Genomic DNA, 288,358 nt, shown 5'->3' on the forward strand with positions numbered 1-288,358 from the left:
CCTATCATCAGTCTGTGGAGTATAGCCATATCTCCTATTGGACCTATGGAATCCAGTAGCCATATCTCCTTGAATGCTCTCAGGCACTCATTCAGGATCTTCTCACTGTTATGGGGCTGTTCCTCACTGGATTCAAGGTCTTTCAGATGCATCAGGAGAAGGTGTATGAACGACCAGCTCTCAGCAAGGCATGTTGAGAAGCAATCTGCCATCAGCTGGTTAAGGACAGCCAGTCTTTGGATGGCAAGTTCACTTCATGAGGCCTCAGATAAGTTAGCTTGAAGCATGGAGTTTCTTTATGTGGGAGGACAAGGGTACACACAAGAGTCACACCACCTTGGGTAGCTGATTCCCAATGTTATATTCCCTGGAGAAATCCCTTCTAGGGCTCATCACACTTAGTCTTGACAGTACTGTGTTATGGCAAGTCCCAATGTGTTTAGACCTTGGGCACTCACCTTTTGAAGAGCAAGTCTATCACCTATCTGGTGGTAGAGCCTTTGGTTGTCTCCTAAGTTGGCAGGAACAAAAAAGAAATACCTGCTCTGCAGGGAAGGTACCTGGTGATGCACAAGCCTCTGGAAAACGTCAGTCTCAAGGTTCCTCATTCTGGAGGGCTCATCTAGCGAAGGGGTGGACTCATTTTCACCCTGATGTGGGCTTAAGGAAGGATGGTTCAAATATGGAAACTAAAAAATTTTAAAAGTGACTCCTTGGCATATAAGGAAGCGAAATCCACACAGAAAGAATTATCCTCATTATTCACACTCACACAGGGCCTGACAGTGGGGCGGGGAGTTCAGTCAGGTCAGTGGTCTGGCTTGTGTGTATCTGTTCTTAGCTGTCCTTTATTGCCTTTCTGTTCCTCTGAGAAAATGGCTTGATGTTCCTGGTGTGGTTAGAAGAGTGATTCATTGTCTCTAGAGTCAGACAAACATTCACTCCTAGTTTGTTGAGGGTTGAACCAGGGTAAGTTGGGAGACAGCAATAGAAAAGCCTGTTTCTAGAGTCTTTGCTCAAGTAAGCGGGCCCTAATTTACTCTAGAATTTGGCTGAATCGCCACCTGGCAACTGGGGTTCTACGATCTGTTGGGTCATCATTAAGAAAGGTCCCCTCACATCTGAAGTCCACTTACCTGTGCATCTTCCTCAGACAATGCCTACCCCAAAGGAGTCACTGGCTTCTGACTCCTTTCCTTCATCTTCAACATGAGTACATCCAGACTGAGTTATGCTAACATGTGCTGTCCCATCCCATAATCCTCTGTCAGAACTTGATGCAAGCATGGCATCAGCTTTAAGAAGCTCACCCATCTCCTCCTTCTTATCATTTCTGTGATTCTGAAGAAGTCATTAAGCCTCTCACAGCATCACTGACATGTCCAACTCTTCCCTGGGATCATTCTTCCATTTGTGTCCTAGGATGTGGTGAGGTGTACATCCTAATAAACAGCAATATTTTCTGATATTTCTTAACGCAAAAATGAAGAGAAGGAATGATCACAGTAAGTGACTGAAGGCACACATTCATTCGTCCACAGTCTAGTAAGTACATGTAAGCACATGCAGAAACCCCAAGCACTGACAGAGATCCAAATGCAGATACATAACTACACACTCACTTACAGATGCAGAAGCAGAAACAAGTGCACAGGCCAACAGAATGATGTTAGGGTAAAGATTAAGTTCAGGGTTAAATGAATAGGGTTAGTGTTAGCCTTAAGAACAGAGTCAGGGCTAGGATCAGGCTTATGATCAGTGCCAATGTCACAGTGATGGTTTATGGTCACAATCAGGTTTTAGGTTTAGGGTTAGAGTTCGGGTAATAGTATTACGTATACGGGTAGAAGTAAGGGTTTGGGTAGGAGTCAGGGTGCTGATTGGCATGAGCTGCAGTTTTAGTATCGCATCCCAGGCCACCAGAAGACCCATGTATAATCAATGACTGTTCTGGTCCAAGATAAGTTAATTGTCACTATAGTGCAGCTTGAACAGACCAAGCTTGCCTTCCTCCAGAGGAGCATCCTTGTCTCAGGCAGTGTTTGTCCACATTGGAGTGTCATGGCTTTACTTTGAAATCAAGTATTTATCTCTGAGAACCAGGAAGGCTTTAAGTGTTTTTGATGTCAATGAACCTTCAGCCATCATAATCGAGGGAACACTCTGCTGAGATTTTGATACCAGGAGCAGTGGTGCATTGTGTAAGGGCAGAGAGTGAATGGGAAACTTAAATTTATTATTCACTTCATGAGCACCTAAATCTGCTTTTAAAAATATTCTGTTGTAATTTAATTTCACCAGTTAAGCCTAATGGTTCCTGTTGTAACCCTGACTACTCAGGAGATTGAGATCAGGTGGAATGCTGTTTGAGGCCACACTGGGCAAAAAAGTTAGAGATTCTCCACTTCAACTAATAAAAAACTGGGCATGGTGGTGGGTGCTCATCATCCCAACTGCACAGAAAGTACATTTGAAAAATATCTAAAGCTAAAAGACTGGGGGTTTGTCTTAAATGGTAGTGGAGCTGCCTATCAAGTGCAGGCCCTTAGTTCAAACCCAAGTAGCACCAAAAAATTAATTTCACCTGATACTTTTGGTATGCCTATTGGGAAAGAAAATGTGACTTGTTCTGCATTTCTTTGAACAGGGCTATATGAGACTTGCATCTTTCATTGGCATGGCTCTGCAACATGACATGTGTGATATAAAAGTTTGTAGTTCATGGATAGGTTCTGAAAGATGCCAGGGCCTCTCAGTGGCAGCTCATAGAAGGGGTAGAGGCCTGGGAGAGGGAACTTCAGGCTTTTCTTACTTGGACCCGCATACCTCTACTCTTCTCTGTATTTATTGTGCCTCTGTCTGTTACTAATTTCGTGCTGTGGAGGAGTGAGAAGAGAGGTGACTGTCCCATTTTGTTCTTTAGACTGGGACTTGGAGATGGGGTTGGATTTTAAATTCCAGATTAGGGGTCCAGATCTCCGGCCCTCAGGGGAAATTGATGGAGCTCTTTGACACTATTTCTCAGACATGGGAGTAGGAAACAATGACATGTTTCTCTGACATATTTTATATCTATTTAGAGTGCTTTTGAGTCTACAGCAAAACTGAGTAGAGCCGGGCACCGGTGGATAACACCTGTAATCATATCTACTCAGAAGGCAGACATCAGGATTGTGGTTCAAAGCCAGCCTAGGCAAATACTTGTGAGACCCTATTTCAAAAATGCAAAACTAAAAATAGGACTGGTGGAGTGGCTCGAGTGGTAGAGCACCTACCTAACATGAGTCCATGCATTCAAACCCCATTAGCACCAAAAAAAAAAAAAAACTACAGAGAAAATTCACAGTTCCCTTCTCCACTGACCCCGTCCAGTTGGATTCTCGCACTATCAAGATTCCCTAGCACGGTAGTCCATTTGGAGTAATTGATGAACTTGCAGGGACACAACATCTCCCAATTTCATAGGCTGCCTTTCTAAATCTTCAGCATGTGGGCCTTTGGGGGTCACATGTTGAACTCAGGGCTTCAGGCTTGCAAAGTAAGTGCTCTACTGCTTGATCCATGCTTCCAGTTCATTATTGCTCTGGCTCTTTTGGGGATAGTGTCTCACAAATTATTTGCCCAGGCTGGTCTCAAATTGAGATCTCAAAATGGAACTCCAGACTAGAAATTTGAATCATTCTGCCAGCCTTTGGTATATATAGAATTGGAGAAACTGTGATATGGAAATGTACATTATGGGAGTTGTTTGTAATGCAGTCAAGAAAGAGGGTTATTTCCTCCATTCCATGCTGTGGTTGAAGAGGTCCAGCAAGTGAGAGGAGCTGAACGCCAAGGAAAGGGGTTGGTTAGGGCTTGGGGAATGAGCTCATGTTTAGCTGATAATGTCATAATGGAGATGCAGGAGCTGCCTCTCTGCATTTCCCAGTCACGTGACTGATGCTAAAAAGGAAGATGGCACAGATTTATATGCCAATTGTTATTTGTTGACCTACTAAGGAGTTGCTCTTGCCAGATGGAACACCTGGCTATAACTCTCCCTTATGGGGAGTGAAAAATTGTCTCTTTTGTCACACAGGAGAAGTCAGTGCTACACAGAATCCTCTCACTGTTTTTAAGCCTTTTAAAAGTGAGTTTCTCTGGCAACAATGTCTACTAGTTTATCACCAAGCCTAAGGACACCTAGCTTACCTTGTAGTGGTGACTTTTGTTTCCCTTCCCACCTGGAGAGGCAGGGATGGTGCTTCTGATGGTTTCCTACTATACTCAGTTTCTTTCTGTTTCTATCAGATTTTTAGTTGTCCTGTCTCTCCTTCATTGTTCCCATGCTCTTCCTCTATGTTTCCCTTCAGCAAACAGTCTCTCCTTTGATACCCTAACTGTTCTCATTCATGGAGTGAAACTGAGAAAGATTCTGCTCTGCCATCTTTCTCCACTTCTTGGGATTTGTTCTTAATTTAATTGGGCAAATATCCTCAAAATCTCAATTATAAATTATATGAGATGCTTCTTTGATTCAATATATTAATCAGTTCATACCAGTCCAGTTTCTAAGGATAAAAATTAGATTTGGCCAGAGAAATTAGTGGGGAGAACAGAAGTTCATATGATGATCATAATGAACCTATTTCTATAGTGTCTGAACTTGAACTGATTTGTAGGATCACCATTCACATAACTAGAAAGAACACCTAGAATGAGTAAACGACTCATAGGTAGTTGTTTTGAATTAAATAGTTGAATTTGGAATGCACCTTTCAGAGAGCCATGCTCATATTTCTATGTCTGGGATAGAAAATCTCAAGGTACAGCTTTGTCCACCTCACCTGAAAGGTAACACTGAAGTGCACAGTATCACGTTTTTCATGGGCACTTTTGCCTTCTTTCACAGTGGACTTTTTAAAACATGGATTGTAAGTAGACTTACATTTTTAGTGCTTCTAGTTTGCTCTTAAGGTCCACGTCTGGAGAGGTCTGTAAAAAGAGTCCCTCCTCTGAGGGGATTTAACAGAATTTTGCTTCCTGGACTTTCCAGTTTGTCTGTCATGGTAAACATGTTATCTTGACATATGCCCTATTGCATAAGTTTTTGAGTAATGACACATGACCCAGATAAACTTTTCATAGGAAGCTTATTTATTACAGTGGTTACATGAATGGATCTAGTTGGAGATATGTCCAATTTGAGTAGTGTCCAGTTTTTTTCTTTCTAATAATAGCTACTCTCTAGGACAGCTAGGTTCAAATATATTAGCAAAATGAGACGCATGAAGCAAATCAAAAAAGCACATGAAGTAACAGAAACAGTTTAATACTTACAGATTCATGAGAGAAGAATGCAGATTGATTCTGGCAATCCACGGGAAGTGGTTAGCCATCATGTCCAACCTTAAGGAAGGACAACAGGAAATTTGGAAATCAGAAACTGTCTGAAGTACCATGAGATGGAGCCTTATGGGAATTCAGAGTGTTACATAAGCAGGTTTCAAAAGAGTAGTCTAACTGGAGGACTTACCCATATGAGCAAATATTCTATGGAGGCTCTTTCTGGTGGAAAGGTATTATTTGTGGCATATTTGCACAGTCCACCCAGGGAAATGGGTTATATAGGTAGAGCCATGTGTTAACTCTGTAGTATTGAGTAACAACTACAAGGTGATGATATAAGACAGTTTTCTGAATCTAAGGGACTGAATGATTTAGAGGAGGAAGAGAAAAGGAAATTCTGAGAAATGCTCAAATATGAAAAAGGTAAACTTATACTCAAAACCAATACTGAATCAACACAAAATTTTTGAAATTCCCTACAAGATTCAAAATAACTTTATTCCACCAATGTTTCTAATATATCTAAGGATGAAGCAAATGACAAATGCAGGTCAACTTACATGAAATAGTATTTAATATACTTCCTTAATAATAAACCAGAATGCAGATGGTAAGCCCCCCCACACACTGTGGAATGGGTAGTTACTGAGAAACAGTGTATTCCATTGATCACATAATGTTCATTTTCTCTCCTGTGAAACATACATACATTGAAAAATTGGTAGTGTAGGAACAGTATTGGCCATAAGGCAATGATAACCTTTTCTTATGGGCGCATGAATGACTTAGTCTGAAAACTTTCAGTTTGTCACCTTCTGGTCACATCTTCAACACTAAATCTTTCAGAAGGGCATTCAGTTATTTGGCAAGTACTGTAGTATGTGACACTGAAGAAATGTGATGTGATCACAGTGGCTGAGTACCAGAGAGGAGGGTAACATGAGACATATGGACAATACAAGGTGAAAAGCGATGCATGGGAATTTTATAATTATTCATTTTGGGAGCAGAAGAGGAGACTTATTCTTGTCAAGAATAAGAGAAAAATTTGGAGGCTACTTAAAAAGCTAGACATTGATCTACCATTTGATCCAGCAATACCACTCTTGGGGATATACCCAAAAGACTGTGACACAGGTTACTCCAGAGGCACCTGCACACCCATGTTTATTGCAGCACTATTCACAATAGCCAAGTTATGGAAACAGCCAAGATGCCCCACCACTGACAAATGGATTAAGAAAATGTGGTATCTATACACAATGGAATTTTATACAGCCATGAAGAAGAATGAAATGTTATCATTCGCTGGTAAATGGATGGAATTGGAGAACATCATTCTGAGTGAGGTTAGCCTGTCCCAAAAGACCAGAAATCATATGTTCTCTCTCATATGTGGACATTAGATCAAGGGCAAACACAACAACGGGATTGGACTTTGAGCACATGATAAAAGCGGGGAGGGGTGAGGATAGGTAAGACACCTAAAAAATTAGACAGCATTTGTTGCCCTTAACGCAGAGAAACTAAAGCAGATACCTTAAAAGCAACTGAGGCCAATAGGAAAAGGGGACCAGGAACTAAAGAAAAGGTTAGATCAAAAAGAATTAAGCTAGAAGGTAACACCCACGCACAGGAAATCAATGTGAGTCAATGCCCTGTATAGCTATCCTTATCTCAACCAGCAAAAACCCTTCTTCCTTCCTATTATGGCTTATACCCTCTCTACAACAAAATTAGAGATAAGGGCAAAATAGTTTCTGCTGGGTATTGAGGGGGGGAGCGGGAGGGGGTGGAGTGGGTGGTAAGGGAGGGGGTGGGGGCAGGGGGGAGAAATAAACCAAGCCTTGTATGCACATATGAATAATAAAAGAAAAATGAAAAAAAAAAGATGACTTTTAATTATTGCTCTTTAACTGTGTTTCAACTATCTTGGTCAAACATGGCTGGGATTGATCATGATCCTAGGTTGCCTTGTAGGGCTGGTGGACTGACTCCTCCTAGCAGTCATTAGGTTCTGAGTTCAAGCCTCAGTACAGCCAAAAAAAAAAAAAAAACCCAGGTTGCCTTTTCTAAAAGCCTGCAGCTTCCTTTTATGTTTCCACTAACCTTTATATAAAAACAGTAGAATGTTTTGGACAACCATAATTTTTTTTCTAATATTACAGTAAAGATAAGCTACAGGTTCTTTTTTTGTTTTTGTTTTTGTTTTTACTTTTTAAAGGTAAGCCAGGGTCTTTAATACTAGAGTAAGAAGTTACATATAAATCGTAGGGTAGAACATAGAAAGAAACACAGCTTGACTTCTATTCAAAGATCCTCCTGTATTATCACTGGGCCTTTAAACACCACAGGCACTTTCATACAATGTCAATTACAGAGCCCAAATCCTTGCATCTGGCCACTAATTTGAGACCTAATGACCTGTCCTATGACTGGCTCAAATATACAAAGCCTTAAAGAAGAGAAAGTCAGTTTATACTACAAAAATAAAGGCTATTTGCGAGAACACTTACAGTTGACATTGTTACCCCATGGGCAGAGGTGAAATATTTACCAGTGGGTTACACAAATTTCTATCAAAGCAACAAAAAGAAAATCCACTAAGACAGACTTAGGAACAGATTCCTAGAAGTGCCAGTGCAACTGGGTATCTGGATCTCTCAGAGTTGACCAGGCTTTTAGCTCTTCACTGCTGAAAGCAAACTGACCAACAAAGCCCATCTCACTTCATGCCCCTCTGCTCTGATCCTTTATTACTAGATGAAATCAACATCAATTGTATTTCTTTTATTTCCAGGTTTGGGGAAATAAAAGAATTTTATTGGGGATTATCACTGCACAGATAGTCAAATTTTGTCAGTCCATGGATTTATTAATGTAAATGAGAATCTCTGCTGGAGGTAAATATCTTCTAGGTGACATGTAGTAGAGCCAGAGTGCTTGGTTAGCACCTGTGTCTCTCTCAGATAGGCTGCATCCTAGCACTTGTGCTACTCTGCCAGCCTATTTTGGTCATGGACTTTTTTGACGTAGGGTCTTGTGAACTGTTTGTCTGGGGCTGGCTTTGAACTGTGATCCTCCTGATCTGTGCCTCTGGAGTAGTAGAATTACAGGTGTGAGGCAACAGTACCTGGCTTTAGCAATTATCATCAGGCAATCCTGTAGAAGAATCTTTCCTTCATACCTTCATGGTTATTTATTTCTATAAATTTGACTCAAGTGTGACCATTTTGATTTTGCTGAATCTTGAATTCTCACATTGACTGCTGATACGTTTAGTTACATTTGAAGGGACTACTATTTTGGTTTTTTTCTTTTCTTTTCAGTGTTTCTGTATGACTGTTTTGATCCCCCATAATGGCACATTTGTCTCTGATTATCCTTCCGTGCTGGATGGTAAATACTTTGTAGGTGGTCCCTATATCAGCCCCAAACTGAATTTTTTTTCCTTGCTCCTGATGAATTTTGCCATGTCTCCTCACCAGTTACTTTAGGGCATTATGTGAAGCCTTCAGTCTTTTCCATCTACCAGGTATACCATCTTCCAAGGATGGCAAGGAGACTGAGTGTTCCTCAGCTGATTCTCTGGATCTGAGTGTTCCTCCTTTTGTACCCTGGTTATAGCACAACTTTTTAGATCTTCATAGACTCTGTCATAAAGAAGACAGGATAATCCAGGCAATTTTGCCTGAGGCCTGTGTCTCTAACTACTAGGAAGTGGAGATCAAGAGGATGGTGCTTCAAGGTCAGCCCAGATAAAATGTTAGCAAGAACACCCATCTCAACAGAAAAAGCTGAGTATGGTGATATATGCCTAGCATCCCAACTATAGAGTCCTATTTGAGTCATGCCTCCAGCTGAGCACTTTACTTATCAAATTGTCAGTAGTGTTGCTTAAGTGGCACAGTACCTGCTTAGCAAACTTGAGGATGAGTTCAAATCCCATGACTGCCAAAACAAACAACAAAAAAGAAATTTACATTGACAAATTAACCTTATACAATACAACTTTGCTAATGTTTTTCTTTCTTTCTTTCTTTATATGATCTCCATATTTGATTTTAAGTGTACTTTTGATTTTATATGAAAAAAATGAAAATAATTGTGTTAATTCTTCTTTCACAGAAGTCACTCAATGGCCAATTTGTTTATATTCTTCCCTTTTAATAATGTAAAATTTGTATTGTTTTCAATATACTTGTCATAGTTATGTATTAGTGTTTAGAAGGTGTGATGATTAGGTTATTTCATTTTTATTTCATTGAGATTCATTTTAAACATCGTGTGTGTGTGTGTGTGTGTGTGTGTGTGTGTTACTGGGTTTTGAACTGTGGGCCAAAAGCTTGGTAGGAAGCCATTCTACCAATTGAGGCACTTTTCCATCCCTAGAATTAGCCCTTCACCTGTGTAGAATTTGAAGTTTTATATCCTGGAGAGGAAACATATTAGGTTAAAACATTTAAATCATGTTTAATAATGAGCTGCTGAATTTGTCCAGGAGCTATAGCAATAGTGGTTGATTAAAAGGCAAGGGTGCAAGTTCTATCCAGTTTGAAGGCAGACAGGCATGGACATCATGCTTACACACCACTTCTTTTTAAACTCTTGGCTTTAATTACTTTTAGACAGTCTAGCAAAAGTGACTCCATTTGGAATTTGAGAATAGATTCTTCTTGTCTGCAGTGTTTTCTTTTTTTATTTTAACTCTTTGTGTCTGAATGGCCTCTTGTCCCTGGGATGAGATATCTTGGTAAGTTTTTCTTTGTTGCTGAGATGAGATGTCACAATTAGTGTGATTTGATCCTATGTTGGAGGGGAGTGACAGGCAGGTCAGGTGGGAATTGGTGCCAATAAGACCCTTTTGCCAAATTTAAGCAACAAAAAGGCTCAGGTAACCTGGCTTACCCGGAGTCCATTACGTTGTTCTTCTTGTAATTAGGAACATGTTAATACATGCCTGCAAGGGCAAGCATTAACAACTTTATTAGAGGGCATCAGCTTCTTATAAGTATCTTCCTAAGCTTCGTAAATTTAGAAGGCTTATATACATGGGAAGGAGAAATATATTTAATATAAATGGGAGCTACCAACCATTAGCATCACAGCTACACACATGTCATATATAACTATTAATTTAGATTTTTTTCTTTGAAGTTTAAAAATTGTATTACTTATTTTTTTTCCACATTTCCCATGTTACAGAACAATAATTACATAGCTTCCTTGTAATAGGCATGGAGAATTGGATTGGTTCTACATCCATGTATTGGATTCATGATTTTAAGCAAATCCTTGCCTAGCAATATAGCAAGCATAATCACATGCATTTATTTTTATGGCACTAGAGATTGAACTCAGGGTTTGGTGCATGCTAGATAAACAATAAGCCTTGAGCTACCTCCCCAGCCCCATGAACATAAATTTAATGTACTTAAGATAGACTCATACCATTTGCACCTTTTTCTGAGCCATCTGGTTTTTGTCCTACCCAGGGATGAAACTTTTGCCCACTATTCAATAGATTAATACAAAAAAATGACACCTACACTCTGTTAATTTAGAGTATTCATAGTCCGTTCAGCCATAGGATAATTATAATACTTCCTAGGTAGCAAAAATATGGTGCAGAACTAGTGTCTACCATCCCAGAATCATTATGGTGGCTATGGCTGATGTGGACTTGTTCCATTGTAGGAGATATGAGTGTTATGTTGGCAGCATTTTCCTGTAACTCCAAGGTTTTTCCAAAGGGTCATGTTACATACAACATATAAACACAAAACAAATACCAAATGAAGAACAAAGAAACAGGATAAATGGGGTACACCCCATTTAAGAGGTGCTCTCAAAGAAGAGGATAATGTGGAGATAAGACCAATGGAAGAGGTTTTAATCAGCCTGGGTGTTATCTAGCATCGCAAAAAGGGAAAAAAAGAACATCTGAGGGGAGCAAACTGTTTATCCTTGGAGCAGAGGACAAAAAAATTCAAAGTCAAGATACTGGGGAAGTGATTTAATTACTTAGGAAACATATCAGAGAATAAGGAGAGAATCCTTTACATATGTATTGTGTTTTCATCCTGGAGGTGTCTATAGAAACAGATTATGAGCCACTTTCTGACTAGTGACAGATGACCTGGTGTGTAAGTTGTGTAAGGTGGATGGCAGGAACCACCCCATATGGAAGGAAAAATGGCCAGGGGTCTCTAAGGTGAACCTAGTGGAACAGAAGAGAGCTAGGGATTCAGGAGAGGCCAGACACATCCAACATCATTCCTACATGTCCAGTTCCTAAGAGAGGAACCTGATGGCCTAAATATAGGTGACCTCAGACCATTTAGAAGAATTATGGTAGCAAAGATCATGTAAGAGTACCATCTTGAGTCAAGACTTCTTAAACTGGCAATCTAAGTAGGCCATGCCATATTACAAAGAATGTAATATAGGGATGATTCTATAGGAATTAAGACATATTACCACCCACACATGCTGGAAGAAAGGAAGAATGCCACTTGCCATGATCCAGGCAGGGAGTCCCAACCACACTGGATTTTCTGAAACCTTGCACCTAGGTCAAAGCCTTGAGATTGGTAGAAACCTTAACCCTAGGTTGATGGAGTAGCATACTCTGGGCCCATGAGCTAAATAAACCTTTGGGGTCACTTTCACAGCGTCCTTCTAGTGATGAGGAAATTAGTGTAGTGCCCTGTTTCTAACTTCTCCCTCTCTTAGGTGCCTCTTCTTTTACCCCCAGCATCTGTTTTTCCCCATGGTATGTCTCAAGGAACACTTGTGCTTTGTCTGTAAGACCTCTTATGAGATGAAGAATTTTCTCTAATTGAGTCAGAGGTAGCATGTCAGTTCTTGAAAAGATTGGACAGTATTCCATATGTAAAGGAAAAGCCTTTAAAATGGAAAGAGATAATATTTGGAATGAGCTTTTATCCAAGGTGGTAGTCTAAAAGAGAGAAGCCCATTACCATACAAAACATTGGAGCACTAGGAGCAGAGTCCATAAAGGGGAAATAAAGCATTTTAACATTGGAAAAGACAGACCAGAGATGGTAGTGAGTGCTCAGTAGGAAAAAGAAGCAGCTGCCACTTAGAAATCTGGTAGGAATGGCAAAGGCAGCTCATGGAAGAAAGGTCAAACTTCCTGAAGGTAACATTGGGTAAGAAAGAGAAAAATGTCAAAACTAAAAGCACTTGTAGAATGGAGCGAACTGGCATATCCTCAACCCTGACAGAGTCAAGGAGGATAATTCTTACCTCTCAGAGAAATAGATATAAGTGATCCACATCAAGATGTATTAGATCCATGATCCCAGTCATGGTACCAAAAATGTCCCCTGAAAGTCAACACAGTTATTTGCCTCAATCCTTGCTCCCACGGAGAGAAGAATAAAGGCAAAGCACCAAAATGTAATGAAAGAGAAAAGGAAGTTTATTAGAAAGGGGTACACCTTCAAGAAACTGAAAGTCTCTTGAGTAAGAAAGAAAAGGACCTCATTTACCCATTTTTATTGAGACTTTATTCTTTTTGTTACTGACTTGTAAGAGTACTTTTGGGGTGGGTGCCTGCCTGAAAAACTCAAAAATCTTTGAGTTCAAACCCCAGTATGGACAAATAAATAAAATATTGTTTCTATGTATTCTGAATAATTGAACCTTATGAGCCATATGTTTTTAAAATTTCCTTAATTTTGTGTTTTATTTTCATTTTGGACTGTGTAGTTTATATTTGTTTCTGTGTTCATGGTGCTGGGGTTGAACCCAAGGACATACACATGCTAGGTAAGCATCTGCCATGGAACTAAATCTTCAGTCCTTGTTTTTTGAGGTAGGATCTAGCAATGTATCTCAGACTGGTCTTGACTTTGCTGTGTGGTCCACACTGTTCTCAACCTCAGATCCTACGGGCTCTACCTTCTAAATTCTATAATTATAGAGATGCATCGCTATGCCCACCCAGGACAGCGCACTTTAAATCACAAATTGTCTTAATTCTAATGAGATTCAATTTATATTTTTGTCTTGTATCATTTATGGTTAGATAGTTATAGAATCCACTGCTTACCCTGAGAACATGAATTTTAATCCTATATTCTTTTCTGTCATTTTTGTAATTATTATTCTTACATTTAGTTAAATTGTGTATTTTGATTCCATAATTGATATGTGTATGCATATCCATTTTTCATAGCAATATTTGGTGAAACAACATTTTTTCACATGGAATTAATTGGATAGCTTCAAAAAATCACCCACCATAAATTTAGGGGTTAATTTTTTAGACACTCAATTTTATTCCCTGGTTTGTACCTGTGACCTCTTCAATGATACTTGGTTTATTATGATTGTGTACTAAATTTTGAAGTCATGAAGTATGAGTTGAGAACTCCAATTTCTGTTGTTTTTACAAGATTTTGTTTGTTTGTTCCTTGCAGTTAGGATCTTTGTAGACCAAGCTGGCCTCAAACTCAATATGTGGCTGTGTCCTATCTGCATCATACTGACCTCAGACTACCTGGGACCATTGACTATAGATGATCTCCTTGGGACATGGGATGCTCTATTCAATCAGCTACTCATACTGACCAGAACCCTAAATCCTATTAAAACTCTTCTCCTACCACTATACTTAAACTTACTACTCTATGTCTGCAATTTTGGACTGACCCTAAATCCCAACTGTTTTGATGGCACTTACTGTAGCCCAAAATCTGACCCTTACCCAGAACCTAAACCTAAATCTGGGACAACACCCTAAATCTGAACCTGTTGTTAACACTAACACTATCTTCTTAACCCTGATTTCATTCTCTTCTCTTCTGCATTTGTATAGGTATTTGTGCCTCTGTGAGAGAACCTATCCTTATGTATTTGGATTTGTGTCTCTGTGTGTACCTGTGGTTCTCTGCACGTGTTTACATGTACACATATGTGTGGGAAGGAATGTGTATTTTCAATCACTTCCTATAGTATTCCCATCTTTTCAGTTTTTGCATTAACTATATGAGATACTGGTCCTTGTTTACAGGTAATATAGTTGTTTATGGGAATGTACACCTCAAAACATCCTAGAGCATAGATGTGATAAAAGTCCTGGAGGTGGGATGGATTGCTGATATGGCTCTGTGAGCCAAAATGCCTTGTCCAGTATCCCAGAAATGGGAAGAAGGAGGTGCTGCATTTGCTGGGTCACCTTTTTGAAGGTAAGGCTCTGGCTACCGCCAGGCCTTCCAAGCCACAGTGTGGTAGGACAGGCTCTGTTGATTTAAGTGTGTCCAAATATATATATGATGGTGTGGGATGGTATATATGATGGTAACAAGAGGGATATTTTGGGAAGTCATTTCTGAGAAAGAAGCTCAGGTAAGGGTCTTTGGCAGATGACTCTACTTGACGATGAGCCAAACAGTACATGGAATCCTGGTATCCAAGTAGCAAGATTCCAGAGCCAATAACAGATCACTTGGCCAGAGACATTGTAGACAGCAGGATATTCTCTTGCTGTATCTCAGTTTCCTCTGGCTGAGGTCACATAAATCCCCGAGTGGATGGCTTAATCATTTCTGGAGATGGTGAACCAGACCTCATGACACAACCAGGGCCTCAGCCACTTTCCAAGAGAAAGTAAATGAAGAGAGAGGGCATTCAAGTACAGGTACACGCAGTCAAGGACACTGCTCTGATTAAACCACAACAACAGCCCCAGAAAACCTCTCGCATGTGTCTTTCAATCTGAGTATTGAGGACAATAGTTTATGTGCAGTTTTCAATTCATACTATGCCACTAACTTTTCACTTTGCTAAAAATTCCTTGTTTGGACCATCCGTTTGTGATGTAGAACATGAGTCTACCCCTGTCCTGAATGGGCCTTGCAGCAGGAGGAAACTTGAGCCTGATATGCTGCAGAGGCTTGTGAAAAATCTAGTGCCTTCCCTGCAGAGTAGGGACCCCTCCTTTGTTCCTTACTTCCTGTGCACCTACTGAAGGTTCTCCACCACTGGCAACTGCTGCATCTGCTTTTCAAAAGGTGAGTACCCCAGATATAGTCCAATGGGGCTTGCCCCCTGTATTCCATTCTTCAGAATGTTAGGAAACACCCTGGCTCAGCTTGCTTTAATGAGTTGCTGTTCAAGACCAAGTGTGATGAGCCCTGGAAGGGCTTTCCCCAGGCTTCTAGGCCTGTTTGGCTGTTGTGTGTGATTTTCACCTCCTCCATGAAGAAAATCTCTTCCTCAATCATCCTTACATATCTAAGAAGACTCATGTATAGCACTTTTGCATTTGTAAAGAAAGTTCCAGATCCCATTTGGGATTTCCTGAATTTTTTTATATCAGAGAAAAGACCTGTGCAAGTGGTTTGAGTAGTCCTGTGCCAACTGAGATATCTGGGAAGAAGCTGGGTAGTTTCTGTAAAAACACAAACGTGAATCATACAAGATATGTAGGCATATTAGAAATAAGGTAGCATGTAAATTAGGGGATAGTGTCAACAAACCTGCCTCCCCTCCCAGATTAACATTCTCATCTGGGTTTCAACCAGTGCACTAACTTCTGGAAGATGGGTGACACAAAATGTTAGAGGTGACACCCTTGTTTCTTCCTGGAAGTATGATTACTTCCAAGTTGTTTGTGTGGAGAATGAGCAGGTAAAGAAGTAAGTGGACTTTGGGTGAAGCAGGTGGACTCCCATATGGTGAGTGGGGAAATTACGAGAGCTGAGGTTGGATTTGGGAAGTCTATGGATCCCACACCTCTTTTCATTTCCCCATGGATATAAAACTGGGGTTCAACAAGCTGGCAGAGGAGAGAGATCTTGGTGGGATCCTGGGAATTTGGAGAGCTGCCAGGAGCCTTGGGGTTCAGGGTTGGCCAGTTCTCACTGTTTTATACCACCACCCTTCTCCATCATAGCCACGCTTTCCCAGCATTTTCCTCCATCAAATAGTTGAGAGGAAATGAGGTGAATGCCCTGTCAAATGGACCTCACACCTCTGTGCAAAATGTCTAGTTGCACATGACCTGGTAGCCTCTGTATGGGTGTCCTCCCAGCAAGAGGCCAAGTGAGTACTGGGAACAGAGGTCAGGGTGTGATGATTGTGCCCACCAATCTGCCCCCAACCTCATCTACTTCCTCCTCCGGATGTGGCTGTACAAGTATCCTAAGTATATTTGCAAATCCAAGGACCCAGCATCTTGAATAAGTTGATGGCCTATCTGCTAGTCAACATGCCTTTCTCAGAGCTGACAGTTTGTGTCCACCTTCTGTTGCCTCAGTCTGGAGGACTTGGAATCCACTGATACACAGCCCTACCACAGTGAGGAGGCCTTGAGTAAGTGACTGTGAACAGGGGAGGAGGTGTGGGTACTGAGCCCCAGTGGGAGCAGACTCAAGAGACTGCTGTTTTTGCCAGTAGACATCAGTGGACCCCAGTCTGGGAAGATGTCCTGTTGTTGGGGATGTGCTGGGAATTGTCTGGCAACAGCAGAAGAGCCTAAAGATCTGGCTACCATGGGTTGCTAGCTGGCTCTCCCAGCATAGGTAAAATTAACTTACCTGTATCTTTGGAGAAGTTATTTCTTGTGCATAGAACAATCCAGATCATAATCCAAGTTTGTGAGATCATCTTCTGATTGTCAAGACCAGAGAACCACTTCTGGCACCTCCCTTGGAATGATCTCCTGATGTCTACCCAGAGCCATCCCCCTCTTCTCCTGGAAAGTATGTTTTAATTTTTCTGGTTATTTTAATTTCACTGTTTAGTATGTTTTTTACTTATTACTTCTAATATCAGCGTTCATTTATCTTAAGTTGGACGTTTCCAGAGTATTAAATCCAATGACAATGTATAAACATGAGCCCTCTGCACACACACACTTGAAGACACAGGCAAAACACATGGCTCCTGTGGAGAGGACAATCATAGTCCTTCGTGCAGGGCATGATAGGGAAGCTCCTGCTTTAGGAGGAGACAGGGAAACACCAAGAGAGCCATAAGAAATCCACATAATACCTGCAATACCGCTGATGATTAAGGACATGGACTCTGTTGTCAGAGAGAGGTGATTCCTAGAAATGTCTTTCCAGTTGAGTCTCGGTATTCTCATCTGTGAAATGGGTATCACTGCCTTCCCAGCTTAGAATGAAGACAATTTGCATGTAATGTCATGGGGTACAACTTGCCAACCTTAACTATAAAACTATGTGCACGACCTTTCTTCTTTATGCAAAGACACCAAGTGGAATTTGAGGTCTGTAGATGTCTAGGAGGGTTTTTCCTCAAAGATGTTCAAAGCCAGAATCTTTGTTTTCTTAAAAGATTTGATAAGCTTTTCCATGAGTTTTATGGGTAGGCTGTGAATGATGAATCTGAACCAGCAGTTTATTTGTGGTATTGATCCTGGTTCCTGTCATTCAGGACACATGAAATACTGTGTATCAGTGAGGGTTAATAATTGGAAGCCCAGGGCTGAAGAACACAGTTGAAGGACAAGCACCACTAGAGGTGAGTCATGGTGTGTCTAGGATGCAGAGCACGGAGAACAGAGCGGGTAGGGGCCACATCAAGAAGCAGCTGGTAGGCTGGGGGTGTGATGACATCAGTATTCAGGCTAGGGTGGGTAGTTCGTGCTTCTAATACTTGGAGGTTGAGATAGGATTATCATGGTTCAAGGCCAGGGTAGGCAAAAACACAAGACCCTACCTGAAAAGTGCCAATAAAAATGCCTGAGTGAGTGGGTGAACCAATAGCAGACCTGGATACCTAAGATGATACCCAGAGTTCAAGCAACCATAAAAAAAACTTGGAAAAGAAAATAGAAAAAGACAGTTGGCTATCATTGACTGTCACCTATAATCCTGTCTACTGAGGAGATTAGTATTGTACATACTCAGGAGATATTGATCATAAGGATTGCCATTCAAAGCCAGCCCAGGCTAATAATTTATAAGGCCCTATCTTGAAAATACCCAACGCAATAAAGAGGGGTAGAGGGGCTCCAGTGATAATCATCTACACAGCAAGTGTGAGGCCCTCAGTTCAAACCAAAGTAACACTAAAAAAAGAATAAACTTCAACAACCACAAAACTAATCCAAAGAAAATTATTAAACATTGTTGAAATAAAATATGAAAACCCCAATTAAATGACAGTAGATGTCATGATCATAATTTTAAGTTGACTATGTTATACAATGTATTATACACTCATCCTATTCCTATGGGGATGGTCAGAGGCTGATGTGATTATTCATGTGAGATTTCAAAGTATCCTCAAGAGACAATACCAAAAATGCAAATTAAATTTGTTGTTTGCACTTCCCCATTTCAAATCACCACAAGCCTGGTGCTGGTATCTCATGCCTGTAATTCTAGCCACTTGGGAGGGTAAGATAAGGCCAAGTTTGAAAAATTGTTCACAAGAATCTACCTCCAAATTAAGGAGAGCTAAGAGAACTGAAGTTGTGTCCCAATCAGTGCAATGCCTGCTTGCAAGCTGAAAGCCCTGAGTTCAAATCCTAATCCTGCCAAAAAAATCATGTCACAAAACAAATGTAATCAAGAAAGAGAGACAAGTAGAATAACCATAAAGAGAAAGAATTGTGGAAGTGAAAGGAGAATGCAAAATTAAAACCTGTGTGTTTAGTGAATTGATTGTTGATAAACACCATAAACCTTACCATCAAATGTCATCCTTATGAAGTTGTGTTAATCCACTGGCTACTCACAGGTGGTGGACTAAAACTATACCCCCAATGCACATTACAAATAAATCAACTTTAAGGGAAACTGAGGCAAAATGGGAGTGCAGATAAATTTGATTTCCTGAGAATTCAAAACTTTTGTAGTTTTTTTTATAGAAGACTCAAAGTTCAAAGACAATACTGCTGGACTAGGGAAAAACAAACCAACTCTTTTCTCCTGTTCTCTGTACACTCAAAACAGAACACCTCTGACCAAGATGTGTGAGCCTTTCTCTACAACAACCCATTTCAGACACCAGCTCTGGGTCCTGCTGTTCAATTCAGTTCTAGCACCATTTTCCTATAGACAGTATCAGATCCAAAAGATCAGGGCTCTGGTGTACAGAGTGAACACAGCCAGAAGTAATAAGTTCTCAGGTTATCCACCACTGGCTAATTTGGCTTCAAAGCAGAGTTTCCAACTCCCATAGGAAAATAGTGTAAAACTCCTGATTCTCTGCAGAGTTCATTTTTTGTGGCCCTTTTTTGTGATAGGTTTTCGAGGTAGTGTCTCTGGAAGTATTTGGCAGGGTCTAGCTTTAAAACGTGATCCTGACCTCTGTCTCCTCAGTAGGTATAATTATAGGCATGAGCCACCAGTGCCCAGCTGCATAACTCATTTTAATGGACACTAATGAACAGTCAGATGAGGATGATATGGGGAAAGGTATGTGGGAAACAGATGGTGTTTCCATGTACTCTTCAGGTACCACCTGCCCTACACCTTCCTGTGCTCAAAAATGTTGAATGTCTACGATTCCTATTATTTTGTGTTCTCAGGAAGCTTCATTATAGAAGAATGATTGCTCAAATCATTAGTCACTGGTGTGGAGAGCTCTCAAATTTCCAATCATCTGATCACATATTGGGTTCCCCTGCAAACAGCATTAGGTTCACTCAGGAGCCTGAATCATCAGTCTCCTCAGCATATTACAGAGTTGTCACATAGATAGACTCAAGACTAAAAACGTAAGTATCAGAAAACCAGAACAGATTCCAAATATGTAGTTTCTTTTTTTGCTTTATTCATTTATTCATATGTGCATACATTGTTTGTGCCATACCTCCCCCCTTCCCCCCGCCCTCTCCCTTCCCCCCATCCTCTCCCTTCCCCCCCATCCTCCTCGCTTCCAGCAGAACCTGTTTTGCCCTTTTCTCCAATTTTGTTGAAGAGAAGACCTAAGCAATAATAAGAAAGACATAGCATCTTTGCTAGTTGAGATAAAGATACCTATACAGAGAGATTCCTAGCATTTCTTCCACGCACAAGTGTATTACAACCCGAATTGATTCATCTCTACCTGACCTCTTCCCTACTTCCCGGTCATCTTCCCATATTGACCTCTATCACTTTAAGGTTACTGTATTAGCTCCTCTGCAGTAGGGACGTCAAACACTTTCAAGTTTTGGATTTCCTACCTATCCCCCATTCCTCCCGTATGTACTTTCCTCTTAGCATGTGACCCAAATCCAACTACTGCCTTTGCCCGAGATCTAAAGTCCACATATGATTTTTGGTCTTCTGAGCCTGGCTAACCTCCCTCAGGAAGATGTTCTCCAGTTCCATCCATTTACTTGAGAATGATAAGATTTCATTCTTTTTCATGGCTTAATAGAATTCCATTGTGTATAAATACCACATTTTCTTAATCCAGTCATCAGTAGTGGGACATCTTGGCTGTTTGAATAAGTTGGCTATTGTGAATAGTGCTGCAATAAATCTGGGTGTGCAGGTGCTTCTGAAGTAACCTGAGTTGCATTCCTTTGGATGTATCCCCAGGAATGGGATTGGCGGATCATATGGCAGATCTATGTTTTCTTTTTTAAGAAGCCTCCATATTTTTCTCCAGAGTGTTGTACTAGCTTGCATTCCCACCAGCAGTGTATGAGAGTTCCTTTTTCCCCCACATCCTCACCAACACCTGTTGGTGGTGTTTTTGATGATAGCTATTCTAACAGGGTAAGGTGGAAACTTTAGTGTGGTTTTGATTGCATTTCCTTTATAGCCAGAGATGGTGTGCACTATTTCTTTTGTGTTTTGGACATTTGAATTTCTTTTGAAAAAGTTCTGTTTAGTTCAGTTTCCCATTTCTTTATTCATTTATTGATTTTGGGAGAGTTTAGTTTTTTGAGCTCCGTGTATATTCTGGTTATCAGTCCTTTGTCTGATGTATAACTGGCAAATATTTTCTCCCACTCTGTGGGTGTTCTCTTCAGTTTAGAGACCATTTCTTTTGTTGTGCAGAAGCTTGTTAATTTTATATAGTCCCATTTATCCATCTTTTCTCTTAGTTTCTGAGCTGCTGGGGTTCTATTGAGGAAGTCCTTGTTTATACCTATTGCTTCCAGAGTATTCCCTACTTGTTCCTTTAATAACTTCAGAGTTTCAGGTCTGATATTTAGGTCCTTGATCCATTTTGAGTTGATACTAGTACAGGGTGATAGCCATATTCTTAATGTAGTCATTTCCTGTCGTTTATAAGACCCTCTTAAGTGATGCTTATGTTTAATTTGAGTAATTTTGTGGATAATAAAGGGTCAATAGTAGAAGAATGATAATGTTCAGTTCAAACATTATGTAATTTAGAGATGTCAACATTTGTTCACACTGCAATGGCAACTTTCCATCTATCCTCTCCATTGTCTACAGTTGTTTCTGAAAATCACCATTTTATTCTCCCTTTGGAAGATGAACTTTAAAAATTCCTCTTATGGGAGGCGATGCAGTATTTCTATTTCTTTGCCTGATGTGTTCTCACCATTGCCATAATGTATTCCAGGTTTATCCATGTTAATGGCAGGATTTACTGTTTTTCTGTGTTTTTTTTTTTTTTTTTTTTTACAACTGAATGGTACATGATAATTTGTTTATAGTTGGTGGGGGGAAGTGGAGTGATTCTAGTGCTCCGTTCGGCAGCACATATACTAAAAAGAAATGAGCAACTCTAAACTAGTTTTCCTGTCAATTATAGGCTGTTTGGGAAATCAGTATTACAGCAGTAAGCTGGCCTAACCCCGTCCCACAGGGCAAGAAGTCTCGAAGACAAGTCTCCACGACTGAGTTGCTAGCCGGAAGTGCGTCATCAGTCAGCGCCGCCGGGACTACCGGAAGGTGAGCTGCCACTGAGGATGGCGGCAGGAGCAGCTCCTAGACTGCGGATGGCGGCAGGAGCAGCCTAGCCTGCGGAGAGGCTACTCAATGAATGTCAGTATCGGTTTCGGTTTTGATGGTCTAAGAGAGTTATGTTTAGTTTTTCTGTTCTTCGGTTTTTATGTGTAGCAGTAAATTTTTTTCAAATATTTGAATTCTTAATAACGTACCGAAGATAATGCAGATTTTAAAATATACAACACTTTGATAAGTTTTTCTGCTTCCTTTGAGTATGGCTTTATAAATGTAACCTAAAGAGTGCTTTTGATATGTACAGAATTTGCTTTTAGTATTCTCATTTTTGTACAAAATTTCAGTAATAAAAGAGGACAGAAACAAAGGTTATTTACAGCATATTTGCCACACTGCCACACTATTAATTTCATATCATCATATGGATCTTCCCTTAGCTGATAGCTTAGTAAAATTGCGTTGTATAAGAAAGTGCATGGAAAGTCCTTGGAGAAAATTACGGAGTCTGACTACAGTTTTGTTAAGCATTGAATTTTGCAGAAGAATTAAAGTTTCTAGGGTGTGGCTTTTCGTTTTGTTCTGCGAACGAAACCTAGAGCTTGATGCATGCTAGTAAGGTACCACAGCAGTGTGGTAAAAAACCCAATACGAAGCCTGAAATCAAATTACAATAAAATGTTACCTCTCCTCCACCTGACTCTCCCCTTCTCTGAGGAACAGGAAGTTCATTTTTCATGATTTCTGGATTCATTTACTTCTGCTTTTGTGAAACATTTTGTTTATGTTTTCTTTGTGATTCTCTACTTCCATGTTTAATAGCGAAAATTACAAGTCAAACTTCCAGAAAGCTGCTCCTTAACCAGAATTGGCTTTGCATATTTTGCTGCCCCTGTTACAGAGTGTTTAAGGGAGTTTTATCTTATGTAAGTTACAATGTTATATTTCTCTACTTCTATTTCAAAACCACTGTGTTTTTCTGTCCCATCTTCTGATACACAAGATTTTAAAATGGTTTTCTTAATCATAAAAATATTTCCATATTCCTTTTTCAGTTATACTCTGATTTAAGTAAATTGATTAAAACGAATAATTTGAAATAAATTTAAATTTAAATTAAAAATTACATAAATGTGGCTGTAAAGGCATATTTTAATTATTTCTGCATTTGGTGATATTTCCCTTTTTTCCAATGATTGTGTTTGACTTTGCTATGTCCCACTCTCAAAGGCAATTGTTCTATTGAGTGGGCTTTAGCATCACCTGGGGGCATTTTAATACAATGAGCAGGAACTTTTACCTTGGCTTGAAATTCACAATGTCTGCTTGTGGGCCTGTAATTTGCAGTTGTAACTACTGCTTGTTTTGATATGAAGATGTCACTAAGAGAAGGTCACACTAATTCCAGTGTTATTGGAGTTAGATAACCTAGTAAGGAGAAGAATCACTGACTTGTATAGAATATTAGGACAGAGAAGAGCTGAATCCCAGTTTGAATATGCAAATGTGTGATGTAATGATACTCAAGTACCTTCAGCACTGGGGAATAGATGGGAGATGAGATACAGAGATGAAACCCTAAATTCAACCCCAGACCTACAGAAACAGAATCCATAGTAATCCATAACTTCCTCATATTTTTGGAATCACTGGGCTAGGTTTCTGCCAAATGTCTAGTGCCAGAGATAAAGCTTAACTAGGAGAACCTGTGGATGTCTCTGCCCTAATCATTTGTGTCTGTGTCCCAAGTCAGCTGCCTTTGACGTTTTTTTTTCTGAAGGTTTAGTCAGTTATTCTGCCCTTCAGTGTAGTTAAGGATCCTGTATTCCCCTTCCAACTCCAAAAATTGTACTGATATTTGATTGGACATTCCATGCTGTTCCTGGCAGAGATACTCAGAAAATCTGGTCGTTGTCTAGATCTAAAGACAGCTACAAAATTGTATTCACTCAGTGCTTTTCCTTACTAAAGGACCATTTCTGATAAGATTCCATGCAAGTGAAAATGAAGTTCAGGCTTATGAAGACTTCAGAGACAATCATGTTTTAAGAAGGTTGACTTTAAACACGGGAGCAGCATCTGTCATTGCTCCTTCACAAAAATTGTGAGGAGGCAGGTGCATGTGTTTATTGTGAGAAAACCATGGTATGCTTGAGGAATATGCTACAGGCAGTATTCTGAAGATAGTCCTAGAATCTTATCAGTACACATTCAGAAAATATCTTCCTCTATTAACTTAGGTTGAGCACCCTTTGTTTTCCTGGTAAGAGAATGGGAACAGCAATGATACAGAAGTTATGCATGGAGATAAGTTGAAATGCAGGCAACAAGCAGCACAAGTTTGTCCTTGTCAGGCAGTGGTTTAGAGGCCCAGCCACATGGTATCCAGTCTCACACTGATACCATTAATCCTAGCTACATGGGAGTGTGAAAAGGGTACTAACACAGTTTCAGACCAGGGCAAGTAAATAATTTGGGAGACCCCCATCTCTAAAATAGCAAGACCAAAATGGACTGGAGGGGCTCAAGCGGTAGAGCACTTGCTTTGCAATCATGAAGCATTGAGTTCAAACGTCAGTCCCATCAAAATAAGTCCAAATTGTAAAATATTGTATTCCCTGGCTCTTGCATAACTGTTGGTATTCCTTCTCAATCTTGCCCTCCTCTATGTACATAGACTAACGCTTGGTTGGCAAAGTGGGTTAAGTGGTAAGAATGCCTAATAGCCTGCCCATGCTGGCTTGGAACCATGATCCTTTTGGTCTGTGTCTCCTGAGTAGCTAGGATTACAGGGGTGAACCACCATCATATGGCTAAATTATGCTTTTATTAGAAATAGTAGAATAGACAAACCTAATGTTTAAATAACTGTAACAGGGGCAGGGATTACGTAGGTACTGTTGCATAGACATTCCATTAATAATTTCAGTTTCCAGTGTTTGTTATATTTAATAAAACTTAGATGATTCGGTGATGGAAGCGTGGCTCAAGCGGTAGAGTAACTGGCTCCCAAGCTCAAAGCCCTGAGTTGAAACACCAGTAGAAAAAAATAATACAAACAAAAACGTAGAGAAGTCCTGCAACATCCACGTGGTGATTGTTTTGGTGATCATCAGTCTCGATACTGTGTGAAAATAGTTTTATGTCTCAGATGGAATCTGGTTATGTTTCCCAACATCATCTCAAATTCTTTGCCAAAGAGATCCTCTTGCCTGAATACATTGATGGGATGACAGGAACCTGTCCCACTTCCTGACACAATGTATATGTATTAGTAATTACTGTTATAATAGGAAAAATAGACTGGGTGCTTGTCCCTCATGCCTGGAATATCCTGATTCAAGGCCAGCTCAGGTAAATAATTTTTGACACCCTATCTTGAGAATAATCAACACAAAAAGGGCATGGTGTGCAGGCTCGAGTGGTAGAGCAGCTGTGTAGCAGTGTGAGGCCCTGAGTGCAATCACTGGTGCCACCAAAAAAGAGGAAAAGAGCCTAGCATGAATGGGACTTAACTCTTAATATGTATAGAGGTAACAGTTTGCAAAGTTGTGATGAAGAGTAGGAATGGTTTGTAAATGGAGGCTCCTTGGTGTTAGGAAAGTGAAAGTTTCAAGAAGTCCTAGGAAGTGGGGCTATTTAAACTGGAACTCAGTTGGCTTCCAACTGGATCTTATTAACATAGTCTACGCTGTGGAGCTATAATACCAGCTTCTATGAGGAGGAGATCTGGAGGAGTACAGTTCAAGGACATTCTGGGTAACATGCTAGATTCCCATCTCAATAAACAAGATGGGCTCTAGTGTTGCACACCTATAATCCCAGAGATGGTAGTCCCATTTCAGGAAGAAAACAAACCAATCTGACAAGTAATAAAAGCAAAAATCACTGAGGCATGTTTCAAGTGGTAGTGTACTTGCATCACAGGGTCAAGGTTCTTAGATGAAACACCAATACCAGCACTAAAAATGAAAAAAAAAAGAACAAAACTAAACTAAAAACCAACAGACACTGACAGACAGGGGCTTGTGTGCATGCTTGGGGGTTGTGCAGCCTGGACCTTACTGCAGGTATTTCAGTTCATAGAGGACACTTTGCCCCCTGTCCTGTGGCAAGGATGGCTGCAAGCACCCAGGCTTGCAGCTGTGAAAAGCTTGTGTATTCATCCATGAGAGAGAAGGGAGGTGCCTGTGCCTCAGTTCCTGAGTGGATGGAACCAGCAAGATGAGCAGAGAGGTTTCTTCACTGAGTCTGGCTAACGTTCATCTTTATTCATCATATATTACAAGTGTGTAGGACTTGCAGTATTGATATAAGAAATTGGGAGTCATAAATCCCTTGGTTCCAGAGAACCAGATAGGATACATTTAGAGGCTTCAGATTCAGTATTCTGACCCCACATTTTCCTGGAAACATTGTACCACATCTGTCACACCATGTGTCCTGTCCTGTCACTACAAGGAAGTTTCATGATGGATGTTCTTCATGTCTGAGGCAGGTATTGCATGTTGTCAATCATAGTTTGTGAAGAGGAGGAGGAAGAAGAATGACTGTGGGAGTTTGAGGGAAGATGTGCAACTTTACACAGTTTGGTGGATGGCACTCACGGTGACTGACCTGAGGGTAGATACTTTCTGTGCCTGCATGACACTGGAATGTGATGCTATGATTGTGGTGGTGATAGTTGATGTGAAGCTCTGAAAATACTTTTGGGGTGACAGTGGTTGGGGACCATTGGGTAGATCTGACAGAGAAGGGTGTGTTTTGTTTTTACTCTGGGGTTTCAGAGGTGAGTGGGTATGTTGCAGGCTGGTGTCTAGAGTTCTTGTCTTCATGGGCCAAAGACTTGGCTCATGAGTCAGTGGATTGACTTGTGAGACAACAAGGTCAGCACACAAAGTAGTATTTAGTAGAGAAAGAGCTGCAGCTAGAGCAGTGCAGAAGAGCCCAGAAACCAGTGGCTCCCTACTGAAGTGAAGGCTGGGGCTCTTTATGGATGCTTTAACTCTGGGTTAGGATAAGGGTCAGATGGGTTTTTTCCATTGGCCATGCATTTGCGCCTGCTCGAGGGCTCTCTTTGATGAGCTGGTCTGTTTGCCCCATATGGTGGGAAACAACCTTGAGAGCATTTTGTTTTTCAGCCCCGTGACAGATTTATGAGACCATGTAACTCCTTCTCAGGGTGCAGGGATCATAGCGCTTTCCATGGGGGATGGGATAGTGACTCACTCATCTGTCCTTTAGGTTCCCAGATACAACAGGTAAAGCCATGTTGGGGTTGAGGTTAGGTTGGCAGTGGTGTCATCGTAGACATTGGGACAAGAGGTATCTATAGGATTGTGTTGTGGAGGGTAAAGTGGGGAGGGGTGGGCTAGGTGGGTATTGGGTTCATTGGGGTGTCTGAAGCACGTGGAGGGGTCAGTGGAGTGACTGCTGTGCTATGGTGTGGGAGGGGAGAGAAGCAGGGATGGGGAGGCCTGAGGTGCAGATTTTATTGCAAGGTAGCAATAAACTTTTAGTCTTTTATGCATTGGTCCACTGTGCATATAATGATCATGCTTGTTTTCTTTTCCATTTTGACAATGTGTACCACGCTTGGAAGAAAGGGATGGTAGCAGAAATGTTTTGTTTGGTTTCCTTGCCTATTTGAATACTGTATGATCCCTAACCCTGCATTTTCATGTGTGTTGAGTAGGACAGTGAAGTGTGAAACTTGCTTTTAAGCACCTGAGTGTTTTGACAAATGAGACCTCAGGGCTGAGTGTTTTTTCCATGTGCTTCCTGGTTTTCAGAATCAAGATGGGAAGGTTCACAGGGCATCAGTGGTTCATGTCTATAACAGTAGATACATGGAGGTTGAGATCAGTAGGATTATGGTTCAAAGTCAGCCTGGGAAAATAGTTCCTGAGAGCCCCATCTGTAGAGATAACTAGGGCAATGTTGAGTACAGGTTTTGGTTCAAGTGGTAGAGTGCCTGCTTTACAAGCAAAAAACCTTCGAATTCATATCCATATTCCACCAAAAAACAAAACAATTGACATGTGTTTTGGGATTGCATGGGTTGGTGATCATATCAGAATTTGTAAGGTCCCCCAAAAGTGGCTGTTTGGTGTACAGGCATGAGTCTACAATGGTGTGATATTGTGGGACCAGTGGTCACATTCTTACAATGTAGAGAAGGAATGAGGGCATGCCTAGGTTTGTGTTCAGATCTCTCCTGCTTCAGTTTCAGCCCCACCCTGCCCAGTCTTGAAGTGCAGTGGGATGGGCACTGAGAAGTCAGGTGCAGCAGGGAAGTCAGCATCCCTGGCTGAGATAGGACAGGCAGTTTTGTTTGGGGTTGTACAACCTTAGCTTGGGTAAGATGGCAGTGACCCCTACATCTGGCTGCCATAGCATCTACTACTTGCACTAGTTTAGCACTATGTCCCTGTGGAAAAGGTGTGAAGAAGGTAGGTTTGCATTAACTCCACCTAGTGCTGATAGCAGCCCCCTTACAGTGGTTCTGCAGAGGGTCTAAGGCAGGTGGGAAGGGAATCAGCTAGAGGGCAGGTTTGTTGCTTTGAACAATTTTTGTATATTACAGTTACTTTGTTTCATTATCCATCTTTGTACCTTCTATTTATAAAAGATTATTCACCAGCACTTTTTTAGATTGGTTGGTTAGGCTGTTTTTTTGGTGTTACTGAAGTTTAAATTCCAAGCTTCCTGTTTGAATAGGCTGGTATTCTACAACTAAATCCAAAACCTCCATCCCTATTTTTCAACTTTGTGATGCCATGTTTACTTGCGTGTTCTTGCACTTTTTGGTCATATATTCAATACCTGTGCTTGTGATGAGCAAGGTAGTAAATTCCACCTTTCTGACAGGGTTTACCTGGAATGTTGTTCAATTGTAAACCTGAAACCTGCACAAAATGCATTCTCCTTAATACTCAGGCTCAAATCACAAGTGTAGGGGTTTGGAGCTTGTAGGTTAGAGGTAAAGTATGAGCAGTTTCCTGGCCTGTGCATACCTGACCTTGTCAGCCCTATTTATCCTTTGGGTTCCACTTGGAAAATGGCCTGAGGCACCTGGGTCTGTAGTGAGTGTTGACCCAGGATCTCCAGACCCATACAGGGCACCCATTCTGCACTTGGCTGAGGACTGAGCAGGGGAAGTTGGAAGACAACAGAAGAACATCTTGCCCTCTCAAGGATCCCTTGGCAAATGAACTGGTTCTGGTCAGCTCTGGAATTTGGCTACCTCACTACCAGTGTTCCATTTTCTGTTTGTCTCATAATCATGGAAGTTAAAGTCACTTCTTGGGGGGCCTGTCATTTGGGCCTCTACCATAGACAAAACACCCCCTGGCTGCACCTTCCTTTTCTCTTCAACAGGAACACATCTAGACGGTTACATCAATACATCCATGTAGTGGCAAGGCTGAGTGTAGCCAGTGTCTTAGCCTCAAGTTTAGGGTCAGGGTCTGGTTTTAGAGTTGTGGGTATATATAGGAACAGCTAAGAGTTAGGGTGCTAATCAATAGGAGCTGCAGTTTTAGTATAGTATCCGAGACCCAAAGGAGACCATGTATAGTTGATGGGTGTTGTGAACCCAGATCAATTGAGGGTCAGTATGGGGCAGCCAGGACAAAGCAAGTTATCTTCCCCCACAAAGCTGTCCTCTCTGGCAATGTGTGTCCACATAGAAGTGTAGTGTCTGCTTTGAAGTGAAGAACGTTGAAGTTCTTCTCCTCAAAAACAAGCCAGGTAAAAATAGCCCTGATTTCTTCCCCCTGTCTGAAAACCAGAAAGAAGCAAGGCACTAGCACCTTTGGGTGGAATTGCTCATTACTGTGGGTGATATACTGGAGAGACTCTCAGATGTGGGAAGTGGTGGTGGGTGCCTCGTCACTCCTGGTCTCCAGAAACCTCTCAGGTACCCAAAGCCCCACACAGGGTGCCTGGCAAAGGCTGGTTCCACTTGGCCATAGAGGGTGTTGACGAAACAAAATTGCATGGCTTGTCACCACTGGATTGCTTATGGAGATTCCAAGTTAGCACATGATGGTACACACATAATAGTTTCAGAACTGTTGATCCCCGTATTCACGGGAAACAAGGTTACAAAAGATAATGCATAGGGCTGGTGGAGTCAATCAAGTGGTAGAGGGCCTGCCTAGCAAGCATGAAGCCCTGAGTTCAAATCCCAATTCTGCAAAACAAAACAAAAAATGTACTGTTTATTTCTGACTATTTTGTGCTTTAGAATTAGAATTTCCTCTTACTTCCTTCGTAACTTTGGTCAGTCCCTTTCCCTTTTCCTTTCCTAGGGCCTTGTGTATGTTAGGCAAGCAGTCTACTACTGTGGTACATCCCAACCCACATGGTGTCATATTTTTAATAATATATTCTTGGAGATGTTTTCACTGTATACACATAAGATTCACTGGTTTTTCTCTGAGTGTGCTATCAAGAAAAACTGCCTCATAGAATGCATTAAGTGTGATATCTTCTGCCATGTTGAGTTGTTTCGTTTTTATTGACTATTTTTTGACTTGGAGTCTCGCTGTGCTACCTAGGCTGGTCTTGACTCATGAGCTCAAGTGATCCTCCTATCTCAGCCATCTCAGTAGCTCAGACTGCAGGCTTGTTTTACCACACACAACTTTTTTACCCCTGTCCGTTTCTCAGAATTTCATAAATATATCACAATCACATAGTAAGTTAAAATTCTAAGAAGTTAAGTAGTATATGCGTACTTTCCATAAATCTACAATTATTTAAAAAAATATTTAGTTTTAGTTTAGTATAGAAAAGTACACTATAAAGAGAAGGAGTAGCTTCAGAAGATGATTGGACATATTAGGTGAGAATAGATACAAACTCTCCCGCTCTATTAGATGTATTGTACCCAAGTTTGTGTACCTGATGTAGATGCTATCAAGCTGCTCGGATCACATCCTCTTCTATATTACACAGTCATCAGTTTAAGTGTCAAAACCCCATCTTCAAAGAGAGATGATGTGATTGATATACTTTAGGAAGTCCCACTTTCAGTCATAACCTACGCTTCTGCATAATCCATTAAATATTTTTTGGAAGAAATTGCTTCTGGATATAAGGAGGTAAGATTGTGAAATGTCAGTAGCAGGGAACATTAATCATATTCACCCACACCCCAGTAGAGTGTTTTCTTGGTTCAGAGTTTTGCTCCAAGTTATCAGAAGACAACTGGACCTTCAGGTCATTGAGAAAACTCTGCCATAGTTAACAAATTATATTTCATATTGCTAATGCAGCTCTTTGGTTTAGAAATTAATAATTTCCCCATTTCTGTGTATTTAATTTTTCTCCAGTCATTCTGGTTGACTTTCCTATATTCCTATTATATATAATATATATAAATATATATCATATATTTTCTATGTGAGGCCAAAGACAGTGTTGCATGACTCTAATCCCAGCTCCTTGGGAGGCAAAGGTCAGGAAAGTCATAATTCTAGGCTATTATGGGCAAAATCACGAGACAATATAAAAAATATAATTAAATGCAGAAAAGTCCCAGGAAAGTGGCTCACGTGGTAGACTTCCTGCCTAACAAGGATTACGCCCTGAGTTCCTATTCCATATGACAAAAATTTTTTCTTCTCCTTGATATTCAGCTTTATATGTAGTAGTGGAATTTATAAGTGAAAATTCTTTGACCATGCCTGTTCACCAGAATTTCTTCCACAGGTGCTGATGCGCCTGCCACAACATGCTCAAAGTAGTTTTCCTCTGTAAATAGAAATGTCACATGTCTCTAGCATCTTACTCTTTACTGTCAACTTGTTTGCAACTTATTGTACCAACTCTTCTGATACAGATGTATATATAACTTTTTCTTTAATCATAAATATCTTTCCAATTGGCGATGCAACTGTGTGTTCTAGAAATTAATAATTTCACATTTTGGGCTATTTAATTTTCTCCAGTGGTTCTGGTTGACTTCCCTATATTCCTTTGTCAAAGGAAATTGTTCTCATTGTGCATTAGCATCTCCTGGGTCTTGTTAAAACACTGAGCACAAACTCCTCCCTCATATTATAATTGCAAAGTTATATTTGCTGGCCTATGATTTCCATTTCTAACAAGTACCTATGTTGACCTGATCACTACATTGAGAGTAATAAATGTCCACCAGGTGAGCTTCAGTTCCCTAAGCTGGCTGAGAGAAAATCATTAAAGTGTATGAAGTTGAGGAGAGAGAAGAACATGTGGATATTCTTACATTCTCAGACTCCCTGGAGAGATACAGGGGAGCAGGGCAGCAATCCGATGAGTTGATAGAGTCATAAAGTCAACCCCAGACTGGGTGGACTTATTTCTAGGTTTTCTGTTGTATTCCATTGTTTGTTCATATCTTCGTATCTTTATGGTTGCACTGTGCTGTTTTTGTCGCTGTTAATTGTGTAACATATTTGAAGACAGGTATTGTGATGACTCCAGTGTCTTTTGCTCAGTATTATTGTCGCTATTTGTGTATTCTTGTGTTTCCATATGAATTTAAGAATTTGTTTTTTATATCTTTGTGAAGAATGTGAGTAGACTTTTCATGGGATTGCATTAAATCTGTAGATTGAGTTAGGTAATGTAGCCATTTTTACAATATTGATTCTGCTGATTCGTGAACATGGACAGTATTTCCTTCTTATGATGTCTTCTTTGATTTCTTACCTCAGTGATTATAATTTTCTTTATAAAGGTCTTTCATCTCCTGAATTACATTTATTTTTAGGTATTTAATATTTTAGAGACTCTTGTGAAGAGGTTCTTTTCTTTATTACTTTTTTTGCCTATTTAGTATTCAGCTCCTGATTTTTGTGCATTGATTTAAACATGCTAATTTCCTAAAAGGGTCATTCTGGTTTACATTTATATTTGCTGTGAATAATTGGACTTCTTCTCTAATTCAATGACTTTTTGATTTCTTCTATTGCTCTACTAGCAATCACAACACTATGTTGAATAAGAGTACAGAGACTAGGTACCATTGTCTTGTTTCTCACTTTAGAGGAAATAGGTTTTATTATTTCCTTTTTTACTATGATGTTGATAGTTTTTTTTCTTTTTTTGGCAGCACTGGGATATGAACTAAGAGCCTCACACTTTTTATGCAGGTGCCCTTAGTGCTTGAGCCCTTCTGCCATCTTATTTTTTGTGATGGGTTTTTCAAGATAGGGTTTTGCAAACTATATGTCTCAGAGGTGGATTGGTACCAGGATCCTCCTGATCTCTGCGTCCTGATTAGCTAAGATTATAGGTGTGAGGCACTGGTGCCCACCTAGGTTTTTCATGTATAGCCCTTTTTATGTTTTTGTACTTTCCTTATAGTCATAATTTTTCTTAACTTTTATTGTGAGCAGATGTTGAATTTGCTGAGATCTGTGCTGCTGGGAGGCTCCTGAATAGGCATCAGGGCTCACTGTTCATTTTGGTTTCAATGGTCACAGAGAGTGATGTTTAATATTTTTGTTCTTTTGTTTTTATGTTTAGCACTAATTTTTTTCAAAGATGTTTATGTGTGAAATCTTAACAACGGACATACATAATGGAGATTTTAAAATATACAACTCTGTTAAAGATGTTCTTACTTGTTCTGTTAACCATTTTTAAAATGTCTCTGTAATTCTCACCTTTCATATGTAACTGTGGAGATTAGAAGTGAAACGTCTCTAAGTTGCTCCTTCACCAGAATGTGTTCTGCAGATTTTACTGCTGCTGTAGCAAGGCTTAAGGTACTTAATCTTATATATGTAGAAAAGGTGCACACCCCTAGCTTATTCCTTTTTCCTCAGCTTTCAAACACGCACTGTTTCAGTCTACCTCCTCTTCTGATATAGATGATTTTTAACTTTTTCCTTAATCATAAAAAAATTTCCATATTCCTCTTGTGGTTATAATTTTATTTAAAATTTAATGACATTAAATTAAACTGTCATTAAATTTTGGGTATTATCTTCAGTGGTTTTGTTTGACTCTTCTATATCCCTCTGTCAGCAGCAATTCTTCCCTTGAGTGTGCATGAGCATCACCTGATGACTTCTTAGTTCATTAAGTTCAAACCTCTACCTAGGTTTAAAGTTCACAATGTCTACATGTGCCTGTGATTTGCATTTCTAATGGTCCAGACCAGTGAAATAGAAGAGGGTGCCTAGGAGTAAATTTACTAGGAGCTCCACTTACTGTTATTAGTTAATGTGTTTTTTTGTAATCCATTGGAATAGCTATCATTTCATGTATTATTCTTTCCCAGAACAGCAAGTACTATGCAGTAATTTGAACTATACTCACACAATGAGGGCCCTGTTTAAAGTAACATAAGAAGGTAACTAAGGTAGAAAGGAGAAAAATAGAGGACATAAACCAATTCAGGTTATAACGCACATACACATGGAAATGTCACAAGGAAACTCCCTATGTAGCAATCTTAAACAAAAATGTCACTTTTTCTTTTACAAAATCAGAGAACAGGAGGGTGAAACGGGTCCAGTGGAGGGGGGGGCATCGGTCCCAAGAGCATCCCATGCACTGGAAACCCACTGCAGAGATGGCTTCCTGGGCGTTTTTGTTAAAAAACAAACAAACCATTGTCTTCTGAGTTGAGTGTGCTGTATAGCCGTGATGTCATAGCTGGCAAATATTCTCTCCCACTCTGTGGGTGGTCTCTTCAGTTTACAGACCATTTCTTTAGTTGTACAGTAGCTTTTTAATTTCATGTAGTCCCATTTGTCCATCCGTTCTATTGAGATAATCAAGTGAGTTTTTTGGCCCTTCTTTCTATTTATATGCTGCATTACATTTATTGATGTGGCTATGTTGAACCATCTCTGCATTCCTGGAATGAAACTGACTTGATCATGGTGTATGACTTTTTGATATGAAGATGACACTAATTCCAGTGTTAATTGGAATTAGATAACCTGGTGTGGAGGGAAAATCAGTGACGTGAACTGTGTATTAAGAGAAAGCAGAGCTGAATCCCAGTTTGAACATGCAAATCCATGTTTTAATATCTAAATCCCCTCAGCACTGGGAAACAGGTAGGAAATCTGATATACAGATGGAACCATAAACTCAACCCCAGACCTACTGAAACATAATCCATGGTAAGCCTTAAGTTCCTTATATTTTGGGCATCACTGGATTGGCTTACTTCCCAAATCTGAAGTGTTAGAGGCAAACTAAAGTAGGACAGCATTTGGATGGGTAATGGTTTGTAGCTGGGTCCTAAGTCAGGTGCAGTTTAAGTTTTTGTTTTGTTTTCTGAAGGGGTATTTAGTTATGGTCCCTTTCAGTGATGTTAAGGATCATATCTTCCCCTGCTTTCTCAGATCATTGTACTGATGTGTAACGGACTTTCGATGATTTTCCTGTCAGAGATACTCTCAAATTCTGGAAGTTGCATAGATTTAAAGGCAGTTGAAAAATTGTAGTTGCTCAAGGCTCTTTTGGGTGGTTTTCCTTAACACAGGAGCACATCTGACAAAGAGTTCAGGAAAATGAAAATGATATTCATCTTTATGAAGATTTCGGAGACATGAGCCAAAGGCTCCTTCACAGAATTTGTGAGGATGTAGGTGCATATATTTATCGTGAGAAAGCCACGGCAGATTTGAGCAATTCCTTCCAGGTAATGTTCCTCAGTTATCTCCAGAATCTCATCATTCAGGCACTATCTTCTTCTATTGTCTTAAGGAGAGCCAACTGTTTTTCCCAGTAAGAGAATGGGAGCAATTAGGGTATAGTAACCTGAGCATGGGGGATAGGTTGTAATGCAGGCGACAAGCAGCATCACTACCTCCTTGTCCTGCAGTGGTTTAGAGGTTCAGCCAGCTGGGGCCCTTTGTCTCATGCCTGTAATCCTGGTTACTTGGGAGGCAGATATTAGGAGGAGCACTGTTTGAAACCAACCTGGGTAAAAAATTTGAAAGACCCCCATCTCCAAAATAACCAGTTCAAAATGGAATGGAGCTAGAGCTCAAGCGGTAGTGTGCCTGCTTTACAAGCATGCAGCCCTGAGTTCAAACTCTAGACCCACCAAAACTAAAATAAAATAGGTCTAGCTGGAGAGTAGAGCTGATTGTGATGGAAAACTTGCTTGCACCTTGGTGTTGACAAATGAATTTATATTTACCCTATGATGTCATAATGTACATGCAGGATCTGCTTCATTCTTTTTATCTTTCAGTTATTTGGCTGTTGTTGAAAAGTAGAAAGACACACCCATGCCGTCTAATTCTGCATGGTACGCCTTGGTTAATTATTTCTACTAGCTCTTTTCACAAATGAATAAATGAAATGATAGATAAATAAAGAAATAAATAAATAGGGTGCAGCGTGGATCTACTGGTAGAGTGCTTCCCTGGCAAGCTCAAGGCCCTGAGTCAAACCCCAGTTCTGCCAAAGTACAGATGTTCTCTTTTAGGGTAGCCTAATATGTGGGGGCATTGAATTTAATACAGTGAGCATAAAGCTCTGAGTTCAAATACCAGTAAGAAAAAAAATCCAAAAATTTACATGACTCATAGAATGCATGTTTCTTTTTTTATGTATACATTTGAGTAACTATTATGTTCACCTAGTTAAAAAATGAAAACATATAAAAAGATGTACAGTGAAATGTCTCCCTTCTACCCCTTATGTTCACAAATACACACACCTGGTTCAGTATAGTTTATGTCCCAGCATAAGGATGAGTCTTGATTTTACAACTGGGCCTTGGGATGAGGAATTGCACAAGCATGATTCCTGTTCCTCCATCACCTGGAAAACCAATTCCTTCAGAAGCACATGCGGTGTCATTGTCTGTGTGACTCCTGGAGAAATTTGAAGTATAATTTCTAGATATGTGCATGTGTTGTGAGGTCTGTCTTTGTGTAAATTCACAAATGAATTTACTGAAGGTATTTTTTATCTTTTGAGGAAATCTTAAGTGTATAGAACTCTCATATGTAACCTGGGACACTCACATTAATAGTTTGGCAGATTATTCAGTTTACCAATTTTTCATCTTTCCATTTCCCCTCCTGCTCTTTAGAAATATTTGCACGTGATAGATGGTCATATTGTTATTCCTTCAATAATAGTCCAGCTGTTCTTTCTAAATTCTATTGTTACATGTTTATTCCTAACTTGCCGCAAACAGTGTGGCATTTTCCCTGCATCCTCTCCAACATTTTTTGCTGTTTGTTCTTAATAATAACCATTCTGAATGGAGTGAAATGAAACTTTAATGTTGTTTTTATTTGCATTTCCTCATGTGAAGGGATATTGAGCATTTATTCATGTATTTATTGGCCATTTTATAATCCTTCCCTAGAAAAATTTCTGTTCAGTTCATTGACTTACGTCTTCATTGAATCATTGATTCTTTGAAAGTTCAGTTTATTGATCCCCTTGTAAATTCTGTTTACTAATCCCTTGTCAGTTGTGTAGCTGGCAAAGATGTTCTCCCATGCTGTGGGCTGTCTCTTCAGTCTGGTGACCATTTCCTTTGCTGTGCAAAAGGTTTTTGTTGTCATGTTTTCCCATTTGTTGTTCCATTCTCTTCATTGCTGTGCTATTGGAGGTTTATTCTGGCCGTGATTGTCTATGGCTCTGTGTTCTATAGTTTTTTTTCCTATTCTTATAGTAGTTTCAGAGTTTTAGGCCTTACATTTAGATTTTTGATCTACCTTAAATGTATATATTACTGGTGTCATTATTTTATGGATAACTTGGTCTACATGAAGTACTGCATCTGGGAGTTTAGAAGATGCCTTGTTTTTAACTTCTGTAGTCTGCTGTTAATGTTTATAATCCATTATGTTTTAAAACTGGCCATACTGGACAATTAAATTCATTAGAGCTGTCAGTTATTATTATGTTTTCCTTTAAGTAGTTTCATTATCTTTTCTATAACTCTTTTATGTGTACTTTTAAAAACATTTTATTACATAGGGTTTCTTTGTGATAGTTTCATATATCCTTATGGAGTACCTTGGTTTGCTTCATCCCTATCATCTTCTTTACTCATACCCTGCCCCCGATTTAAAATGATTTTGACAGGTTTCAATTTTTTATCTTTATATATGTATATAAAGTACATCAATCATGTTGTTCCTCCTTAACTAACTGTCTCTGTTCACAGTTCCCCACCTGCTGCTACCATTGCCCTAAAAGGACCTGTTTTACAGTCCTGTTCTTCATTGCTTAAGGGTTTTTTTTAATTTTTCAAAGGGTTTTTGCCATGGTATTTCATCTTTGAGTATTCTGTGCTTTTTAGTTAGTCCAACCTCCTCTGTTACTTTTCCTTATCCTTTAACCCTACCCATATTATTCATCAGCTTTCAGTGCATTTCATTGTGGCTTCCTTATAAACACGTGATTCATTTCTATATTATTTACTCTATATCATTATCTTTTCCTCTCCTTCCTCCCCCTAGTCTCCTCAAACAGTCCCACTATTGGAAATATGTTCTGTATGTATATATGATTGTACTTGCATTTATGTATATGTTTATCTTTTAGATCTATTTCCCATAAATGAAAGATGTGCCCTTTAATTTGTGACTCTGCCTATTACTTCACTTAACATGATGATCTCCAGGTAGGTCAGTTTACCTACAGATAAAACTATTTCATTCTTTATTTCTCTGTAATACTCCACTCCCTTGTGTATGTATACCACATTGCCTTAATCCATTCATCAGCTGTAGACATTTGGATTGGGTCCATAGCTTGGCTATTGTGAGTAATGCTCCAGTAAATATGGGTGTGCTAGTGTCTTTATTTTATACTGACTTAACCTTCCTTAGAATGTATGCCTGGGAGTTGTATCAGTGGACCATACCTTAGTCCTGTTTTCTTAAGGAACCTCCATACTGCTTTCCATAGTGGTTATACTGATTCTCATTCCCAAACCAGTGTGTGAGGGTTCATTCTTCCCTGCATTGTTTCCAACATTTTTTATTGGTTGTGTTCTTACTGATAGCCATTCTGAATGGAGTGAAGGAAATCTTAATGTGGTGTTCACTTCCTTCTGTGAAAGGATTTGAGCATTTATTCCTGTATTGATTTGCTGTTTGCAATTCTTCCCATGAAAAATTTGTGTTTAGTTCACTTGCCCATTCATGGAATCATTGATTCTTAGAAAGTTAATTTTTTGACCCCATTTTAAATTTTGGTTATTAATTCCTTCTCAATTGTCTAGCTGGCAAAAATGTTCTCCCATGCTGTGGAATGTCGCTTCAGTCTGGTGACCATTCCCTTTGCTGTGTAAAAGATTTTTATTTTCACGTGTTCCCATTTCTCAATCCTTTCTCTTCATCACTGTGCTATTGGAGTTCTATCCAGATGCTATTGCCTATGCCTATATGTTAGAGTGTTTTACCAGGGCCTCACGCTTGCTGGGCACACTCTCTTCTACTTTAGCTATGCCCCGTCCCTTAGATTTTGTTGTCTGTGCTTGATATTTTGGTCATGCCTACTTTGCAATTATGACTAATTGTGCTGTAAAAACATTTAAGTATATTTCTTTGTATTTCTATAGTTTCATATCACTCAAGAGTATATAACTTGGCTAGGACCATTGCTGAAGTCGACCATGTGTAGCAAGCAGGAGGCCCTGAGTTCAGACACTGGTATGGCAGTATCTAAGTGTTTAATTGGTACATCTTTGACTTAAATATTTGATGCAGGAATGTTAATTAAAATAATTAGAGAAACAACATATCTACAAATTTATATATACCTAACAAACTACCTAGAATGCTGTGTGTACTGTACATACTGCATGAATATGAAGTACAGAACATTACATGTGAGGCTCATGAAAAATAATATATGTACATGTTATAGTAACATTATTTGTTATAGGAAAAAGTATAAACTTTAAATTATCAAAATGTGTAAATGATAAATAGTATATGAATGGAATGAAATTCCACAATTCCAATTTTTTCATAAACATAATATTTAGAAGAATACTACATTCAAAATTTCTTCTCCTATAATTCCTTCCTTTAGAATTAAGAAATAGATAATGTAAAATATCAAAGAGTTGTTACTATGAAAGGAAAGATTGATTCTTAGAAAGATTCATGGAAGTATTCAGAATTGGTGGGGTCACTGTTGGAAATTTGAGGTTAATTTAGTTTTTAGCTTCCATTTTATAGTTATGTGTATTCTATTGTGACAAGGTTTGATTGTACAGTACTGGTTGACATTAAACTCCGGATAGTCCTTCCTCAATCTTTTTAGTGGTGGAGTTTGATGAGTGTGCCACCACACCTGGGGAAAAGCATACCATGTGAGAAAATTATCATCAGAAACTACTTTAATATTATTAGTGGAAAATGTGTGGGTAGAAGAAGAAGAGACCAGTCCTCCTGTCCCATCCACGTCCTGTTGTGACCATTGTTGCTGGAGTAGACTCATTGACTCAGCAGTGTAAAACCTGACAAAGGAGAATCATTAATACATACCTACATTGGCTAGTGATGAGAAATCAGTACTGACCTTTAGCTATGGTGATGTTCTAGCTATTTGAGGCCAGGTTCCCTTAAGCTAATTCTTTTATTGGACTATTGGAACAATAAGGATAAAATTCATATTATCGTCTTTGTCAACTTAAATAAAGCAGCATATGAAGGTTTATAATGGAGTTAGTAATGGTTGCAACAGGAAAAGTTAAATTTGCACTGTCCTTTGCACTTTACTGTTCCCTCCAAATATTGATATAGGTATGGTTTATTAGCTTATAAATGATTTCCTGGAGAAAAGACATTCCAGTGTGTTACATTAATCACAGAAGGAGCAACTATATACTTTTCAAATAATCCTTTGTTTTTCAAAAGCAGGACTGTTGTCCCCTATCACAAACCCCTGGATGGACACCTCCATGCTGTATGCTGTTCCTGACATATCTTTCTCCATAAAGTTTTGAAAAGTGCCTAGTCTGTGTGCTAGAGATAATTTTTATATTAATTTTTTTATTATTCATATGTGCATACAAGGCTTGGGTCATTTCTCCCCCTGCCCCCACCCCCTCCCTTACCACCCACTCCGCCCTCTCCCTCCCACCTCCCTCAATACCCACCAGAAACTATTTTGCCCTTATTTCTAATTTTGTTGTAGAGAGAGTATAAGCAATAATAGGAAGGAACAAGGGTTTTTGCTGGTTGAGATAAGGATAGCTATACAGGGCATTGACTCACATTGATTTCCTGTGCTTGGGTGTTACCTTCTAGGTTAATTCTTTTTGATCTAACCTTTTCTCTAGTTCCTGGTCCCCTTTTCCTATTTGCCTCAGTTGCTTTTAAGGTATTTGCTTTAGTTTCTCTGCGTCGAGGGCAACAAATGCTAGCTAGTTTTTTAGGTGTCTTACCTATCCTCACGCATCCCTTGTGTGCTCTTGCTTTTATCATGTGGTCAAAGTCCAATCCCATTGTTATGTTTGCCCTTGATCTAATGTCCACATATGAGGGAGAACATACAATTTTTGTTCTTTTGGGCCAGGCTAACCTCACTCAGAATGATGTTCTCCAATTCCATCCATTTACCAGCGAATGATAACATTTCATTCTTCTTCATGGCTGCATAAAATTCCATTGTGTATAGATACCACATTTTCTTAATCCATTCGTCAGTGGTGGGGCATCTTCCCTCTTTCCATAACTTGGCTATTGTGAATAGTGCCGCAATAAACATGGGTGTGCAGGTGCCTCTGGAGTAACCTGTGTCACAGTCTTTGGGTATATACCCAGGAGTGGTATTGCTGGATCAAATGGTAGATCAATGTCTAGCTTTTTAAGTAGCCTCCAAATTTTTTTCCGGAGTGGGTGTACTAGTTTACATTCCCACCAACAGTGTAAAAGGGTTCCTTTTTCCCCGCATCCTCGCCAACACCTGTTGGTGGTGGTGTTGCTGATGATGGCTATTCTAACAGGGGTGAGGTGGAATCTTAGTGTGGTTTTAATTTGCATTTCCTTTATTGCTAGAATGGTGAGCATTTTTTCATGTGTTTTTTTGGCCATTTGAATTTCTTCTTTGAGAAAGTTCTGTTTAGTTCACTTGCCCATTTCTTTATTGGTTCATTAGTTTTGGGAGAATTTAGTTTTTTAAGTTCCCTATATATTCTGGTTATCAGTCCTTTTTCTGATGTATAGCTGTCAAATATTTTCTCCCACTCTGTAGGTGTTCTTTTCAGTTTAGAGACCATTTCTTTTGATGAACGGAAGCTTTTTAGCTTTATGAGGTCACATTTATCTATGCTATTTCTTAGTTGCTGTGCTGCTGGGGTTTCGTTGAGAAAGTTCTTGCCTATACCTACTAACTCCAGAGTATTTCCTACTCTTACCTGTATCACCTTTAGAGTTTGGGGTCTGATATTAAGATCCTTGATCCATTTTGATTTAATCTTGGTATAGGGTGATATACATGGATCTAGTTTCAGTTTTTTGCAGACTGCTAACCAGTTTTCCCAGTAGTTTTTGTTGAAGAGGCTGCTATTTCTCCATCATATATTTTTAGCTCCTTAGTCAAAGACAAGTTGCTTATAGTTGTGTGGCTTCATATCTGGATCCTCTATTCTGTTCCACTGGTCTTCCTGTCTGTTTTTGTGCCAGTACCATGCTGTTTTTATTGCTACTGCTTTGTAATATAGTTTGAAGTCAGGTATTGTGATACCTCTGGCATTGTTCTTTTGACTGAGTATTGCCTTGGGTATTTGTGGCCTCTTGTGTTTCCACATAAATTTCACGGTAGATTTTTTGATCTCTTTAATGAATGTCATTGGAATTTTGATGGGAATTGCATTAACCATGTAGATTACTTTTGGGAGTATCGACATTTTTACTATGTTGGTTCTACCAATCCATGAACATGGGAGATCTCTCCACTTTCTATAGTCTTCCTCAATCTCTTTCTTCATAAGTGTATAGTTTTCCTTTGTGGAGGTCTTTCACATCTTTTGTAAGGTTTACACCTAAGTATTTGATTTTTTGAGGTTATTGTAAATGGAATTGTTTTCATACATTCTTTTTCAGTTTGCTCATTGTTAGTGTATAGAAATGCTAATGATTTTTCTATGTTGATTTTATATCCTGCTACCTTGCTGTAGCTATTGATGATGTCTAGATGCTTTTGAGTAGAGTTTTTTGGGTCTTTAAGGTATTGGATGATGTTGTCTGCAAATAGGGATATTTTGACTGTTTCTTTACCTATTTGTATTCATTGTATTCCTTCATCTTGCCTAATTGCTCTGGCTAGGAATTCCAGTACTATGTTGAATAGGAGTGTAGATAGTGGGCATTCTTGTCTGGTTCCTGATTTTAGAGGGAATGGTTTCAGTTTTTCTCCATTAAGTATAATGGAGAAAACTGTAGGTTTGTCATATAGCTTTGATAATGTTGAGGTACTTTCCTTCTATTCCTAGTTTTCTTAGAGCTTTTATCATGAAATGGTGTTGGATCTTATCAAAGGCTTTTTCTGCATCTATTGAGATGATCAGGTGGTTTTTGTCTTTGCTTCGGTTAATGTGGTTTATTACGTTTATTGATTTTCGTATGTTGAACCACCCCTGCATCCCTGGGATTAAGCCTACTTGGTCGTGGTGAATAATCTTTTTGATGTGTTGTTGAATTCGGTTTGCCATTATTTTGATGAGGATTTTTGCGTCAATGTTCATTAAGGAGATTGGACTATAGTTCTCCTTTTTGGAGGTGTCTTTGCCTGATTTTGGGATAATACTGGCTTCATAAAATGTGTTTGGCAGTTTTCCTTCCCTTTCTATTTCATGGAACAGTTTAAGGAGGGTTGGTATCAGTTCTTCTTGAAAGGTCTGATAGAATTCAGCAGAGAATCCATCAGGTCCTGGACTTTTCTTTTTTGGGAGACTCTTGATTGCTGCTTCAATTTCATTTTGTGTTATAGATCTGTTCAGGTGATTAATTTCTTCTTGGTTCAGTTTTGGATGATCATAGGTATCTAGAAATCTGTCCATTTCTTCAAGATTTTCAAATGTATGTGAATATAGGTTCTCAAAGTAGTCTCTGATGATTTCCTGGACTTCCATGGTGTTTCTTGTTATCTCCCCCTTTGCATTCCTGATTCTACTATTTTGGGTTTTTTCTCTCCTCATTTTAGACAGGTTTGCCAGGGGTCTATTGATCTTGTTTAGTTTTTCAAAGAACCAACTTTTTGTTTCATTAATTCTTTGTGTGGTTTTTTTGGTTTCTGTTTCGTTGATTTCAGCTCTCATTTTTATTATTTCTCTCCTTCTATTTGTTTTGGGATTTGTTTGTTCTTGTTTTCCTAGGAGTTTGAGATGTATCATTAGGTCATTGATTTGGGTTCTTTCAGTCTTTTTAATATATGCACTCATGGCTATAAACTTTCCTCTTAGGATTGCCTTAGCTGTGTCCCATAGGTTCCGGTAGGTTGTGTTTTCATTTTCATTGACTTTCAGGAACTTCTTAATTTCGTCTTTTATTTATTGATGATCCATTCTTCATTAAGTAATGAGTTATTTAGTTTCCAGCTGTTTGCATGTTTTTTGTCTTTACTTTTGTTGTTGAGTTCTACTTTTACTGCATTGTGATCAGATAGTATGCACGGTATAATTTCTATTTTCTTTTATTTGCTGAGACTTGCTTTGTGCCCTAGGATATGATCTATTTTGGAGAAGGTTCCATGGGTAGCTGAGAAGACTGTATATTGTGTAGAAGTTGTATGAAATGTTCTGTAGACATCAACTAGGTCCATTTGATCTATTGTATATTTTAGAACTTGGATTTCTTTATTGATCTTTTGTTTGGATGACCTATCTATTGATGATAACAGGGTGTTAAAGTCTGGGTGCGTTTACATTGGGTGCATACGGGTTGATGATTTTTATTTCCTTTTGGTCTATTTCCCCTTTTATTAGGATGGAATGTCCTTCTTTATCTCGTTTGATCAATGTAGGTTTGAAGTCTACTTTGTCAGAGATAAGTATTGCTACTGCTACCTGTTTTCGGGGCCCATTGGCTTGGTAAATCTTCTTCCACCCTTTCATCCTAAGCCTATGCTTATTTCTGTCGGTGAGATGGGTCTCCTGTAAGCAACAAATTGTTGGATCTTCCTTTTTAATCCATTTCGTCAAGCGGTGCCTTTTGATGGGTGAATTAAGTCCATTAACATTAAGCGTTAGTGCAGATAGGTATGTGGTGATTTCTGTCATTTAGTTGTCTTAGTTGTTTGAAGGTTTGATTGTGTGTACCTAAGTTGAGGTTACTCTCTATTTTCTTGCTTTTTCTTTTCCTGTGGTTTGGTGCTGCCTGTCTTTTCATGGTTAAGTTGGGTTTCACTTTCTGTGTGCAGAACCCATTGAAGAATCTTTTGTTGTGGTGGCTTTGTGATCACATATTGTTTTAGTTTCTGCTTATCATGGAAGACTTTTATTGCTCCATCTATTTTGAATGATAGTTTTGCTGGGTAGAGTATCCTGGGTTGAAGTTATTTTCATTCAGTGGCTGGAAGCTCTCACCCCAGGCTCTTCTTGCTTTTAATGTTTCTGTTGAGAAGTCTGCTGTGATTTTGATGGGTTTACCTTTGTATGTTACTTGTTTTTTCTCTCTTACAGCCTTCAATATTCTTTCCTTAGTTTTTGAACTTGTTTTAATGATGATATGTCGTGGGGTAGTTCTATTTTGATCTGGTCTGTTTGGTGTCCTGGGGGCCTCGTGCATCTGTATGGGAATATCTTTCTCTAGATTTAGGACATCTTCCATTATTATTTTGTTGAATATATTACTCATTCCCTTCGCTTGCACCTCTTCTCCTTCTTCGATGCCTATGATTCTCAAGTTTGGTCTTTTGATGGAGTTGGTGAGTTCTTGCATTTTCTTTTCACAGCTCTTGAGTTGTTTAATTAATAGTTATTCGGTTTTTCCTTTAATTACCGTTTCATCTTCAAGTTCTGAGATTCTTTTTGTTCTATTCTGCTGGATTGGCCTTCCGTTTTGTTTTGCAGTTTTGTTTCGTTCTTTTTCTGAGGTTTTTCATATCCTGGTTGTTTTCCTCTTAAATGAAGTCAATCTGTTTATTCATCATGTTCTCTGTTTCACTTTGGTGTTTATACAGTGCTTCCTTTATTTCTTCTTTTGCTTTTTCAAATTCTCTCTTTTTGTTGTCTTGGAATTTCTTGAGTGTCTCCTGTACATTTTTGTTGACCATATCCAGTATCATCTCTATAAAATTCTCATTGAGTACCTGTAGTATGTCTTCTTTTAAATTAGTCTTGTGGGCTTCATTGGGTCCTTTGGCATAGTTTGTCTTCATTTTGTTGGAGTCTGAATCTGAGTATCTGTTTTCTTCATTCTCCTCTGGTTCCTGTACTAATTTTTTGCTGTGGGGAAACTGGTTTCCCTGTTTTTTCTGTCTTCCTGTCATTGTCTTTGGTGTTGTTACTGTCCCTGCTGTCCCTGTACTGTGTGCAACTAAGTATTTTCTAGCTTGTAATAATAACAATGGTAATATTTCGAATGGAAGGGTGAGTTGAGATGGAAAGGAAGAAGTTAAAGAAAAGGGAAAAGCAAATACACAGACGAGATGGAGAAAACAGAACAAGGTATCAGACAAGAAGGTTTCAAAGGTATAAACAGGGAGCGTTAGTGTAGTAATCGACAGTAAGCTGAACAGACATTAGAGAGAGAGAGGATTGAAAATCAAAAATAAAAAAAATAAAGATAAGAATAAAAATAAAAAATAAGTAAATGAAAGAAATATCTATATATATAAAAATGAATTAAAATAAAATGGAAAATAGAAAATTAAAAAAAAACCCAAAAAACCTCCAAGTTCAAATGCAATGAAGTTTCAATATTAATAATTTGGGTGTCCTCCTCAGTCTCCAATCCTGGAGATGGTGCCTCAGATGTTGTTCTGTATTTGTCTCATCAAAGGGGACACATAAAGTGGAACAAAACTACACACACACACACACACAGAAAAAAAAACCCCACCAAGTGTCCCAAGTTCAAATGCAGTACAGGGTCAGTAAGTTTTTCAGCATGCAGGTGTAATTCGGTTGTTCTGTCATCAAAGGTAGGGAGAAGAAGAAAAAAAAAGAGTCTGGAGACAGTACTGAGAATGGTATCTGCTGCTTGGCTTGCCTGCCTGCTGCTGTCAGTTTGCTGTTGCTGGAGGCATTATTTATGCAGATCTCTGGGGTGAGTTTAGCACTCACCTGGCCCTACAGCCTTTGTTTACTCAGAGTTCTCCTGTGCCGGAGCCTCTGCTACAGGCTTACCCCTTTCCAAGCACTGGGAAAGGTGACACTGCCCCCGCGTTGTCAGGCCTGTGTGTTTATTTACAGTTCATGTGGGAGGTGGGTCTTCCCCCCTCTCCTCTGAAGTTTTCCTCCCACTGCCACTTTCAGAAGCTTTTATGCTCCTGCTTACTGGGAGGTGTTGCTGCTCCTGCCGGCCGCCATGTTTATTTACAGTTCACGTGGGAAGTGGGTCTTCCCTCCTCTCCTGTAGAGTTTTCCTCCCTCCACCACTCTCACAAGCTTTCCCGCTCCTGGTTGCTGGGCGCATGCTCCCGTTCCCGCCAGAGCCTCTCCGGCCTGCCTGGCTTGTTTATTTACAGTCTCGGGAAGGATTCCTTTCCCCCAATCTTCGGTGCTCAGTGCGCACCACCCTCTTTCCCGCGTGTCTTTATTGTTCTTATTGGTTATTAGTCAGTTTTCCTTTTTTCCTGGGGTAGAGGTCAGTCTGTCCAGGGGGGCTATGCTGCTCTGGCCCAGGCTTGTCTGTGGGAGTACCACATACCGTGAAGCTCACCTGGTCCGAGTCTTCCCAAGCCATCTGGGCCCAGGCGACTGGCGGCCAGGGGGCCCTCCTGGTTTCTCCGTTTAACGTGAAGTGGAGATTCTCTGCGCCAGGTGGAGGTGTGGAGGGGTCAAAGTTATGCCTTTTCTCAATGATTATGCCTGCAAAGTGTGTCTCCAGTTTCTCGCCAAGATTTCACTATAGGAGGCTTGCTTTCTGCTTCCTCCCTCTAGCCGCCATTTTGGAGTCCTTATACTGTGAGAACTTTTGTAAATGTCCTATATTAATTTTATTAAACCATTTTTCAGAAAGGGAAGTTAGAGGGGCAGGACATAGTAATCCATGTGACAATCCCAGATCAGTAGACATCTCTATAAATGTTGGATTCTGAACCAAGTACAGATGCTTATCTTATGGTTAGGATGTTAACATGTGTGGGCATTCCAGAATAATTCCAATTTTCATTATTCATTCTATTTCTGAAACCGTAAATGTCTTGTTTAATATGTTGGTGGTCATAAGTTGGGGAAAACCATAAGACTGCACAATCTTAGTCTCAGATCTCTCAGCTCTACCTGGCATCAAACCCTCAAAGACACAGGTAGATCCTTGACTCTCACCAGCCGTTGCCTCGGTTCTTTTCTACAGTGGCTGTTCATCATTGTGTCTCATTTTGCTGGTTGGGGGCACCTGACTATAGTTCTCAGGTATGTAGAGTGAAAAAATGTCTTGGGAGTATCACACAAAATTCCCTCACTGTGTTTAAGCCTTGCAGAAGTTATGGGTTTTTTCCAAAAGTAAGTCTCCTTATTACCCAGCCTAAGGTCACTCTCCTTATCTAGTATTGTTGACTTTTGCTTCACTTTCCTCCTGGGAAGGCAGGAATGGAGCTGCAGAGGGTTTCTTACTGTACTCAGTGCCTTTTTGTTTCTTCTTGGTTTTTAGTTGTCTTGTCCCTCCTTCATGGTCCCCATGGTCTTTCTCTCCTTTCCTTTTCAGCATAGAGTCTCTCTTTGGTACCGTAACTTTTCTCATTCATGGAATTAAAGTGAAAAAGCTTCTAGTCTGCCATCTTGCTCCACTTCTGAGGACTTACTCTTAATTTACTTGGGCAAATTCACTCAAAATATTACTTATAAATTATATGAGATGCTTTTTTGATTCCATATTTTAGACAGCTCATACCATGTCAGTTTCTAACTACATGAAATTAGATTTAGGAAGTATGAGTTGTTGCCTGGCCTGTGTGTAACTGCCCTTGTCAGCCCTACTCACCATTTGGGTTCCACTTTGAAAATGCACTTTGAGGCATCTGGGTCTGTGGTGAAGGCTGATCCAGTGTCTTCAGATGCATACAAGGCACCCACTCTGGTCTTTTCTGTGGACAGTGCCAAGGGAAGTGGAGCAACAACAAAATAACATCCTGCTCTCTACAGGGTCCCTAGCAAAGAGAGCAGGCTCTAGCCAGTTCTGCTATTTGGCTTCCTGGCTTCCTGGGTTCCATGTTCTGTTTGGCTCATAATCTAGGAAATGGGGTCACTTCTGGAGGGCCCCTTATCTGAGCCTCTTCCTCAGTCAAAGGATTCTGTGGCAGCTGACATACTCCCTTCCACATCTCCAGGAATATAACTGGAGCCAGTTACTTACATCAACATAGTTGTCCACTGGCAAGGCTGGGTGTACCCAGTGCCTTACATTGAAGTTGATGATCAGGGCCAGGTTTTTGGGTTTTGGTTAGAGCATCATATAGGTGTAGGGTTAGGGTTCAGCTCGGATTTAGTGTGCCAAACAGTATGAGCTGCAGTTTTAGTATAGTACCCCAGGGCCCAAGGGGAACATGTATAGTTGATGACTATCTTGATATGAGATAAATTGAGGGTGAGAATGGGGCATCAAGGGCAGAGCAACTTGTCTTCCATCATAAGGTTTTCCTCACTGGCAGTGTTTTTACACAGAAGTTTATCATGTCTGCTTTGAAATCAAATTCTCCTTAAGAGCCATTCATTCAATTAAAAGTCATGTTTCTTTCCACCTTACTTCAAATCAGAAAGAATGGAAATACTAGCACCTTTGGGTAGAATCCCTCATTACTGTAGGTGCTTTACTGGAGAGACTCCCAGATCTGGAAAGTGGTGGTGGGTACTTGTCAGTCCTGGCCTCTGGAAACCTCAATACCCACAGCACCGCAGAGAGCACCTGGCAGAGGCTGGTTCCCTGAGGGCTCTAGGTTGTTGATGAACCATATTGTTTGTGTGCCCTGTCATATATGGCTGTGTTACAGAGATTCCACGTTAGCATATGAAGATTAGTGTGTAGTCGCTTAAGAATTTCTAATCCCCACATTCATGGATACAAATTACAAAATGGTGATTGAAAGAATTTCTTTGGAACACAGACTCAGTTCCCAGAGTGAAACACCATGCAGGGTGGTGAACATTATCACGAAGACAACCTGAGACTGGTGGATCACATTTGAAGCTAGCTCAGGAAATTGGTTCAGGAGACCCCCATCTGCAAAATAACCACAGCAAAATGTATTGGAGGTATGACTGCAGTGGTGTAGCTTCTGGTTTGCAAAAATGAAGCCCAGAGTTCAAACCCCAGTACCACCAAAAAAAAAAAAAAGAAAGAAAACCAAATGTCTTCATTAAGGGCGTGATGGTACCCAGTAGTACCAAAGGCTTTTCTTTGGTAAGCCTTAGTTTTAATCCCCAAGATGTTACAAAAAAGTGTTGTTTTTTTGTATAATTATTTGTATACATATATAATATTTACACTAAATAATTAGAAGCTTGGTAACAGCAGCCAGCATTTATTAACACCGTGTGATGTACTAAACCTGAGAAGTTAAGAGCCAGTTTTTGATGGGCATGAATTTACATTGAACTATGAATACAATTAATGCAAGAAAAGTATCCTTTAAATTTGTTGTTTTATGCTCCTCCCAAGTATCAGTTCCTTCGGGTTCATATACTTTTTCTTAACTTTAAAGGTTAATTTTAGTATTAAGTTGTATTAAATTTTAGGATCATTGGTGATACTAAACAAACACAAAGAGACATCATCAATAATTACAGATATATAATGTGTATCAAATGTTCTTTTAGAAAGTGGTTTGGGTAGAAGTTATATTAATTTAATTTAATTTTATTCATTTTTTTTCATGGTATTGGGGGTTTAACCCTGGGCTTTGTTCATGGAAGGCAAGGGCTCTACCCCAGAGTTTCAACCCTATACCTGGTTGAATCTTATTTTATGTTGCCGTCATTAGTTAAAATTCCTTTAGCTTGACTGTCATGAGGGAATGAATTTACAAAAATAGTAATTCTGGAGTACTTTATTCTGTCCAGCATATGCTGTTTTGAAAATCAATAGTACTGCAGAAGATTTCCTTCAGTGTTTGCACTCACCAAACTATTTCCCACTGGCCAAAATGTAAATGGGGACAGATTTTAGGATTTATTTTGATGGAATTTTGTACAATTATTGGTTGACATTGTGCTCAAATTTGAATACTGATGGTAAAGGAAAGATTCTCTGTCAATCTACAAATGCATCATAATCTGTTCAGTCCAATTGGACTCATCTTGTTGCAGAAATATGATTGTGACCTGAATTTTTTTCCCAGTGTTTACATTTCCTCTTTCATCCAATTAATCCTAAAAAAATAGCCAAACTCCTCCCCAATTTATGAATTATTCATTTTCTCATTAGTAATATAGAAATTAACTAAGTTTGTGTGTGTGTATGTGTGCATGTGTTGGTATATTAGCCGTCGAATCTTGGGATTAAAACTAGGCATGTGTCATGCTACACACATACTCCACTGCTGAGGTATTTCCCAGTCAAGAATTTAACATTAAAGAAAAACTCTTGGGCTGGCAGAATGGCTCAAGTGGCAGGGCACCTGCCGAAAAAGCATGAATCCCTAAGTTCAAATCCAATAATACACACACACACACACACACACACACACACACGCATGCATGCATGCACACAATATAAATATAACTGCACTTATAAAACTATGGGAGCATAAGAAATGTAAGAAGAAATACAGGGTAATTTCAGAATCTGAAAATTCCTCTGACACAGTCTCAAATCTTCAACTAGGTCTTTAGTTGTACATAATATACTCCTACATCATACACACATACATTAAATTCATACATTTATATAGAAATGCACACAAACACACGTGCACAAATACCTACTCACATATACACAAAAACTCTTTCTCACGTGGGCCAACACCAGTTAAAATCATTCTCCAGGCAGAGAGGCTGGTAAGGAATGGCAACATCATTCAGAGTAGCTGGTGCTTCCTTAACTTGAGGTCTTGCTCTTGCTCTTGCCCAGCAGGGGCCTAAACTACTAGTGTTGGCACTCTGGATGGATCCTGAGCTGACTCCAGGCATCTTGTGTGTTTCAATTTAGATGTTTGCAGATATTGATGTTTAATGTATTTTGTTATTTCTCTGGTATATTTAGCAATTAACTTTCTGCAAAGAAATCCATGTGTAAAATGTTAATAGCATATCAGATGTAAAACAGATTTTAAAATGTACATCTCTTTTTATTAGATTTTCTCTTTTTCTTGCATTCTTTGTATCTGGCTTAAAAATGTAACCAATAGAATGCTTTTGATTTTTTTGTGTGTGTGAGCGAGTGTGTTTGTGAATGTTTCTTAAATTTTACTATCTCTCATTATTATAAAAAATCTGTAATAAAAGATGCCAGAAACAAAGGCTGTTCACGATCCTATGTGGTACACTGCTAAACAATTCATGTCAAATGGTCACATGGATCTTCATAAAGTGCCAGTATAAGCTCCTTGTTCGAGTTTCCAGTGTATGTGTATTTTTAAATTTATTCAAACATATTTCTTAAAACTGACAAAGCTAAATATCTGGGTGCGTGAAGGGTCCTCTCCACAACAGGTGTCCTGGGTGGGAAAGGTATCAGGCTAGATACAAAATGTAGTGTAGGCAAGTGGATATATGTAGGCAATGGCCTTCACAGGGGCCAGGGGATAGAATATTATTAACCAGTAAGGTGACGTTCTGGCTGAGAATGGAATTGCAGTAAGTGGATAGCATCTGGAAAGTAGCAAACAAGAGAAAACTAATCAAATATCTAGAGTGTTGTAATTGTTGTAAATCAAGTTCACAGGCAAAGTAGTAAAACTGGATTTCATAAGAAAGTGTGTGGAACATCCTTCAGGAAAGAAATGGAGTCTTACCAAAGTTTTGTTATGGAAAGAATTCTGTTGGATTGAGGAATTTTAGTTAGTTTCTGTGATGGTGTTCCTCGGTGTGGTTATGGGGACAGAGCTCAGAGCTTGGTGCTTGTTAAGCAGGTATTGCAGCACTGTGCTTTACTCTAAAACCAAAAATAGAGTTATACTAAAATGTTACCTGTCATCCTTCTATCTCTCTCTCTTCTTTCTAAGTAATAGAAAGCTCATTTCCCAAGACTTCAAGATTTATGAACTAGAAAATCCGGTTTTATGTTTTGTCTGTGATTCTTAACTTCTCCAACTCTGTGATTTAATTTCCACTTATAGTAGTGGAAATTAAAATTCACAGTACCTCTAAGCTGCTCCTTTATTAGCAAATCTACAGATTTGCTTCACTTATCACAAAATGCTTAAGGTTCTTTCTCTTATGTTAGTGGAGGTGTTACACATCTCTAGCCTCTTCCTTTTTTTCCTCACCTTTCATACGCTATAATCATCTTCCTTAGATATAGAGATTTTTTAACATTGTTAATCATAAAAGCATTTGCATTTGCTCTTTTAGTTATAATTTTATTTAACATAATACCCGAGTTTAATTATTTCTGCTTTTTGAGTATGTACTTATGTCTTGTGGTTGTATTTGACTTTCCTATCTCTCTCTGTCAAAGACAATCGTTCTCCTCTAGAGTGTGCATTAGCATCACCTGGGGGCTTCTTAATACACTGAGCACAAACTTCTACCACAGCTTAAAATTCACAGTGTCTACTTGGGAGCCTGGAAGTTGTACTTCTATGTAAGGTCTGTGTTGACATACTCCCTCAGTAATCTCAGAAGTGTACAGAATGTGAGTAGACTGCAGAACTGAATCTCAGTTTCAATATGCAAATTAGTGTATTAATTTCCAAGTGCTCTGCAGTGGTAGGGGGCAGGTGGGATATCAGATACAGAGATGGAGCCATAACTGAACCCCAGATCTATTGAACAAGAATCCTTTGTAACCCATAAGTTCCATATATGTTGAGAGTCATTGGACAGATTCCCTCCCCAATCTCAAGGCTAAAAATAAAGGTCAACTAGGAGAGCTTTTGGATGGAGGATCATTTCTGGCCATGTGCTAAGTCAGCTGCAGTTTAAGTTTTCTTTGAAGGATTAGTCAATTATGGTCCTCTTCCATGGAGCCAAGGAGTCTGTCTTCCCCCCTCTCTCAAACTGATCTGTCAAGGATATTCCAAGCTTTTCCTGGATGAGATGCAAATAAAATAGTTGCATAGATCTAAAAACAGCTACCAAATTTAGTCACTAAAGGCTATTCTGAATTTCTGTCCTTAATACAGGACCATCTACCAAAGAGTCCATGAAAATGAAAATGTATTTCATCTCCTTTCCAGAATTTGTGAAGGTGCATGCATGTCATGGGTTTCTTGTAACAAAACCACTGGATTCCTCAGCAAATTCTTCCAGGTACGTTGCTGAAGATAGCCCCAGAATATTTTCAGTATACATTCAGAAAACATCTTCATTAATTTAGCGAAAGCTCATCATTTTTCCAGATAAGTGTGGGAGCAACTGTGATACAATAGCATAAGCATGAAAATTGTCTGCAGGTAACAATCACTGTCAGTTCCTTCCTATCATATAGTGTTTTAAGAGGTTCACCTAGACAGTGGGGCTGAGTGTGTCTGGAAGCTTGCATCTAGATGTTGGTGCATGAACCTATGTTCAGTGTACTATCTAATAACTAATATACAGGAACTCCTTCTTTGTTTGCATCTTCTAGTTATAGGAATGTGGATAGAGAGGAGGAACACACAGCCATGCAGACCAATTCTTTGTGGTACTCTTTGGCTAATTATCTATAGTTGCAATTTTCACAAAGAATTAAAAGTGCACTAGAGTATGGATCCACTCATAGTGTGATTCCCTAGTAAGCTAAAGGCCACTGTGTCTAATCCCAATACTGCCATAACTAGGTGCTCTTTTTAGGTAGCTCGGTATTCAAGCATAATGTTGTGTGCATATCCAGATTGTTCAGTGTTAAATGCAGACAGCATTCTATCCTTAAATATGTATGTATATATATATATATATATATATATATATATATGTTTATATAAATATATAAGTATGTTTATATATATACATATATATTTCACCACACAATCTGTATTGTAGGTATGTATTAATAATACACTTGTGTGTATATGCATAAACATATATGTATATAATTATTTTACCCCCTTCTTGAGTCTTTTATGCTTGATATGTGGGTCATGTCTAGTTTAGAGTTATCACTCATATTGCTGCCACAAACATCAAAGCATGTGTGTCTTGATTTCTATAAGTTCACATCACTCACATGGGAGTAGAATTGATACATCTTCAGCTCATATGCATCCTGGAATGTTAATTTTAATAACTGTTTTGGAAAGTATATACCCTTATCTACAATACTGTGTGTATCCAGTACACCAGCTCTTGTTCTGTTCCCTGTGAACAAAGGAGCTTACATGCAAAGTTCATGAAAACTCATCTATCACCTCTTTTGTTGTGAGAAATCTTAAATATTCATTATTTGATATTATTCATTATTTGATTATTACCAGGCAGCATTTTAAATATAAGAAATTCTACTTAAATTGGTAGTTGTATAGTTCAGAAATATTGACAGTGCTTCCTTCAATATTGCCTTAACAGCAAATGAGCACAAACTGAAAAACAGGCAAGTCTTGGTTGGTTTTGAGATAGTGAATGGATTTCCTAGTATTTAAACATATTCGTATTACTTGGTATATATATCTAAATATAAAAGCAATCCTAACTAGGTTTTGAGATGGGATTCCCCATCTGTGAAAAGTTGAACATTACTAACTGCACTCTATTATCACTTTAGTAAGGGAAAACAGTGACAATATTTACTTAACTGAAATTATGTTTTTTAATAATGACCACATTGAATTAACTACAAGTCAATTTTAATTAGTTCAGGACTGTCCAACAAAAATATTCTTCAGCCTTTCATGATCTGAATTCTGTTGTTAGTGATATTAAATTGTTATACACATAAATAAAACCATGATACACGTCTGTTTTGTAATAAATAAGGCAGTGGCTATTACTCATTGGTAGCTTTTTTTAGATATGTTATCAAGTGTTTCCTTTCTCCCTTCTTAATGCCAGGAAAGATAATTTTTGTTCCATGAATATACATTTTGGGATTCTTCAAATACTCCATGACTTTATCATCTCCCCAGGTGATGACTTTTTTTCTTGATGGCATGTGTGTAAGAAAATACAGCAGCTTGACCTGTTTTGCACCGAAACAGACCCTGGAGATTTGGCCCACTCTTGTGCTTGTCTCCCTTTTCCCCTTTGTGGCACAGGCCACACTTCGGAAGAAAAATCTTACTTTTCTCAACATCACCCATCTTTAAATTGCTCTTTTGTTACTATCAGAATGAAGGAAAATGCTTAAAAGCTGGAGTCCCCACTGTCTAGAACAAGGAGTCATATTTACCTATTGGTATTTCATGATACTGGGGTGTTGTTCCCAAGTTTCTGTCCTGGTGTAGTGAATTTTTAAAGAGGCTGGACTAGGAATTAAGAATTAAAGCAAGAGCAAAATTTATTGAAAGAATAGCCAAGCGCCCTGACAGGTGGGATTTAGTGAAAGTGCTAAGCCAAAGAATGGCTGAAGTCTAGGAATGATATCTGGCAATATCTGGCTTAGGTCCAACTATTCTAATATAAAGGTGAATCTATAATTAGGTATGTAGTTAACTTCTTGCTGACCCCATGCTTATCACACTGGACATTCCAGGAGGGCCTTTTTAGTCCATCCTGTCTTTGAGACCTGCCATATACATTTTATGACTTCCACTCATTATTTTGGTAAGAGTTCTGTTTTGTTTATCTTGGGGAAGTTTGCAATGTTATTTTCCTTTAGAGGTTTATATTTTTCATCTCTTTAGATGTTTGTCCTTAAGAATGTCTCTTTGTTTCCCTTATCTAGGAGAAAGACTACTGTATGTCATTATCTACGTGAGAAACCAGTTCTCAGTCTCCTTAGATGTTTCCTTAGTGTACAACAAACTTCCTTCTGTTGCCTTTACATTCCCAGGGCCATTTCTGCCATTTATTCCCCCTCAGATTTGCTGCCTTCACAATAGTATCGTTATTTGCTATAGCCATAAAATGTAAATAATAATACAGCATGAGTAAATAAGTGACAGGATATGAATTCAATGAAATTCTAGAATACACTAACAAAAACTGTATCCAAGTTTAAAATTATTGATTATTTTCATAAATATAATATTTACAATTATGATCTAGGCAAAAAATATTCCTGCCCTGGGACTCCATCCCTATAGTATTACAAAGAAGTCGATTTCAAAATCAAAGAGCTTTTCCTGAGAAGAGGAAGAAGACAGTTTTGTGGAAGTGCTCCTTAAAGTCTTCACAACTCTTAGCAGTCTCTGTAATGCATGTAGGGTTATCTTATTTTTCTGCTTAAGTTATGTATTTATTTTGTTTACTTTTGCAGTGTGGATCTCACTGAGTATCTCAGGCTGGCCTGAAACTTGATATCCTTCTCAATTTACGAATTTTTTTTCTCATTAGTCACTCAGAATTTACTTTGTTTATGTCTGTGTTTTTGTATGTGTGTTTGAATCTGGGGATCAAAATTAAGCATGGGAACATGCTAAGCACATACAGCAATGCTGAGATAATTGCCAGCCCTTGAAATTAACATAAAAAATTACACAGTTGTGGTAGCAGAGACAGTCAAGTGGTAGAGTGCCTGCCTAGCAAGCATGAAATCCTGTGTTCAAATGCAAGTAATGTGCACATGCACACCCAAACACACATATAATATCATGGGAGCATAAGAAATTTAAGAATTTGTGCAGGTCTACCTTCCTCTGTTTACTTTGGACTTTCAAATGTACACACTTAAGAAATACCTTCATGAGTGCCGGTGTTGCTTATTGGTATAGCACTTGCTTAGCTTGTGTTAATCTCTCCATTCAATTCCAACAGGGTAAACGAAACGAATGTTTCTTTAAATGCTCTGTTGTATTTTATATGTATTCTCTAGTGTATGAAATTGGAATAAAACCAGAGAAGGTAACAGCACTAATATATGTTAATAATGTAGTATGTTGTACATTTGCAATCTTAAGTAAGAACCAATTCTTGAAGGGATGAATTTAAATTGAAATATAAAGACATTTTCTCTGAAATCTTTGATTTCTTTACCCCCTCTGCATCATTGATTAAATTCCTTCTGCATCAAATCCTTCCTCAAAAGACACTGTAGTTTTGAATTTCTTATATGTTGTTATAATTGCTTTACAATTCTCTTTCCTCAGTTTTCAGAGGGGTTCAGAAAATAGCAATTCTAAGGTATTTTTCCTGTCCAGCACAAGCTGTCAGTATTGTGAAAGTCATATTCCTTCCCAAACTTGACCACCTCTACCAGTATAGCTACTCATACATTTATTCTTCAATTATGTATTGAAGCAGAATGGATTGTGCTCAGATAATTTCACTTCTTTTTAACTGTTTGTTATTTGTTTGTTTTGCTCAATATTATATGTTCAATATGCATCGTTGATGGATACATATCCTCAGTGACCAGATTCATATACAGACATGAATCTTTGCCTGTCTGTGTTTATATAACAAAATATGTATATAAGCACATGGTACCTGTACTATGTACGTGTGATTATGACATACATACACAAATATATATACATATATTTTATACACACAGATGTGTATACATGTACGTACATATATGTAAATATACATATAAGTGTATTTATTAATATATTTATCCCTTGCTAGATGGGTGTTTTCTGCTTGATATTTGGTTTCTATAAGTGCACATCTCTCAGGAGTATGTTTCTGGGAGTGAAAGTGATACAGCTGCATTTCAGATATTCATCATGGTTATGTTTATTTTCATAGCTGCTTTTGGAAGGTATATACTGTTATATACAAAACTGTGTGTGCCTTACACAGGAGCTAGTTTGCTCTGCAGTACGGACTACAGAAGATTACATTCAATGTTCTTCAAAAATCATATTTTACATCTTGATAGTAGCATTAGTTTTTATAGCCATAAACTAATAATGCAGAATGACTTAATGACAGTATCTAGACTCATTGGAATTCAACTATGCAATGATAAAAGAAAGCAAACTCTATGTGTAAAACTCTTGATTGTTTTCACGAACATAATAACTAGAGTTATGATCCAGGCACAAATACATTCGACCTAGGGTTCCATGCCTGCCACATTAAGTTGATGCAAAAAATCAAAGAGTGTTTACTTGTGGATGGGAAAAGAATTCTTTCTTAGAAAAGTTCACTGAAGTCTTCACACTTCATGGCATTTACTATAATAAATTTCAAGTCAGTTTATTTTTCTGCTTACATTATTTATGTTTATTTTGTGTACTTTTTCTTTTGGAGAGTAGGTTTTACTGTGTATCACAGGCTTCACTGAAAATTGACAGCTTATAGCGTAATCCTCCCCAGTGCTAGGAACACAGGCATATACCACCACACCTTGGTACAACTATTACAGTATAGTTTACAAATTTTCATCAACAGATTCCATCACTTATTCTTTGGAACCATGTATTCTGTTGACAACATGGGGTTATACTACCCATTGTCAAGCCCAACAGCCCCAAAATGGGAATCATTATGGTCAGAGCTGACTATGGTACAAACATAAATTTAAAACTATGTTGCCTTAGGCCAGTCCTCTCTCATATAGGCTTGGAAGTGAATCTTTACATCCTAGCTTTTTTGTGAAGGTGAAGGCACACATATTCCATACATCTTTCATGGGCATGTGGATATCAACTTCATAAAGTAAGTTAGTAGATGAACACAGACTGATGACTCAGAAGATATATATGCTGGATAAATAAATAATCATACTGCATGGATGACTGGCCACTGCTCCCTCTTCACAATCAAAATTCTGCACTGGGTACCTCAAGCGCTGTTTCCAGAAAGAATGTCTATAAAAACTTGAAGGTTGTCTAGGTGCATATTATAATTAGTGGACTTCCACAAACTCATGATATTTGATTTTATTGTCTATCATCAAGGACTATATTCTGTACTCCACTTACGTTTCCTATTTACTTTGATGTTGACTAATTAAGTTGTCCTACGTGGCCTGTATTATGATAAGGTACATTTCTTTAATTCCTAGTGTTTTCAGAACTTTTATCATGTAAAGATTTAAACTTCCTCAAAGGCTTGTCCTGAAGCTATTGATGACCATGTGAGTTTTGTTCTTGATTGTGTTGATATGTTGTATTATGTTTATTGATTCATATGTGTTGAAACATCTGTGCATCTCTGGAAGGAAACCAAGTTGATCATGTTATATCAACTTTTTAATTTGTTGTTGGATTTGATTTGCAAGTGCTTCGGCCATGGGGCAGTACCTAGGGTTGATCTCAGGTGGCTTCATGCTTGGTATGATTTTGAATCTCTCTGCCATCCCTGGCTTTGGAAGTGTTTTACTGAGAGTTGGAGAAACTCTGATAGAGAAAACTATGGGGATCAGTTGTACAGCAGTCAGCAAAGAGGGTGATAGTATAAGCAAGACTTAGGTGTGACTCTCCAGCAGCACAAGGAAAACAAAAGGCTCAGTGTCTTCATCAGGTTCACAATGGAAGATGTTCAGCTGGAGTATTAACTGAGGCATGTAAACTACAATCCTCTTTAAAGGTTTTAGTGACTTGAAATGAGAAATATTCAGATATGTGCCTGAAACCGTAACATTGTTCTTTGCTTGTAAAAATTTTTTTATATGTTGGCATTCTTGTGCATGCTTATTTATTTATTTATTTATTTTTCATCTCTTTTTTAAATTATTCATTATTTTTTATTATTCATATTTGCATACAATGCATGGGTCATTTCTCCCACCTTCCTCCACACCCTCCCTTACCACCCACTCCGCCCCCTCCCTCTTCCCCACACCCCCTCGATACCCAGCAGAAACTATTTGGCCCTTATCTCTAATTTTGTTGAAGAGAGTATAAGCAATAGTAGGAAGGAACAAGGGTTTTTCCTAGTTGAGATAAGGATATCTATAAAGGGAGTTGACTCACATTAATTTCCTGTGCATGTGTGTTACCTTCTAGGTTAATTCTTTTTGATCTAACCTTTTCTCTAGTTCCTGGTCCCCTTCTCCTATTGGCCTCAGGTGCTTTTAAGGTATCTGCTTTAGTTTCTCTGCGTTGAGGGCAACAAATGCTATCTAATTTTTTAGGTGTGTTACCTATCCTCATATCTACCTTGTGTGCACTTGCTTTTATCTTGAGATCGAAGTTCAGTTCCCTTGTTGTGTTTGCCCTTGATCTAATGTCCGCATATGGGGGAGAACATACAATTTTTGGTCTTTTGGTCCAGCCTAACCTCACTCAGAATGATGTTCTCCAATTCCATCCATTTACCAGCGAATGATAACATTTCGTTTTTCTTCGTGGCTGCATAAAATTCCATTGTGTATAGATACCACATTTTCTTAATCCATTCGTCAGTAGTGGGGCATCTTGGCTGTTTCCATAACTTAGCTATTGTGAATAGTGCTGCAATAAACAGCACCTCCAGTGTGCAGGTGCCTCTGGAGTAACCTGTGTCACAGTCTTTTGGGTATATCCCCAAGAGTGGTGTTGCTGGATCAAATGGTAGATCCATGTTTAGCTTTTTAAGTAGCCTCCAAATTTTTTTCCAGAGTGGTTGTACTAGTTTACATTCCCTCCAGCATTGTAAGAGGGTTCCTTTTTCCCTGCATCCTCGCCAACACCTGTTGTTGGTGGTGTTGCTAATGATGGCTATTCTAACAGCGGTGAGGTGGAATCTTAGTGTGGTTTTAATTTGCATTTCCTTTATTGCTAGAGATGGTGAGCATTTTTTCATGTGTTTTTTTGGCCATTTGAATTTCTTTTTTTGAAAAAGTTCTATTTAGTTCACTTGCCCATTTCTTTATTGGTTCATTAGTTTTGGGAGAATTTAGTTTTTTAAGTTCCCTATATATTCTGATTGTCAGTCCCTTTGTCTGATGTGTAGCTGGGAAATATTTTCTCCCACTCTGTGGTTGTTCTCTTCAGTTTAGAGATCATTTCTTTTGATGAGCAGAAGCTTTTTAGTTTTATGAAGTCCCATTTATCTGTGCTATCTCTTAGTTGTTGTGCTGCTGGGGTTCCGTTGAGAAAGTTCTTACCTATACCTACTAATTCCAGAGTATTTCCTACTCTTTCCTGTATCAACTTTAGAGTTTGTGTCTGATATTAAGATCCTTTATCCATTTTAAGTTAATCTTGGTATAGGGTGATATACATGGACCTAGTTTCAGTTTTTTGCAGACTGCTAACCAGTTTTCCCAGCAGTTTTTGTTGAAGAGGCTGCTTTTTCTCCATGGTATATTTTTAGCTCCTTTGTCAAACCAAGTTCGTTATAGTTGTGTGGCTTCATATCTGGGTCCTGTGTTCTGTTCCACTGGTCTTCTTGTCTGTTTTTGTGCCAGTACCATGCTGTTTTTATTGTTATTGCTTTGTAATATAATTTGAAGTCAGGTATCGTGATACTTCCAGCATTGTTCTTTTGATTGAGTATTGCTTTGGTTATTCGTGGCCTCTTGTGTTTCCATATAAATTTAACGATAGATTTTTCAATGTCTTTAATGAATGTCATTGGAATTTTGATGGGAATTGCATTAAACATGTAGATTACTTTTGGGAGTATAGACATTTTATGTTGATTCTACCATTCCATGAGCATGGGAGATGTTTCCATTTTCTATAGTCTTCCTCAATCTCTTTCTTCAGAAGTTTATAGTTTTCTGTGTAGAGGTCGTTCACATCCTTTGTTAGGTTTACACCTAGGTATTTGATTTTTTTTGAGGCTATTGTAAATGGAATTGTTTTCATATATTCTTTCTCGGTTTGTTCATTATTAGTGTATAGAAATGGTAATGATTTTTCTATGTTTATTTTATACCTGCTACCTTGCTATAGCTATTGATGGTGTCTAGGAGTTTTTGAGTAGAGTTTTTTGGGTCTTTAAGGTATAGGATCATATCGTCTGCAAATAGGGATATTTTGACAGTTGCTTTACCTATTTATATTCCTTTTATTCCTTCTTCTTGCCCAATTGCTCTGGCTAGGAATTCCAGTACTATGTTGAATAGGAGTGGAGATAGTGGGCATCCTTGTCTAGTTCCTGATTTTGAGGGAATGGTTTCAGTTTTTCTCTTTTAAGTGTAATGCTGGCTGTAGGTTTGTCATATATAGCTTTTATAATGTTGAGGTAGTTTCCTTCTATTCCTAGTTTTCTTAGAGCTTTTATCATGAAATGGTGTTGGATCTTATCAATTCTTTTTCTGCATCTATTGAGATGATGAAGTGGTTTTTGTCCTTGCTTCTGTTAATGTGGTTTATTACATTTATTGATTTTCGTATGTTGAACCACCTCTGCATCCCTGGGATGAAGCCTACTTGGTCGTAGTGAATAATCTTTTTGATGTGTTGTTTAATTCGGTTTGCCATTGTTTTGTTGAGGATTTTTGCATCAGTGGTCATTAAGGAGATTGGCCTGTAGTTCTCCTTTTTGGAGGTGTCTTTGCCTGGTTTTGGGATAAGTGTAATACTGGTATCATAAAATGTGTTAGGAAGTTTTCCTTCCCTTTCTATTTTGTGGAACAGTTTAATGAGGGTTGGTATCAGTTCTTCTTTAAAGGTCTGATAGAATTCGGCAGAGAATTAATTTAATATGTTAACAGGAATATAAATAAGTGATCATAAGGTAAGGTATAATGTCTGACACTAGACCTAGAAAGTATTATTGTAGAAGAGAAAAAATACTCACACACATATTTGATTTCAGAATGAACATGGAGTCAAGCACAATACTCTGGTTGGGTTTTAGCTCAGATTCACAATTGCACTGTGTGTATTATACAATGCGCTATTTCTTTGTGACTACCTATCCATCAATGTAAAATCCTGGTGGCTCATTGAATCAATTTTGGTGCATAATTAAGGATCCATACTCAAACATATTTTCACTTACATCTACCAACTCAATTTACATTCTATCAAGGTATTAGAAACATGATTTATGAGTATGCTATTGGAATTCTTATTTTATTTGTCAAGAGGTACTTTTATATACAGTGATTTAAGGAAAAAGAAATTGCAAGGAATTAGTAGAAACTATGCACTGTGATTGTGGCATTCCAAAGATTTAGGAAAAAGAGAAATGGCATGGAGGTGTGGCTAAAGTGGTATACCTCCTGTATTGCAAGCACAAAGCCCTGAGTTCCAACCTCAGACCCAGCAAAAAAGTAAAACATGTAGAAACCAAAACCATTCATGAAAACAGCATTCAAGAAATTAGGGATCCAAAGGAAAGTTCAACTGAAGGAAGCATCAAAATAACAGAATCAGAAAACATCAATTTTCCTAACAGCTCTGTATATATTCCAATGATTAGAAAATAGACAAAGATGTCCAGTAACACCATGAATTTCACCTTTGTGCTAGGGGAGTTAGCCTAAGCAAATACTGCTTCCAAAGTAAATTCAAGGTATGTAGATTGGAAAGATAGAGAAGGTTTATATGTATATGTAAATTTTTATCTTATATATAAGAATCTAATGAAATAAAGCTAGAATTAAATTGTAAAAAGAATATAAAAACACCATTTCACCAAGGCTTCAGTACACAATAAGAAAATACAGATTAATCATATTTATTCTTTGTAACAATTACCAATTTGAAAATAAAACTGAAAAATATTCCAACTAAAATAGACTTTGGGAGCTGGCATAATGGCTCAAGAATTAGAGTGCCTGCCTAGCCAGCCAGCAACCTGAGTTGAAATCCTAGTACTGCCCAAAAAGAAAAAAAATAACCAAAGGAAAACATGGAAATGAATGTAAAATATATGGAAGGTATGGATATTGAAAATAATTAAATTTTTATTTTTTCATTCATTTATTCATATATGCATAAATTGTTTGGGCCATTTCTCACCCCTTCCCCTTGTTCTCTCCATCTCCCCCCTATCCCACCCTCGCTTCCAAGCAGAACCTGTTCTTCCCTTTTCTCCAATTTTGTTGAAGAGAAGACATAAGCAGTAATAAAAAAGACAAGCATTTTTGCTAGTTGAGATAAGGATAGCTATACAGAGAGATTCCTAGCATTGCTTCCATACACAAGTGTGTTACAACCCAAATTGATTCATCTCTACTTGACCTTTTTCACTAGTTCCTGATCACCTTCTCATATTGACCTCTGTCGCCTTAAGGTTTCTGTATTATCTCCTCTGCAGTGGGGACACCAAACACTTTCATGTTTTGGGTTTCCTACCTATCCATGTACTTCCCATATGTGCTCTTCCCTTAGTGTGTGACCCAACAACATTGCTGCCTTTGCCCTAGATCTAAAGTTCACATGTGAGGGAGAACATACAATTTTTGGTCTTCTGAGCCTGGCTAACCTCACTCAGGAAGGTGTTCTCCAGTTCCATCCATTTACTTGTGAGTGATAAGATTTAATTCTTTTTCATGGCTTAGGAGAATTCCACTGTGTATAGATACCACATTTTCTTAATCCAGTCATCAGTAGTGGGGCATCTTGGCTATTTGAATAACTTGGCTATTGTGAATAGTACTGCAAGAAACCTGGGTGTGCAGGTGCCTCTGGAGTAACCTGAGTTGCATTCCTTTGGGTGTATCCCCAGGAATGGGATTGCTGGATCATATGACAGATCTATGTTTTCTTTTTTAAGAAGCTTCCTTATTTTTTTCCAGATGGTTGCAGTAGCTTGTATTCCCACCAGCAGTGTATGAGGGTTCCTTTTTCCCCACATCCTCACCACCGCCTGTTGTTGTTGGTGTTTTTAATGATAGCTATTCTAACGTGGTGAGGTGGAATCTTGGTGTGGTTTTGATTTGCATTTCCTTTATGGCCAGAGATGGTGAGCCCTTTTTCATGTGTTTTTTGGCCACTTGAGTTTCTTCTTTTGAAAAAGTTCTGTTTAGTTCAGTTGCCCATTTCTTTATTGGTTCATTGATTTTGGGAGAGTTTGGTTTTTGAGTTCCCTGTACATTCTTGTTATCAGTCCTTTGTCTGATGTATAGCTGGCAAAAATTTTTTCCCACTCTGTGGATGTTCTCTTCAGTTTAGAGACCATTTCTTTTGTTGTGCAGAAGCTTTTTAATTGTATGTAGTCCATTTGTCCATCCCTTCTTTTACTTGCTGAGCTTCTGGGATTCTATTGAGAAAGTCCTTGCCTGTACTAACTTCAGAGTTTCAGGTCTGATATTAAGGTCCTTGATCCATTTTGAGACGATACTGTTATAGGATGATAAACATAGATCTAGTTTCAGTTTCTTGCAGACGGATAACCACTTTTCCCAGCAACATTTGTTGAAGATGCTGTCTATTCTCCATTGTATGTTTTTGCGGCCTTTGTCAAAAATAAGGTGGGCATAGCTCTGTCAATTCATATCTGGGTCCTCTACTCTGTTCCATTGGTCTTCATGTCTGTTTTTGTGCCAGTATCATACTGTCTTTATTGCTATTGCTTTGTAATATAGTTTGAAGTCAGGTATTGTGATACCTCCAGCATTGCTCTTTTTGCTGAGTACTGCCTTGGCTATTTGTGATCTCTTATGTTTCCAAATGAGCTATAGGGTAGATTTTTCAATCTCTGTGATAAATGTCATTGGGATTTTGATGGGGATTGCATTAAACATATAGATTGCTTTTGGTAATATAGCCATTTTTACTATGTTGATTCTACCAATCCATGAGCACAAGAGATCTTTCCACCTTCATAGTCTTCCTTGATCACTTTCTTCAGGGGTTTGTAGTTCTCCTTGTAGAGGTCATTCACATCCTTTGTTTACACCTAGGTATTTGATTTCTTTAGGCTATTTTAAATGGATTTGTTTCCTAATATTCTTTCTCAGTTTATTTGTTGTTTTTGTATAGAAAAGCTAATGATTTTTGTTAAGTTGATTTTGTGTCCTGCCACCTTGCTGTAGCTGTTTATGGTGTCCAGGCATTTTGGGGTAGAGTATTTTGGGTCTTTAAGATATAGGATCATGTCATCCGCAAATAGGGATATTTTAACAGTTTCTTTACCTACTTGTATCCCTTTTATTTTTTCTTCTTGTGTAACTGCTCTGGCTAGGAATTTCAGGACTATGTTGATTAGTAGTGGGGATAGTAGGCACCCTTGTCTCATTCCTGATTTTAGGGGAAATGGTTTCAGTTTTTCTCTATTAAGTATGATGTTGGCTGTAGGTTCGTCATATATAGCCTTTACAATGTTGAGGTACTCTACTTCCATTCCTAGGAAAACAATTAAATTTACTGGACAAAATTATTGAGATTCTAACCAATGGAAAAATCTTTGATGCACACTGACTAGAACATGTATTAATGTGTTTTCATTGGCTATAACAAAATAGCTGGGCCTCAGTAAATTATAAAGATAATAGATCACGCTTTGCCATAGGATAGAGCTATGATGAGGGTCTCAGGATGGGTGACGTAAAAAAGGCTGAAGTGCCTGAGTGCCTGCAACAGACATCAGTTGTTCAGACATGAAGCCAAGGAGATTCAGGGTCCAGATTTGATCTTTTACTTTGGCCAGTAACTGGTGACCAAAGAGCACAATATGAATCACTTATGAGAGTGACACTCCCATGCTATTATTATCTTCTACTAGGACCGACCTAAGATAATTATTCATCAAATGTCCCTGAGATACATGTGTATCCACAATAGCAACTGGAATTTCATCCAAAACTGATCACATGTGTAAATGTAAATTTTAACCAAGCCAAATATATATAAGAGAACTTAAGCAATACATACCTGTCCCTATAAAGGCATAGCAAAACATGTGGGCTTAGTTTAAAGAATATGTTCTAGGGTCTGGAACCAAAAAAAAGTGACACAAGAAAATTTCCATTGAATTTCATCAGATCTATAAACTCTTGTGACTCAAAATACAACATCAGAAATAATGGGAGAAGATGTTTGCAAGTCACATAGATAATATAGATCTCATACCAGAATGCATAAAAGTGGACATGGCACTTCTATGTGTATACCTCTGCCAGAGAGAATACTCTGATGGCAGCAAACAATCATGCTGTACTTCCTCTGCACCATAGTGACCCTCAGTTTACCTGGGACTAGGGCTTCCATTGCCTATATTTGGTCTCCTGGGTACATGGGATGCTATGCTCAATCAGTCATTCATACTCATCAGCACCCTATATGCTTGAGGAACTCTACAACCACCTCTATATTTAAACTTATTACTCTAATACTACTCCTAAAATATGGACGATCCTAAAACATAATGTTGATTGGACTGACACCAGCTCTAAATCTGACCCTAAACCTAAGTCAGTCACAAATCACTAAGTCTGACCTGTTCTTAACACTAACACTATTTTCATAACCCTGACTTCATTCTTTTGCTCTTGTGCATTTATATGGACATTTGTGCCTCTATGTTTGGGGGAGACCCTGTCCATACGTATCTGTATCTCTTTGTGCACTTGTGGTTCTTAGAGTGTGTTTACAGGTACGTATAAGTGTGGGACAGAATTTGTGTCTTCAGTGACTTCCTGTGATGTTCCCATCTCTTCAGTTTTTGCATTAGCTAGAGGTGATACTGGTCTTTGTTCACAGGTCATACAGATGTTTACAGGCTTGAATAGCTGAAAATACCCTAGGACATAGATGTGTATTTGTCCTGTGGAGGGCATTGCTGGTGTGATTCTGTAAGGCAAAATGACTTGTCCAGGATTCCACAAATGGGAAGAATGAGGCACTGCATTAGCCGGGTCAGCTTTTTGAAGGTAAAGCACTAGCTACTGCCAGCACTGGCTGAAAACTGTGGGCTAGGACAGGCTGTGTTGATGTGTGTCCATGTGTGCATATGATGATGTGGGAGAGTATCAGTCAGTAACCTGGGGGTCATTTTGGGTGTTCTTTTCTGAGGAAGAGGCTCAAGGAAGGTGACCCTGGGAGGTGACTCTGCTTCTATGATGATGACTCACAGAACATGGAATCCTGGTAGGCAGGTGGCCAGATTCCACAGCCAGTAACAGCCAGATCACTTGGACAGAGACCCTGTAGAGAGCAGGATGTTCTCTTGCTGTCTCCCAATATCCTCTGGCCTATGCCACAAGAAATCCCAGAGTGGATGGCTTCGTTTCTGGAGACAGTGGACCAGACCTCATGACACAACAAGGGAATTCAGGTCATTTTCCAAGAGCATGCCAAAGAGGACAGAGAGCAGCCAAGTGCAGGTACACACAGGCCAGGCAAGCACTCTGATGAAACAACTACAATAACCTCAGGAAAACTCCCCCACATGTATTTTAGTGTGAGTTTTGATGATAAATTTTTAAGAATAGTTTTTAATTCATACTATGCCACTAACTTTTCAGTTTGCTAAAAATTCCATGTTTAAACCATCCCTCCTTGATCCCATCTAATGGAGAACATGAGTCCAACCATGTCCAAGATGAGCCTTAGAGTGGGAAGACCCTAGAGCCTGGTATGCTGGAGAAGCATGTGAATAACTGGTGCCTTCCCTGCAGAGTGGGGACCCCTTCTTTGTTCCAGCCTTCCTGTACACCTACTGAAAGTTCTCCACTACTATGCAGGTGCTGGATCTGTTTTTTAAATGGTGAATACCCCAGCTGTAGTCCAATGAGGGTTGCCCCCTCTATCCCATTCTTCAGAGTATTAGAAAATGCCCTGGGTCAGCTTGCTTTAGTAGGGTGCTGTTCAAGATCAAATGTGATGAACCCTGCAAGGCTTTCCCCAGGCTTATCCCTATTGAGTGAACTTCCAAGCCTGTGTGGCTCTTGTGTGTGAATTGCATCTCCAGTATGAAGAAACTCTATTCCTCAAGCCTCACTAGTCTAAGAAGACTCAAGAATAGCACTTGTGTCACTTTCAAGAGGTTTTAGGTTCCATCTGGGGAATCTCCGAGTTTTGGAAATCAGAGCAAGACTTGTACATGTGCTCTGAGTAGACTTGTGCTCATTGAGATATTTGGGAAGAAGCTGGATGGGTTTTGTAAATGCTCAAACATGAATCATGTAATATATATATATATATATATAGGTACATTACAAATCAGTTTGCCTATAATTCGTGGAATGCTGTAGACAAACCTAACATCCCTCCTAGATTACTGTTCTCTTCTGGGCCTCATCCAGTTCATTAAATTCTGGAAAGTAGACAACACAAAATATTAAGAGTGACACCCTTTTGTCTTCCTGTAGGTATGGATACTTCCATGATGCTTGTGATGAGCAAATAAAGAAGTGAGTGGACTTTGGCTCAAGAAGGAGGACTCCCCCATAGAGAGTCAGGAAATTGTGGGGGCTGAAGTTAGATGTGGAAAAACTGGATTCCACACCCTGTTTTCATTTCCCCTAGGGGTTGAGCCTCGGGCTTGAATAGCTGGCAGAGGAACACAGAGATAATGATGGAATCCTGGGAAATTGGGGAGGTGACAGGAGGCTGGAGGTTCAGGGCTGGCCTCAGTGAGAATCCACCCTCACCCTACTCTTTCATAGCCACACTTTCGCAGCACTATTCTTGAAATAAGCCAGGAAAGGAGATGAGGTGAACACCCTGTTCAAATGGACTTCACTCTCTTCCCCAAATGGCTACTTACACATGATCTGGCAGCCTTTGTATGGGTGTCCTCCTAGCAAGAGGATATTTGAGTACTAGGAATGCAGAAGGCAGGATGTGACATTTGTGCCCACCAATCTGCCCCCAGCCTCATCTGCTTCTTCATTGAGATGTGGCTGGACAAGTATCCCGAGGATTTCTGCAAGTCCAAAGACCTGGACATCTTGAATCAGTTGATGGCCTATCTGCTGGTCAACATGCCCTTCTCAGAACTGACAGTTCGTTCCATCATCTGTTGACTCAGCTAGAGGTCTTGGAATCAACTAATACACAGCTCATGCACAGTGAGGAGACCTTCAGTAAGTGACTGATAACAGGGGAGGAGGTGTGTGTACTGGTCCTGAGTGGGAGCAGACTGAAGAGTCTGGTGTTTTTTGGCAGTAGACATCAGTGGACCCCAGTCTGGGAAGATATCCTGTTGTTGGGTGAGATACTGGGAATTTCCTGGCAGGTGGGGTCTTCTTTGTTTGGAAAGGCTCAGGCAGCGCCACTAATCATGCCATCCTTTTATAAGCCTTCAAGTGCAGTACAACATGAACTTCTAGAACTGTGTCTACTCACAGTACATCTGTTTCCATCCTTAGATTTGGGGCCACACATAATACTGTTCCTCAAGGAAAAGCACCCATTACTCATACCCTCAATGTTGCAACTACTACCAGCCTTTCTTCTCTAGATGGAGACCCAGAGCAGCCAAAGGATTCTGTCTCACCTGGGAAGACACAGCAAGTTATTTCAGTGACATAAGGGCTGGAACTACTTAATACTACTGGGTAAATCCACCTGGCTCTGCCTAAAGTAGCTGAGACAGGCATTCCTACAGCTGTGGAATAGAAGAAGAGCTTGAAGATTTGGCTACTGTAGATTTCCAGCTGGCTCTCCCAATATAGGTATAATTAACCCACTTCTACTTTTGTAGAAGAAGTTACTTCTTGCCCATAGAACAATCCAGACCACAATCCAAGTTTGGCAGAATATCTTCTCATTTTTGGAACCAGAGCCTGTTCTCGCATCTCCCTTGGAATTGTCTCCTAAAAGTCCACCCAGAGCCATCCTCCGTGGAAAATATATTTACTTTTTCTGGTTCTTTTCATTTCAATGTTTGGTATGTTAATTATTTTACATTTATTTCTAATAAAATTTCAGTATTCATTTATTTTAAGTTGTACGTTTCTAGAGTATTACATCCAATGATAATGATATACAAACTTGAGCACTCTGTACCCACACACTGAAGACACAGGCAAAGCACATGACTCTTGTGGGGAGGATGATCATAGGCCTTCATGGAGGACATAACAGGGAAGACCCTTCTTTTACAGGAAATAGGTGAATGCCAAAGAGGGTCAAGAAATCCAGGTAATGGCTGCAGGACACTTGATATTTAAGGACATGGACTCGGTTCTCAGAAGTGTTTCCTAAATATGTGTTCTTGTGAGTCTCAGGATTCTCATCTGTGAAATTGGATAACAGTTTTTTCCTAGCTTGGTATGAAGACAATTTGCATGTAATTGCATGGGGATGCATCCCACCATCTTTGGGCATAAGGCTGTTGTGTGTACACAGCCATTTTGCTTTCTGCAAACATACCAAGTGGAATTTAAGGAGAGTGGAAGCTTATGTTTGGGAGGGTTTTTACAAAGAGATATTTGAAGCCATGGTTATTTTCTTAAAGATTTGCTAAGCTTTTCCCCACGATTTTGGGGTAGGCTGTGGATGAAGTGTTTCAGCCAATATGAATTGTACACATGAATTTTTTTGTCATAATGGCATGTATGAAAATCTGCCATTGAGTATCACCATCAAATGGATCCTGGCACCTGTCATGCAGGGCACATAAAAAACTGACTAAGGGTCTAATGATTTGAGGCCCAGGGCTGAAGAGCACAGTTGAAGGATACCTCCACTAGAGGTGAGTCACAGGGAGTCTAGGATGCCACAACACAGAGAACAGAGAGGGTAGGGGCCATATCTAGGAGTAACTGGTAGGCTGGGCCTGTGATGACATCATTATTTAGGATAGGGAGAGTAGCTCATGCTTCTGATACCAGCTAATTGGGAAGTGGAGATAGGAGGATGATGGTTCAGGTCCAGGCTAGGCAAAAACACAAGACCCTATCTGAAAAGTAACTAAGAGAAAATACCTGAGTGATTAAAATACCAGGCTCAATGAATTAATATTGGGCCTGGATACCTCCAATGATAACCATGAGTTCAAATTGTGAAAAAAAAAATGGGCTGGATACTTCTGGGAAAAGAAAAAGGAAGGAAGTTCGATACGATTGGCTCTCACCTATAATCCTGTCTGCTCAGGAGTCAAAGATGAGGAGGATTGCCATTGAAAGCCTGTCCAGGCTAATAATTCATGAGGCCATATCTTGAATATACCCAACACAATAAAGGTGATCTAGCTCATGTGATAATCACCTACCTAGCAAGTGTTGGGCTGAGTTCCAACCAAAGTATCAGTGAAAAAAAAAAAACAGGAATAAACATAAGTAATCCAAAGAAAATACAAAAACCCCAATTAAATGACAATAGATGTCATTATACACTCATTCCTATGGGTAGCATAGGAAGGCTGATGAGAATATTCATACAGAATTTCAAGGTATACTTGAGACAATGTCAAAAAGAAAACCAAATTTGTTATTTACACTTCCAAGTTTCAGATCACCACAAGCCAGGCTGTGGTGTTCACATGTGTTGAAGAATGAAGTTGGTTTAAAAAGCCCGCTGTAGAAGTTCCTAAGACTCTTTCATGTATTGTTAGGTTTCCATGAATATTAATTTGGCACTAAGCATGGAGCATGGAGGTCGAGTATATGCATTCTAAAAGCAAGACCCCGGGATTTGGTTTTGTTTTGGTTTGTGTTTTGGTGGTAGTGGGGTTTAGACTCAATGTGTCCTCCTTTCTAGGTGGGCAATCTACCACTTGAATCACTCCATCAGAACTTTTTTGTGTTAGACATTTTTGAGATACTGTCTTGCAAAATATTTGCCCAGGATGTCTTTGACCCACAATCCTGATCTCTGCAACCGAATAGCTGGAATTACAGGCATGAGTCATGAGCACCTATCTAAGGCCATGGGTTTGATCCCTAGAAGTAGAAAACAAATCTTAGTCCATCCTGATACCAGGATAAGTATTGTGAATATTTTTTGAAAGGATCATTATGTTGTCTAAATGACTGTAATCTGGGATTGGCAGTGTAGCTCAGTGCTCCTGTTTGGCTGGGATCAATCATCCCATACAGAAAAAACAAAGAGTAGTAACATAAAATGATCACTTTGCATTATGGGTTCAGAAGAAAATTTAGACTGCAATGTTTGTGGTGGGTTATTTTTAGCAGGTCTCTTACTTACAGAATTGGTAGGTTTGTGGAGGCTAATTCTATGGTACATAAAGACATTAAAAAAACATTTCTTCAGGCAGAGTGGCTCAAATGATGGAGCTCCTGCCTAGCGAGCATAAGGCCCTGAGTTCGAACCCCACTACTGCCAACAAATGTATTTCTGAAAGAGAAATTATTTGTCAGGTATTACCAAATCCATAGGACTTGTTTAGACAAAGTTTATTAATAATTCTCATAGAGGTTATTAGATGTTCTATGGTAAAATCTCTTTCAAATAAGGGGTGTAGTACACATTATAGCAGAGCTCATCTTAAAAGAAATTTCCTTTTATGTTAGAGTTGAGTGAGCCACTACTTCTATTCATTTACCATGTTTGAGAGTCCAAGATTCATCAAAATATAAGTGGGCTTCCTAGTATGTTCTATTTTCTTACGTTAATGCCACAAATTAGTATGAACATTGATTGTGTCCAAGTACCAGCAACCCAGTCAAAAACAGCTTTTGTATATTAATGTCATTTTCTGCAAAGGACCCCAGGTGTTCGCTAAATCTTGCAATACTGACAGTTGATCATAACTGAACTATTTCTGTTCCATATGATATTATGTTCTGTACTCTCTTAGACTAATACTTTCAGTGCCAGTGATGCCTCTAACAGCATCAAATGTAGATGCAGTGGGGGTCCAGATGGTGGCTGCACTGTGAAGGAGGCCGTGAGGGGAGGTTTGTCAGAACATGGCAAACTGGAAACACCACAGCAGAGATCTCCAGTGCAGCCATGCCTCTGTCACTGCTTCCTTCCTTACTCCATCTGCTCCTTTTAGATGGAGAAGAAGGGCAGGGGCATAAGAGACAGGTGAAGAGGGCAGGAGCAGGTGACTGCCTGGCTTAGCCCCAGCAGCAACCTTAGTTGCAGGCCAATGACCTATACTGTGTAGCTCTGCATGGCCTTCCAAGCCCCAGAATGGCAGAGGCTCATGGCAGCAGTGAGGCCTACAGCACCAGGTCCAGATGTCACAGTATGAGTTCTGGATGGTGGTCAAAGTGATGTTCTGCTGCACTGCCTCTACATCATTGATGAATCTTCAACTACTATGATTCCAGCTGAACATGGTGGCCCAGATCTTCCCCTGGATCCTTGGTAAGGTGCCTAACCACAAGGCTACATTGAGAAACTATATATAAAGAAAAAACGTTATTTACTACAGTGTTAGTGGACATTCTTCGGTTATAATTTTCATGGTAATAGTATATATTTTCATGGTATTAGTTTTGTGATAAGTTGTCTTCAGTTGTTAAAATATTTACACGGTAGAAATTGGATGAAGGGGTAGAATACCTTTTATCTTTGTAATTCTGTGTGCTGCTTTTAGTCACAGAAAGGGAAAGCAGATGATTTTCCTTCTTAAATATTTTAAATTAAAATTTCTTTTGGTGGTACTGGGGTTCAAACACTGGGCTCACACTTGCTAGGCTGGCACTATGCCACATGATCCACACCTCCAGCTCCTCAAAGAACATCCTTGAATCTACTTAACTGTCAACAGCTCAACAATCCTTCATGTTTTAGTGTGACATATTGTGGATTCTGAAAAGGGATAGGAAAATAGGCATGTTGGCCAAGGAGACATGGACTAATTCCCCTTACTGAAAGAAGGAATGAAGACCTTCATTCCAGTAGGTCCCCGAAAAAAGCGTGAGACACTAACCTAGCTTCAGATGTATACTCACTCCTAAACTTAAGAATGAAATCTATGCTGAGCTAGAGACATAGCTCAGAGAAAGACCACTTTCCAACTTGTGAGGTCTTGAATTTAATCACCTATCCTGCAAAACTGAATTATTTAATAAATCTTATCATTACCAGCATGAATGCGTATTTTTTTGGAGCAAGGATTCAGGGGTTTGACTCATATAGATGTGAAATCTGGGGTAAAATGGTCAATATATTCATATCCAAGTTATGGCACTATTATTGTAAAAGAAAAGTCGTGCAATGATTATTGAAAAAATTATCTGTAATAATTTTTAAACTGCAAAATGAATTTAATAAATTTTAGGATTCATTTTAATGGAATTTTATAAAGTTGTTTGTAGTCTTTGCACTCAACTCTGAGTACTGCAGTGGTAATCTGGAATTTCTAGCCAAAGAGTAGCACAGAGGTCAATAGATGGAAAATTATCATGAAAAAACAACAGGGTTAAAGGGGCAGAGATACTGGCTAAACTCATCGAATAGGATTTTGATTAAACTCAGGCCAGGATCATCAGACATCATCTGCAAGTTGGTGGAGGAAGAAGAAACTGATCACACACTATGTATAATCAGTTATCAAGGGTAGGAAGTAGTGTTTCTTACTGTATTTTCTTAGCAGTGTTCTTTCCTATACTTGGATTTTTAAAAAAGGCACAAGATCTTTGAAGAAGTTTCAGGTCTGGTTTTTGCTACTTGTGCTTAGCATGCAGGAGTACGTGAGTGCATCCACCAGAAATGAAACAAACAAAAGAACAGAAATCTGACTGCCTTTTGGTAAAGGAATACTCTGTCATTCTTTACAAATTCATCATACTTCCTTCTGTCCAGTGGAACGCACAATGTCACCTAAATATTGTTCTGACCTGACTTGTTTTCGCAGTGTTTATGTTTCCTCTTTGGTTCCATTATATCCTAAAAAACATAGCAATACTCCAAAATCTTTCCCAATTTATGAATTTTTCATTTTCTAAAAAGTCCTGCAGATTTTATCTCAGTGTGTCTGTATATTTGTATGCATTTGTTTGAATCTGGTGATCAAAACTAGGCAAGGGATTGCTAGGTGAGGCACAAAATGTACTGCTGAGATACTTCCCAGTCTAGAATTTAACATTTAATAAATTAGATACTTATAAAATCCTGGGATTGTAAGAAATGTAAGGAGAAATAGGAAATAATTCCAAGATCTGAAAATTCCTTCTGATATATTCTGGCATTTTCAACTAGGTCTGTAGTTGTACATAATACACTCATACATAATATACTTAAATACTCATGTATATATTTATACATAAATGTACACACACACTATGTATGTACATACACCAAACATACCTTCTTGGGTCATATTGATTACTTTCATGGTAATTCTGTGGTCATGGAACAAAAGAATTCAAAATACTTGGAAATGAATATCCCAGCTGTCTCATTTATGGAGTTCCACCTTTCAATTTCTTCATTTTGGTTTTTTTATTCAAATATACACACATAAGAAATAGGTTTATGAGGGTGGGTATCTGTGGTACAGCATTTCTTACTTTGGGTTATCTTACTTTGGGTTAAGCTCTGGGATTTTCTATGTCAAACCTTGAAACCATTACCTAAAGTTTTCGTGAAGAAGCCTATACTTAGATCTAGTCCAAAAATTTTTCATAAGTAAAGGAGAAGGAATTGAAAATCATTTTGAAAAATTGCCTAGAAAGTGATCAGATATTTGCAGAAGAGATTTCAAAAATTCCTAGCCTTTGCTGCATATGGATGGAGTGTTAAAAAGCATTTTGTATTTCACTGACCATTTGCATCCTCACTATGTCACCAAGGTGAGAAGCATTTGTGGGCAAATTAATTTTATTCAGTAATTGCAACTTGGCAAATTTTGATGAGGAAATTCCTGTGATCAGTTATTGGATGACTGTATTTGAATTGTAGGTGAGGGTGAGATGATAGATCCTTACAGAACCGATCTGAAGTACAAGTTATTTATTGCTTTTTTCTAAAAAAAAGATAAAGACCAAATTTTGCTGTTAGCAATAAATAACAGTAGTTTATATTGGTGTATTAAATTTGCAGAGCATTTTCCCTGGTACTATCTGAGGTAACCTTCCTATATCCTTCAGGTGGGTGGTGGTGTTGTCATTTATAAATGACATTGAGGCTAGGCACAGGTGACTCATACCTATAATCCTAGCACTCGGGAGGCAGTGATCAGGAGGATGGTGGTGCAAAGCCAACCCTGCAAATACTTTTTGAGACCCTACCTAGGGAATACCCCACATGAAACAGGACTGCAGAGTGGCTCAAGTGGTAGGGAAGCTGCCATCAAGTTTATGGCCCTTCATTGAAACCCCAGTATCGCCAAAAGAAAAAAAATGAAGACATTCAGCGTTGTAGAGGTTTTGTACTGTGCTCATGGAAAACAAGTGATAAGTGATGTACCAGTACCTGGACTTAAAAACCTTTTCATATGAACTGTGGTTTATTTTCTTGCTCACTATGTTGAAATACAGATACAGAATCGTATAATAACCATTCTGAAAATTGATCTTAAAAATTTTATCTTTCACAGAGATAGCCCATTGTTAGAGAATGAAAAGACAAATGAAAATAAATTTGAGGCATTGGATCAACAATTTGTAAAACAGGGAAAAAGTCAGATAAATGCAACATAGCTGTCATGGTAGCAAAGAAATCAGTAGGCTGAGGCAGGAGGACTTCATTTAAACATCACATGAGTTTCATAGTGAAACTGAAGTAAAAAATTATTACTGACAAATTAAACAATGTTAATGGACATTCCTCTTATGATTTTCATGGTAAGACTCACTGTTCTCATGTTGATATTATTATGATAATTTGTCTATAGTGGTTAAACTGTTCACTCTGCTATTTTTTCTCACATAACAGGAAACAGAGAACTTCCCCTCTTAAAGTTTTTTTTAAATTCTTATATTTTTTCTTGGCAATACTAGGCCAGCACTCTACCACTTGAGCCACACCCCCAGCTTCCCTGAGAACTTCCTTTAATCTACTTTTCCTTAACTGTCTGCAGTTTAACAATCCTTCCTGTTACATATTCTGGCTTATGAAAAGGGCCACAACAAATAGCACTGCAGGGTAGGTAATAAAAGAATAATTCCCATCACTAAAAGGAGGTATGAAGACCTTCTGTGCCAGTTGATTCCCTTAAAAAGAAGCCTGAAACACTAAGCTAACTTAAGAGTCTATACTCCTAAATGTAAGTAGGCTGGAGACAGAGCTCAGTGATACAGCAGAATCCTATGTGGGACGTCCTAGATTAATTACCCACACTGCAAAAATCAATCAATTCATTATTAATAAATCTTGACATTACCAGCAATAGTGGGTATACTCTTGGATCAATGGTTCAGGAGTTTGACTCATATGGATGAGAAAGTCAAGGACACAATTGTCAATATGTTCCTATCCACATTATGGCACTGTTATTGTGAAAGAATAATTATTTGAAGATTATCGAAATTTTATCTGTAAAATATTGTAAAAGCATTTCAAGAAACTGAGAGATTGTGGGATTCATTTTTCTAGAATTTTCTGAAGTTTGTAGATACTGGGCTCACTTGTAAATACCGGTGTTAAAAGGAAATACTCTGTAATACACTTTACCACTCTTTACAAATACACCATATTCTCTTCACCCAAATTGAAGTCCCATTGTACCTCAATATTACTGTGACTTGACTTCTTTTTGCAGTATTTATATTTGTTTTTAGTGACAATTATATTCTTCAAGAATAGTAGAAATCCCAACTCCTCCCCAATTCATGAATTTTTCATTTTCACATTAGTCACTCAGAATTTAATTGGTATGTGTAAGGTGCATTTGAATCTGGGAGTCAAAACTAAGAATGGGAACATGCTAATCACATATTCCAATGCTGGTAATTCCTTCTGACATACTCTAGAATCATCAACTAGGCTTTAAGTTGTACCTAATGCACTCATACATAGCATTCATATATACATTATATACATATATACACACACATATATATGTATATATGTAATCCTACCTACTGTGAATTCATAAATACACACATACATTATATACACACACACATATATATATATATATACCCACACACACTATGTACATATATATGTAATCCTACCTACTGTGGAGGTAGAGATCAGGAGGTTCACAGTTCAAATTCTGACTGGGCAAACAATTATTAAGATCATATCTCGAAAACGTCCAACACACACAAACAAAAAAAAGGGCTAGTGGAGTGGCTCAAGAGGTAGAGTGCCTATCTAGTTCTGAGTTCAAATTCCAGAAATGTGGGAAACTACATGGGAAACAAAGTCACCGAGACCACTTTGCAGGAAGCAGGAATTTTATTATGCTAGCAGACTCGGGGGAGATAAATTCTCAAAACCCCAAGCCCCAGTCAGTGTCAGGAGATGAGTTATACACCCCTCAGATGGTTTATGTAACCAGGGGGTTTTTGCAGTATATGTTTCACAGGTGGTCAGAAAGACAAGTCAGTTACAGAGAAACAAGTTGGTACAGTTTCCCCTCAAGGCCCCTACAGACTGTGGTCACAGTAACAGGAAACCTTGCAGAGCCTAGATGGAGGTCTGTGACACTTATAAGCTTGCAGCTTGTATCCCCCAGAGTAGGGAATTCAAGGCAAGTTCTAGACACACAGTAAAGCCCAGAAAAATAGCCACGTTGGCTCCAACAGTACTCCCTCCACCCAAATCAAAACATACAGAAAGGAACATTTAAACAAGCTTTCTAATTTGTGCAGTTCCACCTTCCAGTGTCTTCACGTTGGCCTTTCTATTCAAATCTACACACTAAAGAAATATCTTCAGGTGAGTGTGGTGTAGCTCAGTGGTTCAGTTCTTGTTTACCTTGTTTAAATCCCTTGGTTCAATCCTAACAGGGAAAAAAGAATGTTTCTTTGTATGCTCTATTGTATTTTATATTATTTAGCCTATAAAAGAAAAACTTTCTCTGAAATCTGTGGTTTGATACCGGTCCCCCCATTAATGATTAAATTCCTTTTGCATCTAATACTTCTTAAAAAGACGCTTTGGTGTAGAATTTATGTTGTCATGATTGCTTAAAATACTTATTCCTGCATTATATCATAAAGGGACAAAATTAGGAAAACAGCAATGCTAAAGTATTTTTCCTGTACTGCACAGGCCGTTTGGAAAATCAGTTTTACCGCGGAAGACTCACTTACAAGTTGTCATTAGCAAACAAACTCTCGCGCTGGCCACAACACCTGGTAAAGTTGCGTCTCCCAGGCAGTAGACGGGAAGTGCGTCATCATTCCGCGCAGCTGGCGCTACCGGAAGGTGAGGCGCAGTGAGGAGGCGGCCGGCAGGGGCCTGAAATGCTGTGGTATGCGCTGTGGAACCGATGTGAAGCATTTTGTAGGTTTCAGTTTCGATGGTTGCAAAGAGTGGAGTTTAATATTTCTGTCCTTTCGTGTTTATGTTTAGCACTAAATTTTTGGTAAACAAATTTACGTCTAGAATGTTAAGATTGTACCTTGTATAATTCAGAACTTAAAATATACAGCACTCTTTATACTTTTCTTGCTTTCTTTGAATCTGGCTTTACGAATGTAACCTAAAGAGTGCTTTTGATTTGTGGGGTGCGCGTGTGTGTGTGTGTGTGTGTGTGTTAAGTTTGCTTTCGATATTACAATTCTGTCATTGTTCTACAAAATATTTCTAATATGTGAGGACAGAAACAAGGGCTATTTAGGGCTTGTTTTCCGTGCTGATACACAGTTCACGTCCAAGCATTTTATCGATCTTGTACAACATAGCATTAGAAGGTGTTTGTGTGGGTTCTATGTGTATGTGTTTTACTGAAAATATATTCAATGATATTTCTTAAACAAGGATAGAGCAAGCTGTATCTCACATATACCACTCCAACAACAGTCTTTCTGGGTGAGAAGGATGTCAGCCTAAGTGCAGAACACAGCACCCGCAGGTGGTTATTTTAGGCAATGAGCTTTAGCCGGAGCAGATGGATGGGATCACAGAAATTACTATCATCTAAAGAAAAACAACAGATGAGAATACCATTCAAATGTGTAGAGTACGTAAATCGAGTTAGTAGGTAGCATTGTGAAGCTGAATTTTATAAGAAAGCTCTTGAAGAAAGACATGGAGCTTGACGAAAGTTTTATTACACAAAGAATTTTGTTGGATTGAGGAATTTCAGTTTCTGCTCTGTTGTTTGTTTCTGTGGTTCTTGGGATGGAACCTAGAGCTTGGTTCTTGTTAGGCAGGTATTAGAGCACTATGCTATAAACCAAGCCCCCAAATCAAATAATAATAAAAGGTGAATGTTTCCTCCTTCTATACTTCTCTTTCTAAGACACGCAAATGACCTTTTTCATGACTTCTAGATTTATGTACATGTTTTGAAATACCTGGTTTTCATTTTCTTTGTGCTTCTCAACTTCCATATATAATAGTGGATATTAGAATTAAAAGTTTCTTGTACCTGCCCCTTTGCCAGAATTTGATCTGCAGATTTGCTGCACCTCTCCCCAAATGCTTAACCTATTTTATATTGTGTAAATAGATGTATAAAACATCTCTAGCCTATTCCTCTTTACCCTCACCTTTCATACACAATCTGTTTAGCCTTCCTGCTGTTCTTGTATAGATGATTTAAACATTTTTCCTTAATAATAAAACCTTTGCATTTTTGGATGTGTACTTTCTCCAGTGATTGTGTTTGACTCTTCTATATCAGGGCTGGTGGAGTGCCTCAAGTGGTAGAGCACCTGCCTAGCAAGCGTGTAGTCCTCAGTTCAAACCCCATTACTGCCAAAAAAAATTAATTAAATAAATTAAAAAGGTAAAAGGTGGAGTGGAAAAGGGTTTAGTATTTAGCACAGGAAACTGTCCATAGAGATATTGTTCACCTTGTTACTCTTTTCTGTTATAAACCAATGACAGGAATTTAGAGTTGAGGACTCAAAATTGGCTGCTGTTGGCACAAGCCTGTAGTTCTAGCTACTTGAAAGGCTGAAATTAAAAGGAGTGCAGTTTGAGGCTAGCTTGCCAGAATAGTTCATAAGAACCTATTTCATAATTACCCAAAAGAAATGAAGTCTGGCAGAGTGATTGAAGTCGTAGAGCACGTGCCTACTAAGTGAGAGGCCCTGAGTTCAAAACTGTACCAAAAAATAACCAAATTGAGGACACAGGTAGCCAGAAACCTTAACTAAACAAGCATCAAATAAAGAAATAAACAAACAAAAAAGCCCATTACTTTATTTACTGCAAGTCCAAGGAAAAATGTAGGAAACTTAAGTACTGAATAAATGCAGGGTGCAGGAAGTGAAATGCTGCCAATTGTATATTACTTGATTTATAGACAAAACCGTGGTATAGTAGAAAAAATAAAGAATTATGTGTATATCAGTGTGATCTGAATGGTGGTGTCCACCTAAAATTTACATTTTGAAATGTAGTCCCCAATGATACATTATTAAGAGGCTTTAGCACTTAATCATTTTCAAAAATGGTATTAGTCCCTGTCAACACCGTGAATGCTGCTGCCTCAGGCTGTCTGCTGTGTGAGAGGATCCAGAGGTGTCATCTATGAAAAAGGAGTCCCTCATCACACATACAGTCCTGCTATCACCTTAATCTTAGGACTGCCCAGGCTCTACCACTGTGACAAATATATTTCTATTATTCCTACATTACCTAAACAGAGGGGTTTTCTTATAGTAGCATGAACAGTGTAATATAGAAGTATGTTTGGTATTCAATATATAGATTATATACATTATATATGAATATATAATGTTTAATGTAAATGTAATGTTGGAAATACAAATATATTGCAGCTAAATTAAAACAGTTCTGTAATTTTATTTAATTGGAAATTCAAAATTGGCATGCTTAACTTACGTACTGAATTACATATATAGCTAAATTTTGAAAAGTTGGGTAAATTTTGTGCCTCTACCACACAGGTTTACCTTAACTTTAACATTTTCTAAAAGGTGTGGATTGACAAATTTTCATGGCCTTAATCTCTACAAAGACTCAATTAATAGACATACTTGGAAATAACCATGCTTTAATCATTGTGCCACATATGATCTTTAAATGTAACTAAATATAATATTAAAAATATGTCTACTTAAATGTAGCTATAACCTGATTAGATTTCACAGTCACGAAAACCATCGCTGTAAGTTATATTAGGTATAAATGTTCTAATATAATAAAAAATAAAATTAAAGAAATCTTTCAGAATCACAAGTTGTTTTGCTAAAATAGCACCTCATGACCCCCCCCAGCTAAAAATAGTTAATATGCTCATTGTAGTTGGAAATAGGGCCCTCAAGAATCACGAATAAATATCTATCTATCTATCTATCTATCTTGTCTATTTAATGAAGTTATGATTATCCTTACTCTTCCTGGTAATCCAATTTTTCCTGTTCTCAAACTCAGGAAAAAATATAGGGCATGCTAAAATGGACTTATACTATCCCTTTTTTCTTGGTAATACTAATAGTTGAACACAGGGCTTTGTGTTGCTATGCTGGCACTTTACCAATTCAGCGATGTCACTGTCCCTGGACTACTGCAGTTTTAATTCTGTGGTCTCTTTCATCAAAGTTCCCCAACCCACACAATGTTATGAAAATTATTAATATGGTTTCCAGTATAAAGTCAAGAACTGGGAAATAGTATTGGAGGTATTCTTCAGGTGGTAGAAAACCTGCCGAACAAGGACAAGGTTCTGATTTCAACCCCAGTATAAGAAAAAGAAAAAGAATATAGGAAGGGATGGAGGAGGAAAAGATGAAGGAAGGGAGGGAGGAAAGGAAGGAAGTATGGAAGAAAGAAAGAAGACAACTGGCAAATACTGAGACCTCATGCAGTTGGCTAATGTGTCTTTTTCATTTCCTATTGTTTTTGGCAGTACTAGGGTTTTAACTCAGGGCCTCATGATTGTTAGGCAGGCACTCTACCTCTAGAGCCTCTTGGCCAGCCCTGTTTTGTCTTGGATATTTCAAGACAGGGCCTAAAGAAATTGAAGCCAAACGATATAGACAACATAAAGAGATGTATAGTGAGCAATGAGGTTGAGTAGTAATGACCCATGGGAGTGAGTAGTATTGAGCCTCCCAATAAAAAAGCCAAACATTGGAGAGATTTGCTGCTGTATTCACCAGTCCTTTAAAGAAGAACTAACACCAAAGCTTCAAAATATTTCCACAAAATGGAGAATTAAGGAATGATTGCCTCATTTTACACATATAAACAAACACATACACACACACAAAAAGTGGGCATGTGTGTGGCTTAAGGACCTGGGTATTGTCTCTTGAAAATTGTGCTTCTTTGACTTTTTTTGTGGAAATATTTTTGCGTGTACTAAAATGTGGTAAAGTTTATGTGGATGAAAACAGAAGAATTTCTATATTGTCAACTTAGGTTAGAGTAGGAAAGATGGTGTTTACATGTGTTGAAGAATGGACCTCAGTTTAAAAAGCTAGCTGTTGAAATGGCTAAGACTTTTTCATTTATGCTTGGGTTTACATGAAAATCAAATTAGTAGTATGGAAAGAAAATGGAGGTTGAATCCATGCATACCAGAAGCAAGTCCCTGGTGTATATATTTTGTTTTGGTTTATTTTGTTTTGTTGTGATACTGGAGATTGACTTCAGGGCCTATACCTTGAGCCACTCCACCAGCCTTTTTTTGTGATGGGGTTTGTTGAAATAGATACTGACGAATTATTTTCCAGGGCTGGCTTTGAACCACAATCCTCCTTATTTCTCTGCCTCCTGAGTAGGTAGGATTATAGGCTTGAGCCGTCTGTGCCCGGCATCATCCCAGTTCTTGTTTAACCTGGCCATTGTCCTTATTGTCAATGTGATTTCTAATAGCATCCACACATAATTTTTTTCCTGGTTCGAGTCCTAGAACCATGTTTTAATATGGAGCCATTTGTCAATGATAAGAGATTTGTATACCTGGCCTGGGAATAGCCAGGTATCCAGGGGATAGAGCTCACTGGCATACTTTTTACCTGGCATTCTCCAAGATCTAGGTTTGATCTTCAATGCTAGAAAAAAGGAGTGAATTTGAGAATCCATTTCCTGCATGTCATTTTACCTACTTGTTAATAATAAAGTTCCATTGTATAAATGTCTTCTTTTGTGGGATAACTCTCTATAGCACTTCTTTATAATTTGTATAAAATATCTTAGTATGAGATTTAGCATTTTCATCCATGTGTGGGATTTTATTAGATATGTCACAATTACAAATAGGTGATTGCCTCTAGCTTTGGGAAGGAAATGGTGAGATCTGAATATTCAGATCAAACCCATGGAAGATCTTTTCTTCATTTCTAGGTTTTATGTGCATGGTCATTGGCTTTGGATTTTGAAAATGTTTAAGCCCTATTTAAAAGGAATTATTCCAAGAATATTTCTTTATTTTGTTATATACATAATTTTGATTTCTGAAAGTATCATTCTGTAATTTAGAGATTACTCTCTGGGGTTTGGGCTGTAGCTCAGTGCTAGAGTATTTTTCTTGGTTTAATCTAGTAGCAAAGCAAAAAACAGAGTAATAACATAAAAGGCTTATTTTCCATTATGGTTTTAAAAATTCTACATATGAAAGAATAATCTTTTGTCTTATGTCCCTAATGCTATAAGACTTGTTTAGACAAAGTCAACCAGCACTTCTGATACAAGTTGTTAGGTGTTCTATGATAAAAGCTCTTGCAAATAGTGTAAAGGGGTGGTGGGAGGGAGTTGATTCAAGTGGTAGAGTACCTGCCTAATAAGTGCAAGATCCTGAGTTTCAACTGCAATACCACAAAAAAATTGAAAAAGTGTAGTATAAAAACATGTCTGGAGAAAGGCTAATCTTAAAATTATTTGACTACAATAACAAGGAGTAAACCAATTTCCATTCATAAACCATGTTTGAGAGTCCAAGTTTCATCAAAATATAAGTGACTTCATAAGTGTTTTTTGTTTCCTTACTTTAATGCCACAAAACTAAGTATAGACCTTGATTATATCCAGATATCAGCAACTCAGAAACTGTTCTTTGTAAATTAATGTGATTTTCTGAAAATGACCTCAGATGTTGGTTCAATATCGCATCTGTGATAGTTGGTCATAACTGAACTATTTCTGTTCTATAAAATATTATCTTCAGTTCTCTGTTAGACCAAAAGCTTAGGAGCCATTGAGATTTTTTGTTAGTGTATGTGTGCTAAAATTATATTCTCAATGTAGTTATTTCCTGTCTCATATAAGTTCCCTTTTCTGTTAGTCTTACAAGACACATATGTTCAACTTGAGTAATTTTGTGGATAAGAGTCTATTAGTAGAATAGTGATAATGTTCAGTTCAAACATTATGTACATTTGAGAAGATAGTCTTTTGTCACTGTTGTAGCTCCTTTCCATCTCTCTTCTCCATTAACCACCCTTGTTTCTGAAAACCACCATTTCATTCTCTGTTTGTGAGATGGACTTTAGAAATTCTTTTATGGGGGAAATTGTACAATGCTGTATTTGCTTGCCTTATGGGTTCTTTTCATTTCTCTAATGTACTCCAGGCTAATCCTTGTTAATTACAGGATATCCGTTCTTTCTAAGAAGTGAGTAGTACATCATAATCAGTTTCTTGTTGGCGGGAATGGGTCTGTGAATAGAAGCCGAGAACTTTCTCATATTAAGCATGTATAGTACTGCTGAGCAGCATGCACATCCCCTTTCAGAAATTTTAATAGTGGTGTAGATTAAGACATTCACTCAGAAAAACAGAGCCAGAAAGAGCCTTGGTGGGTGAGTCAGGGAAATAACCCTACTCAGGAAGGAAAGTGTATGGGAAAAAATAATATGCACTGATTAGTTTTTATCATACTTACACAAAATGAAAAGACAGGTTAACAAGAGAACAATAATTCATGTTTTGTTTTTGTTTTTTGGCAGTATTGGTGGTCAATCCCATAGCTGCTAAGAGCAGTGCCTGTGTTTAGCAGGTATAAGGCCCTAGGTTCAATCCCTGGCACAAAAACAAACACTAAATAATTTACTGAAGTGGAGGTTTTTGTAGGACATCTCTCAAAGTGTAGCATAGTACTCTTAAGAAATGTGGAAAAACAAAGTAATGGTACATTTTATAATTGATACATCTATCTTACTACCTCTTATGCTCAAACCCTGACTTAGTGGTTAGTATAAACCTAATTTATTTACTAAATTTTGGTGAGCTATGCATAGATTATTTGCTGACATGTTTTAGTCTTCAGTCTTTACATATTATAATGCTATTTAGGCCTTACAACATAGCATGAGGCAGCCACTGTTGCTGTTCCCATGATCCAGTTCTGAGTGTGAGCTGAAATGCAGCAAGAAATGAATAAAAGACCCCAGAGACTATCTCAGTCTGTCTCCAGTCTTTGTTTTTATAAACTCTGTTAGCATACCTTTTCTCTTACGCCATAAACATTTTCTAAGTCTTGTTTATGACTTCTTACTCTACCCATTTCTCATGAATTTATTTTCCTAATTTTCATGATATTGGGTGTATGATATCATTTTATTATAAAATATGAACTAGTAAAAATCATGGAATATTTGTTGAAAGTCTGTTTTCACTCCTTTTTTGTTTAATTTGATTGCTTTCCTTCTGCAAGCATGTTTTGGTTTTGATCTGACTTTCCCCTTCCTGTTTATATATATATATACATATATAAGAATATATATATATACATATATAAGAATATATATATATATATATATATATAAGAATATAAGAAATCAGTTTTTATTAAGACAGATCTTAACTTGGCAGGCTAGTACACATGTCTTTTTCCAGAACATGGGTACCTAAGGTGGGAGTATCATGAGTTCAAAGGCAACCTGGGATATATAGAGTTTGAGGCCAGCATGGGCTATATAACAAAACCTTATCTCATGAAACAAACAGATTAACAAATAAACAAGCAATATTTTCTCTCAATCTTTGGCTTTTATTTTCATTTTTTGTTAATAACTTGTTTTTTTAACTTGTTCATTGATTCACTGATTAATTTGAATGACAGAGACTTATATATACAAGGACAAGCATTAATCACTGAGCCAAATCCTCATGCATTATGTTTTTTGCTCAGAATATCTACCTATGTAGCTCAGACTGATCATGAAGTAGCTCTGAACCCCAGACAGCTCTCAGTCTGGAATTCTCCTGCCTTTGCCACCTAAGTTCTTAGATTAGAGGAATAAATAACCATGCTCACCCTTGATAGTATAATTTGATTAACAAAATGTCTTAATTCTAATGAAATTCAGTTTATTTATTTTTTGCTTATATCGCTTGTGTATTTTTTATCAGAAAACATTGTTTAAAATAAGAACATAAAATTTGTTCCTAAGTCTCCTCTACTTCTTACTCTCATTATTAGATATATGCTGTTTTTTGTGCACCTTCTTTATATGGCATGAGGGAGGAGTCCAACTTGGCTGCATACACATACCCACTTTTACTAGAAAAACTTATTCAACATTATTTTTCACATTTACTTGATTTAACATCTTTATAAAACCACCTGGCCATAAGTGTAAGCATGATTTTTGGTCAGTTACTTCAATCACAGATCTCTGTGTGTAGCCTTAAATCAATGTCACAACATAAAATTTTGTGTGTTTTAATTAGTGCATATTAATTTTAGAAATGGGTTTCACCATGGCATTTCACACATGCATAAAATGTTTCCTGCTCTGACTGAACTTGTCAGTTGCGCCCTCTTTTCTCCATTACCCTGACTACCCCTAATTTATCATTTGTTTTCTGTGGGTTTCCTTATGCCATCTCCCTTATAGACACAATGTATTTTGACATCATTTATTCCCATCATTCTCTTTAACTCTCCTGCCTACCTGTTTTTCCCCTGAACGGTTACACAGTTACAGGCATGTTCTATTTACATGCAGATACATATGCATAATTTCATCCTTTAAACTGAAAATATCACACACAGTGTGTTCTTTATCCATTCATAAGTAGAGGGACATTCATGCTAATTGAATAGCTTGGTTATGTTGACTAGTGCTGCAATAAACATGGGTGTGCAGTTGTCTCTATTGGATGTTGACTTACATTCCTGTAGTTATAGGTGAAAGAGTGGGATGGTTAGAACATATTACAGTTTTTGTTTCACATTTTTTGAAGAACTTTTATAACAATTTCCATAGTGGCTGCACTAATTTATATTCTCACCAAAAGTATGTAAGGCTTATATCCCCTCCAGTGTGTGTTGTTTGCTTGTGTTCTTGATAATAGCCATTCTGACTGGTGTGTGATACAATCCCAATGCCATTTTAATTTGTATCTCATTGATAGCCAGTAAGTTTCCACATTGAACATTTCTTCATCTTTTTTATTGGCCATTTTTTACTTTGTTTTTTGACAATATTATTCAGTCCATTTGCCCATTTATTAATTGGGTTCAAGATTCTTTTGGATTTTATGTTTTTTTGAGCTCTGTGTTTTTAACCCATTGTCACACGTGTAACTGGAAAATATTTTCTCTGACCATTAATTATAGTGACTATTCTTTTGGTATGCAGAAGCTTTTTAGTTTGATGCAACCACATCCTGCTATCCTTGCTCTTATTTTCTTGGCTGTTGGAGTCCTATTCAGGAAGTTGTTGCCTATGACTTTATCTTTCAGTGATTTCTGTGTCTTTTTCTGGATCACTTACAAAGTTTCAGATCTTACATTAATGTCTTTGATCCACTTTGCCTTGATTTTAGTTCAGGGCAAGCAACAGGGATCATATAATATTAGTGTTCTACATGTGAATATCCGGTTTTACTGACATAGGATTTTTACACCTTTGTTGAAAATCACCTGACTTTAACCTCTGTGGGCTTATTTCAGCATAATATATTCCCTTAGTCTGGATGCTTGTTTATGTGCTAGCACCAATGTATTTTATTGCTGTGTTTCTGTAGCATAATTTGAAGGGAGATGCTGTGATGTGATGCCTCCAGTGTTGCTGTTTTTGATCAGTATTTCTTTAGCTATTTGAGTCTTGTACGCTTCAATATCAAGTTTAGGGTTCATTGATTTTTTTTTACCTGTGGAAGAATGTCATTGGAATTTTGATAGATATTTCATTGAATGTATACATTATTTTGGTTGTCCAGCGATTTTAACATATTAATTATGCTAATATAAGAACATGGATTTCTTCCTTCACATGTATCCTCTTTAATTTCTTTCTTCAGTGTTTTATAGTCTTTTTGTAGACATCTTTTCTTTCTGTAGTTAAATTCATTCCTGTATGTTTAGGTTTTCAGAGGCTATTGTGAAGGGGATTGTTTTCTTGATTTTTTCCCATTGCTTATTGATTATATATTGTAGAGCTACTGATTTTATATACTGTTTTTGTGTCTTGCTGTTTGGTTCAAAGTGACTTAGGTATAATAAGAGCATTACATCTGCATATGGATAATCTTCTCCTTGCTTCCTATTTGAATACCTATTATTGCTTTTTGTTGTCTAGAAATTGTAATACTCTATTGATTAAGAGTTGGGAGAGTATTCAGCTTTGTTCTTATTCCTAACTTCAGAGAAAATGGTTTCAATATTAACTTGTTTATTATGATGTTGGCTGTTGGCTACTCATACATATTCTGTAGTATGATAAGTTACATTCTTTAATTCCTTGTGTTTTCAGTACTTTTGTCAAATAAGGACAGTGAATTTTCTCAAAAGCTTTTTCTTAAGCTATTGATATGATCATGTGAATTTTGTTGATTTTTGTTGATATGTTGTATGATATTTATTTACTTGCATGTGTTGAAATATACTTGTATCTCTGGAATGAACCACATCAATCATGGTGTATGCTCTTTTTGATTTTTGCTGGATTTGATTTGCAAATTTCTTTGGATTGGGATAATGCTTAAGTTTGAATTTAGGGTTTCATGCTTGCTGGGAATTAGAAGCACTCTGCCAGTCTTTGCTTTGCAAGTATTATATTGAGAGTTGAAAAAATGTAATATAGAAATCTATGTAATACGGCTAGGCTGTAAGTCAGTCAACAAAAATTCTCTCCACCTTTTCATGCTGTGGTTGAAAAGGTGCAGTGAGTGATAGGAGCTGAATGCCAAGGGAAAGTGGCAGCTTAGAGCTTAAGGAATGACCTAATGTTCACTTGATTATGTCATCATTGAGATGCAGGATGTGCTTGTAATCCCAGTAGTCACAGGCAGGAAAATCTTGTGTTTGATGTCAGCTAAGATGCCTAGTGAGACCATTTCCCAGCAAAAAAGCAACAACAAAACAATGTGATCTACTATATAGTTAAAATGTTAGAATACATTTATGTATTTTCTTTACAAATAGTTATTTTGCAGATGAGTGTCTCATGAACTATTTGACATGGCTGGCCCTGTACTGTGATCTTCTATATTTCAGGCTGCTAAGTAGCTAGAATGATATATGTGTGTAACCATTGTCTGACCTCCATACTGTTCTTTATATTTATATTCCTTGTCATTATGTATTTAAGCAACGGGGATACTGCTGTACTTGTCCTTAATAGTACATGTTATTTTGTTTCTTTCACTTAATATTATATGTTCAGTATTTCTCCATGATGTTATGGTAAATGCAGTTTATTAATTTTCATTACCAGTTTGTATTGTAGCCTTACATGTTTCTATGTTATGTATATGTGTAATACTGTGTTTAGTAAACACATAAATATATATGAATCATTATATGCATATATGTTAAGCATTAAAGATACACACAATATGCATACTCAAAAAATTTATACGTATGTATTCTGAACACTGCATATGTATGTAACATATAGTATTTTATAAATATTCACATATAACATATATAATATAATATATCCTACTGGATCTTTGTTTTCTTTGTGTTATTGGGTATTAACCCAAGGCCTCACGCTTGCTAGGTACACTCTCTCCTGCCTGAGCTATGCCCTTGGCCATTGGATGTCATTTTCTGTACTTGATATTTGAGTCAGACCTAGTTTGTAGTGTGGCTAATGCTGAGGCCAAACATTTGAAAATGTGTCTTTGGATTTCTATACTTTCACAGCATTGAAGGGTGAATAACTTGGGCTAGGGCCATTGCTCATGTAGAGCATGTGTAGCAAGCAGGAGGCCCTGAATTCAGGCACTGGAGTGGCCACAAATGTGTCTATTTCTTTGAATTAGATATTTGTTGCAGGAATGTTAATTATAGCAAATAATTAGAGAAATAACATATGTACAAATTTATATAAACCTACAAACTACCTTGAATGCTATTTGTACCTTACTTACTGACTATTAACTGCAGAAAATTATATTTGAAGTCCATGAAAAATAATGTATTTACATGTTATAGTAACATTTATTATAGCAAAAAGTATGAATAATCAAAATGTATAAATAAATGATAGTATATGAATGGAATGAAATTCCACAATACCAGTTTTTTCATGAAGATAATATTTAGCATAATAGTATAGACAAAAAATTTTTTCCTCTAGTTCCCTCCCTGAGAATGAAGTATTGCATAATGTAAACTATTGAAGAGGTTGTTACTATGAAATGAGAGACTCTTTCGTAGAAAGAGTCGTACAGGTGTTCATAATTGGTAGGGTCACTGTTGTCAATTTGGGGTTAATTTATTTTCCAACTTGTATTTTATATTTGTTTATTTTTCTTGAGACAGGGTCTTATTATGCAGTACATATTGTCATTGGACACCAGACATTCAGTCCTTCCTTGACCTCCTTAGTGCTGGAATTAGACGAATATGCCAACATACCTATTGAAAACATGTATTAGGTGAGAAAATTATCATCATAATCTGCCTTAATAATCATGGGAAATGTATAGGTAGAAGAAAAATCAGTCTTCCTGACCCATCCATTTCCTGTTGTGCCCATTGTTGGTGGAGTAGATTCATTGACTCAGCAGTGTAAAACCTGACAGGGGAAGATCATTGACAAATGCCTACAGGTCTGACAGAGGTGATCGGTATGGATAAGAAATCAGTCCTGACCTTTATATATGGTGATATTCTATCTATTGAGTCCATGTTCCCCTAAGCTAATTCTTATTTTATTGGACTATTGGAACAATAAGGATAAAGTTCATATTATCACCTTTTGTCAACTAAGTAATGCAGTATGTGAAGGCTTGTATGGGAGTTATAAGTGTTGCAACAGGGAAAGTTAAATTTGCACTGTCATTTCCATTTTACTCTTCCTCCAAATATTGGTAGATGTGTGGTTTATTAGCTTATAGATGATTCCTTGCAGAAAAGAAATTTCCATGGTTTTATGGTAATCACAGAAAAAGCATCTATATACATTTTTATATATAAATGAAAAACAAATATATGTTGAAATCATATATATATATATATATATATATATATATATATATATATATATATATATATATATATATATATACTGTGTGCTGTTCTTGACATATCTTTCTCCATGAAATTTTCAGAAGTGTAGGAATGGAGCTTCAGAGGGTTTCTTACTATAGTTAGTTGCCTTTCTGTTTTTCCCTGGTTTTTATTTGTACTGTCCCTCCTTCAAGGTGACCATGCTCTTTCTCTTCAACATAGTCTCTCCTTTGAACCTTAACTTTTCTCATTCATGGAATTAAATTGAGAAAGCTGCTAGTCTGCCATCTTGTTCTACTTCCCAGGACTTATTCTTACTCTTAATTTAATTGGGCAAATACACACAAAATCTTGATCATAAATTATATGTGATGCTTTTTTGATTCAATATAGTAGTCAACTCATACCATGTCAGTTTCTAAGTATACAAAATTAGATTTGGCTGGTATGAGCTGTTGCCTGGCATATGTGTACCTGACCTTGTCAGTCCTACTTATCCTTTGGGTTCTACTTTGAAAATGCCCTGGGGCACCTGGTTCTGTGACAAAAGCTGATCCAGTGTCTTCAGATGCATACAAGGTACCCACTCAAGGTACCCACTCTGGTTTTTTCTGTGGAAAGTGCCAGGGGAGGTTGGGAGATATCAAAATAATATCCTGCTGTTTCCAGGGTCCCTAGCCAAGTGAAGTGGCTCTAGCCAGTTCTGGAATTTGACTGCCTGGCTTCCAGTTTTACATATTCTGTTTGGCTCAAAATCAAGGAAGTAGGATCACTTCTAGGGGAAGACATTACTGAGCCTCTTCCTCATAAAAAGGACTCGGTGGCTGCTGACATCTTCCCTTCCACATCTCCATGAACATACCTGGACACAGTCACTTACATCAACACATTTGTGTACTGGCAAGGCTGGTTGTATCCCATGCCTTACCTTCAAGTTGAGAATCAGGGTCATGTTTTTGGGTTATGGTTAGAGCATTACATAGAACTAGGGTTCTGCTAGGAGTTAGTGTGCTAAACAGTATAAGCTGCAGTTTTAGTATAATATCCCAGGCCCCAAGGAGGACATGTATAGTTGATGACTGTCTTGGGCCAGATAAATTGATGGTCAGATTGGGGCATCCAGGAGAGGGCAACTTGTCTTCCACCAGAAGGTTATCCTCTCTGGCAGTGTGTGTCTTCATAGGAGTATCATGTCTGCTTTGAAGTGAAATTCTTCTCCCTAAGAACCAGCAAGTCAAAAATAGCCATGATTTCTTCCAACTTCCTTAAAACCAGAATGAATAAAACTACTAGCTCCTTTGGGTGGAATCCTTCATAACTGTGGGAAGTATATTGTCTGTGTGCCCTGTCATACATAGCATGGCTTACAGAGATGCCAAGTTAGCCCATGGAGATAATGGCATAGTAGCTTAAGAATTTTTAAACCCTGTATTCATGGGAAAGAAGTTTACAAAAATGATGAAAGATGGAAAGAATTTCTGTAGAACACAGACTCAATTCCCAGAGTGGAATATTGAGCAGGATGCTGAAAATTATAACTAAGACAACCTGAGACTGGTGGATCATAGTTCAAAGCTAGCCTGACCAATTAGTTCAGGAGACCTTATCTCGAAAATAACCGTAGCAAAATATATTAGAGGTATGGCTCACATAGTGTCGCTTTTGGTTTGCAAGAATGAACCCCAGTCCCACCAAAAAAATAGAAAACCAAATATCTTCCTTAGGGCAGGTGTGGTGCTCAGTGGTAGAGCACTTGCTTGCCTTGTGGTAAGCCCTAGTTTTAATTGCCAAGATGTAAAAAAAATGTTGTTTCTTTGTATGTTTATTTGTATTTATATGTAAGATTTACACTAAATAATAGAAGCTAGGGAACAGCAGCCAGCATTTATTAACAACATGTAATGTGCCAAACCTTCAGTGTTAAGAGCCAGCCTTTGAAGGCCATGAATTTACATTGAACTATGAATACAATTAAAGGAAGAAAACTATCCTTTGAAATCTATTCTTTCTTACTCCCCACAAACATCAATGCTTAAATTCCTTCTTGATCATATACTTCTTTTTAACTTCAAAAATTATTTTAATCTTGAATTGGTATTGCATTTTCAGGATCAGTGCAATGCTAAAAACACACACAAAGAGAGATATAATCAAAATTAGAAACACATTATGTGCATCAAATATTACATTGGTTTGGGTATAAGTTATTTTAATTTAATTTAGTTTATTCATTTTTTCATGGTACTATTGGGAGTTTAACCCAGGGCTTTGTTCATGGTATACAAGTGCTCTACACCAGAGTTTCTACCCCAGCCCTAGCTGAATGTTATTTTATGCTTGTTTCATTAGTTAAAATTCCTATACCTGGACTATCATCAGGGGAAGAATTTATGAAAATAGTAATTCTGGAGTACTTTTTGCTGTCCAGCCTATGCTGTTTTAAAAACCATTATTACTGCAGAAGATTTCCTTCAGTGTTCACATTCACCAAGACCATTTCTCCCTGGCCAAGATGTAAATGGGGACAGATTATAGGATTCATTTTGATGAAATTTTATATAGTTATTTGTTGACCTTTGTTTAAAATCTGATTGCTGCTGGTAAAGGAAAGTTTCTCTGTTACTCTATACAAATGCATCATACTCTCTTCACTCCAATGGAAATCACCTTGTCACATAAGTATTTATGTGACCTGACTTATTTTCCCAGAATGGATCTTTCCCCTTTGGTCCATTAATATCCTAAAAAGTTACATAACAAAAACTATGAATTCATCCCCAATTTATGGATTATTCATCTTCTCATTAGTTACACAGAATTTGAGTGTGTGTGTGTGTGTGTGTGTGTGTGTTGGTATATGAGCCTTTGATTGTTGGGATTAAACATAGCATGTGTTTTGCTATCCCCATAGGTCAGTGCTGAAAAATTTCAAACTCAAGGATTTAACATTTAAAAATAAATGCTAGAGCTGGCAGAGTGGCTCAAGTAATAGGGCACTTGCCTAGCAAGCATTAAGCCCTAAGTTCAAATCCCAGTAATACACACACACACACACACACACACACACACACACACAGATGCACACATTCAATATATATACATTTATAAAACCATGGGAGTATAAAAGTTTAAGTACAAATAGAGACTAATTCCAGAATCTGAAAATTCTTTCTGACAGACCTTCAAATCTTCAACTAGGTCTTTGGTTGTACATAATGTATTCTTAAATATTTTCATAAATACACACATACATTATATTAATGCATATATATATATATATATATACATATAAATGGGCAAAACGTGCATACATACATATTCACATATATACAAAAACACCTTTCTTGGGTCACATTCCTTTTGTTCAAAGAGGAATCGGTGCTCATTTAACAAATTAATAGAATGGAAAACATTCAGAAGTGAGTATTTATCCAAGCTTTCTGATTTGTGCAGTTCCACCTTCCAGCATCTTAATTTTGGGCTTTCTGTTTAAATCTACACACCTACGAAATAACTTCATGAGGGCGGGGCATAGTTCAGTGGTACAGCACTGGCTTAGGTTAAGTGTTAATGCCTCAGATCAATCCCAATAGTGAAAAAAGTAGAATGTTTCTTTGTATATTCTATTTTATTTATATTATTTAGTCTATGAAATTATAATAAAATCAATCTAAGTAATGACACAGGTGTTTCTTCACAATTTAGTATGTTCCAAGTTTGAAATGTTAAGTTAAAACCAGTTTTTGAAGGTGATGAATTTCCATTGAAATATGAATACACTTAAAAAAACTTTCCCTGAAATCTATGGTTACATATTCCCTTCCCCACCAATTATTAAATTACTTTCTCATTACATACTTCTTAAAAACACACTTTGGTGTAGAATTTATATTGTCATGATTGCTTAAAATTCTTACTTCTGGATTACCATGAGGAGATAAAATTAGGGAACAGCAATTCTAAAGTATATTTCTTTTCTGAAACATGTGGTTTTGAAATCAGTATCATCACACAAGACTGACTTCCAGGTTTGCACAGGCATTGACACCCTTGCACTGGCCAATACCAGGTAAAATCACTAACTTCAGGCAGAGAGGTTTGCAGGAACGGCAGCATCATTCTGCATAGGTGGTGCTTCCCAAATGTGAGGTGTGGCTCAGCACAGTGGCCAGCAGGTACTTAAACTACTGGGGTCTGTGCTGTGGGAGGTTCCTGAGCAGACTCCAGGAATCTTGTGGGTTTCAGTTTAGAAGTTCTCAGAGAGTGCTTTTCAAAGTATTTTGTTATTTCACTTGTATGTTTAGTATTTAATTTTTTGCAAACAAATCCATGTGTAATATGTTAACAGCATAGCATATGTAAAACATTTTAAAATATACAACTCTTTTTGATTTTTTTCTTGCTTCCTTTCAATCTGGCTTAAAAATTTAATCTAAACAATGCTTTTGATTTCTGATGTGTGTGTGTGTTCAGTTTGCTTTAAATTTTACTATCTCTCAGTATTCTAAACAATATCTACAATAAAAGGTTCCACAGAGTAGAGGACCCAGATATGAAGCCACACAACTATAACCAACTTGTCTTTGACAAAGGAGCTAAAAATTTACGATGGAGAAATAGCAGCCTCTTCAACAAAAACTTCTGGGAAAACTGGTTAGCAGTCTGCAAAAAACTGAAACTAGGTCCATGTATATCACCCTATACCAATATTAACTCAAAATGGATCAAGGATCCTAATATCAGACCACAAACTCTAAAGTTGATACAGGAAAGAGTAGGAAATACTCTGGAGATAGTAGGTATAGGTAAGAACTTTCTCAACGAAACCCCAGCAGCACAACAACTAAGAGATAGCATAGATAAATGGGACCTCATAAAACTAAAAAGCTTCTGTTCATCAAAAGAAATGGTCTCTAAACTGAAGAGAACACCCACAGAGTGGGAGAAAATATTTGCCAGGTACACATCAGACAAAGGTCTGATTAGCAGACTATATAGGGAACTTAAAAACTAAATTCTCCCAAAACTAATGAACCAATAACGAAATGGGCAAGTGAACTAAACAGAACTTTCGCAAAAGAAGAAATTTAAATGGCCAGAAAACACATGAAAAAATGCTCACCATCTCTAGCAATAAAGGAAATGCAAATTAAAACCACACTAAGATTCCACCTCACCCCTGTTGGAATAGCCATCATTACCAACACCACCACCAACAGGTGTTGGCAAGGATGCAGGGAAAAAGGAACCCTCTTACACTGTTGGTGGGAATGTAAACTAGTACAACCACTCTGGAAAAAAATTTAGAGGCTACTTAAAAAGCTAGACATCGATCTACCATTTGATCCAGCAATACCACTCTTGGGGATATACCCAAAAGACTGTGACACAGGTTACTCCAGAGGCACCTGCACACCATGTTTATTGCAGCACTATTCACAATAGCCAAGTTATGGAAACAGCCAAGATGCCCCACCAATGACGAAAGGATTAAGAAAATGTGGTATCTATACACAATGGAATTTTATGCAGCCTTGAAGAAGAACGAAATGTTATCATTCACTGGTATATGGATGGAATTGGAGAACATCATTCTGAGTAAGGTTAGCCTGTCCCAAAAGACCAAAAATTGTATGTTCTCCCTCATATGTGGACATTAGATCAAGGGCAAACACAGCAATGGGATTGGACTTTGAGCACATGACAAAAGCGAGAGCACACACGGGAGGGGTGAGGATAGGTAAGATACCTAAAAAACTAGCTAGCATTTGTTGCCCTCAATGCAGAGAAACTAAAGCAGATACCTTAAAAGCAACTGAGGCCAATAGGAATAGGGGACCAGGAACTAGAGGAAAGGTTAGCTCAAAAAGAATTAACCTAGAAGGTAACACACATGCACAGGAAATTAATGTGAGCCAACTCCCTGTATAGCTATCCTTATCTTAACCAGCAAAAACCCTTGTTCCTTCCTATTTTTGCTTATACTCTCTCTACAACAAAATTAGAGGTAAGGCAAAATAGTTTCTGCTGGGTATTGAGGGGGTTGGGGGGAGAGAGGGGGCAGAGTGGGTGGTAAGGGAGGGGGTGGGGGAAGGGGGGAGAAATGATCCAAGCCTTGTATACACATATGAATAATAAGACAATAAAAAAATTGTAATAAAAGATTCCAGAAACAAGGGCCATTCACAAGCCTATGTGCCACACTGCTTCACAGTTCATGTCAAATGATCATATGGATCTTCATAAAAAATCAGTATAAGCTGCTTGCTTGACTATCTAGTATGTATGTACATTTTAATATTGATGCATAGATACTTCTTAAGCTATGATAATGCTAACTATGTATGTGAAGGGAGCTCTCTATAACAGGCATACAGGGTGAGAAAGATACCAGGCTAAATACAGAATGCAGCATAGGCAAGTGGTTTTGTGTAGAAAATGACCTTCATATGGGTGGGGGATAGAATATTATCAAGCAGTAAGGAGGACTTCTGGCTGAGAATGGAATCACAGTGATTAGATAGCATCTGGAGAATAAGAAAAAGAAAACTAACCATTGTAAATCAAGTTAGCAAGCAAAGTAGTAAAACTGGATTTTTTAGATAAGTGAATGGAAAATCCTTAGAGACATGGAGCCTGACCAAAGTTTTGTTATACAAAGAACTTTGTTGGATTGAGGAATTTAAGTTTCTATGGCGGTGTTTGTTCATGTGGTTATGGGGATAGAGCCCAGAGATTCGTGCTTGCTAGGCAGGTACTACAGATCTGTGCTATAGAAACTGCAAAAATCAAGTGATACTAAAACTTTACCTGTTCTCCCTTGTAACTCACTCTCTCCTTTCTAAAGAACACAAAGCTCATGTTTCATGACTTCTAGATTTATGTACTGGAATTTTGAATATCGGGTTTTATGTTTTCTCTGTGATTCTCAACTTCTCAAATTCTGTGTTTTAATTTACACATATTGTAGTGGAAATTCAAATTCACAATATCTCCAGCCTGCTCCTTCGCTTGCTTGGGCTCTACAGATTTGCTTCACTTGTCAAAAAATGTGTAAGGTTCTATCTGTTATGTTAGTGGAAACATTACACATCTCTAGCCTCTTCCTCTTTATCCTCACCTTTCATACCCTTTAACCTTCCTCTTTTTCTGATATAGAAGAGTTTACACCTTTTTTCTTAATCATAAAAACATTTGTATTTTACTCTTTGAGTTATAATTTTATTTTAAATTTAATGCCAAAGTTTAATTATTTCTGAATTTTTGAATATGTACTTGTCCACAGTGGTTGTGTTTGACTTTCCTTTCTGTCTCAAAGGCAATTGTTCTCCTCTACAGTGTGCATTACCATCACCTGGGGGCTTCTTAATACACTGAGCACAAACTTCTACCACAGTTTAAAGTTCACAGTGTCTACTTGGAGGCTTGGACATTGTATTTCTATCTAATGCCTGTGTTGACATGCTCCCTCAATAATCACAGAGTTGTATAGATTATGAGGAGACAGCAGAACTGAACCACAGTGGGAATATGCAAATTAGTGTTCTCATACGCAAATGCTGTCCAGCAGCAGGGGTAGGTGGGAGATCAGATACAGAGATGGAACAATAACTGCAACCCCAGAGCTACTGAACAAGAATCCATGGAAACCCATAATTTCCTTACATGTTGGTAATCATTGGACTAGATTCTCTCACAAACCTCAGTGGCCAGAAATAAGCTAAACTAGGAGAACTTTTGGATAGTAATGTTTTGTGGCTGTTTACTAAGTCAGCTATGGTTCACGTTTTCTCTGAAGGGTTAGTCAATTATGGTCCCCTTCCATGCAGTCAAGGATTTCATCTTCCCTTCCCATTTCAAACTGATTTGTCAGGGATATTCCATGTTTTTCTTGGAAGACATAAACCTTCTAAAATTTGTTTAGCTCTAAAGATAGTTACCCAATTCTAGTCACTTAACGCTATTCTGAATTTTTCTTTTTAATACAGGACCATCTACCAAAGAGTCCAAACAAGTGAAAATGAATTTCAGCTCCTTCCCAGAATTTGTGAGGATGCATGCCATGTGTTGCTTGTGAGAAAACCACTGGATTCTTGAGGAAACTCTTTCAAGTGTGTTTCTGCAAGTAGCCCAAGAGTCTTATCAGCATGCCTTCAGAAAACACCTTCCATCATTAACTTAGGGAAAGCCCACCATTTTTGCCAGGTAAGAGAGTGGGAGCAAATATGATACAGAAACTTAAATATGGGGATTGTTTGCAGGTAAAAGTAACCATAAGTTCCTCCTTATCATGTATTAGTTTAAGAGATCTGGCCAAACAGTGTGGTTTAATGTGTCTGGAAGCTTGCCACTGTGTCTAACCCCAGTACTACCATAACTGGGTGTTGCTGTTTTGAGGGTAGTTTAGTCTTATACATGATGTTGTATGCATATCATGATTGTTCAGTTTCAAATACAGACAGCATTCTGTCCTTATATATGTGTAAGGAACTGCTGAATAATGACCACGCCATGTGTGGAAAAGAAAGATTTATTATAGACTGCTGGGCTGACTCTCAGGTTCAGGGTGCAGCAGCTTGACTGAAATGGGTAGTGGGCTTTATAGGAGGGGCCAAGCCATGGGGGAGGGAGAGAGTCTCTGGTCTCCAGTTATCTGTGATCACCAGATGGAACAGGTCGACATGCCTGGCTAGTTGAGTAACTGGAAGTTCCTAAGTTTTGTACGCAGAGAAACAAGCAGGGAAACAATTAGGGGAGTTTGACAAGCAGTCATAAATCAGGGGGTCTGGTTTCACTGCTAGCCTCGGGACCTTCCGCCCACCCCAAGAATGCCAGGGACCTAACATTCCAGCCTTTTGTTGGTATTACAGGTGCTGATTGATCTAGCTGCTTCATGCTGAGTGGGGGCATTGTTAAGGGGTGTTTGACTGGAGTTTGGAAATTTGTGAGGTCCCCAGGAGCAGAGGCTGATGGTCTTTCCCAGGCTTCATCTGCAGACAAGGGCAGTTGTTAGTAGGCCGGGAAAACATCTGGTGGGAAGTCTGTCTACTGAGTTCCCCTAGGCGATCCTGGAGGCATCTAGGATTAAAGAGAATTTTGTTGGTTTAATGGTTTGTATGTTCAAAGCATCCTTACATGTGCAGCTGTTTTTCTTTCCATAGTAGCCTCTATAATGGTCCTGATAGATTGTATAACCAAGGGAAGGAAGCAGGGAAGTATTGTGCATGCTCCCAGAATTAGGCTCACTGCCCCTACCAGTATTTTAAATACACCTATGACAGGAAATTGAGAGTCAGATGAAGCTAAGAACTTATGTAGGAGTGGAAGAGGGAGAGAGTTTGTGGGAGAGTGTACCCACGTGGGGCCCCGCGGTATGCAAGGGTACTTATCCTTTGCTGTAGTGGAAGAGTCTGAAGTTGGTGGGCAATGTTTTATCCTTGAAAGGTGCTGCCACTGGGGGATCCCATTGAGCTTGACAGTGGTGGGTGTTGTGAGGACAACCAGATAAGATCCAGTCCACAGAGGTCCCAACGGAGAGGGTCAAAGATCCTTGAGGAGAACAAGATCCCCTGGTTTAACAGAAATTTTTACAGGGCCCTCTGTGGGGTGGGGCAGGATCTGGTCTGCATGGTCTCTGAGAAATTCCTGGAGGATGTTAAGTTAAGGTAGATAGTCAGCCAGAAGAGCAGGGTCTGTTGGGTGGCCATACATTATTTCAAAGGGGCTCAAGAAGGAAGGGCTTCAGGGGCTGGTTCGGTGTGGTGGGTTTTTTTCTCATTGGCCATGGATTCATGGGCTTTCTCAGGTGAACTGGTTTGGTTTGCACCTTTATTGGGAAGGGGAAACAATCTTGAGAGCATTTATTATGTAAGACCCTAATAGGAATTTTAGAAGGAGCATAAAAAGTTGTCTGCTAAAGGCTGCATATCTAGGGATCCAGATTCTGCAAAATCATGTAACTCCCAAGAAAGTTCTGAGCTGTTTTATGGTATGGGGGAGTGGGAAATAGAGGATTGGGTTGATTCACTCATGACTCAGGGAGTGAGTCTGTCCCTTTAAGGCCACATCTAGGTAGGTGACCTGTGGAAGGCAGGCTCTGACTATCAGAATTTAGGTTAAATGTAACACTCTTGGGTAAGAGATATCTTTAGCTCATTATTTTATATAAATTTACATTTTTAATTTTGTAAATGTTTGTATCATATTTAGATAAAGTATAGATACAGAACACAGTTATAAGATGGTCACTTAAGAGACTTTTGCATGAGCAAATATGTAAATAAACTCTGATTTAGAAGTACTTAAAGCTTGACAAGATCAACAGAAAACACAAGTAATTACTTTGATAAAATCTTTCCCTATAACAGTTTTTTTGTAGATGTTACTCAGAGCAGGACAATATTAAGATAACCTTGTTATTTTATAAATGTAGAGAATTTGATTTTAGTTTGACATGACCCTAAAAATCTTTTAGGCAACTCTTAGATTATTTAAAACTTACTCAGGCCTTCATACAACATACTAAACCCTTTGTTGGTTTGTCCTTATCCCTCCTGTCCATATTTGAAACAATCTTTAGGACAAACTCTTCTTTATGAAATCCTTTCTCATCCAAAAAACCATTCCTTTTTTCCTTTAACTTCTCAAAAAATACATTTAATACCTATCTATATCCTTTCCAGTAGTTTACTTTGTAACTTGTATTTTAAAATTAACTTTTATAAGAAGTTTTAAATTTAAACAAGACTGTTTTTCCTTTTTTGGGTGGTGGATGAGACCGTCCACCCCCACCATGGAGATCTGTGAAGGATAAAGCTTAACTGAAAAGTCAGGTAGCACCAAGTAGGTGATTGAGGCCTACCTGCTAGTTGGATGGCTACCATGGGCTCCTGTGAGGTGATCTTGGCAGGGGCGGCGGGGGGGGGGGCAGACAAAGAGGGGCAGTCATCCTTCCAGTGTCCACTCTGGCCACATTGTGGACAGGGTCCTAGCAGCAGGCGAGGTGGAAGGCAGTTTTTTGCCCAGTGTCTTGTCCGGTTGCACTTGACTCAGCCCCCTGGAAGCGTGCGTTGTTGTCTGGCCTTTCTCGAAGTTGGAAGAGATGGCCTCCAACTTCTCCACCCGTCAAGAGCGGGGCCTCTCACTGGTCTCAAGCCTCATCTCAGTTATCAAATACCTAAAATGCCATTTTCACAAGATCTCCTTGGGGGGTTTGAGGGTCATCCTCTGCCTGTTTAAGTTTTCTTCGAATATCAGGGAAGGAATGGGAAATAAAATGAGAGTTGAGAATAATTATTCCATCCTTGGAAGATGGGTCTCATGCCAAGTCATATCATATGATTTGGTTAGGTATTTAATTTAATATAGGAGGCTGAGTCATTAGAGAAGGAGTTAAGTTTCTTTTCAATTTGAGAGAGGTCAGTCATGGAAAAGGGCACATACACTGATAATGCCGTCACCTCCTGCCACCTCCGGAGTGGTACATGTGGGCTGAGCATGCTTGGGAGGAGGTATGGGAGTGGGTGTAGGATGCAGGTGGGGAGGAGAAGGGTGAGGGTGTAGCAGGGGCTGAGGGCATTGCTGGCAGTGTTGGTCCCTGAGGAGCCAATGTCTCAGGGTCAATTGTAACTATTGTAGAGGGAAATAAAGTGGCGGATGTTTGGGACAGCCAGCAGGGGTGGAAGAAGGGGGGTCTGAGTCATGGGAGGATGGGGTGGGAGAAGAGATTGAAGTAGAGGACCAGCGGGAGGAGTCGGGAGGTGGGCAGATGAAGCCTGTGAGGACACAAGTAAGAGAAGAGTCTTCTGAAGGGGGTTCAGTGGGAGGGAGAGACACAGACTTTGGGGGGGCGTGTTGCTGGCAAGGAGTATTTGAACAGTGTTACAATATTGGAGCAGGGAGGGTCGCAAGCAGAAAGGAAAGCTTTGAAGAATGGAATCTCGGATCACTTGCCATTGAGATGGCAGAAATTGTTAAGATCTAGGACTGTGTGAAAATCAAAAGTACTGTTTTCAGGCCATTGTGAATGATGGTCTAGCTTGTACTGAGGCCAAATGGTGTTGCAGTAATAGATCAGTTACTTAGGTTATATATCATCTTGGAGACCAAGGGGAGGGTGTGGAGAAGGCATCCCAGTGGACACATCTAATGTAGAGTTTGTGGTCCCCATAATGTAGAAGGAGAGAGAGAGAGAGAAAAAGGTGCCTTGGTGAGTTTACTCTTCAGGCCAGTATATATCTAGGTCCAGATCTAGCTTCCCTTACATGACTCAGGCAAGGAGAGCAGAATTGTCAGGTTGACCTTCGGTCAAAGTAAGCTGGAGGGGCTGTTGAGCTCTCACCATGGGCGGAGGAAAGGAAAACAAGGAGGGAGAGCAAAAGAGAGAGAGAGGGAGGAGGAGTGTCACCTGAACGTGTTCCCAAGGGCAGGTGTCCCCAGCCTGAGTTGCCATCCAACAGAGAATGACCCAACCAGTTAGCAGGCGCCCTTGTGTTAAGTGATGGGTGCCCCAACGGGCAGAAAGAGGCATACCTGGCATAGCGCTATGACTTCCAGACCAGGCAGAGCAGGTAGCCCTGGCAGGAGAGTGAAACTTATCAAATCTGAGGAGCAGGTCAGGTGGAAAGCAGTGGAAGAGAGAGACTAATGATGGATGGGAAAGCCGGCAAGGCAGTAAAGTCCAAGATCTACAGTCCAGAGGCATGTGGGGTCAATTCAGCAATCTGGGTTTGGGAGAGGGCAGGACACAAAGGCCAAAGGAGCAGCCCCATGCCAGAGCATCCTGTTAACCTCTCCCAGGTTTCGACACCAGATGTAAGGAACTACAGAATAATGACCATGCCATGTGTGAAAAAGAAAGATTTATTACAGACTGCTGGGCTGACTCTCAGGTTCAGGGTGCAGCAGCGTGGCTGAAATGGGTAATGGGCTTTATAGGAGGAGCCAAGCCATGGGGAAGAGAGAGAGTCTCTGGTCTCCGATTATCTGTGATCACCAGATGGAACAGGTCTACATGCCTAGCTAGTTGAGTAACTGGAAGTTCCTGAGTTTTGTAAGCATGTGGTCATAAATCAGGGGATCTGGTTTCAGTGCTAGCCTTGGGACCTTCCGACTGCCCCAAGAATGCCAGGGATCTAACAATATGTTTACATAATAAATGTATATATATTTTTATCACACCATCTATATAATAGATATGTGTGAAAAGCATATACTTGTGTGTATATGTATATACATTTATGTATATAATTATTTGTCCCATACTTGATGAGTCTTTTGTATTCCTGATCTTTGGGTCATATCTAGTTTGGGTCATATCTAGTTTGGAGTTATCACTCATTGCTGCCACACACATCTAAGCATGTGTGTCCTGGTTTCTATAAGTTCACATCACTCAGGTGTCTGTTCTTGGGAGTGGAATTGATACAACTGCAGCTCAAATATTCATCCTGGGAATGTTAATTTTAATAACTGCTTTTGGTACGTATAAACGCTTAGCTACAAAACTGTGTGTACGTTACACACCAACTCTTCCCCACTGCCGTGTGAATAATGGAAGATTACATGCAAAGTTCATGAAGAATCACCTGTTACCCCTTTTGTTGTGAGAAATCGTAAATATTCTTTGTTTGATATTAGTAAGTACAAGGTAGAATTTGAAATACAGGAAGTTCTACTTAAATTGGTAGTCATCAAGACCAAAAATTTTGACATTGCTTCCTTATTTTCAACATTGCCTTTAGCAAGCAAATGATCACAAGTTGAAATACCGGCGAGTCTTGCTTCATTTTGAGATAGTGAAGGGAATTTCCTAGTATTTAAACATTTTCATATTACCAGTTACATAAATCTAAATATAAAACCAATCCTTACTAGATTTTGAGATGTCATTCCGATCTGTGAAAAGTTGAATATTACTACCTTATTCTTTAGAAAGGGAAAACAGTGACAATATTTTCTTAACTGGAATTATTTTTTTTTAAATAAAGACCACATTCACTTAACTACAAGCCAGTTTTGCTTATGTCTGGACTGTCCAACAAAATACTCTGTTAGCCATTCATGATCTGAATTCTGGTGCGATTAGATTAAATGATGGTATTCATAAAAAAGCCATGAGATATTTCTGTTTTGTAATAAATAAAGCAGTGGTTATTACTCATCAGAAGCTCTTTTTAGATAAGCTATCAAGTGTGCCCTTTCTTCTTTCTTCTTAATGCCACAGAAGATTATTTTTGTTCCATGGATGTTCTTTTTGGAATTCTCCAAATACTCCATCAGTGCATCCTCTCCCTAGGTGATGACTTTGTTCTTGTTGGCATGGGTGTAAGAAAATCCAGCAGCCTCACCAGTACTGCACCCAAACAGACCATTGATATTTGGTCCATTCTTGTGCTTGTCTCCCTCTTCCACTGTGTGGCACTCTTCTTTCTTTTCTCAGTATCACCCATCTTTAATTCACTCTTTTGTTAAAATCACGATGAAGGAAACTGTTTGAATGCCAGAGTCCCCATGCTCTTGCCCAAGGACCAATATTTACCTATTGATAATGATTCTGGAGTATTGTTCCCAATTTGTGTCCTGGCATAGTGAATGTTTGAAGATTGCACACCAGGAGTCCAGAGTTAAAGCAAGAGCAAAGTTTTTTGAAAGGATAGCAAACACCCTAATGAGAGGGACTCAGTGAAAACACTAAGCCAAAGAGTGGCTGAAATCTTTGATATGATATAGGGCAATAGCTGGCTGAGGTCCAACTATTCTACTTTGAAACTGAATCTGTAATTGGGTGTCTAGTTAACTTCTTGCTGACCCCATGCTTATCAGACTGGACATTCCAGGAGGGCCTTTTTAGTCCATCCTGTCCTTGAGAGCAGCTAAATATATTTTATGACTTCCACTCATTATTTTGGTGAGGCCCCTTTTTGTTTATCTTGGGAAAGTTTGCTGTGTTATTTTCCTTTAGGGATCTATGTTTCATCTCTTTAGATGTTTGTCTTTAAGAATAGCTCTTTGTCTCCCATATCTAGGAGAAAGAACACTGTACTTCATAATGTAGGTGAGAAGCCTGCTCCTCAGTCTCCTTAGACATTTGCTCTTAAGGATCCTTTCCTGGCTAGATGCCAGTGGCTCACGCCTGTAATCCTAGCTACTGTGGAGGCAGACATCAGGAGGATGGTGGATCTAAGCCAGCAGGGCAAATAGTTCCATGAGACCCTATCTCAAAAAAAAACCCTTCAGAAAAATAGGTCTAGTGGAGTAAATCAAGGTAAAGCCCTGAGTTCAAGCCCCAGTACTGCAAAAAAATAAATAAACAAAATAAAAAAAGATCCCTCCCTGATTCCTTAATCTACAACAAAATTACTTTGGTCATCTGTTGCTTTATATTCCTAGGCTATTTATGCCATTTATTCCCCCTCATGTTTATTCTCCTTATAATAATATCATTATTTGCTATAGCCATAAAATATAAATGGTAATCCAGCATGAAGAAAAAAACAAGCATATATGAGTTCAATGAAATTCAAGCATGCAGTAATAAAAGTAACAAACTGTATCTAAGTGGAAAATTCTTGATTTTAATAAACATAATATTTAAAATCATGATCCAGGCAAAAATATTCCTGTCCTAAGACTCCATCCCTATAGCATTAAGATGAAAATGATGTCAAAATCAAAGAAAGGTTACCTGTGAAGAGGAAGACAACAGTTTTGTGGAAAAGTTCCTTGAAGTTTTCAGAACTTGTGGCACTCACTGTGAGACATGTAGGGTTATCTTATTTTTCGCCTTACATTATGTATTTATTTTGTTTGTTTATTTTTGGAGAGTGGGTCTCACTACACAGCCCAGGCTGGCCTGAAACTTGATATCCTCCTCAATTTATGAGTTATTTTTTTTGCTCATTATTTACTCAGAATTTAACTCTGTGGTTTTTTGTGTGTGTTTGATTCTGGGGATCAAAATTAGGCATGGAATCATGCTAAACAGATATTCTAATGCTGAGATCATTTCAAGCCCTGGAATTTAACATTTAAAAAAGACACACTTGGGCCAGCAAAGTGGTTCAAGTGGTATAGTGCCAGAATAGCAAGCATGAAGCCATGAGTTCAAATGCAAGTAATGTCCACACCATACACACACATACACACACACCCCCCTATAAAATCATAGGAGCATAAGAAATTTAAGGAGAAATAGGGAAAATTCTGAAATCTGAAAATTCTTTCTGCATACTTGGATTCTTCAAGTAGGTCTTAATTGTCCCTAGTGCCCTCTTAGATAGTATTCATAAATAACACACACACGCACATTAAAATGCACCCAAAATCACCATGTGCATACATACATACTCACACATATATGAAAACACTCCTTTCTTTGGTCATACTGCTTACTGTCAGAGAGAAATCTGGGCTCATATAATAAGTTAAAAATTCAAAACACTTTGAGTGAACATTCATCAAAACTTTCTAATTTGTGTGGTTTCACCTTCCACTGTCTTTTCTTTGGACTTTCTATTCAAATGTACACACCTAAGAAATACTTCATGAGGGCAGGTTATAGGTCAGTTATGCAGCATGTGCTTAGTTGTGTTGATTCCTCCATTCAGTCCCACAGGTGAAAAGGAAAAGAATGTGTCTTTAAATGCTTGGTTGTATTTATATGTATTATTTAGATTATTTAGATTATGAATTAGAATAAAGTCAATCAAGGTAACTTTACTAATATATGTGAACAATGTAGTATGATCTGAGTTTGAAATCTTAGATAAGGACCAGTGTTTGAAGGTGTTGAATTTAAATTGAAATATAAAGACTCTTTCTCTGAAATCTGTAGTTTCATTACCACCCCCACCTACACACACACCCCATGATTAAATTTCTTCTGCATCAAAAACTTCTTAAAAAGAAGTTTTTCTGGTGTAGAATTTATTTTCTTTTTCTTTTTGTAGAACTGGGGCTTGAACACAGGCATTCAGCTTGAGCCACTCCAGTAGCCCCATTTGTAAGAAGGGTTTTTCCAGATAGTGTCTTGCATGCTATTTGCCTGGGCTGGATTTGAACTGTAACTGTCCTGATCTTTGCCTCCTGAGTAGCTAGGATTACAGGCATGAACCACTGATGCCCGGCTTAGGGTTTCTTATGTTGTCACAATTGCTTTTAAACTTGTTAATCCTCATTTATGTGAGGGGTTCAGAAAACAGCAATTCTACAGTATTGTTCCTGTCCAGCACAAGATGTTTTCAAAGCCATTATTACTGCAAAATACTGACTTTGAGGGTCATACTCTCACGCTGGTAAAGACACTAGGTAAAATCATGAGCCCCATGGTTAAGCGGCCTGCAGGAAGTACATCATCAAAACAGGTCCTTCACTAGAAATAGCTCTGCAGATTTGCTGTGCCTGAAATAAATGCTTAAGGTACTGAATCTTATGGAAGTAGAAATGTTACACATCTCCAACCTATTTGTCTTTACCCTCTGGATTACACACACTCTGTTAACAGTGTACCTCCTCTTCTAATATAGGTGATTTAAAAATTTTTTTCTTAATCATAAAAATATGGACATTTGCTGTTAATGTAATAATTTTATTCAAAATTTATGACCTAAGTTTGATTATTTCTCTATTTTTTGAGATGTATTTTGTTTGGTTGACTTTCCTGTATACCTTTGTTAAAGGCAGTGGTTCTCCTCTTGACTATACAATAACATTACCTGGGGGCTGCTTAATATACTGTAATTTTACCTGGATTTAAAATTCTATTTTGGGACCTATAATTTGTATTTTCTTTTTATACATTTTATCATTTTTATATTTAATCACATGTGTATACATTGTTTGGACCACTTCCCCCACATTCCCCTCTCCTTCCTCCCCCCTCATCCCTTTTCCAGGAAGAACCTGTTCCAACCTCTTCTCTGATTTTGTTGAAGATAAAACATAAGAGATAATAAGAAAGATATAGCATTTTTTCTAGTTTGAGATAAAGATAGCTATACAGAGAGATTCCTAGTGTTGCTTCCATGCACATGTATATTTTAGTCCACATTGGTTCATTGCTACCAGAAGTCTTCACTGCTTCCTAGTCCCCTTCCCATACTGGAGTCTGCTTATTTAGGATTACTATTTTTGCTCCTCTACAGTGAGCACCTCCACCACATTCAAGTTTTAAGTTTCCTTCCCTTTCCCTGTTCCTCCTGTGTGCCTTCTCCCGTTAGTGTGTGACCCAGGTCCAACAATATTATTGCATTTGTTTTAGGTGTATAATCTGCCTATGAGGGAGAACATGTGATTTTTGGCCTTCTGAGCCTTGCTAACTTCACTTAAGTTGTTCTGGAGTTCCATCCATTTACTTGTGAATGACAAAAATTCATTCTTCTTTGTGACTGAATAAAATCCCATTGTGTATAAATGCCAAATTTTCTTAATCCATTCATTGGTAGTGGGGCATCTTGGCTGTTTCCATAGTTTGGCTGTTGTGAATAGTGCTGCAATAAACGTGGGTGTGCAGGTGCTGTTGTAATAACCTGAGTTGCATTCCTTCTGGTATATCCCTAGAACTGGTATTGCTGGATCATATGGCAAATCTATGTTTAGTTTTTTTAAGAAGCCTCCTTATTGTTTAATAAAGTTGATGTACTAGCTTGCATTCCCACCAGCAGTGTATGAGGGATCCTTTTTCTCCCCACATACTCGCTAGCACTTGTTATTGGTGGTGTTCTTGATGATAGCTACCCAAACAAGAGTGAGGTAGAATCTTAGTGTTGTTTTGATTTGCATTTCCTTTATAGCCAGGGATGGTGAGCATTGTTTTCATGTGTTTTTTGGCCATTTGAACTTCATCCTTTGAAAAAGTTCCATTAGTTCAGTTGCCTACTTCTTTATTGGTTCACTGAATTTTGGGGAGTCAGTGCATTTCTATCTAGTGACTGTGTTAGTATAAGTAAGACACTTTGAGAGCTAATACTCCATCAGTGGCATGAGAGTTAGATAACCCAGTGGAAAAAAATCACAGAACTCTACAGAGTATGAGGAGGTAGCAGTGTTAATCCCAGTTTGAATTGCAAATGAGTGTTTTAAAACCCAAATACCCTCGATTGCTGGGGCTGATGGGAAATCAGATACATAGATGGAACTATAAGGTTAACCCCAGACCTACTGAAACACAATCCATAGTAATACATAAGTTCCTTTTACATTGGGAATTACTGCACTAGATTCCCTTGGAAACTTCAAGTGGCAGAAGTAATGCTCACCTGAGAGAGCATTTTATGCTCTCAAATGATTTGTAGCTGTGTTCTAAGTTATTGCACTTTAAGTTTTATTTTGAGGGGTAATTATTTACCTTCCATGGTCACCTTCCATATTGTAAAAAGTTCTATCTTCCCCTTCTATCTCAGGACTTCCTACTGATATGTCATTGACATTTCATATATTTCTTGGAAGAGCTAAAAGTTCTGGAAGTTGCATCGATCTAAAGATACCTAACAAATTCTAGTACCTTAAGGTTCTTCTGAATTATTGTTCTTTATACAGGACCAAATCTACAAAAGTGTTCACACAACTGAAAATGAACCTCAGCTTTGTGAAGATGTCAGATAGTCATGCTTAAGAAGATTGACTTTATTCAGGGGAACATTGTCTGCCAGAAGCCCCTTCACAGAATTTGTGAGGATGCAGGTACAGACGTTTATTGTGAGCAAACCATGGGTTTCTTAAGTAATTCCTTTCAGAATGTCCTCAGTGTGCATTCAGAAAGTATCTCCCTTTATTAACTGAGGGAGAGCCTACCTGGTTTTCTAGGTAAGAGAGTGTGAGCACCTATCATACAGAAATCTAAATATGGGGATCATTTGCAAGCAACCAGCAGCATCAGATTCTCCTTGTTTTGCAGTGGTTTTAGAGATCCAGACAGAGAGCTGAACTAAATGTCGTGGGAAGCTTACATCTAGTTATTGCTGAATGCACCTATGTTTAGTCCCTGCGTCTTTCTTTGTATCTGCCAGTCATAGGGCTGTTGCTAAAAGGAGGAGACCACACCCTTGCAGACCAATTCTTTTTGGTACTCCTTGGCTCATTATATATAGTTGCTTTTTTCACAAATAAAAGCGGGTGGGAAAATGGATCTATTGGTAGAGTGCTTCACTAGCAAGCTCAAGGGCTTGAGTCAAGCCTCAGTAGTGCCAAAAAAAACTGTCATCATGCTGTCCTCTTTACATGTTTCACTGTATTGACTTACATGAGTTCCAAGTTTATTGCCTGGAAACCGTCAATTGTATTTTCATTAAAAAAAAAACTCTTCCAGGCAGACACAGGTGGGTCACACCTGTAATCCTCAATATAACTTGTAGATGTACGTAGATGGTTCTGAAGTCTTTCTTTGGGGTAACTTTCCAACAAATGAGTTGGTTCCTGGTAACTTTATTTAAATATACATTCTGAGAATATCTTAAATGCATAGAACTTGCAGGAATATTAAAAAACTATTCTCATTCACTCTTTACCCTCTGGCACTAACTTTAATATTTAGGCACATTATTTGTATTACCAGTTTCTTTCATTTAGTGGGTTTTGAACTCAGGACTGCACACTTCCTAAGCAGGCCTCAAGCACTTGACCATTTGAGCCATGCCAGCAGTTGGAGACTTTGAGAATGGATATTGCTTTTACTCCAGGCTGGTCTAGAACCTCAGTCCTCCTGATCTCTGATGCCTACATAGCAAGAACTATAGATGTGAGCCACCAGTGCCTGGCTTATTTTACCAACTTCACCTTCTCTTTTCACTCTTTTATTTCTCTTTATATCTCTCATTCTCTTCATTCGTCCTGTTTTGTGTAAACACTTATTAGTTTTGTTTTCTGAACAAAAAGAGAGAAGCTTGAAGACACCATTCCAATAAAGTATTTCCTAAGAAGAGAGACAGACATTTACAGACAGAAGCTTAGTCATGAATTAACATGTATAGTCACTTCATCTAATGTATAGTCCATAATTCACTTCCTTCACTTTCCCCAAGAATGTTCTTCATAGATTATTTTCTATCTAAGATCTGATTTGAGAATGTAAATACCATCAGGCTCCCAGGTGCTTTACTAAAAACAATCATGATTAACTTAGAGTGGCTGCTCAACCTTCCTTTCTCATGTGGATTTTATGGTTGAATCATTTAGCCTAAATATACTGTAAAACTCCCTCAGTTTCTAAAGACTGGGTTTAAATGACATCTTTTTCATTGGGATAGTAGAGGTTGTACTGTATTTCCTGAAATGATGTTACAGCTCTGCAGTCTCAGTCCACTCAATGACAGGGACATTGGAGAGAAACATTATTGCACAATTTCATCGCTGTGTAGACACCATATTGTGTACGTAAGTAAAGTGGGATGTCATAAATTGCTACAAACCTTGACTGCATGGTGTGAAGGGAGCTAAATGTGATTGTTTGGTCAGCATCAGTATCAGTGAGAGAAAATGAATTTTTATTTTTCAGGTGGCATGTTGACATGTTTCCCAACCTACTCTCAAACTCGTGGACTCAAGAGATTGTTCTGCCTGAATGTAGAGGTGGGCCTGCAGGAACCAGCCACATTTCCAGGTGTAATGTATATATCAGGTACATTAGTGTTTATGGTGAGCAATACCTAAAAAAAACAACTTAAAGTAGAAATATTTTTATTAGTATACATTAGTTGTACACGGTGATTTATTGTGACATTTCTGAATATGCTTACATTGTACATTGCTTAGGTTTGCCTCAACCATCTCTTTCTTTCATCCCCACCCATCCTGTTTAAACAATTGCAAAAGATGAAGGAAAGAAAATTTTATTTTGCTTCATGTTTTCAGCCCATGATTGTTTGTTTCCCTACTCTTGATCTAGTTACCAAGAATCCTACAGAGTAAAATTGAGCCTGGTGTCAGATAAGCAATTCAAGTGAACAAACACATTCCTGATGCTCACTGGACCCAATGTGAGCATCTACTTATCAGCTCAGTAAGTTCAGTTGGAAAACCCCAAAGCAAAGGGCCATTGAAAGGCCAAGCAAAGTCTGCAGGGAGGAGCAAATTTTGTAAGGCAATCAAGGAGAGCCCCTGTGGTAGGAACCACCTGAGACAGAGGTAGGAAAGGTAAGGAGGGGGCATATTTGATGAACCTAAGTTCATCCATTTCTACTGAGTTCAACACTCTTGAAAAAATTTGAAAACATTGATAAGAGGCATGCCCTCCCCAAAAGGTTTCAGGCAAAGTGATGTTTTGGTGTTACAACAATCTGAATGTTGAAGGATCACAGTTGGGAGGGAACCCTGGGGCAAATATTTCGTGAGAGGACATCAGCAAAATAACCAGGAAAATATAATAGAGCAGGTGCTGTTACCTCGTGAGCCTCTCACCCATCCCTTTTTTTTGATGGATTTTTTTTTTCCAAGTTAAGGTCTTATGATCTAGTTCTCTGAAACTGGCTTCAAACCACAATCCTCCTGTTGGTTTATAGCTGTGAGCAGCAGTGGAGGTGGCAGCGGAAGTGCAGCCAGAGCACAGTGGGGTTCAGAGCAGCCATGGGCAGTGTTCCGTGTTCAACAGGTCAGAGGCAAATGATGACCACCGTGTCAGAGCAGTCAGCACCAGCAGAGGGGAAAGCAGAGCACTGAGTATGGACAGTTGCAGGCTGCATCCTGCATTCTGCACGTCAGAAACTCAGCGAGGACCAGGATCATTAGCCGGCCACTGGTGTGAGGGGTGGTGATGGGGACACGGTGGCCAGGAGGTCAATCACCATAGGTTCTGGCGTGGCCAAGTAGCCATGGTCTACAGAGACCATGGTGCTGCAGCAGGTATGCAAGTTGAAGCAGACATTATTCAGAAACAGGTAAGAAGAGGATGGGCAGGGAAATTATTCTAAAAGAAAGGTCATTTCTAATAGGAACCAACATCAGGATTCTGAAAAAGGCATCAATAATGAAAGTGGAGATGTTGTGGCATTATTGTCAGACAAGAAACCCAGTGACACTTGGAGGGGTGGAGAACTCAAATTTTATTTTATGCCAGCACGCTCAGACATATACCATGTCTGAGCATTGAACAAAGGATTCATAGGATATTTATTAGGTAGTGCAAGGCATTAGGTTACAAGGAATGTGCTCTCTGATCAAGTAGGCACTAGTTGTGAGTTAGAGACCTGAGGTTGTTTAGATAAGATCAGCAGGGGAGTCCTGCTTTGGAAAGTTTATTTACAAGTGGAGATGAAGGAAGGTGGGAATGGTTGATTATGACTGCCTGGTGCCCTTTATCTCGGACCTGAAGTTTTTGCATGGCTCTAATGGGCAATTTCTCATGCTTTACAGCCCTGTCTGAGGTTACAGCTTTTAATTGGCAGCTTACCATGTTTTATGACCCTGTTTTAAGGCTATCTTCCTCTTCAGAGAAGTACACTGGGGACAGATTTCAGTGTCCTCCAGAGTTCAGTGGAGGATTCCTCAGAGTTCCAGTTTGCTAAGGAAAAGAATGTTATAGTGAGGCTTCAGGTCCGAAACAGAATTCTGCATTTTACCTGGATAGTAATAAACTGGTTCCAGCCCTGCAAGAGCTTCCTCCCTCACTGTGACTCAGAGTTCCAGCGGACTTGATCCAGGCCACAGTTCCTTTAGAGCTTCATAACAGTTTCATCATTAGAGAAAGATGAATGCAAGAGACTAATGGTGCCATTATGGGTCCCATCTCTGAGCTGCAGTCTGCTGCTACTGGCAGTCTTCTTTGGGAAAGATGATACAAGATTGGGCCTTTCTGAGGTTTTTTTCTAAAACCCCATCCCCCATTAGTTAGCCACAGACCATTTGGAACAGGAACTAGAACTGTCATCCTCCTGATCTTTGCACCCTAGTAGCTACAATTAGCTGTGTGACCCACCAGTGACAGGCAAATAGTGGCTTTTGATGTCTCTCCCTCAACGAACCTGTTGGTTGAAAGCTTGCAGTCCAGGTAGTCTTATCCTCAGATATTGTGTTAGTAGGGTTTGTCATGTCCCCTGCACTAGGGGACATGACAAACCCTACTTGCAGCAGTGGCAAGGATGCACTGTTTTGGAGGAAGGGGTGAGGTGGGATGGTTCTTTTGCTCAGGCAGGGAAGTTAATTATGAGACACTGGTTCAGTAGAGCAAATTGTGAGGAGCCAGCATATGGAGTGGACCGAGCATCCTCCTGAAGACGCAAGACTGAGATGACGGAGACAGCAAGGTCACCCAACTGTTTTTCTCTGAGCCTGAGGAACATTTTTTTGGGTGGGTACTGTGGATTGACTCTGGGCCTCATGCTTGCTAAGCAGCCATGTTACTGCTGCCTATTGTTCAAGCAGCTTTGTCCTGCGTGTGTCCTGCCGTTACCACATGTCTTTTTATTTTCTTCAGTTTTGAAGGAAGTACTTCGTGTTGTTGATGGCTGTATGTGTGGAGGAGGTGAGTGACTGTGGCGCAGTTTTAGGGAAGATGCTGATTTGCTGCCATTTCACAAAGGCTGGTCTTTTAACAGGCAATCAAGTTGCTTTTGCTGAAAAGCACTGACTCCTTACTTGAGCCCACAAATTTACTAAAAACAGGTAAAGCTTGGTATCTCTGTCTAAATTTTCTGTCTTTGCTCTAAGCCGTTCTCTTTACACTTAACTTTACAATTACCTGGGATCCCAAAAAGGACAAATCCGATAATATCTTTATGATAATGAACTGGAGATGCCTGGAGCTACCACCCTCCCAGTGAAGACAGTTATCCCAAGAGTCCTCTCAATCAGGAGCCAGATGACTCCCTCCAGGTGATAACTTTCCAAAACTGCACCAGACCACCTGCCTGACTGAGATTGTGGAATCCATCAGTCAAGAACACACCAAGACCACCTGCCTGACCAAGACTGCTCCACCAGTCACAAGTACACCGGTGACAGGCACTGTTTATGCATATTTTTGTCCCCTACCCCCATTTCTTTTGTCTATTTAAATCTATAGCTCATGTCTGTACCCTGAAGATGGCTAAAGATGAGCTGAGTGCTTACTCTGCCTCTTCTCATGGCATGTCCTGAGCCATGTAATAAATCTCCTTTCTCTGCCTTCACCATACCTCCATATTTGGCATTTAAGGGCTGGTGGCAAGACCTGGCATATAGAATCTCAGGAGTTTTGGCCTTGAGTCCAAAACTCCGGTTTCAGTCTTAGGGAGGGTGCATTACATGTCCACATGGCACTGGGGTGTGATGCATGGTTGTGGAGTGTAGGTTTAAGCTGACGTTCATGGAAGAGTTTGGGGTGATGGTGTGGTGGGAGTGGGTAGGCAGATATGACCTACTGCATTGTTTGCCGCAGCAGAGGTTTCTGAGGTGAGTGGTGGAGGTGGGTAAGGGTTCGTGTCCAGAGGCCATGGTCCCAGAGTGGAATGTGAGGTGTCAGAAGAGGCGGTGACAGGGTGCTGGGGGATGGTGTGTTGGTGGGAGAGGTGGGTGTTTGTTTCTCTTGTATATCTGGAGTGGCAGAAACAGAGGGTTGAAGAATTTGGTGTGTAGGGCAAGGAATCAGAAGCAGGAATGGGTGGCACTTTAAAGATTTGTTTTGGAAAATGCCCCCATGCCTAGGATAAAGTGTGGTCCCAGAAATGGTTCAGCTTAGTTGGCTATTTTTCTGCTGTCATAATCCTTGCTTTGGTGTCTGTTGAGTGGGATAGTGAAATGTGTAAAAGTTGTTTTTAGGCATGTTCCAGATGAGGTCACAGTGGCCATGCTTTCTTGCATTGGTATCCTGGTTTTCAGGGTCAAGTCTGAAAGGTATGTCAGGAGTACAATAGGACCCGACCATTACAGACACCTTTGTGAGGCTCCCCAAAGGTGGCTGCTATTACTTGGGTGTCAGCAAAGGTGCTTCTGTTGGGGCAGGTCACACTGTCCTTACAATATAGAATGACCCAGGGTGTATCCAGGCTGTTTGCTCAGTTCCTTCCTGCTGGCTGATAATTCCCTCTGGGCCAGGTGGGGATTTTCTAGTAAATGGCATAAAGTAGATGTCTCTTTTCTTTAGGGTTGGGAGGAGAGTTTTCCATAAGTCACCTTGAAGGGGGAGAGGGTTCAGTTGCAAATCAGGCACTCTATTGCATGAAATTCCTCCATCACTGAACCTGTTCTTTATATTGTATAACAGAAAAACACACCTTATGTGTCTAAGTATTTACACATTCCTAGAAACATTTGATTTCATTATAGTATTTCCCACATGAATATATGTATCCTGATCAGAGAAATTTATTCTGTTGCCCCCTCTTTTCCCTATCTTCATATCCCCTTATTTTCAATGACTTTTACTAGCTTTCATTATGCAGTCTTCATACATAGATACAATTTGTTTTGATGCTGTTTACACCCATTCATTATCTTTACCTGTATCTCCTCCCCTTTGCTCTCCCTAGTCACATAAGTACAATGGTGTTTTATGTATATAACATCTTGACCCTGTGTATGTCAACTTTGTCCTTTTGAACCTGGCTTGCTTCACTTAACATGATATTTCCACCCATTTTCTTGTTATTGCCATATATCCTCCATCTTTATTACTGAATAACTACTACATTGTTTGTATGTATATAACATGTATATACATATATGTATCAATTTATATATATTTACCATACATGTGTATACATATGCTACATGTGTAATGTGTAAATGTATATGTGAGATATACATATATATGTATCTTCAGCATTGAGTATCCCAACGTTAAACTTTCACTTAGCCTGGAATAGAATACTCAGGTTTCTCTTCTCCTTATGAAAGCCATCTTGTGTATCTCCTCTGCCAGGAATCCTGTTTGGCCATTGAAACCAGCATCCCTGCTTTCTTGTTTATAGCATTTCTAGGTAACCAGTTTTTGATCAATCTGGATTCCTGCCAATTTTTCTGTACTTAACTTTATCCAGTAGCGGAAAGGTAGCTTAAATCTGATGGTAAAAAGTCTCTTGCCAGTCAGTGGCTCTATAAACTTTAGTGTCTCATAAGTTGGCCAGTGTATTTATTAAAAAGTATAGATTTAATTGGTACATACTGGAATTTAGTTTCGGTATCGTACTGGATTAAATTTATCATCCGTAGTCTCCTTGAACCATAATGACCTGGTGCAATCTGATTTCTTTTCTTTTCTTTTTTTTTTTTTTTGCTGTAGTGGAGTTTGAATACAGGGGGTTTCTCGCTTGCTACAAAGGCACTCTACCACTTAAGCCACATCTCCAGCCTGACAGCATGATTTCTCGTCTTAATTGTATGCTAGGAAGGAGACTATGTCTATTAATGTGTTTCATGCCTGTTTGTGTTCTGTTTTACATATGAAGTCTTGTGATTTTCTTGTGACTTTTCTATTAGTATCATGTCTAAATAGTTAAGTGTTGTTTCCAGTAACCAAATAAACCTATCAGTTCATGTGCTTCTTATTAAAGATGTAGATGTCTAGGGAATTTCCGTAATTTTGTCTGCCACTGTATTTGATACCTGCCTGTTTAGTGATGACCATGTCAATTCTAACAATTTGTAAGTGATACGTGTTCCTGTTGTTTTACCCTCAGTATGGCCATTGCTTCTAAATTCTGCTATTGTTACATTTTTGCTTCTAACTTTGCCTATAGTTACTTATCATTATTATGTTCTTTCTATCTGATAGGTTTAAGGAGTCTTAATTTGACTAATTATTTGGAAGGATAGTATCAAAAGTGTTATTAATGGACTATTTAAATAGCCTTATGCAAGTAATGAATTGTTAGTTTTTACTTTCCAATGTAAACATTGTACATCTTTGGTATTCTTTATAAGCATTGCAAAAACATATCTGACATATCTGTGGTACACAGTACTTCCCATTACAATCTGTATTTTATGGATAACTTCTTCTACATATAGTAATGCATCTAGGAGTTCAGACCATACCTTGTTTAAATTTTGATAATCTACTGTTAATATTTATATTCCATTAGCTTTTACACCTGTACACACTGGACAATTAAATTCATTAAATCTGTCACGTACTATTATATTTTTTTAAGTAGTTCCACAATCTTGTCTCTAGCTCTTTTATGTCTACATTTTAAAAACATTTTTACTGCATGGAGTTTTGGATATTTTCGTACATCTTTACATAGTACCTTAGTTTGTTTCATTCCCATCATCAGTCTTCCTCATACCCTGCCCTCCTATTTAAAATGATTTCTACAGGTTTCACTGTTTTATCTTCATGTGTATATAAAATACATTGGCTGTATTCACCATGCTTTATCTTCTATGTTCACTTTCCTCCTCACTAGTACCACTGCCCTAACAGGATCTGTTTTACATTCCTGTCCTTCACTGCTTAAGTATATGTTTATTGTTCAAAGAGGTTTTGCCATGGTGTTTCACCTGTGAATATGTTGTACTTTAGTCAATCTAATGTTCTCTGTTACTCTTCCTTATCCTTTCCCCCAATCCATTTTATTTAACACCTTTCAGTGCATATGGATGTGGCTTCTTCATAAACAGAGCTGATGCATTTCATTGTTATTCACTCTCCCTCTCCCTCCTCCTCCTAATCTCCTCATACAATCCCACTATTGGAAACATGTTCTGTATATATATATATATATGATACCTGTTTTTGTGTATATGTTTAACTTTTGGATCTTTCTTCCACAAATGAAAGAAGTGACCTTGGTCTTTCTGATCCTGCCTTACTTCACTTAATATGATGATCTTCAGTTCCACCGATTTACCTACAAATGACAATATTTGATTGTTCTTTATGGCTAGGTAATACTCTACTCCATTGTGTATGTATACCACATTTTCTTAATCCATTCATCAGTTCTAGACATCTGGGCTGTTTGCATAGGTTGGAAACTGTGAATAGTGCCCTAGTCATATGGGCACGCAAGTGTCTTTATTTTATCCTGACTTAATATTCCTTAAAATATATGCCCAGGAATGGTGTGAGTGGATCTACTAGTAGTCCTGTTTTTAGTTTCCTGAGGAACCTCCATACTGCTTTGCATAGTGGTTGTGTGGACTCACATTCCCACAGTGTATGAGGGTTCATTTTTCCCTGTATCCTTTCCAACATTTTTTGCTGCTTGTGTTCTTAATGACAGCCATTCTGAATGGAATGAGGTGAAGCATTAATGCAGTTTTTATTTGCATTTCCTTATGTGAGAGATGTTGATCATTTGTTCGGGTATCTACTAGCCATTTGCAATTCTCCATTTGTAAAATTTCTGTTTAGTTCATTTGCCCATTTCTTCATTGAATCATTGATTCTTTGAAAGTTTAGTTTTTGATCCACTTGAAAATTCTGGTTATTAGTCCCTAGTCAGTTGTGTAGCTGGCAAAGATGTTCTCCCATGCTGTGGGCTGTCTCTTCAGCCTGGTGACCATTTCCTTTGCTATGCAAAAGGTTTTTAGTTTCATGTAGTCCCAATAGCTGATCCTTTCTCTTCATTGCTATTCTGTTGGAGAGTTCTATTCTGGACATTATTGCCTATGGCTGTATGTTCTAGTGTTTTCCCTATTCTTGTAGTAGTTTCAGAGTTTCAGAGCTTACATTTAGATTTTTGATCTATTTGAATTTATACATGACAGGTATCACATTCATGCCCCAAAAGTTTTCTTCCTCAAGTGAACAATGTTCAGTTATGTTTACTGTAACTTCTTCTCACATACAATTTTTGATATGGCTGGTCTGATTTCAGATATCTTGCCATCCATACTTTTATTTTTGTGGGGATATTGCATTTGTTAATTAGTTCTTTAAAAAGTTATCTGGGAATTTGTGCCCACTAAAAATGTGTGTGATTCTATTTTTTTCTTCAATTTCTATTTCAGTTTTGTAAATTGTATATATGGCCTATTACTCCAAGGTCCTATGAAGGTAATCTTGACTTGGGGGCCATTCCAGATTTTTTGTAAAGAACCTTTGTGAGTTTCTTTTTGTGTGCTTTTGCATGCTTATCACTTTTTTCTCTGGGGCAAGGTGTTCATTCTTTGGAAGTTTCTTCTCTTTTGTTAATTATATTCCTGAAGATGACTTGATGTCCAGCTGTTCCTAGGTCTATTGTATGTCCTGTTTGTTGTGGTATGTAATTCTCTCTTGATCAGCAGTTTGTGCCTAATAAATAAGTATTCAGGAGGTAGGGTAGAGTACCAGTCACTAGGCTTAGAAAGCATTACCGTATGAGATAAAAAATATTTAGACACATAGTTGATTTCAGTAAAGTCCATGGAAATAAATGAGGTGAAACACAGTGTTCTGCTTCTATCATGTAATATTTTTGGCGAGATTCGCATTTGAATCTAGTAATAGCACCTGCTGCTTCACATATTTTACAGATTGAATAGAGCTCTGAAACTCTGAAACTACTACAAGAATAGGGAAAACACTAGAACATACAGCCATAGGCAATAATGTCCAGAATAGAACTCTCCAACGGAATAGCAATGAAGAGAAAGGATCAGCTATTGGGACTACATGAAACTAAAAACCTTTTAGTCAATTAAAATGTATCATTATTTTATGTTACAATGAAATAATAAAATCTTAGAAAACTATAAAAGGAACTTACTACAACTCAGACTTTTTAATCTCAAAATCAGTCGAAGTAACATTTTGACCTTATATGAAAGTGCATATTTATCCTGTGACACCTATATGATTCCATGCCATGGAAAATAGAATGAGTATATTTCATGGAAAATGAATAATGTTCTTACAATATCACATCTCTACTGCAAAATGGGAGGAATGGAATATACTATATTTCTTTGTGACTACCTGTTTCTAAGTGTACAATCATAGGGGCTCATTGAATCAATTTTGGCCCATAATTGAGGATCCAGGCTTAAATATATTTTCACTGAATTTGACCAACTCCATTTACATTCTATAATGTTATTGGTAATATCAGAGATATGACTTTGGAATTGTGTCACAGCTCCAGTCCATTTTGTGCTGGTTCTTTTGGAGATCAGGTGTTACAAACTATTTGGCCAGGCTGACATTGAACCTCAAATCTGGATCCTCCCAATCTCAGCATCTCAAGTATGTTCTATGATGAAAGGTGTGAGGAATCAGCCTCAGCCTCAGTCCTTTTTCTGTGGTACTAGGATTTGCATTCAGGTCCTTATTTTTGCTAAGCAGGCACTCTATATCTTGAGCCACTCCAAAACCTGTTTTATGTTGGGCATTTTTGAGTTAAGGTCTTACTAGGGATTTCTCTGGGCTGGCTTTGAGCTGAATTCCTTCTGATCTCTGCTTCATGTATAGGTTGGATTACATGTGTGAGCTACAGGTGCTCATGAAAATTGTATTTTTTTAATTATTTTTGGTTCTTGAATTTGAACACAGGGACTTAGGCTTGCTAGGCAGGCATTCTACCACTTGAGCCACTCATCCAGCATTAGCATTGTATTTTTTGATGCTACTTTTTTTTCCAAACACTGAACTGGAAGTTGAACCTGTGACATCATACATGCTAGGCAAGTGCTCTCCTACTTAGCTACATCTTCAGCTTTTGATGCTACTTCAAATGGAATATTTTTCAGATTTTTAGATTGTAAATGTATAGTATGAAAAAATACAAATGACTTCTGCATATTGACTATGGTAGGCAATCTTTTGTTCCTGTAACAAAAACCTGAGAGAATCAATTTATAAGGAGAGAAGATTGATTGTGTTTCATGGTTGTAGAGGTTTCAGTTCATACCTATATATATAAGAAGAGATCAGTTTGATCCTTCACACAGGTTAATAGTGGTTTCTGAAGTCTGTCTTCTAAGGAACCTGTTGTATGAATGCTTGTGTTCCGGGTGGCTCTCTCCCTAGTACATTGAGTTCTCATTGAACTTAAGATAAGCTTCAGCACAGCAGAGAGGTGCACATGTGTGGAGTGGGCAGGGCTCTGGGCGTGCTTCAGCAGGGACAGATGGTGAGAAGTGGTCTCAATACAGGCAGCGCTAAGCAGACATGCCAGTGGCTGGAGATGTATGAGCTCCACCTCAGGATCTGTCAATGAGGCTACAGAGCGACCAAGGTCAGCCATGGGTGCTGTCTCTAGGGAAAGTTATTTTTGTTTATTAAATATTCAAGTTTGTAGTTCTGAGAGTATTTATATAAAGTTGGAATTTTCCCTGCTCCTAATACATGACATGGTAGAAACAGGACACACTGGAGGATTTGGACTCAGTGCTGCCACACCACAGTGTTCTAGTGACTTTGTCCCACATCTGTCCTATCCTCTAATCACAGGTCTTTTCGGAGTGCACACTTTCTTCAACTTTGAGGGTCATACTGTGTACTGAGGATGGCAGTGTGTTGGGGAGGTGGGGAGAAAATATGGTGGAGTTTGAGGGAAGATTTGCAGATTGCCAAGGTTTGGTGGATGGTACACCTGGGTGACTGACCATTAGGTGTCTACATGGCCCAGATATGCCACATATTTGGGGTGTGTCGGGCTGAGCTGAGGTTCAGGGCATGCATTTGGGATAATAGCAGGGTTGGGCAGATCTGAATGATCTTGGAGATTGAAAAAGATGTTTGTAGGTGAGGGGGAGGAGGTAGGACAGGGTTGAAGTCTCAAGGCCATGGTCCCAGAGTAGAACATGGGGCTTTGGAAGTGGCAGTGAGAGGGTGGGTAGTGAGGATGGTATATTGGGGGGGAAGGAGGGTGTTTTTGTCACTTGAATGTCTGTAGCAATTGGCGAACAGTGGAACGATAGCTGAGGTGTGCAGGGGGAAGTGTAAGAATTGGGAATGACAGGCTGAGGGCAAGATTTTAAGACACTGGTAATTTTCTGTGGCTGTATGCAGTGGTCCACTGTGTATACTGTGAAAGTGACTGTTATTTATGTATGTATTTACTTACATATTCATTTATTTATTTAGAATAGTTGTTTCTTGCTTGGAGTAAAGGGACAGTAGCAGAAGTGATTTGTTAGTGAAAAATGTTATTTTATAAATATTGAAAGGGCCAGACTCAGGGTTGTGTGCCATTGGCTCACACCCATAACTCAAGAGTCAGAGATCAGGAGGATCACAGTTTGAGACCAACCTAGAGAAATTGTTTGTGAGATCCTGTCTCAAAAATAGCAACATAAACAGGGCTGGTGGAGTAGCTCAAGAGGTAGAGTGACTTCCTAGTAAGTATCAGGTCCTCAGTTCAAACTGCAATACTGCAAAAAACGAAAACAAAAAGGGGTCAGACTCAGACTGTGAAACACAAAATAGGCTGGTGGAGTGGCTCAAGCCGTGGAGAGTCTGCCCAACAATTATACGGCCCTGATTTAAAACCCTAGTACCTCAAAAAAAGAAAAAAGGGCCAGACTCAGACAGTAGAACAAGGAAATAAAAACTGAAAAGCCAGAGAAGCTAGCCCTCTCCATCTCCTTTAATTAAATTAAATTATTAATTAAAGTTTTTTGGTGGGACTGGTTGTTGAACTCAGTCATTTGCTCTTGTTATTGGAAGTGGAGTCTCAAGAACTCCTGGGCTAAGTGGCCTTGAACTTCCATCCTCTGGATCTCAGCCTCCCCCATAGCTAGTGTTAGAATTCCCACCCCATCTCCATTTAGATGTTAAGTTACAGGAGCAGACACACTTAAAGGGCTACGTGCATTTGGCTTCCTCTTTGAGATGTTAACAAGCTGGTAGGATATTTGAATGGATAGAGGAAGTCTTATCTGGCAAAAGGAAGTTGTGAAACTCTCCTTTTCTCCATGTGTTTTGAGTAGACCTGGATAACATCTCTATATTGTAGTATAGCAAACAACACCCATCTTAATCACTCAGATCCATTATCTAATACTTAGAGTTTCCAAACTTCTAGTGATGTGGATTCTCCCATCCCAGGAGAACTATTTTTGTTTACTTTGTTATTTTGTGGTACTAGGTTTTGAACTCAGGGCCTCACGTTTTGTAGGCAGTTGCTCTACCACTTGAGCCACCCCACCAGCCCTTGATTAAGTTTTGTAATGTTTGAATAATGTGTTGGAAAGTTATATTTTTTATCATAAAGGGGAAAAGGATGGAGTTTACATATATATTTTCCTTGCTTTTGCCTATAACCTTAGTTTAACTAATCAGAATATTATCTGATTATTACAGAATATAATTCCCAGAAAACTGTTCACATTCATCTATAGCATTAGAGTTTTAACAAATTTTAAAAGGAAGTTATTTTGTCATTGTGAGTGTATTGCAAGAAGCTACTTTTTTATTACTTACTCAATACTTATAAGGAAATTCCCAATTTGTTTGCTCATTTGTGTTATAATTTAGCAACCTCCTCTTTGCACATATCTATCCTACCTGTGTAACCACATCTCTGTGTTTATTTACCTGGAGGGGAAGCTCCAGAAGTAATTACTATAGTGGAAATCATAAGAGTTGTGGTATCCTGAGTTATGATCCCTCATATCCTAGCCTCCCTAATATCTTCACACTCTAAGTGGTTCCCCCACTCCTTTACCCAAAGTCCCACTCACTTATTGTTCACCATGGAAGTATACATACCTAGAAGGCCAGGAGATGTCAGCTGTAATGTTCTGTGTCTCCCACATTTCAGAACATTTAAATGGGCTGGCTGCCTCCCAGAACGGAATGCAAATGCAGAAAGGGATGGTATTTTTGTCTGTGCTCTTCCCTGAATTATATTCTAACTGATTGAAAATGTGCCTATACTTTGTACATATTTCATATATGTTTGTGCAATTAGTGAACCCAACCAGCTCCTTCCCAAGTATCTGACAGGCCACAGGTATTCTCAGTCCACTTCTACAGGTCCTCTCAGGTTATATCTATTTCAGGGATCCTTCATATGGAAGCTGGAACCTTCTTTACAAATAGAAAAGTGTGCTTCCTGAGGCCTCAGATAGGTTAGGCCTGAGCCAGAGAGTTTCTTCATGGAGAAGGACAAAGTCATACACAAGAGGCACACCACTCTGCGTAGCTCAAATGTTATAACCCTGGGGGAAGTCCCTTCATAGCTCATCACACTTATTATTGACCATACTCTATTGGAGAAAACAGACTCAGAGTTGTGGAACACTCCAAAGAGAAGACTAAGAGATGGTAAGTTCCAAAGTGTTTAGACCTCAGGCACTCACCTTTTGAAGAGCAGATCTGGTGTCCGGGAAAGCAGGAACAAAGAAGTGATATCTGCTCTGCACAGAAAGTAGCCGGTGGTTCATAAGCCTTTCAAATGTGTCCTTCTTGAGGATTCTCATCCTGGAGGATACATCTAGAGCGGGGAAGACTCATTTTCCCCCTGATGTGGAGTCAAGGAGGGATGGTTCTAACATGGAAACTGTAGAAAACTTAAAAGTGATTCCTTGGCATATGGTGACATGAAAACTTCACAGAATTATCCTCAATATTCACACTCACACAAGCACAGTGAGATAAGTTTTAGGGGGCTGGCAGATGGGGTTCTTCATTCAGTTCAGTGTCCTGGCTTGTGTGTTCTTAGTTGCCCTTTGTTCTCTTTCCATTTTTCTGAGAAAATGGCCTGATGTTCCTGGGTTGAGTTGAAAGGCAGACTCAGCATCTCTATACTCTTGACAATCACACATTCCTGGCTCTTGAGAGTTGAGGCAGGAAAATATAGTAGAGAGTAAGAGAAAACCGTTTTTCAGGGTCTTTAGCCAAGTGAACTTGATCTAATTGATTCTGGAATGTGGCTGTATTGCTGCCTGGCAACTGGGGTTGCATGTTCTGTTGTGTCATCATCAAGGATGTAAATCATGTCCAGGGTCTCCTTACCTGAGCATCTTCCTCAGACCATTTCTCCCCCAACACATGCTATCCCATCTCACCATCCTCTGGCATGCTTGGGTACAGCCAGTGCATCTGCTTCAAGAAGCTCACCCATCCCCTCCTTCTTACCATTTTTGTGGTTCTGGAGATGTCATTTATCTTCTCACAGCCTCACCGACACCCCGACCTGCTCCCTGGGATTGTTGTTGAATCTGTGTCGTAGGATGTGGTGAGGTGTACATGCCAAGTAACAACTATATTATCTGTGAACAGGGCTGATATTAACTGTTTTTAATGCAAAAATAAAGATGTGACCATCACAGGAAGTGATTGAAGGTACACATCCATTCTCTCACAGTCCAATAAGTACATGTAAACGTATGCAGAGACACCAAGCACAGAGATGTATAAGTACATGCTCACTTTCAAATACAGAGACACAAGCAAATAGATAAGTGCACAAGAGCAATAGAATGATGTTAGGGTTAGGATTAAGGTTTTGGTTAAGAACAGGGTCAGGGCTAGGTTCTGATTTAGGACCAGTGCCAATGTCACAGTTAGGGTTTAGGGCCAGGGTCAGTCTTTAGGTATAGTGTTAGTGTTATGGTGATAGTGTTGAGTATAGGGGTTAGGAGTACAGTTTGTAATCAAGTCAGGGGTCTGATTAGCATGAGATGCATGAGCATCCCAGGACCCCAGGAAACCCATGTATAGTCAGTGACTGTCCAGATCCCAGAGAAGTCAAGTGTCACTATGATCCAGCTGGAATAAAGAAGCTTGTCTTTGTCCACAAGAGTATCCTTTTCTTAGGCAGCATTTATCCACATAGAAGTGTTATGCTTGTTGCTTTGAAATCAAGTATTTCTGAGTGCCAGGAAGGCAAAACGAGCCCCGTTTTCCTTTGAATGTCTAGAAATCAGTGAGAACGAAATCATTAACACCACTGAATGGAATTCCTCACTACTGTGGGTGATTTTCTGAAGAGAATCCCAGATGTGGGAAGTGGTGTGAGAGGCATGTCACTCTTGGACACTGGAAAGCTCTCAGGGGACCACATTCCCACCAGAAGGGCCAGAAGGTCCTGTTTTCTCAGTGGTATATAGGTTGTTTCTTTCAGAGATTTTGCCATAACACATGCAAATACAGGCATAGTAGTTTCAGAATTATTGTTATTTTAGTGGTACTGGGGCTTGAACACAGGGTGTTTCAGAATGTTTGATCCATGCATCCATGGGCAACAACTTTACCAAAGAAAGGACAATGTTTATGAGAATAAATGGCTCGAGTGGTAGAGTACTTGCCTAGCATGCAAAAGGCCCTGAGTTTAATCCCCAATACCACACACCAAAAGGTAGGGACTGGGTTGGAGCAAGGTATAGCTAACATACAAATACTGCTTGTACACTAAAGAGGTTAAGAAACCTATGAATTTTTTCCAAATTCCTTGAACCACATGCATGTGCCAGTGTGCCTGTTTGAAACTTGTTAGCTTTTTAAAAATAATGGCTTTTTTCTAGAAGTTTGTAAAAATATAGATAGAAGGCAAATTATAAGATTCTAAGGGCAGTGATACAATTCTATTTGATGTAAAGGGTCTAAATGACTGTACTTGTCTCAACACATACGATGTTCAAAACCCGAAATGAACCCTAAAGTAAATTCTGGACATTAGGTGATTTTGAGGTCAATAAACCTTTATCCACCATAACCCAGGGAACACTTTTGTAGGATTTTGATACCAGGAGAGTCAGTGCAGAGAGTGAGTGGGAAACTTAAACTTATTCTTCTCTTTGTGTGCACATAAAACTGTTTTCACAACTATCCTATCATAATGTAATTTTACCAGCTAGGTATAGTGGCTCATGCTGTAATCCTCAGTGCTCAGGAGATTTAGATCAGGAGGAACACTGTTTGATGCCAGATGAGACAAAATAGTTAGTGATACTGTACTTCAACAATAAAAAGCTGGGCATGGTGGTGTGTAGCTGTCTTGCCAGTTGTACAGGAAGCATAAATAGGATTTTTGGGAAGATATTTACAGCCAAAAGGGCTGGTGGTATCTCTTAAACGATAGAGGGCCTGCCTACCAAGTGCAGGCCCTGAGTTCAAACCCAAGTACACTTAAAAAAATTAATTTCACTTAATATATTGATATATCCATTGGACATTGAAAATGTGCCATATGCTATGTTTCTTTGTGTAGGGCTATATGAGCCCTACATCTTCCATTGGCATGGCCTTGCAACATGGTTTATATGAAATAAAAGTTTGCAGTTTCTGGCCACGCTCTGAAAGGTGCCAGGGCATCTCAGTGGCAGCCCATGGAAGGGATGGAGGCCTGGGAGAGAGAATTTCAGGCCTTTCTTACTGGAACTGGATGTCTCTGCTCTTGTCTACATTTGTTGTGCCTCTGTCTGATATTAATTTCATGCTGTGAAAAAGTGAGAAGAGAAGTGACTGTCCCATTTCTTTTCAGACTGGGACTTAGGGAGGTGGTTGGAATTTAAATCCCAGATTAGGGGTCCAGATCCAGCCCTTAGGGGAAATTGACAGAACTGTAGGACACTTTCTCAATCATGGCAGTAGGAAATGATGAGATGTTTCTCTCAAGTACTTTATAACTTTTTTAGACTCCTTTTTGTTCCACAACAAAACTGAGTAAAGCCAGGTCTGGGGCTCAGACCTGTAATGTTCACTACTCAGGAGGAGGAGATCATGAGTATCGTGGCTCAAAGTCAGCCCAGAGAAATGTTTGCGAGACCATATCTTGAAAATACCAAACACAAAAAAGGGCTGGCAAAGTTGCCGAAGCAGTAGAGTGCCTGCTTCATGTGAGGCTTGAGCTCAAACCCCAGCACCACAAAAATTCCCCAGAAAATTCACAATTCCCATGCTGCCCTGCCCCCCTCACACTTGGACTCCCCCACTATCACATAGTCCATTCAGAATAATTGATGAAGCTGCCCTTATGTTGCATCTTCACATGACAAAAGGCAGAGGGCAAGAAAAGGTGAGAGAAAAGCAAGAGGGGCCCAACTTACCCTTTCATAAGAAGCTGCTCTTGCAATCTCAGCACTGATGTTTTTATGAAAGTGCCCTGAGACCTAACCACCTCCCATTAGGTCTCACCTCACAACACCCACCTGTGTAATCAGATCTCCAACACTTCAACTTTAGGGGGCACAATCAAGCCATTATGGTGCTCATATGAAGATAAATTTCATAATACATGCATAACTCACATTGCCTCCCATCTACCACTCTGCTTGTGAGACCAGGGTCCCTTCCACTTCCCTCTTCAACCCCAGAGCCCCCACCAAGCTGGGCCCCTGTCAGACTGACACCTTTGATTAAAATTTTTGGCATTGCATCTCCAAGAACAATCATGTTTTTATTACATCTTGACATGGTGGATGCAGCCACACCAACCTCAGCCACTTTTCCACGTACCATCTGCTTTTTCTGGATCCTAAAAGTTGCCCAAATGACATGCTAAAAGTTTGGTCCCCATGGCAGTGCTGTTGTGGGAACTTTCAGAGGCAGGAACTAGTCTAATGAAGTCAGGTCACTGGGGAGAAGTGGCTGCCCTTGAAGGGGATATTGGGACTCTGGTCCTTCACTGTCACCCTCTCATTCCTTCCTGGCCACCATGAGATGACCAAATCTCCACCAAGTGTTTCTATCATTATGTATTGTGCCATCACAGGCCATAACAATAGAGTCAAGTAACCATGGACTAGTAACATGAGCCAAAATTCACCCTTTACTAGGTTGATTATCTCATGTGTTTTGTCACAGTGATGGAAAACTGTGTAACACACCATCGAATGCACAAAACCCCTGAGTTTCATTCTTTTTACTGTGTATTAGTGGGGTTTGAACTCAGAGCCTACAACTTGAGCCTTTCCACCACCCTTTTTTTGTGATGAGTTTTTTTGAGATCGGGTCTAGAGAACTATTTGCCCAGGCTAGCTTCAAAATGCAGTCCTCCTGATCTCTGTCTAATGAGTAGCTAGGATTATAGCATCTGCCTCATACTGTCCCAACTGTGCCAGAAAAGAAAAAAGCAATGTGTATTTTGAGAGAGCTGTAAAATAACCATCCCACAAGCTACTTGTGAACAGATGCTCAACACCAGAATCTAACACACAGAGAGTACAAGGTAGGAGTGACTCCACTGACAGGTATGTGTATTTTTGCTTATTTCTGCCTTTCAGATGTTTGGACAAGCAGGCTGTACCTCCTTATTTTCTGTATCTTGGTCGCTGTTGTTGTGTTCTTGCATACAGGTGGCCTGTCTCACCTATATTTTCCTGTTGGCACAAATTAGCTGTGATAAATTCTATTTTAATATCACTACTTTCAGAAGTTCTTCCTGTTTTTCCTAGGAGCAGGAGGCCCAGAAGTGCTCTTCCTGATACCCTATTCTGGTGGGTTCCCTCTGTTATACTCCATTGGCTCACAGCCACATGTTTGTTTTCAGTGGAGTTTATAGGTTGATACCTCAGGCTGTCCTCAGTTTACTTCTGTACCTTTGTCCCAGTACTGTTGCTATATGGTAAGAACTTAATATTCTGTAGTGTTTGGATTATTACTCACACATCCTGCTGGTGAAAAAGACGTGACAGAGGACTGTGGTAAAATTTCAGAAAAGAACATGTATATCCACAAAAACATGGAACTTTCCCAAAATCCAGTTGTGATGTAAGCTGAATACTGACTCATTTGTGTACCTGAGCTGTATTTCCCACATAAAGGTCTGTCATGGAGTACATGTCATATTTGTGTCATGAAGAACAAGTTAAAATATTTGTATCAATGACCTTTAAAGTACTTGATGAAGGCAGTAATGACTTAAAAATGGAAGAGTTTAAGTGAAAAAGAAAAAAGAAAGGAAAACCGTTTTTGTAGCTCTTGAAGAAGGCAGGGAAAGACAACTTCCACTGTAGGTATGAAAGAGCATCTTTTTTTTTTTTCATTTTTCTTTTATTATTCATATGTGCATATAAGGATTGGTTCATTTCTCCCCACTGCCCCCACCCCCTCCCTTACCACCCACTCCGCCCCCTCCCTCTCCCCCCCCAATACCCAGCAGAAACTATTTTGCCCTTATTTCTAATCTTGTTGTAGAGAGAGTATAAGCAATAATAGGAAGGAACAAGAGTTTTTGCTGGTTGAGATAAGGATAGCTATACAGGGCATTGACTCACATTGATTTCCTGTGCGTGGATGTTACCTTCTAGGTTAATTCTTTTTGATCTAACCTTTTCTCTAGTTCCTGGTCCCCTTTTCCTATTGGCCTCAGTTGCTTTGAGGTATCTGCTTTAGTTTCTCTGCGTTAAGGGCAACAAATGCTAGCTAGTTTTTTAGGTGTCTTACCTATCCTCACCCCTCCCTTGTGTGCTCTTGCTTTTATCATGTGCTCATAGTCCAATCCCCTTGTTGTGTTTGCCCTTGATCTAATGTCCACATATGAGGGAGAACATACGATTTTTGGTTTATTGAGCCAGGCTAACCTCACTCAGAATGTTGTTCTCCAATTCCATCCATTTACCAGCGAATGATAACATTTCGTTCTTCTTCATGGCTGCATAAAATTCCATTGTGTATAGATACCACATTTTCTTAATCCATTCGTCAGTGCTGGGGCATCTTGGCTGTTTCCATAACTTGGCTATTGTGAATAGTGCCGCAATAAACATGGATGTGCAGGTGCCTCTGGAGTAACAGTCTTTTGGGTATATCCCCAAGAGTGGTATTGCTGGATCAAATGGTAGATCGATGTCCAGCTTTTTAAGTAGCCTCCAAATTTTTTTCCAGAGTGGTTGTACTAGTCTACATTCCCACCAACAGTGTAAGAGGGTTCCTTTTTCCCCGCATCCTCGCCAACACCTGTTGTTGGTGGTGTTGCTGAGGATGGCTATTCTAACAGGGGTGAGGTGGAATCTTAGCATGGTTTTAATTTGCATTTCCTTTATTGCTAGAGATGGTGAGCATTTTTTCATGTGTTTTCTGGCCATTTGAATTTCTTCTTTTGAGAAAGTTCTGTTTAGTTCACATGCCCATTTCTTTATTGGTTCATTAGTTTTGGGAGAATTTAGTTTTTTAAGTTCCCTGTATATTCTGGTTATCAGTCCTTTGTCTGATGTATAGTTGGCAAATATTTTCTCCCACTCTGTGGGTGTTCTCTTCAGTTTAGAGACCATTTCTTTTGATGAACAGAAGCTTTTTAGTTTTATGAGGTCCCATTTATCTATGCTATCTCTTAGTTGCTGTGCTGCTGGGGTTTCATTGAGAAAGTTCTTACCTATACCTACTAACTCCAGAGTATTTCCTACTCTTTCTTGTATCAACTTAAGAGTTTGGGGTCTGATATTAAGATCCTTGATCCATTTTGAGTTAATCTTGGTATAGGGTGATATACATGGATCTAGTTTCAGTTTTTTGCAGACTGCTAACCAGTTTTCCCAGCAGTTTTTGTTGAAGAGGCTGCTATTTCTCCATCGTATATTTTTAGCTCCTTTGTTAAAGATAAGTTGCTTATAGTTGTGTGGCTTCATATCTGGATCCTCTATTCTGTTCCACTGGTCTTCATGTCTGTTTTTGTGCCAGTACCATGCTGTTTTTATTGTTATTGCTTTGTAATATAGTTTGAAGTCAGGTATTGTGATACCTCCTGCATAGTTCTTTTGACTGAGTACTGCCTTGGCTATTCGTGGCCTCTTGTGTTTCCATATAAATTTAACAGTAGATTTTTCAATCTGAAAGAGCATCTTTTAAATGATGATTTATTCTTAACTTTAAGGATAGACTGGCAAGTCTAAGTTGTGAGTGGGTGTCAAGCAAGGGAGACTTCTTATTTTTCTGCAAGGAATGGCAACATAAAATTTAATTAAATGGTTAGAAGAACTAGTGCCCACCTTAGGGAGAATATTCAAGACATGAACAAATGTGGTGTGGGTTGGAAAGTGACAGTGACCCACTGTCCTGAAGTAACACACTTGGGGAGATCATGAGAAGTGCCTGAACTTGAATATCCTCACTTAAGGAGATTACCCAGCACCATCCAGGCTTCTTCAGAGTCATATCCCTGCTCCTGGGAGGCTTCCCAAGAGCTCTCATGAAAAGCAGAGCTGAGCAGTCTGGATAATCACAGGTCAAATCATCAGGGAGGGAGCTCCAAGACTACCTGCAGATCCCACCATGTGTGTCTGCTCCAGCTCATAGGCCCTTGCAGAGTGGCAAGCAGAGGTGGCCGAACCCTGCTGTCTGCCATCTATTTTAGCACCTCGAGTCAAATGAGCCTTATTGTGAAAACTCTATTGCTGTCAGACATTTCGTGCCAAGTAGCAAGGTGTCTTCTTTGAGTGCCCGCTAGTGTGGATTGGATGGAGAGCCAGGCTGGACAGGTAGAGCAAATGTTCTTGAGAGAACAAAGAGGCTTTAGAATCTGATTTGTGATGGGCTGCAACCAGATGACAGAAAGCGGATCATACCTGCAAAGAAGTGATGCATTTCTTTTTTTGGAGCACATTTTTGTCTCATTCTCCACAGTCAGAGGAAAGTGCAATTTAGTCTCCTGCAGGACACCTGAGTCCCCAATGAGACATTGATTGTGCATCATTAAAAACCAAAGCACCATTTTAGACTGACATAACAAGTGTAGCTACCCCCTTTTGAACAGGGTTCTGTGTGTCACCATTTCACAAACGATAGCTTTCTTTTTTTTGTCCCCAGTTGAATTAAGAGGGACCTGCTGTGTTCTGAGCCCCTTCATCAGTGTGACAGTGTGAATTCAATGATGGGTTACATGTAAAACAGAGGTCCTGTAAGTGATACTTTCTAGTGACATCAGAGCCACCTGAGTTTGTGTAACATCATTCTATGACATCTGCACAGTGTGAAAGCACCTGACAATAAACTTCTCAGAAAGTATCCCCATCCTTGAGTGATGAGTGACTGTCGGTCTCTCTCTGTGTGTGTTTGAGTATGTGTGTGTTTTTGGCCCAAGACATTCACATTAATCAGTTCCCTGCCCCCCTCCTTCTCCTTCCCTTCTCCCTCTCCCTTCTATTAACTGACATGCTTATCTTTTTTATCTATTCTTTTAACAATTTTCAAGATTTCATGGTGGACATGGTGGTTCTTAGCTCTGAGGCTGAAGCACTTTGAGGTCATCGTGGGCCACCCAGCAAGATCCTGTCAATAAGTAAATTAAAAGGGGGGCTGGGGATGTTAACTCAGTGGCAAAGCATTTACCTAATCATGTGAGAGACTCTGGATTCATCCCTAGTGGTTGCAAAAAGAAAACAAAAAAAAAGTAATACATCATCCTTAACTAGTAACCATATTGCAAAATTGATGTCCAGAACTTATTCTCCTAGGTGAAATTTTGTGTCTTTTTACCAACATCTCCCAATTCCTTTCTACTTTCTATTTATATGAGCTCAACTTTTTAGATCACACATGTAAATGACATCATGTCTTTGTGCCTGACTTATTTTCTTAACGCAGTCTTCCCCGTGTTACTGCAGATTTCCTTCTTGTGGCTGAATAGTTAACTCCGTGTATGCATATGACATTTTCTTTATCCATCAAATGAATCTTGACTATTGTGCTGCAGTAGACATAGGAAAGTATATGTCCTCTTCACAAACTGACTTCATTTTCTTTCTGTATTTATACAGTGGTGGGATTGCTGGATCATACCTAGTTCTACTATTAATTTTTTTCTGTTTTTATCATTTTTATTAACATACATTAATAGTACATGAAGGTTTCATTGTGATAATTCCATTAATACATATAGTGTGCTTTGAAAAAGTTTATCTCCTCTATTATATTCACATAATCTCTTTCTTCCCCCCTTTCCACACAGTATTTTGTGGGTTCCATTATGCTATGTTCACATATGTGATGTGTATGTGTAACATACTTCAATCCTCTTTACCCTCCAATACCCTCTCCTTTTCCTACACCCCTCCTGCTGATTCTTTCCTCCCAGTCACCCTTTTAAACTCATGTCCCAAGGAATCCTCCTACACTGTTGATGAGATCATAAACTAGCATACCCACTATGAAAATCAGTATGGAGGTTCACTGAAAAACTAAAACTTGACCTACATTATCACTCTATTAGACCACTCTTAGGCATATATCCAAAGGAATGTAAATCGGTATACAATAGAGACACCTGCACACCCATGTGTATTGTACACTGTTCACAATAGCCAAGCTTTATCAGCCTGGGTGTCCTACCACTGATGAATGGATAGAGAAAATGTGGTATTATATATAGAGTGGAGTATTTTTTGGCCTTAAAGAAGAATGAAATTATGTCATTTTCAGGAATATTGATGGAGGTGGAGATCATGTTTAGCTAAGCCAAACTCAAAAACCTAATATTGCATGTTTTTGCACATATGTGAACATTTATTACTAAAATTGTTATAATGATAATGAGACATGGGTCTACTGTTAATGTTTTGAGGAACTTCACTGGTGTTTTACATAATGATTGCACTGATTTATATTCCCAGCAGTGTACAAGAGTTCTCTTTTTATTCCATCCTCTCCAATACTTACCATCTTTTGCCTTTTTGATAAAAAGGACAAAAACAGATGTTCCAACAAGTGTAAAGTGGTATTAAGCAGATTTTTTCCCATATATCTGTTGGCTACTTTCAAATCTTTTGAAGATTTTTGTAATTCCATACAGGGTCTCACTTTGTAGCCCAGGCTGGCCTCAACCTATAGCTCCTCCTGCTTCCACTTCCCAGATGAAAAGCTGGGATTGTAGGCATGCACCACCATGCCCAGCTGTAAATTGTTTTTAGAGAAATGTCTATTCAAGTTTGTACCCAATTTTTAAATTTGGGTGTTGTTTTCTTTATGGAATTGAATTCCCTTTTTTCTTGTGCTGATGCACCCTTATTAGATGTAAAATTTTCAAATATTTTTTCTGATTCTGAAAGCTGTCTCTTCACTGTGTTGATTATTTCTGGGATATCCTGAAGCAGTTCCATTTGATGCAATCCCATTTGTCTATTTTCATTTTGTTGTATTACTTTTCGAGGACTCTCATAGCACAGTAGCACAGACTGGGTGTTTAAAGAACAGAATGTATTGTTTCATTTCTGGAGGCTGGAAGCCCAAGGTCAAAGTATCAGTGGGAGGAGGTTGGTTTCTCCTGAGGTCTCTATCTCTCTTTGGTTTTGTTTTCAGAAAATTTCCTCCTCATTCTGTCCTCATATGGCCTCTTCTCTATGCAAGTATTCCTGATATCTTTGCCCCTTCTTTTAAGGTGACCAGTCCTATTGATGAATCCTTCATTTAACTATAATTATCACATCAAAGACTGTCTCTCCACAATTAAAGAAAAAACGCACATGCTCAGGGTACAGAGAGTTCAGTATTGTCCTGCAATGTGGATGCTTGATTCGTTTTTCCCACAATGCTGCCCAACTTCTGCTAAAGACATGCTGTCTCTCAATGAACTTAAAATTTTTCAATTTATCACTTAAACACATTAACTTTTTTTTAACCTTGCTTTTGTGGTACCATTTGCTCTTTGGGAGGCATTTTTTCACAAAAGTAAGCACAGGGAAGCAGCAGATTATCCAATGATTTAAACACAACTCATGATAATGCAGGACTGACCTAGAGCTTCTCTGCATCAGCTGAGCTGTATAATCATTGCACAGGTGGGAATTTAAATTCTTAATTTTTGAAATTTCTTTTGATTTTTCAAAAATTATTTTGACCATTTTTGATCAAAACTGTGTATAATAAATCCACAAATAAGGTAACCCCCCAAAAAACCCCCTCTATCTCCAATTATAATTGCATTGGGAGTTGAATATCCAATATAGGGATTTGAGAGTGGACAAAGTTTAGTCCATATCATGCATGATGGAGAAATCAAGACATATATGTATATTATATATTAATATAACATATATATTCTATATATAAGTTATAGGTAATATATATATATTGCATATATAAAGTGTATATATATAATATATATGTTATAGGTAATATATATAGTACATATATAAGTTATATGTTATTTTATATTATATATATATATATATATATACAGGATTCAGACTCTTTGCCTCTTTCCATGAAAAAAAAAGGCAACATAAATTAATTGCCAAGAAAGACAATGGAAGCCAGGTACTACTGGGTCATGCCTATAATCCTAAGTACTCAGGAGGTAGAGATCAGAAGGATAGAGGTTCAAAGCCAGCCAGTCAAATAGTTTGGGAGAACCTTTCTTGTAAAAAACCATCACACACTCACACAAAAACTGACAGAGTGTCTCAAGTGGTAAGAGCACCTGCCTAGCAAGTGTGAGGCCCTCCACTCAAACTCCCATGCCAGTAGAAAAAAAAAGCAAAACAAAAACAAAATAAACAAAGAAAATGAATCCAGAGAATAGTCCACTGATTATTGAGGAACCTTTGGTTGCACACTATAGACCGACCTGCACAAAGGGAATGTGGCATTGAAATAAACAAGAAAGGGCACTGGGACAAGGCAAGTGTGACCCAGGCCACCAGCATGTGGATAGAAAGGACAAATCATGAGAAAACCCACAAGTACATGAAAACAAAAGGACACAATGTTCTAACTATCTTGTTGGTAATGAATATTCTACTTAGTCATAATCGTTAGAATTGTTGATTGATTTTCATCCTTAAAAATCAATATAGAAACTTTAAGTGTGTTTATAAATGATAGAAATTAAAAGCTGAGTGAGGAAAAGAGCAGAAATGTCATCTATGGTGCTAGGCATCAAGATCTCTTTATTTCTCAGAGTTGGATACAAATTATTTAAATTTGCCAAGGTAACCAAATTAGGAACCAATAATAGGGTACCATATTGGGAAGGTTGATTTTCATACAATGAAGTCTAAAATTGATAAACCAATGTATACTTTGGGACTGGGGGTAGCTCAGTAATAGAATGCCTGCTTCATAGGCATAAGGCCCTGAGTTCAATCCCCAGAAAAAAAACCCTCAAATAAAGCAAAAAGCAAACAGAGCAAACAACACACACATACACACACACACACACACACACACACACACACATACACACAAGTTTAGTGTCAACTTTGTGTGGTTGGTTTTGGTTTTTTTTTTTTTTTGAGAGTATTTCATTATGGAGCCCATGCTGGCCTTGAACTTAAACTATCTATCCTCTTGCCTTAGAATCCACCCATCCTTCCTTCCTTCCTTCTTTCCTTCTTTCCTTCCTTCCTTCCCTCTGTCTGTCCCATCTCTCCCTTCCTCCCTCCCTTTCTCCCTCCTTCCTTCCTTCCCAACCTCCATCTTTTCCCTCCTTCCTTCCTTCCTTTTCTTTCTTTCTTTTGTTTTTCTTTTTTTGAGGCAGAGCTTTGTTTGTTTTACTTATAGTTGTCTCAAACTTGGGATCCTCCTGCCTCAGTTTCCTAAGTGTTGAGATTATAGTTGTGCACAATTTGGGAGGTTTCTCAAGGTGCATATATAAAACCTAAAGACAGTTATATTAGTGAGAATAAATCAATTTAGTAATGGTTATTCTAAATTTGTAAACAAATTTTAGAAATTTATACATTTTGAAGTTAAAATTTGCCAAGGTTCTTTTTAACATTTAAAATTTTCCATATTTACAATTTGATAAAATACAGCCTACTTAATTATGTGTCTGATATTTCTTTATTCTGCCCTGTGCTGTTTTCTACACAAAAGAAATATGTTTCCTTGATTAATTACTATATCAGTTTAGCACAGTTGAGAATTACTAGTTTTGCATAGGGTGGAATCTCATTCCCATTTATCCTAGCCAAGAATAAATACTAAATTAATTCTTCTTTAGAAATTGAACCATAGAAACCCACTTCGATCAAAGCCAGGGGCTGTCAGAGATAATGCAAAATGTCAATGGCTCTTCAGAGGCTATGTCAGGATGACACTAAACGTCCCTGAAATAACATTAATGTGAAATTTACAACTGGAGCATACAGGGGAAACAAAGGTGACCTAAATTCAGCACTAAAATAGAGTGTCATAGCCAAAATCCTATTTCCCTGAGTTTAGTGATGCATTGATCTCTACCCAAGTGGTCAGTCAGTTGTAAACTGTTAAGTCCCGAGAAAATTACCCTTCAGTTTGTGTTGCTGTTTTGCTGAGATCATTAGACCCTAATTTCCCCTAGCCATTCATTCTAGACAGAAAGGATGTTCTGACAAATCCTTGGATATTTCCCCACATTAACAGATTTTTGAACTTGTCAAATTTCTCAAACACACAGATGCAGCCTTTAGTTAGCCATTTTAGGAATAGATGGGAACAAGTGATGCCTAGATAGAACCCAAACTATTTAATACATTCATTTTCTTTCCACTGATCAGTGGGAATAATTCTTCTTTTAAATTTATAAACCCATATCGTTCTGCCTAAGACTCAGGTCTGCCTAGATAATGGTGTTCAGTTATGATTTATTGAACACATTGTTATGAATTGTTTCTACATGTTGGGCCAGGCTACACACTGAGGTAGTATACATGGGCCCTGTGCTGAGTAGACAGGCATCAGATATTCTATTACTTAATAGGTTACAATGATTAAAAAAATAAAACAGTGCTTGGAAAACAATTCATAGTGTTTTAAGAACCTATACGGGGCAAACTTGCTCTGACATAGTAGAAGGGCCTTGCTAGGATATAAGGTTTACTTGTCTTAACAATTGCCAATTACACAAGATATTGCTGGGTAAAGGAGAGGAACAGAGAAAGGGAGGGCTTCTAGTCAGAAGCAATAGCTAAGGGAAGATCTTGAGGTGAGACAAAACAGACATGATTAGCATTGTAGATAATGGGATGGCCAGGAAGCCTAACTGTTGAAGAGTAACAGGTAAGATAGGGGACAGCCAAGGCAAAGGGAAGCATTGCAAGCTCTGGGCAGGGAGTTACATGAACAGACATACAACATTTTAAAGGGACCATTATGGTTCAGATTGGGAGAAAAGGTTCAAGGGAGCAAAAGGGAGTTCTTTCATCTTAGGTGTAAGTCCCTTGTCAAATGTATGCACTGCAGACATGTTCTTCATCAATGGCTTGTCATTTCATTCTCTTAATCATGTCTTTTGAAGAGCAAAAGTTTTATTTTTGCTCTAGTTTAATTTATTAAAAATTTCTTTTTGATGGTATTGTAAGTTGGATTATTTAAGTTTGAATTTCTGGTTATTTGTGACTAGTTAATAGTCATTTATTTTTATATACTGACCTGTATACTGAAACCTTGCTAATGCCCTTTTGAAAATTAGCTTTTGTAAGTTACTTCATCCTGAATTAACTACACTTTTACTTCTTCCTGCCCAGTTTCTATTCTTTATTTGGGGCATGTTATTATACTGGCCATGAAGTCTAGAACAAAAGCTCAACAGAAATGATGAGAGTAGTTATCCTTATATTCTTCCTGTTCTTTGCAGAAAAGCATGTAGTCTTTCAACAGTAGGTCCATTGTTATCTGATTAAGGAAGTTTTCTTCTCTTTCTAGTTTATTGACAGTTTTATATTTTTAAATCAGGAATAGATTTTGGCAAATTCTTTTTCTGTACCTACTGATATGATAATATGAAATGTGTAGGGCTTAAGACCTGGAAATATCTCTGTGACAAGAAGGAAATGGCATGTAGAAGGTGCATGGAGATGCCTGGCAATTGAATTTCTAATGTCTTTAAAAGACAAATGCTGGTATGTGTTTGTAACTTAACCATACCAGTTTTGTTTTGCAGAATGTGTTGGCCATCTGGTAATGCAGCTGTATGTGTTCATCAAAGAATTCATAGCCAGAGAGATTGAAAGTAGTCAAATATGTACTATGTAGTCACTGTTCAATACTAAAAATTGTAAGGAGGATGTATCAGTACAGACTGCAGGTAGCTTGGAACTACCCAATGAAAAATATGGCAGAGGAAGTATCAGAGGTGAATTCAAAGTCCTGGGTGGGAAGGATTGTTGTTATTTTACTGCAACAGTAAGTGATCAAATATTGACATACATACCTGAGCAGAGGGAAGTGCTAATCCTACAGGAGTTGCACTTTCTGTTTCTCCCCTCCTGTGGTAGGCCACTCCTTCCATACTAGGCAAGGTCTTCTAGACACCAGGGAATAGAAGAGAGAACAGAGGAGAACAGCTCTTGTGCAAAGTTAGCATTCTCTCCATTGGCCCTGCCTTCTGAAATTGCTCCATTTGACCTTGTGACCTGGATTTCCAGCCTGCTGGATAGGCCTTTGAGATGCTTGGCTTTTCTCCCAGAACTGCCTTCCTGTTTGCTGCTCACTGCCATTACTTGCGATTCAGTGTGTTCCCTACTTGTGATTACTCAGTTAGAGAGAGATGAATGAGACCAAGGTAATGCATGCCATTAGGGAGACCTCCACAAAAGCATGTGGTGGGAGATGGGAGGAAGATGACTATTGCATATGCAACTGAGAATCTGTTGTCAACATAGCAGGAAAGTAAGTCTGCAATCTGCAATGTGACTCTTCACCATTACAGTTCTACTGGGAACTGCTTACCAGAGTTGGCAGCTGGGGTACACCCCAGCTGCGGTGCACCTGTACACTTTCACAGCATGTGATGCCACCAACTGGTGCATCGCTGAAGATCAATAATGAAGAGAGGGCAAAAGATATATGTGTAGATGCCAGGGAGTCTCAAGGAATCATATACATTTAAGCTCAGCAAATGAAGCCTGTCTGTCACACCACATTAGCTACCTTTGAGGTTTCCATCTAACTAATGGGTATGATTAATTTGCCTAAGCTTCCCCCTTGAAAGGTTTTCAAAGACAGTACCTATTCTGAGCTCTTCAGATTTTGTTGTAGTCATTTACTGTTTTTGTTTTCATTTTGTTTTGGCTTTCATTGAAAGTCTGACTGCTAAGTCAGGGCTGAATCATCCACACTGATATACCACTGCAGCCCATAGTGCATTGTCACCTCAGATGCCCCAGAATGTGGCAGGGTGAGCTTGGGTCTCATTCATGAGGAAGGATGCTTCATAAAGAGACTGCTCATTTACTTTATCTCCCTCAAGGAGTTACCAAAAAAGTCTCTCAAGAAAGTCTACAGTACCTCTGCTGCTCAGAGGCTCAAAATAGAATAAGAGCATGTGTTTTCAACAAAGTATTTAACCACTGAAATACATACTCTACTTCAGTTGAAAGATCTTTTTTTGTCTGAAGGGTCAGATAGCAAATATTGGGCCCATTTCAACTCTTCACCTCTGCAGTTGTAGTGTAAAGCAGCCAGAGACCACATGCCAAAAGATGAATGTGTTTATGTTCTGATGAAAGTTTACATATTAAAACTGGCAACAGGCTAGATTTGATCCTCTGCCATAGTTTGCTGATTCTTACTCTATAATAATGGAGACAAAGAACAATAAATTAACATGGAAAAAATAACAGAAAAAATCCTGTCCTCCCAAGCCCAAAATAGCATTATTTGAGAATACTGTTTGATACTCGGAAGACTTTTCTGTGGAGGAGGGAGGAATGTCTATATATAACTACCTCAATTATGTGTTTATTATAGTGTATTTGTGATTATAAATTACATCAAAAAGGTCTGTTATATTTCTATAACAAAGGAATACAACTGTCAGGCACTTAAAACTCACAGAAATTTGTTTCCTCTTGCATGTATTGGTCTTGACTTAAACCATCAGGTCAGTAGAGTTACTGTTTTTCACAGTCACTCAGGAACTTAGTTTTCTTGCATGTTTTGATCTGTCACACCTAAGGACTCTGTCTTAATGTACATGTTTGAAGCTAGACTTCTGTCTATTTTTCTGGGCTTCTATTGGTAGCAAGAATAAAGGAAGCTGGCAGCTCAAGACACAGAAATTTCATGAGCTGCTCCCAGGCTGTTGGCAAGAAACAGGTATAGCCTTCATACTGTGCTGCCTGGGAAACAAGGAAGTGGAGTCAGCCTGGGACCAGCTGCAAGTCCAGTCCCTATGGAAAGGGGGTATTCTGTAGAATGACTAATGATATTTGCCAGGAAAGTAAACACTTAGAACCACCTGAATGTAAGACAGACATATCTGCTTTGCTGTATCTCAGAGCAGTGTCTGCTTCACAGTGTCGTACACAGAATGATTCAATGAATGGGCATTTCATCAAGTACAACCCTGAATATCACATTCCCTAGCTTTTCTTGTTATTATGGAGCATATATATTATTTATTGCTGCCTAACACATTGCCCCAAAACTTAGCTTAAAGCAGTAAACATTTAGGACTTCACAGTTTCTAAGCAGCTTAGATGGATGGTTCTAGCTCAGAGTCTCTCAAGGTGTTGCAATTCTAAGTTCCCTCACATAATTGATGACTTGAAGCCTCAACTTCTCACTAGGTAGCCTCTCCACAAGCTGCCTGAGCTCCCTCATAACAGGACAGCCAGCTTGCCCAAGACTGACAGATCCAAGAAAGAACAGGTTCAAGTGGAAAACAATCTCTTATAACCTAATCTTGGAAATGACATGCCTTCATTTCTGTGGTATTGGTCACAAAGACTAGCTTTGCTAGAGTGGGAAAAGATGGCACAAGGCTGCAAAAAAATATCACTGGGAGTCATCTTAGTGTTTACTTACTGCTTCTAGTCCTATATCAAAAGCACCAAACATCACATGTTGGCATCAGGCCTACACTACCTTCTGAGAAACACCAGTGCCATTCAGTGAGCTAACCATGTTGTCTATGAGAAATATTTTCATTAAAAAATGGGTGTGAGGTGCTTAATTGTACAAAGTGCAATTGTTTTGTAAACTCAGAACTTCTTGGAGTCTTTGATACACTAACATTCCTTATAAATCTCAGGGAGATTGGAATGTATGATGGGTGCTGTCCTCAGTGTTTTCATGAAAACTTTATCAAGTTTCATACATACTATTTTACAGGGAGATTAAGAGTAATGCTGCTGTGGAAAAAAGAAGTAAACACTGCAAGAGAACTCAGCTGCAGTAGGTGCATAGTGGCAAGGACAAAGTAATTATCTGAAGTGGCGTCATGTGTCATTACATGGTACATGTACTTGTCATAGGGCTGATTATCTATGCAAAGAATGTGGCATTGTCTCTCAAACACTCAAGTCCCTTTAACGGAACAGTTCCACTCTTACCTTAGTTACCATCCTTCCCTTATATAACACAAATGTTAAAAGTGCATTGTGCTTTGCTTACATTTAATGTCTGAACAACAATTATATCATCATGCCTAGCACAATACTGCTTTTAGTTATGACAAGTAATAGCATTTTCATTAAAGAATAAATTACTCTTAAAAGGCTCATTCTATGAGAAGTCTTTTATCTAAATATTGTACATTGAACATAAGTCCTTGAATTACTAAAATGTTTGTGATAGATGTGAAGGCAGAAATCACAGCAATGCCAAGTATTTATGAATTAAGGTCTAATCCATATATAGTTATATGCAATTCTATAGGCTACTTCACCCTAGTGCCAGGTGCCTTCTACCCCTAGTGTTATAGGTTTTATCTGTCTGCTACGCCATCCCTTCCTCCATGTTTCTTTATCAGAACACAGGCCTGTCTGTTTCTCTTCTGGTCCTCCAACATGCTACATTATGTATTTGATACTTGGATGCACATAGGGTCAAAGAGCATTATCTTGATTTAGGGGTTTATATTTCCATAGCAACATTACATGGAGGCCGTTTTCCTTTCTATAGTGGCATCCATAATGGTCCTGATAAACTGCAATTACAGGGGAACCAAGCAGGGTAATATAATTCCCAGGACAAGGCCTATCGCCCCAATCATGATTTTGAATCTGCCCGACAGAGAGCCATCCTCCAAACAGGTCATTGGAATTCCATCCTCTCCAAGTCTGGATGGGGACATGGGCAAGCTTTCTTATTCTGTCTGTGATTTCTACTATTACCTTCTCTTTATTATCGGTCTGAAAGCAGCAGTTCTTCAGTTAAATTTTCCACAAATGCCTCCTTCAGAAGCAAGCAAGTAGTCTAGAGTTAAGTGGTTTTGATAGATAGCATTGTACATTTTAATGCTTTGTTTTGCCAACAAATTAAGAGCCCCTGCAGTTTCATTAGTTGTAATTTCAACAACAGCCTGCATATAGTGGTGTGATAGCCTCAGGACCCATCCGCTGCCCAAGTGGCAGGACCATTGTACTGGATGATTTGCTCAGGAGGCCATTCATTATCTTTCCAATTGCCAGTTGATAAGGCACCCTGTAATTGTCTACTAAATTTTTCTTCATATTGGGGGACTCCCAGTTTTTCAGCTTGTCTGAAGGAAAGCAAAAAGAATGATGGCCTAATTGAGCCTGGTACAAAAGACCCAAACCGGCTGCTTGGTAGTACCATATAAGCTTGCTTCCCATAGATCCAAAACAAACCCCTGGATGCCTGCCAATCTATGTTTGCACTGAGATTGTTCCAAGCTTTCCAGAGATCAGAAAAGTTGGCCAGTGGGTGGACTGGGGTTCTGTGTGGTTTGGAGCTCCCCACCAGTGGGTCTCTTGGGCAATGTCATTGTAAAACTTCTATCCTAAACAAGTTAAATCTCCTAGCAGGGTAAAAAACTGGCCTTTTGGGCGAGAGATACAGTGATTCCCAATGATGGTTTTTAGGAACCACATGATTTTTCTGTGGTTGGGGAATTCGGTTTCCTTAAAGGGCATCTGTGGGTCTAGCTCCCTTGTTTTCCATGGCCAGTGGTCTCCGGATCTCCACCCATTGTTCACAAGGGCTAAGTGGGGTTGAAACAGATATGCTGATTACTATGGAACACACTGAATAGATGGTATGATTGTGAGTGGGTGACACAATGACGGTGCTTGCACAGGAAGAGCAAGTAAGTCCTAGTGACAATACTTCCTGCCCAAGGAGTATGCATGCATAGGTCACAGGATGAGGGCTCTTGGACCATGAAAGGAAACCAGATCAGTAACAGTTAAGAGTAGTTATTTATCCTGCCTAAAAGAGGTGGTAGGTTCATAAAAACTTTTTGTGGTTGGTTCAGTTGGCAGGGGTGGATTCTGCCAAACAATGGCAAAGATTAGAATGAGAACTACAGCAGTGCTTACAGACAGGGTGGCAATGCATTATAGTAAAATAACTGACATAGAAAACTGTTCTTTTATGCTGTTGGATAGTTGAATCTTCAAGCTTCTCCTGTGTATAGACTAGTTAACTTCTGGAGTAACTAGAGCAGGGCTGTCATCCCATTGTTTGTGGTCCCCTGTTGTTTCCCAGGAAGTGGAGTCCTGCTGAGGAAGGGTGCTGATGTTCCAGAGGGTGATCTTACCAAAGAAAGCAGATCAGGGATTCACTCCCATTCAAGAAAATCTGACTTGACTTGGCTGTAGTGGATCCAAGGAGCAATCTCTACTACTTTAACTGTGGTTGGGGTAGACAAAATAACAACAAAAGGGCCTCTCCAATGAGGCTTTAATGGCTGGACATTCCATTCCTTTACCCAGATGGCATCCCCTGGCCTGTTAGGGTGCATGGGAGTTGTCATGATGACGGGGAAGTCTCTCCCAGACCCAGTCACTGATCTTTCAGAGAGTCAACCGAAGTGCCTACATCTGCTGCCTCATGGTGAGGTCACCTATTTCCTTAAGATCCTCCTGCCTGTCCTTGATTAAAGGGGGATGTGTTTCCACAAAGGACTTCAAAGGGTGAGAGCCCTGTCTGTTTGATGGGACTAGACCTAATGCTTAGTGATTAGGGTAGTGATTGATCCCACTGCAGATGAGTCTCCTAACACAGTTTTCCTAACTGTAATTTTAGGGGTCTATTCATGTGTTCCACTTTTCTTAAATTCTAGAGGCTGTAGGCCATATGCATCTTCCAGGTGATTCCTACACCCTTAGCCATCATCTGTACACCTCTGCCACCAAGGCTGACCTAATAAACACAGGTGTTCCAAACAAAGGGATGATTTTCATAACAGACATCTGGCCACCTCAGTCCATGTGGGTAGGGCTTTCACCCATCCTACAAAGGTACAGACAAACACCAACAGGTATTTGCATCCTTGAGCCCATGGCATTTTGATGAAGTCCACAATCAAGTTTTCAAGAGGAGTTCCACCAGTGCTCGGCACCTGGGGAGGCACTCTTGGCCCTCGTCTGGGGTTACTTTTGGTACATAGGCTACATCTCTCACATTCTGCCTTACTTATATGGGAGAGATTGAGGACATAAAACTACTGGGTCAGGATGATCTCAAGGGCTGTTCATCCTGAATGAGTTCCTTCTTGGAACTGCTTCACAAATGTAGGGGCTAGAGAGTCAGGTATGGCAATGTGGCCATTGGCAAACTTCCACCATCACTCAGGTAGAAAATTTCCCTCCTCAGTCTTAAATCAAGCCTATTTTTGGGGTGTGTACCATGGGCCCCATTTATCTAAGGGGCATGGGAACAAGGCAGCCATCAGGGTAGTTGTGGTTGGTCCCCATTTGAGGGCTTCTTTTTTGACCTCTTTGTCAGCTTTCTGGTTTTTCTGAGCAACTGTTGTATCTCCCTTCTGTGCCCTCAGCAGTGTATAACTGCCACCCATTTAAGCACCCACATAGTGTCTAGCAGTTCAAGGATCTCTTGTCCATACTTGATAATTCTTCCTTCCTTATTAATGAGACTCTTCTCTTTATATAAGGCCCCATGGACATGAATGGTTGTGAAGGCATATTTAGAGTCAGTGTAGATGTTTACTTAAACTCCTGCAGTGAGCTGCAATGCCCACATGAGGGTGACAAGTTCAGCCTTTTGCACAGAAGTCCCAGCTGGCAGTGGGCCAGACTCAGTGACTGAGTCCAAAGTCACCACCCCATACCTGGCAAAGCGTGTGCCATCCCAGAGAACGCTGATGCCATCTGTGAAATATTCAATGTCCAGGTTGCCGATAGGCTGATCAGTTAAATCTGACCAGCTGGAGAAAACCTCATCCATAACCTCTAAGCAGTCATGCTCCTGGGGTGGGGGAATCATTCAGCAATAGGGTGGCCGGGCGGGTTTAGAGTCTTAACAACCTCCAGTCGCATGCACAGGTTTTAAGACAGCATACTCTGATATTTGACCATCTGAGAGTTAGTCAGCCAATAATTTCCCTTATACTTGATGAATGTCAGAATGGAGTGGGGAACCCATACATTTCTTGCCCTAGGGTGAGCGTGTCTGCTTCTGTCACCAGGGCAGCAGTGGCTGCTAGGTCATACAGGCAAGGCAGCCAGCCTCAGGAAAAGGCATCAAGTTGTTTTGACAAGTAATCCACCAGATGGTGCCAGGAGCCCAGTAACTGAGTCAGAACCACAATAGCTGTTCCCTTTCAGTCATGAACATACAGGAAAAAAGGCTTCATTGTATCTAGCAGGCCTAGAGCACGGGCATTTGTGAGTGCCCTCTTGATTTCTTTAAGGCTTTTTCTTATTCTCTTCCCCATGTTAAAGGCTCCCATTCTCCCCACTTTGTGGGTTCATAGAGAGGTTTGGCCAAGAGTGAGTAGTTAGTGGTCCAGATTCGGCAGAAACTTGCAGCTACCAAAAACTTTCAAATTTGCAAGTGGGTCTTAGGGGTTGAGATGGAACATGTAGCCTCTTTCCTCTTAGAGCCACACCTGAAGACAGGTGAAATCCAAGCTGTTTGACAATGTTTTGGCAAATCTGGGCCTTTTTCCTAGAGATTTTGAACCCTGCCTCTCATAAAAGAGTAAGGAGAAGGTGAGTCCCTTCCATACAGTCCTGATTTTGTCTAGTCAGCAGGAGGTCATCTATGTACTGGAGGAATATGCAGCCATGCTTTTCAGCTGAGAAGGCTTTTAGGTCAGATGCCAAGGCAGTTCCAAAAGTGTGGGTGATTTTTTGAAACCTTGTGGCAGATGAGTCCAGACTGGTTTCCCTTCTTCCCCAGTATTGGGATTTTCCCATCGGAAGGCAAAAATAGTCTGTCTCTGAGGGGCCAGGTGGATGCAGAAGAATGTGTCCTTAAGACCTAGGCAGGTAAAAAATTTTGCCTAAGCTGGTACAAAGCCTAGAAGCGTTTATGGATTTGGGAATACAGGGTGCAGAGTGACATTTGCTGAATTTACTGCTCAGGGAACTGACCTGAAATCCTCAATCCCTATTTTCTGGACTGGTAATAAGGGGGTGTTCCAGGATGACTGGGAAGGATGGAGGATCTCATATTTTAGGAGTATGTCAAAGTGTGAATTTTGACCTGGGCCTTGCAGGGGATGAAGTACTGTTTTTGGTTTATTGGAGTTGCTCCCGGCTTTAGTTCCATCACTACTGGGGGCACAATTCAGGCCAGACCTGGGAGTTATCTTCAGCCCATATGCATGGAATTTTGGAAGGAAGCTCAAGAATCTCAAGAGGCCTTCCTTCAGGAGCATAGAGCTGCCATTCCTTTTCTTGTGGAACGGTAAATATTAGAGTCTTTGCCTCAGGTCCTCTCAACTTTCAGCCTGCTGTGCAATCCAAATTAAGTTATCTGTGCCCTCAGTTTGCATAATAAGTCCCTGCCCATCAGGTCTGTATGGCAATTAGGGAGATAGAGAAATTCATGCCTCACTTCATGACTCCCAAGATTGTATTGTCTAGCCATTAAGAAGGGGTGGTGGACCCAGTACCCTGTAGCCCCAGTAATAGTTTTATGCTTCTCAGAAAGAGGACCCACTGCTAGGATCACAACTGAATGATCTATGCCTGTGTCTACCATGAGATCAATGGGATGGTCCCTATTTTCATTCGGACCATAGACTCCTGGGAACCCAGCAGAATAGAGCCAAGTCTGTCCTAGTCTTCATTATAGCCTTCCAGGCCTGCCAGATCAACAGGATTGTCCTCCCTGGGACTAGCTCCCCTGCAGGTATGCTGATATTTTTCCTTCAACAACCAGGCCTCTGCCCCTGGTCTGGAGGAGTCCCTGGCTCATTGGGTTCCTTTGATTCATCATCAGGCCATTCATATATACATCTATTACAATACATACATTTATTTTCATAAAAGCCATGATATTTACCAAGCTGGGATTTAAATCCAGGGACTTGCACATACTAGGCAAGATGAGTAATACTTAGCTAAGTCCTCATTCCTTATTAGTTTTTCAGTTTTTCATTTTTGGTGGGATGTGTGCTTGAACCCAGCACTTATGCTTGCAAAATAAGTACAATACCCCTTAAGCCACACTTCAGTCTGTTTTGCTCTGATTATTTTGCTGATGGGGTCTTACAAACTATTTGCTGAAGCTGATGTCAATCCTTGATTTTCCCAATGTCAGCCTACTGGGTAACTACTAGAATTAAAGGTGTGAGGCACTGACCTCCAACTCACTGCTTAGTGTGTGTGTGTGTGTGTGTGTGTGTGTGTGTGTGTGTGTGTGCGCGCGCGCGCACATGTATGTTGTACTAGGATCTGAACTCAGGGTCTCTAGCTTGTCATGCAAGCACTCTATCATTTGAGCCACTGTACCAGCCCTTTGTGAGTATGTGTGTTATATAATTTTGAGAAAGGGTTGGAGAAGTATTTGCCCAGGTGTTGTCAAACCTCCTTCCTCTGCTTGTTGCTTAGATAGGAGCACTGGAGCCTGACTCAGTCTTTGTTCTCTTCTTAGAGGATATTGGATCCTTTCAAAGTGTATAAAGATGTTCCCATGCTTAGAAGGAGGGGCTGGGCTTGGCTGTGTGCTCAGTCAGAGTATCTAATGGTGAGAAATAGGCTCAGTGTAGTAAGTCCAGCTTAGAGATGGTGGGGAAGGTCTCTGGAGATGCTGGACCAATCCCCGAGGTGATAGTACAAGCAAGGTCATTAAGAGTTGTTTTCTCTGACCCCAGGAAATGTTCATTTTTTGTTCATTAAATATTCCAAGTTTGTAGCACTTAGAGTAGTACATACAAAGTTGGAACTTTCTGGGTTCCAAATACTTGTAATAGGAGAACCAGAAAGGACACCTTTAGAGGCTTTGACATAATTTGTTCCCTCCACTTACTTTCAATTCAAATATATATTTATATTTTAAACATATTTCTCACAAACAACATGTATGTAAACATTCTGATTCACTCTTCCGTTCTCTGACCTTTAATTTGTGCATTTAGAACTTTTATCATCAATGTGATTATGGACATAGTTCTATTAATATCTACCATATTTGTTACTATTTTTTGCCATTAAAAGGATTTTAGCTCAGTGCTGTAATTTGCTATGCAGGCACTCTACTACTTGAGCCATGATTCCAGTACTTTTTTTTGTGGGACTGGGGTTTGAACTCAGGACCTCATGCTTCCTAGGCAGGTGCTCTACCACTTACCCTCTCTTCCAGCCCACCAGGCACATTTTTGCTTTAGTTCTTTTTAGTAAGATTCTCCTGGTTTTGTTCTTAGCTGTCCTGTGACTTTGATCCTTCTAACTAGATGGGAGTATAGGCATGTTACAACCGATGTCTCTTGAGATGGAGTCTTGTGAACTTTTTCCCCTTGCTGTCAGTGAACTGTAATTTTCCTTTGAATATTTGTCATAAATCAATTACTTTTTTGGCTACAGTGACTAACTATCTGATAAAAATTACTCAAGGGAAAAAATTTTATTTTGGCTCATAGTTTCAGTGTTTAAATCCATGGTCACTGGCCCCAAGTGGAAGGCTGTGACATAGAGGAGCTGTCCACATGAAAAAGAGGATGTAGAGTGTGCATTGGGCCCAGGAGAAAATACAGTCTCCAAGGACATGTCCTCAGTGGCCAGTTTCCTCTACCAGATTCCCAAGTCTAATGTTCCAAAAACCCCACGGTAGCACTGCCACCTGTAGGTCAAGGAACAACACATGAGCATATGGCGATCATTTTATATTACAATAATAGGATCATAGTTTTCAAATAAAATTTAATACAGGTGGAAACAAGTTTGTGAAACAAAGATGCTCAAAACAAAATGTGTTGCAAGAATCATCTTCACTGTTATCAGCTAAGTAAATGTTGAATAGATGATTTATTCTTTGTAGTGTTTACATAGTATGTTGGAAAATTATGTTATTTAATGAAAGGGGAAAAGGATGGTTTGTGTGTTTATATATATCTTGCTTTTGCCTATTTCTTTAAATAATCGGAATATAGAATACCATCCACACAAAACTTTTCACTTTCATCTATAATTTATTAGAATTGGGCTTCAGCAAATTTAAGAAAGACATTATTTTGTAATTGTGAGTGCATTGCTACAAGCCAGTTTTTTTTTATTATTCGTATGTGCATACAATGCTTGGGTCATTTCTCCCCACACCCCCCACCCCCTCCCTTACCACCCACCCCACCCCCTCCCTCTCCCTACCACCCCCTCAATACTCAGCAGAAACTATTTTGCCCTTATCTCTAATTTTGTTGAAGAGAGAGTATAAGCAATAATAGGAAGGAACAAGGCTTTTTGCTAGTTGAGATAAGGATAGCTATACAGGGAGTTGACTCACATTATTTTCCTGTGCATGTGTGTTACCTTCTAGGTTAATTCTGCATGATCTAACCTTTTCTCTAGTTCCTGGTCCCCTTCTCCTATTGGCCTCAGTTGCTTTTAAGGTATCTTCTTTAGTTTCTCTGCATTGAGGGCAACAAATGCTATCTAATTTTTTAGGTGTCTTACCTATCCTCATATCTCTCTTGTGTGCTCTCGCTTTTATTTTGTGATCAAAGTCCAATCACCTTGTTGTGTTTGCCCTTGATCTAATGTCTACATATGAGGGAGAACATACTATTTTTGGTCTTTTGGGCCAGGCTAACCTCACTCAGAATGATGTTCTCCAGTTCCATCCATTTACCAGCGAATGATAACATTTCGTTCTTCTTCATGTACAAGCCAGTTTTTATTGCTTATTCTTACAAGGAAATCCACAATTTCTTTGCTTTTTAAGTTTTTTAGTTTGTCTGGTAACAATCCCTCTCTTAGCACATATGTATCCTAACTGTGCCACCAGCATATACTGAATCACCTTCTATTTGTTTTCATATGTCTTAACTATGCTAAAATATGACCATAAATTAGATACAGAGCTCAGTACAAGATTTGTATATATATCCTCTTTTTTTGGTGAGACAGAGGTTTGAACTCAGGGCTTTGCACTTACAAAGCAAGTACTCTGTCACTCAGTACAGGTTTTCCTTTTCATTAATTTTTTTTTGTTGTACTGATATTTGAACTCAGGACCTTGGGCTTGTTAGGCAGGTGCTCTATCACTTGAGCCACTCTGCCAGTCATGTTTTCTGTTGGATATTTTCATTAGTGGGTGTCTGGTACTATTTACCAGGGGCTGGCTTTGAACTGAGAACTTCATGGTGTCTGCCTCCTGAGTAGCTAGGATTACTGGCATGAGTCACTGGAGCCTGGCTTCAAGAGAGGTTTTAATCAATGACAAGTATTACAGTAGGCAAAAGATTCCAGCATGAATGGAAGTGAACAATCATTTGTACAGAGGTAACACTATAAGTGATAATGAGGAATAGGAAGTAGTGGTAAGTTGATCCTAAGTGGAGTTAGGGAAATGACAAGTACAAAAGTTGTGGTGGGCTTGGTAGTCAGTGTGAAACCCATTCAGGTTTACTAACAGTCTAGATCAGATACTGTGGATCATGTCTATAATCCCAGGTACTTGGAGAGAGAAGATCTGAGATATCACATTTCTGGATGAGGAGGTATGAAGAGCAAAATTTGGCGACAGTCCAGACAAAAACCTAGATCCCATCTCAGTAGACTGATTGGGCTGCAGTGGGACACAACTGTAATCCTAGCTATGGGAATACATCCTAGGCAAAGTTTCCTATATGAAAAATTAGTAAACAAAAAGGTCTGGGGCATGGATCAAATGGTAATGTCTTGAGTTTAAACCTCAGAAAAGAAAAGGAAAAAGAGAAATACAAACAAAAAGCACACATAACACACAAACCCACAAAAAGTCTGATATGCTGATCAGAGGCTGTTTGTGGGGAGGAATGGAAGCAACATTATCGACCATGTAATTTTGAAAACTATGTTAACTTTTTTTTTGGCAGTACTGGGGTTTGAACTGAGGGCCCCAAATTTGCTACGTAGGCATTACACCACTTGAGCTACTCTACCATCCCAATCGTTGGGTTTGATTTTTCAGTCTTTTGTTAGCGTAGATTTCCTTTCCCTCCCCCTCCCTCCTCTTCCCACCTATCCCCTTCCTCTCCCCTCCCCTCCCTTCTCCTCCTCTTCCCTTTCTTTTGTCAATATTGAGGTTTTAACTCAGTACCTCATGCTTGCTAGGCAGGTGCTCTACCACTTGTTACTCTGCCATCCATTTTTTGTGTTGGGCATTTTCCAGATAGGATCTCCCCAACTACTTGCTAGGGCTAGCTTTGAACTGCAGTCCTCCTTATCTTTGCCTCCCCAGTAGGTAGGGTTATAGGTGTTACTCGCCAGTGCCTGAGTATTGATGTATATATTTGTCATTATACTTTGTCCTTTTAGAATTGTCTGTTTTGTTCATTTGCCCTTTAATTAATTGGGTTGTTGGTCCACTTGGAGTTTAGGTTTTTTGACTTCCTTGGATTTTTTTTTTCAGTACTGGTCTTGAACTCAGCGCCTGAACCTTGAGCCATTCCACCAGCCTTTTTTGTGATGGGTTTTTCAAGATATAGTTCTGTGAACTATTTGCCCCTGGCTGGCTTGGTACCATCATCCTCCTAATCTCCGCCTCCTGAGTAGCTGAAATTATAGGCATAAGCCACTGGTCCACTGGTACCTAGCTAGGTTTTCTTGTGTAGGCTTTATTGTGTTGATATATTTTCCTTCTAATTCTAGTTTCTCAGATCTTCCATTGTGAAGAGATGCTGAATTTAATAAAGTATTTTTCTGAATCTTTTGAGATGATCATGATGGTTTTGTTGTGTTCACTTGTTCTGTTATATTTATTGATTTTTTTATGTTATTTATTTGATTTAACTTCATTTTCAGATTGTTCATTTGTAGCCTATAGATAAAAATGGGTCTTATTGATATTTTTCTTGCCACTTGGAACTTTTTGTAGGACTACTAATATGTTACTGATTAGCCAAGATTTTTATATTTAATCCACTGCATTGATGTGTATAGACTATTTCTACTTTTGTGTATGGATGATCTACTTTCTTATTCCTCTTTCTTTCTTCTTCATTTATTTTTGGTTTTATGGAGGTCATGCTTGGTAGCCAGGCCCTCTCTCACTTGAGCCACTCTGTTGGTCATTTCTGCTTTACTTATTTTTCAGGTAGGGTCTTGTGCTTTCTGCCCGAACTGGCATTGAACTGTGATCCTCCTTTCTCTGTATCCCAAGTAGCTGGTATTAGAGGCATGTGCTACACCAGCTGACCTAAATTCTTTACTTTCCTGTTTGTCACCATACCTTCAGCCTGTTGCTGCCACAGCTTTATCTTGTGCCTACTCTGTTCCCATGTTGAGAAGGCCTGACATGGCATCTATTCTTCAGCTGGGTTGGTCGTTGCTGGGCCTCCCATCATCAGGCCATCATTCCATCTATCCCCAGGAATACACAGAACAGTTGCTAACCTTGTTGTGGTACAACTTTGACCATCCCGAGTGTTGACACTTTACTCTAAGGTGCCCTGATGTGTGCAATTTTGGCCTAAGGCATATATTGGGGCAACCAATGTTTCGGCTTCCCTCCCTAGGCATCCAAACTTTGTTGCTACGTGGCCTCTTCTTCCCTGGGTAGAAAGCATTTCCTGTGCCAAGGGTAGGGAAGGATGGCTTTGGTGCAGGAGCTTGTGGTGACTGGAATTCTGGAGGTAATTCTAAGAGAAGGGCCGTAACTGGTTCTAGAATCATGGCAATTAGATGTTCTGCCTGACTTCACTTAGTGTTTGGCTTGGCTACATCTATTAGAACTTGCTGGTCTCACAGTTGGAAGTACTCTGTCTCAGATGCTTTGGACAGGGAGAGGTGGGGATGGATAAACCTTACCATTAAGATGTTCTGGCCCTTCAACTGCTCAGCCAACCTTCTATCACTCCACATGTGGCACAAAAACCCTGTGGTGGCTCTAGATCTCCATCTAGAGCAGGTGAAGGAGCTTTTTGTAGTGTGAGTTGCTGGTATCACTGATAGGTCCTTTTACTTGAACTCAGGATCAACGCCTTGTGTGATCCCAGATCTATGGACGGTAATAGATGCACGACTAATGGAGGCAGCTCTACAAGGTCAGATTGCACTGCACTGGCTGGAGGAGACAAGGTCTCCATGAAAAGAATATTACCTGAGCCTTTTGAAACAGAGAAGAGACCCTGCCTGCCAGATAATCCACAGTGCCTCACCCCAAAACAGGTATTCTTACCAGACTGGGGTCCACAGTTGTCTGTATTAGTCTCTAGAGTCTCTTCCCAGTGGTACCCCATAACCACACCAACTCACATGCTCTCCAGCACTTATGCAAGGTCTCCTGAATACTATTGGTTTCTGCCTCACTGGATCTCAGGTCTTCCAGCTCTGGCCAGGGCATGTTGAGCAGCACATCCACCACATCAGCTGGTTGAAGATTTCCGGGTCCTTGGACTTACAAAAATCCTCAGGGTACTTGTCCAGCCATGTTCCCAGGAATGAGCAGATGTGGCTAGGGGTAATTTGGTGGTAGCAGTGTCACATCCTGCCATCCCATTTCCTACTCCTCAAATGGCCCCTTGCCAGGAGTGCGCCCATGCTGAGGCTGCACAGAATTCATGCAGCTGGCCATTTTGGCCAAAGATGTGAGGCCCATGTGAGCAGGGTGCTCACTTCACCTCCTTTTCAGGGCCTGTTAGCAGATTATGCTGTGAATGGCAGGCTTGGATGGATGTTAGTGGGTATGTATTTTCACAGGAGCTCTCATCCTCTTCTCCACTCCCCATGTTTCTTTATCTTTAGGTGAAACATTAGGCTTAATCTCTCTTGTAGAAATAAAAAGAGGTGTGAGATCCAGAGCTGGCCCACCCTCAGACCCTTGCATCTGTAATATCCTTACACTGTAGATGGTAGACTTCTGTCTTTACCCAAAATCCAAAATCCACTCACTTCTTAATTTATCATTCTACTCACGATCAGGGGGGAAATATCCATACCTAGAGAAGGCAGGTAGGTGTCAGCTGTGATGTTCTGTGTCTCCTGCATTTCAGAACATGTAGATGAGCTGGATAACACCCAGATGGGAATGGAAATCCTGGAAGGGAAGGGAGGTTTGTCTGCACTTTTTCCTGAATTATGTTTTATGTGACTTACAATGGCCTATACTCTATACATATTTCATATCCTTCCCACATATCTCACTGGACACAGGGCTCCACAGCCTACCTCTAGAAGTCCTTCCTCTGCTTACATCTACTTTAGGAATTTCTCACATGGAATCTGAAACCTCCTTTACAAATGGCAAGGTGTGTCTCATGAACCAGAGAGTTTCTTCTTGGGGAGGACTAAATCACACACAAGTGGCACACCACCCTTGATAGCTCATTCCAGATGGAATACCCCTAAGAAAAGCCCTATTATTACAAAGTGACTCAGGGTTGCAGAGTACTGTAAACAGGATGATAGGAGGTGGCAAGTTCTAATGGGCTTGGACCTCAGGCACAGACCCTTTGAAGAGCAGATACATCAACTGTAAGTTAGTGGAGAGCCTTTGGCAGGTTCTGTGCTCTGCAGGGAAGAGACACAGTGGTTCACAAGCCACTGGCACATTTCAGCCTCATGGATCTTCAACTTAAAGGACTCATCTAGGGAGGGGTGAACTCATTTTCACCCTGATGTGTAATGAAGAATGGATGGTTCAGACATGAAAACTGTAGAAAAGTTAAAAGTGACTAATTAGCATATATTGAACTGAAAACTGCACAGAAAGTATTATCCTCAATATTCACACTCTGACAATGTGGAATAAGATTCTGGGGTCTGAGAGTGGGGTTCAGTCAGGGCAGTTACTAGTCCTATGTGGACCTGTCCTTGGCTGACCTGCATCCCCTTTCTGTTCCTCTTGAGAAAATGGTCTGAGTTTCCTGGGTTGGTTGCAAGGGCTGATCTAGTGTCTCTAGACAGGGACAAGCAACCACTCTAGGCTTTCTTTAGGCTTGAGCCAGAAGAAGTAGGGAGACAGTGAAAACACCCTATTCCTCCATCTAGGTTGAATCTGGGTCTCTTACATTCACTATCTGTCAATAATGTCACCATATCTTAAATCCATCAAGGGTTTAATCCATAGATGAAATCAGAGCCTTCATGATGCATCAACTTCTAAAAAGCCCCAGCTTTGAACACTGTGGGCTCTGCACCAATGTCCAATGTTCACAAGCCAGCTATTTATAGTATTTTGTTATGGAAGCTCAAAGACACTTGGATTTGTGACACTGAGCACAAAAAATATGTCCAGTACCATCTGTCAGAATGATGATATTTGTAATGGATTGGGTTATAGTACATGTATTATTAAACATAACCTGTTAATTTGGTTTTATGCGACTATAGGCAGAATGCTAACATACAAATACCTGTTGTGCATTAGAGAGCTTAAGAAACCTATGATATGTTTTTTGTTTTCTTATGTGGTCTTACTGTGTTGCCAAGGGTGGTCTCAGACTTCTGGGCTCAGAAATCCACCTGTCTGAGCCTCTCAAGTAAGTGGGAATGTAGGTGTGTGCCACTATGAATGATTTTAAACTTGTTAACTTTTTTAAAATATGGCTTTTCAATAAAAACATTAAAATATAGATAAAATGCCCATTATAGTATTCTAAGGTCAGTGATAAAGTTCTGTGTGATGTAATGGTGGATAAATGACTATACATTTCTTCAAACACAAAGTATATACAAGATTCTGAATGAACCCTAAAGTAAATTCTTAACTTTAAATGATTTTGATGTCAATGAAACTTCACCCATATCAAAGGGAATACTGTGGGAGAAATTTTGATACCTGGAGAGCTGATGTATTGTGTAAGGGCAGAGAGTGAGTAGGAAACATAATTTTATTACTCACTTCGTAGGCACCTAAAATTGCTATCAAAAATAGTCTGTTAAAATTTAATTTCACCAGCTAGGTATAATTGCTTATCCTGTAATCCTCACTAGTCAGTAGATTAAGATCAGGTGGAATGCTGTTTGAGACCAGACTAGGCTAAAACATTAGTGAAATCCCATCTCAAACAACAAAATGCTGGGTGTGGTGGTGTATGGCTATCAGCACAGCTATGCAGTAAGCATAAATTCCTAAAGCAAAAAGGGCTGGGGGGTGTCTTAAATGGTAGAAGGCCTGCCTAAGAAGTGTAGACCCTGAGTTCAAGCCCACATACCACAGAAAAATTAATTTCACCTGATATTTTTATTTGTCATTTTGACAATGAAAATGTGACTTGCATTACATTTCTTTGTGCAGTGCTCATTACATTTCTTTGCGCAGTGCTCTATGAGGCCTGTATCTTTCTTTAGCACTGCCCCTGCCACATGGTATGTGTGAACTGAAAGGTTGTAGTTTCAGACTAGGCTGTGAAGGGTACTATGGCATGTCAGTGACAGTGTGTGTAAGGGCTGGAAACCAGAGAGGGAGAACTTCAGGCCTTTCTTACTTGAACACCGATAGCTCTTCTGTTCTCCTTGTTTATTGTGACTCTGTCTGAAATTCCTTTCTATAAAGGACTGAGAAGAGAGATGACTGTCCCATTTTATTCTTGGGACTGAGACTTGAAGAGTGGGTTAAAATTTAACTCCCAGGTTGGAAGCCCATTTCCTGGCCCTGAGGGACACTTGACAACACTGCTTCTCAGACATGGTAGTAGGAAATAATGTCTTTTCACTTATATACTTTTTATGTTTTAGAGTGTTTTTAGGTCCACAGTAAAACTGAGTATAAAGTTCACACTTCCCCTGCTCCTCTGCCCCCTCACACCGGACTCCCCCTGTGTCAGCATTCCACACAGGATAGCCCATTTGATACAGTCAGCATCCCCCCAAGTCCCTAAACCTATGGACCAAAACTAATTCAGCCTTCAACATAGGAGACTGTAGGCAACAATTTTCCAAACCAACATCAGAAACTGTGTAGGTGAAGATTCTTGTTGACAAAAGTGCATGGCAGGCAAAAGTGAGCTCTCAAAAGGTGATCTTCCTAAACCTCAATTTTAGAGCAAATGTTATGGTTTCCTGGAAACTTTTGCTGACTACCCTATGCTCCTACATTTCCTTTTTTTTATTTTAGGAAATGTTTTAAAGGTTTTTAAAAGTTTGAATTATTGAGGATCCATGGTCAAATGCATGTCCAACTCATTTAAATTCTATCAAGTTATAAGCAATATCAGTTATAACTATGCTACTGGAATTCTTATTTTGTGTGCCAAAAGGTTGTTTTGTAAACAGTAATTCAAGGAACAAGAATGGCAATCTATGACTACAAAGTATTCACTATGGTGGTGGCATTCCAGAAATTTTGGAAAAAGATGCTTCTTCGTAGGTTATTCCCTAATCTTAGACGTATGAACAGTGTTTCCCTTGTAATCTGTATTTCCAGTTCAGTTATTAAAGAGTTATAAAGAGTGCTTGCATCTCTCACTTTTCTTCTCATTTCTCTTTCTAATCACATGAATAGCAGTCATATAAATCCTTTTCAGCTGATTTACATGCAGCCATTCCACTTGTGCAAATGTACAAAGCAGAATTTGAGGAGAGAAGTTCACATATAGGAGTGTTTTTACTCCAAGATGTTTCAAGCCAGGGTTATTTTATTAATGATTTGCTCAACTTTTGCACAAGGTTGTTTTTTGTTTTTAATTTTTATTGTTTTATTATTCATATGTGCATACAATGCTTGGGTCATTTCTCCCCCCGCCCCCATCCCCTCCCTTACCACCCGCTCAGCCCCCTCCCTCTTCATCCCCCCCCCCTTAATACCTGGCAGAAACTATTTTGCCCTTATCTCTAATTTTGTTGAAGAGAGAGTATAAGCAATAATAGGAAGGAACAAGGCTTTTTGCTAGTTGAGATAAGGATAGCTATACAGGGAGTTGACTCACATTAATTTCCTGTGCATGTGTGTTACCTTCTAGGTTAATTCTGCATGATCTAACCTTTTCTCTAGTTCCTGATCCCCTTCTCCTATTGGCCTCAGTTGCTTTTAAGGTATCTGCTTTAGTTTCTCTGCATTGAGGGCAACAAATGCTATCTTAATTTTTTAGGTGTCTTACCTATCCTCATATCTCCCTTGTGTGCTCTCGCTTTTATCTTGTGTTAGAAGTTCAATCCCCTTGTTGTGTTTGCCCTGATCCAATCTCCACATATGAGGGAGAACATACAATTTTTGGTCTTTTGGGCCAGCCTAACCTCACTCAGAATGATGTTCTCCAATTCCATCCATTTACCAGCGAATGATAACATTTCGTTCTTCTTCATGGCTGCATAAAATTCCATTGTGTATAGATACCACATTTTCTTAATCCATTCGTCAGTGCTGGGGCATCTTGGCTGTTTCCATAACTTGGCTATTGTGAATAGTGCCGCAATAAACATGGGTGTGCAGGTGCCTCTGGAGTAACCTGTGTCACAGTCTTTTGGGTATATCCCCAAGAGTGGTGTTGCTGGATCAAATGGTAGATCAATGTTTAGCTTTTTATGTAGCCTCCAAATTTTTTTCCAGAGTGGTTGTACTAGTCTACATTCCCACCAACAGTGTAAGAGGGTTCCTTTTTCCCCGCATCCTCGCCAACACCTGTTGTTCGTGGTGTTGCTAATGATGGCTATTCTAACAGGGGTGAGGTGGAATCTTAGTGTGGTTTAATTTGCATTTCCTTTATTGCTAGAGATGGTGAGCATTTTTTCATGTGGTTTTTTTGGCCATTTGAATTTCTTCTTTTGAGAAAGTTCTGTTCAGTTCACTTGCCCATTTCTTTATTGGTTCATTAGTTTTAGGAGAATTTAGTTTTTTAAGTTCCCTATATATTCTGGTTATCAGTCCTTAGTCTGATGTGTAGCTGGGAAATATTTTCTCCCACTCTGTGGGTGTTCTCTTCAGTTTAGAGACCATTTCTTTTGATGAACAGAAGCTTTTTAGTTTTATGAGGTCCCATTTACCTATGCTACCTCTTAGTTGTTGTGCTGCTAGGGTTCTGTTGAGAAATTTCTTGCCTATACCTACTAACTCCAGAGTATTTCCTACTCTTTCCTGTATCAACTTTAGAGTTTGTGGTCTGATAGTAAGATCCTTGATCCATTTTGAGTTAATATTGGTATAGGGTGATATACATGGATCTTGTTTCAGTTTTTTCAGACTGCTAACCAGTTTTCCCAGCAGTTTTTGTTGAAGAGGCTGCTATTTCTCCATCATATATTTTTAGCGCCTTTGTCAAAGACAAGTTGGTTATAGTTGTGTGGCTTCATATCTGGGTCCTCTATTCTGTTCCACTGGACTTCATGTCTGTTTTTGTGCCAGTACCATGCTGTTTTTATTGCTATTGCTTTGTAATATAGTTTGAAGTCAGGTATTGTGATACCTCCAGCATTGTTCTTTTGACTGAGTATTGCCTTGGCTATTTGTGGCCTCTTGTGTTTCCATATAAATTTAATAGTAGATTTTTCAATCTCTTTAATTTCTTCAGTGTCTGCTGTACATTTTGGTTGACCATATCCAGTATCATCTCTATAAAATTCTCATTGAGTACCTGTAGTATGTCTTCTTTTAAATTATTCTTGTGGGCTTCATTGAGTTCTTTGGCATAGTTTATCTTCATTTTTTTGTAGTCTGGATTTGATTATCTGTTTTCTTCATTGCCCTGTGGTTCCTGTACAAATTTTTTGCTGTGGGAAAACTGGTTTCCCTGTTTTTTCTGTCTTCCCATCATTGCCCTTGGTGTTATTGTCCCTGTACTATGTGCAATTAAGTATTTTCTGGCTTATAATAATAGCACTAGTGATATTTAGAATGGAAGTGTGAGAGGGGGTGGAAAGCAAAGAAGTTAAAGGAAAAGGGAAAAACAAATAATCAAGGAGAAAACAAAACAAAACAAAGAAACAAACAAAAAAAGTTTCAAAGATATAAACAGGGAGAGACAGTGATCTTAATCAACCATAATTAAAAAGGCATTAGAGAGAGAGAGGATTGAAAATAAAAAATAGAAAGAATAAAAATAAAAAATAAGTAAATGAAAGAAAAAAAATATATATAAATAAAATAAAATAAAACAAAATAAAATAAAAAATAGAAAATAAGAAAAAACCTCCAAGTTCAAATGCAATGAAGGTTCAGTCAATAATTTTGGTGTCTGTCCCTCAGCCTCCAATCATGGAGATGGTGCCTCAGATGTTGTTCTGTAGTTCTCTCACTAAAGGGGAAACATAAAGTAGAACAAAAATGCACAAAAAAACCCTACAAAATGTCCCAAGTTCAAATGCAATACTCTTTCACTAAGCTTTTCAGCATGCAGGTGTAGTTTGGTTCTTGTCTCTTCAAACGTATGGAGAGAGAAAAAAAGAGTCTGGAGACAGTTCTGAGAATGGTATCTGCGGCTGTTGCTTGCCTGCCCCCTGTTATCAGCCTGCTGTTGCTGGAGGCTTATTTTTGCAGATCTCAGGGGTGAGCTTACTCATCTGGCCCTGCAGGCTTTGTTTACTCAAGAGTTCTCCTATGCACGTTGCCACTGCTACAAGCTTTCCCCTTTCCAAGCACACTGGGGGATGTGACACTGCTCCCGCCCTCTCCAGCCAGGCCCCGCTTGTTTAGTTACAGTTCCGGGAGGGATTCCCCTCCCCCCTCTTTGGAGCTCAGGATGCCCCACCCTCTTTGCCACGTGTCTTTATTGTTCTGATTGCTTATTACTCAGTTTCTCTTTTTTCCCTGGGTTGGGGTCGGTCTGTCCAGGGGCTATGCTGATCTGGCCCAGGGTTGTCTGTGGGAGTACCCCATACCACTTAGCTCACCTTGTCCGCATCTTCCCAAGCCGTCTGGGCGTGGGCGTCTGGCGGCCAAGGGCCCTCCTGGTTTCTCCGTTTAATGTGAAGTGGAGATTCTCTGTGCAGGCTGGAGGTGTGGAGGGGTCGAAGTTTTGCCTCTTCTCTGTGGCTTTGCCTGCAAGGTGTGTCTCCAGTGTCTCTCCAAGATTTCAATATAGGAGGCACGCTTTCTGCTTCCTTCCTCTAGCTGCCATCTTGGAATCCTCCTGCACAAGGTTTTAGGGTAGGGTGTGAATGATGAATCTTAGCCAGTAAGAACTGCAGACTTTAATTTACTTGTGGGAATGGCCTTTTGAAAATCTGCTGTCATTGATTACCACCATCAAATGGATCCTGGCATCTGTCATGCAGGGTACATGAGGTACAGTCTATTTGCAGAGGGTCAGATTATGTCAGACCCAGGGATGAAGAGCAAAGATGGTGAAAACCTCCCTAAGTAAAGGTGAGACAAAGCACAGCATAGGAAACAGAGTGGGTAGAAGAAATAGGTGGTAGCAGCATGATGACTGTGGCTGTGGTGACATTAGCATTTAGGCTCGGCAGGGTACCACATGCCTCTAGTACTAGCTAATTGGGAAGTGTAAATGTGAGCGTGGTGTTTCAAGGCAGAGCTGGGCAAAAACACAAGACCATATCTGAAAAATAAATGAAGCAAAAATGCCTGAGTGAGTAGCCCAAGTAATAGAGAGCCTGGCCACCAAGCATGACACTCTGAGTTTAAAAGGCAAGAAATAAATAAAGGGTAGATAGATAGATAGATAAAAAGCCAGGTTCTAGTGACTCATATCCATAATTCTATCTACTCAGGAGTCAGAGATCAGTAGGATCACCATTTGAAGCAAGGCTGGGGTAATAGTGCTTGAAACCCTACCTTGGAAATCATAACACAATAAAGGGTTGGTGGTATGGCTTAAGTGATATAGCACCTGCCTAGCAAATGTGAGACCCTGAGATCAAACCCTAGTACTGCCAAAAAAAATTACAGAATAAACTTAAACAATTCCGAAACTAATCCAAAGAAAATTACTAAATATTGTTGAAAGAATTTATGAAAAGCCCTAATAAATGAAAAATAGCTATGATGTTCATAGATTAAAAAACCAATAATTTTAAGTTGGCTGTATTATACAATGCATTATACACCCATCTTTTTCCTATGGGTAGAATGGGAAGGCTGATCTGAATATTCATGTGGAATTTCACAGTATCCTCAAGAGACAATTCTAATAAAGAAAAACAAATTGGATATTTAATTTCCAAGTTTTGTATCACCAGAAGTCAGACAGCAGTGACTCATGCCTGTAATCCTAGCCACTTGGAGCCTGAGATCAGGATAACCTGGAAAAATTGTTTGTGAGACCCCATCACCAAGATAACCAGAGCAAAGTGGACTGAAGTTATGCCTCAAGCAAGCTCAAAGCCCTGAGTTCAAAACATAATCCTGCCAAAAAAGTCGCCCCCAAACAACTGTAATCAAGAAAGTAAGACAAGTGGAATAAGCACATAGACAACGGTTTAGGGAACGGAAGTGAGAGTGCAATAATAAAACCCTGTGTGTGCAATGAATTGATGATTGATAAGGGCCATAAACTTTAATTTGGGGAAGGAGTGTCATCCTTATCAAGCTTTGTTAATCCACTGACTACCCACAGGCAGTGGAATAAAACTTTACCCTTCAGGCACACTACATGTATCCATAAACTTTAAAGGGAACAGAGGCCTAAATGTAAGAAGTAAAACTAGAAAGCCCATAAGTGACCTTACATTAACAATGGCTTATAGAATATGACAGCAAGAGCATAGCAAAAATAGGGGGGAAAAAGACTAATTTGATTCCTCAAAATTCAAAACTTTTCTAAATAAGAAGATACTACCAAATTTGAAAGACTGGGCTAGTAGAGTGGCTCAAGTGGCAGAGTGCATGTCTAGCCAGTATGAGGCCCCTGAGTTCAAACCCCATCACCACCAAAAAAACCCTCCAAAACAAACAGGTGAAAGACAATACTGTTAAACTAGGTAAAAACAAATCAACTCTTCTTTTTGGAAGTACTGGGGTTTGAACTCAGGGCGTCACACTTGCTAGGCAGGTGCTGTACTTCTTGAGTCACTCCATTGGCTCCAAACCAACTTTTTTCTGTTTCCTCTACACTCAAACAAGAATACCTCTGACCAAGTGTGTGTACCCCTATCAGAAAATGTAGTAGTGGTATAAATAGACTAAGACATCCACTCAGGAAAACAGAATCAGGAAGAGCTTTGAGGGGTGAATCACAGAAATACCCATACTCACTTGATTTTGAAACTTTTTAAAACTTTTTTCATTTTATTTGATCTTAAAACTTACATAATAGCATAAGAGGGAACATTACATTCTTAGAGAATGGATCAACAAATGAAAGTAAATTTGAGGCATTGGATCAGAAATTCATGAAAAGGAAAAAGAAACAGATAAAAGTTACATAGCTGCCATGGTAGCAAGGAAATCAGTAGGGTGAGACAGGAGGACTGGAATTCAAGACCACATGGCCTCATTGTGAAACTGAAGTAAAAAGTTAGTAACTAACTAAATTATGTTAATGGAATTATTATTTTCAAAATAAGAGTCTTTTAAACAAAATTTTCCTCTTACTGGGGTTTGAACTCAGGCTGGCTAGGCAAGCACTCCACCACTTGTTCCACTCTGCCTGCCATTTTTGTGATGGGTTTTTTCAAGATAGGGTTATTCTGAACTATGTGCCTAGGATTGACTTCAAACTGTGATCTTCCTGGTCTCTGCCTCCTGAGTAGCTAGGATTATAGGCGTGAGTTATCAGAGCCTAGCTAAGAGTCTTAATTTCATGATATGTTGTCTTCAGTGGTTAAATTGTTCACAGTGGTAGAAATGGGATAAAGGAATAGGATACCTTTTGTCTTTGTAACCCTTGTACTGCTCTTAGTCACATAAAGCAAAAATAGAAAACTTTCCATTTTAAAGGTTTTTTTAAAATTTTTAAATTTGTTTTTTGGGCAGTACTGGGTTTTGAATTCAGAGCCTCACCTTTGTTAGGCAGGCACTCTACCACTTGAGCCACACACATAGCTCCCCAGAGAACTTCCTTGAGTGTGCTTTCCTTCACTGTCTACAGCTCAACAGTCCTTCATCTGATATATATATCAAGCTTCGGAAAAGGGTCAGAGAAAAGAGGAACAGGAATAAGAGAATAATTCCCCTTACTAAAAGGAGATATGAAGACCTTCCTGGGATACGAACCCAGCTTAGGAGTGTATACCCCTTAACTTACTTTGCAAAGCTCTCCTGAGCTGGAGTTAAGGCTCAGTGATACAGCACCTGCCTATGTGTGAGGTCCTATGTTTAATTATCCATAGTGCAAATATCAATCAGTTTATTAATAAATTTTGTCATTTCCAGCAACATTGGAGATACTCTTGGCATAATGGCTCAGGTGTTTGACTCATGTGGATGAGAAATCCAAGAACAAAATGGTCAGTACGTTCATATCGAAGTTATGCCACTGTTAATGTGAAAGAAAAGTTATTCAATGATTATTGAAATTCATCTGGAAAATTTATAACAGCACTTCAAGAATGACTTTGATAGATGATAGGATTCATTTTGATGGAATTGTGTATAGTTGTTTGTAGACAACTCTGAATACTAAAGTTCAAGAAATACACTCTGTTACTTTGTACAAATACGTCATACTCTGTTCACTTAAATGGAACTCACATGGCCACCTAAAATATTATTATGATGTGACTTCATTTCCCAGTTTCTAACTTTCCTTTTTGTTCAATTATATCCTCAAAAATACATAGCAGAACTGCAATATCCTACCAATTTATGAATTATTCATTTTCTCCTTAATCACTAAGAATTTGACTCTGGGTATGTATATGTGTGTGTGTTTGTATATGTGTGTTTATATCTGGGGTTCAAAATTAGGCAAGGGAACATGCTAAGCACAAACTCCAATGCTGAGATTTGCCCTACTCTAGAATTTAACATTTAAAAAAATTACACACAAGGGCTGGCAGAGTGGTTTATGTGGTAGAGTGCCTGCCCAGCAAGCATGAAGCCCTGAGTTTAAAACCTAGTAAAAGTATACAAACACACACACACACACATACTTATAAAATTATGGGAGCATAAGAAATTTCAGGAGAAATAAGGAATAATTCAAAAACCTAAAAATTCCTTCTGACATGCTCTTCTTTAGGTAGATTATTCTTCAAGCAGGTCTCTGGTTTTACCTACTGCCCTGATACATAATATTCATAAATGACACATACATTATGTACATATATACACAAAAACACTATGTACATACATACATACATACTCACACATATACAAACACACCCCTTTCTTTTGTCACACTGCTTACTTTTTTTTTTCTTTTATTCATATGTGCATACAATGTTTGAGTCATTTCTCTCCCCTTCCCCCTACCCCCTCCCTCTCCCACCCTTCCCCCTCACTACCAGGCAGAAACTATTTTGCCCTTATCTCTAATTTTGTTGGAGAGAGAGTATAAGCAATAATATGAAGGACCAAGGGCTTTTGCTAGTTGAGATAAGGATAGCTATACAGGGAGTTGACTCACATTGCTTTCTTGTACATGTGCGTTACCTTCTAAATTAATTCTTGAAATATCTTTTTCTCTAGTTCCTGGTCCCCTTCTTCTATTGGCCTCAGTCACTTTAAAGTGTCTGCATTAGTTTCTCTGCATTGAGGGCAACAAATGCTATCTAGATTTTGGGTGTCTTACCTATCCTCATACCTCCCTTATGTGCTCTCGCTTTATCATGTGATCAAAGTCCAATCACCTTGTTGTGTTTGCCCTTGATCTAATGTCCACATATGAGGGAGAACATATGATTTTTGGTCTTTTGGGCCAGACTAACCTCACTCAGGATGATGTTCTCCAGTTTCATCCATTTACTTGCGAATGATAACATTTCATTCTTCTTCATGGCTGCATAAAATTCCATTGTGTATAAGTACCACATTTTCTTAATCCATTCGTCAATAGTGGGGCATCTTGGCTGTTTCCATAACAAGGCTATTGTGAATAGTGCTGCAATAAACATGAGTGTGCAAGTGCCTTTGGAGTAACCTGTGTCACATTATTTTGGGTATATCCCCAAAAGTGGTATTGCTGGATCATATGGTAGCTCTATGTTTAGATTTTTAAGTAGCCTACAAATTTGTTTCCAGAGTGGTTGTACTAGTTTACATTCCCACTACACACTGCTTACTTTTAAGGAGAAATCTGTGCTCATTTAACAAAACAATTGAAAACACTCAGGAGTGAACATTCATCTATGCTTTCTGATTTGTGTGGTTTGCATTCCAGTGTCTTACTTTCATCTTTCTATTTAAATCTACACACTTAAGAAATGCCTTCCTGAGGGTGGAGCATAGTTCAGGGGTGCAGCACTTGCTTAGCTTGTGTTATGTCCTTGGTTCAATCCCACAGGGGAAAAATAAAGAATGTCTCTTTGTATGCCCAATTGTGTTTTATAAGTATTATTTAACTCATGAAATATAATAAAATCAAGCAAAGTGATAGTACTAATATCTGTTAACAATGTGTAGCATGTTTCTAGTTTGAAATGTTATATATTTTGAAGGTGATTAAAGAAAGAATATCTGTGGTTTTATTACCCCTCCCCAATCAATGATTAAATTCTTTCTATATCAAATACTTCTTAAAAAGACACTGTGGTCTTCTTATGTTGTCATAATTGCTGAAAATTCTTATTAATCAATAATCATGATGGGTTCAGAAAAGAGCAATTGTAAAGTATTTTTCCTGTCCAGCACAAGCTGTTTTCAAAACCAATATTACCAGAGAAGACTGAGTTCCAGGTTCACACCCTCAATGCAGTCAAAGACAGCAGGTAAAATTATGACCTCAATACTGAGCAGCCTGCAGGAAGTGCTTCATCATTCATCACAGCTTGTGCTTCCTAAAGGTGAATTGCAGTGATGACAGCAGCCAGCTGGGGCCTAAACTGCTGGAGTCTGCAGGTGGGAGGCTCCTTAGCTGACTCCAGGCATCTTGGGGGTTTCAGTTTAGATGTTCACAGAGAGTAAAGTTTAGTATTTTTCCTTTTGGTTTTATTTTATCACTTGATTTTGCAAACAAATTAACATCTAAAATTTTAACAGCATACTGTGGATATTAGATTTTTAAATATACAGCTTCTTTATTAATATTTTTCTTCCTTTGAATCTGGCTAACACATGTAACTTCAAGAGTGTTTTTGATTTGTGGTTTGTGTCTTTGTGTGGAGTTTGCTTTTGATTTTACCATTCTGTCTTTATTCTACAAAATATCTATAATAAAATAGGCCAGAAATATGGGCTGTTTAGAACCTATGTGTCACACTGCTACACAGTTTATGTCAAAGCGTCATATGGATCTTGAATAATGTATCAGCAGAATCTGTTTATTGGGGGTTTGTTTGGGTTCTTGTGTGTGTTTCTTTTGGTTGGTTGGTTGGTTGGTTGGTGGGACTGGGGTTGAATCTCACGGCTTTACATTCCTTAAATGATGATTAAGGAAATCATCTGTGTATTTAAAGGGACCACTAAAACAACAGTCTTCCTGGGTGGGAAAGATATCAAACTAAATGTAGAACATAGCATAGGCAAGTGGTTATTTATAGATTTCAACCTTTAGAAGGGGGCATGTGGATGAAATATTATTAAGCAGTAAGGGAGGATTTGGGCTGGGGAGGGGATCACAGTAAGTACATCACCTGGAGAATGCAAAAGAGGAGAAAACTAATCAAATATCTAGAGTGTGGTAATTTTTGTAAACAGAGCAGGCAGCTAATGCAGCTGGATTTTATAAGAAAGTGCATGGGATGTCCTTGAAGAAAGATATGCAGACTGAAGAAAGTTTTACTATGCAAAGAATTTTGTTGGATTAAGGAATTTGAATTTCTGTGGTGCTGGTTGTTTGTGTGGTTCTGCGGATGGAATCCAGAGCTTGTGCTTGCTCGGCAGGTAGTGCAGCACTGTAGTATAAACAAAGCTTAAAACTCAAGTATAAAATGTTGCCTCTCCTCCATCTACACCTGTCTCCCCTTTCTAAGAAGCACAAAGCACATTTTTCATCACTTTTTGAATTTGAATAACCTATTTTATGTTTCTCTGTACTTTATCTCATGTAAGTAGGAATGGCACACATCTCTATCCTATTCATCTTCACCCTCAGCTGTAAACACTTTGTTTAGTCTACCTCCTCTTTTGATATAGGCGATTTTAAAACTTTTCCTTAAACATAAAAACATTTACATTTGGCCACTTCCATTATAATTTTATTTAAAACTTAATACCTGGGTGTAATTATTTCTGTATTTTTGTATATTTTTCTCCAGTGGTTGCGTTTGACTTACTTATATCCCTTTGTCAAAGGCAATGGTTCTCCTCTTGAGTGTACATTTGCATCACCTGGGGGCTTCTTAATACACTGAGCACAAACTTCTACCTGCATTTAAAATTCTATTTGGGGTCCTTTAATTTGCATTTCTATCTAGTGCTTGTGTTGGTGTAAGAAAGATACTGACAGAGGAAATACTCCCCAAATGGCATTAGAGTTAGATAACACAGCATGAGAAAAATCACAGAACTATATAGGATATGAGGAGATAGCAGAGCAAATCCCAGTTTGAATATGTAGAGTGTATTAAATCGCACGTGCCCTCAATTACTGAGAGCAGATGGGAAATCAGATACAGAGATAAAACATAAGTTCAAACACCCTATCTATTGAAACAGAAAACACGGTAATCATTAAGGTCATTGTATTTTAGGAATCACTAGGCTAGATTCCCTCCCAAATTTCAAGTGCCAAAATTAAATATCACCTAGGGGATCATTCAGAAAGGTAATGGTTTCTAGTTGTGTCTAAGTCAGCTGCAGATTAAGGTTTTTTTCTTGAGGAATTCATCAGTTATGGTCCCTGTACATGTTGTCAAGGATTTGATCTCCCCTCCTATCTCAGAACTTCATAATGATGTGTCTTTGACATTTCATGTTTTTCTTGGAAGAGATAAAAGTCTGGAAGTTGCATAGATATAAAGACACCTAACAAATTCTAGTAACTCAACTTTCTTTTGAATTGTTTCCTTTCTACAGGACCAAAACTACCAAAGAGCCCATGCAACTGAAAGTGAACTTCAGCTTTGTGAAGACGTTAGAGATAGTCATGTTTAAAAAGATTGACTTTAAACAGGGGAGCAGTATCTGCAAGAGTCTCCTTCACAGAATTTTTGAGGATGCAGGTGCATGTGTTTATTGTGAGAAAGCCATGGGATCCTTGAGGAATTCCTTCCAGATGTGTCCTGCAGATAGCCCCAGAATGTCGCCAGTGAGCATTCAGAAAGGATCTTCCTTTATTAACTTAGAGCGCACCTTGTGTTCCTGGTCATAGAGTGGGTGATGATACAGAAATCTAAGTATGGAGATTATGTGCAGACAATAAGCAGCTTCAGTTTCTCCTTATCATGCAGTGGGTGAAGAGGTTCACTCTGAGAGTGGAGCTAAATGTCATAGGAAGCTTGCATCTACATGTTGGTAAATAAACCCACGTTCAGCCTTGTATCTCATAACTAACATACAGGAACTGCTTCTTTTCTTGTATTCGCCAGTCATAGGGCTGTTGCTAAAAAGAGGATGCCACACCCTTGCAGAGCCATTCTTTTTGGTACTTCTTGGCTTACTGTATATAGTTGCTCTGTTCACAAATAAAAATGGGCCAGAGAATGGATGTGCTGGTAGAATGCTTCTCTAGCAAGCTCAAGGGTTTGAGTCAAACCTCACTACTGCCAAAAACCCCAAACAAACAAATAAAAACAAACAAAAGTAGGCCTGTTATTAGGGTAGCCTAATATTTTTGATGAAATATTAGAATTTAGCTGAGAATGTAAATTTGTCCAGTCTCAGTTAGCATCTATTGAGTACTTACTGTATCATTTACTGTTCTGCTTTTCCAGGTAAAATTCTGTGCTACACATGATGAAATTTCATATGAAAAGGCTAATGGGATTGGTATGTAGCTCCAAGGTAGGGAGGATTTTTAGCATCTATAAAGCCCATGTTTAATTTTCAGCATCACTAGAAACAAAAGAGGCTGAAAATCCAGGCTCAGATTGGAAGAGGCAGGTATTGAATATGAAGTTAAGCCTTCACAATGCTGTCTTCTTTATATATTTCACTGTATTGATTTCCAGAATTTCCATGTTTATTGCCTGGAACCCAGAATTTTTGCAATAGTGGAACTACTGTATGGACTCAGGGAAAAACGGAAAGGAAAAGAGAATGATAGAGAATAAGTAACACAATAAAACATAAGATGTGAAGGTACAGGATATAAGGATGTATATTGAAAGATTTTGAAAAGTGGGGGATGGGAGGGAAAGGGGTAAGGGAGATTAATGGATGTAGTAGGAGGGACTGAAGTAAAGTAAACCCACAATGGGGACATTGAGAAATCCCTTTGAATATCAACTTAGATATTAATAACCAAAAACAAGATTGTAATATAGGTACTGTGTGTGGGGGGGTACTTGTTGGAGGAAGGAGGGTAAATCAAGGAGATTAAGGTCATAATATGTGGTTAATGGACTTCATATACCTATATGAAATATAAATAAGAAACCTCTTGCAATTGCTTTAAGTGGTGTGGGAGAGGGTTGAGAGAGAGAGATGATGGCAGCAATGTAACTAATGTACAATATATAAGTCTAAAACAGAATTGTCTCTATGAATCCCCCCCCACCCCGTATAACTAATATATCCTAATAGAGAATTTATTTGAAAAATTCTTGGAACCAGGCACTGGTGGCTCACGCCTATAATGCTAAATATAATTTGTACATGTGTAGAGGTTTTCTAATTTTAATATTTTTGTACAATATATAGATTACCAATTTCTTTTATTTACCTGGATTTGAACTCAGTTTCTCACACTTCCTCAGCATTCCTCTACTACTTGACCACTTGAGCCACTCCACCAGCCCTTTTGAATTGAGGATTTTCAAGATAGGGTCTTGGTTTTGTCTCAGGCTGGCCTGGGAACCTCAATCCTCCTGATCTCTGCCTCCTAAATAGCAAGAACTATAAGCATGAGCACCAGTGCCTGGCTTATTTTACCAGTTTCACATTCTGTTTCCTCTCCTGCTCTTCTTTATACCACTCATTCTCTCCTTTCTATCCTGTTTTTTGTAAACGTTCATTAGTTACATTTTGTTTCTGAAAGGAAACAAATTAAGAAGAGCTTGAGGTCACCATTCCAATGAGGAATCTACTAAGAACATGGATATACATTTAGATACAGTAATTAAGTCAGAAATAATCATGTATAGTTATTTCATCTACAGTTCATAATACATTTCCTTCTCCTTCTGCTAGAATGTTATTTAAAGCCTTGTTTTCTAACAGCTCATTTGAGACTATAAATACAATCGGGCTCCCATATAGTTTACAAAATTCATGTTTAATTTACAATGTCACCTCAGGCTTCCTTTCTCTTTCAAGTAGATATTATGGTTGAATCATTCAGGCCACATATTCTGTAGAACACCCCACCTTCTCAAGTCTAGATTTGAATGATGTCTTTTTACTTTGGCAATAGATGTTTTATTGTAATGTCCCCCAAATGACATGTTGTAACTACAACCTCATGTCACTCAATGACGGGGACATTTGAGAGAAACATTATTACCTGAAAAAATCATCATTGTGCAAACATCTTAGTGTACATGTCAATAAAGATAACATACATTGCTACAGACTGACCATATGGTCTGAAGTGAGCAATATGTGGTAATTCTTTTGGTCAGTATCAGTGACCTGAACTGTATTTTTATTTTTCAGATGGCATCTTTCTGTGTTTCCCATCCTAGTTTCAAACTTTTGGACTCATGAGCTCCTCCTCCCTGAATATAGATCTGGGACTGCAGGAACCTGTCACATTTCCAGACACAATGTGTATATGTCAGGTACTTTCATATGCTTAAAGTGTACATTGGTTAGGTTTGCCTCAACTATCTCTCTCTCTCCTCCTCCCTCTGTCCCCCCCCCCCCACCTCTCTCCTTCCTTCCCTGTCCCTGTCCCTCTCCTTCTCTTCCCATCCTTCTATTTAAAGCATTGCAAAAGGTTAAGGGGAGAAATTTTTATTTTGCCTTGTATTTTCAGTCCACTCGACTTGGTCAAGTTACCAAGAATCCTACAGGGTAAAGATGAGCTTTGTGTCAGAAATATAATAAGGAATTCAAATGAACAAACATGTCCAGATGCTCAGTGGGCCCAATGTTCAATGTCACAAACAGGAGACAGCCAGAACAATGAAAAGACCCCAGTCTACTTACCAACTCAGTGAGTCAAGTTGGAAAAGCCAAAAGCAAAGGATAAGTGAAAGGCGAAGGAAATGTGCAGCAAGGAGCAAATTTTGTGAGGCAGTCAAGGAGAGCCTCTGTGGGAGGGACCATGTGAGAGTGAAGACTCAGAGGACCCATGAAGAAATTGAGGGGGCTGGACTCTCCCTCTGAGCCTTGCAGCTTGTAAGAAAGGTAAGGAGTAGCATCTTTATATTTTTATTTTTATTATTTTTTTTTGGTACTGGGGATTGAACTCAGGGCCTCATGCATGTGAGGCAAACACTAAACCATTGAGCTATATCCCCAGCCCAGGAGTGGCATCTTTGACGAAACAAAGTTCATCCAATTCTGCTGTGCTCAAGGCTCTTGAAAAATACGTTGTTAGTGGTGGCAGTGAAGGTGGAGCAAGGATTCAGTCTCTCTGGCGTGAGGGTCCCATGGGGACCAGGACCAACAGGACAGTAAGTGGTCTTCTGCAGTGAATGGAGATGAAGGCAGAGAATGAGCTTGGACAACCATGGGTTGTGTCCTGGGTGTGAGCTGCCGGCGGGGACCAAGACCAAGAATGGATCACAGCAATGAGGAGCAGCAGCTGGGACAGAGGTGGCCAGGATGACCATGACAAGGGTAATGGTGCAGCCAAATAGGTTGTGATCCACAGGGAGGCCGCGATACACAGGGAGGCCAAGGTTGCCCAGCCCTGCAAGAACTCCCACCCTCACTGTGACTTAGTGTTGTCATGGACTTGATCCAGGCCACAGTTCCTTTACATTTCATCATTAGAGAAATGACAACAGCAAGGGAATAGGGACACAAAGGAACCCATCTTGAAAGACGGTGTTGGTGGTGGCAGTGCAGGTAAAGCATGGGATTTGTAGCAGCCATGGACTGTGTCCCAGGTGCGAAAAGTCCATTGAGGTCCAGTGTCACCATGACAGCAAAAGGTCTGCGGCTGCAGAGATGAAGGCAGAGTGCAGAGCTCACAACCTAGCGCGAGCTACCTAAGGCGGGGACCAGGATCCTGAGCCACCACAGTGGTGAGGAGCAGCAGCAGGTGCAGAGGTGGACGGAGGCCCACACTGAGAGTTCCAGGGAGACCAAATAGGGCGTGATCCACAGGGAGGCCACGATGTCGTGGCCGGGATATTAGTTGACGCTGACCAAAGAGAAGAGGAGATGAGAAGGGAAATTATTCTCAAAGAAAGGGATGAGCGATGCAATTGAGTGGACCCATCTCTGAGCTGAGATCTTCTGCTGCTTGTTGTCCCAAGTCCCTGGGCAAAGATGGCTAAAGATTGAGTCTTTCCAGAGTGTCTCAAAAACTCACTTCTATACCAGTCAGCCACAGACCATTTGGAAGAGGAACTAGAACTATGACCATCCTGATGTCTGCCCCCTAGTAGCTAGGATTACTTGTGTTAGCCACCTGTGCCAAGCAAATAGTGGCTTTTGAAGTGTCTCCCTCAAGCAACCTGTTGTCTGAATGCTTGTGGTCCAGGTGCTCTTATCCTCAGACATTTCATTTTTAGGGGTTGTCATGTCCCTGCATATTTGCCAAGAGTGGGAAGCTAGTTGTGTGAAACTGGCTTAGTAAAGCACAGTGTGTGTAGGGGGTGTCAGGTGGAGGTGCTGCAGCCTCATAGATGATGTAGACAACAAGGTCAGTCAGCCAAAGTTCGTTCTCTGACCCCAAGTCATATTTAAAAAAATTTTTTTGTGGATACTGTGAATTGTCTCAAGGCCTCAAGCTTGTTAAACAGCCATGTTGCTGCTTCCTGTTATCCTGGAAGCTTTGTGCCCCGTGTATCCTATCCTGTCACCACAGGTCTTTTCGTGGTGGACATTTTTTCTTCATCTTTGAAGGAAGTACTGCGTGTTGTGGATGGCAGAATGTGGGGAGGTGGAGCAACTGGTGCAGTTTGAGGGAAGATGCTCAATTTGCCCCAATATTACCATAGTGGGATTGAGGGTGAGTACATTACACGTCACTGGGATATGACGTGGTTGTGGTGTATAGATTTAAGATGAGATTCTCGAGTAGTTTGGGGTGATAGTGGTGTGGGTGTGCATAGGCAGATCTGACTGACCTTGGAGTTTGCTGAAGCAGAGGTGTCTGAGATGAGTGGAGGAGGTGCGTCAGGTCCATGGTCCCAGAGTGGAAGAGGTGGTGACAGGATGATGGGGAATGGTATGTTGGGAGACTGGGTGGGTAATTGGTTCTCTTATGTATCTGGAGTGGCAGGAACAGAGGAATGAAGAGTTTCGTGCATATAAGGAGGGGAGAGAAGCAGGATGGTGGCAGGCAGGGGTTTTTTAGGATTCAATGCAATAGCAGTATTTCTGTGGTCCTATGCGGTGTTCACTGTACATACTGTGAACCTGCTTATTTATTTGTTTGCTATGGAAAGCTTCCACATGTCTGGGATAAAGTGTGGTCCCAGAAGTTGTTTGTTCAGTTTACTTGGCTATGATACTGCTATCAGAATCCTCACTTTGATGTCTGTTGGGTAGGATAGTGAAATGTGTAAAAGCTGCTTTTAGGCATCCCCTAAGCCAGGGTGATGCCATGGTGTTGTGCCTTCTTGCATTGGTTGCCCTGGTTTTCAGGGTCAAGCCTGAAAGGTATGTATGTCAGGAATAAAATGGGACCTGCCATTAAAGGAACCTCTGTGAGGTTCCCCAAAGATGGCTTGCTGTTACTTGAGAGCTAACAAAGGTGCTCCTCCTGGGGCAGGTCACACTGTCCTCACCACAGAGAAAGCCCAAGGGAATGTCCAGGCTGTTGGCTCATTTCCCTCCTGCTGGCACTTCCCACCCTGCCCCCTGCAGGAAATGCTGCATTTGGAAAGGGCACAGGGAACTCAGACTCAGCTGGCTGGGGTGAGACAGGCCAGTCTGTGGGAGGTCTTATAGCCTGTTCCTTGGGAAGACACAGACATCCCTATACTTGGCTGTCACCACTGCTACTCCTGGCAACTTTGTTTCTACTGTGTTCCTGTGGAGGAATTATAGAAGGAGAAAGGGTCAACAGACTCTGTCTGATACCAGCCATGTTTATCCTGGTCTTCTGAGATTAAGACTGAAAAGTATGTCAGGAATGCAAAGGGGCCTCATCCATTGTTTTGCACTATTATTCACCTTTTTAAAAATTTTTTAAATGTTTTGGTTATTTTGGGGGTGCATAGTCTCTCAGTTTCTTGACCATTATAGGCCAGGAGCTCTACCACTTGAGGCAGGACACCCTGAACATTCATTCACCACCCCCCTTGTTTTTTTGCAGTACTGGAGTTTAAATTCAAGGCCACAAACTGACTAGGAAAGTCCTCTACCACTTGAGCATTTTTTATTAGGATATATTTCTTTCTGTTTTGGTTGGTAAGAATTTCTCAAATATCTTGAGTATTAGTCCCTTATCAACCTAACGAGTAATTTTAAAGTATTTCCCGTTAATCTCTGGGATGTATTTTCAATTTTTTTTATGATACTGTGGTTTGAACACAGGGCCTCATGGTTGCTGGGCTGGTGCTCTACACTTGAGCCACTCTGCCATCTCTGGTTTTGTGTTGTTAATTTGTGAGATAGGGTGTTGAGAGCTATTTTCCTGGGCTGCCTTTGATCCTTGATCTTCTGATCTCTGCCTACTATTTAAGTTGACAAGCTTAATCCTCTTGTGCCTAGTTTCAGTTTCGACTGAATAGGAATTTTGGGGGGGTTATTTTTTAATGGAGTGATTTACTTTCTTAAAATTTTTGTGCTGGGTGGTACACTGTGGCATTTACAAATGTTCTTCAAATATATCAAATATATCATACTTGAATTCATCCCCTTTTTGTGGTATTGGTGTTTGATCTCAAGGCTTAGGCTTCCTGGGAGAGCACCTTCTCACTTGAGCCTTGTTTCCAGGGTTGATTGATCTATTTGCATAGGAAGAATTGAACCCAGATAATTATGCATACTTGAGACAGGGTCTCCCTATAAACCTCAAGTTGGCTTTGAACACCACAGGGAGATGTCAATCTCAGATTCTCCTCTCTTTGCACTTCAGTTTTCATGCTAAATGTGATACTCCTGATCTTTGCCTCCTGACTAGGTAGAATTAGATTAGAGCCATGAACCACTTGTGCCCAGAAACTGTTTTGTTTTGGGGCTATACTGGGTTTGAATTCAGAGCCTCACAGTTGCTATGCAGGTGCTCTACAACTTGAGCTATACCTCTAGCCCTGAGTTTTCTTGTTCTTGATCTTACATTTGGGTATATGGTCTATTTTGACCCTGTTTTTTGGTGGAACAGGAGTTTGAGCCCAGATAATTGTGCATATTTGAAGTAGGATCTCCCTTTGAACCTCAGGTTGCCTTTAAACAACCTAGGGTGACATCAATCTCAGATCATCCTTTTTCTGCCTACCCATTTCTGCAGTTACTGGAGTGAGTCACAATTAGATTGTTCACAGTGTAATGTATGTCACAAAATATCTGAATTCTCAAGAAACTTAATTTGTGGTTTATTTGATTTTTCTTCTATCATTTGTTCTTTCTGATTACATATAGAAAGCATTGTATAAACTACAATCATGAACATTTATTCTTATGCTCTTGTTAGTGAGTTTTCTACTACTTTTTGGGTCATACTGAGGTGTGACTCAGGGTCTCATGTTTGTTAGGCAGGTGCTGTACAATTTGAGCCATACCCTAGCACTGGGCTTTCTCATTCTTGCTCTTATATTTAGGTATGTGATCTATTTGACTCTGCTCTTTTCTTTTTTTGGGGGGTTTGGGGGGTTTTGGTGAAACTTGGATATTAACTCAAGGCTTCATGTTTGTTAAGCAGGCACTATACTGCTTGAACAATTCCTCCAGCACCGATCCTGTTATTTGTACAGCATAACAGAAAAATACAGCTTTTAAGTCTATGTATTTCCACTTTTGTAGCCACATTTGATTTCACTGTGGCATCTTGCACATGAAAATACTGTATCCTGATTGGATTATCCTACTGTATTGTCCTCTCATTTCCATACCTCATACTCCCCTTATATTCAGTACATTTTACTAGCTTTGGTTATGTGGTCTTCATAAAAGGACACAATTTGTTTCAATACTATTCACATCCATCATTATGTTTACTTGTCCCCTCCTCTTTGTTCTTCCCTGAACAGTCCCACAATTGTTTCTCTTTGAGGGAAGAGAAAGTCACACACAAAAGGGATACAGCCCTGGAGAAAGTACTTCCAGAACTCATTGCACTTTGTCTCGTGGCAACATCATATTGGAAACAAACAGACTCAGTGTTGCCGAGCACTCCAAATACCAGATTAGGAGATAGAGAAGCCCCTTGGCCTATAGGTAGTTCTCTCACCTTTTACAGAGCAGATTCAGCTCTTGCCTGGTGTTGGCAAAACATTGGTAGATACAAAGGAAAGTAGAAAGAAAGCTACAGGTGCTTCACAAACTTCCCCAATTATGACTGTAATTTGACACTGTGGAATAGTTCCTTGGACAGACATAAAAGTGATACTATTTTAAAGCCTTGTACAGTTTGAAGCAAGTCTTTTAAATAGTTAATAAATTTTTATCACTGTCAATTTCCTAGATTTTCATAAATATATCGCAATGACATATGATGTTAACATTCTAAGAAGTTAAATGGTGTTGTGGTCTTAGTACATACTTTCCATAAATCCAAAATTATTTTAAAATAATATTTTAAGGATGTATTAATTTAATGCACAACAAAGTCATAAACACAAATATATTGACTTAGAGCACGAGTGCACATGTAAAGAGAGAAGAGAAAAAACACTCCCTGTCTATCAGCCATTCTGTGTCCAGGTTTTCCTACATGTGGCAGATATCATCATCATCCTTTCACCCCATTCTATTCTCCATTACCCAGTCACCAGCTTTAGTGTCAAAACCACATGTTCGAAGACAGATGCTTGTGATTTACCTACTTCAAGAAGCCTCATTTTCAGTTATCACCTGCATGTCTGCATAATCCACTAAATATTTTTTAGAAGAAATTGTTTTTGAACATTAAAAGCTAAAATTGGGAAATATTTGTGACAGGGAACATTAATCATATTCCTCTGTTCAGCAGAATGTTTTCTTGGTGCAGGGTTTTTCTCCAACTTCTCAAAAAACTATTGCACCTTCAGGTCTTTGAGAAAACTGCAATAGTTAACAAATTTTCTTTCTGTAGATTCCAAGTGTCCTTTGGATCCATGCATCCTGTTAACATACACATCATGGGATTATAGGACTCTTTGACAAGCCTGGCAGCCCAATAGTAGGCATCATTATGGTCATAGGTGAGCATGGCACAGACATCAATTTGAAAACCTGTAGGTATAGGCCAGTCCTGTGTTCTACAGGCTTGGAAAGGTATATTTGCATAGAAGGTCTTTGTGAAGGTTATAGCAAAAATATCATATAAACCTGCCATGGGCAGGTAGAGAAATCTTAGAAGAATGTAAAACCATAAAAGGCAAATGCAACACTTCCTACAGTGATTTAAGAGATGGACAGAGATAGACTGAGGACTCAGGAGAAATGCTGGACAAATAAAAATCACACAGCATGGACAACTGATCACTTCCTCCACACTGTACCCTCTTCATGATCACAACTCTGTACTGGCAGCTTCAGTGCTGTTTCCAGAAACCATGTCTATAAAGCCTTGAGGTTGTTGGAGAGCACATTTTATTTACATGGTCATCCACAATTTCATGATACCTGATTTAGTATCTACAGTCATGGAGTGTGTTCTTTACTTTTATTGCATCAGTAAGGTCTGAACTCCTCTGATCTGAAAATCTGAATACCTGCAGTGAGAGTCATTATTTTACTTGAACCAAGTTTCTCATTTTGATATTTAGGATATGTAATGCAAGAAATCTTCTGGCACATCCTGTAATACTTCTGAGTCTTGACAGCTTCATATAAATTCCAAATATTAAGGCTTGGAAAGTCATTCTGTTCATTTCATTATGGCTCGAGTTTCTCTGGTACTTAAATGTTTTGTTAAATCTCCTTTTCTCCTTTATTTTAGGGAATACTTTCTATACATGTTTTGGCAAAAGGCTGAGGAGCAGTCAGTGAACACTTTCTAATCTGTTGTGCTATATACTGTGGATATCATCCATCTGCAGGTTTTAGGTTAAACAAAAGGCAGAGGGGAGTATTATCAATTACCAAAAACAGCATTTAGGAAACAAGTGCTCCTCCCACAGGAGTAAATCAAGATCACTGAGTTCTGCCTGCTGACATCTTGGACCAGATAGGTGACAACACAGGAGTGTACTCACATGATGTCACAGGCACAGTAAACACCATGTAGTAGGACCTACACATGACTCTCTGGTAACAGAGAATTTCCAGGATGAACAAAACTACCCTAATTCATAAGCACTTTTCTTTCCACCACAATTCATAGAGAACTCACTTTTGTTTTGCGGTACTACTGTTTGAACTACATTTTGAGATACTCCACCAGGCCGTTTTTAGGTGAGGGGTATTTTTGAGACAGGGTCTCATGAACTACTTGCCTAGGATGGCTTTGAACCACAATCCAGCTGCTCTCTGCCTCCTGAGTAGCTAGGATTGCAGGTGTAAGCCACTAGTGCCCGATGAGAAGTCACTTTTTTAATGTGAATATTTTACATTTACTTTTCAACCTCATTCCTTTGGCTAAATTGGAAAAGTACAATTTTGAAGTGAAATGGCATTTACATTTCAACCTAATTCCTTTGGTTACATTGGCAAAGTTCAGTTGTAAAGAGAAATGGCAAGATTGGAGATCTTGTCATGATTCTGTCTGAAAAATTACTGAGACTCAAGGTACCATGTTATGTCAGTTTTTGTGGATGCCCTTAGATAAACAAAGTTTATTACTATGACTTCTATTCAGTGTTTTTGCATCAAAGAATTTGCAGTTTCTCAAGTATTTTATGTATACTTGAGATGTATACTTATGTATATACTTATGTATATATACTTATGTATACTTATACTTATATATACTTATGTATATACTTATGTATACTTGAGTATTTTAAGTATACTTAGAGGTGAGCATGCTTTGTTTTTCCTCTATTCTGTCCTTACATTGTGTTAATTGCTTTTCAGTCATTGAAAAAAAAGAACTTACATTCCTGAGTTAAAGAATCACTGAATTATTGTTCTAGTGTTTATTTGGGATCTGACTCTCTATATAAGGCATAATGATCTTTCTTTGTCCTTAGCATGATGTTTTTTTCTCATTGTAGTTTTGTAAACTATCCTCACCACCAGCCTAATCTCAACATGTAGATTGTGAATATCTTCCATCACAAATTAATTATGTGTGTACAATATTAAGACAGTATGGCATGCCCCGAAGGAGACAAATAGATATGGACATAAGTGACACATCTCACAATGCCAAGAGTATTGATGAGCTGTGAGTGCTCTGGGCTAACAGAGTACAAATGGCAGGCACAGAAGTGTGCAAAAGTGATATCAAAAGCACAGGGGACACAGTGTTGATACATACACACGAATTTCTTTTAAGAGCAAAGTAGAATTTTGAGAACACTAAACAACTTATAACCAGAATGCATGGAGACCTACATGGTCACCAGAAATCTCAAGAAGATGCCGTTGCAAACATTTCAAAGTTGTGGAAAACATAATGAGTCAAATCTCAACAGTGTCTTCACACTCTAGCCTGAATAAACTTAAGAGTAAAATTGGAGAATGGTGCTTGTATTTCAGTTCATGAGATGAAATTGAATTAACAGAGCCTGCCTGGTACAATGGTTCCCACCTGTAATCCTATGTATTTGGGAGGTTGAGATTGCAAGGATCTCATTTGGAGACCAGCCCACAGCAAACACTTCATGAGAACCCATCTCCAAAATAACAACAGCAAAATGGACTGGAGATGTGGCTCAAGTGGAAGAGCACTTGTTTTGCAAGTGTGAAGCCCTGATTTCAAATCCCCATCCATCAAAAGAAAATTAACTGAACCCCTCTGCATCCTGAACTTACAGGTACAAATACACTCAACATCCTAAGCATAAATTACATGATTTTGTCTTTATTAAATAATGCTTTTCAGGGGCCTTACAAAGTCCATTCTGTTTTCCAGCTCCCCCAATTTAAAGTCATTCAAAGAAGCAAATCAGCATGACAAAATTTTGGGGAAAATCATAATCTACAGTGACTGATCATAAATGATTTATATGATCCCCATGCACATGGCAGTCCCCAGGAGTTGAAATGTAAATGAGAATGGAGAAACAGATAGATACAGAATTGTTGTACATTGAAAGCTACCACACCTGTGCAAATTTTGAGGATCTCTTTGTCATTGTTGTCTTCCATCTCAATGGAATTTTTCAACTATAGTTAATAAAATTGCCTCTCTATATATACCAAATTTTTGCTATTTCATTCACAGGGTGGAATGGTTAGTTACAGAGAAACATAGTATATTCCATTGTTCATACAATGTGCATTTTCACAACTCTGAAACAAAGATGCAGTGAAAAGTAACATTGTAGGAGCAGTGTTGGCCATAAGACAATGATAACTTTATATTCTTATGTGCACATGCATGAACTTGGTCTGAAAACTTTCCATTTGTCACCAACTAGTGATATCTTCAACACTTTCAGCAGGGCATTCTGCTATTTGGCAAATAGAGTAGCATAGAACATTGAAGAAATGTGACCTCAGCATAGTTTCTGAGTACAAAAGAAGAGGATAACATGGGAAGTTCCATGCACAATACAAGTTGAAAAGTTATGCTCAGCAGTTTATCTTTGTTCATTCTGGGAGCAGTACAACTGACTTTTATTCTTGTCAAGAATAAGAAAAGTGGGAAGCTGTCAGAGTGGCTAAGGTGGTTGTGTGCCTGCTTTGCAAGAATGAAGACCTGAGTTCAAACTCAGTACTGGTCCCCCAACAAAAGAGATTAGTTCCAGTGGAGTATTTTCTTGGAAGTCAACTTCCTTACTTCATTCTGAATTCTTGAGGGTTATTTTAGAGATGGGAACATTTTCTCTAGCTACTTGCATTTGTTTTAGCCTTGTGATAGAGCTTGCTCTTTATCCTCTTGTGTGACTGTCATGTTTAACTGCTTTATGCCTTAGACTTTTATTTATGAATGAGACCAGGTATTTAACAGAGCATGAACAAAGAACAGATAGAGCAGGATATCTATCAGAATGCAAGTGAGGAAAAAATACGTATTTTTTTGTAGTTACTCTTTTGTGTTTCAGTTAACTTGGACAAAGATGGCTGGGATTGATCATAATCCCAAATTGCATTATAGGACTGGTGGAGTGGCTAACGTGGTAGAGAATCTGCCTAGCAAGCATGAGACCCTAAGTTCAAGTCCCAGTACAGCCAAAAAAAATCAGGTTGCCTTTTCCAAAAGCCTACAGGTCCTTTATGTTTCTCAAAGCCTCCCGGCACCCGTCTCTAGTCATTATCAGGAAGTCTTGTGTAAGGATCCTTCCTTCATAACCTCATGGCTAGTCTTTTATGTAAATCTAACTCCTGTCATCATTTTCATTTTGCTGAATCTTCAATTCCCACAATAACTGCTCATGTGGTGACTTACATTTGATGGGACCAGTGTTTTGTTTAATTTTGTTTTGTTTGTTTAAAGTGTTTGTGTATCACTTTTCTGATCCCCCATAATAGCACATTTGTCTCTGGCTATCTTTCCCTGCTGGATGTTCAATGCACTGGAGGTGGTTCCTATGTCAGTGCCAAATTGACATTCTTTCCTTCCTACTGGTAATTTCATCCCTGGCTCCTCATCAATTACACTATGGAGTTATATGATGCCTTCAGTCTTTCCTACCTACCAGATATGCAATTTTCCAAGATGGCTTATATCTTGGATACTAAATGTTCTTCAGCTGTTTCTCTGGATACTCTCACTTCCAGTTTCCCTTCTTGTTGAATTATTTACACTGGTTATAGCCCAAATTCTGGGGTCTCCCTGGACTCTCTCACAAAGAAAGTTATTCTAGATGTTAGTGGTTGAGGCCTGTATTCCTAGCTACTTGGAAGTCTGACTTTGGGAGGATGGTGATTCAAAGTCAGCCCAAGAGAAAATGTTAGCAAGATCATCCATCTCAACAGGAAAAGACAAATCCTGATTTTCTATTAATGTATTCAATTTTGATATTAGACAATCCTTTAAACATTTTTGAATTATAGTAATTGATGTTATAGTAATTTAATTTACAGATGATACAGATATTTTACCTGCACTGCATAAATTTCTAGTCACATATTCCTTTTTGTTTACATAGTTTATTTTTTAACCAAGTCCTTAGACTTGGAAAAATCTTCATGGAACATGTTCCCAATAAGAAGCAGATGGTGGTATGGGCAGGCTGACCCCTGAAAGAGTCATATCCTGCCCTCTCTTTCCCCAGTTTTCAAATGGTTCCTAGCATGGATGGCTCCCAGTCCAAGGCTTCATGGCCCTTGTGCATCTGGTTATTTGGATAGTAGAGTTGTTAGGGCCATATGAACAGACTACTCACCTCAACTCCTGTTCATACCTAGATGATGGATAGTGCTGGGAAAGCCTAGCTTGATGGACTTTGGTGGGTATGGATTTTCACTTTGGCCCAAATTTCGACCCACATATCTGTTTTTCATCTGAATGTGAAGCTCCAGTACTCCTCTCTCTGATGTAAATCACAAGAGGTTTGTGACCTGGAAGATATCCTGCCTCCAACCCCAGACCCCCTAATATCTCTACTTCATGGAGGGAGCCCTCCCTCTTGACTTAAATCCACTCAATTCTTTATTTGCTCATCCTCTTCACCATTAGGGTGGAACTATCTATACCTGGAGGCCAGGGGGTTGTTTTCTCTAATGTCCTGTGTCTCTCACATTCCAGAATACATAGGTGGATTGGCTAACTACCTGAGGAAATGGAAATCCAAAAAGGGATGGGAAGTTGGTCTGTACTGTTCCCTGAATTATTCTCTTAGTGATTCATAATCTATAGCTTCTTGCTGGAACACCTATTCCAGGGACCCCAAAAATGGATATGGAAATTCCTTTAAAAGTGTCAAAATTAGTATTCACCGGGTCTTAGATAAATGAGGCCTCAGGCAGTGAGTTTCTTCCTGGAGGGAGAAGAAAGTCACACACAAGAAGCGAACAGCTTCGGGGAAACATTTCCAAGGCTCGTTGCACTTGTTCTTGCTAACATCCTATTGGAGCAGACAGACTCAGAGTGTTGCAGAGCACACTGTAGACAAGGATTTTAGGTAGTGAGCCCCCTTGAACTGGAGGTAAGGTGCTTATATTTTGCAGAGGAGATCCAGGACCTGCCTGCTTGAGGCAAAACTTTGGTAGAGGCACAGGAAGACAGAATCAAACAAGGCGTCCCTGCTGTGCACAGCAGGAACCACGTGTTTCACAAGCTTCTCCAGCATGCCTACCTTCAGTGTCCTCACCCTGCAGGGCTCATCCAGGACAAGAGTGGACTCATTTTCACTTTAAGATGGGGTCTCAAAGGGGTGGTTCAAATATGGAAGTTCTAGCAAACAGAGAAATTTCAAATTGGCATATACTGAAGTGAAACTTGCACAAAAAAACATTATTCTCACTATTAAGACTCAAATCAACAAACATTGGAGAATTTGTGGGGCCAGTAGAGTGGGGTTCAATATGAGCAGTTGGCTGGCCTGTGTGTACCTGCCCTTGTTAGTCTTTTTGCCTCTTTGAGTCACCTGGGTCTGTGGCGAATGCTGATCCAGCATCTCCAGACCCATACAATGTACCCACTCTGGGCATTTCTGAGGACTAAGCAAGGGGAAGTTGATAGACAAAAAAGAACATCCTGCTCTCTCCAAGGTCCTTTGCCAAGTGGAATTTGGCTGCCTGGCTACCAGTGTTCCATGTTCTCTTTGTCTCATAATCAAGGAAGTAGGCTCACCTGCTTGGGAATCCCTTATCTGAGCCTCTTCCTCAGACAAGGGATCTCCTGGCTGCTGAGAGCATCTGTCCCACATTATCAGGAACACATCTGAGCACAGTTAAATCAACACACTCATCCAGTGGAAAGGCCGTGTGTAACCAGTGTATTAGCTTCATGTTTAGGGTCAGGGTCAGGATTTTGTGTTATGGTTACAGCGTTATGTAAGGGTAAGTGTAGGATTCAGCCAGGAGTTAGTGTGCTAATCAGTGTGAGCTGCAGTTTTAGTATACTATCCTAGGACTCAAGGAGACCATGTATTTAGTCAATGATTGTCATGATTCCAGATAAACTGAGGGTCAGCATGGGGCAGCTGGCACAGAGAAACTTGTCTTCTACCACAAAGTTATCCTCTCTGGTAGTGTGTGTCCACATAGAAGTGTCATGTCTTCTTTAAAATCAAATAGTTCTCCCTCATAGCCAGAAATACTAAAAAGAGCTCTGATTTCCTCCAAATACCTAAAAATCAAAAAGAACCAAAATACTAGCACCTCTGCATAGAATTCCTCGTTACCATGGGTGATTTACTTGAAAGACTCCAGATGTAGGAAGTGGTGGTGGATGCCTTGTCATTCCTGTCTTCTGGAAACCTCTCAGGTACCCAGAGCCCCACAGTGGGGATCTGGCAGAGCCTGATTCCACTTAGCCATATAGGCTGTCGATGAAACCAAACTGTTTGTGTGCATTCAGTCACAGGTATTCATTAGAGGGATTCCCAGTGAGCACATGCATAGTAGTTTCAGAATGATTAATCTCCTCATTTATGGGAAACAAGTTTACAAAAGAAAGTACAGTAAGCTCATAGAGTGACTCAAGTGGTAAAATGCATGCCTACCAAGGGTGAAGCCCTGAGTTCCAATCCCAGTACCACCTAAAGAACGTGTAATGTCCTTAAAATTTGTTCTTTAAAATATCCAGTTACTTCCATAGTAATTTTGGCCAGTCTCTTTCCCTTTTTCCTGGGCTTGCCTAAAATGCCCAGGACCTTGGGCATTTTAGGCAAGCAGTCTACCACTGAGCTACACCACAGCCAAAATGATACTAATTTTTTTACTAATATTTTCTTGGAGATATTTTCACTGAATACTCATGAGTCTCACTGATGTATAATTCTCCTTTCTTGAAATATTTGCTCTGATTGTGCTGTCAAGATAAATTCCCTCATAGAATGCATTGAGAAAGTGACTACTTTTATTTACATGGGGTCTCACTATGCTGCCCAGGCTAATCTTCAATCCTGAGCTCAAGTGTTCCTCCTGCCTCAACCATTTCACTAGCTCGTACGGCAGGGTTCATTTCGTCACACTCAACTTTTTTTACTTTTTAAAGAATTGATTATGGTCATTGGATTGAATCCTAAAAATAATCCCATGCTATTGGAAGGAGAGCTTTACCCAGCTGAGCCAGTCTTTCTTACATCATACTTGCCTATGATTTACATCTGGATTAATAATCCAGAGATACTGCGAGAAATGGTTGTGTGGTTTTAGGCCTCTAAACTATGTAGTAAATTGTTATGTAACTACTTGATGAGAAATATTTCAAACAGTGATTATAATTTAATATGCTTGATTACTTCTTTGAACTGAAAAAAATGATACTATTTTAAAACTTTACAGAACAAGACAAGTCTGTCATTCACTTAATGTTTTTTAAATTTTTATTCTATTCATATGTGCATACAATGTTTGGGTGATTTCTCCCCCCTTCCTCCACCCCCTCCCTTCCCCCCCACCCCCTTTCTCTTCCCTCCTACCTCCTCGCTACCCAGCAGAAACTATTTTGCCCTTATCTCTAATTTTGTTGAAGAGAGAGTATAAGCAATAATAGGAAGGAACAAGGGTTTTTGCTAGTTGAGATAAGGATAGCTATACAGGGAGTTGACTCACATTGATTTCCTGTGCATGTGTGTTACCTTCTAAGTTAATTCTTCTTGAACTAACCTTTCTCTATCTACTTCCTGGTCCCCTTCTCCTGTTGGGCTCAGTTGCTTTAAAGTATCTGCTTTAGTTTCTCTGCATTGAGGGCAACAAATGTTATCTAGTATTTTAGGAGTCCTACCTATCCTCATACCTCCCTTGTGTGCTCTTACTTTATCATGTGATCAAAGTCCAATCCTCTTGTTGTGTTTGGCCTTGATCTAGTGTCCGCATATGAGGGAGAACATATGATTTTTGGTCTTTTGGGCCAGGCTAACCTCACTCAGAATGATGTTGTCCAATTCCATCCATTTACCGGCGAATGATAACATTTAATTCGTCTTCATGGCCGCATAAAATTCCATTGTGTATAAAATCACATTTTTTTAATCCATTCATCAGTAGTGGGGCATCTTGGCTGTTTCCATAACTTGGCTATTGTGAATAGCGCTGCAATAAACATGGGTGTGCAGGTGCTTCTGGAGTAACCTGAGTCACATTCTTTTGGGTATAATCCCCAAGAGTGGTATTGCTGGATCATATGGTAGATCATGTCTAGCTTTTTAAGTAGCCTCCAAATTTTTTCCAGAGTGGTTGTACTAGTTTACATTCCCACCAGCAGAGTAAGAGGGTTCCTTTTTCCCTGCATCATCGCCAACACCTGTTGTTAGTTGTGTTCCTAATGATGGCTATTCTAACAGGGGTAAGGTGGAATCTTAGTGTGGTTTTAATTTGCATTTCCTTTATTGCTAGAGATGGTGAGCATTTTTTATGTGTTTTTTGGCCATTTGAATTTCTTCTTTTGAGAAAGTTCTGATTAGTTCACTTGCCAATTTCTTTATTGGTTCATTAGTTTTGGGAGAATTTAGTTTTTTAAGTTCCCTATATATTCTGGTTATCAGTCCTTTGTCTGATGTATAGTTGGCAAATATTTTCTCCCACTCTGTGGGTGTTCTCTTCAGTTTAGAGACCATTTCTTATCACGAGCAGAAGCTTTTTAGTTTTATGAAGTCCCATTTATCTATGCTATCTCTTAGTTGCTGTGCTGCTGGGGTTTCGCTGAGAAAGTTCTTACCTATACCTACTAACTCCAGAGTATTTCCTACTCTTTCCTGTATCAACTTTAGATTTTGTGGTCTGATATTAAGATCCTTGATCAATTTTGAGTTAATCTTTGTCTGACATGTAGCTGGCAAATATTTTCTCCCATTCTGAGGGTGGTCTCTTCAGTTTAAAGACCATTTCTTTTGTTGAGAAGAAGCTTTTTAGTTTTATGAAATCCCATTTATCTATGCTATCTCTTACTTGCTGAGATGCTGGGGTTCCATTGAGAAAGTTCTTCCCTATACCTATTAATTGCAGAGTATTTCCTACTCTTTCCTGTACCAACTTTAGAGTTTGGGGTCTGATATTAAAATCCTTGATCTGTTTTGAGTTAATATTGGTATAGGGTGATATACATGGACCTAGTTTCAGTTTTTTGCAGACTGCTAACCAGTTTTCCCAGCAGTTTTTGTTGAAGAGGCTGTCTTTTCTACATGGTATATTTTTAGCGCCTTTGTCAAAGACAAGTTGATTATAGTTGTGTGGCCTCATATCCAGGTCCTCTATTCTGTTCTGCTGGTCTTCATGTCTGTTTTTGTGCCAATACCATGCTGTTTTTATTGCTATTGCTTTGTAATATAGTGTGAAGTCAGGTATTGTGATACCTCCTGCATTGTTCTTTTGACTGAGTATTGCCTTGGCTATTCGTGTCCTCTTGTGTTTCCATATAAATTTCACAGTAGATTTTTCAATCTCTTTAATGAATGTCATTGGAATTTTGATGGGAATTGCATTAAACATGTAGATTACTTTTGGGAGTATAGACATTTTTACTATGTTGATTCTACCAATCCATGAGCATGGGAGATCTCTCCACTTTCTATAGTCTTCCTCAATCTCTTTGTTCAGAAGTTTATAGTTTTCCTTGTAGAGGTCTTTCACATCCTTTGTTAGGTTTACACCTAGGTATTTGATGTTTTTTTTGAGGATATTGTAAATGGAATTGTTTTCATATATTCTTTTTCAGTTTGTTCATTATTAGTGTATAGAAATGCTAATGATTTTTCTATGTTGGTTTTATAGCCTGCTACCTTGCTATAGCTGTTGATGGTGTCTAGGAGCTTCTGAGTAGAGTTTTTTGGGTCTTCAAGGTATAGGATCATATCGTCTGCAAAAAGGGTTATTTTGATAGTTTCTTTACTTATTTGTATTCCTTGTATTCCTTCTTCTTGCGTAATTGCTCTGGCTAGGATTTCAGTACTATGTTGAATAGCAGTGGAGACAGTGGGCATCCTTGTCTAGTTCCTGATTTTAGAGGGAATGGTTTCAGTTTTTTTCTGTTAAGTATAATGCTGGCTGTAGGTTTGTCATATATAGCTTTTATAGTGTTGAGGTACTTTTCTTCTATTCCTAGTTTTCTTAGAGCTTTTATCATGAAATGGTGTTGGATCTTATCAAAGGCTTTTTCTGCATCTATTGAGATAATCAAGTGGTTTTTGTCTTTGCTTCTATTAATGTTTATTATGTTTATTGATTTTCATATGTTGAACCTCCCCTGCATTCCTAGGATGAATCCTACTTGGTCATGGTGAATGATCTTTTTGATGTGTTGAATTCAGTTTGCCATTGTTTTATTGCGGATTTTTGCATCAGTGTTCATTAAGGAGATTAGCCTATAGTTCTCCTTTTTGGAGTTGTCTTTGCCTGGTTTTGGGATAAGTGTAATACTGGTATCATAAAATGTGTTAGGCAGTTTTCCTTCCCTTTCTATTTCTTGGAAAAGTTTAAGGAGGGTTGGTATCAGTTCTTCCTTAAAGGTCCAATAGAATTCAGCAGAGAATCCATCAGGTCCTGGACTTTTCTTTTTGGGGAGACTCTTGATTGCTGTTTTAATTTCATTTTGTGTTATAGATGTATTCAGGTGATTAATTTCCTCTTGGTTCAGTTTTGGATGATCATATGTATCTAGAAATCTGTCCATTTCTTTAAGATTTCTTTTCACAGGTCTTGAGTTGTTTAACTAGTAGTTCTTTGGTTTTTCCTTTAATTACCATTTCATCTTTGAGTTCTGAGATTCTGTCTTCTGTTTGTTCTATTCTGCTGGATTGGCCTTCCATTTTATTTTGCAATCTGTTTCGTTTTTTTCCTGAGGTTTTCCATATCCTGAGTCATTTCCTCTTTAATTTTGTCAATTTTCGTCCTGAGTTCATTTATCTCCTTATTAATCGTGTTCTTTGTTTCACTTTGGTGTTTATACAGTTCTTCTATGGTTTCTTTTATTTCTTCTTGTGCTTTTTCAAATTCTAAATTTTTGTTGTCCTTGAATTTCTTGAGTGTCTCCTGTACATTTTAGTTGACCATATCCAGTATCATCTCTGTAAAATTCTCATTGATTACCTATGGTATTTCTTGTTTTAGATTATTCTTGTGGGTTTCATTGGGTTCTTTGGCATAGTTTATCTTCATTTTGTTGGAGTCTAGATCTGAGTATCTGTTTTCTTCATTTCCCTCTGGTTCCTGTACAAATTTTTTGCTGTGTGGAAAGTGGTTTCCCTGTTTTTTTCTGTCTTCCCATCATTGCCCTTGGTATTGTTATTGTCCCTGTTCTGTGTGCATTTAAGTATTTTCTAGCTTATAATAATAACAATGGTGATATTTAGAATGGAAGGGTGAGAGGAGAGGGAAAGCAAAGAAGTTAAAGAAAGAGGGAAAAACAAGTAAACAAACAAAAAAACCCCAAACAAAGAAAGTTTCAAAGATATAAACAGGGAGAGACAGTGTACTAATCAACAGTAAGCTGAAGAGGCATTAGAGAGACAGAGAGAGGATTGAGAAAAAAAATAATAAAATAAATAAATAATAAAAAATAAATTAATTAAAAAACTCCAAATTCAAATGCAGTAAAGTTTCAATCTTTATAATTTTGGTGTTTGTCCCTCAGCCTCCAATCCTGGAGATGATGTCTCAGAAGTAATTCTGTCATTGTCTCATCAAAGGGGAAAAAAACCAAACCAAAACAAAACAAAACAAAAAAAACACCACAAAATGTCACAAGTTCAAATGCAATACAGTTTCAGTAAGTTTTTCAGCATGCAGGTGTAGTTCGGTTGTTGTCTCATCAAAGGAAGAGAGAAAAAAAAAACAGTCTGGAGACAGTTCTGAGAATGGTATCTGCAGCTGTGGCCACCTGCCTGCTGCAGTCAGCCTGCTGTTGCTGGAGGCGTTATTTATGCAGATCTCAGGAGTGAGCTTAACACTCACCTGGCCCTGCAGGCTTTGTTTACTCAGAGTTCTCCTGGGCGAGACCACCACTGCTACAAGCTTTCCCCTTTTCAAGCACACTGCGGGAGGTGACACTGCGCCCACTTTCTCAGGCCAGTGTGTTTATTTACAGTTCACGAGGGAAGTGGGCCTTCTCCCCTCTCCTGTGGAGTTTTCCTCCCACCACCACTTTTACAAGCTTTCCTGCTCCTGATTGCTGGGTGTGCGCCACCGCTCCTGCCTTCTCCAGCAGGCTTATTGTGAGGGATTCCCCTCCCCCCACTTCAGTGCTCAGGGCGCCCTGTCCTCTTTACTACGTGTCTTTTTTGTTGTTATTGCTTATTATTCAGTTTTTTTTTCTTTTTTCCCTGGGTGGGGGGTCAGTCTGTCCAGGGGGCTATGCTGATCTTGCCTAGGATTGTCTGTGGGAGTTCCGTGTGTTGCTTAGCTCACCTTGTGGTCTGCTTCTTCCCAAGTGGTCTGGGCACTGGCGTCTGGCATCTGGTGGCAGCGTGGGAGCCCTCCTGGCTTCTCCATTCCATTTAATGTGGAGTGGGAATTTTATGCATGGCCTGGGGCTGTGGAGGAGTGAAAGTTTTGCCTCTTCTTGGTGGTTTTTCCTGTTAGGTGTATCTCCAGCGTCTCTCCAAGATTTTACGTTAGGAGGCATGCTTTCTGCTTCCTCCCTCTAGCTGCCATCTTGGAATCTCCCAGTTAATATTTTTTGCCATTGTAAATTTCTTAGATTTTTATGAATATCCAACAGTCACATTTCATGACAACATTCTAAGAATTTGAATGGTACATATTTCTTTCTTATTGCATTCTTTCCATGAATCTACAATTATTTTGAAATAAAAATATTTCAAGTATATTTTAGTTTACTACACTAAAACACATCATAAAGAAAAACATGTGAACTCAGAAGATGATTGGACATATAAGGTTCCTGCAGAAACAAACCCTCCCCCTCTATTATACATACTGTGTCCAGGTTCTCCTGCCTCAGGGAGATATCATCAACCTCCTGTGACCCTGTGGCCTTCTATATTACTCAGTCATCAGCTAAATGTGATGAACCCTATCTTCAAAAAGAGGTTATGTGATCCATGTTCTCTAGGATGCCCCATTTTCAGTCATTGCCTGCATGTATGCCTAATCCACTAAGTATTTTTTGAAAGAAATTGCTTCTGAACATTAGAAGCTAAAATTGAGAAATGTCAGTAGCAGGGAATGTTAATCACATTCCTCTATTCACCAGAAAGTTTTCTTGGTTCAGGATTTTGGTTCAAATTCTCAAAAGTCAACTGTACCTTCAAGTCATTGAGAAAACTCTGCCATAGTTAACAACATTTCTTTCTGCAGATTCCACCATGTATTCTTTGGAACCATGTATTCTGTTGATAATCACCCTATAGAATTGTATTATCTATTGTCAAGCCCAGCAGCCCAAGAGGTAAGCATCATTATGGTCATAGATAAGCATGGTACAAACATAAATTTAAAAATATGTTGGCTGTGGCCTGTTCTGTCTTATACACATGGAAATGAATCTTTTTTTTTAAGTTAACTCTTAAATGTATTACAGGAGTAATATGTATTTATTTTTAAGTAAAGAAAAAAAAAGACCTATACCTAGACATAATTACCATTAATCTTCTATATCTTTTTCTACATGTATATTATCTTTTTTTATTGTTTTATTATTCATATGTGCATACAAGGCTTGGGTTATTTCTACCCCCTCCCTTACCACCCACTCCACCCCCTCCCTCTCCCCCCAACCCCAGAAATGAATCTTTACATATTATTTGTAATATTTTAACATGTTATTGATTTACCAATTTCCAGTAGTCCTATTGGGCCTCCTGCTCTTCTTCTTCCTGTCTCTCATTCTCTCCTTCTATCCTCTTTTGTGTAAAACTTTTATTACATACTTTTGTTTCTGAACAATTTGAGAGAAGCTTGCAGACACCATTCCAACAATGTCTTTCCTAAAAATAGAGACAAATGTTAACTTATAATTTCATCTAATGTACATTCCATAATGAATGGCCTTTACTTTTCCAAATAATTTTCATTATTTGGAATGTTCATTTATGTAAATTTTTATTTTTAATTATTTGAATGTAGTAGGGTTTGAACTCAGGTCCTCACTCTTAATAGGCAGGCACTCTACCACTTGAGCCACTACTCCAGCCCAGCTTTGGATTAGGTATTTTTTCAACATAGGATCTCATGAAGTATTTGCCCATGCTGTCTTTGAATGGAGATCCTCCTGATCTCTGCCTCCCAAGTAATTAGGTTTATAGGAGTAAGGTACTGGCACCTGGCGGGAAGAAATTTTTTTATTAGTTTACATTTGTTTTAGAGGGTGAATTAATTGTGATATTTCTAAATATGCTTTCATTGTACATTGGTTAGATTCTTCCCAACCATCTCTCTCTCATTCCTCTCCCCCTACTTAAAACATTGTAAAACTTTAAGGTAAAGAAATTTTATTTTGCCTCATGTTTTTAGTCCATGATTATTTGGTCCCTTGCACTTGGTTCATTTGCCAAGAATGTCACAGGGTAAAGTTGAGTTTGGTGTCAGAAATATATTAGCAATTAAAATGAATAAACACGGTCCAGATGCTTGTTGGGCCCAAAGTTCCTTGTAAAACACAGAGGCAGCCAGAAGAATAAAATGACCCCAAATCTACTTCCCAAGAGTTAACGTAGAAAAGCTCCATTCACCAAAGAAAAGGCAAGAGAAAGGCAGGGAGGAGCAAATTTCACCTGGGACAGTCAGGGAGAGACCACCTGAGCAGGTAGATCCAGAGAACCCAGGGCTTTTAAGAAAAGAAATTGGGAGGGCAGGACTCTCCATCATGGATATGCAGCATGTAAGAAAGAAAGGGAAGGGCATCTTTGGTGAACCCACGCTCTTTCTGTTCTGCTGAGCACAAAGCTCTAGAAATAGTTTTGAAAACATTCATAAGAGGCAGACATTCTGTAAAATGTCTCATGCAAAAAAATACTTTGGTCCTGCTTCTGTTATAAAAGTCAACCTAAAATTAGAGGAGCACAGTTCAAAGCCAGCCTAGGCAATTAAGTTCATGAGATTCCATTAACAAAAAAACTGGAGCAAAATATACTGTAAGTGTGGCTTGAGTAGTATAGCTTTTGGTTTGCAAGCATGAAGCCCCGTGTTCATCCCTAGTCCCACCAAAGAAAAAGAAATACCTTTATTAGGGTAGTGTGGTTCTCAGTGCCAAGGCACTTGCTTACATGGTGGTAAGCCCTAGTTTTAATCCCCAACATGTCAAAAAAAACAGTGGTGTTTCTGTGTATGCTTATTTGTGTTTTTTATATATAATATTTACACTAAATAATTAGAAGCTAGAAAACAGCAGCCAGCATTTGTTAACAATGTCTGATGTGCCAAGTCTGAAATGTTAAGAATCAGCTTTTGATGGGCATGAATTTATATTGAACTGTGAATACAATTAAAGCAGAAAACTATTCTTTGAAATCTATTGTTTCATACTCCTCCAAAATATCAGTGGTTAAATTCCTTCTGGATCTTCTACTTCTTTTTACCTTCAAAATTTGATTTTAATTATGAATTGGTATTGTATTTTTAGCATCAGTGGTGATACTGAAAACATACACCTGAAAGACTTAATCAATAATTACAAACACATTATGTGCATCAAATATTCTTTTAAAAAGTGCTTTGAGTGGTTATTTTTATTTTATTTGTTCATCTTTTTCACGATACTAGGAATTGATCACAGTGCTTTGTTTATGGTAGGCAAGTGCTCAACCCTTGAGCTTCAGTCCAACCCTGGGTGAATGTTATTTTATGTGGTTTTTATTACTTTAAATTCCTATTTCTGGACTATCATGAGGGAATTAATTTATAAAAATAGTAATTCTGGAGTATTTTTTGCTATCCAGCATAGGCTGTTTTGAATACCAATATCACTACAGAAGAGTTCCTTCAATGTTCACACTCACTAAGACCATGTCTGGCTGGGCAAGATGTAATGGGGACTTAAAGCTGAATTTGTTAATGATCACTGACAACTTACTTGGGTACAGGAATTAGCTAAAGGCAGGAAATAGTTGATTGCAATGCCTCTTTTCCATAAAAATGGAAGAAATATATTGATGGTGGAGAACATGTAAGCAGGACTACAAAAGGAATAAACTTTAGTGTAGCCAGCTTGCATGCTGGCCCATTTATTTACTTGTTCATCAAACTGACATTTTCTCCTTTTTTGTCTATGTGCTGGAGAGACCAGCTGTGTGCTAGAGAGTCCAAGATTAGCATCCTTTACTCTTCAATTAAACTTGGCAGCCTTCTGCTCTTCTAGGAAGCCTAAGCTTCTCACTAGAGAAGCAAAGCTGTCATCCAAAGCAAACAGCTTCTGAGATGTGGCGTCAGAGTATTTGAAGAATCAAGGCCAGCACCTACTGTGTGAGGTACATTTTTGGCAATTACTTGAACTGTGCCAGTGAAAATGGTTGACATTTTTCGCTCAGAAGTGCAATGACATAGCTTTCTGAGGTTGACTCTCCCATCTTGCTGTTTGTCTGATGAATAATAAACTTTTTTCCTTTTCCTCAAATCCCATGTTCTTGTCATTTAGGAATTGGAATTGAGGCCAGTGAACTGCCCCTCAGTAACAAAGGCATGGGATAAAATCCCAGTCTCCAAGGCTGACCCCCAGCAGGAAGTGTACCATCATTAGACTCAGCTGGCCTCAGGGCCGCACTATAGGAAAGTGACTCCCTTGTGGCATTGCTAGAGCACAACAGCCCACAGAGGCCTACAATGATGGACTGATGGAAAATCTGAATGATGGAATTCTCTACTCCAGTTTTGGTCTCTGTGGTCACAGAGAAGTGAATTTTGCATTTTTTAAAATTTTACTTTATATATTTAGCAATAAAAATGTTTTTAATAGTGGGAATTTAACACAGGGCCTCATGCTTGCTAGGCAAGAACTGTACCATTTGAGTCTTGCCTCCAGCCCAGCACTTAGTGTTTTTCAAATGGCTAGGAATGTTGCTGTAGTGACAGAATGCCTACCTAGCAATCTTGAGGATGAGTTCTAACCCCACAACCACCAAACAAAACCAAACAAAAAAAATTTTTTTAATTTACATTGAAAAATTAATCTTATATAATACAACTTTGTTTTTGTTTTTCTTTCTTTCTTTGGATATGACTTCCATATTTGATTTTAAGTGTACTTTTGATTTTATATTAAACAAAATGAAAAGAATTTTATGTTAATTCTTTTTTATAGAAGTCACTCAATGGCCAATATTTTTATATTCCTTCCTTTTAAAAATATAAAATTTGTATTATTTTCAATATACTTCTCATAGTGCTGTATTAGTGTTTTAGAAGGTGTGATTAGATTTTTTCATTTTTATTTACTTGAGATTCATTATAAATATCCTGTGTATGTGTGTGTATGTGTATGTGTGTGTGCAAAGTTTGTCTTTTATTTTACCACTCTTTTCATTTTCCTACAGAAATACCTGTAATAAAAGGGGCCAGAGACAGGGCTAATTAGAGCATATTCACCACAGTGCCACACAGTTCATCTTAAAGGTTCATGTTGATCTTGGCAAACATGTCAATATTAGCTGTTTACTTTGGTTTGAAGTGTGTATGCATGTTTTATATAAAATATATTCAGTAAAGTTCTGCATTTGGATATGTAGACATCTCTATGTGGAAGAAATATTGGAGTAAATGCAGAATCCAGCATAGGCAAGTAAGTATGTGTAGCCTAAGAGTTCTACAGGGTCTGAGCAGATAGAACGCTAATAAGTAGCAAGGGGTAATCAGATATCATGTGGGGGCGTGGTAGAAGATGAGAAACCTATTCAGATATCCAGAACCAGGACCCTTGCTAAACTGAGTCAGCAGGGAGCTTGATAAAACTATATATTATAAGCAAGTGTATTGATGGTCCTTAGGAAAAAAGTTGGATTGTAAAGAATGGTGTTGATTTTAGGAAATTTTAAATTTTTGTGGTGGTGTTTATTGGTGTGTTAATGGGAATGGAAACCAGAGCTTTGTGTATGCTAGGCATGTACTATACTAGCATCCTTTACAACAAGGCCAGGAATTCAAGTTTTACAAAATGCTAACACTTCTGCTTCTATATCTCCAAATTCTAAAGAACACAAACCACATTTTTCATCATGTCTACACTTCTATACTTGTGTTTTGAGCAACCTATTGTATATTTTCCTGTGAGGCCAAAGATGGTGGTGCATGACTCTAATCCCAGATACTTGGGAGGCAAAGATCAAGAAGGTCATGGTTCTTAGGTGGTCATGGGCAAAAAACATGAGACTCTGTCCAAAAAAAATAACCAACTGCAGAGAAGGTCTGGGAAAGTAGATCATGTGATAGACCACCTGCCTAGCAAGGATTAGACCCTGAGTTCCTATTCCATATTACAAATTTTTTTCTTTTCTCTTTGATTCTCAGCTTTCATTTCTAGTGTGGAATTTATAAGTCAAAATTCTTTGACCATGGCTATTCAGTACAATTTCTTCCACAGGTGTTGATGTGCCTGCCACAACATGCTGAAGGTAGTTGCCCTGCGTAAGTAGAAATGTTACATATCTCTAGCCTCTTCCTCTTTACTCTAAACCTTTATGTGCATTCTGTTCATTTTACCAACTCTTCTGATATGGATGTATTTATAACTTTTTTGTCAATCATAAGTATGTTTCATATTGCTAAAGCAGCTATTTATTGTAGAAATTAATAATTTCCCATTTCTGTGTATTTAATTTTCTCCAGTGGTTTTGGTTGACTTTCCTATATTCCACTTCAATGTGCATTAGCATCTCCTGGGTCTTTTTAAAAAACTGAGCACAAACTCCTACCTATGATTATAATTCTTAAGACATATTTGCTGGCTTGTGATTTGCATTTGTAACAAGTGCCTGTGTTGACATGACCAACACATTGAGCGTAATAACTGTCTACCAGTGGAACTGTAGTTCCCTAAGCTGGCATAGAGAAAATCATTAAAGTTTATGAAGTCTGAGGAGAGAGCAGAATCAAATCCCAGGTTGAATATGTGAATATTATTACATTCTCAAACTCCCTAGATAGCTGCAGGGGAGCAGGGGAGTGATCGGATGAGTTGATAAAGTCATAAACTCAACCATAGATCAAGTGCATCAAAATCCATAGTAATCCATGCATTACTGACAGTGTGACAATCACTGGGCAAAATTACCTCCCAAATCTGAAATGCCAGAAGCAAAACCCAACTGAGAGTCCATTTGGAAGGCCAGTGTTTTGTGGCTGTGTCCTATGTCAGCTGCAGCTTAAGTTCAGAATATTTTTTCAGATGTGGTCCCCTTCCAAACAGTCATGGATTTAAAGCGTATGCCCTTGGGATAAGAACATGGCTCAGTAGTAGAAGGCTTTTCTGACTTTGGCAAGAGCCTGGGCTCAACCTCCGCGCTGCAGAAGAAAATAAAACAGTATTCTGTATGGGTGTTCCATCTTTCCCTCCTCAGAACATCTAACTGAAATGCCAGGACGTTTTATAATATTCCTGGTGATGATATAATTTCTGGGAAATGCGTAGGTCTAAGGACAGTCTTAGTATTCTATTTCAAGCTCTTCTAATGGGTCTCCCTTATTCAGGAATACATTTGAAGAGTCCATGCAACTGAAAATGCAAATTCAGCTTTAGGAAGATTTCAGGCTCACCAGTGTGTGAGAAGACTGACTTTAAAGAGGTAAGCAGAATCACACAGGAACTCCTGATGCAAGGGCATGTATTTATTGTGAGAAAAACATGGCAAATTGAGGTGTTCTTGAACATAGCTCACAAATCATATTGCTTTTCAGTCAGGTTGTGTCTTCTTTCATTAATGAAGAAGAGCCTACCTTGTTTCCAGGTGACAAGAGTGTGAGAAACTATGAAACAAAAACCTAAGCATGGATGTGGGTTGTAATGCACACAACTAATAGAGTCTGTTCCTGCTTGTCAAGCTGTGTTGAAGACATCCAGTCAGAGGTGGTAGCCCAATGCCAAGGGAAGCAAACAGATCTTATGTTCAGCCTATTGTGTTATCTAAGATGCAGGCTTTGCTACTTTCTGTGTATTTACCATTCATACGGCCGATGCTAAAAAGAAGACAGGCACAGACACGCAGGCCAATCTCTGGTAACTCCTGGCCAAGTAAATAGTTGCTCTTCTGAGGAGATCCTAAGATTGCTCAGGATTGAATTGACCAGAGAGTGTAAATGTTCCCCATATTCATCAGTATCTATTGAGTACATATTCTGTATCATCCACTGTTTCTATACTTTTACATAGAAAATTCTGTCATGGATGATGACAGAAAGCTGAGGGTATTGGCATGTCTCTCAATGGTAAAGGGGCTGCCTAATAGTTGCAAGGTCCAGGGTTAGATTCCCCAGGACTACAATAAAAAAGAAACAGTAAATGTCATCTTCAGGCTTACACTGCAAGAAGTGAAACTGGAGTATAACATTATGCATGTACAATATTGTCCTATTCAAAGATTTCACTGCCTGAAACCAGAACTTTTTTATTGTTTCCATTTGAAAAAAATTAGCCAGATGTTTGTGACTCAGGCTTGTAACCTTAGCTATTTGAGAGGCTGGGATTGTGAGGATGGCAGGTTGAGGCCAGCCAGGGCAAAGGGTTCATGAGAACCCATTTCCAAAATATAAATAGCAAAAATGGACTGGAGGTTTAGCTCAAACAGTTGGGCATATGTGTGTGTGTGTGTGTTTGTGTGTGTATATAAAAAATATATTGAACATTTTATACCTATATAATATACATATACACAGTATATTTATATATACATATATATATGCACACATACATATAGCATTCAAAAATATGTATCTTACTGCATGAGTATTTTCTGTGTTTGATATTTGGGTCATGTCTAGTTTGCACTTATTACTAACACTGCTGCCAACAACACCTAAGTACATTTCTCCTGATTCCTACGATGGTTTGTGCATATATTTGTATGTTTTCTGATTTAACTGTGCTAAAATATGACAATAATTTCTGTAGAGATAACACTATATATGATATTGAGTAGTTGGACTTGGGGGTTCAGTGGAGTTGGGGATATGAAAAGTAGAATGCAATGTGAAACCCATTCCAGTATATTAACAGTTTAAATTGGGCACTGAGGATCATGCCTACAGTCCTAGGTACTTAGTGGGAGAATATCTTGGAATTACATTTCTGGATAAGGAAATTTGAAGAGTGCAGTTTGGGGACAGTCCCAGTGAAAACTTGGTCACATCTCAACAGACCAATTGGACTGTAGTGGTGCACGTCTGTAATCCTACTATGGGAATCTAGCCCAGGCAAAAACCAAGAGATTCCAATCTGAAAAATTACTAAAGGACAAAGGGCTGGGGGCATAAATCAAATGATAATGTGGATGCATGTCAGGCACAGGTCCTGTGTTCAAACCCTTTCCTTGCCTTCCCTTCTTCCATGCTGGGGATTGAACCTACACACTTAAGCATACTGGGAAGCAGTGTACCAGAAAGCTGAATCCCCATCCCTTGTTTTTGTGACATGATCTCTCTTTATAGCTTAGGCTGGCACTGAGCTCACTTTGTAGCACAGACTGCTTTCAATCTCAGATTCTCCTGCATTTCCCTCCAAATTTTGTGGATACAGGGTGACTCACTATGCCCACCCTTAATAGTAGAATTTGAGTCATAAAATATCTAAATTCTAATGAAATTCGATTGATTTTTTTTTCTTGAATCACCACTGGTTTTGTTGTTACATAGACATCGTTGTATGATCTAAGACCGTAAGAATGTACTTGTATTCTTTTTGATGACTTCTGTAATTCTTGCTCTTATATTTAGGTATGTGGTATTTTTTGATCCCATTTTTCATATGGCACAAGGAGGGGTTCACCTCATCTGTGTATGTATTTTTACTTCCTTTTTGGAAGCTCTAGGGTTTGAACTCAGAGCCTCAGGATTGCTAAGCAGATGTTCTAACTCTGCTAGTCCTTTTTTGTGACTTTTTTCAAGATAGTTTCTTGTAACTATTTGCCCAGGGCTGGCTTGGCACTGAAACCCTGCTGATCTCAGCCTCCTGTGTAGTCAGGTTTACAGGCATAAGCCACTGACAGCCAGCTAGGTTTTTTATATATAGCCTTTATTATTTTGATGTGTTTTCTTTTTAATCCTAGTTTCTTAGTACTTTTATTATGAAGGAATATTGAATTTGGTCAAAGGATTTTTCTGAATTTATTAAGATTGTTATGTGTTTTTTGTCCTTGATTGTGTTTATTTGGTGTTTATTGATTTTCATATGTTACTAATTTCATTTTCAGGTTCTTCGTTTGTAGCATAAAGATATAAAATATATAATTTTTATTTTGATACTTTGCTTGTCACTTTGAATACATCTTTTTACTAGGATAACTAGTGTGTTACTGATTAGCCAGGATTTTTTTTATATAATCCATGATATGTAAGTGTATTGTTTACTTCTACTTTTGTATATGGATGCCTTTACTTGATTTTTCCACTTTCTTCCTTCATCTTATTTATTTATTTTGTTTTTGGTTTCATTGGGATGAGAACTCGGGGTCTCACATGTGGTAGGCTAGCCCTCTTTCATTTGAGCTACTCTTTTATTCATTTCTGCATTACTTATTTTTCAAATAGGATCTTGTACTTTTTGCCTGAATTGGCCTCAAACCATGGTTGTTCTACCTCCTCCAAAGTAGCTGGTATTAGAAGCATGGTCTGTGCCACCTGACCTAAATACTTTAATTTCCTATTTGTGTCACCATACCATCAGCCTCTGCTGCCACCAGCTTTGTCTTGTGCCCACTCTGTTCCTATGTTGAGAAGGCCTGACACTGTAATTCAGTCATATTATGTGTACTTCACCTGGGCTCTTCAGTGCTAGGCCTCCTACCATCAGTATCATCATTCCACCAATTAGGAGGAATACACATGAACTGTTGCTTACCTTGTCATGCTATGACATTGACTGTCCTGAGTGTTGACACTTTCCTCTAAGGTGCTCTGATGTGTGTAATTTTGGCCTAGGGCAAATATTGGGGTGAACCAGGTTTGGGGTTCCCTCCTTAGGCATCTAAACTGAGTTGCTATATGACCCTGAGATGGCAGTGCCTACATTGACTCTTCCTTCACTGCATAGACATGTGGTGTGCCAAGGGTAGGGAAGGATGGCTCTGGTGCAGGAGCTTCTGTTGGGTATAATTTTGGAGGTGATTCCAGGGGAAGGGCCATAACTGGATCTGGAATCACAGCAATTAGAAGATGTTCTGCATTTGGCATTTGGCTTGGCTCTATCTACTAGAACTCTCACAGCTGGAAGCTTGTCTCTCTCAGCTGATATGTCCAGTCATGTTCCCAGGAAAGAGCAGATAAAACTAGGGGTAGGTTAATGGTAGTAATGTCACATCCTGCCTTCCCCTTTCCTAGCCCTCAAATGGCCCCTTGTCAGGAGGGCAGGCATTCTGAGGCTGCACAGAACTCACGCAACTGGGCATTTGGGTAGATGTGTGAGGCCCAGGTGAGCAGGGTGCTCAGTTCACCTCCTTTCCAGGCCCTAATGGCAGATAATGCTGGGAATGCCAGGCTGGGATGAACCTAAGTGAGTATAGATTTTCATAAGTATGCCCATCCTCTCCTCCATTTCTTGTGTTTCTTTACCTGTAGGTGAAACCCCAGGCCTAATCTCTCTTGTAGAAATCAGAAGTTCTAAGTTTGGGATCCAGATTTGGTCTATTCTCAAACCCTAATGTCCCTAATATCTTCACACTGTAGGTGGTAGCCCACCTTCTTTAACCAAAGTCCACTCACTTCTTAACTTGTTCATCCTCCTAATGATCAAAGTGGAAGTATCCATACCTAGAAAAGGCCAGGAGGGTGTCAACTGTGATGTTCTGTGTCTCCTGCCTTTCAGAACATTTAGACAGGCTCTCTAACTCCCAGAAGGCAATGGAAATCCTGGAAAGGAAGGGAGGTTTGCCTACATTCTTCCCTGAATTCTAAGTTAATTGCAATGTGCCTATACTCTATACATGGTTCATATATATTTATACAATTAGTGAATTAACCAGCTCCTTCCCAGATATCTCACTGGATGTGGATCTCCTCAGTCTACTTTTACAGGTCCTTCCTATGGTTAAATCTATTTCAGGGATCCCTCACATGGAATCTGGAACCTCCTTTACAAATGGTGAAGGCCTCATATAAGTTAGGTTTGAGCAATAGAGTTTCTTAATGGGGGAGGACAAAAATCACAGATGAGGCACACCACATTGGGTATCTCATTCCAAGTGAAATACCCCTAGAGAAAGGCCTTTTAGGGCTCATCATACTTAGTCTTGATAGCACCCTATTGGAACAAACAGACCTAGGGTTGTAGAATACTTTAAACAGCCTTCTGAGAGGTAGAGAGTCCCAGGACCTTGGGCCCTCACCTTTTGAAGAGCAGATACATCACCTGTAAGTTAGTGGAGAGCCTTTGGTAGCTTCCCAGATTGGCAGGAACAAAGAAGGGGTACCCATACTGTAGGGATGGTACCTGGTGATTCACAAGCCACTGGAGCATGTCAGCCTCGAGGGTCCTCACCCTGGGGGACTCATCAAGGATAGGGGTGGACTCATTTTCACCCTGATGTGGGGTCAAGAAGGGGTGGTTAAAACATGGAAACTGTAGAGAACTTAAAAATGACTCATTGGCATGTAGTGAAGTGAAAACTGCATAGAAAGGATTATCCTCACTATTCACTCTCAGACAAACATCATGGGACAAGAGTCCATGGTTTGGCAGTGTGGGGGTCCAGTCAGAGCAGTTACCTGTCTTGTATGCACCTGTCCTTGGCTGCCCTGCACTCCCTTTCTATTCCTCTGAGAAAATGGCCTGAGGTTCCTGGGTTGGTTGCAGGGGCTGATCCAGAGTCTCTAGACTCAGACAAGCAACCTCTCTGCACTTTCTTTAGGCTTGAGTTAGAGGAAGTTAGGAGACAGCAAGAGAAAACCCTGCTTTCCAGTATCTTTGGCCAAGTTAGCTGTCTCTGACTGACTCTGGAATGTGGCTGCATTGCTAATTGGCAACTGGGTTCCATGTTCTTTTGGGACATCATCGAGTAAGTAGGTTCATTTCCAGGGGTCCTGTTACCTGAGCACCATCCTCAGACAATACATCCCCCATAGGACTCCCTGGTTTCTGACTGCTTCCTTTCTGATTCCACATTATACATCTAGACACAGTTACACCAAGGCATGCTGTCCCACCCCACCATCCTCTGTCATGCCTGGGTGCAGCCACTGCATCAGCTTCAAGAAGTTTGGCCCAGGGCCAAGTACTAGTGGCTCACACCTCTAATCATTGCTACTCAGGAGGTAGAGATCAGGAGGAATACATTTGGAGGCAGCCACAGGCAACTAGTTCCACAGACCTGATCTCAATGAAACCCATCACTAAAATAGTGCTGGCAGATTGGTTCAAGCAATAAGAGTGCCTGCCTAGCAAGTGTGAGCCACTGTGTTAAAACCACAGTGCCAGAAAAAAAGGAAGTTCACAGACTACCTCCTTCTTAACACTTCTGTGATTCTGGAGATGTTATTTAGCACTCACAGCCTCACCAGCAACCACAACTGTTCCCTGGGATTATTCTTGCCTGTGTCCTATGATGTGGTGATGTGTACATGCCAATAAACAGCTATATTATCTGTGAACAAGGGATAAGGTTAACTGTTGTTAATACAAAAATGAAGAGATGGAACCATCACAGGAAGTAATTGAAGGCACACATCCATTCACTCACAGTCTAATAGTTACATGTAAACACATGTAGAGACCCCAAGTACACACAAGGTACAAATGCAGATAAGCAAATGCCCATTCACGGAGGCACAAATATATACTGACACAAGTTCTCAAGAGCAAGAAAATTGGGTTAGAATTAGGAATAAGGTTAGGGGTAAGTGAATAGGATTAGGGTTAGTTAAGAACAGTATCAGGGTTAGGGTCTGGCTTAGGGTCAGTATGAATGTCGCAGTTATGTTTTAAGGTCAGGGTCATGTTTTAGGTTTAGGTTTAGTATAAGTGTTATGGAAAGAGTGTTAAGGCTAAGGGTAGGAGTAGAGTTAGGAATGGAGTCAGGGTGTGGATTGGCATGAGCTGCAGGTTTAGTATAGCATCCAATGTCTCCAGAAGACCCGTGTATAGTCAATGGTTGTCCTGGTCCCAGATAAGTTGATTTTCACTATGGTACAGGTGGAACTGAGCAAGCATGGCTTCACAAGAAAATACTCCTCTCTGCCAGTGTTTGTCCACATAAGAGAGTTGTGTGTGTTGCTGTGAAATCTTTTTACTCTGAGAGCCAAAAAGTCTAAAAATACCATTCTCCTCCAACTGTCAAAAATCAGTAAGAAACAAAACACTAACACCAGTGAGGTGAATTGCTCATTACTGTGTGTGCTTTGCTGTGGAGACTCCCAGCTGTGGGGAGTGGTGTAGAAGCCATGTCATTCCCAGACACTGCAAACCTCTCAGGTGCTCACAGTCATGCCAGAAGGGCCAGGAAGACTTGGCTTCACACTGGCATGTAGGTTGTTCATGAACCAAAACTTTATGTGGGCCACATAGACACTGCTGTTCCTTGCAATGATTGCACCATAGCACATGCACATACATGCAAGGGTGCTGCACAATTATTATTCCATGCATCCCTAGGAAACACCTTTGCCACAGAAAGGGCAATATTTATCACAATATGTGTCTGAAGTCTAAAGCATTTGCCTAGCATGCATGAGGTCCTGAGTCTAATCCCCAGTACCACACATAAAATGATAGGACTAGACTAGGGACAAGTTATATCTTTCCAGGGCACTCACCAGTGACCTATTCCTCCATCTATGTTGAATTTCCTACTTTCCACTCTCTGCCAATAATGTCACCATATTATAAATCCGTCAAGAGTTTAGTCCATTGATGAAGTCAGAGCCTTCATTATACATTAACTTCTAAAAAGCTGCAGCTCTCAACACTGCGGTCCCTGAGAACTAATCAATGTCCAGTGTTCACAAGCGAACTATATATGGTATTTTGTCATAGCAATTCAAAGGAGTAGGCCTTGTGGCACTGAGCACAAAATGTGTGTCCAGTACCACATCAGCGTCATGATATTTGGAATGGGTCAGGTTACAGTACATTTATTATTAAACATAACCTGTTTGGTTTTATAAAACTGTCATCAGAATGCTAACATACTATTGTGTTGTACATTAGAGAGCTTAAGAAACCTATAATATGTTTTGGTTTTCTTTATAGGTTTTACTGTAATGCCAAGGTGGCCTCAGACTTCTTGGGTCAGGCAGTCCACCTATCTCAGCCTCCCAAGTAGCACCTCCACAAGCATGTACCAGTATGCCTCATTGAAACTTGTTAACTTTGTAAAAACATGGCTTTTCAGTAAAGATTTTAAAATAGAAATAAAAGGAACATTACAATATTCTAAGGTCAATGATAAAATTCTGTATGATGTAATGGTGGATAAATGACTATACGTTATCCAAACACATAAGATATACAAGACCCTGAATGAGCCCTAAAGTACATTCTTGACTTTAAATGATTTCAGTGTCAATGAACTTCAGCCATCACAACAGAGAGAACAATCTGGGTGGGATTTTCATACCAGGAGAGGTAGTACATTGTATAAGGGAAAAGAGTGAATGGGAAACATAACTTTATTACTCGTTTTACAGGCACCTAAAACTTCTTTAAAAAATAGTCTGTTAAAATTTAATTTCACCAGCAAGGCATAATGGCTTATGCTGTAATCCTACTAGTCAGAAGATTGATGTCAGGAGGAACACTGAGACCAAACTGGGCAAAAAAGTTAGTACACCTCACCTCGACCAATAAAATGCTGGGTACAGTGGTGTATACCTGTCATCTTAGCTATGCAATAAGCACAAGTAAGATGATCATTTGAAAAATACCTACAGCTAAAAGGGCCGGGGTGTATCTTAAATTTAGAGGACCTTTGTAGTAAGTACAGGACCTGAGTTCAAGCCCAAGTACTATGAAAAAAGTTAATGCCACCTGATACTTTCGAGATGTCAGTTTGATCATGAAAATGTGACTTGTGTTATATTTCTTTGTACAGGGCTATATGAGACTTGCTTCTTAGCATGGCTGTGCAACATGGTATGTGTGAAAGAAGAGGTTGACATTTCTGGTGACGGTCTGAAAGGTGCTAGGGCATCTCAGTGGCAGAAAAAGTAAGGGCTAGAGGCCTGAGAGTGAGAACTTCAGGCCTTTTTATGTGAACCTGGGTAGCTCTTCTGTATTCTATATTTATTTGAACTCTCTCTGAGTATCCCTGCTATAATGGAGTGAGAAAAGAGATGTCTGTCTCATTTTATTTTGGGGACTGAGACTTGGAGAGAAGGTTGGGATTTAGATTTCAGATTGGAAGCCTTGATGCTGGCTCTGAGGGGCACTTGCACAAGCTGTATCATTCTGCTTCTCTGATATGGTAGTAGGAAATGATGAGTTGTCTCACTTACACTTTTTATCTTTCGAGTGTGTTTTGGTCCTCAGCAAAAAATAGTGGAGAATATACCCATGCTCCTCTGCCCCTCTCATACTGGACTACCCCTTTATCAACATTCCCCACCAGGATAGCCAATTTGATATAATCAACATCTTCCCAAGTCCATAGGTTACCTGACCAAGCCTTCAGCATATGAGATTTGCAGGACCATTACCCATACAAAAGTCAGAAACTATATAGGTAAAGATTCTTGTTGAATAAAGTACAAAAGAAATCTCTCAGAAGGTGATCTTCCCAAACCCCAAGTCCAGAGCAAATGTTACCTTTTCTTAGAAACATTTGCTGACTACAAAGGCTCCTACTTTTTCTTTTTTTGTTGTTGTTAATTCTTTATTTTGTAGTGGAGGGTCCTTAGTCCTTACAGTATTCATTGACATTTGGAGCAAGGTAATTACCTGTGTACTGTTCAGCTCAGTAGAGTAGGTATAGCAGTATCACTATGCTCGACATGTTACATAGTGGAAGAATCCCCAACTTGGGACAATCGGGAATATCCCCAAGATGGCCAGTTGTCCAGTAGAGGATAAGTAGAGGATAAGCCACTTTTTCTGAGTATCTGCCTGACCCTTCTTTCCTCCCTTTATTCTTTCATCAGATGAACTATCTAATCTCTGGGACATAGTTTCCTGACATCTGAGATAAGGCTGCTTGCTGCAGGGCAATAAGAAGTTGGTGAGAAATCTGCAACCTGCTTAACCCTGTGTGGGTGCTCAGTAAACAAGAGTCTTTCCTGAGCAATTTCTCCAAAGTAGGCATTGTCCAGGTAAGAACAATGTTACAGAACTGCATTCTATCACCAGTAGCTCAGGCAGTAGGGGAGGCTCACATGTAAATAAACACATACAGGTGTACATACAAGTTGAACATCCCTCATCTAAAAGTTTGGAATCTGAAATGCACCACAACGTGAAACTTTCTGAAGCACTTAAGACATCTATTATAATATTCCCAAAGTTGGGAAACTGAAAACTTGTAAATGGTTTTGTATACGGAACATTCTAACTATGGATAGTTGTTTACAACAAAATATGTGGACACAATAGATTTTGCAGAAAGTGACCATGGGGAAGGCTGAGGTCTGGAATCCTTTGTTCAAGGACATGAAGTTGGAGACTTGAGGGCTGTGTGTTTTTAGGGAGCAAGGGTTGGGTGTTTCACCCAAGTAGAAAATAGCATGGAGATGCCAGGATACAGGAAGTGAAGGGGTCTGCGTGTTAAAACCAATCTGTCCTTTGTCTCAGAGGAAATCTGAGGGAGGAGCAGGTTTAGTCAGTGAGTAGGAGCACTTTACAAGAATTTGGATATCACAGGCCATTGTAGTGACAGAAAGAACAAAGTTTGAGTCTATATTGTTGGCAGGTATTACTCTGATACACTACACATATCCTAATTCAATTCTGTGCAGATGATGGTACAGTGGAAGCACACAGTGATTACACTGATTAGGCCCCCTATAAATTCTGGTTAATCCCTCGTCAGATATGTAGCTGCCAAACTTTTTCTCTGATTCTGTGGGCTGTCTCTTCAGTCTGGTCACCATTTCCTTTCCTGTGCAAAAGCTTTTTAGCTTCAGGTAGTGCATTTGTCAATCCTTTCTTTTCATTACTGAGATATTGGAGAACTATTCTGGAAGTTATGGCCTAGGCCTACATTTTCCATTACTTTCCAGTTTCTGGTAGCAGGTTCAAAGTTTTAGGTCCTACATTTAGATCTTTGATCCACTTAATTCATATATTTCTTGTATCATTCCCATGCCCCAAATATTTTCTTGATCAAGTGAACAATGTGTAGTTAGGGCTCCTGAGCCACTGCTTGTACCATAAAATTATTTCTCTGGTTGGCCTTGCTTCAGATAAGCAAGGGTTATTGCATTTATTAGTTCCTTTAATAAAGTTATCTGCAAATGTGTGTCTACTAAAACAGCATGTGCTTCTATTTTTCTCTTCAATTTCATTATTGCCTATTATTCCTAAGGACTATGAATATATTCCTAACTTGGGGCCTTTAATGTTTTTTTTTTAAGAACCTTAGTGAGTTTCTATTTGTGTACTTTTGCATATTTCTTTGTTACTTCGTCTGGGGAGACATTCATTCTTTGGAAGTTATCTCTGTAATGTGGGTCATGTTCCTGAAATTGTCTAGGTGTCCATTTGTTCCTAGGTCTATTGTATGTCCTGTTTGTTTGTTGTGGAATGTAATTCTGTCTTGACATATATAGTTTGTGCCTTACGCATTTTGTCTGTTAAATGTTCCAGTGCACATGCATTTATTGGTTATATGTTATTGGTAGGATGGCTAAATTTCTGGTATTCTTAGATGCTTGATCTATATCTGTCTGTTTTAAGTTGCCCCAAATTTTTGATCTCCCAAGGGTGTTTGTTCTTTTTTTTCCTTTATTCATTTATTCATATGTGCATACATTGTTTGGGCCATTTCTCCCCCTCTCCCCACCACCCTCTCCCTCTCCTCCCGACCCCCCTCGCTTCCAGGCAGAACCTGTTCTGCCTTTTTCTCCAATTTTGTTGAAGAGAAGATGTAGCAATAATAAGAAAGACAGTGTTTCTGCTAGTAGAGATAAGGATAACTATACAGAGATTCCTAGCATTGCTTCCATGCACAAGTATATAACCCAAATTGATTCATCTCTACCTAACCCCTAATTCCCAGTCACTTTCTCATATTGACTTCTGTCATTTTAAGGTTTCTGTATTAATTCCTCTGCAGTGGGGACATCAAACATTTTCAAATTTTGGGCTTCCTGCCTATCCCCATTCCTCCTGTATGTACTCTCCCCTTAGCATATGACCCAAGTCCAACAATATTACTACCTTTGCCCTAGATCTAAACTCTACATATGAGGGAGAATGTATGGTTGTTGGTCTTCTGAGCCTGGTTAACCTCACTCAAGGTTATGTTCTCCAGTTCCATCCATTTACTTGTGAGTTCATTCTTCTTCATGGCTGAGTAAAATTCCATTGTGTGTAAGTACCATATTTTCTTAATCCATTCATCTGTAGTGGCACATCTTGGCTGTTTCCATAACTTGGCTATTGTGAATAGTGCTGCAATAAACATGGGTGTGCAGGTGCCTCTGGAGTAATCTGAGTTGCATTCCTTTGGGTATATCCCTAGGAGTGGGATTGATGGATCATATGGCAGATCTATGTTAGTTTTTAAAGAAGCCTCCATATTGTTTTTCAGAGTGGTTGTACTAGCTTGCATTCCCACCAGCAGTGTACAAGGGTTCCTTTTTCCCTACATCCTTGCCAATACCTATTGGTGGTATTGCTTTTGATGATAGCTATTCTAACAGGGGTGAGGTGGAATCTTAGTGTGGTTTTGATTTGCATTTCCTATATGGCCAGAGATGGTGTTTTGTTCTTTAACTTACTCCTATTTACTCTTATAATGGCAGGAATCTGTTTGGGTGGCATAAGTGAGGGTAGTGGGGATAAAATGATCAAAGCTGTTATATATGCACGCATGAAAATGTTATAATGAAAATGATTATTTTGAAAAATTATATGCACTACTAAAAACAAAAAAGTGAATTTTTATCATTTTATAAATATTCTTGTTAGTTAAATATCCATGGCAAAATGAAAATCTGAACTTTGACCTCATAAAACACAAAAAATCAATTATTTTTGGATTGTAGGCCTAAATATAAACAAGTTAGTATAGAATTAAAATGTTAACAGGGAAATAAGTAAGTGATCATAACGTAAGGTGTACTATCTGACACTAGACCAAGAAAGTATTATTATATAAGAAAAAAAATTATTCAGACAAATAGATGATTTCAGAAAGACCATGGAAATAAACCAAGTCAAGTGCAGTTTTCTGCTTCTATCTTGTAGGGTTTTAGCTCAAATTCACAATTGCACCATGATAGTGATAATAGTGCCTGCCTCGTGACATGTATTACAGACTAAAGGGAGTAATTATACATAACATTTGTGCAATAATGGTAGGTCTCTACTAAACATGTAGTCAGGATTTATTAATCTGACAGGTTTTGGAAAATATACACCTCAGGTCAACTCAAATCCATTATTATTGTGTGTTACAATTAAAGATTAAAACAAAGTATAGCAGAAAAACTGATTGTAACTCAGAGTTTTTAATCTCAAAATCAATGGAAGTAACATTTTTGACCTTCTATTACAATGGATATTTACCATATGACACCCCTATGATTATAAGACATGGAAAATGTTCTTACAATATCAATTTTAACCTGCAACTCTATTGCAAAATGGAAGAAATGGATTACACTGCATTTCTTTTGACTACCTGTATCTCAGTGTAAAATCATGGTAGCTTGTTGAATCAATTTTGGTGTATTATTGAGTACCCATACTAAAATATATTTTCACTCAAATTAACCCACTCCATTCACATTCTACCAAGTTATTAGCAATATCATTTATGAGTCTACTATTATAATTCTTCTTTTATTTGTACAGAGGTAGTTTTATAAACAATGATTCAAGGAAGCAGTTACCAGAAAATATGCACTGGGTTGGTGACATTCCAAAGATTTAGAAAAAAGATGCATCTTCGTAAGTTGTCCCCTAATCTTAGACATATGAACAATTTTTCCCCTGTAATGTATATTCCCAATTCAGATATTCAATAAATAGTATTGCATCCTTCTCTTTCTTTGTAATTTCTCCTTCTAATTACATAGATAGAAGTCATATAATTGCCTTTAGGGTGATGGGCTTGAAAGACAGATGCATTATGGTCTTCATAAACTGTATTGTTCTACCTTCTTGTTACTCTGGCCAAATTGACATTTAGTATTTAGACACATGTTCCCACTTGAATATCTTGAGAGAAAAGGACTTGTAGAAGTCATTATTTTGTGGATGCTGACTGCATTTTCATCTACAGTTTCAGACTCAAGGAAGGCTAAAATAAGTGTATAGCAAATCCTGATCTCAAGTTCTAAAACAATGCATTGAACCCACTCTCAGTTGACTTTATTGGCTATTTCATTTCCCCAGTGCTATGTGACCTTCATGTTTCAGTTTTTTAAGTTTTATCTCTCTCCTTTGCCATCCCCTCCCCCTGTCTCATTGTCAGAACACCAACCTGTCTATTTCTTTTCTGCCCCCACTCCCTACCTGCAACATTTTTCCACCCTTTGATGCTCAGACCCATCCATGGTCAAAGAGCATCACCTTGATCTAGGGATTTGTATTTCCATAGCATCATTACCATTTTCCTTTTTATAATGATCTCCATAATATTCTTGTAGACCATAGCACCAGGGGAGCCAGATAGGGCAGTATTAAGCATGCTCCTAGGATTAGGCCTATTGCCTCTATCAGAGTTTTGAATCCACCTAAGGCAGAAAACCACTCTCCAAACACGTCATTGGGATCCCATCCTCTCCAAGTCTGGACAGAGACATGGGGAAGCTTTCTCATTTTATCTGTAATTTTTTTATGACTTTATCTTTTATCAACCTGTAAGCAGCAGTTGCTCAGGTTAAATTTTCCACAAATTTCTCCCTTAGAGGCCTACAAATAGTCTAAAGCCAAGCAGTTCTGATAGATGGCATTGTGCATTTTTGTGCTTTGTTTTGCCAGCAATTTGAGAGTTCTAGTAGCTTTATTAATTGTAATTTCAACAACAGCCTGCAGCCTGATGATGCGGTTGAGCATATATATAGGGGTGCGATAGTCCCAGGACCCATCTTCTGCCCAGGTGGCAGGACCATAGTACTGGATGATTTGTTCAGGAGGCCATTTGTCATCTTTTTGATTGTCAATTATATGTCCCTGTATCCAATCAGATGGCTTAAGTACAGTGAAATTTATAGGATTACAGGTACCAGTAGCACAGTTTGGGGCAGTTGTCCCCTTGTGAAGGAGGGCTGTGTGTTTTGTCATTTCCCATGTAGCAGAAACATAAATAATAAAACCTACTCCATCACATGTCCAAGACTTGTCTCCCCTGTACATATACTTTTCATAGGATGTATAGGCTCTCTCCCAAGTTAGGCCTCATAGCCATAGCCATAGCCTATACCTTTATATCCATCTTGGTCTATGACCACACATGCATCAGAGAACACAGACACTGGTTTATCAGAGTTAAACACCTCAGTGCTGCTGACAAGGTTCCCATGTTTTCAGATGCTCTGGATCTCTAACCATTGCTCCTGGGAGTGGTAATTGGGTTGAAGGAGATATACTGATTACCATGGGATCACCCTACATATGTGGTATGGTTATGAGTGTATGACCTGATGACAGAGCCTGCACAGGAATAGTAAGTATGGAAAGGCAAAGTCCTAGTGACAACACTTCCTACCCAAGTTGTGTGCATACATAGGTCACAGGAAGAGGGCTCTGGGACCACAAAGGGAGACCAGATCAGTAACAATAAATAGTAACTATGCATTCTGCACAAAAGAGATAGAAGAGAGCTAATAAAAGCCTTTCATCATGAATCCAGTTAGCAGGGGTGGTTTTTGCTAAACCTATGGCGAAGACTAGGGTGAGAACTACAGCAACAGATACAGACAAGGAGTGACAATATATTACAGTGAAATAACTGGTATGGAAAGCAATCTGTTTGTCCCATTGGAGAGTTGACTCCTCAAGCATCTGCCATGCATAGACTAGTGAGCTTCTGGGGGTGATTAGAGCAGGGCAGTTATCCCGCTGTAGTGGGGATAGAGAAGACAGCAACAAAGGGGCCCCTGTAATGGGGTTTTAATAGCTGGACATTTTATCTTTTACCCAATGTCTTTTTGTTGTTGTTGTTGTTGTTGTTGTTGTTTTAACTGAGTAGAATTACCTTGGCAACAATATACTATCAGTATATATGTTTAAGAAACTCAGTGTTTTAAAAAGTTAAAACTACCATCTTTACATATCAAAGGACATGTTTAGAGCCTGTAAAAATAGTCATTTTATCTCTAGGTAGAAGACCCTGTCTAAAAATATGAGTTTGTGTCTGGAAGTGCTTTAATGCCACGTGACCACATATGTATAAGAACCACTTCCTCAATCCTCTTGGCCTTGGTTATTTTTGAGAGGTCTGGCACAAATGACTCCATTTGAACTTTGATGGCATTCCCCACTTGTCTCCAAACTGTTTGGCTCTGAGCAGTCTCTTTTGAAGATTTGTTTCCCATCCAAGTACTAATCAGGCCTGATCCTGACTTAGCTTCTGAGACCAGATGAGGTTGGGCACATTTAGGGTGGTATGGCCACAGACTGAAGATCTTTCTTGATTGGTCATTTTCTTTCTTCATTATGAGGATTTGTTCTTTCCTGGATTTTGTTTGTTTGGTTGGCTTTGGTCCCACATGGTGGGGAGGGGGAATAATAAGCAGATCAGGTGGGAATCAGTGCCAACTAGACCCTTTTGGCCAAACTTAAGCAACAAAGAGGCTTAGAAAGAGTGGTCCTTAGGCAGTGGGCTTTTAGACAAGGACAATATAGAACAAAATCCAACAAAAGCAAATGTCTGAAAAGTTAACCTAGTTGACACATAAGTGCTTACTAGAGTCATTTTTTATGGACTTGATTGTAAATGCTCCAGAAAGATCAGAACTGTAATGACAAAAACTTAAAAGAGCCATGGTTAAAATTTTGATGGACAATTTAGGAGCTAACAGTGCCATTAACTTTTGTTACCGTGTATCTAAATTTTGTATTTTAGAAGGCTTGATATACTTGAAAAACATAAATATATTTAGTATAAGGAACCAGCGATAACATCATAGCTCTATAGAGGTTATATATACATATTAGTTAAATTGTTTTTGAAATAAAATCTTAGATTTTTATCAGTTACAGGGTGGAAGAACAGTTTTAGTAAACCCAAAAAGCCCAGTCACAGACACATATAGGGTACCGACTATATTAGAATCACCAAGACAACAGTTATTTAACCATGAGGTCATCTAGAAAATTTTATATAAACTGTTAGAAAATAAGAGGCATGGAAGAGGTAGAGAGTTAGCTCAAACACGAGTACAGGGTTTATTGTTTATGCAGGAGCCCTGTGGTGGGGGACCCCAGCAAGAGAGCTAGAGCCCATTACCATACAGAGGCTTCGGCTAGATATAGGGGGCTAGTGGAAAAGTACCAGGAAGGTCACTTAGGGATGTTGCTTGGCAACCAAGAAAGATAAGTTGTAGTTAGTCACCGTCTGCCCAACTGTCCTCGGCATCCATCTGGGGAAATAAAGGTTAACAATTGTCCCTTTGTCACTCTTTGGGGTTGAGTGGGGAGTTTTTAGCAAGCCATCTGCAATGGGGGAAGGGGCCTAATCCTAACATGTCTGTCCTCATTGTTAACCCAACATAAACCAACTCTTTAATGAACATGACTCAGTTACCCTAGTAGTTAAAATCCTGACAAAAATCATCAGAGAACATAGGTAAATATCTATGGGGACTAAGTGTGTAGTTAGGAAACCTAATGGCCAAGAATCATGGCTCAGATGTTGATATGGATCATATCCCAGATTGTTGACATTAACATATGGCTCATAACATACAGCAGGAACTCCTCAAGCTATAGTCAATAGAGCCCCCCCCGCAAAATAATAGGTCCAATTTGGCCATCTTAGGCCAAAAATTCCCTCTGCCTGACATGTGGAAGGAGTAGGACTAACATCCCCACTCTGTTGACAACAATAAAAACTGGAGATCTGGACTTTCAGTGTAGTCCTCCTTTTTGAGTTTATTTTTTATCCTATCTTGAGGGTACACTATGGTCTTCTTTGTTTTTTTACCTTGATTTACATAAGTAAATCTGTCTTAACCCTCATATCAGTGTAGCAGTGCTCCCTGGGCTCAGCTGCCTCTTGCCTCTCTGTGTTTTAATAAACTCTTGTTGTCTTGACAAATTTGTGGATTAACCTGTAGCACCAAAAATTCCTGACAAAACAAAAAATATTTTAAAGATAGTTTTTGTAAATGTTATTAAGAATAACATTATTAAGATAGTCTCATTGTTTTTCAAGATGTTTACATATTTAAATGTAAAAAGCCTAAGCAGTTTATAACAGAGATCTTTAGAACAAACACTCTAGTTTTTTGTTAACCTTGAATATCATATTAACCTTCTAACAGCAGTTTAAGAACAATTTTAATGATGCTTACATATACACACATATAAAAGTTTTATAAATTAAGTATGTCAGGAAAAAAAATGTCAACATTAAGTACACATTAGATGAGCTGGAATTCCAGGAGCAAATTAAATTTTGCCCAGTCCTTTAAACAAATTTACACACACACACACACACACACACACACACACACACACACACACAATTAGAGTGCACTCTCAAAAAAAGCAGAAAACATTTAAATTATACTCACAGGGCTATTACTTGGGATGGTGTATGATGCATCTGTTCTCTTGGGAGTCTCCCCCTTTTGGAACTGAATTTTTTTGTTAACCATCCCTTAGCCTCATTTGTGACTATTTCCTGGGAAAATTTCAAATCCCTGTTAACTCTGGGAGGTGTCTTACACACTTTTGCATAGCACAGTACTTCTGCCCCACTCCCTGAACCTGAGAGACATGGCTTCACCCCAAAAAGCAGTTACTAGCAGTCTCTGGGAGGTGATCAGTCTCCCCTTCTGCCTACTGAGGCAGGACTGAATTTGAACCTGGGTTCTTACCAATCTGATGAGTGGTGCTCCTTTCCTGTGCCTCACTGTGTTCCATTGTGCATCCGAGGCTCTCACCCAACTTGCCAGGAGGACAAATCACCCTCCAGATCAAGTTGTCCATTGGCGCCTGGTGGGATCTCCTCCTAGTGGTCCAGAAGGTACACCCTGGTGACAAGGGAGGTGATAACTCACCCTCTCTGCAATCTCAGCAAGCCCCATTGTAATGTTGCAGTTAATTACCAGTTGAGATAAGGGACACTGAGGCAGATTACCAGATTGGCAATGTTTATTGTGCTGGTACAGACCCAGCAGACTTGTGTCCAAAGGCTGAGCCCCGAGAACATAGAGGTCTCACCTTATGTATCCTTGCAAGCAGTTTACAGAAGCAGAAAGCAAAGCTCAACCCACATGTGGCTACATGTGACTTTATTGGCTATTTCATTTCGCCAGTGCTATGTGACCTTCATGTTTCAATTTTTTAAGTTTTATCTCTCTGTTTTGCCATCCCCTCCCCTAGTATTGTTGTCAGAACACAGCCTGTCTCTTTTCTGCCTCTCCCCCTTCCTGCTACAGTGGAAGAGGGGACTTGTTGCTCAGCATAGAAAGCTCTGTACTTGCTCTTAACCCCGAGAACTGAGACATCACTGACTTTCACTGAGTTAGGTTACTGCTTGTCCAAATCTAGCTGTGGCTTATTATAGAACATTCTCCTCTCTCTCTTCAGAGTTTAGTGAAGTATGACACTCATAGCTCAGATTAAGATATATAGGAAATATGGACAAAAATTAAGGGGAAAAGAAATGTATTCAGATATAGACTGAAATGAGGCTTTTCGAATTGGAGAGGAGAGATGATTTCTTGTATTATAAATTCCTCAAATACAGCATCTGAATGTCATCCTGATATAAAAACTAAGAACTGTGGTCCAGGTCAGATATATCTCATTACAGATTTTCAAGCAATAGGAGCTTGCCAGGTGCCAGTGGCTCATACCTGTAATCCTAGCTACTTGGGAGGCATAGATCAGAGGCTCACAGTTGAAACTGAGCCCAGGCTAATAGGTCATTAGACCCTACTGCCAAAAATAAATAAATATTTATATATGAGCTAGCCTTTTAAAGCTATAAATGTATAAATTTATGTCACATTATTATGTCTGAAGATTATTAATACATTTAAAATTTTTTGGCAAAATAATACAATGTAACATCATTTTTTCTCTTTCAGGATCCAATCTAGCATAACATATCAGAGTTACTGGCAGATTTATTAGTATTTATTGCTATATTACAAAATTTCACATAACTTAGAGTCTCAATACCACAAGTTATCTACCTTTTCTCTGGAACCATAATCTACATGTAGAAGACTGAGATATCAGAGATTTAAACCAAGTGCTCAGCTGGATATGGTTCTCATTCCAGGCTCTCATCATAATCATCAATATTAAATAATGATATCACTAGTGATTTCCTGCAGACCCTTAAGGAAATAACATCCATTCATTGCAGGCACTCCAAATATGACAATAACAACAAAACAAGAACAGTAGAGAAGAGATTACTTCTCCATCCATTGATGAGGTAATTTACCACAATACTGCATTTAGACAAAGACATTATAGGCCAAGAAATTATAGATCAGTATGCCTTATGTGAGTATGGAGGCAAAAATAATTTTCCTCAATGGAAAATGAGAAAAACAAACAAGCAGCATGCAAATACTAACAATCGTGGGTGTACAGGTGTCTTTGTTGTAATCTGACTCACATTCCTTCAGGTATATCTCTAGGAGTGGTATTGCTGGATCTTATGGCAGGTCTATTTTTGGGTTTTTAAGGAGCCTCCATATTGTTTCCCATAGTGGTTGTAGTAGCTTACATTCCCACCAGCAGTATATAAAGTTCATTTTTCCCACATCCTCATCAATGTTTGTTGTCATTTGTGTTCTTGATGGTAGCTCTTCTAACAGGAGTAAGTTGGAATCTTGATGTGGTTTTGATTTGCATTTCTTTTATGGCCATGGATGGTGAGCATTTTTTTCATGTGTTTTTTAGCCATTTGGACTTCTTCAATCCATCCCCATGTTTATTGCAGCATTATTCACACTAGCTAAGCTGTGGAAGCAGCCTAGATGCCCTACTACTGACAAAAGGATTAAGAAAATGTGTTATTAAAGACTGTTACTCCAGAGGCACCTGCACATCCATGTTTATTGCGGCACTATTTACAATAGCCAAGTTATGGAAACAGCCAAGATGCCCCAGCACTGACGAATGGATTAAGAAAATGTGGTATCTATACACAATGGAATTTTATGCAGCCATGAAGAAGAACGAAATGTTATCATTCGCTGGTAAATGGATGGAATTGGAGAACATCATTCTGAGTGAGGTTAGCCTGGCTCAAAAGACCAAAAATCGTATGTTCTCCCTCATATGTGGACATTAGATCAAGGGCAAACACAACAAGGGGATTGGACTATGAGCACATGATAAAAGCGAGAGCACACAAGGGAGGGTGAGGATAAGTAAGACACCTAAAAAACTAGCTAGCATTTGTTGCCCTTAATGCAGAGAAACTAAAGCAGATACCTTAAAGCAACTGAGGCCAATAGGAAAAGGGGACCAGGAACTAGAGAAAAGGTTAGATCAAAAAGAATTAACCTAGAAGGTAACACCCACGCACAGGAAATCAATGTGAGTCAATGCCCTGTATAGCTATCCTTATCTCAACCAGCAAAACCCCTTGTTCCTTCCTATTATTGCTTATACTCTCTCTACAACAAAATTAGAGATAAGGACAAAATAGTTTCTGCTGGGTATTGAGGGGGGGAGCGGGAGGGGGTGGAGTGGGTGGTAAGGGAGGGGGTGGGGGCAGGGGGGAGAAATAAACCAAGCCTTGTATGCACATATGAATAATAAAAGAAAAATGAAAAAAAAAAAGAAAATGTGTTATTTATAAACAATGGAATTTTACTGAGCCAAAGAGTAGAAACAGATTTTGTCATTTGCAGGGAAATGATGGAACTGGAGAACATCATCTTAAGCGAAGTTAGCCAGGCTCAGAAGGCTAAAAGCCACGGTCTCTTTCATTTGTGGAATATAGATGTAACACAAATGTAGCAATACTATGAAACATTGGTCAAACTAAGAGGAGGTCACCTACGAAAAGGGTAGTGAACTAAGAACTAAAATAGGGTTATTATACCCACTATACAAGAATGAATATAGAAATCTTAAACTGAATGAAACTACCAATAAGATAGGGACTAAGGTAGAATGAAGAAAATTAGAGGAGATAAACCAAGTGGGGTTTATAATACATATGTACATTGAAATATCACAAAGAAACTCCCTTTTTTCATCTCAAGCTAAAATGTCATGAATTTTCATTTTATCTTTTCTCTTTTTATTCAAGAAAACTGGAGAACAGGCAGGTAGAGCATGTCCTGCCCACACGGGAAGGCTGGCACCAGTGGGAGTGGGGAGGTATTGAGGAACAGGGGTAGGAGGGAGAATGTGGTGCAATAAAATAAGTACACATGTACCTAAATGCAAAAATGATACCTGTTGAAACTACTCCAGGAATTGGGGGAGAGGAGGATGAAGGAGAATGGTTGAGGAGGTGAATTCATGTACAATATATTTGATACATTGTAATAACCTTTGTAAATGCCACAATGTATCCTCAAACATCATAACAATAAAGGGAAAAAACAAATACTAACAAACTATGATAAGGAGTATTTATCCCAGGAATGAAAGTTTGATTTGACATACAATGCATTAATATTTGGTATCAATGCGGTAGAGGAAAACAAATGTCATCCCAAAATATGCAAAAATTACTTAATCCAAAATGCATTCAAGAGTATAACATCCAATGAACTAGATATAAGGGATCTCTCTTCACCTAAAAACAGTATCTACAAGAATCTCAAATCACATCATTTTACAATCATTGGACCAGGAATCTCCCTTAGATCACAAAAATACAGGGATGCCTAATATAGCCACTTCTGTTGAGCATGGTGCTGTGTTGTAGTCAACACTTGTGATTAGCCAATAACACAAACCTAAAATTCCAGATTGGAGAGGACTTCATACTGTATTTTTCACAAATCACCCGAAGTTGTAGGTAGAAATTACAAGGACACTAATCCAATATGATTAGAACCTGATGTCAATTTCAGAAGTGTTGCACAAGCTGGTGCTAGTGACTTATACCCATAATCCTCTGAGGCTGAGATTGGGAGGATCGAGTTTCAAGGCCAGCCCCTGAAAAAAAATTGTGAGACCCCCATCTCCAAAAATAACTGCAGAAAACTGGAATGGTGGTGTGGCTGAAGTGGTAGAGTTCCTGTTTTGCAAGCATAAATTGCTGAGTTCAAACCCCAGTCCCACCAAAAAAAGTAAAACATGAAGAACCCAAACCATTCTCGGTAACAATATCCAAGAAATTAGGCATGCAAGCAAAATTTCAACTTCAGAGAACATCAAAACAACAGAATCACATAACATCATAAATTATGCTAAAAGCACTACTAATTTCAATGATTAGAAATAAGACAAAGATGTCCAGTCATATCATGATTATTCAACTTTGTGTTAGAAAATGTAGCCTAGGCAATTAATGCTTCTAAAATAAATACAAGGTATGTAAATTGGAAATACAGACTATATTTCTTAGGAACAGACTTGATTACTGTATATAAATATTATAACAATTCTAATAAAATAAATTTAGAAGTGAAGTATAAAAATACCAATTTCTGAAAGGCTTCAATATACAATGTGAATATACAGAATAATATTTGTTCACACTAGCAATTAACAATCTAAAAATAAAACTCAAAAATATTCCAATTAAAATAGACTTCTGGAGCAGACATAATGGCTCAAGCATTAGAGTGCCTGCCTAGCAAGCAGGAGACCCTGAGTTCAAATCCTAGTACTGCCCCCCCAAAAAAAATAGACACCTAAAGGAAAACTTGGACATGAATGTAAAAAATATGGAAGGGATGAATATTGAAAACAAATTTATTGAACAAAATGATTGAGATTCTATGTAAATGGAAAATATTTGATGCATACTGAATAGGACATGTATTAATCTGCTTTCATTGGCTGTGACAAAATAGCTAAGCCTGGGTACTTTATAAAGATAATAGACTTATTTAGGGAAGAGTTTTGGAAGTTGAAATCAAATATCAGGCTATGCTATATAAGATAGAGCTATGATGAGGGTCTCATGATGGATGAGGTTAAAAAGGCTGAAGTGCCTGAGTGCCTGCAACAGACATCACTTGTGACATGAAGCCAAAGAGATTCAGGGTCCAGATGTGATCTTTTATAGCCAGTGACTGGCGACCAAAGAACACAATATGAGTCACTTATGAGAGCAACATTCCCCATGCTATGATTATCTTCTACTAGGCCCCACCTAAGAAAATGTTTTTCATCAAATGTCCCTGGGATACTTGTGTATCCACAATAGCAACTGGAAATTCACCCAAAACTAATCACATGTGTAAATGTAAATTCTAAACAAGCCAAATATATACAAGAGAACTTAAGAAATACATACCCAAACCCATAAAGACGTAGTAAAACATTTTTGTGAACTTAGGTTAAAGAATATTTTCTAGGGTCTGGCACCAAAAACAAAAGTGACACAAGAAAATTGCATTGAACTTCATCAGATCTAAAACTTTTTGTGAGTCAAAGCACACCAGCAAAAATAATGGGGGAAGATGCTTGCAAGTCACATAGATAATATAGGTCTCACACCAGAATACACAAAAGTGGATAGACATGGCACTTCTATGTGTACACCTCTGCCAGAAAGGAGAATACTCTTATAGCAGAAAACAATCATGCTGTACTCTAGCTACACCGTAGTGACCCTGAGTTTACCTGGGACCAGGACTTCCATTGACCATATATGGTCTCCTTGGGATATGGGATGCTGTACTCAGTCACTGATACTGATCAGCACCCTATCTTCTGTAGGAACTCTACTACTACTCCTATATTTAACCTTATTATTCTAACACTGCTCCTAAAATCATGGACTATTCCTAAAACATAATATTGTTGATCACACTGACCCTAGCCCTAAATCTGAACTTCACCCAGACCCTAAACCTAAATCAGTGACAAAACCCTAAGTCTGACCCTGTTCTTAACACTGTTTTCTTAACCCTGACTTCATTCTCTTGTGCATTTGTGTTGACATTTGTGCCTCTGTGAGGGACCCTGTCCTTACCTATGTGCATCTCTGTGCGCACTTGTGGTTCTCTGTGTGTGTTTACAGGTACATATATGTGTGAGAAGGAATTTGTGTCTTCAATGACTTCCTGTGATGCTCCCATCTCTTCAGTTTTTGCATTAGCTACAATTGATACTGGTCCTTGTTCACAGGTAATATAGATGTTGACGGGCATGAACACCTGAAAATATCCTAGGACATAGTTGGGTATTAGTCCTAGGGATGGGTGGATTGCTGGTGTGGTTCTGTGAGGCAAAATGCCTTGTCCAGGATTCCACAAATGGGAAAAATTAGATGCTGCATTAGCCAGGTCAGCATTTTGAAGTTAAGGCACTGGCTAGTGCTAGGCCTGCCAGGCAACAATGTGGTAAGACAGTTTGTGTTGATATGTGTCCAGATGTAAATATGATGATGTAGGAGAGTATCAGTCAATAACGGGGGTAGTTTTGGGAGGTCTTTTCTGAGGAAGAGGCTCAAGTAAGGGGACCATGAGAGGTGACTCTACTTCCTTGATGATGAACAAAAAAAAAACCATGGCTTCCTGGGGGCCAGGAAGCCACATTCCAGAGCCACTAATAGATCACTTGGCCAGAGACCCTGTAGAGAGTAGGATGTTCTCTTGCTGTCTCCCAATGTCCTCTGGCTCAAGCCAAAAGGAATCCCAGAGTAGATGGTTTCTTAGTTTCTGAAAATGGTAGACCAGACCTTGTGACACAACAAGGGAATTCATGTCATTTTCTAAGCATGAGCCAAAGAGGACAGAGAGCAGCCAAGTGTAGATATACACTGGCCAGGCAACCACTCTGATTAACCCACTATAGTAGCCCCAGGAAACCTCCCCCATATGTGTTTGAGTCTAAGATTTGAGGATTTTTTTTATGTACAGTTTTCAATTCATACTATTCTACTAACTTTTTAGTTTGCTAAAAATGTCATGTTTAAACTATCCTTTATTAATCCCATGTCAGGGAGAAAATGAGTCCACACCTGTACTGGATGAGTCTTATATTGAGAGGATCCTTGAGCCTGGCATGGTAGAAAAGCTTGTGAAAAAACGAGCTTTCCCTGCAAAGTGGGACCCCTTCTTTGTTCTAGCCTTCCTGTACACCTAACAAAAGTTTTCCACCACCAGGCAGGTGGTGGATTTGCTTTTCAAAATGTCAGAACCCGGCTCCAGTCCAAGGGGGCTTGCCCTGTAGCCCATTCTTAAGAGTGGTAGGACTCTTGGGGATATACCCAAAAGACTGTTACTCCAGAGGCACCTGCACATCCATGTTTATTGCGGCACTATTTACAATAGCCAAGTTATGGAAACAGCCAAGATGCCCCAGCACTGACGAATGGATTAAGAAAATGTGGTATCTATACACAATGGAATTTTATGCAGCCATGAAGAAGAACAAAATGTTATCATTCGCTGGTAAATGGATGGAATTGGAGAACATCATTCTGAGTGAGGTTAGCCTGGCCCAAAAGAACAAAAATCGTATGTTCTCCCTCATATGTGGACATTAGATCAAGGGCAAACACAACAAGGGGATTGGACTATGAGCACATGATAAAAGCGAGAGCACACAAGGGAGGGGTGAGGATAGGTAAGACACCTAAAAAACTAGCTAGCATTTGTTGCCCTTAATGCAGAGAAACTAAAGCAGATACCTTAAAGCAACTGAGGCCAATAGGAAAAGGGGACCAGGAACTAGAGAAAAGGTTAGATCAAAAAGAATTAACCTAGAAGGTAACACCCACGCACAGGAAATCAATGTGAGTCAATGCCCTGTATAGCTATCCTTATCTCAACCAGCAAAACCCCTTGTTCCTTCCTATTATTGCTTATACTCTCTCTACAACAAAATTAGAGATAAGGGCAAAATAGTTTCTGCTGGGTATTGATGGGGGGGAGCGGGAGGGGGTGGAGTGGGTGGTAAGGGAGGGGGTGGGGGCAGTGGGGAGAAATAAACCAATCCTTGTATGCACATATGAATAATAAAAGAAAAATGAAGAAAAAAAAAAGAGTGGTAGGAAACACTCTGGGTCAGCCTGCTTCAATAGGGTGCCATTCAAGACCAAGTGTGATCAATCCTGGAAGGGCTTTCTCCAGATTTATCCCTGTGGAATAAGTTCCCAAGATTGTGTGGCTATTGTGTGACTTTCTCCTGCCCAATAAAGAAACTCTCCTCCTTAAGCTTTACTTATCTAAGAAGGCATTTCCCACTTGTAAAGCAGGTTCCAGATCCCATCTGCAGGATTCCTGAAATTGGTGAAATTAGAGCAAAGACCTGTACAGTGGTCTAAGTAGTCCCATACCCCTGAGATATCTGGGAAGATGCTGGTTCGATTCACTAAATCCACAAACATGATTCATGTAGGCACATTACAAGTCTGTTGGCAAATAGTTCAGGGAATGGTGCATACAAACCTGCCACCCCTTCCCAAATCACCATTCCCATCTGGCTGTCAGCCAGCTCAGTTACTTCTGGAAGGTGGGTTACAGAAAATACTAGAGGTGACACTATTGTGTCTCACTGTATGTATGGATACTTCAGTGTTGCTTGTCAAGAGGATGAGCAAGTAAAGAAATAAGTAAATTTTGGGTCAAGGAGGACTCTCATGTGGAGAGTGGAGGAAATTATGGGGGATGGTGTTGAATGGTGGAAAAACTCTGCATCCTCTTTTGATTTCCACTAGGGTGCTGAACCTGAGGCTGATTAAGCTGGCAGAGGAACAGAGAGGGGTTGATGGGATTCTGGAAATTTGCAGAGCTGATGGGAGGCTGGGGGTTCAGGGATGGCCACAGGAAAAATCCATCACCACCCTACCCATTGTTGCCACACTTTCCCAACACTGACCTCCATCAAACCCTGGAGAGGAGGTGAATACCCTGCTCACATGGGCCTCATACTCTGCCCAAAGTGCCTAGTTGCATATGACTTGGCAGCCTCTGTATGGATGTTCTTACAGCAAGAGGACATTTGAGTACTGGTAAAGGAGAGGACAGGTTGTGACACTTCTGCCCACCAAACTGCCCTCAGCCTCATCTGTTCATTCCTCAGGATGTGGCTGGTCAAGTATCCTGAGGACTTTTGCAAGTCCAAGGACCTGGCCATCTTGAATCAATTGATGGTCTATCTCCTGGTCAACATGTCTTTCTCAGAGCTGGCAGTTCATGTCAACCTTCTGCTGACTCAGCTGGAGGCCACGGAATCCAGTGACACACAGCTCAGCCATAGTGTGGAGGCCTTGAGTAAATGACTGAGAACAGGGGAGAAGTATGGGTACTGAGCCCCACTGGAAGCAGACTCAAGAGACTGGTGTTTCGGCCAGTAGACACCAGGGGACACCAATCTGGGAAGACATCCTGTTGTTGGGAATGATACTGGGAATTATCTGGCAGTTGGGTTCTTCTTTCTGTATGGAAAAGCTAAGGCAAACCCACTTTTATCATCAGGCTGTTCTTGTGTAATCCTGCAAGTGCAGTACAATGTGAACTTAAAAGAACTGGGTCCATTAGAAGTACACCTTTTTGATCCTTAGATGGATGGCACCACAATTTGGTGCCACAACACACTGAACAGTGATCCTCCAGGAAAAGAACCCATTAGTCATACCCTCAACATTTCAACTACTACCAGCTTCTTATTCTTCTCTAGATGGAGACCCAGAGCATCCACAGGGTTCTATCTCACCTGGGAAGGTACAGCAAGTTATTTCAGTAGCAGAAGGGCCTGAACAACTTAATGTTACTGGGCAACTCCACCAGGTTCTGCTCATATTAGCTGACACAGAGAAACCTACAGCTGTGGCAACAGCAGAAGAGCCTAAAGATCTGGCTACTGTGGATCTCCAGCTGGCTTTCCCAACATAGGTGAAATTAACCTACCTTCACCTTTGGAGAAGTTATCTCTTGCCTGTAGAGCAATCCAGACCACAATCCAAGTTTGGCAGAATATCTTCTGATTGTTGGGACCACAGAACCAGTTCTGGTACCTCCACCCACAGCAATCCTTCCCTTCCCCTGGAAAATATGTTTTACTCTTTTCTAGTTCTTTTCATTTCAATATTTGGTATGTTATTTTACTTTTTAATTCTAATAAAATTTCAGTATTCATTTAAGTTGGACATTTCCAAAGTATTAAATCCAATGACAATAACATACAATCATGAGCAGTCTGTACCCAGACCGAAGATACAGGAAAACCATGGCTCCTGTGGGGAGGATGATCATAGCCCTTCATGGAGAACATTTTAGGGAAGCCCCTGCTTTTGTAGGGAACAAGTGAATGCCAAGAGAGACAAGAAATCCAGGTAATGCCTGCATGAGTCATGATGATCAAGGACATGGACTCTGTTCTCAGAGGTGTTTCCTAGAAGTGTGTTCCTGCTTGAGTCTCAGGATTCTTGTCTGTGAAAAGGGATAACAGTGTCTTCCAAGCTTAGGATGATGACAATTTGCATGTAATGGTATGGTGTGCATCCCACTAACCTTAAGCACAAGGCTATGTGCACACAGCCATTCTTAGGCAAATACACTAAGTGAAATTTGAGGAGATGTTCATGCTAGGAGGGCTTTTTACTAAAAGATTTTTAAAGACAGGGTTATTTTCTTAAAGATTTGCTTAGTTTTTCCAGAAGGTTTTGGGGTAGACTATGAATGATAAACCTGAACCAAATGCACACATAAATTTATTTGTAGGATGGATCCTGGTACCTGTCATGCAGGGCACATGAAGTAATGTGTACCAATGAGAGTATATATTGATGGTAGGATTTAGCTTACTGCTAGAGTGGTTCTATTAGGGGTGTGTGTGTTTATTTAACACATACATAGTTGTATACATCTATTCAAATGTAATTATGTCTTTGTATCTTAAAGGATGTGTATTTGAGTGTGTTTAAATGTGGTAGTTAATGTTGACGATAGAAGGAAAAGTTCTGTGCTTTCAGCTTAAGTCTAAGGATGGAGTATGGAGGATGAGTCCATGCATATGAAAAGCAAGGCCCTAGGGATTTTGTTTTTTGGTGGTACTGGGGTTTGAACTAAGGGAGTAATACTGCTTTCTAGGCAGAGTACCACTTAAGACAGTCGACCAGAACTTTTTTGAATTGGGCATAATCTAGATGGGGTCTTGTGAAGTATTTGCCCAGGCTAGCTTTGAACACAATCCTCCTGATCTCTGTTACTGATTAGCTAGGATTAGAGATGTGAGTCTAGAGTACCTATCTAAGGCCCTGGGTTTGACCTCCAAAAGTGCAAAAAACATTTTAATTCATCCTGACACCAATAATGTAATATTGTGAGTATTTTCTGAAAGAATCATTCTGTACTCTTAAAAGATTGCAATCTGGTATTGGGAGTGTAGCTCAGTGCCGGCACTGATCCCCCAGAACAGGAAAAACAAAGAGTATAGTAACAAAAAATGATCACTTTCCATTAAGTGTTAAGAAGATAATATAGATTTAAATGTTTGGGGAAGGTTATTTACATCAGGTTTCTTACTTATAGAATTGATGGCTTTGTGGAGGCTAATTCTAGGATACATGAAGACATTAAAAACATATTTCTGCTGGCAGAGTGGCTCAAATAGTGGAGTTCCTGCCTAGCAAGCATAAGGCCCTGAGTTCAAACCCCACTACCGGCAAAAAAATCTATTTCTGAAGAGGAATTGTTTGTCTTATATCACTGATGCCATAGGACTTGTTAGACAAAGTTCATTAGTAGTTCTGGTAGAGGTTATTACATGTTCTATGGTAAAATCTCTTACAAATAAGGGGTATAGTTTGTATTGTAGAGAGTTGATCTTAAAAGAGATTCCCTTTTATAGTGAGGAGTAAGTAAACCAGTATTCCCATTCATTTACCATGTTTGAGAGTATAAGATTCATCAAAATATTAGTGGGTTTCCTAATGTTTTCTATTTCCTTACTTTAATGCCACAAAATTAGCATAAACCTTGATAGTGTCCAAGTGCAAGCAACCCAGTCAGAAATTGTTTTTATTAAAGTCATTTTCTCCAAAAGACTCCAGATACTGGTTAAACCTTGCAACACTAATAGTTGGTTATAACTGCATTGTTTCTGTTCCACACAAAACTATGTTCTGTGCTCTCTTAAACTAAGAGTTTAGGAAGCACTGATGCCTCTAACAGCATCAAATGTTGATGTAGTTGGGAGTCCAGATGGTGGCTGTGTTAGTGGAGGTGCCCATGGGGGAAGGAGTTGTCAGAGCATGGTAAACCAGAAAGACCACAACAGAGATCTCCAATGCTTTTTCCCCCCCTGCCACTGCTTCCTTCCCTGCTCCATCTGCTCCTTTCAGATGGAGGAGGAGGGCAGAGGCATGAGAGAGACAGGAAAAGAGGGATGGCAAGAGTGGAGTTGCCCATCATGGCCCTAGCTGCAGTACCATGATCTACCCAGTGTGGACCTGGAAGGCCTTCCAAGCACCAGAATGGCAGAGGTTCATGGCAGCAGTGGGACCCTGTAGCACCAGGTCCAGATGGCCCATCATCAATTCTGGATGGAGCTCAAAGTGGTGCTCTGATGCCCTGCATGACAGAATCTTCATGTACTATAATTCCAGCTCAACATGGTGGTTCATATCTTCCTCTGGCTCCTTGGTAAAATGACTGACTAACCACATGAGCTGCATAGTGAAACTATATATGAAAAAAGTTTAGTTACTAAACGGTGTTAATGGACATTGTTCTCTTACTCTTTTCATGAAAAGAGCATATATTTTCATGGTATTATTTTCATGATAAATTGTGTTCAGTTGTTAAAGTATTTACCCCGGTAAAAATGGGATGAAGACACAGAATGCCTTTCATTTTTATAATTCTGTGTGCTGCTTTTAGTCAGGTAAAGAGAAAGCAGACCATTTTCCTTCTGAAATATTTTTAATTTAAATATTTTTTGGTGGTACTAGGGATTGAACTCTAGGATTCACACTTGTTAGGCTGACACTGAGCCACTTGAGCCATACCTCCAGCTCTCCAGAAAACATCTTTGAATCTACTTAACAGCTCAACAATCCTTCATGTTTCGGTGTGATATACTCTGGCCTCTGAAAAGGGATAGGGAAATAGGCCTGTTGGCCAAGGAGTCATGGAAAAATTCCCCTCACTAAAGGAGGTATGAAGGCCTTCATTCACAGTAGGTACCCTTTAAAAAGCCTGAGACACTAACCTAGCTTAAGATATAAACTGCTAAACTTAAGAATGAAAGTCTGCCCTGAGGCAGAGATATAGCCCAGTAATAGAGCACTTGCCTATGTGTGAGATCTTGAGTTTAATCACTATACTGCAAAACTGAATCAATTAATAAATCTTGTCAATACCAGCATCAATGGATATTTTCTTAGAGCAATGTTTACTGGGTTTGAGTCACATGGATGAGAAATCCATGAGCAAAATGGTCAGTATGTTCATATCCAAGTTATGGCACTGTTACTATGAATAAAATTATCCAATGATTATTCACAATTTATCTCTAAAAATTTGAAAAGCACTGCAAGAATGATTTTATGATTAATTTTCATGGAATTTTGTATGGTTGTTTGTAGTCTTTGGGCTCAACTCTGAATACTGCAATGATAATCTGGAATTTCTACCCACAAAACAGAACAGAGCTCAAGACATGGAAAATTACTAAGAAAAAACAACAGGATTAAGAGCAGGGGAAATAACTGGCTAATCTTACCTAACAGGATTTTGATTAAAGATATACGAGAATCATCAGACATCCTTTGCAAGTTAGTGGAAGACAAACTAATCAATCATACACTGAAGGTTATCAGTCATCAAGGGTACGTAGTAGTGTCTCTGCTATATTATCATAGCAGTGTTCTTTTCTATAGTTAGATGTTACAAAAAAGGCAGAATTATCTTTTTAAAAAATTATTTATTTATTTAATTTTTATTTTATTCATATGTGCATACAATGTTTGGGTCATTTCTCCCCCTTCCCCCCGTCCACTCCCTTACCCATTCCCCCGCTCCCTCTCTTACCCCCTCTTTACCCCTTGCTACCCGGCAGAAAACATTTTGCCCTTATCTCTAATTTTGTTAAAGAGAGAGTATAAGCAATAATAGGAAGGACCAAGTGTTTTTACTAGTTGAGATAAGGATAGCTATAAAGGGATTTGACTTGCATTGATTTCCTGTGCATGTGTGTTTGAGGAAGTTTCAGGTCTGGTTTTAGCTCATTGTGCTTAGTATGCAAAAGTCCCTGTGTTCAACCACCAGAAATGAAACAAACAAAAAAACAGAAACCTAAGTTTTGGTAAAGGAATACTCTGTCACTCTTTACAAATTCATCATACTCCCTTCACTCCAGTGGAATTCACATTGCCACCTAAATATTATCGTAGCCTGACTTGTTTTCCCAGTATTTATGGTTCCACTTTAGTTCCATTATATCCTAAAAAATAATAGCAGAACTCCAGACTCCTTCTAATTTATTAATTTTTCATTTTTTCAAAAATCATGCAGATTCAGACTCAATGTGTGTGTATGTTTGTATGCATGTGTTTCAATCTGGGGATCAAAACTAGGCAAAGGATTGCTAAACCCAAAATGTACTGCTGAGATACTTCCTAGTCTATAATTTAACATTTAATTAAATTATACACTTATAAAATCCTGGGGTTATAAGAAACTTATGGAAATGGAATAATTCTAAACTCTGAAAATTCCTTTTGATATATTCTGGAATTTTCAACTAGGTCTGTAGTTGTACATAATGCACTCATGCATAATATACCTAAATACTCATTTTATGTATATATCTATATATATGTATAGATTATGTATATATCTATGTATATATCTATATATATACATGAAATAATACATCTATATATCTATCTATATATGTATATAAAATGGTATATACATACACACTATGTATACATATACACCAAAAACACCTTTTTGGGTCATATTGCTTAATTTCATGATAAATCTGTGCTCACTTAAAAAAAGAATTCAAAATATTTGGAAATGAACATTTATCCCAGCTGTCTCATTTATGAAGTTCCACCTTTCAGTGTCTTCACTTTGGTCTTTCTATTCAAATATACACACATAAGCAATAGCTTTATGCAGGTGGGTATCTGTGGTACAACTCTAGCTTACTTTGGGTTAAGCCCTGGGATTTTGTATGTCACCCCTTGAAACCATTAATTAAAGCTACCATGATGAAGGGTATACATAGAACTACTAGCTCAAAATTTTTCCACAAATAAAGGAGAAGGAATTGAAAATGATTATGAAAACTTTCTTGCTAGGAAAGTGACCAAATATTTGCAGAAGATACTTCCAAAAATTCTAGTCTTTGCTGCATATGGATGGAGTGTTAAAAGCATTTTGTATTTCATTCACCATTTCCATCTTCACTTATGTCATCAAGGTGGAAGCATTTATGGGCAAATGAATTTTACTCAGCACTTGCAACTTGGCAAATTTTGTTGATGAGGAAAATCTTGTGATCAGTTATTGGGCTCCTGCATTTGAATTGTAGGTGAGGTTGAGATGATAGATCCTTACCAAGCCTATCTGAACTATACGTTATCTATTTTTTTCCCTACAAAAAAAGGATAAAGACCAAATTTTGTTCTTAGCAATAAATAACAGTACTTTCTATTGGTCTATTAATTTACAGAGCATTTTCCATGGTACTATCCAATGTAACCTTCTAATGTACCTCAGGTGGGTAGTGTGTTCTCATTTACAAATGAGGACATTGAGGCCAGGTGCAGGTGACTCATACCTATAATCCTAGCACTCAGGAGGCAGAGATCAGTGGAATGGTGGTTCAAACCCAACCCTGCAAATACTTTGTGAGACCCTATCTTTGGAATAGCCAACACCAAACAGGACTGGCTGAGTGGTTCAAGTGGTAGGGCACCTGCCAGCAAGTGTATGACCCTGCATTGAAACCCCAGTATCACCAAAATACAAAAGAGTGGACCTTGAGGACTGTAGAGGTACAATGCTGTGCTCGTGGAAAACAACTGGTAAGTGGTGTGCCAGAGCCTGGGCTTAAAAATCTTTTCACATCAAGTATGGTTTACTTTCTTGCTCACAATGTTTAAATATAGATATTAGTAGTAATAGTCAAAAGTTGATCTTAAGAATTTTCTTTTTAACACAGATAGTACATTCTTATAGAATGGAAAGACAAATGATTAAGTAAATGTGAGACACTGAATCAGTAATTTGTGAAAAGGAAAAAAAATCAGATAAAGGAAACATAGCTGCCGTGGTAGCAAAGCAATCAGAAGTTGAGGCAAGAGGACTTGAAATCAGTACCACATGGGCTTCATGGTGAAACTGTCTGAAGTAAAAAGTTGATTACTAAATAAATCATGTTAATGGGTATTCATCTGTTATTATTGTCATTATAAGAAACATGGTTTTCATGTTGATATTTTCATGATTAGTTGTCTGTAGTGTTAAACTGTTCACACTGGTAGAAATGGGATGAAGGGATAGGCTACCTTCACTGTATTTGCTGTTTTTAGTCACTAATAGGAAAACAGAGAACTTTCCTTTTAAAGGTTTTTTTTTTTATTCTTAAAATAGTTTTTGGCAGTACTAGGCTTTAAACTCAGGGCCTCATGCTAGCTAGACCAGCACCCTGGGCCACATCTCTAGCTTCCCTGAGAACTTCTTGACATCCGCTTTTTCTTAACTGTCTACAGTTCAGCAACCCTTAATGTGGCATATTCTGGATTATTAAAAGGGCTAGGGCAAATAGGACCTCTGGTCAGATAATAAAAGAATAACTCCCCTAATAAGTATGAAGTCCTTCCATGTCAGTAGATACTGTTAAAAAGAAGTCTGAGACACTAACCCAACTTCAGAGAGTATACTCCTAAATTTGTCTCTGGGCTGGAGATAGAGCTCAGTGATAGAGCACTTTCCTATGTGTAAAGCCCTAGACTAATCACCCACACTGCAAAAATCAATCAGTTATTAATACATATCAACATTACCAGTAATAGTGGATATACTTTTGGAGCAATAGTTCAAGAATTTCTCATATGGATGAGAAATTCAAGGGCAAAATTGCCAATGTGTTCATATCCAAGTTATGTCACTGTTATTTATTCAAAGATTATTGTATTTTTCCTGTAAAATATTGAAAGAATTTCAAGAAACTCTTTGAAAGATTGTAGGATTCATTTTGATGGAATTTTGTACAGTTGTTTGTAGATATTAGGCCCAAATGAATACTGCTGGTAAAGAAAATACTCTCTTCATGCCAATTGGAACTCACATTGTCATCTAAATGTTAGTAAGACCTGATTTGTTTTTCCAGTATTTATCTTTCCTTTTAGGGACAATTATATCCTAAAAATTAGAACTCCAAACTCCTCCCCAATTTATGAATTTTGCATTTTCTCATAAAGCACTCAGAATTTAACTGGTATGTGTAAGGTGTATTTGATTTGGGGATCAAAACTAGGCATGGGAAAATATTCCAATGCTGAGATATTTCCCAGCCCTAGAATTTAACATGTAATAAAATTATACACGGGTTATTATACCCAAAATTATACACAGAGTGATTCATGAGGTACAGAAGCTGCCTAGCAAGCAGTCATAATCTAGTAAAATTATATACACATACATTAATTTACATATGTATGTAAATAATCTTGAGAATATAAGAAGTTTAAGGAGAAAAGGTAATAATTACAAAATCTGGAAATTCCTGACATACTCTAGAATCGTCAACTATGTTTGTAGTTGTTCATAATACACTTATACATAGTGTTCATAAATACACAAGTATGTTATATACATATATATGTATGAATGCACACAAACCATGTACCTATACATACATATATATGCAAAAACATCTTTCTTGGGTCACATGGCTTACTTTCAAAGACAAATCTACACTCACTTAATAAATTAAAAATATTCAAGCAGCCAGATGCAAGTGGATCACTCCTTTAATCCTAGCTACTCTGGAAGTAGAGATCAGGAGGTTCACAGTTCAAAGCCAGCCCAGGCCAACAATTAACAAGACCAACGGTGAAACCTAACAGTATAACAGTATTTTCGTACACTAGAAAATACCCAACACACACGCACCACACAAGGGCTGATGTGATGGTTCAAGTGGTGGAGTACATATCTAGGAAGTCTGAAGCTCTGAGTTCAAAGTCCAGTAACGCACCTCCCCCACAAAAAAATTAAAAACATACGGAAAAATACATTTAAACAAGCTATCCACTTTGTGTCATTCCACCTTCCAGTGTCTTCACTTTGACATTTCTATGAAAATACTTAAGAAATACCTTCATGAGGCTGTGGTGTAGATCAATGGCTTTGCGCATGTTTAGCTTGTGTTAATTCCCCGGTTCAATCCCAACAGGGAAAAAAATAGTTACTTCTTTGTATGCTCTACTGTATTTTTTATATATTACTTTTAGCCTATGAAATTATAATAAAATCAAGCTAGATGACAGAACAAAAATCTGTTAGCAATATAGAATATTCCAAGTTTGAAATGTTACATAACCAGTTTTGAAGATGATGAATTTACATTGAAATACCTACACTTGAAAAAAGAAAAACTTTCTCTGAAATCTGTGGTTTCATATCCCCCCTCCCATCAATGATTAAATTCCTTTTGCATCAAATACTTCCTTAAAAGGCATTTTGGTGTAGAATTTATGTTGCTATGATTGCTTAAAATTATTATTCCTGCAATATATTATAAGGTTATGAAATTAATAAAACAGCAATTCTCAAGTATTTTTCCTATCCAGCACAGGCTGTTTAGAAAACCAGTATTACCTCAAAAGACTCTCAGGTTTGCAAAGGCACAGACTCTTTATTTATTTATTTATTTATTTATTTATTTATTATTTATTGATTGATTGATGGTACTGGGGCATTGAACTCAAGGTCTCATGCTTGCTAGGTAGTCAGTTTACCACCTGAGCTACTCCACCAACCTCAGATACTCTTTGGACCGCCAAGAGGCCAGGTGAACTGCGGTCTCCACAGGCGCCGGCAGGAAGTGCGTCATCATTCCACGCAGCTGGCGCTTCCGGAAGGTGAGGAGGCCGCCGGCTGGCACCTGAACTGCTGTGGTCTGTGCTGTGGAATTGATACACGAATTTTGCAGGTTTCAGTTTTAATGGTGGCAGAGAGTAACTTTTTTGTTCTTTCGTGTTTATGTTTAGCACTAAGTTCTTTGCAAACAAATTTACATCTAAAATGTTAACAGTGTGCCATATATAATTGATATTTTTAAAGTATACAACTCTGTTAATACTTTCATGATTCCTTTGAATCTGGCTTTATGAATGTAACTTAAAAAGTACTTTTGATATGTGGCGTGCGTGTGTGTGTGTGTGTGTGTGTTGAGTTTGCTTTTGGTGTCACCATGCTGTGATTCTACAAAATATTTCTAATAAAGGAAGCCTGAAACAAGGCTATTTAGAGCCTGTTTGCCGCACTGCTACAGAGTTCATGTCCAAGCATTGTTAGGGTACAAACATTAGGGTACCTTTGAGGCTTGCAGCCCACTCAGCCTGAAACCCGCCATGGCTAACATGACCCAAGCCACCACTTACTGGAACAAAGGGAGGTGGGACGGTTTCTGTGAACAGGGACTGTTTCTGGTTAATCTTGCTAAAATGGTATGTGAGTCAATGAGTTGAGACACCTGGTGTTTACCAAATTCCTGATAAATAATCTTCAAGTAATCTTGCCCTACCACCAGGATGTGGGAGATATCAGAAATATGTGACCCCAGGGACCATAAAAATTGCTGTGTAACCATGACTAATGTCTAAAAAAATATAAAAGCAGCCTGAGTTTTGTACTCGGGGTCGTGTTGAAACCCACTGCGTTGGGCAGATACCCGGACCCCAGCTGGCTGGAAATAAACCTCACTTTGTGGCTTACATTATCGTGAGTGTCGTTTTGTTCCTCTGAGGGGTGGTCAACTCTGGACCCCAATAGCATCATATTGAACTTGTACAATGTATCATTAGAAGCTAGCTATTTGGGGTTTGTTTGGGTTTCTAGTGTGTATGTGTGCTTTATTTAAAATGTATTCAATGATTTTTCTTAAACAATGGTAGTTCAAACTGCATCTGTAAAGGGACCACTCCAACAGCAGTCTTCCTGGGTGGGAAGATAATCAGGCTAAGTGGAGAACACAGTACAGGCAAGTGGTTAATTGTAGACAATGCCCTTTAGAGGGGGCAGATGGATGGAAAATTATTAAGCAGTAATGGAAGATTCTGGCCAAGGATGGGATCACCGTGATTAGTATCATCTGAAGAATAACAAAAGATGAGCATACCAATCAAATGTCTAGACCGTGGCAATTGTAAATCGAGTTAGTAGGTAGCATAGGAAAACTGGATTTTGTAACAAACTTCCTGGAAAGTCCTTGAAGAAAATTAATAGAGCCTGAGGAAACATTTATTGAGCTAAGAATTTTATTGGATTGAGGAATTTAAGTTTTGGTTGTGTTGTTTGTTGCTGTGGTTCTTGGGATGGAACCTAGAGCTTGGTTCTTGTTAGGTACTGTATCACTGTACTATAAACCAAGCCCCTAAATCAAGTAATAATAATAGTTTCCTCTTTCTATACCTCTCTCCTCTTTCAAAGGCACACATTTGACATTTTTCATGTACATGTATCTTGAAAAACCTGGTTTTTGTTTTCTCTGTGATTATAAACTTCCACATATAATGGATATAACTGAAACTTTCTTGATCCTGCCTCTTCACCAGAATTTAATCTGCATATTTGCTGCCCCTCTCACAAAATGCTTAAGATACTTTATATTATGTAAGTAAAAATATAATCCATCTCTAGCCTATTCCTCTTTACCCTCAGTTTTCATACACACTGTTTAGCCTTTCTGCTGTTCTTAAATAGACGATTTTAACATTTTTCTTTATAATTAAACATTTGCATTTTTGGTCATGTACTTTTCTGCAGTCGTTATGTTTGACTTTCCTATATCCCTCTTTCAGAGGCAATTGTTCTCTTTTATTAACAAACATTGTTTTTGATGGGACTGGAGATGCATTAGCATAACCTGGATGCCTTTTTTTTTTTTTTCACTACTGGGGCTTGAAGTCAGAGCCTTCACTTTGAGCCACTCCACCAGTCCTATTTTTGTGACGGGTTTTTCCAGATGGGGTCTTGCAGAACTATTGCCTGGGCTGGCTTCAAACCATAATCCTCCTGATCTCTGCCTCCTAAGTAGCTAGCTAGGATTACAGGCGTGAGCCACCAGCGCCTGGGCACCTGGGTGCTTCTTAATACACTGAGCAAAAACTTCTACCTAGGTTTAAAATCCACAATATTTATTGGGGGACTATTTTTTTTCTTTTTCAGTATTGGGGCTTGAACTCAGGGCTTACACCTTGTGCCACTCCACAAGCCATTTTTTGTGATGGGACTTTTTGAGATAGGGTCTCACAGACTATTTGCCTGGGCTGAATTCAAACTGCCATCCTCCTTCTCTGCCTTCTGTGTAACCAGGATTACAGGCATGAGCCACTGGCACCCTACGTGTTTGGGGGACTCTTATTCACACTTCTGTCTAGTGCCTATGGTAATATAATGAAAACCTTGAGAGAAGTAGTACTTCTCCAATGGAATTGGAGTTTGATTACCTGATTTGGAGAATATCACAAAAGTGTACATAATATGGGGAAACAGGAGAGCTGAATTCCAGTTTGAATATGCAAATGAGTGTTTTAATACCCAAATGACCTTAAGTGCTGAGAAAAGGTGAAGATCAGATACTGAGATTGAACCATAAGCTCAACACCAGACATAGTGAAATAGAATCCTAATTAATTCATAAGTTCCTTATACTTTTGTAATCACTGGGCTAGATCCTCCCACATCACAAATGCCACAAATAAAGCTCACCTACAAGAGCATTTGGATGCTTAATTGTAGCTGTGTCCTACACAGTTTAAGGTTTTTTTCTGAAGTATTAGTTATGATATAGTCAAGGATTCTGTCTTCCCCTCCTGTATGAGAATATTGTACTTAGGGGTCATGCACAATCCATGTTTTCCTTGGAAGAAATACTCACAAATTCTGGAATTTGTACAGACCTAAAGACAGCTACCAAATTCCAGTCACCCAAGGGTCTTCTGAATTGTACTTTTTAAAAATTTCCTTTATTCATATGTGCATACAATGATTGGGTCATTACTCCCTCCTTCCCCCCACCCCCTCCCTTTCCCCCACCCCCTTGAATTGTACTCCTTAATTCAGGAACACATCTGAAAGAGTACATGAAACTGAATGCATTTCAGCTTTGTGAAGATTTCAGAGACAGTCATGCTTAATAAGATTGACTTTAACAGTGGAAAAACATCTGCCAGAGGCTTCTTCCCAGAATTTATGAGGCAGATGTGATTATTGTGAGAAAACCATTGGATCCTTGAGGAATTCCTTCAAGGTTTGTTCCTGAAGATAGCCCAGAATGTTGTCAGTGTGCATTCAGAAAGCATCCTCCTGAGCTAGCGCAGTGGCTCAAGTGGTAGAGCACCAGTGTAGTCAAGCATGAAGCCCTGAGATCAAATCCCAGTACTGCCAAAAAACCCATGTTCCTTTGTTAAATTTAAGAGAGCCTATATTTTTTTTAACAGGTTACAGAATGGGAACACCTATGACATAGAAACCTAAGCATGGGGATTATTTGTAGGCAATAAGCAATGTTAGTTTCTCCTTGTTATGCAGTGGTTTAAGAGGTCCAGCCAGAGTGGACATGTGTCTGTAGACATTCATCTAGGTGAGGTGTTGGTAAATGAACCTAAGTTCAGCCTATCTCACACTAAACTACAAGAACTGCTGCTTTCTGTGCATCTGCCAGTTAAAGGACTGTTGCTAAAAGGAGGATACCACACACTTGCAGACCAATTCTCTGTGGTACTCCTTGGCTCGCTCTCTCTCTCTCTCTCTCTCTCTCTCTCTCTCTCTCTCTCTCTCTCTCTCTCTCTCTCTATATATATATATATATATATATATATATATATATATACACTCCTAGCACTCAATTTAGTGAAATTTCTAACGAGGACAGCATTGTAAATGCATGACTCCATAGCTGAATATTCCAGTCTGAGCCTGAACAATGTGATATATATATATATCTAATGTCTGCTGTTTTTGCAAATAAAGTAAACATACGAGCTACAGCATGGGTCTACTGGAAGAGCACTTCCCTAGCAAGCCCAAGCCCCTGAGTCAAACCCCAGTATTGCCAAAAATATTAGGTGCTGTTTTCCGGATAGCCTCATGTTTTTGACAATCGAATTTAACAAAGAATATAAATGTTTCCAGTGTATTATCCACTGTCCTTCTGGTTTTCCATGTAAACTTCTCTACTACAGATGATGAGAACGTCATATAGAAAGGTTAAGGGGGCTGGTGAGCACCAATCACTTAAGCCTATAGTCCTATCTACTCAGGGCAGAAATCAGGAGGATCACGGTTTGAAGCTAGCCAGAGCAAATAGTGCACAATACCCTATCTCTAAAAACCTATCACAAAAAAGGGCTGATGGAGTGGTTCAAGCATTAGAAACCTGCCTAGGAAGCGGTAGGCCCTAAGTTTAAAGCCCAGTATAGCCAAACAAAAAACAAAAGTTTAAGGGTGCTGGAATGTAGGTCAGTGGTAGAGAGAATGATTACCATCTACAAAGCCAAGTAACACTAGAAATAAAGGCCAAAAACTTAGGCTCAGACTGAAAGATTCAGCTATGGAGTCATGCATTTACAATGTTGTCCTCTGTAGCGATTTCACTAAATTAAGTGCTAGGAGTTCCTTTACTGCCTAGAACCTGTATTTTTTTCATTTTTAAAAATATTCTTATGCCTGGGTACTTTGGTGCATGATTGTGAACAAGTACTTGGGAGACAGAGGCAGGAAAAGCACGGTTGAGATCAGCAAAGGAGACAGAGTAGTATTCTATTGCAAAAAAACTCAAGAACAATGCGATACACATGTAAGAAACGTTTTCCAAAAACAGTACTGCTTTGCAAATAAATAAAGCTAATGTCAATATTGTGAAATACATATTCCCTAGCTCTCCAAAAACTGCTGGCATTCCTTCCCAATCCTGACCTCCTCTATCTGCATAGAAAAACCCTCCATGCAGCTCTTTATAGTTACATTCCTTTTGATTACATATTTACGAAGTAGGGATTACGCTCATAAAACTTCATGTGTTCTTCAGTGTATTTTTTCTTTTGCACAATATTCTATGCTCAGTATGCATCCATGATGTGTGCATATCAAGATTTTTCAGTTTCATTTATTGACAGCATTCTATCCTTATATATATTTATATATGTATGAAGTTTCACCATTATATATAGATATATATAGAGTAGGTATACATGAATATCACACACATGTATATATAGGTATAGATATATACATACACCTATACATATATATATATATATATAATTATCAATACATCTCCTACTTAATGCGTCTGTTTTACACTTGATGTGTAGGTCATGTCTGGTTTGCAGTTACCACTCACATTGCTGCCACACACACCTAAGGACATGTGTTCTAATTTCTGTAAGTTCACATCACTCAAGTGTCTGTTCCTGGGAGTGGAACTGATACATCTTCAGCTCAATATTTGTCCTGGGAATGTTAAGAACTGCCTTTAGAAAGTATATTCTCTTATCTACAAAACTTTGTGCACCTTACTAAACACCAGCTCTTCTGCTCTGCAGTGTGCACTACAGGAGATTACATGCAGAGTTCATGAAAAATCGTGTATTTACATTTTGATACTACCATTATTTGTTATAGCCATAAACTGTAAATAATAATCCAGTATGAGTAAATAAATAACAGTATCTGAGTTCAATAAAATTCAAATATTCAGTTATAAAAAATAACAAATTGTATCTACATGGAAAATTCTTGATTATTTTCATAAACTTAACACATAGAATTATGCTCCAGGAAAAACTACTCCTGTCCTAGGATGTCATCTTGAGGTAAAAATCAAAGACAGTTTCCCTCTTTGGGGAGAGGAAGATCACCATTTCTTGGAAAAGTTTATTGACATGTTCACAATTTATGAATTCACAGTGATAAATTTAGAGTTATCATATTTTTCTGCTTACATTAGATATTTATTTTATTTTTGGAGAGTGGTTCTCATTATGTAGCTCAAGCTGGCCTGTACCCTTTTATCCTTCTTCCCCACCCTCCCCATGCTGTAAATTCAGGTGTACACCACCACACCTTACTAAAAACTTCTATATTAAATGAGAAAATTGTCATTAACACTACCTTATAATCATGGGAATTGTATGAGTAAAAGATGAAAACAGTACCTTTGATCCAACCAGATCTTGTGGAGTCCACTGTTGGTAAAGTACTCTAATTTCCTCAGCAATGGAAAAACAAAGGATTGTTGTTAAATTCCTGCATGTTTTACAGAAGACTTGGATCTAGGAGAAAAGCCTTTTCCAGTGTCTTATGTCATTACAGAGAGAGCTTTAATTTGTTGTTCTTTTTTTTTTCTGCAGCATTGGGTTTTGAACTCAGGGCTTCAGGCTGTGGAGGCAGGTACTCTTACTGCTTGAGGCACTCTTCCAGCCCTTTTTTGTGATGGGTTTCAGAATTATTTGCCCTAGGCTGGTTTTAAACCACTATCTTCCTGAACTGTGCCTCCTGAGTAGCTAGGATTATGGGTGGGAGCCACCATTATCTGGCTTAATTTGCCATTTTTTAAAAATTATTCTTGGATTGTCAAAAGTATGTTGCTGTTTCCATTACACATTGTCTAGGATTACAGCCCCTTCCTGTGCTGCTTTTTCTGCCCATGTCTCACTCTATGTAATTTTCAAAACTGCCTAATTAATTTTTACCTTTTCCGTGTGTGTGTGTGTATTTGTGCATGCATGTTTTTGCACACTGAGGACATTATATTAATTTTTGTCAGTTTTTTATAAGAGTTAGAGGAGGGTTAGGAAGGAGTCTATAATCCATGCGAAAATGATAGTGGCCCAGAGCAGTGGAGCTGGTGAGAAGAGGTTGGATTACTCAGCCTGACAGGTACTTAGATCGTGCTTTTGGTAGCACTCATCGAACAGACCTAAGTAAATTTAAATAACTGCAGTAAAGGCAGGGATACAGCTCAGTGGTAGAGTGCTTACCTAGTATGCACAAAACACAGGATCCAATCCCCAGAACCAAAAATAATATATACACACACACACACACACACACACACACACACACACACACACATATATATATAAAATACACATATAAATAATTGCAGGAGGTTCAATTGCATAGACATTCCAAAAGTATTTTTGGTTTTCCATATCAGTATTCATTATACTTATTAAAATTTAGATGACTCAGGGCTGGAGACATGACTCAAGCAGCAGAGCAAAAGCCCCAACTACAAACCACAGAACCAAAAGCAAAAAACAACCAACAAAGTTTAGATAACTCACTGAATGATTATTTTTATTTATATATTTCCATAGCTAGTATGTTCATCTAGATAAAAGAATCAAAACACCTAATACATCTCACCAATACAGTGAGATGTCTGCTTTCTACTCTTTATGTTCACAAATCCCCACTTTCCTGGTATAGACTGCTCTACAATCTTGTCCTAGCACAATTACGGGTCTTCCTCAGAATTGGGCATTTGGGATGATGAGTTACACACATGCCTTACTTTGATCCCTGTTCCTTCCCCTCATGAATGTCCACCCCAATAAATGGTACCTGTGGTATCCTTATGTGTGGGTATTTTGTAGAATAATTTGTAGATATGTGCATGGGTTCTGAGGGTTGAGTTTTAAGTAAGTTTGCCCATGTTGTTATTTAAATTTTGTATCAACCTTAAAAGCACAGAACTTGCAATATTTAAAAATACTCTTATTTATATTTTACCCTGCGACACTAATTTTACTACTTTGGCATGTTATTTATTTGCCAATTTCTCATTCTTCTATTCCCCCTCCTGCTCATCTTCCTGTCTCGCATCCTCTCCTTTCTAGTCTCTTTTATTTAAACTTTTATTGCTTTTTGTGTCTGAACATTTCTTCTGTTTTTTGGGTGGCACTGTGATTTGAACTCAGGGCCTCACTCTTGCTAGGCAGACACTCTTACTGCTTGAGCCACTCTGCCAACTCTGTTTCTGAACAATTTGAGAGAAGCTTGGAGACACCAATATGATATTGTATTTCTTAAGAACAGAGACATAGATTTAAATAAAGTAATTCAGTAAATTAACATGTATGCAATGTACAGACCATGATGCAATTCCTTCATTTTCCTTTCATTTTTATTTTTTATTTTTATTTTATTTTTTGGCAGTACTGGGCTTGAACTCAGGGCTACACACTTGCTAGACAGGTGCTCTACTGTAACAAGAGCCATCTACTAGACCCCAAGTTTGTGTGTGCAGTACTAAAGTCTGAACTTGGCCTCACACTTACTAGGCATGTGCTTTACCACTTGACCCGCTCTGCCAGAGCTGTTTTATGTTGGATGGCTCTGAATGTGATCCAACTTGATCTCTGCTTCCTGAGTATCTAGGATGATAGTCTTGAGCCCCATAATTCTCTTTATAGCATTGTTTCTGTTTCTGTTTAACATCTCATTTGAGACTATAAACAAAATCAGGCACCCATAAATTTTATTTCAAAACGTTTAATTTACATTGACTAATCAGCCTTCCTTTATCTTTCCTGTGGGTACTGTGGTTGAAGCATTCAGCTCACATGTTCTGTAGAACTCCCTCAGCTTAAATCTGTCTGAAATCTTCTCAAGACTGGATTTAGAAGATGGTGGTAGTGGCAGTGGCGTTTCTGGCAGCTTAGGACTGAGTACCATAAAATCACCAGGATTCTTCAGAGTCCCTTCAGGTTCTCCTCTGTCATTGAACAGCAGTCTCTGTTCATTTGCAGAGCAACATCTGAGTTACAGCAGTCACATTTAAGAAGGAATCTGATCCTATACAAAACCTTTTCATGGACAAGATTAGAGAGTACAAATCAAAGTACAGACATCTGGAGGAACTGCTGATACTGGCCCAGAATATCAGCAAGAGCTGGAGAGAGTTTTATAAGCATAAACAAATGTATGGCAAAGGTGACATGACTGCATTCCCTAACTTGAAATTTGAAAGATCCCCAATTTGAACTCATGAAGAAATAGTGTAAAATTGATCTGAAATTTTATCTAAAGTTAATCTGTTTAACTTTTTTCCTCAAAATAAATGCATGTCTTTGCATGGTCAGGAGTTCCATGAGTTTGCTTCTGGCAGACTCTGCTCACCTGGACAGTCAATCTTCTGAAGCATTGCTTTCACAAAACTGAACTTGCATTTCCAGTTGCATAGACACATCATCAAATGTGGTCATGTGTGAAGGGGAACATGTTGAAAGAGCCTTGGGTAATTAGAATATTGTGTCTGTCCTTAGATCTGTGATATTTCCAGAAACTGTGTAACCACCAGGCAAACCATGAAATGTTCCTGGCACATAAGTTTGATGTTTTGACAAAGGGGTGACAGATAGAACACCCACACAGAGTACTCCATTTTTGTTTTGGAGTACTGGGAGTTGAACCCAGGGTATTGCCCAAGACACAAAGATCTCCACCAGTAAGATATACCCCTACACAAAGTGCATACTCTATAAATCCTTGCCTACTAGGAGGGGGACCATAATTGACTAACTATTCAAACCTTAAACTGCAACTGACTTAAGACACAGCCACTAAACAATAGTAACCCAACTGGTCTCTGAGTTGAGCTTTGCTACTGGCACTTGAGATATGAGAGGAACTCTAAGATAGTGATTTTCAAACTGTAAGGAACATGTGGGTTACTATGGATACCGAATCACTAAGTTTGGGGTTATATATGGCTCTAGCTCTCTATCTGATTCCCACCCTGCTCCCCACCCTGCTCCCCACCCGCTCTATGGGAAGTTTGAGAATGTAAGATGCTCATTCACATTTTCAAACTGGGGTTCAGTTTGGCTATCTCTTGGTACACTTTAATAATTTTGTCTACCCCAGGATAGTGAACTGCAATTCCACTGAAGGACTATAATTTCTCACAGTATGGCACTCAGTTCAACACAGGCACTTGTTCTATATGCAAATTCTAGGCTCCAAAATAGATCTTGTGAGTTACAACCCTAGGTAGGAGATTGTGCTCAGTGATTTTTTTTTTCAGTACTGAGTATGGAATTCAGGAGTTTGCACCTGTTATGCAGATCTACCACTACAGCCATACCTGAAGCCCTTGTGTTCAGTGTTTTAACAATCCACCAGGTAATACTAATACACACTCAAGTGAGAGAAGAATTGCGTTTGCAGAGGAATACAGAATAGTCAACAAGAAACCTGGAGAAAAGTAAATATCCAAAAATGAGGAAAGGATTAAATTCTGGAATTAAATTTACATAAAACTGTAACTGCATTAACAATATGAAAATACTTATGATTAAAAAGGGTTTAAAAGCATATCCATAAATTTAATAGCCTATAGTGTATATTAAAGTTGAGGCTAAAGAGGAAGACATTAGAGATATGTAACATTTCTACTTATGTAAGAGAAACTACATTCAGTGTGTTGTGACAGGCAGAAAACCTGTAAAGAAATTCTAGTGAATGAGCACAAATTATTTTTCCTTCTAAATTCTACCATTACACATGGAAGTTGAGACTCCAAAAGAAAACAAACTTATGTTTGGTAATGTAATAGGAACTTACAGCCTCATCCTTGCTAGGCAGTTGCTCTAACAGTTAAGACACTCCCCCAGCCCTTTTCTGCTTTTAGTTAGTTTTCAGAAGGGATCTCAATTTTTTGCCTAGCACCAGCCTCAGACCATGATCTTCCTGACTTCTGCCTCCTAAATTTCTGGGATTACAGCTATGCTCCACCATGCTTGGCCTCAGAGAAAATATCTAACAGGTTCCTCAAAGCACAAGTACAAAAGTCAAGATGGAAAATGTATTTTGTGTACTTTGAAATGGGGAGATACAAGTGAAGGAGGGAGAACATCTTATAAAAAGTTGAATTACTGGGGTATGGCACCTGTGTACCATACACAAAGCTTGGGATGGAACCCCACCTACCACAGTACCACAGCAACAAACAATACCACAGTAACATGTTTCTGAAACACACAAAATTCTTTTCTTAATCAAACATAAGGCAGACTTGCATAAAATTTTCTAATGACCACCAATACACTGTCTTACAGTTTTCCCCACTCCCAACTAGCTAGTTTTAGCAAGATTTCTTCACTCTGAATATCTGACTAGTTTTCCTTTAGGATGGTGTGGGAGTGTGGAAAATCTCTAAATAGCCCTATCTCTAGCATCTTTACACATATTTTTGTAAAAAAATGTCAGAATAGTACTATTAAAAACAAACTCTGTACATACACGCTAAAAGTGTTTAAGAAAAATCCCGATTACATAAACAGAAATAAACTGTCATTAAACTCTTTAGCACTATGACAAGTATATTAAAATCAAAACAAATGTATTTTACAACGAGCAAACAACTTTGCTCATGATAACTACTATAATACAATTAACACAAAAGTATGTTGATTTTAATATAAAATCAAAAGCACTCTTTAGGTAACAGGAAGTCAGTTCCAAAGGAAGTCAGGAAAATATTAACAATATTTCTTAAGTATCTTCTTAAGATTGTACATACAAATTTACTTCTGTTGCTTTTTTTGGCCGGTCTTGGCCTTTGAACTCCTCTTCTCACTTGCTAGGCATGCGTTCTGCCACTTCAAAAACATCCCTAGCCCTAAATTTATTTTTAAATGAAGTAAGTGCTACACATAAACCGAAGGAAAAACAATGCCTTCGTCAACGCCTATGACCACCGAAAATGAAACAAGAGTGGAACGGCGCATACACCCACTTGAGGCCCAGGTGCGCGGATTTCGGCAGTTTAGTCCGCAGATTCCGGCAGTTTAGTCCGCAGCAGGCTGCCTTCCGCCGGCTCGTCGCAGGTCAACTTCCGGTAATGCTGGCAGCGCCGAGTGATGACGCACTTCCCGCTAGCTGCTCCGCTTTGGAGATCTCGAGCTCTCTTGGCCAGCGGGTTTTGGACTTAGCGAGCGCGAAAATTGAAGAAAGGGTTCCGTGTTAACACTGGTTTTCAAAACAGCCTATGCTACACAGAAAAAAATATTTCAGAATTGCTATTTTCCTAACTTCCTACCCTCATGATAATCCAAGGATGGGAATTTTAATAACGACAACAAAAATTACATCTACCCAAACATCTTTTTAAGAATTATTTGATCCATAAAACGTTTGTATATATGCAATGCCAACTGATAATTAGAATGAACTCAATGAAAGTTTTTTTTTTTAAGTTTTAACCTAGAAGGAATTTAATCCATGATGGGGAGGAAATCGAGATCGTACTTTTCAAAGAAAAAATTTTGGTTGATTGTATTGATATTTTAATTTAAATTCATGACCTTCAAAAAGTGTTTCTCAGCTAACACTTCGAACTTGACACATAGTGCATCATTACAAAATACTGGCTGCTATTATCTAGCTTACTTCTATGACTAAACAATGTCTATAAATAAAATTGAGAATACCAAGAAGCAAACGCGATTTTTGGTTGGGAATTAAAGCCAGGGCTAACACAAACAAATCAACAGAGAAAGCCCAAAGTACAGACTTGGAAGGTGAATTACACAAATCAGAATGCTCAGGGAAATGTTGATTTTCTAATGTTTTGTTAGTTTTCACCTTGTTGTATAAGCAGATTTCTCCTTAAAAACATATCAGTTTGGATCCAAAAATATGTGTGGGTATGTATGTGTGTAAACTTACACACTGAGTGTATAAATATGTACACCTATGGAACTTGCTGATGATTCCAAAATTTGCCAGACATTTTTGATTTTTGAATTATTCCCTACTTTAAATTCTTTAAAATCTTAGTATACCATAATCACATTGTTTACTTAATTAATTTATCAATTATTTATTTTGGGGGTACTGGGAATTGAATTCAGGATCTCATGCTAGCTAGGCAGGCATTCTACTACCAGTCCTAGCACAAACGTTTTAAATGTTAAATTCTAGTGCTGGGAAGTTGCTCAGTTCATAGAGTATGTGCTTATTGTGCCACATGCTCTGTTTTTGATCCCTAGGAGCAAACAAAACACACACAGAGTCAACTTCCAAATAATTAGTGAGAAAATGAAGAATTCATAAAATGAGGAGGAGTTTGGAGTTCTGCTGTTTGATGTTTTGTTTTTGTTTTAGGATATAATGGATCCAAAATGAGGGGAACACTGGAAAAACAGTGGGCAAAACAGTGAGCTCCACTGGAGTAAATGGAATATGATGAATGTGTGAAGAGTGACAAAGAAAATTTGTTTACAAAACATTCACACTTCAGTTAGTCTGATGTTTCATGGTGCTGGTGATTGAACCCAGTGTCTCTGGCATGCTAAACATACACTATACCATTGAGTTGCAACCAAATCTATAGTCAGACTTCTGCATCTTGTACACATTTTTGTAAAATCCCATTTTAGTAAAGAACTGCACTAAGTCAGTTTAGCATGAAACCCTCCTCTTCACATTCATAACTGAAAATCTTCAGTAAATGACCTTTTCTTCATCCTAAACAGCTTTTAAATGATGTCTGATTATCCTGGACTTTCTGTAAGAATCCTGTTAGGAGAGGTTAGCCATTGTCCCTCCTTAACCCTGATTCTTATTCTTTACTTTTTATTCACTGAATTCTGTACTGCTTCTTGGCTATATTGCAACTTACCTCTGATATATTAATTGTGGAACTCAATACACACACACACAAACTATAAAATCCCATTGCATGATTCTTACATGTATCATGATATCTTAATAAAGTATTCCTTTTGCTGGTGGGAATGCAAACTACTACAAACACTCTGGAAAAAAATTTGGAGGCTTCTTAAAAATCTAAACATAGACCGGCCATATGATCCAGCAATCCCACTCTTGGGGATGTACCCAAAGGAATGAGACTCAGGTTACTCCAGAGGCAGAGGCACCTGCACACCTGTGTTTATTGCAGCACTATTCACAATAGCCAAGTTATGGAAAACAACCACGATATCCCACTATTGATGAATGGATTAAGAAAATGTGGTACTTATACACAATGGAATACTACTCAGCCATAAGAAGAATGAAATATTACCATTTGCAGGTAAATGGATGGAACTGGAGAACATCATCCTGAGTGAGGTTAGCCAAGCCCAGAAGACCAAAAATCGTATGTTTTCCCTCAAATTCGGCCTTTAGTTCAAGGGCAAACACAACAAGGGGATTGGACTTTGATCACATGATAAAGCGAGAGCACACAAGGGAGGGGTGAGGATAGGCAAGAAACCCAAAAAAACAAGATAGCCTTTGATGTCCTCAATGCAAAGGAACTAATGCAGAAACATTAAAGCAACAGAGGCCAATAGGAGAAGGGGACCAGGAATTAGAGAAAAGATTAGTTCGGGAAGAATTAATTTGGAAGGTAACACACATGGACAGGAAAGCAATGCGAGTAAACTCCCAGTATAGCTATCCTTATCTCAACTAGCAAAAAACCCTTGGTCCTTCCTATTATTGCTTATACTCTCTCTTCAACAAAATTAGAGATAAGGGCAAAACAGTTTCTGCCTGGTAGCCAGGGGAGTGGGGGGGTGAAGGAGGGGGCCGGGGGAAGGGGGGGGAAATGACCCAAACATTGTACACACATATGAATAAAAGGAATAAAAAATAAAAAATAAAAAAATAATAAAGTATTCCTTGCTTATGTGGCATGGGTGGCTCATGACCATAATCCTAGCTACTTTGAAGACTGAGATCAGGGAGGATCAAGGCGCAAGGCGAGCCCAGGCAAATGGTCCATGAGACCCCATATCCAAAATAATCAGAAGAAAATGGACTGGAGGTGTGGCTCAAGTGGTAGAGTACCTGCTTTGCAAGTGTAAAGCCCTGACATCAAATCCTAGTCCCACCAAAACAATGTCTTCCTTGCTATGCTTTTACAGTATCATTGAATATTTTTTCTTTCACAGGAAAATTGCCATAACTTGGATGTGCTTATATTGACTATTGGGCTCCAGGACCTTTCCTCTAGGTGATTCAGTCACCTGAACCATTTTTCCAGGAAAATATCCACTGAACCTGGTAAGGAAAAATTTTATTAATAATTTTTTGGTGGTACAGCTGATTAAAACTAAGGCCTCACACATACTAAGCAAGTGCTCTACCACTCAAAATTATACCCCCATCCCCAGAACTGGCTGTTGTTCTTAAAATTTGTAGTGTAGTCTGTAATTTGGTGTATAGCTGGGTTACCTTCTCAGGCTTCTTTTCAATGTACAGAATATGTTTTTACTACCTCATTCTACTGAGTGGGGTTTATTCCCTGACTCTCTGGCCTGCAATCCTCTTTTTACCTAGCTCTTGTAAGCGTAAAGATTATACCAACCCAAAACACGAAGGATTATTGAGTTGTACATAACTAAGACAAAGCAGATTAACAAAAGTTCTCTATTTTCCACTTATGTGCCTAAAAGGAGCACATAAACTTAAAAAGACAGAAGTTATCCTACCCCTTCATCCTACTTCTATCAGGAAGAACAAAGTTAGACCTCTGAAAGACCTTTATCATGGAAATAACACAGAAGACAGTATATTAAAGTTGTTTAGTAAGTAACTTTTTCTTCATATACGGTTTTCTATATATCCCAGGCCCTGTTTCACAAATCAGGAAATTAAAGATAGCTAAAACTCAAGAAACAATAGCTTATTAAGTGGCATACTCCTCATGTAACTGCATGTAGGCACTAATACAAGTCAGGCATGGTGGCTCATACCTGTAATGAGCATTGTGTTTACAGGCCAGCCAGGACAAGAAATTAGACAGACCCCAGCTAAACCAATAAGCTGGGCAGTGTTGCCGTGCGTCCAGATCCCAACTACTAGAGGCATAGGTAGGAAGATCACAGCCTGAGGCTGTCTGAGGGAAAACACGAAACTCTAAATGCAGCCAAAGGGCTGCAAGTGTGGCTGAATCTAATATTTAAAAATATTAGCTTTCAAAAAATATTAGGTTGTCAATTTTCCATTTTTATTTGTAACACAAAACACTTAATTTTGATTCATACTTGAACACAGATAAAATTTGTGACTATAGGATTTATATAGATTGGTCTTTAGGGCCAGAAATGGAGAGAAAAAAATCATCATTCCTACTTTGAATATGTTATCAGGGATGCTGAGGAACCCTTTTAAAGGGCATGCCTGATTAGGTGAAGACTGTATAGAATGATTTCCCTTCTAATGAATGTATTGTCACTTAATTAGGGCCCTTAACTACCTCTACACTATCTCTTCACATTGCCATGTGACACAGCATATTATCACTGGTAATTTTCTTTGCCATATTTGTGTGTGTGTGTGTGTGTGTGTGTGTGTGTGTGTGTGTGTGTGTGTGTGTGTGTGTGTGTTTTGCTGGCAATTGAAACCAGGGATTTGTGAACTCTAGGCAGGTGATCTATGAATGACCTACATCCTCAGTCCCTAAACCAAGTTTTAAAGCCAATTTACAAATCATTAGTAAAATAAAAACAAGTGTGTCCTCAGAATTATCAGCATTAATTATAATTCAGGCCTATAATTTTTCTTTTGAGTTTTAGTAGTCAAACTTATGTTTATGATCAAAAACTAAATCCAATATGAGAACAAATGATTCAATAAAAATAAATTGCTTGATTTATATCAAGCATGGCAGAAATAAAGAAAAAACATGTTTAACTTGTTAGCTTCTTTGATATTTTTATTTTAAAATAATTGCAGGGCCATATTTAAGATTTCCATTTGAAAATGAACCTACAAAAATATATTTATAGTTTCTCTTTACTACAGATTTCTGATATATATAAGTTTAAAGTTTCATTGAAACTTTTACAAGTTAAAGAAATTTTTGATTTACTTTAATCTGCTTTTAATGAAATATTCATACCCTAAAATACATTTTCAGTTTGTTGTTGTCTCACTACATTATTTCTTTTTTTCTACATAAATGGGCTTGAGATTGAAAGGTAACAATAAAACTTTCTTAACTTTATAAAATTATAGGATAGATAACTTCTCTTAGGAAGTGTATGAAGTTAATTAACTAGCGGTTTTTGTATTATGTTGTAGGTGGATCAAGTAAAATGGCTCAATAAGGAGGTTCTTCATGTAAAGTAAAATAGAAGATTTGTGCACAGAGATAGGAAGATATCTGCTCTTCCTTGTAATTTCATGTTGTCTTGAATCACAATGAACTTCTCCCTGTGGCTCACAAGAAAATTGTGGGAATCACTGGCATTTCAGCCCAGAGGTGAGAACCCAGGAAGAACTTACTAGAGGTTGTTTTGTGGACCGTGCTGGAAGTAATGGTCATCACAGGCATTTGCATTCTGCTTACAGCTTAGGCAAATGGTCCACAAACAGTAAGACACTGCAAAATATAGGTTGTCTGTATCAGAGAAAATAACTTTTTTATTTTGCGGTACTGGGGTATGAACTCAGGACCTATGCCTTGAGCCACTCCTCCAGGACTGTTTTTTTGTAATGGGTTTTTTGAAATAGGGTCTCACAAACTATTTGCCTGGGCTGGCTTCTAACTTTGATCCTCCTGATCTCTGCCTCCTGAGTAGCTGGGATACAGGCATGGGCCACCTGCACCTGCTAAAGTAAATTTTGGAGACCACACAGTCTTTGCTATACAGGGTTTCCTGCCTTTGTCAGTTCCTTGATGCCTAATAAGGGATTACAGCTCATGAAACATTTCCTATACTCGTTGCCTTTCTGTGAAAAGCTTTCCACACACACTATATTCGTAAGGTTTTCCCTGGTATACAGTGAGGTGAAAGTTTTCCTGTATTCTTTACAGTTACATGGTTCTAATCTATGTCCTTTTGTCCTTTACCTGACACCTGCTGAGATGTGAGAACTGGCAGCAGATTTTCCACATATGTTAAAATCATAGGTTTCTCACCTGTGTGAATTATATAATGATTGTGGACATCGGTCTTCTGGTAAAAGGATTCTCCATATACATTACAGTCATAGGTTTTCTCACCAGTGTGAATTATGTGATTATTGTGGAGGTTGGTCTTCTGGTGAAAGGTTTTTCCATATTACATTCATAGCTTTCCTTACTTCTGTGAGTTCTCTGATTCATGCTAAGGTCTTTCTTCTGGTATACATGCATATACTTCTTTGTATAGTCATCTACACATGCTCCAGTAGCAATGAGGATACACCATGCTCACTTCTTGGTTTCTCATATTTTCCTCCAAAAGGAATAAGGGATCCATGAAGAAATGGTGGGAGACTAGAGTTAGGAAGGGAACCAAACATTGTACTTCCAGAAAGTAAGTGAAAAACAGCCATAGGAAACCTAGCCCGCTATGCAACATGAAATCAGTCTGATGTGGATATTTCAAAATGATACAGGAGGCAACAAGAAGGTATTCCATTGGTCAACTCTTGAACAATTTCCACAACTTAATAAAGGAAGAAACATAATTAAAGTATGAAATAATATCCATATTTGCACAGTGTTATAAGTGATGGAATAATATATATAATAAATGGTGGATAGATGCATACATATGGTAAAGATTGCAAATAGTTATTGTAGATATTCTACCTGAAGGATGTATAGAGCATGACTTCCCACTTCCTAAATGTGCACATTTTTTGTTTGAGACAGAGTCTTATTAATAAATATAGCCAAGGCAGGCCTCAAACTCACTATGTAGTCCAGCTCACCTCCAACTCAGTAATTAGCCCAAACTGGCTTGAACTTTCCTCCTGCCTCAGCATCTTGAGTTCTGTGAATACAGGTGTGCATCACCACACTCATGCTCAGATCCTAAATGTGTGCTTTCAATAATGATTATTTTTAAACCATATAAGAAAGAAATGGAAAAATTTTACATTGGTGATATTTGATAGAAACTTTCTTAAGTGAGCTAATTAATATCATCATGATAAATCATGTACATCATAGTATATGTGATAAGAATGGCCTTTTCCCTCTATGGCCTTCTTCCCCCAAACCCATAACTCTTGCCTAATAAGAAAAACACTGAAATCTCAAATTAGGGGTATCAGCATCATCAAAAACAAAGAATTCTGAGAAACTCACAACCATAAAATCTAAACAAACATTTTATCTACATGTGATGTTGTATCCTGCATGGGGTCCTAGAACATAACATGGACGTTAAGTGAAAATTGAGGAAATCTGAATTTAGGGAGGATAGAAGTTAGTGATAGTGTATACTATTGGCTTGTTAATTGTCATAAATGTCACACAATAACATCATAGGTTTATAGTAAGAGAAACTGTGTGTGGGATATGTGGAAACTCTGTACTGTATTTGTAACTGTTTTATAAATCTAAAGTATTCTAAAATTTAAAAAGTTTTAAAGTCACTGCTTACCTTTAAAATTTCCTCAGACCATTAGCCTGGAGGTGTGGCTCAAGTGTTAGAGCATTTGTCCACTGACTGCGAGGCCTGTACCCACACACTAACAAGCAAAGAAACAAAAGTCAGGACCTTTAGATATATTTTGGACTAAGCCTGAGAGCATATTCCAAGCAATCATCTTTCTTAACCACTTAAGACAATTATTTTGAATTCTCCATTTGACATCCCCATTTATCATTATTCTTGTTTAGGTTTGTCATATCTATTTTGTATAAATAATGTATTGTTTAGGTTTTCTTGTCTTCAAACATAGTCAAATGCATTTGATTTAATCCATAATCATGGTCTAACCTTTGGAAGCCATCAGACAAAGCCATATTTTGGAACATTCTACAGAATACTTTTCCAAAGGGTCAAGGTCATGAAAAATAAGTAAAGAATGGAATACTGTAGATTGAAGAACACGTGCTATGGCAAATAGACCCAGTGATGGCAACTAGAGATCCCCACCTCTTGCTGTTCACAACCTTGAATTCTAACCCCTGCCTGCCAGTGTGGACAGGGTTATATACACTGGAATGTTAATTGGGTGGTTATTAACATAAGGTGGGATTTCTGTCTTTCAAGCTTATTTTTTTTCCTTTGATACCTGCATGAAGCATTCTTCCAAGTGGGAGAAGTCCACAGAGCAAGAACTGAATGCAGTCTCTCATGGATACCTGTAACTGAGGCCCTTGGTTTAGGAATTTGTGCAATATGACATTGAAAAATTCTAATTACCTTTTCACATTATGATAGTCATCTTCATAAGTAATGTGGGCAACTTATTATTTAAAAATGCTAATTCTTCCCTTCAGCTACTTATAATATTCCTATCATTCATTTTGCTTTATAATTGTACGTGTGCATAAATACATAAGATATAGATAAGAATGTATAATCAAATATTGCTCGTACTAAGAATTGAGGTAAGTAACTTGCTACATGCATAATATAAAGGGTACATGCCACAGAATAAATGAAGTGAAATACATGTTAACTACTGAGACATATGAGAATATGAACGAATGTAAAAGGAGGTAAGATGTACATGGACATGTGTAGGACCTCAGACAAACAAACACAGATCCTATAAAAACCTGCTCACCTTGGCCCACTGCCACCTTTAAGTGCCCCTGTCCACTTCACATGTGTTCCTCTATTTAGGTCCACTCTTGAGCAATTGTGGTCCTTTTTATCCACAGCTTCCTGTCAGCTGGCCTCTGTCTCTGATGTGCGGATGCCAGTTGCTCTGAGTTGATGAACTTTCTTGATCCACAGTCCCATCTACACCTGCAAAGTGAGTGAAGGGAGAGGAAGCTGTGGGGGTGGGGAATCTGAGCGGTGGGGAAAAGAAGGTGAACAGGAGGACCCAAGGTCCCTGAGTGTGCTCTCTATCACTCTCAGCATGCTCTTCACCCTACCTGTTTTCTGCCCTCCCCCAGAACCAACTCCACTTGACAATGACCAGGTACCTCCCAATAGACAGGGCCACCTTCCCTTTTTCTGACTCCCTTCCTTACAGGAAGAACTCAAGGCTGAGGTGAAGTTTCAAGGAACAAAACTCAGATACTGAAAACTGATCATCACAGGACACACCCCTCTGGAAACTAACTGTGTATCATGTCCTGACCAGCCCAATATGGTCCAGTCCTTCGAGGTCCTGCCCTTCCTGCTCCTGCCATTCAAAAATGAATACGTTTTCTATACATCACAACTTCTGAACTCTTCTATGTCGTGGCCTGTGCCACAGACATGGATTTCCTCTCTTTCCCTCTGCTGTTTGCCTGACTCACAGCTCACCCTTCTGGACACCCTCCAATCTTCCTCTTCCAGCAGGTATTCTTGTTCATCCCATCCCAGATATGATGCTGTAATCCAAGTTCTAAGTGCAACTCTTCCTCCTGCCATTGACAATATGTTTTCTGAATCTCAACAGGCATGAAATCTCAGAGAAAATGAAAACATGTCTATACTGTTCCCCTGTGACCCCATACATGCAGCAACACAGAGGTTTGTACTTGAATATTTACACATTTGCTTTTCTCCCTTTGTTCTCAGGACAGAACATGAACTTTACTTCGACCTTAGTCCCTTCTCTGACCTCCCTCTTTTCAAACCTCTCTGAAGAACCTCTGATAAAGTGTGCTGCTTCTTGTCTGCTTTCTTGACAAGTTTTCCCTCTCAAACAAAGAAAAGCCTTCTATGTCCTCAAGATTCAGCTCTATTCATATGACACCTTTGATAAATATTTCTGAATACTTATTAGTCACTCTATTTCACCAATTTAACTATGTGTGCTCTTTTTCAAATTCTGTAAGAATGGCTGTTAGTATGGACGCAGCCATGATGTGGTTTCCATTGTCTGCATATGGGGGTCCTTGTCCTTAGATCTTCTAATAGATGTCACCTTCTAGTAGATTCTGGGTGTCTACAGAAAGGGAGAAATCAAACAGCCTCTTTTATTAAGAAATGTTACATTGCGATTTGTCTTTATGCTAGACAGTGAGTGGTGATGCGTAACTGTGGATTGATACCTGATTTAGATCGATCAGCATCATGAATGCATTCAGACTAAGGGCCCCTCATTCTGTCTGCCTTTGCTCTGCATCTATGCTTGTGAATCTGTACAAGGGGTTCTCCTTCCCACTGCCCAATACGTCGCATGCTGCCCTCTCCTCTCTGGGATTGTAAGTAATAAAATGCTTTTCTTATTTCATGTTTTCGAGTTGCCTCCTTTCAATCTCACTTGACTAACATAAAAGTACAAGGCTCTTCTAGAAAGTTCCTGCAATCCCAAGAACATGAGGCAGAAGGATTGTAAGTTTGAGATCAGCCTTGGCAAATTAGTGAGACCCTGTCCAGATAGTATACTGCATTTTTTGGTGGTATTGGAATTTGAACTCAGGGCTTCATGCTTGTGAGGCAGGTGCTCTACCACATGCATCACTCCACCAGCCCTTTTTATTTGTTGGATTATTTTTGAGGTAGGGTCTTGTTTTTTCCCTGGGATACCCTTGAACCACAGTCTCCAGATCTCTGTCTCCTGGATAGCTAGATTACGGGCATGATTCACTGGCACCCAGAGGTATATTGTGTTCTTGAAAAAAGTAGAGAGGAAATGTTAAGTGCTCTCACCCCAAAGTTATAACTATGGAAGGTAATGCATTTGCTAATTTCTAGATGGAACAATTCCACAATGTATATACTTCAAAACATCATAATGTAGAAAATAAATACATAAAATATTATCCATTTAAAAAGTTTAAAATTATTTAAAAAAATCTAAGAAATGCCCAAAATAGAGGAATACAAAAGAGGAAAAAAGAAAAAAGCCACAAATAGAAAGCAGTATCAAGCAAGGTAGTAAAAATCCAAATATATAAATATTATCACTTTGAATGTCAATATTTTAAATGCTTAAAGGAAAGAGAATGTCAGAATATATAAAAAAGACAACATACCCATGTTCTGTAGAAGAAGCACACTTTAAATATAAAGATAAATATAAATTCAAAACAATGGATGTAAAAAAGGAGCATATTAAAAATACTAGAAACCATGAGTACCTATACCAAATTCATGTGAGGCAGGCTTTAAGGCATGGATTATCATCACAAATAAGAATGTCATTATAAAATGATAAAGAAAAAATTAAAGTAGATAAAGCAATCATTAAAATGCATGTACCCTGTTAAGAAGAAAAAAACCTGATGTAAAAATAGATGAATCCATTATATTTGTAAGACAGAGTACATCAAACAATGAAGGATAGTGTGTTAATCAGGCTTTTTTGTTCCTGTGACATAAATGGCTTAAAAGGAAGAAGGATTTACTTTGGCTCACAATTACAGAGGTATCAGTACATAGTCCTTGGTTCCATTGATTCTAGGCCTATGGGGAAGCAGAACATTGCAGTGGCAGAAGCATATAGGAGGGACTACTCACCACATGGTGGCTGGAAGCATAGAAAGAAGGAACTAGTGATCAGGGAAAACTTCAAAGACACATTCCTGGCTAGGCTCTGCTTTCTAATGTTTCCAGACCCTTCCAAACTAGAGCCACCAGCTAGGGACCAAGGATTGAGCACAAGAGCCTCTGGGGTCTGCCCCCAGCTCCCAAAGTGGAATATCCAGCCCATAATGTAAAATGCATTTATTTCATTTCTAAGAGTCCCCAAAATCTTTTTTTTTGTAACATTAGGTTTATTTGGTGCATTCGAATTCTCAAACTTTATAGTAAAAGGCATCTATAACAATATGCTGGTACACTTCTCTCATTTTGCTGTGAGAAAACAATCCCTTAAAATTTGCTATTTAATTTTTTCCTGATAAATAAAATTTATGTTTCTACAGTTGAACTAGCTATATAGTAACATATAGCTGCGGTAGAAGCAGATATCTGAAGTTTTGAAAGCCCAGCTGTGGTAGACAGGTAATGACCCTTACCCCTCCATATGTCATGGTCCTAATCTAGCAATTTGTGAAAAAGTTATTTTACATGGTAAAGGGACTTTGTAGAAGTGATTAAGGATCCTGAGATAGGAAGTTTATCCTGGTTTATCCAAATGAACCCAGTGCAATCCCATCTCTCCTTATAAAAGGAATGCAGGAGGACCAGAGTCTGAGAGAGATTTAAGAACTGAAGCAGAGGTCAGAGAGGAAGAAAATGCTACACTACTGGCATTGGAGATGGAGGGAAGGGCCACAAGCCAAAGAATATAGGAGGCGTCTATAAACTGGAAAAGGCACAGAAACAGATTCTTTCTCTCAAGCCTCTGAAGGAATGAGGCCTATTCACATAGTAAGGACACAAATAACTTGGTTTAAGAATGGACAAATGACCTAAACAGACACTTCTCTCTCTCTCCCTCCCTGACTCCCATCTTCTCTCTCTCTTTCTGAGACTGGGTCTCTCTTGCTATGTAGTCCATAATAGTTACAACAATTTAGAGAGGGTGAATTTGATCAGACAACATTATATGTATGCATTGAAACAGCACAATTAAACTCCCTTGTATAACTAATACATTTGAATAAATAGTACAAAAGAGGTCCAAGTCCAAAGTCTCTTCTGAGACTCAAATGCAAACTTTGTGTTGTAAGCCCCTGTAAAATTCAAAAGGAAGTTCCATACTTCCAAGATACTACAGCACAGAATAAGCGCTCCTATTCTGAAAATGAGGAATGCGAGAATGGAAAGAAGAACTGGACCACAGCACGACCAAAGTGTAGCAAACTCTAAATCCTGTGGCTCCTTGTCCAGCATCTGGAGCATGTAGAGTTATGATGTGGCTTGTGCAGACACAGCCATATGCCCTGATCCTTTGTAGGCACATAGCCTCTAGTCTAACTCCTATTGAGACTTCATTCCTATCTGTCCTCATTTTTATCATCAGCATTCTGGTGTTCTGAATTCCCATGGGATTCACCCAAGATTCTCTAGCCTACATCACCAAAATTTCCAAATTCCTCCAATGTACCACTTCTATATGATTTTGGACCACATGATCACATAGTCATAGAAACAATCACATATCTCAGATATCTATTTTCTGTGGTGTGACACGAACAACTTGAGGAGGAAAGATTTATTTTGACTTGAGAGGTTTCAATTTATAATTACTGGTTCTGTTCATTCTGAACCCATGGTGAGGGAGAATACCATGGGGGAAGGCCATGTGGCAGAGACTACTTACTTCATGGAAAACAGACAGCTAAAAGAGAGGAAGGACCAGGGACAGAATAACCTTCAAAGAAATTCCTGTATAACCCTACTTTCTCCAGTAAGGCCAAACCTCCCAAAGTTTCCACCACTTCCAAAAATAGTACCACTAGCTGGGGACTAAGCCTTCAACCCGTGAACATGTGGAGAGACATTTCATATTCAAACCATATAAATAGCAATATCTGAGGAATTTGAACCAATGACATAAGCCCTACCATTGCCCCAGCTTACTGTTACAGACTTTGGTGTGGCAAGAAATTTGGCAAAATTTCTATGGTGAAAAGGTGGAGCAGACAGTCTTCAGATCAAGGTAACACAAATTAATCAAGTCATTCACCACATCCAGCGGTAAGAAGGGGAGAGAACAATTTTGTTGGCTCCCACTTGCAGACAGGATTGTCATGTGCCATCATGAATCCACGGAGACATAAATTACAGAAACAAAAGAGCAGTTTAAAACAAAAAGGCAAAGACACAAGGAGAAGCCATTTCAACTAATCTGGCTTTCATCCCTTTCATATTATTCTTGACAGCCAAAAGATATGATATGGTCATCTTGAAACAAGCTCAAGGAGGAAGGGTTGACCCAATAGAGATGATAAAATGTTGCCTGAATCCTAACCAGTCTCTCAAATGACTCATTTCTCTGTTGGCTGATAAACTTATATAATTGTGAAATAAGTCAAATAGAGTTTTCTATAAGAGCAGACCCTGATTATTATCAATACCTGGGAAAACAAATGCCTTCCTATTAATGTAGAGTAAAAGAACTCATGAAGTATCATTGCTCTTGCTGTTTGTTGCTAACAGCCCATGATAGAAGAGATGCTTCAGTTGCCACTCCCCATAATAGATTTTGTTAGTTTGAGGAATGCATTAATTACAGAGCAGAAATTTCACATAGCATTAAAATACCCAGGTAGGAAAGCTCCCTCAGTGGGAAATGTGTTCCTTATAACAGGATCATGATCACATCAGTGTCCTCCACACTGCAGGCCCTAAACAGTCTACTTTTTGGAGGCTTGCATTAGTTTTGCCCTTTTTCTGATTTTATGTTTCTTGGTAGTTTAAGGTTAATGAGTCCCATCTTTACTACCCAGACTTTTTTTCACAGGCAAACTATTTCAGAGGAATGTCAATGCTTCAGAAAAAATCAATGGGTATCAATGGAACATTTAAACAATAAAAATGTAGTTAAATGATTAGCTAAGGCAACAGAAATGGTAATCTATAAAAAGTCACAAAAATGACATCATTTTGGAAATATTATTCTAATTGACAGATGAAGGTACTTATTCCAGTTTCCTCTCTATAAGACCATAATATAAAAATATGTGCTGGTTGGAGATGTATTTATACCTTTTCAATGTTTCATTTTTTATTTCACTGAAAAATCAAGACAATTTTAGTATTTATTTGTTAAGGAGAAAATATATATATATATATATTTCTATATTGTGGGGAACATGTACAAGAGAATGTATGGTAGACATTTACAAAAATGAAGTAGAAGTAATTAGGAATGCTAGCCAATGTCAAAAAACCAATGTGACGAAATTCATTCTTTGCACAACAACATGGCCTATCTCTACACTAGAAAGGTGGTTTCAGTGTTACAGTCATACAAACTAATGCCTATGTGAACTTTTGGCAATTATAAAAACTAAACCACGCAATAAAAAATTCATAGCATGTGATGCTAAGTGTCACTATACCCTGTGTGTTGAATGTATTTCTATTCCTCAAGTATATTAGCCTTCTAAAATACTAAGATTAGGGAAACACTTCAACAAGCTGGTGTCATTTTTTTCTTGTTTGCTTTTATTTTATCATTTTTGCATTTACTTATGTATGTATACATTGTTTGGGCCAGGCAGAACCTGTTCTGCCCTTTTATTCTCTGATTTTGTTGAAGAGAAAATGTAAGAGATAATAAGAAAGACATAGCATTTTTGCTAGTTTGAGGTAAAGATAAACTGGTGTCTTCTAAATTAAAATTTTTAATGATGCTAGCCTCTTTGTAGGTTTTTGTCTCAGTGTTCCTTATTACAATAAGGAAAACTTTATGAACTCCAAGAAATTCCAGTCTAGGAGTCAATTCTTCTAAACCTGTTCATTGCTTAAATTTGGCCATCAGGGTCTTTATTGGCACTGACTTCCACCTGACCTTCCTGTCATTCTCCCCCACCACACACACAGTGGGATCAAATCAAAACAAAATGGACATCTCATTTCAGCAAAAGTAAAGACCCACCAGAACATTTTATCCCAGCAATGAGGAACCATTCAGAGACCATTAAAGAGGGAAAACTGTCAGATTCCAAATTAAGTAATTTATACTCTGTTCATCCAAAAGCAATTAAATTGAGAGGTGAGTAAGAAGTGGTTCATAAGCATGATTACCTGATACCAATACATGTATGCCTTCCAACTGCACAGAAACTGGTACCCTTACCTTTCTATCACTTGTTATTTTGAAAGCACCAAGGAAAACCCAGATGTTCCTTATTAAACATTATGTTTTAACGAAGTTTGATTTCTCTTATTTCCAAGCTGCAAAACTACAAATGAGGGCTTGAGGGCTAAGACCACTAGCCTAAACATGGCTGCTCCTATTTGAACTCAACTTCTGTTTATGATCTATCAGATTCCCATCAACGGAGAACAAGTACAATTGACTCCTGACCTTGGTCGATGCTTCATACCAGCAGTAAGTATCCAAAGACTGGCCATTTCCTAAAAGATTTTAAGATCTCTAGTGCTTGCATGGGGAATTTTAAATAGCACTTAGCCATGGGTGATGGAAATATGAAAAGGAAACATAAAATGGAGGATTCTTCAAGGTCTCTGAGAGAAAAACACTTTAAAACTCCTGTTAAGATCAAATTTGCCCACCATGATCATGGGATATCACAAGATAAGCTTGAGTCTTCTACCCTCCCTGAGGTGGGTTGAAATCAGTTCCTGAAACAATAGATCCTAACAAAACAAAGGCCCAGGCCTGTAAAACAGACCCTAAGGGTCAGGTTGACCCAATAATAGTTGATGCATTGTAAATTGTAGACCTACCCTCCCCTCATGACCTGGGGAGGGACTTTAACAAGCCCCTTCCACCCCAATAAAAACTGGTGCCAGTGTAAAAACAATGTCATTCCCATTCTCACTCTAGAGACAGCTCACTTTCATTCTATTGAAAGTATATTCCTTTCCTAATAAACTTTGTTATCATTTTCACTTAAAAAAAATTCACAGCTCTTTTTAAGAATAAGACTTTGAACAATTTTTTTTCTTGTGATTCCTAAAAGAGTCTCAATTACTCTACTTTGGGACCAGAAGTCATTCAAAGGAAACATATGGAACACTAGAACAAAGAATCTCTTCCCTAATAAGAATGATACTATCTTTCAATTTAGTAAAGATTGATGCTTTTAGTAAAGATCAATTCTTTAAAATGTACAAATAATTTTAAAAAACTTTTAAAGAGGATCATGAGTGCATTTAAAAATAGGGCTGTGGGGACGCAAATGCAGCTCAGTGACACAGTGCTTGTCTGGTATGTACAAGGCCCTGTTTTCAATTCTTAGCACCACAAAGAAATAATAAGTAAAACAGGCATGAAAGACCTTAATACACAAGATAAATATACAAATTTGGTTATAGAAGAGTTTTTTATGATTTAAAATGTATACAAAAAAATGGCAAAGTACTTACAAGTAAAACAAAGCACTGAAAAGCAAGACCCTATTAGTGAAGACAGAGGGTACTATGTCATTTATCAGCAAGCAGAACCATTGTTGGATAAACATGTTCTTTTCATGAAGTAAATGAATTCCTCAACCAACTCCAGATGAAAAGCAGAGAATAGCTGGCACTGCCAATGCAGACCCTCAGGAAGGCTTTTTACTCAGCTGCACCAGCAAGAAGTGCTATCTTAGGTACGTGTGATCTGGAAGAGGAAGACTAGGCCCATTAGGTTATCTGTGCTTGTGCACCAGGCAACTAAGGATGTCTGTAAAGGTCTCTCCTGCCTCTGACTGTTGTATAATATGGTTTCTTCAAGTCTCCAGAAAGCAAAGAAGAAATATGAGCAAACAAGGCATCAAATAAAATTCACCAAGAGCACCCTCATCAAGGAGTGGTTTTGGGAGGGTGGATTGCCTAAGGAGAGTGACATTAGGCACATGAGCATTAGTACATTATTCTAACGTTCTAAATCCTGCACCTCATTTGATGGGTATCTGGCAATATTGCTTCAGAGTTTTCCTCTCTTTATTCATTGCAGAACATTAAAGTGCTAAGCAAAAAAGCTCTGGAGGGAAATTACTGTAGTAAGTGAACTCTCTTAATAAGACAGTATGGTTTTGGCACAAAAATAGAGAAAACCAAAATAAAAATTAAGCAAACTCTAAAATATATGAATGGATAAGCAAGCAAATAATATAAAAGAAATGGAGAAAGTGATTTTCTAATAGTTTGTGTATATGCTATTGCATATATACTACAGCATTACCTTCACATTGCATACAAAATCCATTCCAGGCAGATCAAATGCCTAAATCAAAAAAAAAATTAATACAGTACCTAGAATCTAACTTATTTATGCTTATTGTGAAGGGTGAAGAATGCAGAAATTATTTAGCCTATAAGAGAAAAGGTATTCTAACACAGATGATGCAAAGACTCTGGAGATAGTTCTCAGTCACATACAAATTTTATTCTTCCTTTCTTACAGAGCTTTAGCTCATATTCAGAACTGGACCATGGAAGTGGGAGTAGTATTTTCTTCTAAACATGTTATGAAATTGAATGGACTAAAAACATAAAAAGCCTGTAGATGAATAACAGGTCTATATGAACCACTATGTTAGTCATTGCTAACATTGGCAGCTTTTTCTAATAACTACAAGATTTATCATTTGCACAAATTGTAAAATGCAACATTATCTATGTCTTAAAGAAATAATAAAGCCACTGACAAACTATGACACAAGTAATTCTTATCACAGAATATTTCTCTTATAATTGTGGAAAAAATCATTTAAGTTATACAAATGTGAATGTTTGTTTCGTATCACACCCATGATTACATGATATAGAAAAAAAAGAAAAGCATTATTTTAAGAAAGTATTTACAGCAGGACACCAGTGGCTCACATGTGTAACCCTAGCTACTTGAAAGGCTGGGATTGGGAGTATAGCAGTTCAAGGCCAGACTGGGTAAATAGTTAGCGAGACCCCACCTCAAAAACAATCAGAGAAACAATGGAATAGAGGCATGGCTCAAGAGGTAGAGCACCTGCTCTGCAAGCACAAACCCATGAGTTCAAACCTCAGTCCCACCAATAAAAAAAGAAAGGTATATCCAGGTTTTTTTCCATTCAAGTAAAACTCTTCAAAATAATTTTTAGTGGCTAGAGGTATGGCTTAAGTGCCTTCTCAGCAAGCATGAAGACCCAAGTCCAAACCCCAGTACCACCAACACATAGTTTTAAACTTATCTTGCTCATGATTTTCTCACATTATCACTGTCAGGATCAATTTAAAGCTTTGGTGATATACCATGTTTCTTAAGAAAGCACTACATTACTCCAGATGAGATGGTCTTTCTAAACTATGGACAGTCCCTTTGCAGATTTAAATGCTGCAGGGTATCACCAGAACTTGACCTAAAAACCAACATGTAGTTTTTAGACCAAGTTCATGCATGTACACATGAGGACAGTCATATTATGACTGCCTTCTGACAAATATCGTTTTGACAAGACCAATGTTAAGATACATTTCTACATGAAAGATGTGAAAATGTGCATTATAGGAATGCAAATTTTTTTCTCAGAGAAATCAGTTTTGCAGTGAAAATCATGGTGGCTCATCTTCTGAATTTTGGTCTGTTACTGAGGAGGTATGCATACATTTAGTTTCATATAAGAATATCAATACCATTCACCTTCCATCTAGCTATTAGACCACACATTAGAGTTATTACAGGAATGTTGGAATTTATATCTTATGTTGTAGTGAATTCTTATTACTTTGTATTAGCTCGGCATAAAGTTTGAATCCTGAGTAACTTCCTTATAGCAAAAGCAGGTCTTAGTCACCTTGTCACAGTCTCCAGCACTTCATATCCTCCCAATTCTTCAAGTAGGTTGACCCAGATATGTACCTTGTATATCTCTCTATGGGACAGCTAGATACAACCTTCTTGACTTGACCCACTGACTCCTACACCCCATAAGGCCTTACAGACATGTAGCAGTGACCAACCCTCAGACACAGTATGACTATAGACAACAAATTTGTCTCCTCTAAATTTAACAGAGAACTCCCCCATGTGAAACCTGCTATTCTAACAGCCTCGACCCCAATAAAAGTCCCAACCTATATCCCTCACTTTCACACACTCTCTTCACTCTCCACCTAATGGTTTTAAGTGTGTCTCTGATGGCTTTCCTTTCCCCTTCATCTCAGAGAATGCTACCCTATTCTCTTAAGGATCTATAAATATCAGTTTTTGTTACTAATCAGCTTCACCCAGTTTCTTCTCAATGTCTCACTTAAGCAACTACCAGGTTGTAACTCCTTCCTCATTCAGTGCTTTCTCAGAGAGTGGCTGTCATCACAATAGTAAATTGGGCACAGGTCAGGCAAGAGCAACAAAGCTATCTACCAAAATACACAGGTTTCCTGTGAAAGCGACAACTGGCTAAGGGGCAGACACTTACAGGATAAGAAGTATTCTGTGAAGGAGACAGTGTAAACATGCAAATCCCCTGGAGTTTTGTCAGGGCAGGACTGGAGTTTATAATCACTCTACAAAAAGAAATAATAAAATGGAATATGTGTGGAGAGTTCATTTTATAAACTATGGTTAAGGAAAACTATTGAGAAGGAAAATAATTATGGCAAAGTGTTACTAGAATTAGCTCAAGAGAGTGTGTGCATTTTAGAAAGTGTGCAACTTCTGAACACTTTTAAAAGTGTTATCTTGAGAACTTTTTTATCTTAAAAATACAAACAATGCTCCCTATGAACTACATTCAAAATTCAATTTTTAAATCTCTGACATTTGTATATCTTTTCTTCCGTGCCATCCATTTTTCTAAGCATGTGTATGGAGATTATATAAATCACTTTGTAATCAGTCCCTGCACAGGTGGGTGCATTATACTTTTCACTACATGTTTTGCTCTGCCCTACTGCTGCTTTAATAAACACATTTGGTTATGTTCAAATTGTAATGGGTTTTGATGTTCCAACATAAACATATTAAGTGTAGCAAAAGCTCATATGATTTATTGTTTAGGATACATTAGCTATATTTTTACCTGAAGTTTCAGGCTCCATAAACTCTCAGTTAAATTAATAACAAATCCAGATCTCAAGAATAGAAGTCAGGGGACAGTCATAGGGGTTCACTCCTATAATCCCATCTATGTGGGAGGTAGAGGTAGAAGGATTGTAGTTCAAGGCCAGCCCTAGGCAAAAGCAAACCCTATTTGACAAATAAACTAAAGGTCTGAGGGTATGGCTCAAGTGATAGAGCAAGGCACTGAGTTCAAACTCTAGTACCACCAAAAAAAAAAAAGAGTTAAGCATCCACTGAATGCTATCTACTATATTCCACACATGGTATGGAGACAAAGTGGTTTGTTCTTGTATGTAATGTGAGTTTAGGAAGTTTGTAATGGCATCTTTCTGAGAATTCGGGAGGCCAGGACAGCTACTATAAAATCTGTTCACAAGTAGTTCAATAGATAATGGAAATTATATCTTCTATACTATTAGCCATGTGTGGGGACTAGGTACTCATCGCTGTATCTTCTTTGCCAGCAACACCATATTAGTACAGTTCTGTGTCTATCACCTGTCTTCTCTTTGCCCTCAACACTTAGATCTAACTTCCTTTCATTAGACATTTAGAGAGGAACAGTCTGTGAACAGATCTTTTTTATTTTTCATGTATGTCCTGCCATCCTGGCCTTTGTTGAAGAGCTTGGCGAGTGGTAATATTCAGAATACACACCATAGATTACCACACAGGTGTTGGAATGTGTGGAAGATAAAAGGGTATTTAATAATTCTCTTGGCTATTATAGAAACTCTAGTTAAAATGGTAAGAACACAAAAAATTTCCATGTGCTAATACAGATTTTGAGTGTTTATACTATTTCCAAGAGTGACATATGAGCTTGAAGAGGTGAGAATGTTTTTAAATTCTGAATGCTCAAAATAAAAGAACTTAAACATTTGCTGTCCAGATCACAAAAAGTGGGAAAAGTGATCCAGATCCTCTGTGTCTCTCAAACTAGATCTCCAAGCTAGAGGATGTAGTTTTCAAACTGAAGCAATGAATGTGGTATGAAGAATATACCTAGTACACCAAGATTCTTAACTCTGTGGATGCCCATGTGTGGTTACAATTTTGTAGAAATGGTTGCTAGGGAAAATCCCAGTGTTTCCTGGCAGAAAGCTGTGGGCTATGAAAAGTGAGCTGTGTGCGTGAGTGGGCAGTCTTCCCTGCGGTGGGATCCTTTGTTCATCTAGCACCTGTTCAGGGCATCATTCAGCATACACACATCATATGTCACTGCATAGGGATTTGGGGAAGTGTTGCATCATGTTGTTATTATTGTTATCTCCAGGATTTCTCCACCTGTGGGCAACACGTTCTCAATCACTAATCACCTTCACCTAACAAAAACATGGTGTATAAATGTTCATTTCCATATATTTGTAAATAAGGGATTGATTAAATTACTATATTTTATTTTTTGATCATGGTCCTCTTGCTACCACAATACTAAATGGTGGCTTTATGCTTGGCAATGGGTAAGTAATTCAAGAATGTGAGTAACAACAGAGTGCACGGTCCAGTGGAATTCTTGATGAAATCTATAGAATAAAAAGAACTTTATTTTTGGGTTCGTTGTCTTTTAAAAACTTAAAGCATAGAACCTTGTATCAAGAAAACATTCTACCTAAATTGGGAAGGTAGTTTATATTCCCTGTCACTGACATTTCTCAAACATGGTGCTATAGTTTTTATTTTAAATGTTCTGTAAAGGCCGAAGTATAAGAGGCATGGTTCCCAGCTTTCTGTCATTGGGAAATTTAAGAGGTAGGACCTAGTGCAAAGAATTCAGGCCATTGTGGGTATAGCATTGAAACAGACTATAGGACCCTGGTCTCTTTTTCACTCTGTTTTCCTGTTCTGGCAATGAAGTAGGAAGCATTGCTCCATGACACACTCCACTCTTGTCATGATGATCTTCCCCACCACAGGCCCAAATCCAATGAAGACAACAATGAACAGAAATCTCCAAAGCTGTGAGCCTAAATGAAGCTTTTTACACTAAAGGTTGATTATCTCAGGTATTTTCTGAGTACTAAGAAGGTGATTTACAAACGTAGCTTTTAATAACCAGAATCAGGTCTTCCAAAAAGGCTTCAGTAGGATCCTTCAGATAACCTGCCAGACAATGTATGAAGAGATTTGGGAGGTGTGAGGCACATCTTGAGGTGGTTACTGACAAACTGATGAGAATTAATGAGGAATATGATGGTGAAGAAAAAAAGAGGAAAAGAATCCCTGTAACTTGAAGGGTTTTCTGAGGCAGGCACACCTGTGTTTGGGACAGTGGATAATCATGGACGCTGCTCTGGTATTCTTGTTCTACATTTCCTTTCAGCACCTGAGGTGTAGAGTACATGTATTTAGGAAGAGGAATGGTACCAAACTAATAGCCTATAAAAACAGGTTATATTGAAATATTAGGTTTACATAAATTTTAAAGGTAGTACAGAATTTCATAATCCTTCATCTTCCTATAATGAGAACACCTCATATAATCATAGTATGCTTATGTAAACTCTGAAGTTGACAGTGGTATGAAACAATTAGCTGAATTACAGAATTTCTGCTTATTTTTCCACATTTCCATGGGTGTGGTTTTATTCTATTTGAGGACCCAATCCAGGATGCCAAATTAGATTTACTATGAGCTGAATTATTGATTTGTTTTGCATAACAAATCACCACATACCTTAGTGGATCAGGTCACACACACATTACTCACAGTTTCTCTGGGTCAGGAATGTAGATACAGTTCATAGCCAAGGTGAGGTCTGAAGTGAAGGCTTGGATGAGAAGAATCATTCCAGGTTCACTTGGTTGTCGAAAAAATTCAATTCTTGTCCAATTCATGAAGATTTCACTGGTGAATGACTTCCAAATATTAAAGAATATTAATCCTTCACAAATTCTTTGGGAAAAAATACAGAGATGTATTGTTTCTACTGGTCAGTTTTCTCTGATACCACAACTAGTCAAATAGATTATAAGGAAAGAAAATTTCAGATCAATATCCCCTATGAATATGAAGGCCAAAATCCCCAAAGGAAAGATTACTAAACAAAACCCAACTATATATAAAAAGAATTTTATACTATGACCAAAAGAATGTGACCCAAGAATATAGGTTTAGTTTAGCATACAAATCAATTAATATAGTATATAAAAAGAATAAATGACAAAACACATTATCACCTCAAATAAGTCAAATACAGGATACATTCAAAATCTATTCATGGCAAAGGACACTCAAAAAACTGGTGATTAGGTACTGAACAGAACTTTTTTATTGCAGAGTTGGGTATCAATCCCAGATCCTTCTGCCCACTTGTCAACTACCCTAGCTCTGAGCTACATCCTCAGACTGGATACTTTTGTAACCTAAAAAGAGAATCCAAAAATACTCACATAACATGATATGTTTATCTTGAGATGCTCAGTACCTTGTTCAAGATTAGAAATAAGACAAATATGTCCACCCTTACTACTTGTATTCAACATTAAAGAGACTATTAGGAGACAAAAAGTACAGGGATTCTATGTTTATTATGTCTTTTCAACTGGAAAAGAACTCAAATGTAATCTAATTGCAAATAACATCATCTTGAATACAGAAAAATCATAAGGAATCCACAAAAATGTGATTGAAATAAAACATAACTTGGTAAAGTTCCAGTATATATGATCAATATAACTGTTCATATAACTGCATTTTATATGCAGATGATAAACAATTAAACATGAAACTCAGAAAGCAATTGCGGTAAATACCATCAGTTTGGCAAAGCAGTTTGTGTCTAATAAAGTCCAAGCTACTCAGGAAGTGAAAAGAAAGGATCATTTTGGCACATGATTTTGGGATTAGCAAGTGAAACACACTGAGACACTGTCTCAAATAAGTAATAATAAATAAAATAACATCAAAAAGAAAATATTTCAGAATAAATTTAAGGAAATAACTTTAAGGTATCTTTCCTTAAAACTATAACAAAATATTGAGAAAAAATTAAGAAGACCTACATAAATTTTAAAAGACTCCAGGTTCTTAATATTGTTACAAAGTCAATACTTTATGAAGGAATTTAGGGATTAAGTGCAGTCCCTATCAAAAGTTCAGCTGTCTTAATTTTTGTAAAAGTGAACAAAGTGACTCTAAAATTCACTTGGAAATGCAAGATTATCCAGTATTGTCAAAAAACCCTATAAAGACACAAAGAGAGTTGGAATATACCAATCATACTTCCTGGTTTCAAAGTATATGGCAAAATGATAGTAATGAAGAGATTGTGGTACTGGTATATGGTCAGGTATACAGATCAATGGAATAAAATTAAGTGTCTAGAACCTAAGTATTACATTGATAGCCAACTGATTTTACAAAGTTGCCAAGATATTTAATATGGAAATATTTTTCAAAAACATTGTGACCGTGGATATCACATGCAATACACTCAAAATGGATTATATTCCAAATTGTAGTTAATATAAGAAAAACTATGAAAGAAAACATTTCATTCATGCCAAAATACATGTATGATAAAGGAGAATGATGGAGGGGGGTGAATTCAACCATGATCTGTTGAAAGAACTTTTGTAAGTGTCACAATTATGAGCATTGTATGAGAATATCACTGAATGTGTAGTAGGACATGAGGGGCAAAAGCCAGAGGTATGTGTTTGTAAAGAACCATCCCATGAAGGTCTACCCACAGCGTGACCCACACCCTCAGCCCAAGATTCCCTGCACACACTGCCTTCTCTTTGTTTACCCTCAGTCCACTGATGCCCACCACCCACCTCAGCCTACCACCCCAGTGAACCTCCTAGACTCTGCAGCATGCCTTGCCAGTGGGACACTTGCAGTCTCTTCAGTGCACCACAGCAAATCCCTATCAGGCAGTTTCCCATTAGGCTGTTCTCAGCCTCTGATGAATGGACACTAGGTGGCATTGCAAGTGAGTTGCACACTCTCGATTTCTGATCCAGAGATCCTATCCACATCTAAAACAATGAAGGGGTGAAAATGTTCGAAGTATTTTATACAAGTGCATGAAAACAGAACAATGACTCCTATTGAAATTGTTATAAGAAGGGGGAAGGATGGCAGGGAGTGATAGAGGGAATATTTTGATTGAGATACATTGTATGCATATATGGAAATATCACAGTGAAACCCTGAATGACACTAACATATGCAAACAAAATGGAAAAAACATGACTGAGGGGACAGGTCAGGTGGGTAGTGTGAGCAATGGAGATATCAAGGCAAATAAGAACATCCAAAATCAGTGAGCCTGCTGGTCCACCAGTCCAGGGGTTCTTCCCCTCTATGCTCTAGCTTCTCCCTAGACCCAGCCCTTTCTGGTAATACCCAGGGATCTTTCCAAGGACATGGGTCACTTTGATGATTCTCCTCACAGAGAATCATCACAAGCCAACATCTGATGCTGGGTTAACTTCTCAAGGAACAAGACAAAGTCCTGAAAACTCCTCAGCACAGGCACATTCTCCTGTGAGCTGCCCCTGTGTCGCACCCTGACTTGTCCTCTCTCTCCAGTCTAGTTGCTCTGCCCTTGATGTTCCTGCTGTCCTCATGTAAGACTATGCCAACTATGTTTCACATCCACAGGTCTTTTCTCTCGCCCTAGTATGAGCCCTAGACAACCTTTTCCTCTCTTTTGCCTTCACATTTGCCTGGCTCAATGCTATTCACCCTTCATAACACCCTCCAATGTTCTTCTTCCAACAGGGGTCCTCATACATCCCACCTTATGTCTGATGCTGTCCTCTGAGTTCCAAGTGCAACTAGTCTTCCTGCAACTGAGATTTAAGGGTTCTGAATCCCCACTGGAATTAAATCTCAGAAGAAATGAAAATTTTGTCTATGCTGTTCCCCTGTGAGCTCCACACATATAATGAACATACAGAAACAAAAAAAGTCTCCCATACACCAAACTGCACACATAAAATAGTAAGTCACCCGGAGTCATCTCATATATTCTCACCTACTTTCCAATGAACAATGTACTCTTTCCATCTGAAGAGGATCAAAAATGTTTCTTCTGCTCCCTCCTGTTCTCAGGGCAGGGCATAAATCCTGACCACCACCTCAGCTATACTCAGGTCTCTCCATTTTCACCAGTGAAGACGCCTGATAGATTGGGCTGCTTCTCAACTCTTCTGTACCTCTTATGCCTTTCTGGCCAGTTTTGCCTTCCTAGACTAAGTACTGTTCTTGTTTTCCAAGATTCACCTCCATTAATAAGGCACACTTAATCAATACTTTAAAATCATTGCTTATGTATTTCAGTATTTTTAGTATATGATCTTATTTTGTTCAAATTTTATAATAATTGCAGGAGAACAAGTGGCAGTAATGACATGGATTTCATTGTCCAAACAGGGCTGAAAATGCCTGAAAGAGTGTGTTGTTACCTTTTGTTTGATCACCTACATGAAACTTCTAGAACAGTTGTCAACAGGAAAAGTAGAAATCTCAAAACGCCACAACTTCTTTATTGAGAATTTCTTCATTGCCATCTATCATCTTGCCACACAGGGTAATATGAAGATACAACACTTCTGGATCAAAATCACCTTCAGAACATTCAGAAATGGAATACTAAGGTATTTGTGAATTTAATTATGAACAAATTTAAGTACTGCCTTTATTTTAGAAGCTTAAGTCTTTAAATCTATAGGTCTTTTTCATGAGTACAAAATAAGTTGATGAGTGTCTAATGGTTTGATAGCAATTATCTTTCCATTTAATACAAGTTAAACCTTAGATTGATTATCATATGATTAACAATCTTGGAGTGACTCCAACCAACACTGCACTTTGACCAAATCTGAGCTTCCCATTAGTGATTCTAATGCTGTAAGTGTTGTATCTTCTTTTCTGTGAGAGTCACAAGAAATGTTATGTATTTACCTTAATGTTGCCAACTAAAAGCATGCACTAGGGGTACAGAGCAATGATTCGTCAATGAAGAGGGAATGAATCAAGATGTTGTGGAAAACATAGGAATTAGATATGGTAACCTGCAAATAAATAGAAAGTGGACACATATATAGAACAATGGTTTGCGAGAAACTGCATCAAACAGTAAAGGACAGACAGATTTCAGAGATGTGAAACTGTGATGTGAGTCCTAGTATTGCCCCAGCTTACTGCTTCTAAAGAGCTTCCATGCTGTGCTGCAGATTCTGACAGGAGTCTGAGTTGCAAAGATGTAGCTGAAGTCCTGGAAAACAAGGTGGCCCAATTTCTTCAAGTCATTCTCCATTTCTAATGGCAAGACAGGGAAAGAGAGTTTATGCCAGGCCCAAACAAGACAGTATTGTCATGTCTCATCAGTACACTATTGATACATGGGTCTCAAAACTATGGAAGCAGACCAGAAGAAAATGGCAAAAATCACAAGGACAAGCCATTTAAATTAATTTGCCCTTTAACTATGTCATCTTAATACTAACTGAAACATACATAGAACGTTGCATATGTACCATATCTGGAAATAGTCGAGGGATAACAACAGCCTAAAAGAAGCAGGAAGTGACATATAGATAGATTTAATCACATATGATGGACACAATTCTTCATTTCCTAGAGTTTTTTAATATGTGTGTCTTATAAAATTACAATATCATGAATTTCTCTTTATAAGAGTAGAACACAATTATCATCACAAGATGTAAAAACAGAAAGGGTTAATTCCTCTATTCATATCTGCCATAAAACCTCTACATTACTTTGTTTTTCTCACATTTTTAATAGTGCATATTAATTGTACAATTGGGGGTTTCATTATGATATTTCTATAGGTGCATATATTTTGATTATATTTACCCACTCTGTTACTCTTTTGTCTCCCCTAACACCACCCACCTTCTGTCTTTCCTATAATCTTTATGACCTTTTCATATGTGCATACCCCATACTTCAAACATCTTCATCTCCCTTGCCCTCTCTTTTTCCCCCTCCCACCTTTGCTGGTCCCTTCTCAAATGGTCCTCCATTTATATTTATGTCCATTTTTCTATAAACCTGGCTTCTTCACATGAGAGAACATATGAGTATTTGTCTTTCTGACTCTAGCTCATTTAGCTCAACATCATGATCTCCTTTTATACTCACTTTCCCACAAGTGACACAATTTTGTTCTCCTTTATGGTTGAATAATCCTCCATAGGGCATGTTTACAACACAATTTTCTTACCTATTCATCTGTTGAGAGGCACCCAGCCTGATTCCAAAACTTGGCTATGGTGAATAGAGCTGCGCTGCAATAAACACTGGTGTGCAGTTATCTCTATTGTGTCTTGACTTGAATTCTTATGGGTACAAGTTTAATTTAAATTCTGGAATCATCTTGCCTCTGCCCTACATACATAGCAAACTCTAAGTAGTTTTCATGGATTATAGGGATCCTTTTACATGGAAATGAAATAAAGTTAATTGTGCCAGGCTTTAATATAATAATAGAGTGAAAATGAAGTTTTCATTTTTATCCAGATGTGACCTCAAAATCCTCAGTACATAGAATAAATATTGAAAGCTAGAGGCCCTGAATTTAGTATTGCCTTGACAAAAACAAAAGCGTGCATCTATAGTTCAGTATGAAAATATCAAAAAGTGTCAACAGTCTTGCCCCAGCTATTGCTAACATGTCAAAAAATCGTTAGCAAATGCTGCCCCACCAAGAAGAGTTTTTACATCAGTAGATGAAGGATGCCATTGTTTGTACAGGAGATACAACATACTCTTCATTTGAGAAATGCATGGATCATGCAGGAATCCCCCTGCATTAAAGGATGCATTCCTATCAACAGAGGCAGGCTAATATTAAAGCCCTGTACACAGCAGGTCCTGAACAAATCCTACTCTGCTCACTGGAGTCCTGATTTGTTGCTGCCCTCTTCTTTCCCTGTGGCATTTGGTGGTTACAGGTAAGGAAATCCTTGTTTGACCCAGTCTGAGGAATCCCATTCTTGTGATCCAGTCACTAGGCATCTATTCATACACACACACTGTGTTAGAGGGAGGTCAAAGTTCAGCCTAAAATACTAGGCATTAAGGGATCAGTTCAATAATAGTGAGGTGGGTAAATTATTGACAACCAATGAAAATAATAGCCTACATAAACTATAAACATGAAAATATTTGTGAAATAAAATATAAATTGATAAGAATAAATTTAAAAAATACAGTTCCATTTCTACAAGCCAAGATGACCAAAGTATGTACTTGATGAAGATGTATGTACATATTTTCTAATGGTATTTTTTAATAACTGAGAGAATTTTTATGTTGATTGATCAAAGAGTAATAAAATAATACCTATATGAGTCATCTGTACAGGGAAATAGCATGCAAATATTTGCAAAAATGAGTTGGAAAGAATCAAGGACTATAGTCAATGCTTCTAGCTTTCAGTTAGATAAAAAACAAGACAATAAAATGCATATATACATGTCAAGAAAGTGGATGGTCTGTGCATTCAGAGACTCACTGTGATGACTACACAAATTAATGCTTTTGTGAACATTTCATAATTTTAAAAAGTTACCCATATATAAAACCATACAAAGACCTTTCTATGCACGGGCTACTGAGACAAAATTTTCTTATGGTTCCTGGAAGAGTCTTTTCCTTTTCTTTTTCAGTCAAAGATATTTTAGGGGAAGTTTCTGAAAAACTAAAAGGAATAATGCATAGCATTTGTTTCTTCTAACAAAATGATATGCTCATTCAGTAATGAGTGAGTAAAACTTGAAAGGTGAAAATGTTTGAAATGAATGTTGGAAAAATGATTAAGAATGAATTTTAAACAGCATAAAAATTCACAATGAAAATATGATATCTAAGTAATCAAAATGAAAATTTATAGGCAACTGTATACATCTGAATGCAAAAAAAAATAAAAATCAAGGGCTGGTGGAGTGGCTCAAGTGGTAGAGCGCCTGTCGAGTAAGCGTGAGGCCCTCAGTTCAAACCCCAGTACTGCAAAATAAATAAATAAATAAAAATAAAAATCAAGAATAATATTGCATGGCGTAAGGGAGCCATGCATTATACCATTGGTTAGAAAGCAGAATGCTTCTTTAACAAGGTCATTCTTCATTCAAAAGAACTTAATTCCATGTTTTGCAGAGGGAGGGCAGGGAGTAGTTTCATTTTCTCTGCAGACCCCACAGAGGCACAGCTGAGCTGTACCTGCTGTAGCCGGTATGGTAAGGAGCAGGTCCTGGGCACTGGGTATTGGAGCTGCCTGAATATGTCTTATAGGCTCCTGTCCTGCTTGATGGAACAGGTAAAAGGTTCTCAAGGATCCAGATAATTGGGGAAGAACAAGAAGAGGCATGGCGTCAAATATAACTTGGTCAAAATGTTCTAAAAGTTGAAGTAGGAAGTATGTAGGAGAGATTGTCTAAGTTCATCAGAGATACGAGTGTCGACAGTGATTTCTGAAGTTCTAAATCCTCTTCATTCAAGGTATAGCTCAGAACATTGTAGATGTGATTCATACAAGTTTTTACTTTTCTTTGTCTTCATTATAGAATTGTACTGTGATTAAGAGACAAGTATTGGGACCATGGCTCAAATGGTAGAGCACCTTTGTAGCAAGTGTGAGCCCTTAAATTCAATTCTCAGTATCACCAAAGTCACAGGGAGGTGGGGGTGGGGAAACAAGAGACAGAGACAGAGAGACAGAGAGAACAAGCTCTCCCAGAAAAACTGTTGGTTAAATAAAGTCTCTTTGACTGAGACAGAATTTTCATGAGGAGTGAAATGACTTAAAAAAGAAGGACAAATGGAGGTCAAACAGAAACTTGTACAGATGAAGTCACACACACACACACACACCAAAATACACACACACACACACACACACACACACACATATATAATGGACATCAACTGGGAAGAGGTAAATTTTCAATATGTAAATGTTCTAGGAAAATGAGCATTCATAGGGGGTAATAAAATCTGACCTGTAACTTCAGGTTTCACACACAATTTGTTCCAGATTCCTC

General features: G+C 38.8%; 1 protein-coding gene and 2 pseudogenes across 30 annotated transcripts; 2 read left to right on the top strand and 1 right to left on the bottom strand.

The window, feature by feature from the left end:
- The first annotated feature begins 13,663 nt into the window (after positions 1 to 13,663).
- On the top strand, positions 13,664 to 243,491 carry LOC109697362 (ral guanine nucleotide dissociation stimulator-like). 30 transcript variants are annotated; one of them, XR_012443954.1, is made up of 22 exons: positions 13,705 to 17,063; positions 17,761 to 17,847; positions 19,865 to 20,053; positions 22,057 to 22,289; positions 35,704 to 35,862; positions 38,742 to 38,820; positions 54,600 to 54,726; positions 81,357 to 81,590; positions 93,949 to 94,064; positions 102,627 to 102,843; positions 114,175 to 114,318; positions 116,129 to 116,251; positions 176,579 to 176,810; positions 177,436 to 177,505; positions 179,318 to 179,442; positions 179,774 to 180,013; positions 200,405 to 200,495; positions 205,617 to 205,660; positions 206,723 to 206,817; positions 215,266 to 215,380; positions 216,311 to 216,478; positions 227,427 to 228,167. XR_012443954.1 is itself a non-coding variant. In XM_074061729.1 (10 exons), exons 8-10 carry the CDS (start codon positions 54,620 to 54,622, stop codon positions 71,291 to 71,293), a joined length of 300 nt encoding a protein of 99 aa, XP_073917830.1. In that variant the 5' UTR covers positions 13,702 to 17,063; positions 17,761 to 17,847; positions 19,865 to 20,053; positions 22,057 to 22,289; positions 35,704 to 35,862; positions 36,421 to 36,477; positions 38,742 to 38,820; positions 54,600 to 54,619; the 3' UTR covers positions 71,294 to 72,210. The 30 variants fall into 30 exon arrangements, 1 of the variants encoding a protein (XP_073917830.1); XR_012443953.1 differs by lacking the exons at positions 93,949 to 94,064; positions 227,427 to 228,167 and adding exons at positions 231,688 to 231,794; positions 234,331 to 243,491 and having other exon boundaries at positions 13,706 to 17,063; positions 81,357 to 81,512; XR_012443955.1 differs by lacking the exons at positions 93,949 to 94,064; positions 227,427 to 228,167 and adding exons at positions 231,688 to 231,794; positions 234,696 to 243,491 and having other exon boundaries at positions 13,706 to 17,063; positions 81,357 to 81,512.
- Positions 56,378 to 56,690, bottom strand: LOC109697365 (cytochrome c, somatic pseudogene; annotated as a pseudogene).
- Positions 243,492 to 251,683: 8,192 nt separating the features above from the next.
- On the top strand, positions 251,684 to 253,870 carry LOC109697368 (ATP synthase peripheral stalk subunit F6, mitochondrial-like; annotated as a pseudogene).
- The last annotated feature ends 34,488 nt before the right edge of the window (positions 253,871 to 288,358 follow it).

This window comes from Castor canadensis, chromosome 19 (assembly GCF_047511655.1).
Source record: "Castor canadensis chromosome 19, mCasCan1.hap1v2, whole genome shotgun sequence".
Taxonomy (NCBI): domain Eukaryota; kingdom Metazoa; phylum Chordata; class Mammalia; order Rodentia; family Castoridae; genus Castor; species Castor canadensis.

Bases quoted from the DNA above. Each gene is read 5' to 3' on its own strand.
- LOC109697362 (XM_074061729.1), top strand. From the start codon at position 54,620: ATGAAAATGAAAATGTATTTCATCTCCTTTCCAGAATTTGTGAAGGTG. The intron at 54,727-70,636 runs GTACGTTGCTGA...GTCTTCCTGTAG, and splicing joins TCCTCAGCAAATTCTTCCAG to GTATGGATACTTCCATGATG. The intron at 70,679-71,142 runs GTGAGTGGACTT...ATCTGCCCCCAG, and splicing joins TGTGATGAGCAAATAAAGAA to CCTCATCTGCTTCTTCATTG.